Source organism: Pseudorca crassidens, chromosome 13, assembly GCF_039906515.1.
Source record: "Pseudorca crassidens isolate mPseCra1 chromosome 13, mPseCra1.hap1, whole genome shotgun sequence".
NCBI classification, from domain to species: domain Eukaryota; kingdom Metazoa; phylum Chordata; class Mammalia; order Artiodactyla; family Delphinidae; genus Pseudorca; species Pseudorca crassidens.
The window spans coordinates 27535943-27821373 of record NC_090308.1 but is presented as its reverse complement, the minus strand read 5'-3'; the positions used below and the strand labels follow the sequence as shown (position 1 = coordinate 27821373).

Below are 285431 nucleotides of genomic sequence, written 5' to 3'. Positions count from 1 at the left end.
CTGTCATTCAGGGTCCCAGCAGTGTTTGAATTAGAATAATGCAAGGAGAGGTCGTTTACAAGGGTACTGATACCACGGATGTGGGCAGGGGGTAGCAGGACCACAAAGGGTAGTGCGTGCTCATGGATGCAGGCCTGAAGGACACTGTCATGTGGAAGGGGAGAGTCATGGAAAGCAGGAGCTCTTGAGAGGAGCGGCGACCTTTGGAATTCTCACAGAAAGAGAGCCAAGGGTAACCCCTAACTTTATATTCCCTGTCCCTCCCATATCTGCCAAGGGTCCTCATTGGCAGAACCAACCGGAAGCTAGAAGGTACAGGAGTACCTGGATGCAAGGCAGCTGATCAGCCTCCTGGGGCAGAGCCAGAGGACATTTTTCCACTGGGGTAAGGACAGGGCGACCCAGCCGAGGCATCCATCTGTCCAACTTCCACTGGCTTCCATCTCTCAGCTCAGTGTTCTCACTGTGCTACAATATCCCTTTCACATAGTTTCCTTACAATTTCCTTTAGTCACTCCTTTCCAACTCAGATTTTGAATTCTCATATGCATGATGCACTTGGTGTTCCTAGAGCCAAGGATTTGTTGCCCCTAATTATTAGTCTTTAAGATCGCTTAGTATTCTTTGATTGTCTTTCTAATAGATAATAACACATCTCAGTGTTAGGAAGCTTATTACATTCACACACCCGCAGAGTCTTTTCGAGGTGCTAATTCTGCCACTTACTAGGAGCTTGAACTTGAACAAGTCATTAACCTCTCTGAGCCTTTTTTCTCCATCTGTAAAATGAGTTCATTCCTACAATGCACTTTTGTTAAATAATGCACTATACGAATGTTCGTTATTACATAAGCTTTCCATAATTAAGTGATGCAAGCTGTGTGGTGTGTCAAATGTTCATCTCATCGATAATGTGCATTGCCAATTGCAGAGTTCAACTTAGGGGTCATTGAATATCTATTAAAATAAATTAATGGCAAGAGTGAATTCAGCATTATATAGAACCAAAATATTTACTTTTGAAATAAGCACATAACGTAATAACTAGAGACTAAGCACCTAAACTAATGAAAAGAAGTGTAAATTTAGGTTTTATGTATAAATACATTAATGTAGCACCCCTTTCACAAGCAACTCTAAAACCTTTATCTGTCCTGGACATTTTTTTAATCCTCCTGCTGTCTACCGCAGAGATTCCAGTACTAAAATAAATGGAAACAGCATTACTTACTACCCAAACAATGGTTGTCCTTTTGAGTCACTATGTGTAAAGTTTGAGTCCACATGTGCACATCCGGAGAATAGGAGAGACACAGAGAATATCCTAAACTGTCTCTCAGCCATTAATAGGGCTGATAATCCAAGGTGAATAAAATGTACAAGGAAGAACTTATTCTCTTTAGAAAGTATACAACATTAGAACTGCAAGGGACCTTTAACAACATGAGGGGCTTCCAATAAGAGGTTCTCCACACTGCTTCATTGAAAGAAAATCAGTTTTGGAGCCCAAACAGTCTTGTTTTAAGTTCAGACTCTGCCCTTTATCAGCTCTGTGACTTGGTAAGAGTTTTACTTAATCTCCCTAAACTTTACTTTACTTATATTGGAGATAAAAATACATCTCAAGGTTGTGGGGTATTGTGAAGATTATATGAAATAGTAAATGCATTCTTGCGTCTTTGTAAAATGTTGTCATGCTTATTGATGACATAAGTCACTATGATGACTATCGTCAAAGAAAAAACAGGTCTGTAACCTAGCAATGGAGAAGTAAGTACCACTGAGGCCCACATCCTTGATTGTGTGTTAAATCTACTCTTTGTATTAAAATTAACTTTAAATCTAAATTATATCTCTTCAAAATACTCCTAATCATTCAAAATATTCCTAAACATATTTAAATATATGTTTCTCCTTCTTGTACAACTGTATGTGGGAAATATGGGGTATATTTTCCTTAAACGCATGGGTTTCTAATTCGAAAAAGAAAACTATCTAGTAGATAAAATGTGACGGGCGGATCTGTTACACTGCACTTAAAATACTTACAAGTTTGGTGCTTATTTTTCTCCTTTAATCTTGCTATTATAAAATAAGGTCTTCCTTATTCATCATTTTTAGAGGGTAAAGGAAAGAAATCAGTCAAAAGGCAAAACCTCTTTTAAGAAATGAAGTGAAATTGTATACAATTATACGTAGTAACTTTGGGAATTACAGTAAGAGGAAGCTGAACTATAAATCTTAGGGAAATTAGCGTTTGGGCAACAAATAGGTTAGAATTCTTTTTAACTAGCATTTGACATAAATGTTCTTGATGCTAATGTGGAAACTGGAGAGACTGATATCTGCCTTATGGACCATGTTTCTCTTATTCAGCTAGTATATGTTCAGCACCTACTGTATGCTAAGTGCTGTGTTTGAAGTTGGGGTTAGAACTCAGAACAACATAGATTAAAAAATCCCAGGACTTTCCTGGTGGTCCAATGGTAAAGAATCTGCCTTACAATGCAGGGGACGTAGGTTCGATCCCTGGTCAGGGAACTAAGATCCCACATGCCCAGGGCAACTAAGCTCTGGAACCCGTGCACCACAACTAGAGAGAAGACCGTGCACCTCAATGAAGATCCTGCGAGCTGCAACTAAAACACGACCCAGCCAAAAATAAATTTAAAAATAAAATAAATAAAAATAAATAATAAATAAATCTAAAAAAAAAATTTCCCTGCCTTCTGTGAGCTTATGTTCTGATGGGAGAGACAGATGCATAAGTGGACAATTATGGTATGTTCGTATAGGGGTAACAGAAACCACTGGAGAGGACCAGATCTAGACTTGGGGGAGCCACACAAGTTTCCATGGAAGAATCTAGCAGGACTGACAGACAAAGCCAATCTAAAGAGGGGGGCAGCAGGGTGAGGGTAGCATCTGAAGTTTACTGGAGAAAAACACCCAAATATAATGACTTGCCTTACTTTAAATTCATGATGACAAATTGCAAAGGGACACTTAGGCAATGGTACTGCCTGGAGATATTCTCTAGTGTATTTTTCTTCCCTCCCTCTGGGCAACCATTTCACACCACTTTCTCTCAGCCCTCTCCATCCCATCTCCATCCAATTCCCAACTGATAACCTTGACTCATACACATCCATGACAAAATATAAGTATTCACCATCCCACACCAAAGCCACCCACAGACCAGCACATGTACTGACATCCTTGCCTTCCCTCTTGTTAGCATGGACAAACACTCCTGGCTGCAAACAAGGGCTGGCCCTTCCATTTGGCCTCTGCAACCTTTATATCCTCCAGGCCTCATCCTGCAGATATTATCTTTCTCCTATATGCTAGTGTCTTCCTCTCTCCCAAATCATTCTTATCACATTAACATGGTCTACATCTCCCAGCAGTAAAAAGTAACACTCTCTTTATCCCATATCACCATCATAAAGCCCCATTTATCTGCTCCTCTTTTCAGCAAAACTGCTTAAGGGATCTTCTATGGTTTTGGTCACCACTTCCTCTTGTTGCCGTCCTCCCGCAGCCCATGCCACATGAACTTTCATCGCCCCTACTCCATCATGTTCACCCTCGTCATTGTCACCAATGGCCTCCATGTTGCCCAATCCGGTGGTTACTTCTTAAGCCTCATTTTACTTCACTCATTGGCAGCCTTCAACAGAATCGACACTCCCACTTTTTTTTGTTTTTGTTTTCGGTTTTTTTTGGCCGAGCGCCACAGCATGTGGGATCTTAGTTCCTGCGCCCCCTGCATTGGAAGCACGGAGTCTTAAACACTGGACCACCAGGGAAGTCCCACTCCCACTTTCTTGAATCACTTTTCTCTCTTGGCTCCAGGGTACCCTCTTCTGGCTTTTTTCCCTTCCTCACTGGTTTCCTCTGCTTGCTACTCCTTCTCCCTTTGGCCTTGAAGTGGTCCTTTCCACCTTCTCTCTACATCATTCTTTCCAAGAGATTTCAAGACTGCTGTTGCTTTAAGTACCATCTCTATCTTCAGCTCTAACCCTGTTCTGAAAGTCCAGACTCCTGTATCCTATTCCATGTTAACATCTCTCCCTCACCCATAGGTATCTTAAACTTAGTATGAACAAAACAAAACTTGCAATCACTCAATGCTTCTTTTTTTCTCATTTGCAGTAATTAGGCCTAATCTTTAAATTAATTTCTTCATTTCTCAAGCCAAAAATTTAAGTATCATCCTTGATGTCTCACCCCTCTTACACCCAAGGGCTCAGAAAGACCTGACTACTATTACCTTGAAAATATATCTTAATGTGTCCACTTTTCTCCATTGTCAGTAATGAAATTATTAGCAATAATACAATATGTGTTAAGTGCTGACTACATGCTGGAGAAGAAAGGAGAAAGAGGGAAGGTTCCCAGCAGAGAGAAGAAGACTGGTGAGATCTGAGAGGTCAGAATGAGGAGAAACCGAATGGGAAACCTGGGGGAAAGACATGAGGCTGGAGAAGGAAGTCATATAAATATTCTGCAAGCGTTTGGACTTAGTCCTTAGAGATATGGGGGGTCATTGAATGATTTTAGTTCAGGGAAATAAAATGATTAATTTACCCCTGATTTATAGAAATAATTCTGTTCAAATCCCTTTTTTATACATAATATAAACTTAAACCTCATGTTAGCAGGACCAAATGATTGCAGTCTGAATTTTATACCCAGTTAATTGGATTCTACACAGTATATTTCCTACTGCTTCTTAATTTCAAAAGAATATGCTTTAATCCCAGAAAATCTTATTGAAAAATATCCTTTGATCTGAAGTATATCAAGGCTGTTTTCATAGTTTATCTTATATAAAGTAATTAGTTAAGGAAGAATTGTTTGGAAGAATCGTTTGCATAAAACACTTTTCCCCTTTAAGAGCAGAATATTTTCAACCAATAATTTATCTAAAATCCTCCTTGTTGTTTTCAAACACCAGATCTTCAACTGACTTTTTAAAATATGGCATAGTCCTTGATTTGCCTGGTGTTTTGCCTGTTAAGGAATCCTGCCAGTATTGCTCTCGAGGGTATCTTCAGCTTACTTTAACATTTCTTTTATTATACTCCTTAATCTAGAACATATTCTTATATTCCAGTGGTTTTCAGACTTTGGGGGCATCAGAAACACACTGAGAACTCACTTAAAATGAAGATTCTTGACCTCGCCCACAGGGATCTGATTCATGAGTCAGGTGTAGACCTAGAAATATTTCAACAAGCTTCCAGGTGATTCCAAGGCAGGTGGTCTTAGGGGATCACACTAAGGCCTTAGGAAAAGCCTTCTAGTACCCCAACCCTGTGCTTTCATTCTAACCCTCCCCATAGCGTTCAATTCCAGTGGAGCCCATAATTCTTCATTAAAATGCCCACGCGTCTATAGAATATTTGAAAAATATTAAGCCCATAACTATAACAAGAGTTTCTTAAATCCAGAGAATTACTATGTGACAGATATTGTTAATTAACGCTAACCTTGGCCTTCAGATCCACCTTTTGTTTGATTTTTACAAGATGTGGGGAAGCATAATTTTATACACCGTGTATCTGAATCTCTTTAATAGTATGATTCTATTGCACATGATCTATCAAAATGGATTTTAAGCTCAAGAAGTTTAGCATATTAACACAACAAAACAACAACACTATTTTAATCCAGAAGCCCCTGGTTCTAAACCAGTCTCTAATCAACTTACTGAAAATCCTTGTTCAAGTCACTTTACACCTCTGTGCTTTGGGATTTCTATTTAAATGAGGAAGTATTTAATCCTGTATATAGTTACAAAGCACACAGAGGTCCTCAGATCAAAGACAAATGAAATTCAAAGAAAGCTTTAGTAACCCAAAGACACTGGAGTACTTAAGATTGTTAGGTTTTCCTGAAGGAAAACATCCTCTGAACTGAATTTGAAAATTAATAAATCACCCTTAGCCTGTGTTTGGGAGCAGATGTTAAGGACGGAGCTACGATTTTCTTTTATTCACCTAAAGAATGTAAATTCATCCACCTATTTTTTATTGGTCCCAATTACCTAATGATGGGAAGACTCTTTCACCTTCCCTTCCTTGGTCAATTTCTGAGTCAGTGCAAGCAGTGAACAATGACCAGCCTGAAGCACACTGGAAAGATGGTTATTGCATAAGGTCATAGCCACTTGGCTTTACTCAGATCATCCCAAATCCATTTCTCTCCCCTATTTCAAATCTTCCATAATGAAAAGACATTAGAAACATGCATTCTGGTTGAACATAGTGTATTGAAGACATGAATTAATGACACTCCATCAGGAAACTCCACCAAATGACAATGAGGAGACAAATAAGGGGCATAAATATACAAGTCAGAGAACAGAAAACAACAGGTAAGAGATATTTGCCAAGAATCTAAGTCACTTATCCAACAAATGTAATATTTGTTGAATATTTATTGAGCACTTCTCATGCAAGGCAGAGTTCAAAACTACACATAATTTGATATACATAAATTTCAAATAACTGGCAGAACAATATGGTCTTGGATACCCCCAAAGTACTAAGAAAATGGTCTATTTCACATTTTTCTCTAAATCTTCATAACCATAACCATATTTCTCTAAACCTAAAATGTCCTTTTTCATGTTTTAACATTTTACATCAGGATATGTCTTTAACATGGTCTGATTTTTTTCTTTCTTTGAAAATTGCTATTAAATCTGTACAGCCATAAAATTGATGATACCATAAAATAAAGGAAGAGCATAGGATTCTTGGAAAGCAGGAATTTCAGAAAGAACTCCTCAGCTTTTTTCTTTTTTTAAAAAAATTTAATTTTACTTTTTTTTATACAGCAGGTTCTTATTAGTCATCCATTTTATACACATCAGTGTATACATGTGAATCCCAATCTCCCAATTTATCACACCACCACCACCACCACCCCGCTGCTTTCCCCCCTTGGTGTCCATACATTTGTTCTCTACATCTGTGTCTCTATTTCTGTCCTGCAAACCGGTTCATCTGTACGATTTTCCTAGGTTCCACATATATGCATTAATATACGATATTTGTTTTCCTCTTTCTGACTTACTTCACTCTGTATGACAGTCTCTAGATTAATCCACGTCTCTACAAAAAAGCCAATTTCATTCCTTTTTATGGCTGAGTAATATTCCATTGCATATATGTACCACATCTTCTTTATCCATTCGTCTGTCGATGGGCATTTAGGTTGCTTCCATGATCTGGCTATTGTAAATAGTGCTGCAATGAACATTGGGGTGCGTGTGTCTTTTTGAATTATGGTTTTCTCTGGGTATATGCCCAGTAGTGGGATTGCTGGGTCATATGGTAATTCTATTTTTAGTTTTTTAAGGAACCTCTATACTGTTCTCCATAGTGGCTGTATCAATTTACATTCCCACCAACAGTGCAAGAGGCTTCCCTTTTCTCCACACCCTCTCCAGCATTTGCTGTTTGTAGATTTTCTGATGATGCCCATTCTAACTGGTGTGAGGTGATACGTCACTGTAGTTTTGATTTGCATTTCTCTAATAATTAGTGATGTTCAGCAGCTTTTTATGTGCCTCTTGGCCATCTGTATATCTTCTTTGGAGAAATGTCAATTTAGGTCTTCTCTCCGTTTTTTGATTGTTTGTTTTTTTAATATTGAGCTGCATGAGCTGTTCATATATTTTGGAGATAAATCCTTTGTTGATTCGTTTGGAAATATTTTCTCCCATTCTGAGGGTTTGGTCACCACTTCCTCTTGTTGTGTCCTCCCGCAGCCCATGCCACATGAACTTTCATCGCCTGTACTCCATCATGTTCTTGTTTATACTTTCCCTTGCTGTGTAAAAGCTTTTAAGTTTCATTAGGCCCCATATGTTTCCTTTTGGTTTTATTTCCATTACTCTAGGAGGTGGGTCAAAAAAGATCTTGCTGTGACTTATGTCAAAGAGTGTTATTCCTGTATTTTCCTCTAAAAGTTTTGTAGTGTCTGGTCTTACATTTAGGTCTTTAATCCATTTTGGGTTTATTTTTGTGTATGGTGTTAGGGAGTGTTCTAATTTCATTCTTTTACATGTAGCTGTCCAGTCTTCCCAGCACCACTTACTGAAGAGGCCGTCTTTTCTCCATTGTATATCTTTGCCTCCTTTGTCATAGATTAGTTGACCATAGGTGCGTGGGTTTATCTCTGGGCTTTCTACCTTGTTCCATGGATCTATATTTCTCTTTTTGTGCCAGTACCATATTGTCTTGATTATTGTAGCTTTGTAGTATAGTATGAATTCAGGAAGTCTGATTCCTCCAGCTCCGTTTTTTTTCCCTCAAGATGCTTTGGCTATTCGGGGTCTTTTGTGTCTCCATACAGATTTTAAGATTTTTTGTTCTAGTTCTGTAAAAAATGCCATTGGTAATTTGATAGGGATTGCACTGAATCTGTAGATTGCTTTGGGTAGTATAGTCATTTTCACAATATCGATTCTTCCAGTCCAAGAACATGGAATATCTCTCCATCTCTTGGTATTGTCTTTAATTTCTTTCAACAGTGTCTTATAGTTTTCTGCATACAGGTCTTTTGTCTCCCTAGGTAGGTTTATTCCTAGGTTTTATTCTTTTTGTTGCAATGGTAAATGGGAGTGTTTCCTTAATTTCTCTTCCAGATTTTTCATCATTAATGTATAGGAATGCAAGAGATTTCTGTGCATTAATTTTGTATCCTGCAACTTTACCAAATTCATTGATTAGCTCTAGTAGTTTTCTGGTGGCATCTTTAGGATTCTCTATGTATAGTATCATGTCACCTGCAAACAATGACAGTTTTACTTCTTCTTTTCCATTTTGTATTCCTTTCATTTCTTTTTCTTCTCTGATTACCATGGCTAGGACTTCCAAAACTATGTTGAAAAGTAGTGGAGAGAGTGGACATCCTTTTCTTGTTCCTGATCTTAGAGGAAATGCTTTCAATTTTTCACCACTGAAAATGATGTTTGCTGTGGGTTTGTTGTATATGGCCTTTATTATGTTGAGATAGGTTCCCTCTATGCCCACTTTCTGGGGAGTTTTTATCATAAACGGGTGTTGAATTTTGTCAGAAGCTTTTTCTGCATCTATTGAGATGATCATATGGTTTTTCTTTTTCATTTGTTAATATGGTGTATCACGTTGATTGATTTGCATATATTGAATAATCCTTGCATGCCTGGGATAAATCCATCTTGATCATGTTGTATGATCCTTTTAATGTGTTGTTGAATTCTGTTTGCTAGTATTTTGTTGAGGATTTTTGCATCTATATTCATCAGTGATATTGGTCTGTAATTGTCTTTTTTTGTAGTATCTTTGTCTGGTTTTGGTATCAGGGTGATGGTGGTCTCACAGAATGAGTTTGGGAGTGTTCCTTCCTCTGCAATTCTTTGGAAGAATTTGAGAAGGATGGGTGTTAGCTCTTCTCTAAATGTTTGATAGAATTCACCTGTGAAGCCATCTGGTCCTGGACTTCTGTTTGTTGGAAGATTTTTAATCATAGTTTCAATTTCATTACATGTGATTGGTTTGTTCATATTTCCTATTTCTTCCTGGTTCAGTCTTGGAAGGTTATACCTTTCTAAGAATCTGTCCATTTCTTCCAGGTTGTCCATTTTATTGGCATAGAGTTGCTTGTAGTACTCTCTTAGGATGCTTTGTATTTCTGCCATCTCTGTTGTAACTTATCCTTTTTCATTTCTAATTTATTTATTTTATTTTTTAAAATTAATTTTATTTTATTATTATTATTATTTTTTTGGCTGAGTTGGGTCTTCATTGCTGCATGCGGGCTTTCTCTAGTTGTGGTGAGCGGGGGCTACTCTTCGTTGTGGTACGCAGGCTTCTCATTGTTGTGGCTTCTCTTGTTGTGAAGCATGGGCTCTAGGCGCACGGGCTTCAGTAGTTGTGGCGCGAGGGCCCAGTATTTGTGGCTCATGGGCTCTAGAGCACAGGCTCAGTAGTTGTGGTGCACGGGCTTAGTGGCTCTGCAGCATGTGGGATCTTCCCAGACCAGAGCTCGAACCTGTGTCCCCTGCATTGGCGGGCTGATTCTTAACCACTGCGCCACCAGCGAAGTCCATCTAATTTTATTGATTTGAGTCCTCTCCCTCTTTTTCTTGATGAGTCTGGCTAGTGGTTTATCAGTTTTGTTTATCTTCTCAAAGAACCAGCTTTTAGTTTTATTGATCTTTGCTATTGTTTTCTTTGTTTCTATTTCATTTATGTCTGCTCTGATTTTTATGATTTCTTTCCTTCTGCTAACTTTGGGTTTTCCTTGTTCTTCTTTCTCTAGTTCCTTTAGGTGTAATGTTAGATTGTTTATTTGAGATTTTTCTTGAGGTAGGCTGTATAGCTACAAACTTCCCTCTTAGAACTGCTTTTGCTGCATCCCACAGGTTTTGGATCATCGTGTTTTCACTGTCATTTGTCTCTAGGTATTTCTTGATTTCCTCTTTGATTTCTTCAGTGATCTCTTGGTTATTTAGTAACGTATTGTTTAGCTTCCATGTGTTTGTGCTTTTTACGTTTTTTTCCCTGTAATTGATTTCTAATCTCATAGTGTTGTGGTCACAAAAGATGCTTGACATGACTTCAGTTTTCTTAAATTTCTTAAAGGCTTGATTTGTGACCCAAGATGTCATCTATCCTGGAGAATGTTTCATGTGCACTTGAGAAGAAAGTGTAATCTGTGGTTTTTGGATGGAATGTCCTATAAATATCAATTAAATCTATCTGGTCTATTGTGTCATTTAAAGCTTGTGTTTCCTTATTAATTTTCTGTTTGGATGATCTGTCCATTGGTGTAAGTCAGGTGTTAAAGTCCCCCACTATTATTGTGTTACTGTCAATTTCCTCTTTTAGAGCGCTTAGCAGTTGCCTTATGTATTGAGGTGCTCCTATGGTGGGTGCATATATATTTATAATTGTTATATCTTCTTCTTGGATTGATCCCTTGATCATTAGGTAGTGTCCTCCCTTTTCTCTTGTAACATTCTTTATTTTAAAGTCTATTTTACCTGATATGAGTGTTGCTACTCCAGCTTTCTTTGGATTTCCATTTGCATGGAATATATTTTTCCATCCCCTCACTTTCAGTTTGAATGTGTCCCAAGGTCTGAAGTGGTCTCTTGTAGACAGCATACATATGGGTCTTATTTCTGTATCCATTCAGCAAGCCTGTGTCTTTTGGTTGGAGCATTTAATCTATTCTCATTTAAGGTAGTCATCACTATGTATGTTCCTATTACCATTTTCTTAATTGTTTTGGGTTTGTTTTGGTAGGTCCTTTTCTTCTCTTGTGTTTCCCACTTAGAGAAGTTCCTTAGCATTTGTTGTAGAGCTGGTTTGGTAGTGCTGAATTCTCTTAGCTTTTGCTTGTCTGTAAAGCTTTTGATTTCTCCATCGGATCTGAATGAGATCCTTGCTGGGTAGAGTAATCTTGGTTGTAGGTTCTTCCCTTTCATCACTTTAAGTATACATGCCACTCCCTTCTGGCTTGTAGAGTTTCTGCTGAGAAATCAGCTGTGAACCTTATGGGAGTTCCCTTGTATGTTATTTGCCATTTTTCCCTTGCTGCTTTCAATAATTTTTCTCTGTCTTTAATTTTTTGCCTATTTGATTACTATGTGTCCCGGCGTGTTTCTCCTCCGCGTGTTTATCCTGTATGGGACTCTCTGCACTTCCTGGACTTGGGTGGCTATTTCCTTTCCCATGTTAGGGAAGTTTTCCACTGTAGTCTCTTCAAATATTTTCTCTGGTCCTTTCTCTCTCTCTTCTCCTTCTGGGACCCCTATAATGCGAATGTTGTTGTGTTTAATGTTGTCCCAGAGGTCTCTTAGGCTGTTTTCATTTCTTTCCGTTCTTTTTTCTTTATTCTGTTCTGCAGCAGTGAATTCCACCATTCTGTCTTCCAGGTCACTTATCCGTTCTTCTGCCTCAGTTATTCTGCTATTGATTCCTTCTAGTGTAGTTTTCATTTGTTATTGTGTTTTTCATCTCTGTTTGTTTGTTTTTTAATTCTTCTAGGTCTTTGTTAAACATTTCTTTCATCTTCTCGATCTTTGCCTCCATTCTTTTTCCGAGGTCCTGGATCATCTTCACTATCATTATTCTGAATTCTTTTCCTGGAAGGTTGCCTATCTCCACTTCATTTAGTTGTTTTTCCGGGGTTTTATCTTGTTCCTTCATCTGGTACATAGCCCTCTGCCTTTTCATCTTGTCTATCTTTCTGTGAATGTGGTTTTTGTTCCACAGGCTGCAGGATTCTAGTTCTTGCTTCTGCTGTCTGCCCTCTGGTAGATGAGGCTATCTAAGAGGCTTGTGCAAATTTCCTGATGGGAGGGACTGGTGGTGGGTAGAGCTGGCTGTTGTTTTGGTGGGCAGAGCTCAGTAAAACTTTAATCCACTTGTCTGCTGATGGGTGGGGCTGGGTTCCCTTCCTGTTGATTGTTTGTCCTGAGGTGGCCCAACACTGGAGTCTACCCGGGCTCTTTGGTGGGGCTAATGGAAGACTCTGGGAGGGCTCACGCCAAAGAGTGCTTCCCAGAACTTCTTCTTCCAGTGTCCTTGTCCTCACGGTGACACACAGCCACCCCCCACCTCTGCAGGAGACCCTCCAACACTAACAGGTAGGTCTGGTTCAGTCTCCTATGGGGTCACTGCTCCTTTCCCTGGGTCCGGATGAGCACACTACTTTGTGTGTGCCCTCCAAGAGTGGAGTCTCTGTTTCCCCCAGTCCTGTCGAAGTCCTGCAATCAAATCCCACTAGCCTTCAAAGCCTGATTCTCTAGGAATTCCTCCTCCCGTTGCCAGACCCCCAGATTGGGAAGTGTGACGTGAGGCTCAGAACTTTCACTCCAGTGGGTGGACTTCTGTGGTATAAGTGTTCTCCAATTTGTGAGTCACCCACCCAGCAGTTATGGGATTTGATTTTATTGTGATTGCGCCCCTTCTGCCGTCTCATTGTGGCGTCTCCTTTGTCTTTGGATGTGGGGTATCTTTTTTGGTGAGTTCCAGTGTTTTCCTGTTGATGATTGTTCAGCAGTTAGTTGTGATTCTGGTGTTCTTGTAAGAGGGAGTGAGAGCACATCCTTCTATTCCACATTGTGAACCACTATCCTCCTCACCCTTTTATTAGTGATGAAACAACAGGTATTCAGCATCCCTACAAACTTTTTACACTTTTCCCATGCACATCAGCACCACATGCTTAACTATGGCCCATGGGTTGGTCCATGTCCAAACCACTCCAGGGCAGGAACCCCCTTTTATCTCTAGCATCTAACCCAATTCCCAACATGTGGTAGGTGCTCAATAAATACTTAGAAACTCCATAAAAGAACATGGATATCCCTGCAACATCTTACCCTTGCCCTATCGGTATGACTGTGGTCAACCACTTCATCTCTCTGGGTCTGTTTGCTCAGCTACAAAATGAGCTTTGAATGAGCTAAGCTATAGACTCCTTCCAGCTCTAACCATCTCTGAGTAGGAGAGGTCATTCATTAAGATGTTGCAAAGGGAAACTACAGTGATTTTAGAGGACTTATTTGATGTGTGCATTGTTTATGAAGGTAATGCATTTAATAACTGTTATGGGCTGAATTTATGCTCCCACCCCCATGTGTGTGTTGAAGTCCTAACTCCTAGTACCTCAGAATGTGTCTGTATTTGGAAATAAGACCTTTAAAGGGGTAATTAATGTTAAATGAGGTCATACCTATAGATCCTAAGCCAATATGACAGGTGTCCCTACAAGAAGAAGAGATTAGGACACAGACACACACACACAGATCATGTGAAGACACAGGCAGAAGATGGCCATCTACAAGTCAAGGTCTTAGAAGGAACCAACCCTGCCAACATCTGGATCTCAGACTTCCAGCCTCCAGAATTGTGAGAAAATAAATTTCTGTTGTTTAATACAATCAGTCTGTGGTACTTTGTTATGGTAGCCCTAGCAGCCTAATACAATAATATCTGCTCAACATTAATTGTGTAAGAAGGGAAAAGGAGTTTCCACACTTTGGGACTCCTCCCATCTCTGTCCCCAAGGCTCACAATTGCTGCTTACATGGGAGTCCTTCTATTCCAAGGAACTCAACAATACTACAGCATATCACTTGAAAGCTACTTGACATATGGAAGCTCTCTTTGTGTCTTATGGCTGATTTGTATAACTTTACTTAAGTCAACTGGCAGCTGTTTCATCATGCAAAAGTCTTAGGCAACTCATATCTAGCACTCTTATGGAAAATTCATAATGTAGAACAGGGGTTGGCAAATTATGGTTCCTGGTCAAATCTGCCTGTTTTAGTAAATACAGTTTTATTGGAATACAGCCATGCCCTTTCATTTGTATATTGTTTCTGGCTGGTTTCCTACTACAATGGCAGAGTTTAGTAGTGGCAAGAGACACCATGTGGCCTGCATATCCTAAAATATTTATTATCAGGCCCTTTGCAGAAAAGTTTGTGACCCCAGCCCTTGAGGAAAAGTAACCAAAAATCACAATAGCAGCTCTTTTTTTGGGCTGTGCCACACAGCTTACGGAATTTTAGTTCCCCAGACCAGGGATGGAACCAGGACCCTGGCAGTGAAAGCACCCAGTCCTAACCACTGGGCCGCCAGGGAATTCCCAGCAGTTTCATTATTAGTGGTGAAGATAATGGATTTTGCTTCAGTTAAACAGATTGAGTTTATATAATTTCTTCATTTCTGGGCCCTTTTGTTGGCTATATGCCGTGACCGTTTTTGTTTGGGAGTTGAGAGCATCTTATATGTTAAATCATATATAACTGCCGACATTCGACAGAGTTTGATCTATAACTATGGTAACTTCATGTGACTCAATCTAATACTTCAGCCTCCTTCAGTATGCTCAGTTTCAATTCCCCTTTCCTTTTGTAGCCTTCCAACTATCTCAGTCCTTCTCAGTCTTGGCTACATATTAGAATCACCTGGAAAGCATTTAAAACATTAATGCCCAGGCCACAGCCAGAACTGATTGAAGCAGAACCTCCAGGAAAGGAACCCCACATTTGGTATTTTTAGAAAACACCGCAGGTGATTCCAATGTGCAATCGGGCTCCAGCAGTTCTGAGCTGAGCTTTTGGCAATACCCAGGTGATGTGTGTTAAGGACTCTGTCCACCTAGATAGAAGAATGAGGGCAATTGTAATGAAAGACTGAGGTCATCACTACTGCAAACCTAAATCTGAGTTAAATCACCTGGAGGGCTTGTGAAAACACAGATGCTGGGCCTTATCCTCAGAGTTCTAGATTCTGTAGGTCTGGGGCCAAGCCCAAGAATTTGTATTTCTAACAGGGTCCCAGGCGATGTTGATGCTTTTGGTTCAGGATCCACACTTTGAGAACCACTATACCATTACTATCTTCCATGGGCACAGTGCCTAGCTCAAAGTAAGTCTTTCATGAATGCTGTTGAACGAAAAATGGGAGAATTGTGACAGAAGGTACAGCTGGTGATTTTCTCTGTGCTAGGTGCTGGAGATACAGCAATGAACAAGACAAAAAGCCTCTGTCCGCATGGAGCTTATGCTCTAGGGAAAAATACAAAACTTTAAGGGTGAATATGAATACTACAAAAGGGAAACATGGAATACTGTAGCAGCACATAGAAATCCCCTGCCTAATGGTTCCTAGACCTCTGAAAAGCCCCTTTTAAATTACATGTTGCCAAGCTCTGTCATCACTAGGTCAGCTAGAATCCAAGAACACAACACTTACTTGGGAAAATGGATGGAGAGGGAGAGAGAGAAAGTCAGAGAAAGAGAGAAAAGAGAAAGAGAGAACAAGAATGAATGAGAGCGGTTGATATATTTAAAAAAGAGCAAAAATGTATTTGATCAGGAGTCAGATCTAGGTTCCTATTTTGGTCTTGTTACCACTGCGTTAGTCAGCTCAAGCTGCCATAACAAAATACCACAGACTGTATGGTTTAAATGTATTTTGTCACAGTCTGGAGGCTGAAAATCTGAGATCAGGGTGCCAGCATGGTCAGGTTCTGGTAAAGCTTCTCTTCCCAGTGTGTAGATGGCCACCTTCTCACTGGATCCTTCTATGGTCTTTCCTCAGTATGTACATGTGGAGAAAGCAAGAGATCTCTCTTTCTCTTCCTCTTCTTAAAAGGCCACCAATCCCATCAGATTAGGACCCCACTGTATGACCCCATTTAACCTTAATTACCTCCTAAAAACCCTACCTTCAAATACAGTCACATCAGGGCTTAGGGCTTCAACATATGAATTTTATATAAATTTTGAGTGGACACTCAATATTTTGTTAGTCAGTGGTTGAGTCCATAGCAACCACTGACTACAAACATAGGTTTATTTAATCAACTATAAAATTATATTGTTTCTAATATAGCTGAGATCCTAATACTTCCTAGGAGGAAAAACATGGAGGTGTGAGTAAAGATGAGATGGCTCATTTCTCTGCTTCTCTCACACACATAGAGCTTCTGGAACGCTGGCACACCTTATATGAGAGAAAGTCATCATTTTCAGTTATTTGAGCTGCTTAAGACTATAAAGACCAAAGACATACTCAGACTCAGGAATGCAGAGAGCTAGATGGTTGTCTGGGATATCAAGGCAGTTGTGATGGCCCAATTGCCCCAACTAATCTTCCATTCCCATGGGTCAGTTGCTGTTCTCTCCCAGCCACTCTGGTTCTATAGCCCTTCCCACCATGAGTGCTCTCTCCAAGTCCTGGTCCATTTCTCTCACAACAGATATAGCCTCATGTTATCTCCATAACCATAAAATGACACGATTGGTTTTGTCCTGGGCTTAATTTTTAAATTATTTTTTGCAAACTGTTATCAGAAACTCTCATTTTTCAAGCAAAGTTCCAAGTAATCTTGTGCACAGGGAAACCCATAAGTAATGTACTACATCAATAATAGACTTAGGTCAAGTAGATTTTTTCCTTACCCTTCATACTGCAATACAGTTGTCTAAGTTCCTCCAGAATTCCCTCTTTCTATTCCTCTAAATGCTCCCCTCTCAGTGCTCTCCTGGTAAGCAGTGACGTTTTGTTTAACTGCGTATCCCTGAACAGGATGGTTGTGGTTTTAGTAGCGGGAGGACTCAACGGGCTTCACTTACTGGAGAAATTCCCAGCAGCCAGGGCACGCAGCCACAGAACTTCCCACGTGATTTACAAAAACTCTCGGCATACACTGGAATTTCTGGGGCTCCCAAAGCCATAAATTTCAAATCCATTTGTAAGACTGGTTCTCTTTGGTTCAATACTTGTGTTTAGTGAATGGAATAAAGCATGAAGTAGCATGTTCCAGGGACAAAAAATCAGTTATCAGGCTATGTGGGCATTATGGTTTTAAAACAGTAGTGGATGGAATATTTCCAGGGCCCTTCCTCCAGACCCCTGGTAGCACGTATTGACCACTTTTCCTTAACATCTAGCTGTGTCACTCTTCTGGATTTGCCTTGCCTCTTCTCTCCATCATTGTACATGTTGTTTAGCTTTCTGTGTTCAGTGAACTTTACCCCTAATCTCAGGCACCTGGCCCCTTTGGCAGAGTCATAGGGTGTTCTCCTGTCCTTCTATATCCTGTGATTCCATGATTCCTTTCCCTGTCCTTTATTTTTGTTTATATCACTATTGAGAAAAAAGTCCCAAGGGTAAGAAGAAAGAAAGACAGAAAAGAAGGACAAAAGGAAATAAAGGAAGAGAAAAGGGCCAACATATGACTCAGAATTAGAGCTGCAGTAAAGGAACATCCTCTAGGCCAGTGGGCAGGAGTTGCATTCTTGCCAACCCTTCCCATTAACAGGCAGGCAATGCCTCCATTCAGACCATGTAAGTCATTTTGAAACTGATTGCAGCTGGAGCTTTTATTGGCATCCCTCTTTTGAAGTTGACTTTAGATCATCAGTGGTTTTGTCTGCAGACCCTGGTGCCAAGGTGAGGTGACAAACCTTTGTCCACAAAGCAATGTTCTTAGCAGTGTTTTGTCCTGGGCTATGGAGCTGTCCGATTAAAGGTGAATATAAAAAGATTGGTTGGTGGATGGATAGGAAAGGATAAATGAGTAGGTGATATGATACAGCAGGTATTATAAAATGTTAATTATAGAATCAAGGCAGTGGGTGGATGCGTGATTGCTTTAAAATTGTGTCAACTTTTCTGGATGTTTAAAATATTCACAAATCAAATATTGCCGGGGAGGAGGGGAGATGAGCACAAAGCTAGCAGTGAGGTTAGTAGTAGACTATAAATACTTGAAAGCTGAGCCTGCAAGTAGGACTGTAGAGGTGTTTTTTCTTAAATTAAATGATATATTGTTATAATTAATCATTTCCCTACTCAGTATTTTCCAAATTAAAGACATGGATGTTATGCAAGAAGAAAAGTTATTACCACTTTAAGGAACTTAAATGAAACATACTATCAAATTTCAAACAACTGATCATTTATTAACACAAAGAAAAAGTATGGGTTTTGGTGTCAGCTGGTAATGGGAAAATGCCATGACTCTACCATTAAGTCAAGTGACAATCTCTCTGAGCCTTGGTATTCTTGCGTATAAAATGGGCTGGGAGGGCAGGAGTGAGGGATGATGCCCACGTCTTACAGTTAAAGAGTTATAAATGTTACTTAGAAAAAGAAATCAACTATTAGAATTACAAAGACTAAAAAGACTTTTATGTTATTCAGATGTTTCAGACCGTCCCACCCCACACTGCACCCACCAATTTGCCCAACGCTATCTAATAGCATTGCTGGAGCATTTTGAAAGCTTAAAAGATCAGGGGCTTCCCTGGTGGCGCAGTGGTTGAGAGTCCGCCTGCCGATGCAGGGGACACGGGTTCGTGCCCCGGTGCGGGAAGATCCCACATGCCGCGGAGCGGCTGGGCCCGTGAGCCATGGCCGCTGAGCCTGTGCTCCGTAACAGGAGAGGCCACAACAGTGAGAGGCCCGCGTACCGCAAAAAAAAAAAAAAAAAGTTCAGAAGACTCTCAATTAAACTTAACCTTTTTTCTTCTGAAGCACCTGGAACTCATAACACATTTAATGGTTCTTTTTCACTCAGAGAGAAAAAAATAGATGGAAATAAAATATTGTGAATTTTAACTGTAGTTCTTAAGTAATTACACAAAATCTATGTGTACCTATCACAGAAAGAAATTTTGCTCATTATTGAAACAAATGAAATACACTTGCAAAGTTCCTGTGAGAAATCTTTGTCCCAGGTCCCTATTTAATGTTGCTACTAAAGAATAGGGTGGGACTTGCCCTTTTAACCTCCCTCAGAAAAGAAATGGAACTGTGATAGTATAACAAAGCAACCCCAAACTTAGTGTCTTAAAATAACAGCCATTAACTTTTTCTTGGGAACCTACACTTCTGCTTATCTCAGCTGTGTTTCCTCAAGTACCTGAAATCCAGCTCTGCTTCTGGATTTGGCTGTATGGGGTTCTGGGTTTGTTTACCTGGTGGCTCCAGAGAGTTCCAAAAGAGCAGGCCGGCAGGCACAGTCTCTGCAGACCAGGCATGATGTCACCTCTTTTGCATTCTGTTGGTCAAAACAAGTCACAAGGTCAGTTGAGAGTCAAGGAGAGCAGAAATAGGCTCCCCCCACCTCTTGATGGGAAGAGCTATGAAGTCACATTGCAAAGGGAGGCAAATAATTGTAGCCATGTTTGCAGTCTATCAAAGCAATCACCACATTCATCACTGTTACCGGGAAAGATGCTGCTGAAAGTGTCAGCACATCCTCTTTAAAGCAATTGTGCAGTCGTGGACCAAATCCTCTGTTTCAGGACTGACCGTCAAAAGGTGAGAGGTCGGGCTTCCCTGGTGGCACAGTGGTTGAGAGTCCGCCTGCCGATGCAGGGGACACGGGTTCGTGCCCCGGTCCGGGAAGATCCCACATGCCGCGGAGCGGCTGGGCCCGTGAGCCATGGCCGCTGAGCCTGCGCGTCCGGAGCCTGTGCTCCGCAACAGGAGAGGCCACAACAGTGAGAGGCCCACGTATCGCAAAAAAAAAAAAAAAGGTGAGAGGCCTGAGCTATGAAAAACCAATGTGATTACACCTGCCAGAATGGCTATTGTCAAAAAGACAAGAAAACAAGTGTTGTCAAGAATGTGGAGAAAAGAGAACCCTCATGCACTATTAGTGGGAATGTAAATTGGTGAAGTCACTATAAAAAACAGTATGGAAGTTCCTCAAAAAATTAAAAATAGAACTACCATATGATCCAACAATTCCACTCTTGGGCATAAATCCCAAGAAAATGAAAACACTGATTTGAAGATACATGAACCCCAATATTCACAACAACATTACTTGCAACAGCCAAGATATGGAAGCAGCCAAACTGTCCATGAACAGATGAATGGATAGAGAAGATGTGGTGTACATATACAATGGCGTTTTACTCAACCATAAGAAAGAATGAAATTTTGCCATTTGCGACAACGTGGATGGACCTGGAGGGTATTACGCTTGGTAAAATAAGTCAGACAGAGAGAAACAAATACTGAATCTTTCTCACTTCTATGTAGAATCTAAAAAAATAGAACAAATGAACAAATATAACAAAACAGAAACAGACACAAAAATACAGAGAATAAACTAGCAGTTACCAGGGGGTAGAGGACTAGGGGGAAGGGTAGGATAGGTGAAGGGGATTAAGAGATACAAACTACTATGTATAAAATAAATATGCTACAAGGATGTAATGTATACCACAGAGAATATAGCCACTATTTTATCATAACATTATATGGAGTATAATCTATAAAAATATCAAATTACTCTGCTGTACACCTAAAACTAAGATAATACTGTAAGTCAACTATACTTCAATTTAAAACACCAAGGCGATAATATCTGAATCTTTTATAATATTACTTTGGACAGAGAATAAAAAGCAATTGATAACCTGATGGCTAGTCTCTGAGTCTCTTGATGTCAAGAAACTGATGTCTTGATGTTATGGTTTATCTTTAAATATCAAAATTAGACCTCACGCAGAAAACAGAGTTATACCTGCATTAGACACAAAAGTATCTTTAGTAGTTTACCAGCACATTAACATGCATGGTACAGAGGGCACTCCAGCAGGATCTTGAAAAATGGTTTTTCTCTAGATGAGACTGAAAGGCCTGGGATGCCTGTTTTCCACCGGTCTCACCTCAGGGGCTGTATTCCCATAGAATATTCTGGATTTCTTAGCTGGAAATAATCTTTCTCCCCTCTTACACAAAGCGTTTTATCTCTCTTTTAACGCTTAAACTTTCTCCATTATCTTTTATACACATAGCTCTTCTTCCTCCCAAGATTTGTTTGTCATATCTTCTTTTTTGTGTTCATCTTTGTGTCTCTCGTAGCACTTTATAAAGTGCCTCTTTGATATTGGAGCTAGCAGGGCCGCTCTTTAGTTGTACTGGGCATTCATGGCTGGTGTCCATTCTGATTGCTCAGTAGCCATGCTGTATCATTCGTAAGGACACACACACACACACACACACACTCTCTCTCTCTCTCTCTCTCTCTCATTTAATTAAAGAATCGGTGGGCATTGAATGCATCATTGTAGGGGATTATATACTCCAAAATGCCTTCCTATTACAACATAACGAGATCCTATACAAATTTCCACAAACATACTTTCTAAAGAATATTTTTTAGCCTCACAAGAAAGTAAAAGGAATCTCTAAACCCTCCACCCAACTCAACGAAGACAAAAATAAGATGATGAAGAAGTAGCAGACAACATCCAAACAGTAAGCAGCAAATAATTCCAAAAGCTGAAGTTACCCTAGGAGAAAATACTCACCCCAGCTATGGAATGGGGAGGCTTCCACATTAATCCAAGACCCTCAAGGGGTACTAAAATGCTTCTAAGTTGGTAGCCATGGTAGACAAAATTCTAAACATGACCCCTCCCACAAGATTCCTGTGCCCTAGTTATTCAGTCAAACACTCATCTAGGTGCTGCTCTGAAAGGATTGCAGATGTAATTACAGCCCCAAGTCAGAGATTCCATTGGTGGGCCTGAGCCAGACAGGTAAGCCCTATAAAAGCAGATAATTTTCTCCAGAAAGTAGCAAAAGAGGAAGTCAGAAAGCATCATGGGGATTCACGCCCATCATTGGCTTTGAAGATAGAGGGGGCCTTGGGCCAGGACCAGAGAGAAGTCTCTAGAAGCTGAGAGTTGCCTCCACCTGACAGCCAGCAAGGAAATGAGGACCACAGGGAAGAGAATTCTGCCAACAGCCTGGACGTGCTTGGAAGCAGGCTCTTCCCCAGAACCTCCAGATAAGAGTTGAGTTCGGCCAGCACCTTCAGCCTGTGAGGCCCTAAGCAGAGAACCCAGCCAGACCTTCCGAAATTGCTCACCACATAACTGTGAGCTAATAATTAGGTGTTGCTTCAAGTTGCTAAGCCTGTGGTAATTTGTTATGCGGCAACATATGACTGCAGTTTAAAGGTGTGAAGTTTAAAGAGGAGAGGGAATATGAGTAGTCTATTCTTGAGAACTGGTCATAAGGAAAACTGTCATTAGGCAAAACCAAGTTTCATTTAAGGCACAGAAGTGAGGGCAGCGTTAACGTTTGCCATGCGCTTGTCAAAATGAGAAGATGATGCGTTCAACAGAAAGATGCTGACAGATACCATTATCAAGTGTAGGGTCTGGCTTACTTTCTTTTCCTCTTTCTTATTTTTTCCTTTTGTCTTTCTTTCTTTTGTAAAATCAAGGGATAGCTAAATATAAAGTTACATTTTATAAAGACAGCTTTTCTTTTGTATCCTTTCAGTTTTATTGAGATATAATTGAAATACAGCACTAGGTTTAAGGTGTACAGTATAGTGATTTGAATTCCATACATCATGAAATGGTTACCACAATAAGTTTAGTGAATATCCATTGTCTCATATAGATACAAAAGAAAAGAAAAAGAAAAAAATATTTTTTCCTTATGATAAGAACTCTTAGGATTTACTCTCCTAATAATTTTCAACTATAACATATGGCATGTTATATTTAGCATGTTGTATGTTACATCCCTAGTACTTATTTATCTTATAACTGGAAGTTTGTACCTTTTGGCTACCTTCATCCCATTCACCCTCCCCCCACTCCCAAGATGGCTTTTCATAAAGCAGAAGATAACACAGTCAGAGGGAAATAAAGTTTCCCAGGTCTCAAAAAGTTCCCCAACGTCTGTTGACAGGGATGGAATTAACTACCTGAACCACAGCTTCTATCTCAACCACACCTTGGGGGTGTCCTGAGATGCCTCAAGGACAGCTGGAGGTGGGGACTGTAGCATTTCAGGGTTGTCTCCCCAGCTTTCTGTGGGTCAGCTTCAGACTCATCCTGACAAGCTTTCTACCTCCCAACTCCAGGAGTGAAAATCTCAGGGAGAGAAACTCATGGACCGTGCAGGAGTCAATGCTGGCTTGGGTCAGGTTTGCTAGGAGCAGAGCCTGTGAAGGGGCTATGTGTTCAAGTCATTTACAGTGAAAGTGCTCTCAGGAGAAAAGGAACGAGGGAGCAGGGACAGGCAAGGGGAAAGAAACCAAACAAGGGAGTGATTTCAAGCAAAATTCCAGCTTCAGCCTGATCCTACTGGGAGCTCTGGAATGCAAACGGCGCTCAAAGTTTGTCCAGATACAGGGCAAGTTTGTGGCACTTTTCAACTGACCAGCTGGTCATTGGCTAAAGGTCACCCCATTCCAGATGCTTCTGACTCTCTGCACTTGCTTGCAAATGTGTGAAAGCAAAGCATCTCCAGTAGCCCAAGACAGGCCTCAGAAGAGAGTCACAGATGCAAGCCCTTAGATACAAAGTACATCAAAGCCAGGACACAGGTACATAAAAATAGGTACCAGAGGGGATCGGTGCAAAACACCAAGAGTGTCTGTTACATGTGGCTTTCTCAGGATCAAGTGCTACGGTCAGTGCCTTGGAATTTGATGTAACTTCATTTGATTCAGGGACTTCCCTCTTGCACAGTCACAGTGGCCAAGTATATGAAGTTACATAAATGATGGCTGCTGCTATATAGATCTCATGATTAGAGATGGGGAAAGGAGAAGTTCCCCCAAAAGAAATATGATAGATAAAATATAATCTTTTGCCATAGCTACTCCCCAAAGATTAAGAAGAGTGAAGCACTTTCCACCAGAATTCTGCAGATAACTTTGAAGCTTCGAAGAATTTCGGTATTGAGGTCTAACACAAGGATACAGAATTATAAAGGATGCAACATTCTGTTCTTTATAATACTTGTTCCTTTAAATAATATTTACTTATGGAGATGTCATTTAAAATGAAGAGTTTCTAATGGAAAGAAAAAGCTCTGGAAAAGGTCAAAAAGCATTCATAAATAAAATGTATTTGCACTCATAACAATGTGTGAGTAAAGATTGATTTCTGGAGAACTGATCTGGCATATTATTTTCGTTATCTTGATCTACATTTCAGGAAATAGAACATACGTGAAATTTGTTGCTGAAAGTATTTTATTTCCTAGAAAACAATGTTTATAGCTAAGAGGGTATCACATGTCTTTCTGATTTTAAAAAAGGCAATTTTGAAGTTGGAAAATAAAGACAAATATTATGACTTACAGTTGATTTCAAAAGAGTACACATTTCAAAACAAAATATTGCAGAACATCACAAAGTAAATGTTCGCTCGGCTTACTCAAAAATCTGTAATAAGGCAACTGCAAAGGATTCATTGAGAATTTATGTAAGATTCCTGCAGAACACATCAAATAGTATGGAAATCTGACAGATGCTTAGATTTTATTGAGACAGTTTTCACAAGATTATAAGAGCTTCTTTCTAGTTTATAAAATGCATGGCCAGGCTCAGGATGACACTGCTAACACAAAGGGAAATTCAATGGAATTGTAGAAAAGTACCAAGAAAAAACCAAGAGTTTGGTTAGGTCCCCATGGTTATGTTAAGTCCGTTTTCTGATTTATTCTTGCTCTCCTGGGTTCTAGATTTCCCAGTGCCCTTTCTACTTTTCAAGGCTAACTCACTCCCTGTGGCCCTGATTCTTTACATTTCCCTCAAATATGGATCTGGAAGCCTCTCCTTAGGTATACTTTATATTGGTCTCTTAGTTCATGTCTTCTTCAGGTTGTTCTGAGTAAAAATTCACCTAACCCAGTTTGGTTCAGGTCATCTGTTGCTAAAATACCCCAGTCATGACATGCCGCCTTATCTCAAGGATTACAAGAAAGAATTTCTCAGGTGTAAAGAAATCCCAACAAGATGTTTTTAAATTCGATAATATGATTTTAAATTTTCTTTCAAAGAAGGAATAGGTAAAAATATCAAAGAATATTCTACAAAAGAAAAAGACTAAGAAGGGGAGCCAGTACTGCCTTATATTAGCCACAATAAATACATGTGTAGAGCTGGGCTGGGATAACTTCACAGTGATAAGAATTTAATATATCATAAGGCAAGCCTCATAAAATGACCAGGAAGAAAAGGGATAGTGGTTAGTGATTAATGACTGGAGCAGAAAATCCATGTATATCTGAACTGTACACTGTGTAACACAGTAAAAACCTAAATATTTTAACGTATAGAAAAAGAGTTTAATATTTATCAAATATCTAAATGCTGGATTGCTTTTGATTACCTTAGAAGTAAAAGACAGAATCTAAAAACTAGAAGTCTATAGATTTAGCTAAAGAGACTCTGCAAATCTTTACATCTCCATAAAAACATCTTCCTCAACCAAAGTAAACAGACATACAAAAGGCTGTGAAAAGATGGATAGAGCACATATGATAAAGACAGCACATTCTTTACGATTGAAAGACTTTATACAAATTGGTAAGAAAAAAAAAAAATCCCAGTAGATAAATGAATGATTTGAACAAGAGGAAGCATAATTAGCAAACAAAAAGACTTAAAATTATGAACCTTGTTAAAAACTTAAAAGATACATAAAAATAACAATTAGGATTTTTGAACAACTTAAACATACTGTCAGAGGAGGCTTATGGAATTTGGTACACTCATCTACCACTGCTGGCAGTGGGAATTGCTACAAATATTTTGGAAAACAAGTTAGCACCATATATAAAGAACCATAAAAATCATCATTTGCCTTGACACAGTAATCGTATTTCCAGAAACTTGGCATAAAAAAGACAAAATAAATAAGAAACAGTGGGACTTGTGACGGGCAGAAAGGAAAGAAGAAAAGAGGGTAGGAAGTTAAGAAGTTGGAAGGAAGAAAAGAAGGAAGAAATAAAGGAAGAAAACACTAGGGCATTAATTAAATTGTGGAACAAGGCAGTTTATGACGTACTATGTAACCTACAAAAAGCAAGTAAAATGCTTACTATGCAATGTTCAGTAGAAGAAAGCAGGGTATATTCTTTGGCAGATACTAAACTAGCTATCATGCAAAACCTGAGCATGTGTATCATTAGCATTAGAAGCGAATTTTAAAAAGTGAAAGTAGTTGAGATTTGCTCTATCTTCCAAATTTTCTTTACTGTTACTTTATATTTCCTTAATAAAAGTAATAAAGCATAGGTAATGCTGAAGAGAAAGCTGATGCAGTTACCAACTCTTCATTGTTCAAAGAACAGCTTTTAATGGACCCTAGAAATTTCTGGAATAGGGATAACAAAGAAAAAAATAGGAAAAAAAATTTTTTTTAAATAGATTGATTTATTTACTTATTTTTTAAGCCAGGAGATGCGTCGACTTTCTATATATACATGAGAAAATTATTCAGGTTAATGATTGTTCTCATTTCCATGCAAGCTTCAAAAAATCTTCCAAATAGGGATTGAGTATTGAGTCACTTATTGGCACTTTGTTGTATGAATCATCACCATCAAATAATAAACTATTTATTTTTATAAATAATAGTTTATTTAAAAATAGTTTATTTATTATAATAGTTTATTTTTATAAATAATAGTTTATAATAAATAATTTATTTATTAGTCATTCCATTGTACATGCTGCTTCACTGGCCTTTATCTGATAACTGTGCACTTTACCCTAGTTACAAAGATACTTTTTTCTAAGAATATGGGAAAATCTGACCTTTTGGATACGCTTTGTCCCACCTCTCAACCATTTTACACTTGTCTGATTGCTTTAGTTCCCCAGTTTGGTCAGAGGGGAGGGAGCAAAGGGATTGACTGCCCTGCTGTAGGTTTTTCCAACTGGTATCAGGGAACAGGCTTTCCTTTTTAAAGATTAATAATAACATGGTGGGATTTTTCTTTTGTTTGGTTGACATTTCTACACTTTCCATTGTTGTCAACCTGGCAGCCCCCAAAAACCCCTCGAACAACCCCGAAACCACTGCTCTGGCTTGGGATCAATAGGCAGCAGTGTTTCCAAGCTGACAACTTTAGGTGGAAGAGATGTCAGAGTCACAACCCACCTGCTTTTGCCTTCTCCACTGTGAAAACTACAAGTGCCCATCTCCGTTTAATACCAAAGTCCAAAACTACAACACAAGAAAGAGGTTTCTAGTTCCTGCCTCCTCCTCCTGTAGTGGCAAAACTGTCTTTCTGACGGGTTATTAAAATCTTTGAAGTTGAGATGTGGGGTTTTTTTTTGAAGTGCTCACATTCTTGGTTTTCGAATATCTTGAAAGACCAGGTACAACTGAGCTTTCTGAAGACAGCATAGCTCCAGCCCTGGTCTCCCAGAATGCCACTGAGCCCTGAGGTGGCGATTCTAGAAAGAAGCCCTGGAGAAAGCAGTGGCTGTTAGCTAGCAAGGTGTTACTGCAGTAAGAATTTCATAAAAATAACTACCTATGGCCTCAAAAATACTTTCAGTGCAGTTCTTACCCAAGACTGACAGACCATTTGCTCTTCTATATTACAGAGCTGATATGACGTGGCTCTTGGTTATTCACTCCCTTAATGAAACTGATATGGATAATAAACTTAGGGCAAGATACCTGACTGTCAACACAGTGCTGCGGCCAGGATCAATTAAAATCCATGTACACAACCGGTCAAAAAGATGCAAAATTGTGTTTCATATAAGGAATATTGGATGCAATTCCTTACCTGCCTCACCGAGGCCATTTTTTTTATACAGGTGCTTTTTTCCCATTATTTTAGTTTTTTTTCCTTATCCCATTTGTAAACATATCACAACATACCAGGTACATCTAGGAAACAAGAAAAATTTCCAAATGGAATCATGACACTAAAGAGAATTAAAAGCAGTTTTAAGAAATCTTAATAAATATCGTTGCAATTTTAGAAAAAAGAAGTTCAGTTCCCTAGGACTGACCGCAGGATGTCCCTGTGACATCTTGGCAGGTTTTACTGGTGGCCTCTTCAGCAAGGGCTGGCCCATCTCATCTTCATTCGGGACCCTGAGAGTTGACACATGGGCTTTCCTGGCTCCAAACTCCCGTGCCCGGAGTCACTTCCACCAAGCTCTCCCTGAGGGAACGGCAGAGAAGAGGCCACAAAAGGCAGGAATCCCCTGGATCTTGAAATGTTAGGGCCTGTTTCATGATGGATTTATTTCTTTTCTTGTTTATGTGTTTTCCTTGATGTAGCTGGGCCTCAGTTTCCTCTTCTGTAAAACGGAGATAATAACTCTTCATGTGATGGCTTTGAGGAGTAAAGAGGTTCCGATGAATAAAGTACCTGGCACAGTTTATGGCCAATGCAAAGGACTAAACAAATGACAGATAAAAATAATGAAAAATTTAAACTATAAGCTGGTTGTGATTAAACAGTTCAGTGGGAAAATCTGCTTATTTCCTACATGCGATAGATACCATTATAGAAATCTTGACTCTTTTGCAGTAGGTTCCAATACATAAATTTATTTTTATTTCATCTACCTAAACATAAGAGCCCTTGAATTAACATAAAGATGATGCAAAAATATCTTTTATTACCAGAGCCCAGATCTCTTTTTCTTTTTTAAAACTAGAGCTGCAGGATCCAGGAAAAGCTTAAAAAAAACACAGAAACCTATTCATTTACTCCCACATATATTCTATTTCTTCCAATTCCATCCCACAATAGTCATACAGCTTTTGTGTGAATAAAGGAATAAGGGAGCATCCTCCCTGATAATCTCCCTCATGTCTGGTCTTGGCTCTGAATTATGAGAGTTCTTTGCCAGTAAGTCTGACCTCTTTCCTCCCCTCATTTTTTTTTTTTTTTTTTTTTGCGGTACGCGGGCCTCTCACTGTTGTGGCCTCTCCCATTGTGGAGCACAGGCTCTGGATGCGCAGGCTCAGCGGCCATGGCTCACAGGCCCAGCCGCTCCACAGCATGTGGGATCTTCCTGGACCGGGGCACAAACCCGTGTCCCCTGCATCGGCAGGCGGACTCTCAACCACTGCACCACCAGGGAAGCCCCTCCCCTCTCATTTTGCTAACCAAAGCTTAGTCTCATATCCTCACTGATAATTTACAAATTTTACAGAGCCTCTGGCATTTAGAATATCTCATTCTTTGATGATCATCTTGCTATCAAAGCTAAGTTAGATTTAACATAAATAAATTTTGTAATTAGCAGTTCTGTGTTTTTAAACTCCTTTGGATATTTTATTTTCTCCAGAAAAGTATTCTTTGGTTCACTGTCATTACATCTGACTTTACATTCAAATTCTCTCAATAGTTAAAACTTAGCAGAGAGTAGGGCGAAGACTTACAGAATGTTGAGAAGTAATTTATTAAACGAATATTCTTATTACATTGCGCTAGTTCTAGAAAGTAAAAAGGGGTTAATTTGTGTTCCCTCACATTTATGCAGGACCCACTGTAGGCAGAGTTCTATTTTGGTGACTGTGGGAAATCACCAAAAATGTGGAAAATATGAGCCCTGCGACTCATGTAAATTTTAAAAGATGGGGATTTTCAAGAGATCTATTTGTCCAGGTTCTCTGTTTCTAGGTATGTTTATGGTTGTGTCAATAAATAAGCAAATGTAGCTTAGTTTTCTCCTGTCTGTGGATTGGGGGATGCTAATATTCAATCACCACAGAGGGTTGTTCTAGAGTGAATTAAGAAGAGTAGCGTGTGTGTGTGTGTGTGTGTGTGTGTGTGTGTGTGTGTGTGTGTGAGACACTTAACCATGGGGCTACATAACTTCCAGCATCTTTTGCAAAGGAGCCTCATTCCACCTCTCTGGCCTCTGACCTTAGAATTATCTGTGTGCAGGCCTGCCTTGAATCAGGAGGTAGACACGCTAGGGAATTAAAGGATATGTTTGCCAATGTCTGACACATTGTGAAGAAATTTATCGGCTGGTGAAAAGGATTTGGTCTTCTAGGAGTTCCTTAGTGGGACCAGCAGGCCTATGGGGGTAGAGCCTGCATAGCCAGTTCTGGCCATCAGGCCTGAGAATGAGGAGGGGGACACTCCCAGCAAATAAGGGAAGCCTCCCATAATGAAATGTGACAGTGTTCCCACTGGTGGGAGGCCGCGGGGGGTGGGGGGGGGGTGGGGGGGGAGGGCCAGGGGAGTGCTGGTAGTTAGGGAGGGATTTGCATAATTACATTCACCTGAGGGACTCCATTTACCCAACAATGGGTCTCATTGTGGTAAAGCCAGCAGCTGGCCACACGGTTAGAACAATGTGAGCTGTGGCCTTGTTCTTCCAAAACAAATGCTTGGACTCTGAAAAATGACAATTAGCATTTGGAATGATACACAGTTATTAATAGTACAGATCTTAGCATGATGTGTAACAGTCCATATTATGAGGCATGTATTTATATGTGATACATGTATTACTCCATCCTATAGCAGAAGGATTACATAGCATTAATAATATCACATTTATGCCTATACTATCTACAGCTTCCATATACATATATATATATATATATGTATGTATATGTTTGAGACCTATGTGTTAAAGTACCCATGAACAGAGTGAGATGACTCTTCTAGTAGAAGTTTTCTCCTGATGTTTGTAAAAGAACGATGTATTGAAGGCTTTTCCTGTGTAAGGCAGGTACTGTTTTAAGTTCCGGTACAGTCTCTTTTGTTCTTTGACTCCGAAAGATTGCCATGGATTTGAGAGATGTTAATCAGAATTTACAGGGGAGGTGCCTGACGGTGGAAGGCTGCGGGGCTCACACACGGCTGAGCTCCGTGGCTGGGGGCATGTTTACCCAAGACTCCAAATAGAGGAGTGGAGATATGAAGACAGCAAATACTGTGCCCGGCTTGTTTCCTGGTATTGCCCACATGTACATTAAAAAGGGAGGTGCAGGGGGTGGAGGCTGGGTACATTTAGACATAATTCCTTTTATTATGCCCCGTAATTGTTCTGTCCCTCACATTTAGAGCACGGGATGCACTTCTAAGGGGAAAAGGAACCCCACAAAGGTTTGCCTTAAGACTCGGCTTTAATTAAGGACACATTTAAAATATCATTTTGTAAGAACAGCAGCATCCGCGTTTCTTTTCAGCATTTTACTAAAAAGTAGGGAAATACAGAAACCCTTTAATTAAGGAAGGAGCCAGGTTCCTCTTTTGAAACTCAAGCTGTGCCCAGCCTAATGCAAAAAGCAGGTATTTGCTTTAGCAATTTCCTGACTTTCTGATAAGATACAGAAACTAGAAGCTAGCAGGATCCCAAAGCCAGGAGTAGGTCCGTGTGGCCTTGACTCTGTCCCTGTCTTTCAGAGATGGCGTCCTGATGAAAGACAAACACGCCGCTCTTTATCTTCGTTCGAGGACAGTGGGAATTCAAGTGAAGACACCTTGCTGCCAGGGAGAACGCTCACTCCCAGGGAGAGTGAGCAGGACGGATGGTGGGAGCACATACAGGGAGCCTCAGGAGGGCCATCACCAGGTCTCATGACCCGGCCTTCCACCCGGTCCCTGCCCCATCACTCCACCACCACCCTGCCACCAGACTGAGCTTTCTACAACAAAAACCGCACTTCCTTGAAACGGTCCTGGTCCCCATAGTCTATGGCAGTGGTCCCCAAACCCGGTGCTCCATCAGAGCCATCTGGGCACGACCCCACCCCAAACCTTCAGAAACAGAATTCTCGGGGACAGACAGACACAGAAAGGAAATCTGTATTTATATTTTACTTTTCCTTCAGCCTTTCGGAATCAAAGAAATAATTCTAACCACCAGAAAGAACTCAATCTTCCATGATATATATTTCCATGGGAATTTCATTTTCCTTCTAAAAGCCTCTGAGGATTCCTGGGTTAAAGGGAAAGAGATTCTGAGATCTTCCTTGTTTTTTCTTTTTCCTACTACCCCAGCTCCTGCCCTTTACTTTTTCCTTGATCAGTTTGGTGGTCTTGTAACAGGGAAGAGCCAAATCTGACTACATGTTGGATCTGTTTTTTACTTTTTTTTTTTTTTCGCGGTACACGGGCCTCTCACTGTTGTGGCCTCTCCTGTTGCGGAGCACAGGCTCCGGATGTGCAGGCTCAGCGGCTATGGCTCACGGGCCCAGCCGCTCCATGGCATGTGGGATCTTCCCGGACCGGGGCACGAACCCGTGTGCCCTGCATCGGCAGGTGGACTCTCAACCACTGTGCCACCAGGGAAGCCCCTCCCTGTCCTGTCTTTGTTTCAAATGATCCCCACCTCCCTACTTTCCCCAGGGTATCACCACCACCAGGCTGACACTAATTAGTGGATAATAAAGCTTACCTAATGACACAGGAAAGACTAAAGGCAGAATAGGAAACAAGGTATTATTCAATATGACACCACTTCTCCTTGAAGGACTTGACCCTTCCCACCATTAGAGGAGTAACAGGATGGTTATTGCTGTCTTTATGCCCTGACCTTATCTGCTCCCTGCCCCAGAGTGCCCTCTTCCCATCTTCTCTCTCCTCCCCTCCCCCAGTATCAGGTTCCTACCTGCTATCAAATGAATGCTTGTATTCCCCCCAAATTCACATGTTGACACCCTAACCTCCAAATGTGATGCATATCTATTTGGAGGTGGGACCCTTGGGAGATGATTAGGTTTAGATGAGGTCATGAGGATGGAGCCCCACGATGGGATTAGTGCCCTTATAAAAAGAGGAGAGACCAGAGTTTCTCTCTGTCTCTCTCATGTGAGAACATAGCAAGGAGGTGGCTGTCTACAAACCAGGAAGAGGGCCCTCACCAGGAACTGAATCCACTGGCACCTTCATTTTAGACTTCTCAGATTCCAGAGCTGTGAGAAATAAATGTTTGTTGTTTAAGCCACCCAGTCTACAGTACTCTTTAACAGCAGCCCAAGCTAATAAGTCACTGCCTCTCCTCTCCAACCCTCCAAAATCATCTCCTATTCTGGGTCTTCCTCTGGGAACAACCCAGAAGATGTCTGAATTGGAGGCATCTTCCTCAGCCTCTGAGAGGCCCACCTTTGGTTCACAGAGGAGGTTAGTCCTTTTTGCATCAGTCTCCCCCTCCAGCCAAGTTCCTGGGCCTTGTATTTAAAAAACAATATTAATGTGTGTCCACCCAAAAAAGAAAGAGCAGTGTTCTCCACAGATAAATTCTGTAATATTCCATACACTGTCAGATTTTTTTCATTGCAAATATCTCCTTTGCTGATACCTTAAAACTCTCCAGATGATTCTCCTGACCGTGTCTGGGAACTACGGCCTTCCCTTCTGTGGAAGATCCTTCTGGGAACCCTGTCCACCTTGGGGATTCCTGCTAACGCCAGAAGACTCTCTCTGCCTTTTGCTCCCTGAAGCTTTCTGTAAGTCTGCCCAATGTAGCTTTTCTTTTTCTCACACTGCTATACTTTGCACCTATCAGTTTGAAATCATTCATCATGTGATAGTGAGGTTTGGAGGCTGTCACTTCAGACTTGCCTACTGATCTGAGAGCAACTTGAGGGCAAGTCTTGCTCATTATGGTGTTCTTGGTGTCACAGAGTGGAGTATTGTGTGTTTACTGAATAAAGTAAGAGGTGAATTGATAAGTATCAGTTGGATTAGGCAATTAAGAGGTCACTGATGACCGTGGGCTTCTGCCTATGCTTGTGCAGATGGGGACCTGCACACAAGTGCTTGACTGGTGGGGGTGGCTCGATGGAATCTTACCCACAGTCCACTCTCCTAGCAACACCCTCTGCCATGCATGCTTCCGCCCAGTGGAAGGATGTCATTTACTTATTAATCTACACAGAGATCATGTTTTTGCAGGTTGTCACCTAGAAGAGGCACTTTGTGAATTTACTCAGGGGCACTGAGCATGCAGTAGAGTCCCTGGGGCTGTGTGGCTCCCACCTCCTGAGATTAGAGTCCATGGTTGCAACCCCATTGAGTCATTTCATTCCTTTTTCTCTGTGAAGGGGGAAAACCTATCACAAAGTTAAATGAATACTTTACAATGGCCATCTTTGCCACATATTTGGAAAATGTTCAAAGAGCCCAAGATGTTTCCACAGGCACCTCAAACTCAACATGTACAAAACAGAAGTTATCACCTCTCCTGTGTTTCCTTCAATGGGTACATCTGATTGCCCAAGCTAAAAGCTTTCCTGCACCAACACTCTCCAGTCTACCCACAAGTCCTACTGGGTCAAACTCAAAAAGTGAATCTGATTCTCTACCCTCCCTTCTTTGGCCACTGCCCTGCCTCAGTCCCTCATCCTCTCTTGACTAGATTATGTCAGTGGCTTCTTGCCATCTCCTGTTATATCTGGTCTTTCCTCCCAAGTTCATCTGCCAGATATCTTTGTAAAACCAGGACCTTGTTCTCTTGCTAAAATCCTTGTAATGTCCTTGTTTTACTCTCAGCCCACGGGATGTGTTCAGATTCTTTAGCTTGGTATACAAGTCCATTCACTTCTGTGCCAACCTACCATTCTGCCCTTTTCCAGCTGCTCCACACTGTGCATTAGCCAGTTTCCTGAGGGCGCCATGTTCCATCACACTTCCTTGGCTTTGCACATGCTGTTCTCTAAGCCTGTGCCTTCCCACCTTGTCTGTCAAGTTTCATCCTTAGATGAATCTAAATCTCCCTCTAGTTCTCTATCTCTTCTCAGTATAACTGTACACCCCTCATTGTAGAACTTTGTGTTCACATGAAATCATTTGTTTAATCTCTTCCACAGGACCTTGACTTCATCAAAGGTGATGCATTATTAATTTTTCTCTCCCCAGCATTTATCAAAGAGTCTAGCATTTATTTTGTGCAAAGTAAATCTTTGTTGAATTGACCGTCTATCAACAGAGACATCAAGAGCTCTACCATTAAATAATATACAACTACTAAGAAGAATGAGTTATATTTATGCACACTGATTATAATTTCAGAGTGATATGTATGGAACACCCCTATTATTTGTAAAAGGTAGACAGCAAATAACTCTTTGCATTTGTTTTTGTCTATCTGAATGTAGTGAAGTGGATGAAAGAAATCCTAGGTGCAATCCTTGGCTAACCCAGCGAGAGAGGTTGGAGAAAGGAGGGGAGGGTGATTTTCTTTATAACTCCATTGTTTGACTTGTCACAAAGAGCAGATGTTGCTTTTGTAAAAATCAATTAAGGAAAAGAAAGTAAATGGTTGATAAATGAGTAAATAGGCTTCAGGAAATATGTTTTCAGAAAAGAAGGGCTAAGAAATTCTGAAGAAGAAATCAAAATCCCCAGAACCTACAATTAGGGTATTATTTTCACTCCCTGAAGGATTTTTCTCTCCTCTGAAGGAATCTCCACAGGCTTCTTTTTTAAATGGCAACTCCATTAAAGCTCTTATGCATTTGTTAATAGATCATTAACTGCAGTGGGGGACACAGGGGTGGGGCCTAGAAGGAGAAAGTTTTAGGAGTTGGTGCCAACTGAAGATCAATCAGAAATAAAGATAAGCTCCAGCGATATTATAATGTAATTATCAGGAAAATTATTACTTCGAAAAAATTCAAAGTTCACACAGTTTTTCTAGAGAAAGGGCAACGGGTAGCTCAGGTGGAAGAGGAAGGTGCCTGGCTTCTGGGAATGGGGAATGTGCAAGGTCAAGGCTGTAGTGAAAGCACTGTACCCATCCAGCAGGTACTGTATCCAAGTTCTACTTCTCACTAAGAAAGAAAATACTTTTCAGGTGTCTGCAATTTGTCAGAGAGGAGTGGGTGGTGGTGTGCAGAGTCTAAGAAAGATTTTTTTAAAAAATAAAGGCATAAAAATTAGATAAAGTAGACCCAGCAGTCACCATGAAAGTAGAAGAAACACCAAGAATGTTTCATCATGACAATGGTGTGGCCCTGTAACGCAGAGGATGATGAGAGCGACCGACTCATTTGTAGTATTTGATTTAAAAAAAGTCAATCAGCATGCATTATTGACTTATCCCAAACTTGTCATTAAGGAATAATTTTAAAAAGAAATTTTCTACCAAAAGAAAGAAAATCCACAGGTCTCTTGGGCTCCCACCCACAATATTTATATGATAAAAGCAAGTTAAAAATAATAAGCACATACAAATGAATCTATATACAAAACAGAAACAGTCTTACAGACATAGAAAACAAACTTATAGTTACCAAAGGGGAGAGGGGGAAGAGGGAGGAGGGGAAGGATAAATTAGGAGTATGGGATTAACAGATACAAATTACTATACATAAAATAGATAAGCAACAGGATTTACTGTATAGCACAGGGAACTATATTCAATATCTTACTATAACCTACAATAGAAAATAAACTGAAAAGAATACATATATATATAAAACTGAATCACTTTGCTGTACACCTGTAACTAAGATAATATTGTAAATCAACTATATTCCAATAAAAAAAAAATAAGCACAGCCTTGAGGGTGAGAGGAAGAGAAGACACTTTGTGGCAATACACTGACTCCTCTGGATCAGGTAAAATAGGGGTGGCAGTCTTTTTCTATAAAGGGCCAGATAGTAAATATTTTAGACTTTCTGGGCCAAAAGATAAAAATCAGAATTTTTATGACAAGAGTGAAAAATAATTTTCTACAACTGTTTTTGTTGACCAAATTCAAACTATTTATGGACAGTGAAATTTGAATTTCATATCATTTTCATGCTCTATAAAATAGTATTGTCTTTAAACATTTTTTCAACCATTCCAAAATGTAAAAATCGTTCTTAGCTCATGGGTTATACAACAAATGGTGGTAGGCTGGATTTGGCCTTGGGCTATAGTTTGATGACCCCAGACATAGAACATTTCTGGGTCATGACAGGGGTCCTTAATCAGTCAAGGCCCTACCGGCTCAACTTGAGCTTGGGCATGACTTCAGAATCCTTCTCAACACAGCAGTGCTGCCAGTGACAACCAGAGAAGTGGGGAAGGGCAGCCTGCCTGCCATGCAATGGCCATCTCCATAGTGAATGCTTGAAGAATAGTTATTCAAATATCAGCTGGATTCTTCCTGCCCTTTCAAGATGTGGGTACAATTGACTCAGTCCTCTATCCCCAATGTCAGGAAAGTCAAACTCCAAGATTCTGGTTATTCCCCAAGGAGCTTGCATGCTTGTGTTCAAGAGCAATTGCTTCTGCTACATTAGGTCAGTTTATGGATTTTCTTGCCCTTGTTTTCACTATTACTTCAACCAGAATGGGAAATTCAGTTATTAATATTTTAAATATTTTAATATCAAATTCATAGACTTTTAATTGAAGATTTGGGGACGCAATGATGATTTACATGGCAGCAGTAACAGCACCTGTTCAGCATTGCTGTTAACATCATCATCATAGCAACATTTCCAGACAACTGGCTTGTTTTGTCAGACACTTTTCATATATTATCTTATTTAATCCTTCAGTAGTCATTGGATATAGGCTTTAAAAAAAACAATTATTATCCTATTTTACACAAAAAATTGAAGATAAAAGAGGTTAAGGAACTTGCCAGTTGCAGAGCTAGTTAGTGGTAGAGCTGAATTTTGAACAGTCAGCAACCCGCAGCCAGAGTTCCTGAACACTATGTGTTCTGTCTCCAGCGCTTCAATTTAATAGCATACATTTCTGTTCTTGAATGTCCTTCCCCTACCTCCTTAGGAGTTCTCATTGGCCAGACGACCTCATGGAGTATCCAGGCTTCCAGTCATTCTCCTGGTCCTTCTCCTCACTGGTGCCTTTCTCACCTCTTCTCCCAGACTGCTCCTGTGAACTCCCACAATCTTGATACAATTATTTAGAGTAACTTAGTTTTGCCCGCTCATCTACCCAAACTGAGCTGTAGAAGAAGTCCTCTTTGGGAAGCAATGCCACTTCACAGGAAGAAAACCATGATTGGTCAACTGGATGTGGAAACATAAGACAAGGTCTATAACGAGAGGGTGGAAGAAATGAAGTACATTAGAAAATTGAAGAATTTTCTTTCTGAGAGAGAGCAGGGCAGTGAACGGACAAGAAAGGATGAAATCAGGGAGACCTGAGCAGCATGGCAGAGAAGATACAGGATTTTTTTTTTTTTTTTAAGAACTTGCTTACACTCAACTGTTCAGTAAGTTCTTCTGTGCATAAAAAGGCCTTGTGAGAATATGCAGAATGTGTGAAATCAAGAAGTGAGGAATTCAGCAGAGATGGAAGGTAGAAAATAAATGTAAGCTCCTTGAGAATTTAAAGAAATTTTATAGATTTTCAATATTGGATTTTTAACATCACACTTCCCAGATGATGTGCTAATGTTACCTAAATCTTTGGGAACAGGGTCAATCTATATAGTAAAGTGTGATGTGAGCTCACAGGGAAGAGGATAATTCTATCTCGGTGAAGAATAAAGAATGTAGAAAAATAAGTGCACAAGGAGGGTGAGTTGACAGTGATCTGAAAACCATACTAGAGAAGGCAGAGGAGAGATTAAAAAGGGGGCCTGAATTAAGAACAGGATGGTAGCACTGGAAGGGATAGGATGAATATGTGAAGGATGATGGCACTGGTCGGGGTTCAGGTGCAAGGAGCAGTGACCTCTCTAGGTATTTCAACCAGAAAGGAACATAATATAGGGAATTTAGTTTTCTCCAAACTTTTTGGAAGGACAAGAGAAGCAGACTCTAGGTCAATCTCTAGGAATGAACACAATTGCAGAATGACCCATTTGGGAATTGTACCCCTGCCTCAGTAAGAGAAGTGGGGAATCAAGAGGACACCTTCAGATTTCAGGAAGTTTCCCCTACCTGTGGCAGGAGCTGCTGTCACTGTAAGTAGTGGCTCTAGAGCTTTGCTATGCTCGTTCCACCTGCAACAGCAAAATGTACATGCCCCAGCCCATACTTTGTAACCCTCATTACAGCAAGAGATGGCATGCTGGAGCACAATTAGACTTGCCAGCAGAGACTAGCATAGAAAGATAACTTCCACCTCATTTCTGCCTTCCAGGTATCACATGAGTGCATCTCACTGATGAAACCTAATTACATTAAGGACCAAGTACCATGCCAAGCCACACTGGGGACAAAGGCAAAAGACAACAGTAATATTGCATTATATTTTAATTTTTAAAAATACTTCATTAAGATTATTTATCTTGATTACTAAGGTTTTCAATACCCCCTTAAATATTGTGCCTGAGCTGCCTTACCTAGCTGCAAGGGAGTCTTAGAAATGTAATTTTTAGCTTTCCATCCTCTGCTGTCCCGAAAGCACCCCGGAGTAGGTTGGGATGGAGGCAGACAGTCATCTGTGACCATTCATTTTATGTGTCAACTTGACTAGGCTACGGTGCCCATTTTTTGGGTCAAAAACCAGTCTTGATGTTGCCGTGGAGGTATTTTTTAGATGTGACTAACATTTAAATCTTTGACTAAAGCAGATGACCGTGCGTAATGTAGGTAGCCTCATCCAATCAGTTGAAGGCTTTAAGAGAAAACACTGGGGTCACCCGAAGAGGAAGGAATTCTGCCTCTACAATTTTGTGAGCCAATTCCTTAAAATAAATCTCTCTCATATATTTATAATATAAAAATACATTTATATACATATACATACACACACACAACAGCAATCTCTCTAGGTATTTCAGCCAGAAAGGGACATAGTGTAGGGAGGTGGGTTCTTTCAAATGTTTCTGGAATGGCAAGAGAAGCAGACTCTTACACATATGTACAACACATCCTATTGATCCTATTAGATCTGTTTCTCTGAGAACCTTGACTAATATACTTGGAGGAGGTGGGGATGGAGGCAGAGAGCAGGTTCACTAGCTCTACCACTATTGAAGTAGAAGAAACAATACTCAGTTGTAGTTTCACTGTAGAGGGAGGGAAAGAGAGAAGGGGGAGACTATGTTGATTCCAGGTTCCCAGTATGGGTGACCAGCTGGTGGCCCTGACCATGATAAGGAAGATAGATACACCAGATAACCCCATGAGAAAACAGAGCACATGCTCATCATCCTTAGAAGACACAGTTTAACATCTTCCAAATGTAGCCATGTTCCAGTGCATGAGATCCACCCCATGCATGTCACAGGTGGCCTGGAACAGGTAATTTGGTTGTCTGATCACTTAATTGTTTCTTATTCCTTCAATAAATATTTAAGTGTCCACCAGTGTCAGGTACTATTCTAAGCTTTGGAGGTACAATGGTGAATGAGAGATGAGTTTACTTCTTTCGTGATGTATTCATTCTAATTTAGGAAGAGGTGATAAACAAATACACAAGTGAACAAGGGAAACAATTCCAGATAGTGACATATGCAGTGAGGACCATGAAACAGGGAAATGTGCTGGAGAGTGACAGGAAGCGGGGGTTACCCCGGACGTGGTTATTTAACTTGAATACACCTGGAACCCTTTGAACGTAGAGACCAGACAGCCTTAGGATGAGGGGAGAACTGAGTTGCTGTGCTCGTCTCCAAGCCAGAATGAAAGAAAAGAGCTCCAGGCCCATGTGATGAGTTATTACAGGGACCCAAACCACAACAAAAGTGTCTGTGATGCACTCTTTGGTTCCCCAATGCTGAAGAGGAGAAGATCGTAACTGAATGAGCCTGTGTAATGGAGATGCCAGCTGGATGGCAAGGCCTGGGCGCAGGGCTGAGTCTAAGAAGAGCAGCATGAGGATCCCCCTTGAGACCAGAGGCTCCCTAGGGTGAGGGTGATGCCTGGAGGTAGTTGTATTCCCAGACCTAGCACAGTGCTTGGCACATGGTAGGTGCTCTATAAGTATTTGCTGATGAATCAAGGAATCCCTTGGCTGAAGAGGGAGGGAGTGACTACAGCAGAACCAGGGAGCCTTAGCATTCTGCCAGATTTGTTCCTTTTTATTTTTTCTAATATTTATTTATTTATTTGGCTGCGTTGGGTCTTAGTTGTGGCACACGAGATCATTGCGGCACGCGGGCTTCTCTCTAATTGTGGTGCGTGGGCTCTAGATCTTGTGGGCTTAGTTGCCCAGTGGCATGTGGGATCTTTGTTCCCCGACCAGAGATGGAGCCCGCAACCTGTGTCCCCTGCATTGGAAAGCAGATTCTTAACCACTGGACCACCAGGGAAGTCCCTCTTCCAGAGTTCTTCACACTTGGGAGCAGTATTTGCCTCTCTCCATAAAACAAGTCCCAGAGTCTCCCAGGTGGGAAGTTAACTGGCCAATTGACTGCAATTTTGTCCCCTTGATTTCAGCCCTTGCTGTCCCCTAGGGGACTTGCTTTTAATGCTCCTGCCGAAGTATGGTCCCAAATCCTTTCCTTAGGTTTGTCACCTTGGCACAGCTGAGAATTCACAGGCCTGGGCATTCTTGAAGGTTCATTAAATGCTCTGGGAGTAATATGATGCATAGTTTTCTCATCTTTCTAACCTGCTGACTCTGGTGCCACATACTATGCAGAAAGGCTACTCAGTTCCAGTCCCGAAAGATGGGCACAGTCTCACAGATGACATAACCCAGCTCTAGGCCCAGCTCCCCAAACAGAGATGACTGAATCTTACTTTCCTTCCACAATGAAGCTAGTATTTGCCATTAAGATAGCATTGCCAGGTCTAGCAAGTAAAATACGCCCAGTTAAATCTCAATTTCAGAGAAATAACATTTTTTTAGTATGTTTCAAATATTGCATGAAACATACTTACAATTAAAATGATTTTTGTTGTTCATGTGAAATTCAGATTTGACTGGAGGGTCTTATTTTATCTGGCAAAATAAGACCTACTTAAGACCGAGAAAGAGATTTTTAACTCTGTCACTTGCATAAGTTTTTTCCATTAGATCCTTACTCTGCGTTCCAGCCCGAGGTCTCCACACCACCCTCAGGGCTGTGGTGGTGTTTTTACAACTGTAAGTGAGTTCTCCCTTTATCTGAGACCCTACCTACTTCCAATTCTACACACACAGGGGTCCTTGCCTGTCTGGACAGAATCACAATATCTGAACATACAATGAGTATATCAGCCACACAACAGAAAGTATACATTCTGTCACAGTTTTCTCTAGTCAGCATAGGAGAACTTTGTACTTTTCATTGGGTTAGTAAACTCAGTCTCCCAATGACCATGTCCCCCAAAATCCCGAGAAGAGTAAAGCTTCATGGACAGTTGGCAGATACGCAGACGAGAACGCTTCCATTTCTCGTACATATCAGGGGATTAAATAGTCAGCCAACCATATGACATGCCTAGGAGCTACTTTTAGCTCTGTTTTAACCTGTTGAACTCCAGATAGCAGCTTCTGTATTTTTATCTAATGTTATGCTTCCTTTGAGGCAACAAGTATAGGGCAGTGAGGTTAAAAAAAAAACAACAAACTAACAACGTTCAAGAAAACAATCTAAAATAAGCACCTGTGTAGTGATTATAAAAATATACAGATTTCCTTTCCTTCTACTGGTAATGTTGAAGCCCACACATCTGTGATGTGTCTGCATGTGATGCTCATCTAGGCACATGCTTCTTTTCCATTTAACCTTTTAGGTCGTATCTGTTAGATTTCTCCCCTCCCCCTGTCACGTGATCAGTGCAGGATTTGTTGCTTTCTCATGTTGAAGCACAGTGATAATTCTGTTTAACCCTTAATTCAAATATAAAGGGTAATGACCATAGGTGTCATAATGAAGTATGTCCAAAGATTAGCTGGAATTCCTGGTCCTGGTTCTCTTACTAAGTCAGGCTCGCCAGGCAATGCCTAAAAGTGCCCTTAGTCACTTTCTCCTCTGCTTAATGGGCATGACATTGTCGGTTCTTCAACTGATTGTAAGTTCAGTGAGGACTTGGACCTGGCTTTATTCACTACTGTAATCATCTGCTCGGCTGCCACAGAGTGGGTGGCTCAAGCAACAGAAATTTGTTTTCCCAGAGTCCTGGGAGGCTGGAAGTCCAAGATCAAGGTGTCGGCAGGTTGGGTTTCTTCTGAGGTCTCCCTGCTTTGCAAGCAGATGGCCATCCGCCTTCTCTCTGTCTCTTCACCTGGTCTTTCCTCGGTGTTTCCTTGTGGGTCCAAATTTCTTCTTCTTATGAAGACACCAGTCAGATTGTATTAACGCCCACCCTAATGGCCTCATTTTAATCTAATTACCTCTTTAAAGGCTCTACCTCCAAATACAGTGCTGGGGGGTTAGGACTTCAACATATGAATTTTGGGGAGACACAATTCAGCTCGTAACAACCACTGTATGTCCAATAACTAATTTAGAACCTGGCACGTGGTAGCAACAGGTGTTTGTTGAATTAATACAAGAACCTTGAGAATGTCTTTGGTGAGGCACGTCACTTAAGCTTCTTGTATGGGTTAGTCCAGAGCATTCAATTTTTTTTTTTTTTTTTTTTTTGCGGTACACGGGCCTCTCACTGCTGTGGCCTCTCCCGTTGTGGAGCACAGGCCCCAGACGCGCAGGCTCAGCGGCCATGGCTCATGGGCCCAGCCGCTCTGCGTCATGTGGGATCCTCCCAGACTGGGGCACGAACCCGTGTCCCCTGCATCAGCAGGCGGACTCTCAACCACTGCGCCACCAGAGAAGCCCATAGAGCACTCAATTTTTAAGCTTCTTTTCTACCTACACATTTTGCTTGTCATTGATTGTGCAATGGAAAGTAATCCAACCCATGTAAGATTTGTGACATCCCGCTTCCATAGAGATGAGGCTGCACGGAAGCACATCTCTCCCACTGGCAGGCGCAGAGACTGTCACTTCCATGTCGCATTTGCCCGCTCCCTGTCAGGCTCACGATGGTGGCCGACTGTAAATGTAGTGGTGGTAACGAGTCTTCCCCAGCTGTCATTCCCCAGCCCTCCTCCCAGCAGATGCTTAACCTCACCCTGTGGAGGCATGCATCTCTCTGCTTCTATTAGTTTCTTCAAAATTGGGAAGAAAAAAACTATAACCCACCAAAGATCTTCTGCTACTTCTCTGGGGAGAATGGGCTTCTCAACAACATGTCCATTGTCTGATCTGAGCTTTGCTCTACTAGTCTTTCAGGGAAAGAAAAAAAAAAAAGAGCCCCAAAACTTTGATCCCTGGGGAGGTGAAGCGGAAGTTGATCTTCACCATTAAATTTTTTTATAGATAGCAAAGTCCATGCTTCCACCTGCATCCAAAGCAGAGGCAGCTGGCAGAACAAAGCACCAGAGAAAAATAGCTGACCAGAATCTCTTAAATTGCCCATGTACAGGTGCAGCTTGTTTTTCATCTTGGTGGCAGTCACTAGTGATTGACAATGTTTTACCCAGAGGACTTAACCCCTTTTTCTCCTGAATGAACCAGAGTCAAGTCTTATGGTTTAGAAAACAATTCCTACCCCTACCCCTCTCTCTGTTCTAATGAAGTTCAACACAAATGAATGGCAATAGTACTTCGAACCAATGTTAACCTTCAGTGAAAGAATGAAACAGTTTCAGACAGAAGTTTTGAAAAATTATCCCTAAGCCTTTCCAGCTTGGATGCCAAGGCTGAGACACTCCTTTTGTATCGATAGACCCTCAGAGACGGCGCTCCATGGACGCTCCTCCAGAATGGGGATGATACTGTGTGTTGGATTCTCTAGGTGTTCAGTAAGTCTTAAAGTACGTGACCTAGAAAACCAATTCCTGTTTGCCCTCAGCTTTTTTTCCATCACCATCAAACAAGTTATTTTAGAGACTGTGCAGCAGAGAGAAGAGATACTGAGACGCAGCCCAATTTTAAAATTTCCAAAGATGGTGAACGGGGCAGCCTCGCCTCACCAGTTCTGTGCTGTTGTGTCTGTTTCCCCCAGAATAACTCGCACTGTACCTCACATGGAGTCACTTTTCATTCTTGTGCACAAGGACATTAGCCATTTGGGGAGTCCCCCAGGAGGGTTGAATTTGTGTAGAGTCCAGACAGCCATCTGCATGGTGCTCTCTCTGTCAGTCTTTGGAACTTGCATGGTGGACGGATTGAGGGGTCACATGGGGACAAGGGAGTCTTTAACAAACAGATGAGCAAGCATCAGCAGGGCTGCATGAATAGCTCTCAGAACCTCCACAAGAAGTTCTGAACATTTGGAATGAGGCCAAGTGCCAAAGAGAAATTACCTCCTAAACATTGAGCCCTCCTAGTGAGAAGGGAAGTTTATTACTGCTGATTATAAGTTAGCACTTCAGGGGAAGGCTCCAGAGCCCGGGGGTGGACCCCTCTTGATCCTCAGCAGGGCCCTGAGCCAAGGGAAAGTGATTGTTAATAAAGTGATGGTATATGATGGATCACAGAGCTTCACGTTCTGGTAGCTGCATTATGAATCACCTCCTCTTAGCACAAGAAACCTCACAGATGAATATTCTTGATCATTGAAATGCCTGGAACACACGATAACATGAACACAGAGCATGCCCTCAATAACTCTCACAGCCATGGAGCAATAATTTGACTTCTGAATGGAAAAAATGACATGCAGACAAGGCTGACACTTCCTTGAGGGTCTTAGTAAATTTCCAGTTATCACACATGCCCAAGAGGCTTCCCACTCTGGGTCGTTCGCCTTTGAAATGAGTGAATGATAGGTTAAGGGCATCTGTCCAGATGTTCAGGTCTCCATACTCAAGCCAGTTAATCTGGAAGTAAAATAATCAAAGGAACTCTGGGGCCCGGGAAACCAATCTATCTCATTCATAAATCAAAACTTTTGTATGAGTCTTGATATGTCGATGTGGCCAAAAGCTATTGAGTTTAAAATTTTTGAATTTTCATTAATTGTTTTGATCTTAGACATGGATAACAGCTGCTAGCGATTGTGCATGAAATAAAACACCAAGATTATGCAGAAATTATAGCCTCAGCACCATGGAGATAATCTAATGAGGCAAAAGCTTGGATGCATGTCAACTTAATCGGAACAATAGGTGCTGTCAAGCAGACAGAGATACTGCAGGAAGTAATGCCTTGGAAATGGCCCAGTCTAGAATCAGGCGGCCTAACTCCTCTCCTTGTGAGTTGATAGCGGGCACATGGAACATGCTTCTGTTTCAATCTAATTCACAGAAACTTCTGCGTCAGCGGTGAGAATAAACGCTAAATTCTACTTCATAATTTACTCCGTTCTTTTGGACTTACATCACCACTATAATCTGGAAGCAAAGACCACACAGGCCCAGAGTGATCCACGGGGCAGCTAAGCGCTGGTGACCATCTTTTCACTTTGGACATTCATTCCACGAGGGAGAAACTCTTTCTCATTGCCATACAGATTCTAACAGACGCACAAGGGGTTATATAGAATGCTCTAGGCTTTGGATATTCTTGGCCTTGGGAAAGAAAAAAAAATATTTTTTTTAAGTTTGTAAAGGTAATTACCATTATTTACAGTACTGAGGGCAAAGCCCCACCCTGGGCTTGAGGCCAAGGGATCTCAGACTTGAGTGTATTGAGGTGAGCCAACTCCAAGACAAAAGCACAATTATGCTCACATAAAAACCAACACTGGTGGTAGTGGGGTGAAGGAAACACCCACGCAAGGGGGAGGTGTGTGTAGGGAGGGGCTTGTTTTGAAGTTTTGCATAAATCTTATAAATTTTTTCCTCCATGGTCCTGGGAATGAAGATTCTGCAGAGGTTTTCATCCTGGGTCTCTTGTTAAGCTGTGCTACAAGGAAAGGGACTTCCTTCTTACTTGATTTGCCAATTTATAAAACTGAACTCTAAATAAAAGCATTTCGGTAGAAAACGGGAAATGTTGTGTAAGGTGTTCCGAAGCTTTCTTCATTTCTTGGCAGAAAGGAACTCAAGCAAATCGAAAGAAGATATCTTTATTTTTTAAGCCCACCTCACTTTACCCTCCTTTCTGATTCACATCCATTTGTCCACTTAGGAAAGTATTAAAGCAGTGGGGTTAGAAACAGCGTTGCCACAGTCTATCTGGTTCTCCAGTCAGAAAATAATTAGCGACTACCTAAACACTCACACACATTACCTTCTTGTTAAGCATGCCGTGTTATCTTTTTCTTCTTGCCAGATGATTATTTGGCTGATGTTGTAAATCAGTGACGAAGAAAGCCTGTGATGGCAGTTTAGACATGCCTCGAGGTCCACTGGCACTGCAAGGAAATGGGAAGCAGTGACGGGGAGAACTGAGACCCACCAGGCACCCACACCTGGCCTGGAATGGCTGAGCACCCTGGTCACCAGAAGGCAGGCTCCCTAGCTCGCCTGCTGCACACGCTAGTTCAGGAAGCTGGATTTTCCCCTTCAGTCCGGAGGAAAATGCCCTTTGGGAAATGGATGGGGACACGTGAGGTCCTCGGGCTGTGACCTCAGTGAAGCGCAGGCTGAAGACGTTTTGGAGGATCAGCCTGCCTCTTGCCACTGCACGTGCCAGAGGCTGACACCTGATAGAACTCGAGTCACCAGTTCTGCACACCCAGCTCTTGACTGCCTGGCAGCCTTGAGGAAAGGGGAATTACAGGTGGGCTGGGCTTGAAACACTGCTATGGTCCCACCTGAGTTTCAGGTGCCCCAGGGAGTCCTTTCAACCACCTGGAATTGAGGCTGTTTCAAAGTACAGATGCAGTGTGTGTTTGTCTTGCTTTTGTTTGTGCCTGAATACAAGAACCAGCTGGAAGTCAGGTGTGGGGCACTGCAAACAATTTTGGCTGTAAATAGAGAGAAAGTAAGAGTTTAAAAGCCAGGATGGGTGTGGAGGGGAGGGAGTGAGAGGGGAAAGGAAACAGATTTACTAGAGGAAATAGAAAAATACACAGAAATTTGGATTGGTGTGATACCGCTGCATAATTTCCATGATCTGTTAATATCCCTACCTACATTTCACCCCCAACTTATCGATATACAGAAAATAAGCCTTTGGACCTGTGATCTGCCTTGTTGAGTACTGAATGTGCCTATTATGCACCAGGCACTAAAGGTAACATTGGGAATAAATGATGAAAAGATATTGTCTCTCTGCAAACGGCAAGTTAACACTTATGAGATGGTTGCCATGATGATGTACACGGGCCATGATGACATAAAGGGCCAGCTATGTCTCCTGAGGGTGGTGAACGGAGACTAAAGAGGAAACACAAGAAGGAAGACCTTACACAACCCTCTTCTTCACCCCAAACGCAACCCTAATAGACACAATTCTTACAGGGATGTGAAATGCATTGGTGATGGTATTTTATTATTCATTTCTTTTAGACTAGGGTAACGTCTCCGTAGCACATAAAAATTGGAAAGAAAACATTTTTCTTAAATGCTAAAGGTTGGTGTGACTATTTCAATATGAACTTTTGAGATTCCTTTTTTCATTTTACTTAAAAAAATTTTAGTTTTATATTGGAGTACAGTTGATTTACAATGTTGTTCGTTTCAGGTGGACAGCAAAGTGAGTCAGTTATACATATATCCATTCTTTTTTAGATTCGTTTCCCATATAGGTTATTACAGAATATTGAGTAGAGTTCCCTGTGCTATACAGTAGGTCCTTGTTGATTATCTATTTTATATATAGTAGCGTGTATATGCTAATCCCAAACTCCTAATTTATTCCTCTTCCCACCTTTCCCGTTTGGTAACCCTAAGTTTGTTTTCTATGTCTGTGAGTCTGTTTCTGTTTTGTAAATAAATTCATTCGTATCATTTTTTAAGATTCTACGAATAAGTTATATCATAGGATAGTTGTCTTTGTCTGACTTACTTCACTTAGTATGATAATCTCTAGGTCCATTCATGTTGTTGCAAATGGCATTATTTCATTCCTTATTATGGGCGACTAATATTCCATTGTGCATATGTACCACATCTTCTTTATCCATTCATCTGCTGACGGACATTTAGGCTGCTCCATGTCTTGGATATTGTAAATAGTGCTGCAATGAATATTGGGGTGCGTGAGATTCATTTTTGATCAAACTATTTTGTTGAAGACTGTTCTGCAAAACACATTAGAAATTTGGAAAATATTAAATGTTTAACTTTCTTACGCATTTCTAAAATAACAGAAAGTCATTTTTTTTCAACTGTGAGGGGAAGAAGCATTTTAAAAAGAAGCCATTTCATTTTAAAAGAACACACAGTCTGTAGTTTGGCAATCTCAAGGGCAGTAATTTAGTAATTAAGAGGGGAATTTTGGAGTCAGACAAACCAGAGATATAAATCCTGACATCCCGACTTACAAGCTGTGTGATCTCCGACATACAGTGTTACCTTTCTGAACTTCAGAGTTTTTGTTTTTAAACAGGAGTAATGATAATGGTATCTACCTTGTAAGCTTATTTTGAAAATTTAATGAGATAATTATGCACATAAAGCCCCTGACAAGGAGCCTAGTACCTACCCTGTGCTCAGCAAATGGTAGCTATTATTAAAATTAGTCTATAATCATGAATAATTATAATAATAAATACTTTTCCTTTCCCTGCTAAATTATGACTATGCAGAGGACAAAGTGAATTGGAATAATGATCATTTTTTGTGAGTGAACTTAATGGCTACAGCCTACTAAAAAGGTTAAATAAGTTTTTGAGTGGAATGATCTGATAGTGCTGAAGAATGATTTATTTAAGAGGATAAATGTCAAAATCACATTTCCCTGGCTGTGTAGATGGCATGGCTGTGTAGATGGCATGAGTGTCACAGCAGGGTTACCACAATGGCCTGCATTTCTCAAGAAGCTGACCAAATTAATGTTTATATTCAGGAGTAGTTGCACTAATCCTAAGGAGAAACAGAAGATCCAAAGTTGAAAGCACATGAGTAAAAGTTAAGGGTGTTCAATAACATCTGTAACATCAGTCCCACAGAAATCTGGATGCAAAGTGTCATGACTCTCAGCAGAACCCAAGCTGAGAACTGTCGAGCCTCATCCCTCTACACCAGGCAGCCAGGTCTATGTGTGATTCATAGACCTCTGCCTCGGGGGCTCTGGGGGGCTCCTGAAACTTTCTGTGTAAACACTGCTGGGCTGGATATTGGTCTTGCTTAAAACCAAATAAGGTCAAAGAATTGTTTGAAGCTTTTAGATATTCTTTAGGTGATAAAAATATAGGGGATGAAAATGACTAGATTCATTTACTGGCATAAACACATATAGCGTGAGGTGGTGAATTCTTACAATTAGATGCTTACACTCAGGCATTGTGATATCGTGGAATTTGTTTATGAATCTAGGAATCTTTTCTCCAGAAAATTATTGAAATTTTAAGAAAAAAGTGGTAAAGATATCAGATTCACAGGCAATGGGGTTAGATATACAAATTTTAGAAGGCTTCTGGAGGATTTTTACCCTCAGATGAATGGGAATGTAAAATATTATGCAAATCAGACAGATACTCTTCCAGATAGTTTGCCTCAATAAAAACAGTTAAAGACATGAAAGGAAGACTACATCCACATTTAAAGATTGTGTTTTTATGTAAGTAAAGTGTTGCTCAGAGGGCACTGGGGGCTTGGATAGAGGTAGCCAAAGTCACTGTCAGGATGGATCCTCCATCTTGGATTCCCAGTTTCAGGAGCAGACTGAGATGGGTCAGTGATGGTTTAATGTGGAATTCAGTGAATGCCACTGCTGATGTCAAGCAGAGAAGAAGGAAAAAGGGAGCCAGAAAAGAAGAAGAAAAGGGGAGCGTGTGAGAAAGAGAAGAGAGAATGAAAAACGACAAAAGACAGCTGTGAAGGCGCGGTAGAATGACTACTGACATTTTCTTAGATTCCTTCCTAAATGCCCTAGTCTTACTGGGCATTTAAGATTTTTAAAAAAGATTAAATTCCATTTGAGAATATCCTTTGATATTGAGCACAAGCACAGATTTATAAGAATATATATAAAACAACTATATATATATATAAGAACTATACTTCAGTTTAAAAAAAGTGTTATCTCAGGCACACAAGAAATGTTAAATAATACATTGATCAATAGACTGTCAGTTTCAACGTCATGTGCTAAGTAAGTGTCTTTATAGATATTAGGTATAGGACACTGTGAGAATACAATTATCCATGGTTAGTAATTAGGAAAGGAATCTTAGTGCATGTGTTATTTGAGATGAAACTTGAATGGAAATATACTTGGCAGAGGCTTTGGGAAAAAGGTGTCTTCAAGTCAAGAGAATAAGTCAAGGGCTTGAAGCAGCAATGGTCCCTGGAGGGCAGTAGTATGGTCTCGCTGCAGTGTGAACAGAGGACCTCCACATGCAGTCATGACATGGATGAACAGAGGGGACAGATCAGGGAGGTCTGTGCTGTGCTCTGTGGTTTGGACTTTCAGATATCAACCAAGTTTCTTACTTTTGCTGTCACTTCCAAGGTGACTGAATTTCATTTGAGAGTTTCCTGTGATATCAGAGCACAGGACTGAATTTCTAGGAATAATTGTTAAGCAAATAGGAAAAACTCACTGGATTTAGTAAGAGTGGATGGGAGTACCAGTGAAGAGTTTTAAACGGGGTGTGACGTGGTCAGGTTTGCATTTAATGAAAGGTTCTGTGGTACCTCCAAGTTAGTTGATATAATGAAGTTTTACGTCAAATGGGAATTCACTGCCCTTTAATAGAAAATGTAATTTATTTGGTAACTTGAATAAAAACTATTTGACTTCAATACACAACGCACAAAATGATTTTGTTTTACTTGATTTGTGAAAAGGTTTTGAAAAGGGACTCTGGCATTTTCTGCACATCTCCTTCTTCCTCTGTCTACAAAATACAATAAAAAAAATTTTTTACATGTTTTTATTTGGCCTCTGTTACAACTTTACATTTTAAGTTCTTGTATTTAAAAATATATTTAAATATAGGGCGGCAGCAAAAACCAACACTTTATAGCTGACTACAGGAAGAGATCATAAATTGATCTGAAAAGACCCACATCCAAATTAGTGTTATTATATAATGTTGCCTCTTGTACAGGGAACATATTGGCTTTCCATATAACTTATTTCCACAGTTTTCAGATGTCAGTGATGGGTTTTCCTGGTTGGAAAGAACACAGCACTGGGAGGAGGACAGCTGGACGCTGATTAACAGTTATTGGGCAAGTCACTCAACCTCTCTGTGACTGGTTTGAAAAATGGGGGACTTTTCTGTTTAACAAAGATTGTCATGAGGCTCAAGTTTAGTAATGTATGTGGAAGTCCTCTGAAAACCACTGTGGGGTGATGGTGGCAGTAAACATGTGGCAATTTCAAGGTGAAACACAGAGTAGAAGAGTTGAGGCTCCTGGTTCAACTGTCCACTCAGCTCCTGCCCACTGCTTGACAAACAGGCTTTCAATAATCAGCTGGTGAATAAATTGAAAGCGATCATACACGCTTTGAAGAAACATGAAAAGTGTTAAAGTTATTGATGATCTTTAACTATAAGGATATATTTAGGCAAGCTGTCAGTAACTCCAGCTATTGATACGTAAATAGAATCAGTCCTTATCTGTATCCAATTGTCAACATAGTAAAAAACCAAAAATCAAAGAAAATGACCTCTTGTGCGTGCACCGAAATGTCTCTCTCTGGACTCTCTGCTATCACCTTATACTTTTCCTACTTTCAACCCTCACTCATTCAAATTCACCACTTATAACAACCTAGTGTTAAAGGGGAATTTACCTGAATGTAGACCACGCTCTATACGGGATGTTATTCTTAGTTGTGTAGGAGGTTGAAGAAGTTTAGCATTTTTCAAGAATTAGGATTGAATAATTCAGCTTTAAGGTAACTGAGAATGTTACCTAGTAAATAGCAGTAGGAGTAGGAGGTGGGGTCCTGGCCCTGGATTCTGTGACCCTGGACAAGTACGAAAAAGAAGGGTCTTCCTTTTTATGTTTTGATCTCTCCCTTCCATTTCCAGAGTTTTACATAGATGAGCTCTGAAGGGAGCTTTTCCAGTGGAGAGGAGTGGAAGGATACAAAAGCATTCCTACATGGTCTCTTGCTCACTTTTCCCCTTGGGTTATTCAGTTTGGGGTTCTGTGGTTGCTTTTCTCTAACACTTAAGCCCAAGCAACAAAGTTCTCTGGTCCTCTGAACAGAATACATTTTCAATAGCAAGGATAAAGGGAAAGACAATCACTGGAGAAAATACAAAGAGCATCAGGTGTTTACAGTTAGCCTTTGGCAACTGGGCTGAAACCACTGCCCCTTGCCTGCCTGGCTTCTCACCTCTGTTTCTGCTGAGCAAGACCCATCCTATTCTTTACCACCTGGAACCTTTCCCTTCTCATGAAAACTTCCAGATTCAAGGTTCCCACTCTCCCTTGTGTCCTCTTGTTTGTAGTCCGAGGAACTCCGACCTTCCAAAGGAAATGCGCGAGGCTGTGGACATTGATATGCTGATTTCATTTTTAGGGGCAGAATCTCCACTCCCCCAGCAAGAAGGAGGCTTGCTTACTAAGGTCCATCCTTAACACCAAACACTTAACACCTGTATCAAATTACACACATCAGGTAAAGAGAGGGTCATTCTTTCACATCGATATGAACTGACAAAGAACTTACTGTTATACAGGAAAATCTATTTTGGCAAAAAAAAATTTACATTTTTTTTCTTTCTCTGTGTTGCAGCAGGGATCCTTTCTGTATTTATCTGTGCTCTAAGTTTGCAGGATGGCAGGATTATGGGTTCCAGGAGAGAATGACACACAGATGGAGAAGGTGGTCTTGTGAGTCTTGCTTACAGGGAGAGGATGTGTTCGAGAGAGAACTGACCTCAAATCTCCCAGGAGAGAATCCCATCATAACTACAACAGGCATGCATGCCAACCTAACGATATCATCCCCTACCCAGGGCCGTCCCTCTTCAGGGAAAGACTGCGCAACACAGAGAATAGATTAAACACTCAGCTCAGGATCTTTCCTATATTCTAGACCTTCTTTATTTTGGAATTAAAAAGTGACAAATTTGTCCTTGGCCACGGGACACTCTAAACAGAGCTATATTCATGTTTGAAAGAAAAAAACTACCTTCACTTCATGGGACTGTAGGATTTGCAGCAACTCTAGTCTGTCTGTCGCAAGTGTATTGGATGTTTCAGTTTGCCAGACCTGTCATGAGAAATTAATTACAGGATGTTGCAGAAATGGCAAAGCTCCAGCAGCATCTTGCATAGTTTAATATAGCCCCGTTTCCCCATTTCAATGTATTTGTGGTTAGATAAATCCTCAGAAATTTACAGCTGCTATAGACTAGCTTATTATGTACTCTGCCTGCACACATGATAAGTATAAGAATTTGATGTTCGTAAAGTGCATAGATTTCACTGACATTTCTTTACCACGATGGAAATATTTAGTTGCTAAAAGTAGCATGTGCAGATACTTCTGAACATTAACTTCTTCTGTATTAACAGGCAGGGATGTTAAAAACATCACCGTGCTTAGCCATCTTCCACTTATTTTAAATCGAATAACTGTAGCTCCGGAAAAAGTTGTGTGGAGTGTTTACATAAAATGGTCCCATGAACAAATTAAACAGAAAAAAAATTAACTACTGATTCTCAGTTGAAATCACTGAAAAACTGAACCGTAGCGACCACGTTTTTCTCCAGGGAACCTTCTTCCTTTGGTCTAGCGACTGCTTTTTCACAAGCTTCAGTTGTTCATTTTTGCTCCAGCAACAAGCTATTTTCCTCGCCTTCCTTTTTCCTCCTTTTGTACTTTTTTTTTTCTTAACTATAATTGTTCCCTCTCAACAGTAAATCAGCTCGTTCCAAGCAACTTTAAAGATTGGCAATATATGTTTACTTATATAATTGCTGTATAAAAAAAAAATCCTACATTTTCCTCTACCAAATTCTTTCACAACTCTTCACAAGGATCCAAGTGATGAGTTAAGAAAAAGTGAACTAGAATGAGTAAAAATCAGATTGTTTAGTACTTTTAGAGGTGAATGACATTGAAGGATATATAGTTGGACCATTCTGACACAAGTAATAGAACATGTGTTACGCATGGTTATAGATGTACTTACTTATGACACCTTTCCCCTCTTTAGATTGTGAGTAGATAGTAAAACTGTAGATTCTTAGCAGCTTTATCCTCCCTAACTTTCTGAGACAATCAAAATAACCCATCCATAATCAGAATGAATTTGAGGTGTTAGAAGAGCAACTTTCGAAAACAGGGGGCTCACAACATATGCTTGATGTAGATGTGAAGAGATCATTAGAAAAAAAAGCATTCTTTGTGTTTACAAAACAGATGTTTTTATGTTATCCAGTTCCCGCCTTAAGTTAAAGTATTCCCTATTCACTTTAATAATTAGAGCAGAAGGATATGATGAATGAAGTACCTCATTACCAAGTTTGCTTTCCGGGTCTCTGCAGAGAGTAGCTGTCTGCTTTTGCCTAGCTGGTCCATTGTTAACCCTAAATGATGCTGACATTCAGTTCGCCTGCAGATAATTGGGTCCATCCACAGACTGAGTTTGCCACTCAACAGAGCCTTTTGATTGACGTGACTCTTGATGTTTTTATTTTCTCTTATGTGACTGGGATACTGTTTCTTGAATAAAATGTTACTGTCCATGTGTTAGTTTGAGTCCACAGAATCGATTCCTTAAAAAAATGTAAGAATTAGAGTATGGAGTAAAGATTTTGCAAAACAAATATGGGGTAAAGACATTATCAGTTTTTTTAAAAAAAATTCACTCAGATATGGTATTTCATTTTATGTAGGTCACGGCTGCATGGAAGACATATGAGATGTTTCTAGTCTCTGAGTGTGGTTGTACGTTCATCAGGTTGCTTCCTTACTCTGTGTGGGCTGGAGACCAACTCTAGGTGCTACTGGCTCACTGCACCCAGCACCTGAGGTGGGTGGGGACCTTTGAGGTGCCCCAGTGGAGTATGACAAACCTCCATGGACAGCAAGCAACACACTGACTGACCGTGTGCACTTGGACAAGTTGCTTAACTTTCAAAGCCCCGGTTTCCTTATTTGCAGGGCAGGGAAGATTTTATCTTCCTCCTGGGTTTGAAGTGAGGACTGAATGAGGTCACGTACATAAAGTGAAGATTTGGGGAATCTCTTCTGTAGTGAAGTCCAATGAGGTAGAAATCAACAAATATAGAGCTTCAAAAGTTGGACTAGTGAAAAATGTTCCCATAATCTACTTAACAGATATGGACCTCAGATGGAAATCATTGAAATACGTATAAAAGTATAAGGTCATGAGTTTTTTATATAGTTTCTAGAACTTTCTAACCCTCTGAAAAATAGTTGTGAGTTAAATATATGACTAAAATAACATGACATATAAAGTTATAAAATGATAAGTTATTTCCCAGATAGTCTTGCTGAACTTCCTAAAGAGAAAATATCTTTCTCTAATAAAACTTTTCTGTAACTGAAAAATAAAATTACTGTCAAGTATCCATTTTTTTTGGAAAGAAACCTTACGAAAGGTTTCAAAAGTAGCAAGTGTTAACCATTTAAAACACTGATTTCATATTTAAAAGGTGCATCTTAAACATGAATTTGCATTCATGGTGTAAAATATTTCAAGTTTTAAATCTTTTTAAAACTTGCTTTTTATTCTAGCTTTGCAAATCCTATTCATTGTATAGTTTTGATACCGAAGAAACTCCAATCTTCAAGACAGAGTAGAATCAATAATTGGGAAATTAATTTGTAAGAATGACATTATTTATTATCTAGAAAAGATAGTGTCAAATTGCTACTTGTTTGTAGAAAAGAGACTATAAAATGGGATAGAATTCAATAATTTTAGGATAAAAATAAAACAAAGTTAATTTATTACTAAGTAAATAGTCTGATTTCTCTGCTTGATTATAATTTGGACTTATTACTTGGAGGGTACTCTTATGGTCTCCCCCACCCCATCTCATCTTAGAAGGTGGTGAAGATTATTAATTAATAATAATTAATCTATTCACAAACATAACCCAAATCTTGCTTTGTCAACAGGACAAAAAAGAAAAGAAATGGGCTTTGAGTAGAAACAACTTTTCCTGGTGTTTGCCTCAATTGTTATTTTTGCCTTCAGTAGTTACAATATAAAAATAACCCTTTATTTTTCATATGAACATTGGGATTTCAGCAAATGTTTAGCTCCTCTGACATATTATTTTATTATTGTCTTGATTTAAAATCATTTTGCAACTTGCTGAAATTCTTTGTAATTAAAACCAAAATCAGAGAATCTACACACATCTCAAAACTACGAGCTGAAACTGCAGAGAGTCACATATTTTTATTTTTTTCATTATCAAGTGCATTAACAAGAAAGAAAAAACAAGCCTGTACAAGGGTGACTCAAGCTGGCTGGGTCCAGCTGTACCTGAAGCACAGACGTGTGCATCTAGAACAGGGGAGCTTGGTACTATCGGAACACATTTCTGTGCTAATGGCTGAGGGCTTCAGCAGTCATCAATGCCACTCACCACTTTCAAAAATGCCCCCCTCCCCCCAAGTTCTACACAGCACGGGCAAGTTTACCAATTTTCATGCCTCTACAACATGTGCAGGGGTAAGAGTCAAATATATTTCTACTAGAAGATTTTTCACATCCGGTATACATCTGGGCAAAATTTACACCTCAATGCCCAACACTGTTTTTCTCACTTCTTACTTTAATGGAATCAATTGTCTAATTTGGTAAATAAGTTTTCTAATTTTATATTAGTTTTGACATTCTTGAAGTTAAATATTTTATTGACAGACTTAAAATCACACAGTTTTAAGAAGAGTCAAGTGAAAAACAAAGAGATGAACTTTCCCATTTTATAACATCTCACTTCAAAATATATGGTCACATAGTAATGACACTGTTACTCTGGAACTAAAGAAATAAATAATTCAATGTAAAAATTTAAAAACAAATTAAAAAATTTAAAAACAAAAATTTAAAAACAAGGTAAACATTTGTTACCTTTTAATGCCTTTCTTACTCGGACCATTTTGAATACACAAAATCCTGAAGCTGCTTATCTTTATTTTAAATAAAGTTAAATTTAAATAGCAGATATTTCATATTCTGAGTATATCATCACACACAGAACCACATTACAGATATAATATTAAATGATTACTTTATGGACATCCTAACAATGCAAACACTTTTTCCTCATATTTGCTGTGTGGCAATTATGGTTTTTCTTTATTGATTTTTCCAAGAATGGTAATGTAATTTTGATGCAGTTACTAATAAATACAAGTACCAATACTTTGATCAACAGCAAACACAATGGTTTATAACAATTAAGCTTTTCAAAAGGCCACATTTATTTTTCCACCCATACCTTGCTTCTGATTTTTCTAGATTCTTTCATAAGGATAAGAAATAGTAGAGCCTTCCTTTCTTCCTGGCCATCTGAAATTTCTGAACTCTGAAGAGAAATTCCATTTGGTTTAATTTGTCATTTCATTTCTGTATATTTGGTTCCTTGCCCCTTCATTCTTCTTCAGCTCTTTACTAGAAGAAAATGACACAAAATGTACTAAATGAACTTAAACAATACCTTCTAGTTACAACAAATCTTGGCACGCCCAGGCAACAGCACAAGTAATAAAACACACACACACACACACACACACACACACACGACCAAAATACTAATTTGTCTTCTTGAACGTACTTCTAGTTTAACTTCTAGAATTAACTTCTAGCTTGCCTCTTGAACATACAGTTAAATTAACATCTTTTAGTGTCATCAGCAGTTGCTAAAGGCCCCATCCAGCACTGACTAGTTAACTTAAGCAAAAAAGAAATACATTTCTCAAATACAGACAATAAGCACTGCAAACCCTCAGTAACTTCCAGAAATTAAGTGCAGGCAATCAGAGTTTATAACATTCTTCATTCACTGGAAAAAAAATTGTCATGGAAGATGCTTCAGGTTAGTGACTGGAAAGCATATAGGCCATTTTATTAAACAGCACTCTTTCATTTAGTCTATGGCTATGTCTTCTTTTAGAAGTGAGTAAACTATTATAGCTTTTCAAATAAATCCAAAAAATGGTATGTGGCATTTTTGATTGACAAAGGTAGTGACGGTTAACTATGTATCTAGATGCAGCTTTGAAATAAAACAAATTATACCATGAATAAAAGTCAAGAACCAATAGGCAGATGAAACAAGATGTTGCTTCTTTAGAGACCATGTAGTAAGTACACCAAAACTAGAGGGTGATAAACTAGGGGTTGAGCCTGAAATTTTTTGATGCAATTATTTACATATCAGTGATGAGTATCTGGACTTACACAAAACTGTTGTTGTCCTTCTTCTGAACAGAAAGGGTTTAACATTTGGTTGCTCTTAGAAAACAACTTCAATCTAAGGATAATGGCAAGCTGATTAGGTGGTGGTCAATGCCATTGATCACTCCTGAGAAAAGTAGAGGCTAGAGCATCATGGCAAAAAAGGATGTGCTAATAACCATTCCCTAACCCTAAACCGGAAGGTTAGGGAACATCTGTGCCTTTAGGGACAGGCCCAATCTTTTACTTTTTAAATTTATTTTACTGAAGTACATTTGATTTACAATGTTGTGTTAATTTCTGCCGTACAGCAAAGTGATTCAGTTATACATATATTGTGTGTGTGTATACATATATATATATATGGATATATATATATATATATTACACACATTCTTTTTCATATTCTTTTCTGCTATGGTTTATGGCCCAATCTTAAATAAATGGTTGTACTGCCTTTCCATATGAGGGAAAAAAAATCCTTTGTCAGTCCTTGTTTTCTGATTTTAAAATTTTTAAACCAGTATTATATAATATATAGAAGCCCCAAAATGTTTCAAGTGAACATGCTCACAAACGCAACTAAGGTAGACCATAAAATGGTACAGCTATGGTGAGGTAAGGTACAATCTCACCAGGGGCAAAAAAGGGCATCATACTGTCCTGGTGTGTATATAGGTACAGCATATAAAACTTGCCTCAAATTAGGGTCTGACAAAAGTGGGGAAGGAAAGGCTCAAATGGATGCTGAGCTCAAGTCACCCAGAGACCCTATAAACGTCTGCAAGGAACAGCGAGGAAGGTAAAGGACCTCAGAGGAGTAATGAGACAAACAGGGTGAGAGGAGGAGTTTATGAGAGCGGTAGGACAAAACCAAGGAAGAAAAACAGAAAAGGGAGGGAGAGGAAGAGAACAGCTGGAAACGAGTGAGATGGATCCTGCACAAGACAGTAGGACAAGTTAAATCAATCAGACTGAGGCTGCATTGTGAGAAGTAAACACAGGAGCCAGGAGGACCCTCAAGAGGGGGAACCTGAAGAGAAACTTAACTGGAAAAAGCTAAAGTAGGCAGTAAAGATAACATATTTAAGGGAAATGACTCAGACTAAGAGGAGGAAGGAACACTGAATACAGAATGACAAAGACTATCTATGAAAGGGAGAAAGGGGACAGAATAAAAGGAAAAGGAGAAGAAACTTCCAAGTGCACACCTTGGACAAGGAACAGCCCCCTTCTGACAACAGGGAACGAGCAAGAGGGACACAGCAGCACGATGATGGCTGCTGACAGCACAGGGACCGAACACCTAAGAGGCAGCAGAGACTTGCTGACAAGGGAAGAGATGTCATCTAAGTAAGACAGCAGCAGGAAAACAAACCCAGGTTTTCTCTGTGGTATCTCCTCATAAAGTATCCTCGTAACATAACAGAGGGACAGAGTAACAGAGTGAGGGCCGATAAAGGCAAATCATGTGAAAAGAGAAAGGAAAATCTCACAGCAGGATTTTGAAAATGAGTAAGAAACCAGGTTAGTGTTTGTGTGTATGGTATGTGTGAAAAATAAGACTCCTAAAAATACTGGGCCCTACTCCACAAGAAATTCAATCCAATGAGTATTCCCTGAAGTTTTACTATGTGGCCAGACACCAGGCTAAGTACTGGGGAGAGAAAATGTGAGCATGCTATAGCCCCCGCCCGGCAAGTACTTACCATTTAATCAGAGTTAAAAGGCAAAGCATGAGGGACCTTCAAGATGGCAGAGGAGTGAGACGTGGAGATCACCTTCCTCCCTACAAATATACCAGAAATACATCTACATGTGGAACAATTCCTACAGAACACCTACTGAACGCTGGCAGAAGACCTCAGACCTCCCAAAAGGCAATAAATTCCCCACGTACCTGGGTAGGGTAAAAGAAAAAAAAATAAACAGAGACAAAAGAATAGGGACGGGACCTGCCCCAGTGGGAGGGAGCTGTGAAGGAGGAAAGGTGTCCACACACCAGGAAGCCCCTTCGCGGGCGGAGACTGCGGGTGGCGGAGGGGGTACCTTCGGTGCCGCGGAGGAGAGCGCAGCCACAGGGGTGCGGAGGGCAAAGTGGACAGATTCCCACACAGAGGATCGGTGCCAACCGGCACTCACCAGCACGAGAGGCTTGTCTGCTCACCCGCTGGGGCGGGCGGGGGCTGGGAACTGACGACTGGGCTTGGGTCGGATCCCAGGGAGAAAACTGGGGTTGGCGGTGTGAACACAGCCTGAAGGGGTTAGTGCGCCACGGCTAGCCGGGAGGGAGTCTGGGAAAAGGTCTGGACCTGCTTAAGGGGCAAGAGACCACTGTTTCAGGGTGTGTGAGGAGAGGGGATTCAGAGAGCCACCTAAATGAGCTCCAGAGACGTGCGCGAGCCTCGGCTAACAGCGCGGACCCCAGAGACGGGCATGAGACGCTAAGGCTGCTGCTGCCGCCACCAAGAAGCCTGTGTGCAAGCACAGGTCACTATCCACACCCCCCTTCTGAGGAGCCTGTGCAGCCCGCCACTGCCAGGGTCACTGAATCCAGGGTCAACTCCTCCGGGAGAACGCACGGTGCGCCTCAGGCTGCAGCAACGTCACGCCGGCCTCTGCCTCCGCAGACCCGCCCCGCACTCCGTGCCCCTCCCTCCCCCCCAGCCTGAGTGAGCCAGAGCCCCCGAATCAGCGGCTCCTTTAACCCCGTCCTGTCTGAGCAAAGAACAGACGCCCTCAGGTGACCTACACGCAGAGGCGGGGCCAAACCCAAAGCTGAGCCCCAGGAGCTGTGTGAACAAAGATGAGAAAGGGAAATCTCTCCCAGCAGCCTCAGGAGCAGCAGATTAAATCGCCACAATCAACTTGATGTACCCTGCATCTCTGGAATACCTGAATAGACAATGAATCATCCCAAAATTGAGGCGGTAGACTTTGGGAGCAACTGTAGACTTGGGGTTTGCTTTCTGCATCTAACTTGTTTCTGGTTTTATGTTTATATTAGTTTAGTATTTAGAGCTTATTATCATTGGTAGATATGTTTACTGATTTGGTTGCTCTCTTCCTTTTTTAAAATATATATAGACATATATATATATCTTTTCATTTTTCTCTTTTTGTGTGTATATGTATGCTTGTGTGATTTTGTCTGTATAGCTTTGCTTTTACCATTTGTCCTACGGTTCTGTCTGTCCGTTTTTTTTTTCTTTTTTTTTGTATAGTTTTTGGCGCTTGTTATCATTGGTGGATTTGTTTTTAGGTTTGGTGGCTCTCTTCTTTCTTTTTTTTTCTTTTGTGGTACGTGGGCCTCTCACTGTTGTGGCCTCTCCCGTTGCAGAGCACAGGCTCCGGACGCGCAGGCTCAGTGGCCATAACTCACGGGCCCAGCCGCTCCGCAACATGTGGGATCTTCCCGGACCGGGGCACGAACCCGTGTCCCCTGCATCAGCAGGCAGACTCTCAACCACTGCGCCACCAGGGAAGCCCCTCTTTCTTTCATTTTTTTTAAATTACATTTTATTTTTTATTTTAGTAAATTTATTTTATTATATTTTCTTTTCTTCTTTCTTTCTTTCTTTCTATCCCTTCCTTCCTTCCTTCCTTTCTTCCTTCCTCCCTCCCTCCCTCCCTTCCTTTCTTTTTTTGTCTCCCTTTTCTTCTGAGCCGTGTGGCTGACAGAGTCTTGGTGCTCTGGCTGGGAGTCAGGCCTGAGGCTCTGAGGTGGGAGAGCCGACTTCAGGACACTGGTCCACAAGAGACCTCCTGGCTCCACGTAATATCAAACGACGAAAGCTCTCCCAGAGATCTCCATCTCAATGCTAAGACCCAGGTCTGCTCAATGACCAGCAAGCTACAGTGCTGAATACCCTATGCCAAACAACTAGCAAGACAGGAACACAACCACACCCAATAGCAGAGAGGCTGCCTAAAATCATAATAAGGCAACAGACAACCCAAAACATGCCACCAGACGTGGCCCTGCCCACCAGAAAGACAAGACCCAGCCTCATCCAGAAAAACACAGGCACTAGGCCCCTCCACCAGGAAGCCTACACAACTCACTGAACCAACCTTAGCCACTGGAGCAGAAACCAGAAACAATGGGAACTACAAACCTGCAGCCTGCAGAAAGGAGACCCCAAACACGGTAAGTTAAGCAAAATGAGAAGACAGAGAAATACACAGCAGATGAAGGACCAAGGTAAAAACCCACCAAACCAAACAAATGAAGAAGAAATAGGCAGTCTACCTGAAAAAGAATTCAGAGTAATGATAGTAAAGATGATCCAAAATCTTGAAAATAGAATGGAGAAAATACAAGAAATGTTTAACAAGGACCTAGAAGAAGTAAGGAGCGAACAAAGAATGATGAACAACATAATAAATGAAATTTAAAATTCTCTAGAAGGAATCAATAGCAGAACAACTGAGGCAGAAGAACAGATAAGTGACCTGGAAGATAAAGTAGTGGAAATAACTACTGCAGAGCAGAATAAAGAAGAAAGAATGGAAAGAATTGAGGACACTCTCAGAGACCTCTGGGACATTATATGTACCAACATTCAAATTATAGGGGTCCCAGAAGTAGAAGAGAAAAAGAAATGGACTGAGAAAATATTTGAAGAGATTATAGTTGTAAACTTCCCTAATATGGGAAAGGAAATAGTCAATCAAGTCCAGGAAGTGCAGAGAGTCCCAAAAGGATAAATCCAAGGAGAAACACGCCAAGACACATATTAATCAAACTATGAAAAATTAAATACAAAGAACAACTACTAAAAGCAGCAAGGGAAAGGCAACAAATAACATACAAGGAAACTCCCATAAGATTAACAGCTGATCTTTGACCAGAAACTCTGCAAGCCAGAAGGGAGTGTCAGGACATATTTAAAGTGATGAAAGGCAAAAACCTATAACCAAGATTACTCTACCCAGCAAGGATCTCATTCAGATTAGACGGAGAAACTAAAACCTTTAGAGATAAGCAAAAGCGAAGAGAATTCAGCACCACCAAACCAGCTTTACAACAAATGCTAAAGGAACTTCTCTAGGCAGGAAACACAAGAGAAGGAAAAGATCTACAATAACAAAGACAAAACAATTAAGAAAATGGTAACAGGAACATATAAATCGATAATTACCTTAAATGTAAATGGATTAAATGCTCCAACCAAAAGACACAGACTGGCTGACTGGATTCAAAAACAAGACCCATATATATGCTGTCTACAAGAGAACAACTTCAGACCTAGGGATACAGACTGAAAGTGAGGGGATGAAAAAAGATATTCCTTGCAAATGGAAATCGAAAGAAAGGTAGAGTAGCAATTCTCATATCAGACAAAACAAACTTTAAAATAAAGACTATTACAAGAGACAAATGACACTACATAATGATCAAGGGATCAATCCAAGAAGATTGAACAATTGTAAATATTTATGCACCCAACATAGGAGCACCTCAATACATAAGGCAAATACTAATAGCCATAAAAGGGGAAATCGACAGTAATACAATCATAGTAGGGAACTTTAACACCTCACTTTCACCAATGGACAGATCATCCAAAATGAAAATAAATAAGGAAACACAAGCTTTAAATGACACATTAAACAAGATGGACTTAATTGATATTTATAGGACATTCCATCCAAAAACAACAGAATATACTTTCTTCTCAAGTGCTCATGGAACATTCTCCAGGATAGATCATATCTTGGGTCACAAATCAAGCCTTGGTAAACTTAAGAAAATTAAAATCGTACCAAGTATCTTTTCTGACCACAACACTATGAGACTGGATATCAATTACAGGAAAAAATCTGTAAAAAATACAAACACATGGAGGCTAAACAATACTCTACCAAATAACCAAGAGATCACTAAAGAAATCGAAGAGGAAATCAAAAATTACCTAGAAACAAATGACAATGAAAACACGACGACCCAAAACCTATGGGATGCAGCAAAAGCAGTTCTAAGAGGGACGTTTATAGCAATACAATCCTACCTCAAGAAACAAGAAACATCTCAAATAAACAACCTAACTTTACACCTAAAGCAATTAGAGAAAGAAGAAGAAAAAACCCCCGAAGTTAGCAGAAGGAAAGAAATGATAAAGACCAGATCAGAAATAAATGAAAAAGAAATGAAGGAAATGATAGCAAAGATCAATAAAACTAAAAGCTGGTTCTTTGAGAAGATAAACAAAATTGATAAACCATTAGCCAGACTCATCAAGAAAAAAAGGGACAAGACTCAAATCAACAGACTTAGAAATGAAAACAGGAGAAGTAACAACTAACACTGAAGAAATACAGAGGATCATGAAAGATTACCACAAGCAACTATATGCCAATAAAATGGACCACCTGGAAGAAATGGAGGAATTCTTAGAAAGCACAACCTCTCCAGACTGCACCAGGAAGAAACAGAAAATATAAACAGACCAATCAAAGCACTGAAGTTGAGACTGTGATTAAAAAACTTCTAACAAACAAAAGCCCAGGACCAGATGGCTTCACAGGCGAATTCTATCAAACATTTAGAGAAGACCTAACACCTATCCTTCTCAAACTCGTCCAAAATATAGCAGGGGAGGAACACTCCCAAACTCCTTCTATGAAGCCACCATCACCCTGATACAAAAACAGACAAAGATGTCACAAAAAAAGACAACTACAGGCCAATATCACTGATGAACACAGATGCAAAAATCCTCCACAAAGTACTAGCAAACAGGATCCAACAGCACATTAAAAGGATCATACACCATGATAAGTGGGGTTTATCCCAGGAATGCAAGGATTCCTCAATACACGCAAATCAATCAATATGATGCACCATATGAAAATACTGAAGGAGAAAAACTATATGATCATCTCAATAGATGCAGAAAAAGCTTTCGACAAAATTCAACACCCACTTATGATAAAAACCTTCCAGAAAGTAGGCACAGAGGGAACGTACCTCAACATAATAAAGGCCATATAAGACAAACGCACAGCCAACATTGTTCTCAATGGTGAAAAACTGAAACCATTTCCACTAAGATCAGGAACAAGACAAGGTTGCCCACTCTCACCACCATTATTCAACATAGTTTTGGAAGTTTTAGCCACAGCAATTAGAGAAGAAAAAGAAATAACAGGAGTCCAAGTCAGAAAAAGATGAATTAAAACTGTCACTGTTTGCAGATGACATGGTACTATACACAGAGAATCCTAAAGATGCTACCAGAAAACCACTAGAGCTAATCAATGAATTTGGTAAAGTAACAGGATACAACATTAAGGCACAGAAATCTCTTGCATTCCTATACACTAATAATGAAAAATCAGAAAGAGAAAATAAGGAAACAGTCCCACTTACCACTGCAGCAAAAAGAATAAAATAACTAGGAATAAACCTACCTAAGGAGACAAAAGACCTATATGCAGAAAACTGTAAGACAATGATGAAAGAAATTAAAGATGATACAAACAGATAGATATACGATGTTCTTGGATTGGAAGAATCAACACTGTGAAAATGAGTATACTACCCAAAGCAATCTATATATTCATGCAATCTCTATCAAACTACCAATGGCATTTTTCACAGAACTAGTACAAAAAAATTTCACAATTTGTATGGAAACACAAAAAGACCCCAAAGAGCAAAAGCCATCTTGAGAAAGAAAAATGGAGCTGGAGGAATCAGGCTCCTGGACTTCAGACTATACTGCAAAGCTACAGTAATCAAGACAGTATGGTACTGGCACGAAAACAGCAATATAGATCAGTGGAACAGGATAGAAAGCCCAGAGATAATGCCACACACATATGGTCACCTTATCTTTGATAAAGGAGGCAAGAATATACTGTGGAGAAAAGAGAGCCTCTTCAATAAGTGGTGCTGGGAAAACTGGACAGCTACATGTAGAAGAATGAAATTAGAACACTCCCTAACACGATACACAAAAATAAACTCAAAATGGATTAAAGACCTAAATGTAAAGCCGGATACTATAAAACTGTTAAAGGAAAACATGGGCAGAACACTCTAGGACATAAATCACAGCAAGATCCTTTTTGACCCACATCCTAGCGAAATGGAAATAAAAACAAAAATAAACAAATGGGAATTAACAAAACTTAAAAGCTTTTGCACAGCAAAGGAAACTATAAAAAAGATGAAAAGACAACCCTCAGAATAGTTGCAAATGAAGAAACTGACAAAGGATTAATCTCCAAAATATACAAGCATCTCACACAGCTCAATATCAAAAAAACAAACATCCCAATCCAAAAATGGGCAGAAGACCTAAACAGACATTTCTCCAAAGAAGATATACAGATCACCAACAAACTCATGAAAGGATGCTCAACATCACTAATCATTAGAGAAATGCAAATCAAAACTACAATGAGGTATAACTTCATACCAGTCAGAATGGCCATCGTCAAAAAATCTACAAACAATAAATGCTGGAGAGGGTGTGGAGCAAAGGGAACTCTCTTGCACTGTTGGTGGGAATGTAAATTGATACAGCCACTATGCAGAACAGTATGGAGGTTCCTTAAAAAACTAAAAGTAGAACTACCATATGACCCAGCAATCACACTACTGGGCATATACCCTGAGAAGACCATAATTCAAAAAGCGTCATGTACCAAAACGTTCATTGCAGCTCTATTTACAATAGCCAGGACATGGTAGCAACCTAAGTGTCCACTGACAGATGAATGCATAAAGATGATGTGGCACATATATACAATGGAATATTACTCAGCCATAAAAAGAAATGAAACTGAGTTACTTGTAGTGATGTGGATGGACCTAGAGTCTGTCATACAGAGTGAAGTAAGTCAGAAAGAGAAAAACAAATACCGTATGCTAACACATATATATGGAATCTAAAGGAAAAAAAGAGTTTTGAAAAACCTAGGGGCAGGACAGGATAAAGACACAGACGTAGAGAATGGACTTGAGGAGATGGGGAGGGGGAAGGGTAAGCTGGGATGAAGTGAGAGAGTGGCATGGACAAATATACACTACCAAATGTAAAACAGACAGGTAATGGGAAGCAGCCACATAGCACAGGGAGATCAGCTTGGTGCTGTGTGACTACCTAGAGGGGTGGGATAGGGAGGTTGGGAGGGAGACACAAGAGGGAGGATATATGGGGATATATGTGCATGTATAGCGGATTCACTTTGTTATAAAGCAGAGACTAACACACCATGGTAAAGCAATCATACTGCAGTAAAGATGTTAAAAAAAAAAGGGAAAAAGGCAAAGCATTTGTAACAGAAATAACTCTGAACTTGGAGCCAGAAGATCAAGTCCTAGTTCAGGCATTTTTTAACTCTGACTCTCAGACCTTGATTTCTTTAAATGCATAAAGAATGGGCTGTAGTAAAAAATTTCCAAAATTACTTTTGTTTTAAAAGAAATGATCAAGTATAAACAGATAGAGAGATATACCATGTTCTTGGATTGGAAGAATCAATATTGTGAAAATGACTATACTACCCAAAGCAATCTACAGATTCAGTGCAATCCCTATCAAATTGCCAATGGCATTTTTTACAGAGCTAGAACAAAAAATCTTAAAATTTGTAGGGAGACAGAAAAGATCCCTAATTGCCAAAGCAATCTTGAGGGAAAAAAACAGAGCTGGAGAAATCAGACTCTCTGACTTCAGATTATACTACAAAGCTACAGTAATCAAGACAGTATGGTACTGGCAAAAAAACAGAAATATACATCAATGGAACAGGATAGAAAACCCAGAGATAAACCCACACACCTATGGTCAACTAATCTATGACAAAGGAGCCAAGGATATACAATGGAGAAAAGACAGTCTCTTCAACAAGTGGTGCTGGGAAATCTGGACAGCTACATGTAAAAGAATGAAATTAGAACAATCCCTAACTGTATATACAAAAATAATCTCAAAGTGGATTAAATACCTAAATGTAAGACCAGATACTACAAAACTTTTAGAGGAAAATACAGGAATAACACTCTTTGACATAAGTCACAGCAAGATCTTTTTTGACCCACCTCCTAGAGTAATGTAAATTAAAAAAAAAAAGAAACAAATGGGGCCTAATGAAACTTAAAAGCTTTTACACAGCAAAGGAAAGTATAAACAAGACGAAAAGACAACCCTTAGAATGGGAGAAAATATTTGCAAACGAATCAACAAAGGATTAATCTCCAAAATATATGAACAGCTCATGCAGCTCAATATTAAAAAAACAAACAACAATCAAAAAACGGAGAGAAGACCTAAATAGACATTTCTCCAAAGAAGACATACAGATGGCCAAGAGGCACATGAAAAGCTGCTCAACATCACTAATTATTAGAGAAATGCAAATCAAAACTACAGTGAAGTATCACCTCACACCGGTTAGCATGGGCATCATCAGAAAATTTACAAACAACAAATGCTGGAGAGGGTGTGGAGAAAAGGGAAGCTTCTTGCACTGTTGATGGGAATGTAAATTGATACAGCCACTATGGAGAACAGCATGCAGGTTTCTTAAAAAACTAAAAATAGAATTACCATATGATCCAGCAATCGCACTACTGGGCATATACCCAGAGAAAACCATAATTCGAAAAGACATATGCACCCCAAAGTTCATTGCAGCACTATCTACAATAGCCAAGTCATGGAAGCAACCTAAATGCCCATCGGCAGACGAATAGATAAAGAAGATGTGGTACATATATACAAAGGAATATTACTCAGCCATAAAAAGAAACGAAATTGGGTCATTTGTAGAGACGTGGATGGACCTAGAGACTGTCATACAGAGTGAAGTTAGAGAAAAACAAATACCGTATATTAACGCATATATGTGAAATCTAGAAAAATGGTACAATGAACTGGTTTGCAAGGTAGAAATAGAGACACAGATGTGGAGAACAAACGTGTGGACACCAAGGGGGGAATGCGGGGGGCAGTGGTGGGATGAATTGGGAGATTGAGATTGCCATATATACACTAATATGTATAAAATAGATACGTAATAAGAATCTGCTGTATAAAAAATAAATAAAAAAACAAAAAGCAAAGAAAAAAAAGAAATGATCAAGTGTATATATATATATCAATATATGCTGAGTAGATAAATTAGAAAATACACACAGTAAAATGAAGGGAAAAAAATCACTACAATTCCACCACTTAGTGATAACTACTGACATTTATTGATGTATATTGTTCCATATTTTATGCATATGTTATATAAAAACTATTTTATAATCATCCTCTTTTAACTTAAAAATTTTTCATCATTCCTTCCACATCTACGAACATACTCCTATAATATTTTCACTATTTGAAATAGTCACATGGTGTTCTCACATGGTGTTCTATTACATAAATGCTTCATAATTTAATCAATCCTGGGCTTCCCTCGTGGCACAGTGGTTAAGACTCCGCCTGCCAATGCAGGGGACACGGGTTTGAGCTCTGGTTCAGGAAGATCCCACATGTCGTGGAGCAACTAAGCCCGTGCGCCACAACTACTGAACCTGCGCTCTAGAGCCCGCAAGCCACAACTACTGAGCCCTCATGCCACAACTAACGAAGCCCGGATGCCTAGAGCCCGTGCTCCGCAACAAGAGAAGCCACTGCAATGAGAAGCCCGCGTACCACAACGGAGAGTAGCCCCCGCTCGCCACAACTAGAGAAAGCCTTGCACGCAGCAACAAAGACTCAACGCAGCCAAAAAGAAAATGATAATAAATAAATTTTTGAAAAGTAAGTTAATCAATCCTTTATTCATAGAAATTGAATTTTTTTTCCTTCTATATTTAAAACACTGCTTGAAGGAGTAGCCTTTTAACTGAATCTCCGCATGTATACTTAAACATTTTCCTACAGTAAATTCCTGGAAGTAGAATATTCAGGTCAAAAGACATGAACAATTTGAAAGCTTAAAATAAAAAAGTATTACCAAGCTATACTCCACAAAGGATTGTTTTAATATATACTATTATCAGCAGCATATGAGGAAACCCACCTCCCCATACTCTCATCAACACAAGGTTGTATCAGTTTGAAGCCTGCTGCCATTTTCTGAGGGAAAAATACCATCTCATTTATTGTTTTAATTTCTATTAATTCGATCACTGTAATTGGACATTTTTCGTATGTTCACTGTTTTTTATATATATATATATATATACACACACATATATCCCTTTAAGAACGTCCTGTGCACCCCGTTTGCCAGTTCTCCTACTGATATACTTCTTTTCCCTTTTGACTTTTTAGAGCTTTTTATAAGTTAAGGGTATTAATGCTTCGTCTGTCACATGTTTTGTGAAATTCTTCCTGATCCCAGCTTATTGGTTGTTTTTAGATTCTGCTTATGGCATTTTTTTCTCTCTGACATAAATGATTTTAAAGTTTCTATTATTTAGAGCTAAAAATCTGTTTCAAAATATGTTTTCCGATTTTGGTATCAGTGATAAAAAGTCATTCCTTAACACCCATGATTATAAAACTATTGATTTATAAACTTTCTGTATAATGAGATTTTATTTTTTGCCATCCAAATCTAAAAATACTTACGAAAAATTTGAATCTAATTCTCATTAAGTATCAATTTCATAAAAGTGTACGTGATAGAGCTTAACATTTTCACTGTCAGCAGACAAACTTCACTTCTAGTAATAGAGAAAACGGAGGCCGCCTTCTTTAGAAAGTCTTTTCCTGTCCTTCTTATACTTTATCTCTCACCAGAAAACATCATCATTCAAACTCATTTTGTCTCACTTGCCTGTCTCAGTGGAGAAAGTAGCGCCACCTTCTTGTTTCAAATTCTACTCTTTTCATTATTCTCCTTATCCTACACCTTGACTGGCTCTTCTCAAGGGGCTCTTTGCTCTGGGGTTATAAATATTCCTGTCATTCCCTCCTGTATAAAGATCTTCCTTACATCCTGTGTTTTCCACTAGTTTCTGCACAGCTTTTTCTTTCCTTTGAAGTCCAACTTCTGGGAGAAGCAGCCTCTCCTGACGGGCCTTCTCTCTACGGGCTGGAGACAATCTGACTCATGCTTCCAGGACCCTCCATTCAAAACCATCTTCTCCCAGGTCACAAACAGCCTCTTGGTTGCAAATCCCAAAGGCATTTTTCAGCCCTTATATTACTTCTGCTGTCTTTGATACTTGTCCTTGTTGACCATGCCTTTCCTAAACCTTCCTGTTGACTCCGTGACATGACTGTCTCCTGGTTTCCTCTTACCTCTATGAGGGTGACTTTCCGGCCAGTTTGCTCGTTCTTCTTCCCCTGCACATCCATGATGTGTCTGTGGTCCTCAAGGCTCTGTTCTCTGCCCACCTCAGAACTGCAGGAGGGGAAGATTGGAGACAAGGAGCCAGTGAGAAAGCTGATGCAATAGCTCAGATGGGGCTCGGACTTAGGGAAGTGGCAGTGGGAATAAAAAGGGGAGATAAAGGGGAGGATCTGAGAGAAAAATATTCGACAGATGATATGAGCGATTATATACGTGGGTGGGCAGCAGGGAGTCACTGAAAATAACGTAGAGACAATAAACCTTAGCTGGTTTGGCTCCTTTTTACTGTATCAAGGGACAAGAATAAAATAAATTTTACTTCTTTCAGAAAAATATTAGCTGCCTGGGAAAAACCAGGAAGATTTTATCAAATTAAATAGAAGAAAGTGTGTGTGTGTGTGTGTGTGTGTGTGTGTGTGTGTGTGTGTGTGTAAAAGAGCAGGAGATTCCTTACTGACAAAGAAGGGGTGAAGGGGTGAAAGAAGGGGTGAAGTTTATGCATAAGAAAACAGTGATATCCTGACCTGTGAGATGGGGAATGCAGCTTTTCAAATGGTGTAACAGTAACATAGAAAACAAATATTTTGTGGATGAGTGTTTAGTAATTCAAGTTATGTTAGAAAAAAGAAAATACAAAAACAATGAAAAAAGGGAAATCCAGAGAATGGAAGGCAGTGTCCCCTTTCTAGGATGTCTAGGAATGGTGGGAGACATCACAACAGAGCTTGAAAAAGGTACAAGAGTTTCAAAATCAGGCAATAAGAGGACTGAACAGTGACTGCTGTGGACTGAATTGTATTCTTTCACAGGCTGAAGCCCTAACCCCCAAAGTGAATATATCTAGAGATCGGGCCTTTATGGAGGTAATTAAAATTAAAGGAGGTCATAAGGGTGAGACCCTAAGCTACAGGACTGGTGTCCTTATAAGAAGAGGAAGAGACACCAGAGAGCTCTTTCTCTCCACACATGCACAGAGGAAAGGCCATGTGAGGACACAGCAAGAAGCTGGCCACCTGCAAGGCAGGAAGAGAGGCCTCACCAGAAACCAGCCCTGCTGGAACCTTGATCTTGAATTTCCAGGCTCCAGAACTATGAAAATAATATTTACATTGTTTAAGCCACCCAGTTGGTGGTACTGTTACAGCAGCCCGAGAAGACTAATATGGAGATGTCTAAGTAAGTAAAATGAAGTCAGATGACTGAGAAGGAAAAGGCTCAGAAGCCACAAAGATGAAAGAACAAATAAAGTACGTCTAGAAAGGAGGAAAATGATGAGAGAGAAAGGAAAAGTTGAGTTCTGAAGCAAAAAGCATCGATAACTTACTGCCTATCTCCAGGGAACCTACAGCTTAGCATTAAAGTAAAAATTCAAATGTCTGTGGATGCCAGGGTGACAAGGAGAGCGAGGAAAGCAAGCCAGGAATAATACAGCAGGACCCTGGTAAACTGGAGAGTGGATGACTCATCTTAGGGAGGAGACCACTAACTCAGCTCCAGTGGATGGAAGCCAGCAAAGAATGTGGAACTGTGGTCCAGAACTTCAGAAGAAATAAGAAATCTACATTTATGTGAAATCTTTGTATTTGGGCAACTGGTAAGATTACAGACACAGTGGACCTGGACTGTATCTTGCTGGCAGGCCCAATTTAAAAAATATATATATATTTTTGGTCTGTGCATTCCCCCACCCTGTAGAGTACCCTGCTAGTCTCAGGGTATTCCAGGCACTTTCATGCAATTGTGCCTTAGCTCCTGCCATACTTCTGACTTCTAGGTCCTTTTCTTTTTGTTCACACTGTCTCTACATGGTTTTTAAGACTTAAATGCTATCTTACATCTTTGGCTTTCCCTGATCACTGTGGGAAAATCAGACCGTGTGATCCTCTCCACCTTTTCTTTCTCATAATGTACATATGATCTAACAGAAAGCTACCCTGAAAAATACAACATCTGGACTTTTGCTTGCATCCAAGAATAAGTAACAGGGACCAGATTTACTGCTCACCTAAAACAACCAAAAAAATTGGGCAAAACATATGAAATAATTTTCAAGACACTGAATCCTAAGCAACAAAGGAAAGTGATACCCAAGAAATGGAAAATAAATGAGATGAGCCCTATGACTGCCCAGCTTACTGCCTTGAGAGCTTCCAGGCCACAGCACAGGGGGATGGGGACTGTGTGGAGCCTGGTGGGCTCCCTGAGTGAGTGCTAGGAGTCTGAGGAGACCAGGTAGGCTATAGTTCACAGACTACCAGAGAGGAGACAGCTTCAGAGTGAAAGAACTTGGAGACTTGCAAAGGTTCTCTTCAAGTATTCAGCAGAGTACAGGTGAGAATATACAGCGGAGGAAATCTCCCGAGGCCAGGGACAGTACCTATTCCCATCAGCCAGGATGGAAAACCTCAAAACTCAGAACGCATTGGGTAGAATACCCAAAAGGGATTTGTATCAGTAGTGAGGAATAATTAGCCCTAGATTAAACACAGTTCAAGTCCCACCTAACAAATCTAGAAAAAGAAGCACAAATTAAACCCCAAAGAAGCAGAAATAAAGATCAGAGTGGAAATCAATGAAACAAAATAAATAAACAATAAAGAGAAATCAACAAAACAAAGCTGTTCTTTTCAATAAAATTGATAAACCATTTGCCAGGCTGACTGAGGAAAACAGAGTAAAGAAATAAACGATCAACACTAGGAATTAAAGAGGCAACATTATTACAGATTCTTTCAATATTAAAAAGATAATGGGGGAATATTATGAACAACTTTATGTCAACAAATTCAACCACTTGGATGAAATGGACAAGTTCCTTGAAAGATACAAATTATCAATGCCTATATGAGAAGAAATAACTTTAATGGCTCTACTTCTATTAAACAAATTGAACTTGTAGTTAAAAATCTTCCATAAAAGAATACTTCAGGCCCATGTAGCTTTACTGGTGAGTCTACACAACATCTGAAGAAGAAATAGAGTGACATCAGTAAAAACGGTGGTATAAGGACTTCTGAAAAATTTCTGCTCCAAATAGGCTATGAGAAAACTGGCAAGTATAGTTAGAATCAACTTTTTTAGATTCTGGAAATTAGCCAATAGCATGTAGTAACCTGGAGAATGTTTATTCAAGAAGAATGGTTGACACTTGGTAAGAACAGTGAGCTTTGTGGCATTTTAACTTACCTTATCCCATCCCCACTGTCTGGCTCTGTGGGTACCTTGAAAAAGAAGAGCCTGCGTTTATGGTGAAAGCCAGCAACCTGGCATCCACTGGAAGGAGCAGAACAGGGCTGGAGCTCTTTCAAATCCTCATTCCCAAGGAATTGTCATTATCTGACCTGTGTGGTGGTTTCCTGGAAGATACCACTTGTAAGGCTGTCTGCATTTGACTTATCTTAGAGCTTGCCTTTTCCCTGGGAGGCAATTACAATTAACTTCAGGGCTGCATGAGTGGTGGATAACAGTAGGCAAACAACAGACTAAAAACTTCAAAGGAAAAGCTGGGGGAATAAGCTGTCCATGAGGGTTTTGAAAAGCTCAGACTTAGTCCTGGGAGTCTAGAAGGTCTTACACATGTGTAGGGCTGTGTGCATGCACAGGAAAGACCTGAGAAGGCCTTAAGCCCTCACCGCTGGCTGACCTTAACACTCTATGCTAACAGGAAGTGAAGGCTAAGACAGAGGTGTCAACTGCCTGGCTGGGTGTTGAAGGTGTGCACAGCACACACAGAGCCCCTACCTGGTAAGACTGGGGGACCTACTGGTTCCAGGTGTTTAAGGAAATCGGTTTCCAATTATTAGCTGATCACTAATCTAACTGAGCAAAGACTCCTGTGGACAAACACATTACAACTAAAGAATTAAAGAATTTGTTCAGAGACGTTAACAAGCAACGAACAACTACAATAAGTAGCAACAACAACAAACCCCGGGGAGGGGGAAAAATCTAATTTCCAGAGTTGTCACATTATAGCATTCAAAATATCCAGTTTTCAATAAAAGGTTACAAGACATGCAAAGAAACAAGAAAGTACGCACCATACAAGGGAAAAAGCAATCAACTGAAATGGTCCCTTAGGAAGCCCAGACATTGGACTTTCTAGACAAAGACTTGAAATCCACTATTATAAATACATTCAAAGAACGCAAGAAAAACATACTTAACTAACGGGAAGTATGGGAACAACAGCTCATCAAATAGAGAATATCAATAAATAAATAGAAATTACAAAAGGAAAAAGTAATATCATATCCTCACAGACTCTTCCAGAAAACTGAAGAGGAGAGAATTCTTCTTAAGAATGGCATTCCATGAAGCCAGCTTACTCTGATAGCAAAACCAGACTAAGACAGTACAAGAAAATAAAACTACAGACCCATATTTCTCTTGAACAAAATACAAACAACTCTAAATAAAATTTTAGCAAATCACGTCCACCAATTTATAAAAAGGGTAACACGCCATGACAAAGTGGGGTTTATTCAAAGAATGAAAAGTTGGTTTAACATTTGAAAACCAATGTAATTTACCATATTAGCACATTTAAAAAGAAAAATCATATGATTATCTTAGTAGGTGCAGAACAAGCATTTGACAAAAATCCAACATCCATTCCTGATACAAACTCTCAGCAAACTAGGAAATGAAGGAATAAAGGGCATTTATTAAAAAACCTATGATGATGTACTTAGTGGTGAAAGACTGAATGCTTTCCCACTCACTTCCCTTCAGGACAAAAGAAGATAAGAATATATACTCTCATCATTTCTATTCAACATTGTACTGGAGGTTCTAGCCAGTGCAGTAAGGAGGGAGGGAGGAAAGGCATCCAGATTGGAAAAGAAGAAGCTAAACTGGCTTTTATATGTATGACTGTCTATATAGAAAACCTGGTGAAGTCTACCAAAAAGTTATTAAAACTAACAAGATAGTTTAGTAAGGTAGCATGATACAAGATCAACATACAACAATCAGTAGTATTCCCATAAATTAGCAACAAACAATTGCAAATTGAAATTGAAAAATAGTACCATTTACCAATGAGATATACAGGAATAAATCAGCCAAGTATGTGCAGGACTTATACGCTGAAAACTAACAATCAGTGTTGAGAGAAATTGAAGAAGGCCTAAATAAATGGAGAAATATTTCATGTTAATGAGGCAGATGACTGAATATTGTCGACATGTCAGTTCTCCCCAAACTTATCTTTGGATTCAAGGCAATACAAGTTGGGATTCCAGAAGCCTATGTTGTGGAAACTGAAAAACTTATTCTAAATTGATGAGGACATACAAAGGACCCTGAATAGTTAAACCGACTTTAAAAAAGGACAAGACTGGAGGACCAATAATACCTGATTCCAAGACATATTATAAAACTACAGTAATCAAGACCGTGTCTTACTGGTGTAAAGACAGAAGTAGATCAATGGATAAGAATATGTCCAGAAACAGACCTACCCTTATAATGACAATTGATTTTCAATGAAGGTGTAAAGACCATTCAGTTGAGACATGGCTGTTTTTTCAACAAATGATGCTAGAACAACTGGATATCCAAATGCAAACAAAACAAAACAGAATCCTCTGATCCAAACCTCACATCATATACAAAAATGAACACAAAACAGATCATAGACTTAAATATGAAACCAATTTGAATTATAAAACTTTTACAAGAAAACATAGGAGAAAACCTTTGTAACTTTGGCAAAGGTTTCTTAGATACTATACTAAAGCATGACATATAAAAGAAAAAAATTGACAAATTGGACTTCATCAAAATAAAAAAAAGTTTGCTTTTCAAAAGCTACTGTTAAAAGAATGAAAAGGCGTAACAGAGACCGGGAGAAAATATCCGCAAATCATGTATCTGATAAAGAACATATTTAGAATATATAAGGAACTCTGTGATGTCACACTCCTGACAATGGATAATTCTGATTTCAGAAAGGGCGGGGAATGGGAGGAGGAGAAAAAGGCTGAAAAGTGAATAATCAAAAGAAGAAATTTTAAAAAAAAGTTGCAAGTAGTAGGGTATTTTAGGGGAAAAAGGTAAACTAATTTCTTCTCATGAAAAGAAGAAGAAATTGAAGAAGTCTGGAATAGGATTATTATAAAGATGGAAAAATATATAGTGGAGGAGAGATCGGATACTTGGAGTTAACACTTATGGCTGCACTACATTAAGAAGAGATTGCATTCATTCATTCATTCAGTTCACATATGAGGGTTCACAAATAAAGGCCTTTAATATTATTGACCATCTGAACTAACTTCTCTCTGACCAAACCTGTTAATGAAATAAAACATTCTATGTTTAAAAAAAAAAACCCAACAAACTCAAGATAAAATATATTAGTAACTAGGGAACACTAATACTAATACTAATGGATTATAACATATTTGTGGAAGCTTCGTTACAAACTCTGACTTGGGCAGCAGATCATAACATCATAGGGGCATGAGATATAAAAGGTAAAAGTTTAAGACTTTCAAGAAAATGCCTTTAAATTAACCTATAAAAGTTTCTTCTTGGTATCTTTTTAAGGTAAGAGAGTGTAGCTTTATTAAAATGTGTAAAAACTGTTTGCACAGAAGTGATTGACATTTCTGAAAAAAAATTAAAAAGTATAAATGAGACAAGAAATTCAAGTGGAAAGTGGTGAGAGGCAGTCCTATGTGGCTCATTTACAAAGTTTGGTCAACCAACTAATGAGCAGATGTTAGTAACTGAATGGCAAGGCTGCAAAGAAACAAAAAAATTAGCCTCTATCCATTTACTTGGGTACAATGGACTCATTTAAGTAAATTAGAGAAATAAAGAAATGACATACTGGGCTATAGTATTTCCACCTTCAACTTGCCTACAGTTCTTAAGTCATGAGAAATGTATCTTAATTCATCCTTACTTCTAAGAAATTATGAGTACAGGGAAAGCCCAAAGGCTTTAGATGAACTTGAGCATTTAGACATATCTGAACTTCTCATGAAAATTTATTTTCAGAAGTTTCTTAAGCGCTCTATGTTCAAAAAGAGAAGCCAAGCTACCCTGACAGCCTTAGAAACAAGCTGGGATGGTTTTTGAGGCTTTTTTGAATTTTAATCTGGAGAGCATTATGTGGATCTCTCTGTCACCTGAAAATACGTATCCAAAGTAGTCAGAGTGACTACAGAACCTTTCATTCACATATTAGATAAAAGTTCTAAAAAATTTTATTAAAATGTTCATAGAGAGGACTGTTCCCATAATGTATTAAAATATGGTCATTTTTGATTGTTGAAACGGAGTTTGTCCTCACTGATCCAGCGTATTTTTTTACGTGGGTGATCTGTCACTGAGTATACTCCTCAGAGCCAGTTATTATGTGATCAATTATTATGTAAAATTTCAATTGTTCAGAGATCGGAACTGAAAACATACCTGGCAGATATAACAAAAACAAAAAACTGAAAGACCTGGGATGTGTATTTGTGTCGTGTGATAGGCAGAGAGAAAGCATGGAAAGAACAGCAGATTGGGAAACACAGGATCTGTGTTCTGGCACTGGGTCTGCCTCTTACTACCTCCCTCAGATCATGGTCCTCCACGTGCAAAAGAGGGGTCAGAGCAGTGGTCTGCAAGGAAATGGGGAGACTCAAATGTGATAATGTGAGTGACTGTGCTCTGATGTAATACAGGGCTATATATAATCACATAATCATCAATATAATTTTCTCTCTCAAAAAGAAAGATTTTTTAAACTTACAAAAAGATGACATCTTACCAAGGAGGCTAATAACTCTGAATATAGTATAAAAAACAAACACACACACACCCTGGTAGTCTGAGAATCAGGAAACTTAGGTCTTGCTTGGTTCAAGCGCTGACATAAATGTGCCTTGTGACATTTGCACAAGGTCTTTCCTCTTAGTTTTCCTGAATGTAAAACAGAGGGAATGTAGAATTTCTAAGGGATCTTCTAGGTCATGATTCTGTGACTCTTAAAAATACCATTTAAAAATTCTATTTGTCTTTCATCTGTAGAATGAAATATTATAAAATAATGCACGGTTTTATCTGATAATGCCTGTAAATTAGAGTGTCATGTAAATCGGAATTTCTGACCTGGAAGAGACATATTCTAAATGTCAAAGTGCATAGCAGGGTTAACGAATAAATATTGGGTTGGCCCAAAAGTTCATTCGGGTTTTTCTGTAAGACATTATGGAAACCCCTGAACTTTTTGGCCAACGCAATATTTTCCTGAAGGACATTCAGCAGGGATTCTCTGTGTGCACATGTGTGTAGGCATGCACCCAATGTGGGGACAGTGGCGGTGGGATGGGAGGGCACAGCAGACACCTGAGCTGTTCAAGGTTGTTACACTCATGTGATAGTTTGCTAGTGACGTGTGAATATGAAGTCAGGGCTTCAGATTATGTACAAACTCATCTGCAATGATAAAAATTGAGAAGTGCTTTGCAAAGGTTTTCGGTGTTTTTTTTTGAGGTTTTCTATTTATGTTATTAAGTAATATAGCAAGTATCAAAAAAATACAAAAACTTCCTAGAGATCTTTTAAAATAAATACTTCAAAACTTGCTCATCTACCTTAGGCATTTCTAAGACATATACAATGATAATGTTTTGGGTATTAGCTTTTTTTCTTTAATGCCTCGAAATAGGCATTTCATAATTTTTTTTAGTGTGGTATTATGAAGAGGGAAATGGATAAATTGTCCTTAAAAAAAAAAAACAAAAAAAACACAACTATTTATCACTGCAAATTATTTAGGAGGAAAAGCTGCTTACTGTGTCATAGACTCTGAGCCCGGTCTGAAATCCTGGGACTTGAATGACTGCTGTGAAAGAAGAACAAAGAGTAAATCACAAATCACAGAAGGCAACACAGGCAATATTCACACGCTGAAAACCCACCAACTAGATGAATGAGGAGAGAGCATGCCTGTTCTGAACACAAGTGTCTATCGGCATGTCTATCACAAGTGTCTATTCACGCCCATGGAAAACCAAGGAAACAGCTCTCCAGATTGGTTAAGCGCTCTTCATAAAGAAAGTGAGCTTCCAGGTGTGTGGCAAAAAGAGTCAGTTGTGAGTCAGCCTAAATTAATTCGGTAATACTATGTTATATTACTTAAGTTCTAAATTTACCTTTCAACACTGCATCTTTCCTTTGTAATCCTGTCAGTACACTGTATTTTCATGGTGTTACTCACTGAACTATGTGTAAAATTTTGAATCTGCAAGCTCTTTAAATCTTCTACAAAATTTGCTTAGTATGTCTGTTTTATTAATGGCACCTCCATAAGAAAATCAAATAAGCACTTTCAGCGGTGCCAGATTATACTCTGAGTGTTAGACGGTTCCTCTAGAGTTTGAACATTAATTCCAAATGAAAGGATACTGTGGAAAATGGTGGTTGATATGAGACAGTAGTTTAGAAATCAACTTAATCTTGCTATAAGACAGACTTGCAATTTTTTTTTTTTTTACAGATAATTACATGTTATGGGAAGGATCTACTTAAAATTCACATAGAAAATATAAATCACTACTATGTTAAAGTTTTGAATTACATACAAATGAAAGAGATATACCATATCTACCTAATTAAAATTTTAAAACCCCAGAAAACAAAAAGCCAAAATGAACTGAAAGACAAGGAGTACAACTATCTCTTTCAGTCTTAACTTCTTTGAGTAACTACTGCTTTCCCAGTCTTATCTCTACTGAAACTTGTTTGCCTTTTTGGATTTCCTCCTTCACAATCAGATTTCAGCAAGATTTGGCACTGAGTCCCTTTAAACAAGTATTACTTTTCTTATCATAAAGATTTCAAGAGGATTTTGTACTTTTCTGGACCATAATTATGTAATATTATTGCCGGCTATAGACCTTTAAATCAAGCATGTAATGAAAACAACAGTTAAAGGGCAAGGAGACTTAGTGGCAAAACCTGAATGTGGTAGTAAGTGAGCCTATTTCAAAGAACAACAAAAGAACCAATCTCGGATTTTTCTCAACTATTTGAAGATGATCTGACTCAGTTAAAATGTGTTTGGGGAAAAAAGTACAAACACATAGAAAATTTAAATTCAAGGACTAATGCAGACTGCAGAATAGTCTACCTGCCCTCAAACCCATAGAGCAAAAGAAAACCATCAAAACCTCTCAGAGAGCATCAACTGTAACTGAATTTCTTCAGTTTTTTCCCCAGACTTATGAAATAAATTCCAAACACAGCCAACAGATTAAAGGTCAGATGCTTCTTTTACATGGTCTAAGTATTACTTCTCTCTCTTTGCCCAAGGCAAGAGCAACATCTTACCTTAAATACATGTATGTACAGTTGGCCCTCAGTATCCAAGGGGGATTGGTTCCAGGACACTCCCACCTGCACAGATACCAAAATCTGCAGATGCTAAAGTGCCTCATATAATGGTGTAGTATTTGTATATAACCTAACAACCTCCTGTATACTTTAAATCATCTCTAGATTACTTATAATACCTAATACGATGTAAACGCTATGCTAATAGTTGTAAATACAATGTAAATGCTATGTAAATAGTTGCCAGCATGGCAAATTCAAGCTCTGCTTTTTGAAACTTTCTGGAATTTTTTTTCCAAATAATTTCGATCCCTGTTTGGTTGACTCTTTAGATGTGTAGCCCGTGGATAAGGAAGGCCAACTGTATATGAAATGTTGTAAAACTACTGGATTAAAAAAACCCAACATAATGGCTCTAATCAGAATATAAGTCTACTCCAGAGGTTGAGGGAAGGGAAGTCAGACTGAATTATACATCACTGTTACGTCAGCGTTACTTTTCCTTTCTTGTTGTGACCCTGACTAATGAGTAACAACATATTACTACGTGCAGGTCTTACCAAACCTGCTTCTAGTAGTCTCTTCATATGAAATGGGTGCTGTGATGTCCTCAGAAAGTCTGTCTTAAGCAGGTTAAACATGCTTCCTGCCCTGTTTCCTACTGTATTACTGCATTACTGTAGCGGGCATATCCAAGTCCTTTTTCATGTTCAAATGCTATGAATCACAAATTAGTAGGAGATCCACATTACAAAGTCTTGACACTGATTTATAAAAGGACACCACTTATTTCTTTAGGACCAATACTTCACTTCTCAACACCTTTACTCACTCATTCCTTGGTCTCAGCAGCAGCGCGCCATATGGGTATGGAGGCAGAAGGAGAGGGAAGAAGGAGGTGTCTCTGTGAGCTGTTTTGTTTCACTTTATCTTTAAACAAAAAAGCCCAAGGCTATGAGACAATCAGCCCATAAGCACCCGCACCCCCCATCAAGGCCAAGGAGTATGATTGCCCTTCTTGCCCTTTTGTCCCCACACACCTCTCAGCTGTTTTGTGAACTTCATTTCCTCTTCATGGATACCCTTGATTTGGAGAGGAGGGGATAGAGAGAGGAAGATGAGCAAAGCAAAGGAGTTGAATGAAAGGATCAGAATCCGGAGACTCTTGCTTCCCAAACCCTCACAACTTCATAGTGATATTTTTAAGTTTAGATGCAGTGAGACAAACGTGAAAGGAATGATTAATGGAATGATTTTCAGTGCCTCCAGTGATTACATGGAGATTTACCAAGAAGAAACAACTCATAAATAACTTTGGAAAAGAGAAATGGGCCATGCAAACAACTCCCCCAAATATTTCTATAAACTTGAAGCATGAATGTAAAATTAAGTAAATGTTCAATCTATGTTTGTTGCAGCAGCACACCAGCTTTAAATAAGGCAAATTTATGATATATTAGAACTCTATTTTTAAAGCTATTTATATACCTCCTGATATCTACCTTTTCCAAAGAATTAATATCTGCAATTGTTTTATATCCACTTTGTAGGAATTTTTATTTAAAAGAAAAAAACCCAACAACGAGGGCCGTCGGTTAAATTCTAATCCTGGTTCTGTCATTAACTCTCTATGGCCTCAGTAAGCCACTTAACTTCTCTTGAGGTCTGTTTTTCTTACTTGAAAATGTACAGGAGGTGCTCAGAATAAAAGCATGAACTATCATAGCACCATTCTTATATTTTACAGATGAGGAAATGGAGGCCCGGAGTCAGCAAGATTACAGAAGTAGCCTGAAGGTTACAATCCTGTTTTTCAAACTGGTTTAAAAGCAAAACTAGTTTTCAATACAATTTTGTTTGAAAGCCTCACATACAAACACTGAAAAGTAGAATTTCTCTAGGTGAAGCTAGGTTTGGTGGTCTGGCAAACCTGGCCTCCCCAGACCTACCCCACAGAGCCCTGAGGAGAGAGTTTACAAACCACTCGACTAGATAAGCTCTTTCAGGTTTTCTCTGTTGCTAAAATTATGTTTCTGGGAGCATAATTTTATGACTTTAAATATTCATACAAGTTTGCTGTTGATTCTTTGATTTTAGAATTTATTGTTGATTATTTGAGTTGTATTTGACGCTAAATCCTCCAATTATGCTTTTCCTTAAGGACAAAATATTCCTCTGCATTAAGATGCAGTTTCTATAAGTATATTAAAACAAAAAGTAAAGGCCTTCATCTTGATTCATGATTTGTAGTTTGGGATACTAATTATGCCAATTAAAAACGACAACAACAATAAATACTTAACGGAAAGCCACTCTAGGGGCAAGGCACCGCGCTACGTGCCCCGGAGATACAAAGCTATAGGCTCCGAGAGCTTATACTCTTAACAGGGGGAGGCATGGAGACAACCAACAAGGCAGAGGGAGATCCACATTATGATAAAGGAAAAAAATGTGCAGATATAAAGGAACAGAAGCCTTGAATTGCAACTGGAGGCTTTTGAGAAGGATTCTCAGAAGAGGGAGCATTTAGCTGTCTCCTAAGGGATAAACTGAATTTCTGATAGTTGGCGTAGCACAAAAACTATACAGCTGGAGAAAACAGGGTAAGCAGAGGTTCGAGGTTTTGCGTCTGCAGGGCAGCATACTCGGGAGGGTGATTTGGGAGATGAGGAAAAGTGGGTCAGAACTTCTGTTCAATCTCTGAGGGATGAGAGCTAGATTAAAACCTAAGAGATTTGGACTTCAAAGACAAATACAGCATCAGCTAAGATGTCTGAGCTGGTAAATCACAACTTGATTTCTATTTTAGGAAGGTACCTCTGGTAGGCAGGTAAACGGTGCAGTAAAGACTGGAGAATGGGAGCGTGGAGACCTCCACAGGTAGGGGCTGGGGGGCTGGTTCCAGCAATCTCCTTCCCAGGTTCCTCCCCCTCAGTGCACTCTTTAAAAAAGCTGGTGCTCCTTAATGTCTTCTACCCTTTAGTTCTGTACACTCCTCTGTTCCCACGGATTCGACAGGTATGTTTATGCTAAAGACTTCCAAATCAATACCCAGAGCCTGGATCTCCAGTTTTCTTCAAAATGATTTGGCAATCGTTAGTTTTCAGCAAATCTTGTAAATACGGTCGTTTTTCTGAACATACACTTGGAACCATCCATCTTCATCAGAACTACCTCGCAAGCCTGAGTTCTCAGCAAATCTCTCCCGAGCCCCCTGGCTGCTGCACAGGTGCTACACACAGCGCAACTTACGCTGAAGTGCCCTTCTGCTTTTACACACTGATGGTCACGTTAGAAACCTAGGTTGCTCCTTTTCCTTCACATGGATTTCCTCACCAAACCCTACTTTCGCATTATGGCTGGCTTGGATTGCTGCAACCGCCTCTCCTGGTCTTATTTCACTGCTTTTTTTTTTCCCCCCTTCTCAGAGCTTAGAGAATGAGCTTTTGAAACAACTGATTTGATCATGCCATCCTCCATGTTTTAAATCCTCCAATGGCTCCCCAGTATCTTCAGGATCAAATCCAGCTCCTTAACATGCCATACAAGGATCTTCTTGATCCCATCTCCTCGTTCAGGTTCAGCTTTCTCTCTTTTTAACTTTGCAGCCTAGGCTCCAGCCATGATGAAATATTTGTGGTGGCCTGTGTGCCATGTCTTCATATTTGTTCAGTCTGCCTGGAATGCTCTTCCTCCCATAAAACTCAATTTAGAAATCAACCCCTCTGGAAAGCCTTTCCTGACCTCATTAAGCTTGGGTCAGGGGCCACTTCCATTTGCTCCCCTGCATTTCATATAGAACTCTACCAAAACAGACTTTTATGCTGTAAAACCCCCGATATTTGACTGTTCTTTCAAGAGAGAAGTCCTTAAAGGTGAAGGTAGATGATGATTCCATAACACACTGGAGTAGAGAAGAAAAAAATCGGGTTTTTAAAAATTGATTTGGTTTTGGGCACACTGGACCAGAGATTCCAGAATGACACCTTCATGAACGTGGAAATTTCTAGTAGGCGGTTAGAAATACACTTGGGGAATTCAGAACAGGAGCCGAAGTTACAGATGTAGACTTTGATACATCTGAAATACCAAAGTAATATTTGAAATGATAGGGGTAGAGGATAATCCAGAAAAAAGTGCTAGAGAAAAATAAAAGACATACAGCATGTAGCTTGTAGAAGGCTGGTATTACAGTGGCAGGCAAAGCCAGAGAACGAGAGAGAAACAGGAGAGGTAAGCGCACTGTTACAAACATTAAGGAAACAGAAAAAAGCAGGGGTGTTAATGACCCAGAAAGCTGGCATACGGAGGATTTTTTTACACGGTCTGTAAACTGCTGGAAACAGTCCCTCCCTCCATCGGGTGCTTTATCCCTTATCCCTTCCCCTATGACCAGCTGGTTTTTCAGTTTCTCTGATGAGCACTTCTAGCTACTTGAGGGCTTCTGCACAAGCTGTTTCTAATGCCTCAAATGTATCCTCCTGCCCCCCACCCCCTTACAAAAACCACCCCATCCACTTCTCACCACAAGGCCTCACAGCTTCCCTTCACTGTCCTTTCACTGCTTATGTTTTAGTTTTATGACTCATTAATTACAGTTATTTTCACTCATTAGGCTGTAAGTTCTGTAAGTGGAGGGACTATTTCTGTTTAATTCACCATTACGCCATCCAGACAACATTCTATCACAGTGCCTGGAAAAACAGCAGGCATTCAATATATATGTGTTAAATGAATAAACTATAAAGACACCAAAGGGGTGGAGGAGTGAGGATGCAGATCATTGGTTGAGTGAGGCTAGAAAAATGTGGGAGGGGAAAATGACCAAAAATACAAGTGGAGAGGTCGGCCATAGAAAGGAGGGCACTTCTTTCTATGATCTGAAAGCAGCTGGAGAAGGAAGGGGAAGTAACAGAAATACAGAGAAAGCAGGGAGACAAAGTCAGCCTGGAGTAAGAGGTTACGTGGACCTTACCATGACCAGGCACTGTAAAGCATGGGGTAGGGAGTCAGTCAGGAAGAACAAAAAGATGATCAAGACCACGGGCCTCACTGAGGCTGGGAACCACAAGTAAGACACAGAGACAACCACCACAATTCTGTGCTTTTCTTTAGCAATGATGAATTCCAGAGTAGAAGTGAGAGAAATGGACAACTGGTTTACCCCCAGACCTGGGGACTGGTAAGACCTGTATGCCAAGTCACACCAAGTGCCATATGTATACGACATCAAATTGCTAAACAAGTGCTGCTTCCATGCATTTATTTCCTGGTGATCTAAGTGAGCTGGTTTGGGGAGAGTGAAAACTGATGGCAGATAACCAAGAAGGCAGGAAACATCAGAATGCCACCACTCCCCCTTTTGAAAAAAGATTTCTGCAAACTAAAGAATCATTTGGGTCACCCACTGCCTCTTTTGGGACTGGACTATTCCCTAGTGATGGGCGATAAGGGAAGGAAACTGGAGAGACTGAAGGAGACGTGGCAATTTTACCAAGCCCACTGCAGCCCTCTGCACACTGTTGACCATCTGCCCGTGAGCAACACCATCACTGCTGACGTTCGACAGGGTCAGGTCTGATTTGGAAGGTTAATACACACCTTAGTACAGCTGCTCCTATTTCTTTGCCTGATCCTTCCTTCATTCAGTAAACGTTTACTGAATACCTGCTTTGTGTCTGATGCTGGGGATTCAATTTTAAACGAGACACAGTCTCTGCCTTAAAGAAGTTATGGCCCTTTTATTCCATCCAAAGACAAAGAAAGGAACTGAAGAAAAAAGTCGTGGGCTTCCCTGGTGGCGCAGTGGTTGAGAGTCCGCCTGCCGATGCAGGGGACACGGGTTCGTGCCCCGGTCCGGGAAGATTCTACGTGCCGCGGAGCGGCTGGGCCTGTGAGCCATGGCCGCTGAGCCTGTGCTCCGTAACAGGAGAGGCCACAACAGTGAGAGGACTGCGTACCTCAAAAAAAAAAAAAAAAAAAGTCGTATGCATGAGCCATGCTAGGAATATAGTAGGTTACACTTTCGATCCAATTTCCTATGCCTGACCTTTTCCTTCTTCATCTTTACTATAAAGACTTACAGGTTTTATAAAACGACTGTGTACTTTTAATAGTTTCAAAATACAGCTAATCCTCATTATTTGTGGATTTCCTATTTGCAAATTTGCCTACTCACTAAAATTTACTTGTAACCCCCAAATCAACGCGTGTGGTGCTGTCACAGTTGAATACATGCACTGGCGCAGAGTGGTGACACATCTGAGCTGCCCAATGCACATATTCCCAGCTGAGGGAGGAATGTTTGTACCTCCCAATGTCTTGCAATGTTTCTCATGCTCCGTCTTATTGTTTCAGCTCTCAAACAGTAAACAAGTGCCCTTTTTATGATCTATTTAGTGCCATGTTTTTCACATTTTTGTGCTCTTTGTTGGTGATTTTGCTGTTTAAAATGGTCCCTAAGCATAGTGTTGCAGTGTTGTCTAGTGTGACTAAGTACAAGAGGGCTGAGGTGCCTGTCCCACAGATAAAGTATGTGTACTAGTTAAGCTTTGTTTAGGTGCAAGTGACAGTACATGAGTTCAATTTTGATGACTCAACTGTATTAAATTAAGTGTCTTTAGACAGACATACACGTAAAACAAGGTTATGTATTGACTGGTTGATGAAAATCTTGTGACCAGAGGCTCTCAAGAACCTAATCCTGCATTTCCTCTAGGAGCATTGGTTTAGAATTCACTAATTCAGTGTTCATGGTGAATTTATAAACATAATTACTGTAAATGACTAAAATTGACTGCGTATTTTTAGGCATGGCTTCTGTGCATCCACCATATTACTATTTTACTGTTCTTACTTGCTACCTTTCCTAATCTTATTCCTTGACAAATCTATGAAGTTTTGGGGAGCTCTGTCTCAATCGAATTGTAATCATTCATAGAGAATATCCTACACGTCCAGTACTAAGGTGGGAACTCGGGGGGGAATATGAATGTTGGAAAGTTGATTCCTGTTGGTTTCACATGGCTGTGTGTAATGGCTTATAGACTCATATTTAGTCAGGTCAATTGGAAGTTTATAGCCTGAGATCAAAGGGCCTGAAGTAGATATGTTATTCCTTCGATGAGGCTGGAAGAACATTCTCTAGCAAAATTCCGTAACTCTGTGTCTACAAAGGAGCTTTCACAAATATAAAGGAGTATCTCCCAAAGAGTAGCACGTTTAGGGTAGAGTCTGGGCACTGATATTTTCACACAAGTGCCCAAGGTGATTCTAAGGCCTAGCTGTTTGAGAACTCCTACTCTGGCATATAACAAACCAATAAGCTGTGGGGGTTGGAGAGCTCAGGACTGATTCCTGATCTCTGTGTGTGAAGCTGACTTTGCTTAGTAGCTGGTAAGCATGGAATGGTGTGGTCCCTGTCAACTCCTCCCATTCCTGCCTTCTCCCCTTCCTCTGGTTTGAATCTCAATTCTTACCAGCACTATCCATCAAGGATTTCAAATTCCCTCCCAACAAACAACATTAAACAGACACAGTAACTCTCAGGCTCGTAATTTATGGAGGGCAAAGATATGTATAGGAGAAGTTCAAGATGGCGGAGGAGTAAGACGTGGAGATCACCTTCCTCTCCACAAATACATCAAAAATACATCTACATGTGGAACAGCTCCTACAGAACACCTACTGAACACTGGCAGAAGACCTCAGACTTCTCAAAAGGCAAGAAACTCCCAACGTGCCTGGCCATGTGGCTGACAGAGTCTTGGTGCTCCAGCCAGGTGTCAGGCCTGAACCTCTGAGGTGGGAGAGCCAAGTTGGGACATTGGTCTACCAGAGACCACCGGGCCCCACGTAATATCACATGGCAAAAGCTCTCTCTGAGATCTCCACCTCAGTGCTAAGACCCAGCTCCACTCAACGCCCAGCAAGCTACAGTGCTGGACACCTTATGCCAAACAACTAGCAAGACAGGAACACAATGCCACCCATTAGCAGAGAGGCTGCCTAAAATCATAATAAGGCAACAGACAACCCGAAACACACCACCGGATGTGGTCCTGCACACCAGAAAGACAAGATCCAGCCTCACCCACCAGGACACAGGCACTAGTTCCCTCCACCAGGAAGCCTACACAACCCACAGAACCAACCTTAGCCCCTGGGGACAGACAGCAAAAACAATGGGAACTACGAACCTGCAGCCTGCAGAAAGGAGACCCCAAACACAGTAAAGTAAGCAAAATGAGAAGACAGAGAAATACACAGCAGGTGAAGGAGCAAGGTAAAAACCCACCAAACCAAACAAATGAAGAGGAAATAGGCAGTCTACTGGAAAAAGATTTCAGAGTAATGATAGTAAAGATGATGAAAAATCTTGCAAACAGAATGGAGAAAATACAAGAAATGTTTAACAGGGACCTAGAAGAACTAAAGAGCAAATAAACAATGATGAACAACACAATAAAATTAAAAATTCTCTAGAAGGAATCCATAGCAGAATAACTGAGGCAGAAGAACAGATAAATGACCAGGTAGATAAAATAGTGGAAATAACTACCGCAGAGCAGAATAAAGAAAAGAAGAATGAAAAGAACTGAGGACAGTGTCAGAGACCTCTGGGACAATATTAAACGCAACAACATTTGAATTATAGGGGTTCCAGAAGAAGAAGAGAAAAAAAAAAGGGGACTGAGAAAATATTTGAAGAGATTATAGTTGATAACTTCCCTAATATGGGAAAGGAAATAGTCAATCAAGCCCAGGAAGCACAGAGAGGCCTATACAGGATAAATCCAAGGAAAATCACACCAAGACACATATTAATCAAACTATCAAAAACTTAAATACAAAGAAAAAATATTAAAAACAGCAAGGGAAAAGCAACAACTAACATACAAGGGAATCCCCATAAGGTTAACAGCTGCTCTTTCAGCAGTAACTCTGCAAGCCAGAAGGGAGTGGCAGGACATATTTAAAGTGATGAAAGGCAAAAACATACAACCAAGATTACTCTACACAGCAAGGATCTCATTCAGATTAGACAGAGAAATAAAAACCTTTACAGGCAAGCAAAAGCGAAGAGAATTCAGCACCACCAAACCAGCTTTACAACAAATGCTAAAGGAACTTCTCTAGGCAGGAAACACAAGAGAAGGAAAAGACCTACAAAAATAAACCCCAAACAATTAAGAAAATGGTAATGGGAACAAACATATCGATAATTACCTTAACTGTAAATGGATTAAATGCTCCAACCAAAAGACATAGACTGGCTGAATGGATACAAAAACAAGACCCATATATATGTTGTCTACAAGAGACCCACTTCAGACCTAGAGACACATACAGACTGAAAGTGAGGGCATGGAAAAAGATATTCCATGCAACTGGAAATCGAAAGAAAACTGGAGTAGCAATTCTCATATCAGACAAAATAGACTTTAAAACAAAGACTATTACAAGAGAAGAAAAGGATACTACATAATGATCAAGGGATCAATCCAAGAAGAAGATATAACAATTGTAAATATTTATGCACCCAACATAGGAGCACCTCAATACATAAGGCAAATGCTAACAGCCATAAAAGGGGAAATCGACAGTAACACAATCATAGTAGGGGACTTTAACACCCCACTTTCACCAATGGACAGATCATCCAAAATGAAAATAAATAAGGAAACACAAGCTTTAAATGATACATTAAACAAGATGGACTTAACTGATATTTATAGGACATTCCATCCAAAAACAACAGAATACACATTCTTCTCAAGTGCTCATGGAACGTTCTCCAGGATAGATCATATCTTGGGTCACAAATCAAGCTTTGGTAAATTTAAGAAAACTGAAATCATATCAAGTATCTTTTCTAACCACAACTCTATGAGACTGGATATCAATTACAGGAAAAAATCTGTAAGAAATACAAACACATGGAAGCTAAACAACACACTGCTTAATAACCAAGAGATCACTGGAGAAATCAAAGAGGATTCAAAAAATACCTAGAAACAAACGACAATGAAAACATGACGACCCAAAACCTATGGGATGCAGCAAAAGCAGTACTAAGAGGGAAGTTTATAGGAATACAATCCTACCTTAAGAAACAAGAAACATTTCAAATAAACAACCTAACCTTACACCTAAAGCAATTACAGAAAGAACAAAAAACCCCCAAAGTTAGCAGAAGGAAAGAAATCATAAAGATCAGATCGGAAATAAAAGAAATGAAGGAAACGATAGCAAAGATCAATAAAACTAAAAGCTGGTTCTTTGAGAAGATAAACAAAATTGATAAGCCATTAGCCAGACTCATCAAGAAAAAAAGGGAGAAGATTCAAATCAACAGAATTAGAAATGAGAAAGGAGGAGTAACAGGTGAGACTGCAGAAATACAAAGGATCATGAGGGATTACTACAAGCAACTATATGCCAATAAAATGGACAACCTGGAAGAAATGGACAAACTCTTAGAAATGCACAACCTTCCGAGACTGAACCAGGAAGAAATCGAAAATATGAACAGACAAATCACAAGCACTGAAATTGAAACTGTGATTAAAAATCTTCCAACGAACAAAAGCCCAGGACCAGATGGCTTCATAGGCGAATTCTATCAAATATTTAGAGAAGACCTAACACCTATCCTTCTCAAACTCTTCCAAAATATAGCAGAGACAGGAACACTCCCAAACTCATTCTACGAGGCCACTATCACTCTGACACCAAATCCAGACAAAGATGTCACAAAGAAAGAAAACTACAGGCCAATATCACTGATGAACATAGATGCAAAAATCCTCCACAAAGTACTAGCAAACACAATCTAAAAGCACATTAAAAGGATCATACATTATGATCAAGGGGGGTTTACCCCTGGAATGCAAGGATTCCTCAATATATGCAAATCAATCAACGTGATACACCATATTAACAAATTGAAGGAGAAAAAGCATATGATCATCTCAATAGATGCAGAGAAAGCTTTCGACAAAATTCAACACCCATTTATGATAAAAACCCTCCAGAAAGTAGGCATAGAGGGAACTTTCCTCAACATAATAAAGGCCATGTACGACAAACCCACATTCAACATCATTCTCAATAGTGAAAACCTGAAACTATTTCCACTAAGATCAGGAACAAGACAAGGTTGCCCACTCTCACCACTGCAATTCAACGTAGTTTTGGAAGTTTTAGCCACAGCAATTAGAGAAGAAAAAGAAATAAAAGGAATCCAAATTGGAAAAGAAGAAATAAAGCTGTCACTGTTTGCAGATGACATGATACTATATGTAGAGAATCCTAAAGATGCTACCAGAAAACTACTAGAGCTAATCAATGAATTTGGTAAAGTAGCAGGATACAAAATTAATGCACAGAAGTCTCTTGCATTCCTATAAAATAATGATGAAAAATCTGAAAGTGAAATTAAGAAAACACTCCCATTTACCATTGTAACAAAAAGAATAAAATATCTAGAAATAAACTTACCTAAGGAGACAAAAGACCTGTATGCAGAAAATTATAAGACACTGATGAAAGAATTTAAAGATGATATAAATAGATGGAGAGATATACCATGTTCTTGGATTGGAAGAATCAACATTGTGAAAATGACTCTACTACCCAAAGCAATCTACAGATTCATGCAATCCCTATCAAACTACCACTGGCATTTTTCACAGAACTAGAACAAAAAATTTCACAATTTATATGGAAACACAAAAGACCTCGAATAGCCAAAGAAATCTTGAGAAAGAAATATGGAGCTGGAGGAATCAGGCTCCCTGATTTCAGACTATACTACAAAGCTACAATAATCAAGACAGTATGGTACTGGCACACAAACAGAATTACAGATCAATGGAACAGGATAGAAAGCCCAGAGATAAACCCACGCACATATGGTCACCTTATCGTTGATAAAGGAAGCAAGAATATACAGTGGAGAAAAGACAGCCTCTTCAATAAGTGGTGCTGGGAAAACTGGACAGCTACATGTCAAAGAATGAAATTAGAACTCTCCCTAACACCATACACAAAAATAAACTTGAAACAGAATGTAAGGCCAGACACCATCAAACTCTTAGAGGAAAACATAGGCAGAACACTCTGTGACATAAATCACAGCAAGATCCTTTTAGACCCGTCTCCTAGAGACATGGAAATAAAAACAAAAATAAACAAATGGGACCTAATGAAACTTAAAAGCTTTCACACAGAAAAGGAAACCATAAAGACGAAAAGACAACCCTCAGAATGGGAGAAAATATTTGCAAATGAAGCAACTGACAAAGGATTAATCTCCAAAATTTACAAGCACCTCAATATCAAAAACCAAAGAACCCAGTCCAAAAATGGGCAGAAGACCTAAACAGACATTTCTCCAAAGAAGATATACAGATTGCCAGCAAACCCATGAAAGAATGCTCAACATCATTAATCATTAGAGAAATGCAAATCAAAACTACAATGAGGTACCATCTCACACCGGTCAGAATGGCCATCATCAAAAAATCTACAAACAATAAATGTGGAGAAAAGGGAACCCTCGTGCACTGTTGGTGGGAATGTAAATTGATACAACCACTATGGAGAACAGTATGGAGCTTCCTTAAAACACTAAAAATAGAACTACCATGAGACCCAGCAATCCCACTCCTGGGCATATACCCTGAGAAAACCATAATTCAAAAAGAGTCATGTACCAAAATGTTCATTGCAGTTCTATTTACAATAGCCAGGACATGGAAGCAACCTAAGTGTCCATCGACAGATGAATGGATAAAGAAAATGTGGCATATATATACAGTGGAATATTACTCAGCCATAAAAAGGTATGAAACTGAGTTATTTGTAGTGAGGTGGATGGACCTAGAGACTGTCATACAGAGTGAAGTAAGTCAGAAAGAGAAAAGCAAATACTGTATGCTAACGCATATATATGGAATCTAAAAGAAAAAAACAAAAAAAGGTCATGAAGAACGTAGGGGCAAGATGGGAATAAAGATGCAGACCTACTAGAGAATGGAGCTGAGAATACGGGGAGGGGGAAGGGTACGCTGGGACAAAGTGAGAGAGTGGCATGGACATATATACACTACCAAATGTAAAACAGACAGCTAGTGGGAAGCAGCCACATAGCACCGGGAGATCAGCTCGGTGCTTTGCGACCACCTAGAGGGGTGGGATAGGGAGGGTGGGTGGGACGAAGATGCAAGAGGGAAGAGATATCGGGACATATGTATATGTATAACTAATTCACTTTGTTATAAAGCAGAAACTAACACACCATTGTAAAGCAATTACACTCCAATAAAGATGTTAAAAAAAAAAAGCAAACAAAATACAATAAAACATGAAATTTTATTTCATAACTTAGATATTTGGGCATATAATTACTTTCATGACCAGTTTAAGTCATATAGTCTTCCGTGTTTTATGTCTCTACAATAAAAAACTAAATCAAACTAAATCAACTAAAAAAAAAATGTGACCCATATACTAAGATTGTTCATATGGAAAAATTCAATTTGAAATGTAATATAGACCTATGCCTGCCAGTGAGTTTAAGGACAGGGCAGTATTCAGCCTTTATGGTCCTGGCCCAGGCATGTTTTCTCCTGTGATCTTGGGAACGATATTGCTTTTCCAGTCAGTGACTATGCAAGCAGGCAGACATGGTCAAAACATTTTCTCACAAGGGAGATGCCAACATTTGGAGGTCTATCAAACATTCTCTCTCCTTCGTGTGAGATACAGCAGTGGGTAAGAGGCTGCTTCTTAAACACACCCACAGTAACAGGGAAGCAGAAATAGGGGTAAAAGAAAGAAAAGACTCATCAAGTACGAAAAAGTTTAGTAAAAGAGTGGTAAAAACAAAGCTGTTCCAGTATGTTCAGAGATCTTGCATTGTGCACATGGTTTATGAGGATAAAAGAGACATTCAAATAAAAAAAGACTTCCTTTTTTATGTCAGCTGAAGGATAACCATGTTAAAATCAGGGACAATTATGACCACATTATTGGGATTGCTAAGTAATAATAATAATAACATTAGCATACCGTTAATTTTCCATGGTCTCTGTGAAGATTTAGCATACAGCTAAGTTTCTTAAGCAAAGGAAATAAATGGTAGTCAGGAGATATCTGAATCTGATTAAGAGACATCCTAATCATATTCATCACATTGAGCCTCACATAGCTGGATACATCTTTACATGAAGCTGTTGTTTTTAAGTAGGGTAGTCTGTAACTCCAACATCACTACTTATATATGTGCACGTAATGGGAAAATGAAAGCAAAGTTTCCTTAAAATAGAGCAGTAGTTCTCAACTGTGGGGTGTGGGTGGGGTCCGTTTGACCCCCAGGGGAAATTTGGCAATGTCTGAAAGACATTTTTGATTGTCACAACTGGAGAGGGTTAGTGCTTCTGGCATCTAGTGGGTAGAGGCCTGGGAGGCTGCTAAACATCCTACAATACACAACATATTCCCCGTCAACAAAGAATTATCAAGCCCCAAATGCCAATAGTGCCAAGGCTGAGAAACCCTGGAGTGCCTGACAAAACAAGAGGACAGCAGAGTTAGGGTATCAGAGAACTTATGAAAAAAGGTCATGCTGATTGTCAAGTCAGAAGACAGGGGGACTGATAACAATCAATTCTGCCACTATCTAAAGGGCAATTTATGACTAGGAATGACTGGTGGGAAGCTTTCCCAATAACATGGTTCACATTTTAGATTTGTAATAGCTTATAGGAGGGATATTACTGATATTTCGGTTAACTTGCAAATATCATCATGGAGAGCAAACACTGTATTATTCTATCAAACGGCCCTTAAAGTCACTGTTGGAGAGAGTATGGACCAAGGGGAATATTGGTTTAATCCAGTACAGCATCACTTATTTTATGCTTTCACGTATCTCATCGTTCAAAGATTAGAATCCAAACTTGCCTTCTCAGAGTCATGAAGGAGTCCTACAAATACTTATCAATGGTTTATTGAAACAGTTACCAAGTCTTTACTGAGAATTTATATTATTCTCTAAACTGAGTTTTCATGGAAGATTTGTGTAAGAAAATGAGACGTGATGGAGGATGGGCTCAGAGACTCAAACCAGCTGAATAATCAGTGGGTTGCTAAACTGGAAAACAACTTTGCCCTTATGTTATTCTGTACAAATCTTAAGTAATGCGAGTTAGGAAGACATCAAGAAAATGAAACATTCCCCAAACCTAGTTTTGCGGTAGAGACTATGGGGGGATTATGTCACAGTCCCTTTATTTCAGAACCACTGGCAATGATCTAGGTCCTGCTCCCAGGAGAGATAAAGTGAGAAGACAAGCAGTTTGTGGGGTCTAACTCTGTTGAGGGTGAGAGGGTCTTGGAAACATGGAGGGGCATTGCCCAAAGTAGCAAGAAAAATAGCTGCGGGGGAAGAGACAAAGCACAGGCTGAGGTACACTTGGCATGGACAATGGCTGAGGCAATGGTGTAAGAGGAGAATGAGTTGTAAAACTTTACCAGGCCTGTGATAGAGTCAAAACCTTATGGGTTCCTTGCAGGGCAGGAGAGATTCTGGAAGCTTTTAGAGTTCCTCCTTGTAGAACGTTTAGGGACTTTATTGTTGGGAGTGGAATCTGTGCGTGTGAGGTGACTCACACTGGCTTTGCTGTCGTATCATCGGGGTCCCACTCACTCTCTAGACTAAAAGATAGTTTTCAAATGTAAATAACGTTTTTTTTTTTGAAATTAACATTTTTCCTCAAAATATTTATAAATTACTGAGCCAAATTATGGAGAAAAAAGAAATACGTATCAGTGTCATCTGCACTGAGGGACACCAATAAGCACTTTAGCTTTAATTTACTTGTAAGATAAAATATTGCCTTAATTCTCTTCAGATAAAGAAAACTTCACATATTCCTGGAATTTTAAAGTGAATCTAAGCATATATTAATTTTTATCTATTTAACATAAATTAGCAATTAAATCAACTGTATTTTCTTTGATAAATGAATTACTAAAGTAAAAAATATATAAATTGATTTTATTCTTTAGCATTAGGAAGAAGGCAATAATAATTATGATTGTATTCAATGATTTAGTGCACATGAACTTTTAGGTAGTTGGAAAATCTGCTACCACTGTCTATTATAAATTTGCTGTTGGACTTTAACACAGTAATAAAATCATATAATTCCCATGGTTAGGAATAATTCAGATGCACTCCTGGTACATGGAGAAGTAAACGGGAAAAATTTTTTTCTATATGAAGTGATTTTTGAAAATAGTGATATATAGCACAATTAATCCAGGCTTCAATAAACTGTCTACTTTTGGGATGAAGAGGGTAAATAAAAATTAGATGTTTTTTAGAATAAAGCAGACACATGCACACTGAAGGCAACTTATTCATTGCCTACTGTCTTCCTGATAGGTTGACAGAATTATCAATGTAAAATTTTGTGTGCATGTGTTTGGCTGGAAGAGGAACCACAATGGAGTTATCTGATGCTTTGGGGTTCTGTGCTCTTGTTTTGGACTAAACAAGAAAACAGCTGTTTCTGAATACAACTGGAGTATGCAGTTTAATTAGGAAGCCAGCTCTTTTGAATTAACCCAGCCTGCTCTTACTGACTTTATATGCTAAGCAAAATACTGAACATAACAAAAACACTTTTCTCAAATGAAGAGATGAGCTATAATGGATATTTTAATAATTATCTTGGAATAGAAAAACTAATAACTATTATTCATTTAATGAGTTTTTAGAGAAAGAAAAATAAAACATCACAGTTAATCTCTTCACATTCACAGAAATAATCTAACATTCTTGTTGTAATTATTACTATACACCTGGCATTTACACAAAAACATAATTGGCTGTGTTAACACTGAAAAATTTATTGAAGGTAGAAAGTACTCTTCTATCATGGGTTCCATTTTTTAGAAATTAAAAAAAGAAGAAAACCAAGCATTTTCAGAAATTTAAAAAGAACCTGGGCATTTTAGGTATTAAGAAAAAGACAATAGGGCATCTCAGTACCTTGAAACTATGAAAAGAATAGAACTGTCTGTGCTAATAAGAACAGATATCCAACATATACAAAAATAAACTCATAATGAATTAAAGACTTAAAGGTAAGCCTTGAAACCATAAAACGCCTGGAAGAGAACACAGGCAGTAAACACTATGACATGGGTCTCAGCAATATTTTTTAGATCTGTCTTCTCAGGCAACAAAAACAATAATTAACAAATGGTACTACATCTCACTAAAAAGCTTTTGCACACTGAAGGAAACCATTAACAAAATGAAAAGGCAACCTATTGAAAGGGAGTAGATAACTTGCAAGTGATACATCTGACAGGGGTTAATATTCAAAATAATGTATGCAACTTAATATCTAACAAACAATCCAACTGAAAAATGGGCAGAGGATCTGAACAGACACATTTCCAAAGAAAACATACGGATGGCCAACAGGTACATGAAATGATACTCAACATCAGTGATCATCAGGAAAATGCAAATCAAAATCATAATGAGATATCACCTCACACCTGTCAGAATGGCTATCCTCAAAAAGACCAAAAATAACAAGCGTTGGCAAGGATGTGGAGAAAAGGGAACCTTTATGCACTGTTGGTGGGAATGTAAATTTGTACAGCCACTGTGGAAAACCAGTATGGAGGTTTTAAAAATAGAACTACCATATAATGCAGCAATTCCACTTTTGGGTATTTACCTGAAGAAAACACAAATTCAAAAAGACGTATGCACCCCTATGTTCACTGCAGCATTATTTACAATAGCTAAGATATGAAGCAAGCTAAGTGTCCATTGATAGATGAATGGTTAAAGGTGATGTGGTATATATAAAATGGACTATTACCCAGCCATAAAAAGAAAATGTTGCCATTTGTGAAAACATGGATGGTTCTAGAGGTATTATGCTAAGTGAAATAAGTCAGACAGAGAAAGAGAAATATCCTATGATTTCACTTACATGTGGAATCTAAAAAACAAATGAACAAACAAAACGAACCAAAAACAGATTCATAGATACAGAGAACAAACTGGTGATTGCCAGTGGGGAGGGGAATGAGGGATTGGGTGAAATAGGTGAAGGGGATTAAGAGGTACAAACTTCCAGTTATGAAATAAATAAGTTACAGGGATGTGATATACAGCATAAGAAATACAGTCAATAACACTGTAATAATTTTGTATAGTGACAGATGGCTACTAGATTTACTGTGGTGATCATAATGTATTTATTAAATGCTGAATCACTATGTTGCACACCTGAAACTAATATTGTGTGTCAACTATACTTCAAGAGATTAAAAAAAGATGTCCAAGATATATTGGCGAAATAAAAATATTAAGTATGATCACAGTTTCATCAAAACAAAGAACAGACATGAATAGACATGTATGTATACATATGCAGAGAACATTTTTAACAGGATATGCAAGAAACAGAGTAAACATGATTAGTAGCAGGACAGAGGAGTTTTATTTTTCATTTACACTATTCTTTATTGTTTGGATTTTTAAAACTATGAGTTTTAAAATATATAAAAGTAATATAAAAGTATATAAAATATAAAAAAGTATAATATATAAAAGTAATATAAAAGTATATTACTTTTACCTAGAGAAATGGAAATAAAAATAAACAAATGGGACCTAATGAAACTTAAAAGCTTTTGCACAGCAAAGGACACCATAAACAAGAAGAAAAGACAACCCTCAGAATGGGAGAAAATACTTGCAAATGAAGCCAGTGACAAAGGATTAACCTTCAAAATTTACAAGTAGCTCATGCAGCTCAATATCAAAAACACAAACAACCCAATCCAAAAATGGGCAGAAGACCTAAACAGACATTTCTCCAAAGAAGATATACAGATTGCCAACAAACACATGAAAGGATGCTCAACATCACTAATCATTAGAGAAGTGCAAATCAAAACTACAATGAGGTATCACCTCACACCAATCAGAATGGCCATCATCAAAAAATCTACAAACACTAAATGCTGGAGAGGGTGTGGAGGGAAGGGAACCCTCTTGCAGTGTTGGTGGGAATGTAAATTGATACAGCCACTATGTAGAACAGTATGGAGGTTCCTTAAAAACTAAAAATAGAAGTACCATATGACCCAGCAATCCCACTCCTGGGCATATACCCTGAGAAAACCATAATTCAAAAAGAGTCATGTACCACAATGTTCACTGCAGCTCTATTTACAATAGCCAGGACATGGAAGCAACCTAAGTGTCCATTGACAGATGAATGGATAAAGAAGATGTGGCACATACATACAATGGAATATTACTCAGCCATAAAAAGAAATGAAATTGAGTGATTTGTAGTGAGGTGGATGGACCTAGAGACTGTCATACAGAGTGAAGTAAGTCAGAAAGAGAAAAACAAATACCGTATGCTAACCCATATATATGGAATCTAAAAAAAAAAAAAAAAGGTTCTGAAGAACCTAGGGGCAGGACAGGAATAAAGATGCAGATGTAGAGAATGGACTTGAGGACACGGGGAGGGGGAAGGGTAAGCTGGGACGAAGTGAGAGAGTGGCATGGACATATATACACTACCAAATGTAAAACAGATAGCTAGTGGGAAGCAGCTGCATAGCACAGGGAGATCAGCTCGGTGCTTTGTGACCACCTAGAGGGGTGGGATAGGGAGGAGATATGGGGATATATGTAAATGTATAGCTGATTCACTTTGTTACAAAGCAGAAACTAACACACCGTTGTAAAGCAATTATACTCCAATGAAGGAAAAAAAAAGTATATTACTTTTATAGTGTAAATCCTCAAATTAATTAAAATTTTTATACAAGGAACTTTAATGACAATTTTCCTCCCCAAATAAATGAATGCTACAGATTAATGCTTAGGCTATCAAAAATAAAGAGCCTAAAAAAGAAATGGTCCATGATACAAACACAAATAAACTAAGACTGTCAGCACTTCTTTTTTCCCAAACCTTCTGAGTTTCTTTCCTCCCTGATAGCAGCAATTTTCTTCCTTTTAAGAGATGCAAATTTACAGCACACTGTGATAAAAATGTTCTGGAATGAGCTTGAGGAAAACGTTCTCCTATACCCCTGTGGTACAGGTTAATTTGTCTGGGGATTCTCTAGCCACTTGTGGAGAGTAACGAACAAGGCCCGTCCCCTCCTCTTGCAGTGGAGAAGTCAAATGCTGCCATCACCCGCTAACACTTCAATGACCCAGACGAAATGTTAGAAGGTACCTGGTACATTTAGCGACAGAACAGGTGTGTTCCACTTGGAAGGACTTAGGAGATTCAGCAGCTACCAAAAGGTATAATTTTACTTCTTATTCTATAGTTTGAATAGAAATAACTTAAAAAAGAAAAAAAAAAACTACTGAGGAGGTTTCTTTCCTTTTTTCCTTAAGAAGTATAGACAATACAATTCTAAAGACCTCCACATGAAGAAAGGGTACAATGAAACAAACATAAAACAGGGAGGTAAAAAAGCAAAACGTGGCTGGCTGTGCAGGTTAACAGCTGTCTACCTGTGTTGCTGACTAGGTGGTAGAGGAAAAAGGGCACCAGCCTGAGAGCATGGAGGCCGAGCTCCAACCAGGAGGGTCATTCTGAACAAACCCCTTATAACCTTCCTGGATCTACCCTGATTTCCTCATCTACAAAGTGAAGGAGTTGACTAGAATCACCAGGGTTGATCTCTAAGGTTCCTTCCATGTCATCAATTCTATAATTCTACGAACTTAGGACCCACCCCTCCCACGCCCCAATTCTAGTCACTTATCACAGATCACTTTTCATGCCCTTCTTTTTTTAAAAAAAAAAACCAAACCCTTATATATGATAATAAAAATAAAACTTGCACATGAAATTAAACATCTGATAGAATTTGTGGTAGGTTTATAAGGCAGGATCTTGATAAAAATCAAACCATAACATATTCTGATAAAGAAACTAAACTGAAGAAATACAACTATGCCAGGTGCTAAGGAAGCCCAGTTACACATTTCTCAAGGGCTGGCTGTTTGTGTCATGACTCAGAGTGTACCCAAGGCATTTTGGTTACCTGGGATGACATTAACGTTTCCCAGGGACTTCTTACGTACGTGTAGGTCATTCTTTACACTTTCTCCCACAGGGAAGCAAAATACTGTCTAACTATACATGTGGTACATTCCACATGTAAAGTTAAATACATATATGTAAGATTCTACTTTAACACATGGATTCAGATAAAGCAGATCAAATCATGTTCTTCAACAAAAGAAATCCTTGCATCTTAAAACTTAAAGCCTTATTCGAGCTCCATCTTCTCCATGAGAACTTTTCTACTTCCTTCCCTAAATGTATTCTTATCCTCTGCAACTTCCTTGCTTTACCTATTTTATGTTTTTAAATGTTTTACTTGCATATCTACAAGTTCTTTGAGATCTATTAGAATTAGGATTTGGGAAGCAGTGGGATAGCCTGAAGCAGACCTCAAGGGTCAAGTTGGAGATCTGAAGAATTGTCTGTTGGAATATGAATATAAAGGTCTATTTCAAGCATGGAGATCAGTCTGTGAGAAGAAAAGGCACAGAGAATTAAAAAATCGATTACAGTCTAAACTAAGACTATGATGCAGTGAGTTCTGCTAAGTAGAGCGTGGCACAGGCAGTGAGAACTGGGGAGTCTTAGAAGCAGGTAAGAGGTTTCCATCCACAGGAACACAGGCATGTCAGGAAGAGGCAGCCAGAAAGACACTGACAGAGTTCCTTATATCTCCTCTGGCTGAGGCAGAATGAGCTCGAGGCTGTTGGACAGGAATATACAAAGGTGGGGGGTAGGTAACCCTAATTTCAAAGGTCAGCATGATGCAGAGTTGGGAATACCAGTAAGCCAGTAAGCCACTACAAGTAAAGGTTGTGTCTTTCCTAGCATCTCACACAGTTCCTGACATAGACTACAAGTCTTGTTAGCTGTCACAACGACTCTATGCCGATGTTATAAATGCTTTCATTGCATTATATGTCTTTAGGTTAAATTTATATTAGCATCTTCCTAAATTCTTAAATCTGGTGAATTCCAAACAATGGATACTAATATACATGCAACATTTGCTCACAGCCACATTTCATGCCAGTCCTTTCAACTGTATCCCTTGTAGTCCCATACTGTTATAGGCAACCATCACCATAAATCCTTGCTGGATTTGAAACTGGAGTTTTACCAAGAATTGTTTTTGTTTCAGTTCTTTGCAGCATAAGCTGTTCATTCACACAGAACCCAACCGTGAACCATGGGGGCTGGAATTAATACTGGCCTCCTCTTAGCTCTTTGCTGCTGATTTTAGGCTATTATACTTTAAGAGCGCTCCTCCTTGGGTGCCTTGACATTGGCTATAACACCCTCTATTTATCTTTGCAGCTGTTACCTTTGGACCTTGTGGTCACTCTAACACAATGCTTCTCAATGCTGGCTGTACATTACAATCACCTGGAAAGCTTTTGCAATCTACCCATGCCAAGGTCCCATTCCAACCCACTTAAATCAATTTGTGGGTGTGGAGACAAGACATTTATTTATTTATTTTAAAAAATTTCTCATGTGACTTCAATGTGAAGCCAAGGTTGGCACATCTGCTCTAACACAAGAATTAAGAACTTCAGCTCCAGGTTCACCTGTGTCCTCTTCATCCCAACTCTTGCAACCATCCTCGAATTTTAATGTCCAAGAGAACAACCTGCCCGATAGTCTGGGTCCTAATTCCTTGACCAGCTCAATTCTAATAACACGTCCTTTGATTTCACTCCAGCTCTTATACACAACTCTGTGGATTTACCATAACTTTGGGTTGCTTGACATCTGATACATAATATTAAATAAGTGAAAGAATTTCTGGCTTTACAGAATTTTTTTTTTTTTTGGAACCAAGCAAATAAACCACTTTATTTTCAGCTAGTGGGAGAAAAACCTGGAATTACAGGCGAACCCCCATTGCAGCAGTTCACACTGTCGTGAAAAGTTGGCTTACAAAGTCCTTTAATGAGTTCCTGCCTTCTTGCTCTGCATAGTACATCGGTATCTTCTCCATAGATGGGAAGGTAACCATGGCTCCTGTTCTCCAAAAAATTAGGTTTAAGTTAATGGTATGACTTAAGGAGCTCAAGCCCGTCTAGCTTTATCTGGCTTTACAGGCCGTAGCTCCAGTCTGTTAACTGCTTTCCCGTTTGACACTTTCCTGCTGCCACTTGGGCGTGGGTGGCTTGCTGCAAGCTTGCAGAGAACCCTGCTTTCTAAGTCTGCTGGTCTTCTCCCGACTGCACGTCCTTTCTGGTGCGGGTGACCCTCCATGGTGTGTCACTCCAGTGACTTGTCTGACCAGTGTTACTGAGCCTCTTATCCTCTTCTTCCCCATCACCACCCCCCAACAGCTCCAGTTATGCATCCGACTAAATCTGCCTTCTCCACTGCTAGGCCCTAGATGCTAAGCGCTACTGAGAAAAAACCCAACTGCACATTCAATCCAGAATGACGTCACCTGGATTTTTATGGCATCCAAATAGCAGCTCCCAGAACTACTCAGGAATCTCCTTATATGTCCCGCATGAGCCCCTGCTCCTGCTGTCCTTACAGGTATTCTAACAGTCACTACTCTTCTTCCTATCTCACTCCTATCACATTTGAAGTGGACCTTCCTTTCAGTTTTGGAGAACATGAAGATATCCTCAATTTCGAGACTTCCACACTATCAACTTACCTGCATCCTCTTCCACATTTACCTGTCTCGGCGGGGGGGCTGATGCTCTATGCTCAGCACAGCCAGACAATCTAATCCTTCGCTGAGGGGGCTGTCCTGGGCATTCTAGGATGTTTAGCAACATCTGTGACCTCTACCCATTAGATGCCAGTAGTACCCCTCTCCTTGCAGATATCTGCAAAAATTTCTCCAGGCATTGTCAAATGTCTCCTCGCGACAAAATCACCCTCAGTGGAGAACCACTGCTCTAGGCCAAGACTAATCTATCAACCTGTCCTCCCAATGAAAACCTCCTGCTTCCTCTAAGATCCATGTGTGCTTTCTTTATCTACCTTCAACCTGAACCTGTCCTACTGGCTTTGACTCCTTAGGGTATCATTTTATGTCATTCCAATATTTAAAAAGTCATTCCTGGAACCAGGTCTCCCTCCAGCCACTGCTTGACTTTTTTTTTTTTTTTTTTTTTTCTTCCTTCCTTCAAGTGAAGAGGCTCTGGGAATGACTTCCACGAGTTCACTTGCTGAGGCCCATTCTACTCTTCGATCCTCCTACTAGTATGAATCCATGACACTAGTGCAAAGGTGTCAGGATCCTCCTGATGTCCACATGCTGAGACCCTAACTAACTGCCTGTTTCTGACACTCCTGTCTGTACCCTCCTGGAACCTCTATTTTCCCCTGGCTTCCAGGCCACTTCTTTCCTTCCCCTTTGATTACTCCTTTTTTTTTTTTTTTTGCGGTACGCGGGCCTCTCACTGTTGTGGCCTCCCCCGTTGCGGAGCACAGGCTCCAGACGCGCAGGCTCAGCGGCCATGGCTCACGGGCCCAGCTGCTCCGCGGCATGTGGGATCCTCCCGGACCGGGGCATGAACCCGTGTCCCCTGCATCAGCAGGAGGACTCCCAACCACTGCGCCACCAGGGAAGCCCTGATGACTCTTTCTTAATCTTCTTCCCTTCACCTGACTGTCCCTTAGATACTGAATACCAGTAAGTGTTCCACTGGGATTCTGTCCTTGGCCGCCTCCTCTCAGAACTCTTTCTCCTGTGCTCTCTCCTTCATTACAAGCTTCAACTTTCCTGATATAATACAATGGATACATTAACTTCTCCCACTGTATTCTGAAGCCCTATGTTCTCTGAAATTCCAATCCTGAATTTCTGGCCTCCTAGTGAATATTTCTACCTGGGAGCCCTACAGACACCACTAACAAATCAGGATATCTAAAACAACTCATCACATCCTACTCCCACCATTCCCTGTCTCTATCTCCCCAAATCTTCCTTGCTCTTTTATTATTTCTGTGGTACTGTATCCATGCAGTTGTATAATAAAGTCAGGGCCCTTAGCACACGCCTAGATTCCAACTTCACTAACCGCATCCACTCAATCACAAAATCCTGTCAGTTTTACCTTATGACCACAACCCTCCACATCTGCACTAGTTCAGGCTTTTGTATTTTATTTCAATGGACTCATAACCAATTTCCCTGCCCCAGGTCTCAGCTACCTCTAACTCAACCACCGTGCTACCACTAGAATGGCATTTTCATCCTGTAAATCTGTACATGTTACTCCCCGGGCGACCTTCTCCGGGAATCCCCTCTCTCTGAGGGCTACAGTCTAAGCATCTGAGCAGAGCACACTAGGCCTGGCTCCTGTATTTCTCTTATCCTTCTTTCCATCAGACCCCATGCTCACCAAACACAACCATACTATACCACACCTTACTCAAGTTATTCCCTTTGCTAGAATGTTTTTTCCTATGATCATCTACCTAACACATACTTTTTCATCCTATAAGCCTCAGCTCAAGCCTGACCTCCTCTGGGAACTTCCTGGACTCCCCGGAGAAGATTTAGAGTGTTTCTTCCTGTGTGTGTCCAAAGCATCATGCACAGATCTTCATGACAGCTCCTACCATAGTGTGCTGGAATCACCTGCTTGCAGGAGTCTCACCTACCAGCCTGTAGGCTACTCAAGGCCAGGTGCATTGACTACTCAGTCTTTTTTCAGTGAGGACTAATAGTGTGCTTAGCATGGAAGTGAGCACTCAACAAATATAGAATGAATGGCAGGATGATACATGACAGGTTCAACTGTCAAAAAACTCTATCACGACATGGTATTTGTTAAAAAAAAAAAAAAAAAATATATATATATATATATATATATATATATATGCCTGCTAGTTCATGGAGTCAAAAAGAACTGAAGTTATTCAGTCTAAGGCAAGAGCTAATGTCACATAATAAAATAAGTTAAATAAGGTAATATATATGGTGGTACAGTGCTTATAAACTTTTCTATCAAAGCACTACCAACATCAGAATTCTGCCTGATATCCTTGAGGGAGCTGATGGCATAGGGTGAAAAAACATGACATTTCTCTGGCTAATAACAGATCCGTATTTATTTTAACCTGAAAGCATTTAAAATTCCTAGCAAGTTAAGAGGAATGATCCGGGAAGATATGACATCTTTAGTCTATGAGCCCCAGTCATTGTTAGCATAAATGTGGACCCCTCAGGTGGGGCTGAGGACAGTGTCAGTATCACAGTTACAGAAACGTGGAGAGTGGAAATAGCGTCACACTTAAAGTCACAAGTTCTACTTTGGGTTCTCGTCCCATCACTTGGGCTGTGACTTGGGGTTTATTTTAATTTCTCTGAGCCTCCTCAGTTTCCTTATCTGGAAAATGGCTATAATAATATTTGCCTTATATATTTCAAAATGTTGATGCCAATATTAGAAGAAATAATAATGTAAACAATGAAGGATGTAAACATGAAAAATAAAGTAATATTTCATCCAGAGAGAGTGAAAATCAAAGTACGTGGAATACATAGTCTTGCAAACGTTTACCTTTTGTGGAGCTGAAAAAGCTTTTTCCATTTTGGCTTTTTCCTTAGGGGTTAAAGGAGGGGATCGCTCCTTTACCTCTGGAGGCTGTTCTCGATACAGTGCTGGAATTGAACAAAGAATTCATGCAATCAAATCGATGAGCACCGTTCCACGGGGCAAAACAGCAATGGGGGGCAGACAGGAAACTAAACACACCGATATTCACACTTCCTTGGTGTAACAATAAGCTACCCAGAACTTATTGTTAAGGCGATTTGTAGTCTTACACATTCCTTATCCAAAGAACACAACTTATGATTGGCAACTTTTGATCAGCAGGATTTCAGAAATGCAGAAAGTGTCATTTTCACTTACTATGTATGTGGTCATGCAGATGCTTATTTTACCTTAATCCACATTTACCAAGAACCTGCTATATGCAGGGACATCAGCTAGGTACCACTGGAGGAGATACGAAGATGACCAAAGACAGTCTTTGCTCTCAAGGAGCTTACAATCTGGTCAGAGACAGATATGTTCACAATTAACTGTAATATAAAACTGACTGTGACATTATTCTGAAGAGAGATAATAACAAAGACAAGTTCTGATGTGGGGATAGCAAATGCTTAATGGAAAAAGTGGTAGGTGTGTCAGACTGAAAAATAGGGAGGATTTTGCCAGGCGGAGGTGTGGATAAAGGATAATTTGTGAAGATGGTATGAAACAAGTAAGCACAGGGCTGGGACTATACATGACACAGGATCCACTCAGTGTTGGATCTAAGATTCTTATAAGATTATAATCTGTATAATCTACTTAATCTACATGTGGTGTTGAATCTAAAAAGTTATGTGGGAATTTTAAAGGGCTAAAAAGGAAATCTGTTCTGGTTAAATAACTTGGGCAACTCCGAATTGAGAGAAAGTGATAAAATACACCTGATCAAAATTCTAAAATTATAAGCTACATTAATGGGCTTTGTGTGTGGGCGGACTTTATCATTGGGTTTATCTCTTACTGGAAATGTTAGATGTGATTAAGGAAATTGATCAAGTTTTCCTTTCCAGTGGCTTAAGATACAAAGGGAATGTCCTTTGTGATAACAGGGTACCAATGTCTTCTATTGGGTCATTCTCTTAAAGGACATGGCTTTCAACTGAACAGTTGATAGTGATTATGTATGTATGTATAGTATGTACACACACATACACACACACACACACACACACACACACACACACACACACACACAGTCCCTTAGATCATTTGCTTTGCATATTTGGCTTCAGATAAAGGACAATTTCTCCTACTATTTTCAGAGCGGAATATGCTGCTGACAGTCATTTTTTCTCTAATGTTAAAACTGGGAAGGTGAGTTTTTGTTAAATTCAGGTAAAAAGTAGGATAAAAGGAGAGGAAAAGGCCTTCCCTGGTGGTGCAGTGGTTGAGAGTCCGCCTGCCGATGCAGGGGACACGGGTTCGTGTCCCGGTCTGGGAAGATCCCACATGCCGTGGAGCGGCTGGGCCCGTGAGCCATGGCCGCTGAGCCTGCACGTCCAGAGCCTGTGCTCCACAACGGGAGAGGCCACAACAGTGAGAGGCCCGGGTACCGCAAAAAAAAAAAAAAAGAAAAAAAAAAAAAAGGAGAGGAAAAGAACCCCTGATGAACTGAGAATTCGATCGTATTCTCAGGTTTTCTGAAAAATTTTTGTTTTTTCTGGCTTTTGCAAAAGCTTTTTCAACAAGCAGTGACTGATGCCAAAAGAAACCATCAATTATTCCGGGGTACAATAAGGAGTCACGGCAACTGAAGGATGGCCACCGCCTGAGACACGGAATTGATTTCTGTACTCGGCCACCAACCATGGTCACTGCAGTATGCTTCAGAAGTCCCACTTTGGTTCTTATGGAAGAAAACCAAATTTTATTGAATCTTTAATCCCCTGTGGATCAAACATCTATAGCCTCTCAATATTTGCAAGCCTAAGAGGTAATTTCTGCAAACTAACTAGATTCTAAAGTTAGCACATAACACCATGTTGCCTGGAAATACACAATCTTTTTATACTGTCAAGTTTCCACTTGTATCTGAAAGAAACAACAGATTGTAATAGCTAGTTAAAATGACAGATATACTCCAGAGTGACTAAGACTGTGCAGGCAGCTCTTGATTTAAAAACAGAAGCTACCGCTGCAGAACTCCAGCTGCTGGTCCTGAGAGAAGCCCTCACTGGGAGGGGAGGGAAGCAGCCCGGATATCTGAGATGACCTGCAAGTGAGAAGTGCTGAGTTTACAGGAGATGACTGGGAATTAACCTGTCCCCAAATTTCTTCCTTCCACACTGCCTTAACTTTTCTCCAGTCTGCATCCTCCTTTAAACATAAAACTATACCTCAGATAGAGTTTAAGAGCTATTAGTCATTTACTGCTCAGAGAATAAAACCATGGCACAGAGGAAATTAAGAATTTTGTTATGAGAGAGAAAGAAGTGGGTAATTTTCAAGACAATTAGCGCTTTGGAGGGGAGGAGTATGCTGAAAGTGGCAGATAAGCTGGGGAAGGAGCTGCAGTGAGATCTAGAGCTCTTGGGGAGGGAGCCCTGAGAAGGGCCGGGTGCAGACCTGGAAGGTGGCCCAAGAGAAATAGTTTTATCTGGGCCTGGCCCAGCACCCAGGATTCACGGAAGAGATTCTTTCTCCTTTTCTTCATCTCTTTTCCCTTCAAAGTTCAGAACTTAGGTTAGAAATCAATCGTATTTTTGTTCAACCATAGTTCGGGTTGAATGGGGTTTCAGAGACTAGCCTGAAAACCAACTACCACTTATAATAATTACTTTGCAGAAACAAAAGACTTAACAGTAAACATTCAAAACGTAGCGTGCTCTCAAGGCTGCTTCTACTATATTTTTAAATCGGAACTATACGATTTTAGTGTTTCTGGAAGAAAGCTTAGAGATGATGGAGCTCAGCTCCCTCATTCCATGGGAGGAAACGGAGGCATATCACTATTAGTTGTCAAGCTAGGATTAGCAGTCAGTTCTCCTGACCGCTGGGCATCGTGCTTTTCCTACCACACACCAAGTTAATGGCTGATGGGAAGTGTTCTTCTGAAGAAGCACTGCTATACTCCTCTCCTTTCTTCAGTCTTTGAACTCTTTTATTTTCAAACTCTCTGTGTTAGTTCTATTTTCTCCTCTCAAGGCCTGGAAGCAAATCTACAGCTTTCAGAAACTCAGATTTAGAATTTCTTCTCGGGCTCCTTTCTTTTACCTTTCACAAATGAGGGCTTAATTTACTTGAGAGTGGAACAATCTATTGCAGTTTTCTTTGAGCAGGTACCAGCTAGGCCTGGGGATACAAGGTAAAAAGAATGGGAGTTGGGAGCTAGAGGTTCTTAGGTGTCTGTCAACTGAGGAGTCTCTGCGGCAAGAGGAGAGGTGACGTCAGTGTGTGAGCATCAGGTGGCGGGGAAAAGGGGCTGAAGAAGGGTGGCAGCTAGACGGGCAGGTCCCCTGGGATGGGAAGTCCATGAAGTAGATATTCCAATCTCAGAATGTAATAGCTTTTGAGTGTACTAGTGCCCCCCTCCCCTTTTATTCTTTTGCAACGTGAGAATGAAGAGCAATACCCATCGGTAAATGTATGCAAAAGTAACAAGACAGCAAGTTAAAGCGTAGAAAATGATAAAATCTTGGACTATCAGTTATACCATATTAGTAAACCAGGAAGGGAGCATAAAACTTACTTTCACTAGCCACATGATTAGCTGGAAAATAACCTTCCTGTCCCTTTCCTCTGCTGCCATACCACCAGTCTTCATTATCTTTGAAAAACACTCGGATAATGTCTCCGCGATGGATGGTTAGTTCATCTGATCGATTCGCTGTGTAGTCATAAAGGGCCACTACCTAAGAGAGAGATAAGACCACCACAGCTTTATCACAACTGTACCACAGAGAAAACCCCCAACATTCACTTCCTCTTGCAGAAGAGCAGCTGAAACCAAAGCAGTACTTTGGTGAGTCTGAGGCTGTCTCAAGGTTTGCTAATGGGATCAGGGGTGGTGGGAACACAGCAGGAGAAGCAAGATAAAAGACTGTGGGATTGAGAAATGGTTAAGATCATTCAATACACTAAGATTAGCTTCAAAATAGCAGATGTTAATTTTTTTTAAAGTAAATTACTTGTGAGGCAAATAAAAAAAAGCTCACACATCATTCACTTTCTTAAAATTGTTTCATTCCACCTTTGGTCCCATTCCCTGTGCTAAGCAGACGCATCTGAAAAAAAAAAAAAAAATTCTCCAGAACGTCGACACTTTTACAAAAAGGAAAAATTCAATGGAACAACCAGTTTACATAATTTCGTTGTGATCACTTGGGTTTATTGTTAATGTCTCTTTTTGAGATGTATTTCTATACAAATACCATTTTTGGGGTATTTTATATGACTAATCTAAATCTTCCCATACTTTAAAAATACCTTTATAAGCTCATACAAATTTAAGAGGAAAAACCCTTCTATGAGAATCCTCTTTCTCTGTTTTGTTACAGTAGTCACTATATGTATTTTTTCTTTTGAAAAACCAAATTCAAAATGAATGGCTGCATAGGAATCTACAAATCCCTTACAGCAGTTACAAGAAGGAAGCAGACCTCAACCCATTTTAGACGTGATGCAGTGTATAAAGTAGGACATAATACATACACTAAAGAATAAACTACTTCTACTTTTTTTCCAATGTAAATGGAATTTGAAAATTTGCAGGTTATACAACTACGTACGCAATGGAAAATTATCATTGCAGTCCTCTGCATTTAGGCTGAGTACTGATTTATTCACTTAACAAGTATTTACTGAAATCCTAATGTACCTGGTACTGTGTTAGGGACTGAACATACTGTGATAAACAGGATAATTTCTAGAAGGGGTACCTCGCTTAGGCTTTGCAGGTGAATGAAGGATAATCAGGAAATAGCCAGTTGAAGAGATGCAAAGTGTGTCTCAGGCAGACTGCACCCCATGTGTGAGAGTCCCGGGAAGAGAAATCCCCAATAGTTCAATATGGTGGGAGCCTGGCATTAGAGGTAAGAGTCTAGACAGAAGGTGGGAGAAGCTGAGGCTTCAAGAGTCAGTAGGCACCAGATCATACACGCTGAAAGGTTCAGACTCAGAATATGGGCAACGGGAAGCAAGGAATGCCATAACAGTTCTCAGTTCTCAAAACTCTTTGTGGTGCCTTGAAATTAATTTAAAATCTTTATTAACACATTAACCAGAAGACTTTAATGGATAAATCTGGAATTAACTGCTGTCACTATACAATATAAGGGCAGTAATGATAATTTAAGTGGCAAAAATACAATTCTTATTGCACTGCTTAGCACAGTCCCTAGTTTACAACATGCTATGCAGGATGCTGTTTAAAATTTACAAATCTTTTGTAACTCTCAGTATATTGATGCCAACTCACTTATGTAAAAGTGGAACTTTTAACTTTTCCCGTGCATTCTTCCTTCTCCAAACCTCTTCTCCTGTATTCTCCTGCATGGCACCAGCACAGAACAGGAAAGCCAGTAAAAATGTGCTGAGTGCCTGCCATGTTCTGGGTCCCTTGCTAGTGGCTTATGTGAGTTATCTTACTCAACCTTTGTGACAATCCTGTGAGGGCAGAAATTCTTATTTCAATTTTACAAATGAGAAATTTGATACACAGGGAAATCTAGTAACTTGTCTAAAGTAAACTACTAAGTGGTAGAATCAGGATTTAAACTCGTGGTTTTTTTCTTTCATTTTTTTTTTAAAATGAAATACATTTATAGGCCATCTTTACCTAGGATCAAACATGGGAAAGCAGCAGAGAGGAAGGGAGGAGGGACAGGAGATCCTAATCACTCATGAAAGATAAGACACATTTTTGGACAGCAAAACTTGGGCAGCTGGCTGTGCTGAGAAGATTAGCTCCCCTGGGTCACCTGCAGGCCCCATTGTGCCCCTTTCCCGACACCTGAAACCCAGTCCGAGAACCTGCGTGGGGATTTGTTCCCACTGTTCTTCATCCTGGTGTTCCTATAAAAAGAGGAAGAGATACCAGGAGCATACGTGCACAGAGAAAAAGGCCGCTTGAGGACACAGCGAGAAGGAGACTGTCTGCATGGCAAGGAGAGAGGCCTCAGAAGGAACCAACCTGGCCGGATACTTGATCTTGGACTTCCAGCCTCCAGAACTGTGAGCAAATAAACTTCTGTTGTTTAAGTCACCCGGTCTATGGTATTTTGTTACAGCAGACCTGTCAGACCAATACATAATACAGCCTCCCAACCTGATGGTGTCAGGTGAATCACGTGTTCCCAGCCTCTTACGCTATTGCAAATGGGCAATGCCTCATTTGCATCCATCTTAGGTCCTTCCTGGCTTACAGTACTGTGTTCTACACTCTCATGCTGCTATCTCCTGATGTAGAAATAATGTCCTTGACACCAAACTCCACAACTACGATCCTTAGGAGGGAGACTACACCCCCCAAAGCAGTCTTGCTTTGTCACCATCACACCATTACTGACATTTAAGCACAAAACAGCTTCACAATGAGGAGTCAGCGTGTTTCACGTGCCAACAGCCCACAGGTTGGCGGCAGTGGAGCTGTGACCATTCTCTCATCATACTGAAGACACGTGACAAAATCCACATGGCTCATGAGAACCTGCTGGTATTCCAGTGTGTGTTTTTATCAAAACGTTCTCATCATTGGAAGACCGTTACTCTCTTCTGAGCATCACAGTACACACAGTAAACTCTGCTTGTTTTATTCTGGTAGTGGATTTTGCATAAGTCACGTCTTCCCTGTCTCCAGTTAGATTTCATTGTCATCTCGCTGTTTTAGGATAAAGTAAAGCTCCATTGGGAGCTTTATTCCCCAAGTGTTGGAAGACACAGTCCCATGCAGAGGTTTGTGCTGAATTAATACCATTTCTATTTTCCCCTTATTTTGGTAGGTTTTGTCACAGAAAATCTGTTTTGACCATTCTCTTGAGAAGTATCTTCTACAATGTACCCTTCTGTGCACACGGTGGTCTGGCACGTGGGTATGACAGAACATCCTCAGTACTATGATCCAGATCTTGAGCTGACAGGGCGGTTATGAAATCTTTCAGTAATCTTTCTTTTTAGACGTAAGTTTAAAAATAGGTGCCCATGTGCCCATGTTGGTAATGATAGGTCTGGGAAATAAAATGTTCCACAAAATCCACTTGGTCACATTTGACCACTATCCACATATTTGAAACAGAGTTCCTTCCTTTTCTCAAAGCTTGCCGAGTTGCTTGGGCACAATCACTCACGATGGAAGTGCCACTGGCAAGCTTTTTTTTTTTTTTTTTGACATAGTTTTCGGTCTTCATAGCAGTGCTTGCCAGATACTATTTCTTGGTTTAAGCAGAGTCTGCCAGGCTGTTATAAGACATTTAGGAGAATTCCTTTTTGCATTATCTTCTGAGAGATTTTTCATTATTACAGTTGTCTCTCTAGAATTCTCAGTGGTTCTTGAAACCACTGTACCTAAGGAACATTAACCACTGTACTGCTCAGCAGCAGCAGATGTTCCTTGCAATGTTATCTGTGATGCAATCCAAAAATCAATATTCATGATGACCCCAAGTCATTCAACAAGCTGTGCTGAATAAGTCATACGCTTGAGCACTTTCTCCTCCAACAGGGCTTCTGCTGGCTCCATAATCGTTGGGGAACTTCTTTGCGCCGACCTGCAGCCAATGAAGCATCTGGATCCCACCCCCTTCCCTCTGCTTCCTACTTGCTTAACTTGATTTCAGAATTCTGCCCTCCAGAACAGTGAAAGAATACTTTTCCGTTGTTTTAAGCCACACCATGTTTGTGGTAATTTGATATGACAGCCCCAGAAAACTAATACATATGACGTTTACTTTCGTGAGTACTAGATTCTTTGTATTCCTTTAAAGAGTACTGGAGGTTTTTCTGGCATGTAGTTACTTGAGATCAGTTTGACCCCTTCCAGGTTTGCTTTTAAGTTGTGTTAGAGCAGATGCAGGAAGACTTTAGGACTCAATAAACTCCACTACTAAGATATGATTCTCCTGATAATTCCCCCTGATGCCCCACATTATTAGGAGGTTTTTCCATTCTGGCTGGCAGGACTGTGAATTATTCCCATTCTGTTGTGTAGGCTACTAATTTCTGATAGTTCTTTCCTTATGGAGTTTAACCCCATGTAGGTGCAGATCAGTACTCAGCCAACGAGTTATTAAGGGTACTTCTTATGGTTACTGGCAGGATTATTACCAATTAATATGAGGTGAAACAAAAAGAAATGTCTTAGTAATTATTTTATTTTTTGTCAGAACTCTTGTTACAGGTATTTAATGCACATTAACTAAAATATATACATTTTCAGTTTTCATAATAAATGCAATTATGACTTTATTACACATCTGGTATTCTTAAAGAAAAAGCACATCAAGCTTTAATATAGAAATATTTAGGTTACACTTAACTTCTGGATCAAGTGTAATAAAACTTTTGTTCTTTTTTGATCTTATACATGTTCCCCTCAGGGATGGCCCATCTCTTGTAGGCTTGGAGGGACCTTTGGCTACGTGGTTGGCCTTGTTGTTTCAACACTCTGGATATACTAAAAGGGAAAGCAACTTACATACAAGAACAATTCATTGGAGCAAAGGGAGAAGATGCTTCTTCGTGCAGATTCCATAAGGACTATGCAGAAGTATGGATGGTCTAAGCCAGGCAGTTATATTGACAGCACTGTTTTTCACATAGTTAACAACATGGTGTGGTTGTAGCTTTTTAAACTATGAAAGCCCAGAGAGATTGTACTTTCTAGTTGAAATAAAGTTATTTAGAATAGATTGTGGCTTCAGATGCATTTGCTGCTTTTTCGACCTTGGAGAAACATCCTTAATTAATTTTATAGAATTCTGATGGCAGGGTTTTTAAAAAAATCTCTTTCAAGTTTTAAACTGATTCATTATTTATAAGAGGTCTGGGTACAGCTGTAGCATTTCATATGCTTTCTAAGAGAAATGGACCGTTTTCTTGGCCACTGGAGATGCTTCTCATGTAATCAAACAACAGTTTATACATCTTGATCCTATTTTTTTTTTAACTGTGTGTTTCTTTGGAGTTAAAATGGCTGTGATAGCCTCACCAAACACTTCAATCCCTGATGGACTAAAGGTGAACATTCCACATAGCAGCATGCTCCCATTTCTTTTTTTTTTTAATTTTTTTTTAAAAATAAATTTATTTATTTATTTTGGGCTGCATTGGGTCTTCGTTGCTGTGCGCAGGTTTTCTCTAGTTGTGGTGAGTGGGGGCTACTCTTCGTTGTGGTGTGCAGGCTTCTCATTGCGGTGGCTTCTCTTGCTGTGGAGCATGGGCTCTAGGCGTGTGGATTTCAGTAGTTGTGGCACGTGACCTCAGTAGTTGTGGCTTGTGGGCTGTAGAGCGCAGGCCCAGTAGTTGTGGTGCTTGGGCTTAGTTGCTCTGAGGCATGTGGGGTCTTCCCGGACCAGGGCTTGAACCCGTGTCTCCTGCATTGGCAGGCAGATTCTTAACCACTGCGCCACCAGGGAAGTCCTTGCTCTCATTTCTTTTGCTAGTTTCCACCCTTGTTCCAGACACAGGTTCTTCTTTCATATCTTTCAGTCTTGCTATAGTTTTGGGGTCACCTCGGAGATCTGAGTTCCTATTAATACAACAGGTATATTTAGTGTGTATTCTTTAAGTTCTGTTACCCACTCCTCTTTCACATTTTGAAACGAGGCTACATTTACCACAGAGGAGCATACAGGGAGGACATCAGTCATCGGATAAGATAAAAGCCTCAGATGATCACAGCGTTCTTGTCTGCTCTTAGTCTTTCTGTTTGGCCATGTCACAGAGAACCAGGAGGTACTAACTGTCCCCTAAGGTGACACTGACTGCGTAGCAGTTGAAGATGGCAGGCATGTAATCCTCCAGGAAGGCGTCGCTGGCATAATTCATGGGTAGGCACATCTTGCCCGCCTCCCAGTCGCCAACCACCATGTACCTGAGCATCACTGCACTGGCCCATGAGCTATGCTGGGCATGGTCTCCCCACTTCCACCAGTCCCTTCCCTGGCTGTGCCTGCTTGCTGTCCCCCAGTAATATTTAACAAGTGAAATAAAATAAGCTTTAGGAAAGTCTCATTTCTCAATTATGTCGAGCAATGTTGGGTCTTTATTACTAAAATAGAAAAAAAGAGCAGATAAAAAAGGTAGTAGAAAATCAAATTTAACAACAAATTCTAAATTGTACAGAAGTACATTACTAAACATTCAAATGACTCCTTTACTAATAGTGACACTGGGACTATATTTTATTCCATAAGAAGAATGGAAAAACATATAACCCTACTTCTAGCACCATGTGGTAGAAATATATACAGTCTCTTATAATTATTTCCATGAACACTAAGAAAGACAACTCTACAGATATTCATAAAAAAAAACTAAGGTCCTGTTATTTTTAACTGATCTTATCTGGATAATAATAGATTAAGAAAACAGAGATAAAGTAAATAATTGCACAAAGTTTATTGTCTCTGTACCAGACAAACTATCTGTTCTATCCTGCTACATAATGCTAGTATATATGAACCTTAAACACTTCATCAAACAAATATTTGAAAATATTTAATTCCAAATACCTTCTGGTAAAGTAACTACTAAGGGTAATGGAAAAAAACACGAAACGAGGAATCAAGACAGTGAGTTTCCAGTCCTGCCTGGGCCTCCAAGGCTAAAACATATCTTAAAACACTCAAGCTGGATGTCTGTAAACTAAGGGGTTTGGACCAGATGCTAGGTGGTATCCCTTCCAGCTTAAAAATTCTATCATATCAGGTATTCAAATAACTATTCCAAAAGAATGGCATTCACAAGTATTAATGTAAATTCAAAATATTAATTTGTTGGATAACAGTGTGCCTGATTATTTGTGATCATACATGAATTAGAAAAGCTTGTTTGTTTGCTGCAGTACTATACAGGAAAAGCCTCTTAGTCATAATTAAAGAAGAACAGTGATAAAGCATTTCTTTGGAATTTACTGGTTGGAAATACTTCTTTCTTCTTTGATGAATAGAAATGATTGAACTTTTGGACTTCACAAATGAAGCTACTCATTTTATATGATGACTGGTATTAATTAAACCTCTTCTTACTGGAAATCACAATTCACATACTTTGTTACAGTGAATCATTAGTGCTTCATTGAAAAAGGCTCTAAAATGTATCTGTGTGTTGGTTATTTCCTAAAAAAACAAAAAAAATCAAGAGAATGATGAAGACCTTTATAGACTGGACTACAGATTTTTGTTCTGTTTTTTGTTACTGAAGAAAGATGACAGTGTACTTTAATTATTTTTCTTGGGAGGGATAGCAAAAGGAGAATTATGAATCATTGGTTTAGACATGGGTGCTCAAAGTGTGGTCTCTAGATTAGCAGTGGCAACATTACCTGGAAACTGGTTAGAAATGCAAATTCTTGGGCCCCATTCCAGACCAACTGAAATATTCTGGGGATGGACCCAGTAATCTGTTTTAACAAGGCTACAGGTGATTCTGATGTACCTTAAGGTTTAATTAACTTTATTTCGATGACCTACTTTATAAAACATGTACATTTATTTTCTGCACATATCAAGTATGTGACTGAATGGTTAAGAAACATAATTTAAAATATAAAACCAAATCTTATAACAAATTGTTAACAGGCAAAACTTAAAAACGTAAACCTGTTCCTCCTTTCCTATTTTACTTATGTTTCTTAGTTTCCCTCGTAGCACTGAAATGCTGACTAGGTCCAGATTTGAGTAATATAACATCTACTTCATCATTTTTTTCAACAAGCTCATGCTCAAACTGCAACTAGGAGTTATAGTAAACATTTCTTAGGTTCCCCTACCATCTCTTAAGGATTAGCAAAATTTTTAAAATAGAAAAACAAGCAAAAATTGAAAGATTAAATCTGTTTATCTAGCAATAATTATTAGATACATATTGTGTCTGAGGTACTCTTATAGGCTGAGGAGACAGAAGTGAACACAGTTCCTGTCCTTGGGATATTCCGTTTTATGTTTCATTGTTTTTGGTCTGGTGGCCCTTTTTAAAAATGGGATACCTTTAGTATTTGTACAAGTTACTCTGCTGTTTCTCTACTTTTCAGTTGCCAATAAAGAGTACTAGGGTGCATGCTGATATTGAATATTAAAATAATAATTTATGAATTACTTCAGAAAAGTATAATAAATTTCTTTAAATTCTCTTAGCAAACCATGAGCTATGAGTAAATATAAAATCAGTAAAAAAAGAATCAGTTGAAGATAGTTTTAAACAAAAATAAATTCAAGTAATTGCAAACAACATATTATTCAGTTTATACACAGTTTTAGTAATTATAAATTTTATACTTCACAGTTCAAAGCAGTGGTTTATAGAGATTATATACAGAAATATATCCCTTATGATAAATGGAATATTCTTTTTTTTACCCTGTTGCATTTATAACTTGTTTCTATTTTCCTTAGATGCTACTTTCCTGGCCAGGTCCTTTCTGTTGCCATATTGTTATGAGAGTTAGTACAAATTTTTAAAAAAATACATAAACATACAAATTTATAAATACTAAAATAAAAATTATTGATTCAAGTTTGTTAAGGATATAAACACATGAATATATAAATGATAAAAAATTTAAAAATAAACATATAGGGACTTCCCTGGTGGTGCAGTGGTTAAGAATCCGCCTGCCAGTACAGGGGAAATGGGTTTGATCCCTGGTCCGGGAAGATCCCACAGGCCACGGAGCAACTAAGCCCGTGAGCCACAACTACTGAGCCCGCGTGCCTAGAGCCCATACTCCGCAACAGAAGAAGCCACTGAAATGAGAAGCCCACGCACTGCAATGAAGAGTAGCCCCCGCTCGCTGCAACTAGAGAAAGCCCGTGCGCAGCAACAAAGACCCAATGCAGCCAAAAATAAATAAATAAATATATTTAAAAAAATAAACATATAGATAGATAAGTAAGTTATATAAGGGTCTTCAAATAGACTTGTATTGTTGCAAAACTAGTTTGGAAAAGCCTTTTCTAAAACTGAATAGACACCTACAGGAACTAAAAAATGTTTGTATGAGCTACATTTCCATTTTTCTTTGAGAGTGAGGTATGGGTGCATTTCTCTATGCTTAAATACACATAATAGAGATAACAGACTTATCACTTAAAAATAACGTAAGGTCTGGGGCTTCCCTGGTGGCGCAGTGGTTGACAGTCCGCCTGCTGATGGAGGGGACACGGGTTCGTGCCCCGGTCCGGGAGAATCCCATATGCCGCGGAGTGGCTGGGCCCATGAGCCATGGCCGCTGAGCCTGCGCGTCCGCAGCCTGTGCTCCGCAACGGGAGAGGCCACAACAGTGAAAGGCCCGCGTACTGCAAAAATAACGTAAGGTCTGGAGACAAATCTTTTGAGAATGAAATTAAATCTTTTTAATGCTTAATGGCATCTTCAGGATTTCCTGGGCACTAACTATAAGTGCAAAGAGTTACAGTACTTGAGATTTTTGAGAACTACTTAAGAGCACCCCTAAGGACATTTATTAACAGAATTCATTAAATTTATGAATAATTTCTTTTCTTTCTTTTTTTTTTTCCTCGATGCACCATGTAGCTTGTGGGATCTTAGTTCCCTGAACAGGGATTGAACACGTGCCCTTGGCAGTGAAAGCGCAGAGTCCTAACCACTGGACTGCCAGGGAATTCCTATAATTTATAAACAATTTCTAAAAAGATGAATTAACTAGTAACTCATTTATATAATAAATACCTTAGGTGTGTGCTATATATATAGCACTGTACATAGTATGGAAAATATAAAGAAATGCAGCATAAAGTTCTTGACTTGAAGCTGCTTAAGACATAGTTAAGAAAAACATACTATTTCAAATATTATATACTTAAAAATTCTTATCCTGAAAGTTTAATTCACTCATTCTAAAACAAGTATATAAATCTCAGTTTATTTTTTTCTCAGCAACGTATATCTACTGTTATTATTTAATAATCTGCTATGCTATAGATATGTCTGTTTATCTCTCTAGATGTATCTAGAAATATATGTATCTACCAATTATTTAATGCTTGTTATGTGTCAGGCATGTGCTAAGCATTTTACACTATATACGTATGCATGTGTATATGTGTACATACACACAAATATACACACACATATATAGCACACATGTATACATTTGTGTACATACACATGTTCACACATATGTTCATAAACACCCTATTTAGTATTTATCACGCCTTTGTTTCCTTAATTATAAACTAAAAGAATTATTACTTGTCTAAATCACACAGTTTGGCAGATTCTAGATGTTAGAAGGTTTGCTTTTCTCCTAAATCTATGCTCTCAATCACTAAACCTACATATTTAAGTTTGAAGTTAGAGGCCTTCGTGGAACCAAGTAAACGTTAAGTCTGCTTGGTTCACTGCTTATAACTTTCGCTAAGATTTATGCCAAAAGAAGGATCTTTAAGACTTGGTATTTCTATTACAGAAGGCACCTGAAGAATATCATCAAAGCACTTTTCTTCATATTATCTTCTCAGTCACAATTTGTTGAGCCCATCAAACTGGGAAGTTATATGGTAAACTGAAATAAGGCCAAAGTGACGGCAGACGTATGTATACTAACAGGTGTGTCCATCTGATCACTATAGTTTATATTTACACTTATACTGAAATGACTAGGCATTGTTAATTTGGAAAGGCTTTGTGAAGGAATCTTGAGTAATAAATTTAAATGGAAAGGGAAAAGTTTTTTAGGCTGCTGATAGTAAGACATCAATAATTAACTGCTCATCTTATTTAAAACACTGAGGCTTGTCTAATTCTAATATCAATCCAAATATTCTGGGAAAAGCTCATGCGCACACATATGAGTATTTGGTTTAGTGAGGAAGAAGATAAGAATATAATAGAAGGATAATGAAGAAGCTTGATGGAAAAGGTCTCTATTTTAGTATATAAATATAATTATGATACATACAGAGATGTAGATGGTCAAGTAAGGAGCTCTAAAACCTACCAAACAGTATTTCAAATGGCAAAAGAGAAATCAGCAAATAGAATTTTAAAGAAGCAACCAGAAAACACTGACCTTAAGAACAAATGAGTAGAGGGGAAGCACTTCTGGAATGGCCGAGTAATGAAAATTAGCTCTTCCATAAAATCAAGAAAACTGGCAAAACTGTCAAAATCAACTTTTAAGAACTTGAAAAATTAGCCAAAGGACTGCAATAATCCAAAGAGCATGTATTCAAGAAAAACAGTTGGATCTTAGTAAAAAAACATCAAGTTTTGTGGAATTTTAACCTGCCCTATTCCCATTACTCTCTTGCCAGCCCCATGGTAGCTTTAAAAACAGACTGACAACCATGGTTAACTGTGAAAACTATCAGGTTAGCAGTCACTGGAGAAGGCAGAACAGGTTCAGAGTGCCTATAAATCCCCACCTCCAGAGAAGTGCCACTATATGACCTAGGTGGCAGGCCCTGAAAAGCTCCATTCTCAGGGCTTGTCTTTATTTGATGTGACTCAGAGTCAGCTGTTTGAACAGCCATATCCCTCGAGCATTTGTCAGAAAAAATCAGTGGCAACTTAGGTGGTGATACATGTTATGACAAGGAACTGACCAAAAAATTAAAAGGAAAAACTGGGAAATAACATGTCTGTCTATAGGGTTTGCTGAAAAGCATCAACAGATTCCTGGAAATCTAGAAGGCCATGGGCATGTGCAAAACTCTGTGTATGCCCAGGAAAGACCAGAGAAGGCTCAAATCTTTCATCTCTGCTGACCTTGACAGTCGATGCAAGCAGAAAGTGAAGTCTAAGTATGGTAGGGTTATGAACTGCATGTTGAAGCACTAAAAACATGTCCTAACACACAAATACAGCCCTTTGGAAAAGGTCCTCGGCATTTAAGGAAATCTTAATACAATCATTAGCTGACCACTAAGCTAACCAAGCAGACACTTTAGTGGTTGTACAACACAAAAAGTACAGTCTTTAAAGAATTACTCCAGGAAAGTCCCTAATTAAACAAATAGTAAAAGTAATAATAACAAAAATGACAAATCATAGGGAAGTGGGGGTAGAAAATCTGATTTTTAAGTTTGCCACATTATATTATCTCAAGTGTCCAGTTACAAGACATGTAAAGAAAGAGTAAAGTATAACCCTAATAGGAGTCAAAGAGGTCAATAGAAATTGTCCCTGAGAAAGTCCAGATGTTGGAATTACTAGACAAAAACTTTAAATTGGTATATATATATATATATATATATATATATATATATATATATATTCAAAGACCTAAGGGAAACCATGTCTAAAGAATTAAGAGACTGGATATATGTATATGTATAACTGATTCACTTTGCTGTACAGCAGAAACTAACAAAACATTGTAAATCAACTATAGTCCAACAAAAATTTTAAAAAAGAATTAAGAGAAAATGAGAATGCTATCTCAGCAAATTGAAAACATCAATAAAAAAAAAGAATTAAAAAACAAACAGAAATTCTAGAGTTGAAAAGTACAATATTCACTAGAGGGGCTCAACAGTAGATTTGAACTGGCAGAGGAAAGAATCAGTGAACTTTTTCACTGATTAGTCTGAGGAACAAAAAGAAACAAGAATGAAGAAGAATGACAGAGCCTCAGACACCTATGGGCTGCCATCAAGTGTACCAAAATATGAATAATGGGAGACCCAAAAAGAGAAAAAACAGAAGAAGGGGAGAAAGAATAGTTGAAGAAATAATGACCCAAACTTCCCAAATTTGATCAAAAATATTAATCTGCACATCCAAGAGCCTAAACAAATACCAAGTAGAATAAACTCAGAAAGATCCACACCTAGACATATCATAGCCAAACTACTGAAGCCCGAGAATCTTGAAAGCAGCAAGAGAAAAACAACTCATCACATAGAAGGATTCTCAATAAGATTAACAATAAATTTCTCATCAGAAACCTTGGAGTTCAGAAGTTAGTAAGATGATGCTTTCAACAATAAGTGTGGAAAGAAGACTCAACCTACTATTCAATATCCAGCAAAACTACCATGTAAAAAAGAAGAAATTAATACATTCCCAGATAAATGACAACAGAGAGTTTGTTGCTAGTAGACCTGCCCTTCAAGAAAAACTAATGGGAGTCCTTCAGGCTGCAACAAAAGGGCACTTAACAGTAACTCAAATCCACATAAAGAAATAAAGAGCACTGATAAAGGTAATTACATAAGTAAATACAAAGGACAGTATAAATGTACTTTTTGGGAAACTCCTCATGTAAATTAAAAGACAACTTCGTAAAGGATTATAAAACTGTGTTGATGGGCTTACAATGTATAAATAAGAGAGTGTCACAGACTTATGTATACTACCAAATATAAAATAGATAGCTAGTGGGAAGCAGCTGCATAGCACCAGGAGATCAGCTTGGTGCTTTGTGACCACCTAGAGGGGTGGGATAGGGAGGGTGGGAGGGAGACGCAAGAGGGAGGAGATATGGGGATATATGTATATGTATAGCTGATTCACTTTGTTATAAGGCAGAAACTAACACACCATTGTAAAGCAATTATACTCCAATAAAGATGGTAAAAAAAAAAAAAAAAGATGTAATTTGTACAACCATAATAGCACAAAGGAGGCAGAAGGGAAAATAACTGTATTAAAGTTTTTACATACTATTAAAAGTAAGTTGGTATTAATCCAAACTATATTGTTTTAAGTTAAGATGTTAATTGTAATTCTCAGGGTAACTACTAAGAAAACAACTCAAGTAAATACACAAAAAGTAAAAGGGATTTAAATTGGTATATTAAAAATATTACTTTAATCAAAAAAGTGAGTAATGAAAGAGGAAAGCAGCAAAAAAATACATCAGACATAAAGAAAACAAAACCAAACTGTAGACTTAATTCTATCTTATCAGTAATTAAATTAAATGTAAATTGATTAAGCACTCCAAATGGAAAGCAGAGATCATCAGAATGGGAAAAAGACATGATCAAACCATCTGCTGGTCTACAAGAGGAACATTTTAGATTAAAGACACAATAAAGTTGAAAAGGATGAAAAAGATATGCCATATAAACAGAAACCAAAAGAGAGCTGGAGAGGCTATTCTGATACCAGGTAAAATATAATTAAAGACAAAAACTGTCAGTAAAGATAAAGAAGGACATTTTAAATGATAAAAGGGTCAATCAATCAGGAAGCTATAAATAAGTATGAATATATATGCACCTAAAAAGCCTCAAGATACATAAGGCAAAATGGACAGAATTGAAAGATGAAATAGATGATTCAACAATAGTTGTTGAGACTTCAATACTCCACTTTCTATAATGACTAGAACTAGGCAGATCAACATGGAAACAGAAGACTTGATCAACACTAGAAACCAGCTAGATCTAACAGACATCAATAGAACACTCCACCTAATAAAAGTAGAATACATATTCTTCTTAAGTGCATGTAGAACATTCTCTAGTATAGACAATATGCTAGGCTATAAAATAAGCCTTAAAAAAAAAAAAAAACCCTGAATGACAGAAAGTATGTTCTCCAACCATAATGAAATGAAAATAGAAATCAGTAACAGAAAGACAATTGGGAAATTGTGTCGAAATTAAACAACACACTCCAAAATACCAATGGGTCAAAGAAGAGAACACCAGGGAAATTTAAAAAAGATAAATGAAAAGATAAACACAACATACCAAAATGTATGGGAAGCAGCAAAAGCAATGATCTGAGGAAATTCTATAGCTGTAAATGCTTTAATTGAGAAAAAACAGTCAAATCAATAAGCTAACCTTATACTTTAAAACTAGAAAAATAAAACTAAATCCAAAGCAAGTAGAAGGAAGGAAATGATAAATATTAGGATGGAAATAAAAGATAACAAATAGAAAAAGAATAGAGAAAATTAACAAAACCAATAATTGGTTCTTTGAAACATCAAGAAAATTAACAAAACTTTAGCTATACTGACCAAGGGTGGTGGAGCGGAAGGTAACACCCAAATTAATAAAATCAGGAATGAGAGAGAAGATATCACTATTGGCCTTAGAGAAATATAAAGGATTATAATGGAGTGCTATTATCAACTGTATGTTAACAAATTAAATAGCCCAGATGAAAGGGACAAATTCCTAGAAAGAGACAACTTAAATGTGACTGAAGAAGAAGATGAAAATCTGAATAGACCTTAAGAGTAGAGACTGAATTAACAATTTAAAAAATTTCAACAAAGAAAAGCCCAGGTACAGAATGCAGCATTGGCAAACTGTACCAAATGTTTAAAGAAGAAATAATGTCAATCTTTTACAAAACTCTTCCAAAAAATAAAAGAGAAATGAACACTTTCCAACTCATTCTATGAAGTCAGTATTATCATGATCCCAAAGCTGGACAAGAAAACTACACACTTCTTATGACTACTGATGTAAAAACATCAACAAAATACTAGTAAACAGAATCTACAACATATAAAAAGGATTATACACCATGACAAGTGGGATTTATCCCAGAAATGATAGTTTGGTTTAACATATAACAATCAGTCTATGTAATAGACCATATTAATAGCATTAAGGACAAACCCCATATAATCATCTCAATAAATACAGAAAAAGCATTTAACGAAATCCAACATTCTTTCCTGATAAAAACACTCAACAAAGTAAGAATATAAGGGAACTGCTTCAACCTGATAAAGGTTATTCACAAAAGCACACAGCTAACAACATACTTAATGGTCAAAGAATGATAGCTTTTCCCCTATGATTAGGAGCAAGAGAAGACACAGACACTCACCCTTGCTATTTCAACACTGTACTGGAGATTCCAGCCAGTAAATTAGGCAAGAAAAAGAAAGGAATCAAGATGGAAACAAAGAAGTAGAACTATATTAACAGATGAAATGACCTCGTGTATAGACAATCTCAAGGAATCTACAAAAAATCCTGCAGAACATCTTACAGAAGTAGTAAACAAATTCAGTAAGGTTGCAGAATACAGGTGAATATAAAAAAATCAATTATATTTTTATACCTGAGGAATGAAAAGTCTGAATATAAAACCAATTCCATTTACAACATCAAAAAGAATAAAATACTTGAAATAAAAGTCTAAGACTTACATAATAAAAACAAAATGTCATTGAAAGAAATTAAAGTAGACCTATATAAATTGAAAGACCCATGTTACTAGATTGGAAGACTTAATATACTGTTAAGATGAAAATCCTCCATTTTGATCTACAGATTCAACATAATCCCTATTAAAAATTTTGCAGAAACTGAGAAGGTGATTTTAAGATTCATATGGAAATGCAAGGGACCTAGAACAGAAAAATAATCTGGAAAGAGAACAAAGCTGGAGGACAAGCTCTGCTTTTAAAACTTACTACAAAGCTACAGCAATTAAAACAGTGGATTACTGACATAAAGATAGGCAAATGAATCAACACAATAGAATTGAGAGTCCAGATATAAGCCCTTACATTCATGGCCAACTGATTTTTGAAAAGGGTGCCGAGACCATTAAATGGGGAAATAATAGTCTTTTCAATAAATGGTGCTGGGAAAACTGGATAGACACATGCAAAAAAATAAAGTTACATCCCTAACTCACACCATCTATAAAAATTAACTCTAAATGGATTACAGACCTAGGTAAGAGCTAAATGTATAAAACTCTCTGAGAACACATAGAAGTAAATCTTTGTGACCTTAGATCAGACAATGGTTTCTTAGATATGGTAACAAAAGCACAAGTAACAAAAGAAAAGAGTAGAGAAATTGAACTTCATAAAAATTTTTTAAAAATGTTGTGCTTCAAAGGACATGATCAAGAAAGAGAAAAAGACAACCTACAGAACAGGAGAAAATATCTGCAAATCACGTATCTGATAAGAGACTTGTATCCAGAGTATATAAAGAACTCTTACAAGTCAATACTAAGACAAACCCCATTAGATATAAATAATATGAATATATCTATATTATATCTATATTTATGTATGAGTTACATAATTTATACAGTTGATTTTATATAATATATATTTATATGCTATATTCCTGGCACATGGTAGGTATACAATACGTGTCAGGTATAATTATTATTATTCAACTCCTAGAGTTCTTTGAGTTATCACAGAGGAATGGTGTTTTAAAATAAAAATATTTCTATAGGATACCCGCAACTATAAATGTGATCCTATTTTCCAAATTAAATGTAGATGTGCTAACTTCAACCCCATGTCTAAAAACAAAACTGTATTGCTACCCTTGGTATAATAAGATCTGATTCTCATATATACATACATACATAAATACATAACACAGTCATTAAAATATATCCTATTTATACACTTATATAGTAGAACATAATTTGCCCAACTAGAAAATGGGCAAAGGATTTGAATAAATTATCCAAAGAAGATATACAAATAGCACTGCAAAAGACGTTCACACCATTAATCATTAAGGAAATGCAAATCAAAATCAGGAGATATAAGAGATATAACTTTTCACTCAATAAACTGGCTATAATAAAAAAGACAGTAACAAGTGTTGGTGAGGATGTGGAGAAATTGAAACTCTCTTACTTGGCTGGTGGGATTGTAAAATGGTTCAGGCACTTTAGAGAACGTTTTGGCAGTTCCTCAAAATGTTAAATACAGAGTTACCATGTGACACAGCAATTTCACTACTAAATATACACCCAAGAGAACTGAAAACCTATGTCTGTCTACACAAAAACCTGTATGTAAATGTGCGCACAGTATTATTCATAACAGCTAAAAACGGAAGCAACCCAAATGCTCATCAATGAATTAAAGGATAAATAAAATGTGGCATATCCATATGATAGACTATTATTCAGCCATAAAAAGGAATGAGATTCTGATGCATGCTATGACATGGATGATCTCTGAAAGCATGCTAAGTGAAAGAGGCCAGATACAGAAGGTCACGTATGATATGACTGCATTTATACAAAATGTCCAGAATAGGCAAATCCACAGAGATGGGAAGTAGATTAGTATTTGCCAGGGGCTAGGGAGAGAAGGCAATGTAGGGGGGTGGGTGGCTACTACTGAGTATGATATTTCTATTTGGGGTGAGGAATATGTTTTAAAATTAGACACTGATGATGTGTACAAAACTATGAATATACTAAAACCCAATGAATTGTAGACCTTAAAAGAGTAAACATTTTGCTATGTGAATTATATCCAAATAAAGCTGTTATAAAAAAAGAACATCATAGAAATTATGGTTATGGAAGGTGAGGTTAGTCAGAAGAAAGGAACAGATACAAGCAAAAACACAGAGGTGGAGACCATAGCGATTCACGTCAGAGAGGGGAGTCTTGATTCTGGCTATGGAAGTGGACAAAAGAGGTTAGACTGTGGAAATATAACAGAAGAGGAAAGGAATACATGTGGTACATAAGAGAAATAGATAAGCTTAATATATTACCAAGGTTTTGTCAGTAAGAACTAAGCAGTTGGTAGCACCAGTGACAGAAGATTAAAGTGGAAAGGCCCAATATAAGTCCCAGGAAAGACAGGAATTTTATTGAGCTGCACTCATTTTCAGGTTCTTTGGTTCCCAAATGGTTAACAGCCTAAGTATTTATTATGAAGATTTTTCTAGTAGAATGGAGAAAGAAAAGAATAATTAAGATTAGAAACATCAACTGAGGAGTCATTCATGCTTAGGTACCAGCTGACACTTGGGTGTGTACAGTGAGTTTTACAAGTAGGTCTCAAGGAAGAAGGGACAAAGCCCAATCACCTCATTCTTGGGTGATACAATTACCTTTTCATTCCTGTTCTTTTTAGTCCTGTTCTTCAAACAGCTGTCTGTGGCATGTGGGTAGCATAGTTTGAAGTGTAACAGGTGCTTGCAATTTCCTTTCTCAAGGTCACAGGTGACTCTGCCAGTGCACTAGAAAAACCACAGCTTCTGGGCCCCTTTCTTCCCACCAAACCCCAAGATCCCCTTCTCACATCCAGATTACTCTCTGTTACTTATGTGTCTTTAACCCACCCCACAGCTTTGAGAACTGAAGTGCCACTATTCTGAGGAAATCTAAGACTCTATCCACTAACCCCAAACCATATCTGATTAAAACTCCTTGGTGTGTGGATGGGATGTTTTCCAAGAAAAAAATTCTGCAGTTGGCTTTCTTAGAAAACATCCATGGTAGATGGTGAAGAGGGAGGAATCTGTATTTGGCCGTCCTGTCCTCAAGGTCTTCATGACCCTTCTTGGCTGTCATTCTGGTCAGCCCTACCAGTGTTGCTCAGTTGTCTACTCTCTTCATTACCACCCCTGCCTAATGCCATTACAAGATACAGTGATGATACAAAGATCAGATGAAATAATACACACCATGAAGCAGGGTTTTTAAAACTAAAAATTGTTTTTATAAGTGTTAATTGCTGTTAATACTATCTGAACTGCTCCCAGTTTCCACAGAATCTGCCTTGTGCCACTGAGTGACACTTGAGTTTAATGGTTTAATCATATAAACTTATTCTGCTCTTAATATTTTTGGCTCATCTACCATAATGCATTAACACATTTAATTTAAATGTTTCTAAAAGACTCTTAAAGACCTTTTATGTTTCAGTTTCCCTACTGGCGAATGATGATGATGATGGTGGTGATGATGATGATACTTTTATGATACAGAATTATGATATTCATGAGATATCCTACATAAAACACTTTGCACAGTGCCTGGTACATAGTGAGTGCTCAATAAATGTTAGAGGTATGATTGTTATTACTCAACTCCTAAAGTTCTTTATCAAAGAGGAATGGCGTTTTGTAGTAAAATATTTCTGCAGTACTATAAACGTAACCATATTTTCCAAAAAAAATATAGATCTACTAACTCCAACTCCATTCTGAAAAGAAAATTTATTTCTAGGTTTGGCAAAATAAGCTTTGAATCCATAAAGTGCCCTCAGAAAAGTCTGCTCATGTTGCCATATTACCAGGCAGAGATATGGTGACAAGAAAAGTTTATGAAGTTTAATTAAAAACACAGAAGTTTCGTTCCCTCTAGGGATTTATCTTACTTACTCTTTATGCATTAAACTAATCTGTGACCCAATAATGTGGTTATACCAAGACGTGTCTGCATTACTGGCTGCTGCACTATGATCTCTGCCAAAGATTGATCCCTGGGGACGCTGAGAAGATGGCAGGATAAAGGGCATCACGGGAAGAAGAGACCTGGTAAACTCGTGGATATTTATCAAGGTAAGAAAAGAATCTATGGAACATCTGGAGTGGCAGATGGCAAATGCCCATCTAGGCAGGAAGAATAGAGGACTAGTTTGATAACTTTTGATTAAATTTTCCCAAAGTGGAAAATAATATTCCATAAAATGATGAGTCTGAAAAGTTTTTCTAAATAATTGCTTCATTTTATGGCATGATCAACTCAAGTTTTGGTTTCTGTTATGTACTATATTCAATGCTTCCTTACAGGGATCAAATTTTATATTGATTAAAAGGAAAATTTCAAGTAATCACCAAATCTTATTTTTAAAGACAGGTAAGTAAATGCTTTGCTAAAGGACAATGCAATGTAACATTGAAATTGCTTTTAAACAATAACATCCCCCCCCAAAATGACTTTTATTTATAAGGCATTTTGTTGATAAATAAATACTTAAATTGACCACATGTAAAGAAATTGTTGCCTTTTTGATTTTGTTCATTGTTCAGTATTTTCCTCATGTTGTGAATAAAGACAATAAATAAGGGGCATTATAAAATTTGTTCATGTTACAGAGTTCAGGAGTGAGTGACCATGGCTGAAAAAAATCAGCATTCAAAAGAAAAATGAGTCAAAAATAAACTGATGAAATTCAGCAAGGATAAATGGACCACTGCACTTAGGGTTAAATGGTAATAGTGGAAAGCTGAGAGATTACTGTGTGCTAGACACTGTACTCAGTACTGGAAACAGCACTAATGAGGAGGGTACTATTATTATCTCCATTCTAGAGATGAGGATACTGAGGCACAAGTAGGTAAATAACGGGAAGACAGGTCTTGACAGTAAATCTTTAAAATATCAAGAAGTTACGGTAGGTCATAATTCAATATCAAACACAGTATGCAGATTATAGAAACCAATAATATCACTATTTTTCGTATCACAATTAGAATATTAAATCTAGTTCTGGATGTCACTTTTCCAAAGAATATGAACAAACTGGACGGAATCAGTATAGATTAAGTAGAAGAAAATGGATAGAGTTAGTCTAAAAAAGAGAATGTCAAGATGAAACAGACACTCTCAAGCATCTCAAGAGCTGTGTTTATAGCAGAGGAAATTGATTTGTTCTATAACGATCTAGAAGCAGAGTAAAACCAAGGTACTAATCATTTGTAGGTAAAGCACAAAACTTGAGTAATTATGAAAACACAGTGTTTCTAAGGCAGAAGTAGTTTTTTGTTTTCCACGAAAGACCGTATCCACAAGCAAGGGGACTTCTTTTTGTAACCAGTGACACATCCTTCTCATACATTGAAGCTAAATGACTAAAAATGTGTAGAGATTAGAAACGTCTCAATACACTTATCAAAATATCCCATTATTAGCAGATAATGTAGTCTTTGGCAAATATCAAGAACTCCAGAGGCTCTTAGGTAACATGTTAATTAAATAGAAAAGAATTTCCTGGCTCTATATTTACCATCTGTGTGACCCTAGTGAAGACTCTTCACTTTTCAGTGCCTCAGTTTCATAATTTATAAAATGGGGATAATAATACCTATCTAAGATTATACAGATGAAAAGAAAGTAGATATAAAGATACACTGGCAACATAGTACGTATTCAATACATGTGTATCATTGATGCTCACAACAAAGTTAAATAAGTTTGATATAATTATGATTAACTTATTCTTAGAGATTCAGGATCATTATGAATATCAGTAATATAATAGCTAGTAATATTATGTGTAAGGTATTGGACAGTTCTCAGACTGCAGTGCTGAACAAGAACATGGAAAACCCCTCTTTTAGCGGTGTTTACATTTTACGAGGGGAGACAAAATTCCATAATTTTTTATAGGCCTTTCTGCTATAAAGTCTTGCATTCTGTAGAATGAGGCTTATGAAATAAAAATGCAGTTGTTGCAGACTACTTAAAATCTATGGAACTTGTAACTAGGGTGCTGAAAGAAACTAACAATCCTAATCAAAGTACTAACGTGGTATTAAATCTTTGCTGGCATCTGTACCCAGCATTACGGGTAAGTCAGGTCCATGAAAGAATTTCCTTTCAATAGAGACCAGTTTATCAAAATTAAAAACCCAATCAGGTTTTAGATTTCATCAAACAAAACAATTCTTCATTTGTATTAGCAGTTCTTGAAGCTACTAAATTAGACATTAGCAAAAGGCATTTCAGCTTTTTTCTAAAATGACTCAGTCTTTCCATTTGATTATGAGAAAGCCTGCCTCTGATGGGTTTAAACTTGTAACATGCACAAATAAATCTTCTGCAATCTTATTGACATCATTCATCTATTTATTAACTGCACGTTGCCTAATTTGCATTACAGAAACACAGACTGTACTTACAATGACAGTAAGTACTACTCCAAAGAAACAGGTTAGGGGGTGAAGTAAATGTTTTGGGTGGGGCATATCACCACCTCCCCTTATGGCATTTAACAGAGCTCCTGCTTTCTGGCTCCTGTCTTCCCAGTTTAAGCTCCTGAGGAAGCAGACTCCCTTCCAGCACTTGCTCTTTTTGCTGCTCTCAGGGGAAAAAATGACCAAAATAATTCCTCTGGAGTCAGGTCTCATGGGAACCATGTGTTCGTACTTCTAGACATCTCACTAGAGCTTTAGTAAGGAAGTACTTCAGCTAGAGTCTAAAATGGAATGATTTTAATTTCTTTAGTTTTTTTAATGCTTCAGATGTACTGTTTTAGAATATTTGTGCACTTTTGAATTGTTCTTGATTCACAGTTTTGATTAGCCGATTCCTCAAGTTCCACCAGTTTGTGTAACTGAACACGACTTTATTTGTGTTGGGAAAGATAGTGAAAGAGATTGAAATGGGCAAAAAAGATTACTGGTTTCTCTTTCAATAGAATCCTAGGCAGCCAGACCAGTGCCCTTCCTCTTCCCCACTGTACTGCACATGCTCTCTAACCCCTGCTGGCTAAATTACACCAGTTATCTGAACACCATAACCTACTGCTTGGCATCATTTCACCAAGCCCTGGGCTTATGAAGGTGGAGAGATTTGGTCTGTAGTGAAAGGACTTAGTTTTTGATCTACTGAAGACAACTAACCCACGTCTAGTTTTTGATCTACTGAAGACAACTAACCCACGTCTACTAATTAAGCAGCATGAAATTTCCAATAGCAATGGTGGTGATAGGCAATCTGTTAGTCAACCCAGTGGACACGACTGCCCTGTGTATAATATATGGGTGAACTCTAACTGAATCCTGAGAATAGGAAGAATGAGAGAAATGATGAGTGAGCATTCAAGAGATGACTATCAGAAATTTGCTTAGTTTTTCTTCTTTAATATGTTGTCCTGGAACAGTAAGAGCAGATGAAAAAGACCCAAAGGAGACCTAAAAGATCAACTTCTTCAACTTTCCTCATTTTACCAACTAGAAAAGTTTTAAATACTTAGTAAGGAATCTTGCTACAACTGCCTAACTCTACTCCTCTGTCTAATGCTAAAATACAGTGTGCATCCTTCTCCCCATTTATGTTCCTGAATTTTTCCTTCCATCTGAGAAATTTTTTGAAAGTAATAATGTTGCATAAATACTAAAGCTTAATTTTTCACTTTTGAAGAGCACGGAAAAAGAAACATTTACTTCACATTCTACATAGATTCCTTTCATGGCAGCCCTATTGGCAAAACATTACTTTCTTTTGTGAAATGAGTCAGCAATATACACACAAGGCTAAGTTAACTGCTATTCTATTTTCCATACTCCTCTCATGACAGGTTTCCCGAATTGCTTCCAGTTCATCATGCCTCCTAATGTTACCATCTAGCTTCCTTTCCCCCAACCTTTTCTGACTACCTATGATGGCACAAAACCTCCAGTTAGACTCCCTTGGCTTCCAAGATGCTACACTATTCCTGACTTCCTATGTCTCTCTTTTCTGTCTGTTTTCTGTGAGGGCTCTTTTTCCAACCTTCTGAATATGGACATCCCCGAAGTCCAGTCTAGCTCTGTGCTTTTTTATTTCTATAGTTTCAGCCTATATTCATTGATTCATTTAAGCTGTATCTACTGACAGTCTATAAGCAATGGTGACTCAAGCAGACATGGTCCCTACTTTCATGAAACTTACATCCATTCTATCGAGGAAGACAAGAGATAAACATGAAAATAACTGAACAAAAAAATTACAAATTGGGATAAGTATTAAGAAGGAAAAAAAAAGGTGCAATAAAAAGACTAAGTGGGGAGTATCTACTTCAGATAGAATGGTGAAGGAAGATCCTCTGAAAAGCTGACATTTACTGGGATCTAAAGAAAAAGCCCATTATGCAAAAGGGGGTGTATATTCCTGGCAGAGAGACCAAATGTTCAAAGCTGATAGGTGAGTAGGAGAAAGGCTGGCTGTGTTCCAGGAACTCAGAGCAAAGAGTATCATGAGGTGATGCTGAAGAGGTAGGCAGAGACCAGATCAGGCAAGGCCTGGTAGGCCCCAGGAAAGGGTTTGGGTTTTATTCTACAAGTAAGGAGAAGTTACTGAGGAGTGTTAATGAGGAGAGGGATAACCCATTCTGACTTATATTTTAAAAAGATCACCCTGGCTGCCACGACTTACAGAATCGATGAATAAAGGGATCACACATTTAGGACTGCCCAAGACAATCCCAGTTTATATGCTTGTTGTCTTGGTGTAACTGGATTTCTGCATCGACAGCAGGAGACAGTCACAATATGCAATAAATAAATAAATACATAAACACGCTTTAAAAAATGAAAAGAGAAAAAGAAAGAAGGTTGGTCAAGAGACACGCAGGTCATTGCGGCAACCTTCATCAGATTCCCTTGTTCCCAGTGTCCCTGCCCTAGCTGGGACCCCGGCGTCCTCCCTTTGATTCTTGACCTCAGGCTTGGGATATGTTCTTGTCCATATTATCTGGCCATCTCTTGTGGTGAAATAATATTCAATATCTGGTATACAGAAAAATATTGAGTGGAATGTGTCTCAACTCATTTATCCCTCACAACAATCCTTGAGGTAGGTATCACTCCCACTTGCAGACAAAGAGGTAAAGAACCCTGCCTGAAGTCATATGGAGTAAAAGTGGCCAAAGCAGGACTTGAAGCCAGGACACCTGGTCTGGACTCAGTGTTCTTAAGCCCTCTTCTAAAATTACTCCTCAATGCGAGAGACTAGACATGTTTAGGGAACTACAAGTAGCTCCGAGTGGCCAGCATTGAGTATTGGGGAAAAGTTGGAAATAAGTCTACAAAGGTAGCAGAAGGCTTCCGAACACATGCTAAATAGCTTAGCTTTCAACTGGTAGGAGATGGGGTGTACCACAAGATCTTTAACATATGATCACATTTATGCCTTGGATAAATAACTCTGCAGAGAACGAATTTGGGAGGTGAGTCAGAGGAGACTGGTTCCTGACTGAGCTTTTTCTAAAGACTGGATATCTGCCCCTTTCCTGGATGGGGCCTTTGGACACCTGTTGTGAAGAGTTTGCTTGCTTTCCGCTTATAATGATACACAGGACTTCCCACAACCGAGGTCTGAGGCTTCTGACCACTGGATCTCCCTTCAGGACCCCAGAGCTGTTTAGTGTGGCTCTATCAAACACAACAAATTTAGATCTTCAAACTCATCCTCTTTTCTGAGGTTCAAGCCTATATGCTCAGTTCTCTACTGAACATTTCTACTTGTTCATGGCTTCTGGTTACCTGAAATTTAACATGTCTAAAATTGAATCTATTATTCTCTAAAAATCATCCTTCGTCCCTATTTTTTTAAAAATCTGTTAAAAGAGTCATCATTTTCTCAGTAACCTATGTCTCCAGCCATCATTTACCTCTTTTTCTTTTGAATTTCTATCATCAGTTCCAATTTCCAAATCTTTCTCATAAAGATTTCTCATTGCCCCTTCCTTATCCAGACGCTTAGCACCTTGAATGTGGATTAATAGTAGCTTCACAGATCATTTACTTTCTTCTAATCTCCATCTACCTGCAATTTCATGAGCTGCTTTTATTTTAATTTTTTAAAAACATTACCCCTTGATCATCTTATTCTCATGCTCAAATGCCTTACTGTTGCTTATATTGATAAAGTCTTAATTTTTTACCTAACATCCAATGATCTTTATAAATCATGCCCAAATTACCTTTTCTTAATCTATCTCATGTTCTGAAATGCTCTGCTTCAGGCAAACTGTCTCCATCTATAAACTCTGTGTACTTTCCTTCTGTGATCTTCTGTCACACTGTTACTCTGGTCTAGAACATCCTATTCCTTTTAAAATCCCATCTGTCCTTTATGATCCAGTTTAGCACCTTCATACTCTAAACAGCCTTCCCAAATCACTACAGCCCTGGGAATTCCTAAAGCACTCAAGGCCCATCCCATATTCCTATACTTGAGTACAAGCTGCCTTGCTGACATGACATCTGTACTATATTGCTCTGAACTTTTATCCATTTCATGTATTGAGATTTAACTATTTACAGTTCACTTTTCTAATTAGACCAAGAGCTGCTCAAAGACACAAAGCATGTTTTATACTTTTTTGTATTTCTGCTTTCCCCCATACCACTCCCACACCTACCCAGCACTTGATACTGTACTGTCCTATGGGCACCGTACACCTAATGTTTGCTGATAATTTAGAAAATAAATTCCTATTATGCCACTCTTATGTTATAGTCCTCCAGTAATATGATACTTTCAGAATTTTAAAACTTTCTCAGGTAGAGAAATTTAGCAAAGTCAAAAGAGAACTGGTGGAAAAAAGCCTGAGAAAAACAAATGTCAGCAGAGTATGCTAATGGGAAAAATCAACATAAGCTTCATAATTTACAATATCTGGAGAAAAATCAATGTGCAAATACTTAAGAAAAATATTATATTATGGATAACTCACAAGTGGTCTTAAAAAAGAATGAATTTATTGCATTTACATTTGAATTTCAATAGAATTGCTCTGAATTGCTACTTTATTGATACGTGAAAACAGATTCTTTTATGACAAGTTATAAAAGCTTATAGTTTATCAGTTCCCTCTCCACCCTACAATTGCCTTCAGGAAGAGATTGGCCATAGGTTCTATTTTATGAGTTTTATAGGGGCACATTCACCCTAGTTTACATACTATGAATTCCTGGAAAATTCTAGATTGGCTGTCCCCAACAGTATGTTAAAATGTGAAAGACATATTTTATGTAAACATATGTATACATTTATTAAACTAATGTGCAATATGTAGCAATCTTGTGAACCTAGAGTGGGCTAAACAATGATAATAATCTAACAGCAGAAACAACTCAAAATGCTGTAGAATGAATATCATATAATCCATAATCATATAATCCAAAAGAGGCTCAGAATAAAGTTTAATTTGTATGTACATTTATGAATAAGTTTACTGTTAAGGGCAAGTAACACCACAAACATCTCAGATATATTTTCATAATAATAAAATACTCTAAAACACAGTAAAGTTTACCATTGACGAAAAATCATGTGACAAAAATTTATCAATCAAGCCCTTAGAAAACCTAGAAGGAGTGTAACCGCAGAATGAATGAACAGCTTGTTAAACTGGTCTTATAACAATGAAGAATAATGAACCAACATTTAAATTTCCAATCAAGCTAGGATATTTTAATTCTTAATAATTTATGCAACACTTTAACAGATGGCAAAAGTGTTCCATAACTGGTATAATTCTGATGAGACAGGCAGGAGTTTGTTTCAACCTGCTGTGGTAGATGTGTAGACCTCTACGAAAACATAAGCTGTAATTTTATAAACTGACAAAAAATCCCTTTGTTAAAAGAAAATTCGTTCTCATTAGTGGGGGTTGTGGGATCACTGAATAAAATAAGAAGAAAGAAATAGTATAAGTTAGGGTTACAGGTTTGGAATGCAGAAGCTTTACAAAAATGATTGACCACAATAGGCCATGTTGATGTTATTTGAATTTTATCATACCAGTTTTCACTGGAAGAAATTCAAAAACAGTTCTCCTCAAATCACTAAAAATACTTTATATATTCAACATGGCTTACCATGTTTTAATTCCACCAGAAAGTAGGAAAAGCTATGGGAACTGCTGTGCATATGACTGTACACTAAAAGGCAGGTATGTTTTAACTAAGTCCTTTGTGTAATAGCCTAAAGTAAGAAAAGACCAGACATGTGGGTGGAAGACTTCCTTATGCTAGCTGCTATTTCTCTTTGGTTTGCAAATAAGTCCTCCACTTAAAGTAACTATGGGACTCAAGCCTATGCTGATTTAACTATTAACTTACTTTTACACCTGCCTTTCAGGGTTCAGACAATGACCTCTGATTAATCTGAGTCTGATATTATCCTTAACTTGCTGGAGGCTATAAGCAGGTGCAGCAACCAGCTCTTAAAGTGGCATGATCTAATTATCTTCATGTAATCTAATATTATGATTGTATGATGTCTTATTTGTTTTTCCTATAATAGTAACACGTCTGAGTGAATACCATTTAGTCCAAAAATCAGTGAAAAGAAAGCCACACGTTTATGCATCAAATCTGAGCTAAGACGTTACATATAAAGAAAATAAAAGAAAATCTGTAATACAGGAACAGGCAAAACATGCTACCTATACAAAGGAATAACTATCAGACTGATTTGAATGTCTCTCCTGAAATACTCAATGACAGAAGGCAAAATGATGATCAATTTCCACAACATTTTGAAGGGAAAAGGTTATATTCAAATAATTAAAAGCCCTGGCAAGCTGTCTTATGCAAAGACAAATGAGAGATATTTTAAAATATGCAGATTCAGGTAATATAATTCTCAATTTATATTTCTTGAAAAAATAACTTGAAAATATACTCTTAGATATGAACAAAATTCAGAGCTCTGAATGCAAAAAAAAGTAAGTAGTGATTATAGCCAGTTAAGCAGGAAGGTTTGATTCTTTTTGGTAGAGGGGGTCATGCCATGGGGGGATATTCTGTTTTGCTTTCTATTGAAGGAACCTCAAACACAGATATGGTATTATTTATGTCAAAAAGAAAAAAAAATTCCAAACAAAAAATTAAAATTCATGTAATAAATGAAAAAAAAGGGAAACAAGTAAATTAAAAAGAGAGTGAGAAAGAACACAGAACCAAGGGACAAAAGGGGTTTTGTTCTCAGGCTAACCTATATTCACTTAAAGAACACTACTGCATCCCACTATAACGCTATAAGATCAAACTATCATAACCATATATTTACAGAGAAGTTCATTCCAACCTGAAACGTCAAGAAACACATCTTTCCCTGTCACAGAGGCCTAAGAAAGTCTTGCTTCCCTCCCTTGCTGAATTAGTCGTAAGTAGCATCTAGCACTCTCCTAGACCCCAGCCATTCACGGTAGGACTTAGAGCCAAAGGAATTGTAGAGAGGTAGGCTGGAAACTGGTGGCTAGGTATGAGGACAAGAGTCATTCAGAGCCTCAGCCATTGTGAAATCCTGGCCCACTCCCCTTCTACTTTTTTTCTCAGGCCCAAAGAGTCTCTCTCCTTTTTAGCCAGTATAGTACAAAGTTTGAACTCACAAACATCCCACTTTGTAAAACTTTTAGACTTTTTCCTATTTCTTTTATCTCTAAATATTTTCTTCTCTTAAACCCTTTAGGGAAAATAAGGGCACACTGACACAAAGGATGAAAATTAGGTAAAATTATATTTCTGTGAAAATCAGACTTTATCTGTCCTGGGGCCCAGCAGAGATTGGGTAATGAACAGACCTGTGATTCTATTTAGAGGTTATGGAGAAAGGGCCAAGGTTAACTGTCAGCAAGCTGGGGAACTATGGGGGAGAGGAGAAAGGTTGTTGAATATGCTTAAGCTATAGTAAAGAGACAGAAGGAGAACAGCTCAGAAAAAGACATCAGAAAGGAAGACTGGCTCAAGTCAAACCTGGGGATCTAATGAGTGTTACGGGAGCATCTGTATAAACCAAGTATTTTAAAACTTATCAACTATACAGAGTAGAAATGTTATTAATATATTAGGAGCCACCATTTAATAATCCAACTGGGAGAACATAACCAAAAACCAACAATACCTAAACTATTATGCATTAGATTTTGTTCCTAATTCACAGGAGTAATGTTGAGATCAGGGCACTACTGTAAAGTTTGTTCATGCCATTATTTCTCATGATTTCATGAATATTTGGTTCTATTATTTTATGATTTAATTCACATGGGAATCTGCCATCAGCCTACAGGGTGAAACAAAAAAACCTGGCAGGTTACACTTTTCTGAGCTCCAAAATGTACAAAACACCCAGAATGCAAACAAGGTGCTGCAGGAAAGCCTACAGGAATAAAACAAATTTCAAAAGTATATAAAATAGTCAAATGAGTAGATTATTCAAATACCTTAAAATAATTAATTTTCCATAATTGCTAGCCTTCCATTTTTAATATTAATGAATAAAATTTACATAATGTTATGGCTATTCTTTTAGCATACTTACTAAAGGATAACTGGAACACACACACTATATCCATGTACCTTTTTATGACTATGCTAATGATTAATTCCTCAAACATCAGTCGTTTCTGAAGCCCCACGTATTAAGTTACCAAACATGCTGAATCAATTATATAGATTTATAACAAATAGAAAAAATGGAGTCAATTTGTCCGTGAGGAAAATATTAATTATCAATAAAATTCAAATATAGTTTAATACTTTTTTATTTTCTTAAAAAAGATATTACTAAATCTTTCTCACAATAGGAAATGCTGAATTGTACGGAGTACTTGAAAGATTTATTATATAGAAAGGATAAGAAACAAGAATATGCTTAGTGAAGAGATATACTCTAGTCTATTTCTTGTGAATCTTTCAAGTGGGAACCAGCGACTGAAGTGTATTTCATACATACAAATACTATATACAGAGATTAAAAGGGAAATTTATTTGTCTTCCTTTTATATTATTTTCTATAATTATTTTTAATATAGTAAATAGATACTATAATTCTTAAATGCCTTTTGTTATCTGGTAGTAATAGTAGTGGGGTAAAAGATTAGATTTCACTTTTATAATAATAAGGCATAGTAGTCTACGAGAGAAATGAAGCATAATGGCTTACTTTCACTATTACAAAACATTCACGCTAAATAATGATGCTAGTGCAGAAAATAATACTCATTTTTACAAGGGTGTAAATCAATTTGCATAAAGACTTACAGTACTTTATCAAAAGTATAAAGTATTTTAAAATTAAATACCATTCTATTCATAACATTAATATAAAACAAGTACTTGTAAAAATGATACAGCATCTTATTTTCCTATATCTTAGTAAAAATTGATAGGTTATCTTGATTAATTAGAAAACATAAGGTTAATTTTCTTAAAGGGGTATAACTCTTGGCAAAAGGTAGGTTACAAGAGTTTTCTACAATGGCATTTTGTGTCACTATAACCAGTATTATTTTGTGCCTTCTTAACAGTTTTAACAATGTAGAAATAGATTGCCTTACCGTTGGTGCTGTATCTACATGGTGGTTACAAGGCTTTCTTTCTATACTGATAATCCCTGTGAAATGAAAAAATTGTGAATATTTGCTTATTATACCTATACATTTTATTTTGAAAACATTTATGTCAGCAAGACATGACTCCTACAGCTTACAAGAAAAAAGCCTCCTTGGATGGCAGAATCCTTTAAAGTGGTATCATGAATTCTTTGGTCAGAAACAGTTGGAGAGTTTAGCTAACTAAGAGAGCTGACTCAAGGTGAGCTAAGCCAATTTCCTCATTCAAGTGGCATCCAGCAATAGCAGGAGATGTGCTCTTATTCTGTTCTCAGCTCAAAAATTATACCATTATCTCCCTCTGCTACATTTCTTCAATGAAAGTTTTGCTTCTGTCTTGAGGTCATCAAGTTTTCATAAAGAAATATCACAAAGTCTATGAAAAGAATCGCTTCCTTATTTTCTCAAAAACAAAAAGTAAATCTATTTGAATTTCTCTTTGATCATCTGATTTCCTACTATGATACAATCGGCTATTTATTCAATCACCACAGAGTACTGAAGAAGAAAAAGTTCCCTTGATTCTCTCCTTTAAAATGACAATATAGACTGCTAACCTTGAGAAAAATCATTTTATCATGTATACATTTATCTTTTTGTTCCCCATGTCCTCTACTGCATTTCTTTGTAATAAACAGCTTCTAAGGATGTAACACATTGCATCTCATCTGAAAGATACTGGTTCAAAATCAAGCGCAAGTTTAAAATGAACACAGGTGTGGCTCTCATTTACTTTTCAATCTCTGTCAATCAGCAGACCAACATGTGAATAGTTAACATGTGAGTAGTTTAACAGTTTGTTAAATAAGGCTAAAAGCTTAACCACGCAGGGGTGGTTAGAAGTGAGAATTGCAATGCACTGTTAAGAGCAAATAGCACAATTCCTAGTTGAAACAAAACACTAGTTCCTCTCATTTATAGGCATTTAACTCATTTTTTATTCTTAGATAACACTGGCCTTGAAAAGTTTTTTAAAACCCAAGAAAAATATTTTTGAAAATATTCAAATAATGCTGATTCTTATTGTAAGACTTTACACTGAAGTATACAGAACTAATGGTGAAATCCTCACCTCCTCAGCCCTCATGCTCTCACAACCCTCTCTAGCTGCAACTGCTAAGAATAGTCTGGCACGACACACTGGCTTTAAAATGAGAGTGGTCATACCACGGGGTTCAGGAATTAGCAACATCTTACATACGTGTTCTCACTACTATAATCTGACTGCCATAAAATAGGCCTAGGCTGACTACTGATTTTAAAATTCTTATCCAATTAGAAAGTAATTTCAAAATGATGAAAATAAAAAAAACTAAAAAACCCCCAAATCTACATCCTTAGCTTATGAAAGTACAAAGAAAAAAATTACATGTTTTACAGTTTCAACTTCAGGATAAGAATGTGTTGAAAACTAGAATTTTAAAATGAATTTTCTAAAGATATTGGGTTGGCCAAAAAAATTTTGTTTGGGTTTTTCCATAACATCTTATGGAAAAACCTGAACGAACTTTTTTTGGCCAACCCGATATAAGCTTAGTTTTAAATTTAGATTGCTACTGAAATAATATCATTTAGAAATACAATCATACATGTTTGTTTAAGCTTTCAGTAGAGAATATACAGAAAGGAATAAGCTTAAGGAAAAGCATCCCCAAATATTTTGCTATTTTAAGTAAATTTTACCCAAAAAAATCTATATTTTATTTCACTTTTATCTGATCAAACATTCCAGATGTTTCTGGATGGGACTGACATTTAAGTTAGCAGACCTTGAGTAAAGTAGATTGCCTTCCATAATGTGAGTGGGCTTCATCCAACCAGATGAAGGCCTGAAAAAAGACTGACTTCCCCTGAAAGAGGGAATTGTGCCAACAGACTGCTTTCACCAGGGTATGTCCAAGTGTGTCTTTGTTATTATTAATCTTTCTTGGGACTTGATAGCCCTTTAATCTGCAGAATCTTATCATTCTCCTGCTCAGGGAAGTTTTATTCTGTTATTTGTTTAATTCTGCAGCCCATTTTATTTTTACCTTCATAATTTTTTATCTTTTGATAATTATGCCACTTAATCTTCTAGGTGAGCATCTTCTTTTTCACTTTGTCTAATGATTTTAGAATCTGAAATCATGTTTAGCTCCTTTCCAGAGGCCTACAAAGACTAAGGCAAGAGGGATGGCAAACGCTGGACAGTATCTCAGAAGATGAAGTTTTTTTTTTTCCCCTGGGATCTCAGAGCCAGTGTGTCAGGCAAGGTGTGGGAATGGGAGGGCTGTGTCTTCCTCGGTGCTGAGCAAGGAGCTGTGCATGGAAAACAGGCCTCTTCTCAAGGTGTGGGCAGAAAATGGGTTTTCCAGAGTTCACTGAGGGCTCTCAGCCAGCAGAAGCTATAAATCCTCTGGGTAACTGGCTATTATCTGTCAGTTCAATGTTTGTAGTACATTAAGGGCCTGGCAGATCCTATGGACCACAATGGTCCTTAAACAGAGGCCTTATACGCCCATCCACCTGGAGGAGTTTGCTTCTAGGACCAGTTACTGGGAGATGGCTGTAACCTGCAACTGATGAGACTTGAGAGGAGAAGCTTAATCCTGTGCCTCAGCACAGGGGTAAGAGTTGCACAGGTTTGCTTTCATTTTTTTGCTGTAGTTCAGACCTCCAGCAGAATAGTTGGGACCACAACCATGAGCATGCAAAGAAAATAAACTCTGGTAAGGAGTTTCAGTAACTTGAAGATCAGCAAATAACCTTATACGACTGGTAGTGCCACTGATAACAATGGAAAAATTAGAGAATCTCTTAAATTAAAATAAAACAAAACAAACAAAACTTGACAACTATTAAGAATTTTAAGACAGCTAATTAATAAACAACAAAGATAACACCATTTTAAAGGGAGGAAATAGCAGCTTTCAGAAAGTAAGTCAGAAGATGGGTCACACAACCAAGGAGCAGCAGTACCATGACTGAAACCCATGCATCTAAGTCACAAACCTCCAGACCCATTTGTGTGTTTGTCTAGCCCCTGTGGTCAGGATCTGATTTAATTCACTTTTGTATCCATAGTGCCTGGTCCAAATGCTCGAAACACAGAAGGCCCTCAAGAGTTAACTCAAATATTAACTGAATGAATTAATCTATGCCATAGCCGCCGGCTTCATATTCTACAATGCAGTGTTAACTGTGTGTATTAGTCATCAGAATGTTTGAATTCATGTTCTAGGACTCTTTTTAAAAACATTAATTAACTACTTCCTTTGGTAATGTTTCTAAACCTACTAAAAAATTGAAATGTATTGTTTTAAAATTTTCCTAATTTTCCAGACATTAATACACTCTGGAGAAGATAATGAAGAAATTTTATGCTTCTTGGGAGATGCTTTGGGTATTTTACTTTGTGGAAAATCAGAACATGACATTATACCCCACTTGTACCTGACTGATTGGAACAGCAGAATTATATATTTTTTAGTTTCCTTAAATCCTACCAATCTTCAAGTCAGGACCATGATCAAAGGAAAGAAAGAAAAAAGATGATCAGATTTATTGCAAAAACAAAGCAGGCCAAACAAAGTGCCAAATTCTGAAGCCAGAACATATATCCAGCAACCTTATGTATCATCATCAAATGATTATGGGCAACCCACCAAGCACAGGGCACTGTGCTAAGGACAGGAGAACCTCTCTCCTCCGTTCTATGAAACTTTCTAAAGAGTTATTTGTTTTAGGCAACACTATAACTATGCATCCTAGTTGAGTTTTGGAAATTGCCATTAATCTCTATATGGGGCACAGGGAGAATTATGCTTTGATTATCTATGGCTAAGAGAAATGAAATACAATTTATTATATTACAGTAAAATACAGTATTTTAGAAGGCAAAGATCTTTCCTGCCAAATTCAATATAAAGACATCTGTACGAAAACTGCAAGCTCTTCTCAAGAATTGGAAAAGAAGTAAATCTGTTACTCAGATAATATAATTTATACCCAGAAAGTCCAAAAGAATCAATGCTAAAACTAACACAACCAATAAGAGAACTAAAAAATCAGAAAGTCAGCATAATATAAAATTTAATATATAAAAATCAATACCCTTTACATTTTCAAACAACCAGTTAGAAGATATAATTAAAAAGCATACCTCATTTATAAGATTATCATAAAAGAGAAAATACTTGAATAAATACAAAAAATACATAAAACAGTATGAAGAAAATGTAAAAATACTTCTGAAAGACATAAAAGTAGTCTTGAACAAATGGAAAGACATCCCTTGTTCTAAGACAATGTAACATCACATAAAGACCAATTTTCTCTGAGATCATATATGAATTTAATGTGATTTCAATAAAATAGTTTTTGCCCCAGCACTAGACAAGTTGATTCTAAAATTCATATAGAAGACTATGCAAGAATAGCTAGAAAAATCCTGGGGAAAAAAAGAGTGATGACTGAAAATAAATACTAAGTATCAATATATATTGTAAAAAGTCTCTGTAATTAAAACAATGTGGGGATGACACACGAGTAGACATGTAGATCAACAGAATGTATTAAAATGCTCAGAAAAAGATCCAGGACTAAATATAGCAACACCAATAGTGGGGCAACCTGACATTATATACCACCTGATGTGATGCAAAAAAGCACACATCACTTACTGTATTATGGCCAAAAAAAGTCTGGCTTGGACCTAATCATGATAAAATAGACAAAATCAAAACAGTGGCTATTCTACAGGACAACTGGCTCAGGCAGACTCTTTAAAAAAGTTAATGTCATGAAAAACAAACAAAAAAGATTCTAGATTTTTGAAAATTGAAAAATCTTCCATATAAGCAGAGTAAACAGGTTTAAAATTCTCACTGAAAAAATTTCTCAGCATTATTTAAAACAAAGAGCCAACAGAAAATCAAAACACTCACTCTGGATTGATTAGAACACCTTCCTAAAAATGAGAGAAAACTCCACAATTAATGCATGAATGTATTTATATTTGACATGTTGATAGCACCACTCAATAAATCTACTATGTTTATTAAAAATAATTTTAAATTATAACAATAATTATATTATTATATTATACATAATATTAATATTATTATATATAATAATAAAATTACTACCCTGTTCAGAGATATGAGTTGTTTATAATCTCTACTATTAGACTTTGTTCCTTTATAATCAGGGAAAAAATCCATTCCACAGAACAATTTATTTGTATAATATATCCTGACTCTGGAGCCGCTCTGTAATGTATTCAAAGACTGGCTCTGGCAACTATTAGATATGTGACTTGGGCAAGTTATTTATCCACTCTGTGCCTTCATTTCCTTATTCAGTACGGGGGAAGCAATATGCATCTCACTGGCTGATGGGAGGGTTAAATTAGTTAATTAACATAAAAAATACTTCAAATTATACCTGGCCTACTGAACGCTGAACATAATTGATATATATATTCAGAATGTTTATTTTGATTTTAATGTTTAAAATATCTGATCCAGAAGGAGATCAAGATGGCAGAGTAGAAAGATGCTGAGCTCACCTCTGCCAATGAACACATAAAAAAAACCATCTACACGTGGAGCAATTCTCACTGAAAACAAATGGGAGACTGGCAGAAAGACTCTCCTACAACCAAGCTTGTAAAGAAAGATCAGAGTCGAGTAGGAAGGGAGGGGAAGTGATCAGGTTGGGACCTGTGCTCCAAGGCGGGGACACAGAAGAAGAGGGGGATATCAGGGGCTCAAAGATCCTCCCTGAAGAGTGAGGGGTTTGAACCACATCTTGGACACCCCAGCCCTAAGGTTCAAAACCAGGAAGATGAGTACCCTTAGTGGGTTTGAAAACCAGTGGGACCTAAAGGAGGACTGTAAGAAATCGAGACTTCACTCATGCAGAGTGTGCACGTGCTTGCTTACTCCCTGAAAAAGGCAGAGGAAGCAGACTGAAACTGCACGGGGCTCTGGCCAGTTTCCCACAACTGGCTCAGTGCATGACCCAGCCTGCACCAGGTGCCTGCTCCAGCCCCTCTTGCTCTGGTGCAGCTCCTTCTAGGGCAGAGGTGCTGATGCTGAGGAGAGTGGGCTCTTGTAGGGGTTGGAGCCGGCTTGGACCTGGCACTGCATGTGAACAGGGTGAGGGCAGCATGGCTGACACTCATGGAGGCAGCAGATCAGGAGTGGTCTGCAACTCTTGACTGGTGTGCCATGACCTTCCCAGCATGTGCCCAAGACTGCGTGTCTGCTCTGGCTCCTCCTGCTCCATCACTGTTCTCCTCTGGGAAGAAGGTGCCATTGCCAGGAGTGGGGAGAACACATACTTAAAGTGAATGGAATAAGCTCGGACCTGACCCTCAGGGCTTCTGCTCCACCTCCTTGGGACCCACCCCCACCCCTGATATGGTGGTGATGCCTAATGAGCACAGGAAAAGCCCAGGCTCACACCTGGCTCTAGCTCTAGCCGCTCCATCGCTAGCCCCTCCATCTCTAGCCACACCTCCCACCAAGGTGATAGCTGCCAGCACACCCTCGGGGAAGGCATGACCCTTGCTCATTTCAGATCCAGCTCTAACATCAAAGCCACTGGGCACATTCAGACTACATAGGATGCTCCCACACAAGAACACCTCTTCAAGAGCACAATAGTTAACTGTTTCACCTAATTTCATAGAGACATAGAAAGGTAAACAAAATAAGAAGACCGTAGTTTTTGTTTCAAATGAAAGAACAAGAAAAAAAAACCTGAAAGAACAACCAATGAAACGGATAATTTACCAGATAAAGAGTTCAAGGTATTAGTAATAAGAATACTAACTGAACTTGGGAAAAGAACAGATGAACAGGTGAGAATTTTAGCAAAGAACTAGAAATCATAAAAAAGAACCAGTCAGAGCTAAAGACTAAAATAATTGAAATGAAAAACATATGAGAAAGAATTAACAGCAGACTATGTAATACAGAAGAATGCATAAATGATCCAAAAGATAGAACAATGGAAATCATCCAATCAGAACAGCAAAAAGAAAAACAAATTTTAAAAAATGAGGACAGTTAAGGGACCTCCAGGACAATATCAAGCATATTAACATGCACATGGTAGGGGTCCCAGAAGGAGAAAAGAGAAAGGGTTTAAAAATATATTTGACGAAATTATGGCTGAAAACTTCCCAAAGCTGAAGAAACAGATTTCCAAGTACAGGAAGCACAGAGTCCCAAACAAGATGAACCCAAAGAGGCCAACACCAAGACATATCATAATTAAAATGGCAAGAGTTAAAGATAAAGAGAGAATTTTAAAGGCAGCAAGAGAAAAATAGTCATATACAAGGTATTAAGCTTTCAGCTGACTTTTCTGCAGAAACTTTGCAGGCTGGAAGGGAGTGGTATGATATATTTAAAGCGCTGAAAGGGAAAGACCTACAGCCTAAGATACGCTACCCAGTAAGGTTATCACTCAGAATTGAAGGAGAGAGGAATAACTTCTCAGACAAGCAAAAACTAAGAGTTCATCAATACTAAACTGATCCTACAAGAAGTGTTAAAAGGTCTTCTCTAAGTGGAAAAGAAAAGGCTACAACAAGAAAAGAAGTAAGAATTTATAGGAAAGGAAAAATCCCACTAGTAAAGGCAAATATATAGGAAATGCTATGGATCAACCACTTAAGCTAGTATAAAGATTAAAAGACAAAAACTGTAAAATCAACTATAACTACATTAAACAGTTAAGAGATAGACATGAAAATGTAAATATGATATCAAAAACACAGAACATGGGGGAGGGGAGTAAAAAAGGAAGATCTTGTAGAACGTGTTAGAACTTTAAAACAAGTAGATATAGTTATAGGTCAACATATACGAACCCTGTGGTAACCACAAATCAAAAACCTACAACACATACACAAAAATCAGAAAGAAAGGAACACAGAATAACACTAAAGAAAATCATCAAACAAGAGAAGAAACTAAAAGAAGAAAAGAAGAGAGAACTACAAAAACAACCAGGAAACAACAAAAAGGCAATAAGTACATACTTACTAATAATCACTTTAAATATCAGTGGACTAATTGCTCCAATCAAAAGACATAGGGTGGCTGACTGGATATAAAAAGGTGCATCTATATGTTGCTTATAAGAGACTCAATTCACAGCTAGAGACACACACAGACTGAAAGTGAGAGGATGGAAAAAATATATATCACACAAATGAAACAAAAAGAAAACTGGGGTGGCAATACTCATATCAGGCAAAATAGACATTAAAATAGTGTCTAAAACAAAGACAAAGAAGGGCATTATATAATGATAAAGGGATCAATACAAGAAGAGAATATAACATTCATTAATATATATGCACCTATATAGGAGTATCTAAATATATAAAGCAAATACTAACAGACTTAAAGGGAGAAACTGACAATAATACAATAATAGTAGGGGCTTCAACACCCTAATGACATCAATGGACAGGTCATGCACACAGAAAATCAATAAGGGAACAGTGGTCTTAAACTACACTTAGACCAGTTGGACTTAGTAGATACCTTGCAGGGTATTCCACCGAAAAAGATGAATACACATTCTTTTCAGGTGCAAATGGAACATTCTCCAGAAGAGATCACATGCTAGACCATAAAACAAGTCTCAATAAATTTAAGAGGACAGAAATTATATCAAGTATTTTTTTCCGACCACAACGGCATGGAACTAGAAATTAGAAAGAAAAATGGAAAAAACATAAAAACATGGAGACTAAACAACTTATTACTAAAAAAACAATGGGTTAACAAAGCAATCAAAGAGGAAATCAGAAAATATTTTGATATAAATGAAAATAAAAACACAACTTTCCAAAATCCATGGGATGTAGCAAAAGCAGTTCTGAGAGAGAAGTTTACCATAATACAGGCCTACCTCAAGAACCAAGAAAAATTTCAAATAAACAACAGAACCTACTATCTAAAGGAATTAGGAAAAGAACAAAATCAAAGTCCAAATTCAGCACAAGGAAGGAAATAATAAAGATCAGAGAGCAAATAAATGAAATAGAGACCAAAAAACAATGGAAAAGATCAGTGAAAATGAGAGCTGGCTTTTTGCAAAGATAAAATTGGTAAGCCTTTAGTCAGGCCCATCAAGAATAAAAAGAGAGGACCTAAATAAACAAAATAAGAAATGAAAGAGGAGAAATTACAACCAATATCACGGAGACACAAAAAAATCATAAGAGAATACTACTAACAGTTATATGCCAATGAATTGGACAACGTAGAAGAAATGGATAAATTCCTAGAAACATACAATCTTCCAAAACTGAATCAGGGAGAAAGAGATAATCTAAACAAACTAGTAGTGAAATTGAATCAGTAGTGAATTGAATCAGCAAACAAGTCCAGGACCAGATGACTTCACAGGGGAATTCTACCAAACATACAAAGAATATATGCATTATCCTTCTCAAACTATTTCAAAAAACTGAAGAGAGAGGAACACTCCCAAATTAATTCTGTAAGGTCATCATTACTCTGATACCAAAATAAGACAAAGATACTAAAAAAGAAAATACAGGGCAATATCTCTCATGAATATAGATGCAAAAATCCTCAACAACATATTACCAAACCAAATTCAACAATAAATAAAAAAGATCATACACCATGATCAAATGGGATTTATTTCAGGCATGCAAGTATGGTTCAATATCCACAAATCAATCAATGCAATATACCACATTAACAAAGGTAAAAATCACATGAGCACCTCAATAGATACAGAAAAAGCATTTGACAAAATTCAACAACCATTCATGATAAAAATTCTCATCAAAATTAGTACAGAGGGAACATATAGCAACATAATAAAGCCCATTTATGACAAACCTACAGCTAATATCATACTCAATGGTGAAGAGCTAAAAGCTTTCCCTCTAAAATCAGAAACAAGACAAGGACGCCCACTCTCACTACTTCTATTTATTATTGTATTGGAAGTCTTACCCACAACAATCAGACAAAAGAAAAAGAAAGAAAGAAAAGAAAAGAAAGAAAAGGCATCCAAATTGGAAGGGAAGAAGTAAAACTGTCACCATTTGCAGATGACATGATACTATATACAGAAAACCCTAAAGTCTCCACCCAAAACAAAAACTATTAGAACTAATAAATGAATTCAGCAAAGTTACAGGATACAAGATTAACATACAGAAATCTGTTGATTTTCTATACACTAATAATGAACTATCAGGAAGAGAAAGCAAGAAAATAATCTCATTTAAAATTGCCTCATATAGAATAAAATACCTAGGAATAAACTTAACCAAGGAAGTAAAAGACTCTAAAAACTATAAAACACCGATGAAGGAAACTGAAGATGATACGAAGAAATGGAAAGATACTATGGATGGATTGGAAGAACTAATATTGCTAAAATGTCTATACTACCCAAAGCAATCTACAGATTTAAAGCAATCCCTATCAAAATAGCCATGACATTTTTCACAGAACTAAAACAGATAATCCTAAAATTTATATGGAACCACAAAAGACCCTGAACAGTCAAAGCAATCTTTACAAAGCTAGAGGTATCATACTCCCTGACTTCAGATTATACTACAAAGCTACAATAATCAAAACAGTATGCTACTGGCACAAAAACAGACACATAGATCAATGGAATAGAATAGAGAGCCCAGAAAAAAACCCACACACTTATGATCAATTAATCTACAACAAAGGAGGCAAGAATAAACAATGGAGAAAAGAAAGACTCTTCAATAAGTGGTACTGCGGTAACTGGATAGCTACATGTAATAAAATGAAATTAGAACATTTCTTCACACCATATAGGACAAAAAAATCAAAATGGATTAAAAACCTAAATTAAAGAAGGGAAGCCATAAAACTCCTAGAAGAAAACGTAGGTAGAACACTCTTTGACATCAATTGAGCAAATTGTTTTTTGGATCTGTCTCCTAAGGCAAATGAAGCAAAAGCAAAAACAAACAAATGGAACCTAAACTTAAAGGTTTTGCACAGCCAAGGAAACCACTGACAAAATGAGAAGATTACCAACTGAATGGGAGAAAATATTTGCAAATGATATGACCAATAAAAAGTTAATATACCAAATATGTAAACAGCATATAAAACTCAATATCAAAAAAACAAATAACCCGATTAAAAAAGTGAGCAGGAAACCTGGATAGACATTTTTTCCAAAGGAGACATACAGATGGCCAACAGGCACATGAAAAGATGCTCAACCTCACTAATCATCAGAGAAATGCAAATCAAAACTGCAATGAGATATCACCTCACGCCAGTCAGAATGGCTATCACCAAAAAGACGACAAACAACAAATGTTGGCAAGGATGAGGAAAAAAGGGAAATCTAGGACATAGTTGGTAGGAATGTAAATTGGTGCAGCCACTATGGAAAACAGTAAGGAGGTTTCTCAGAAAATTAAAATTAGAACTACCATATGATCCAGGAAGTCCACTCCTGGGTATATATCTGAAGAAAACAAAAACAGTAATTCAAAAAGATACATGCACCTCCGTGTTCATTGCAATATTATTTACAATAGCTAAGGTATGGAAGCAACCCAATGTCCATCAACAGATGAATGGATAAACAAGGTGTACTGTGTGTGTGTGTGTGTGTGTGTGTGTGTGTGTGTGTGTGTGTGTATAATGGAATATTACTTAGCCATAAAAAAGAATCAAATTTTGCCATTTGCAACAACATGGATGGACCTGGAGGATATTATGCTTAGTAAATAAGTCAGACAGAGAAAGTCAAATACTGTATGATATCACTTATATGTGGAATCTAAAAAGTAAAACGAACTGGTGAATATAACAAAAAAGAAATAGACTCACAGATATAAAGAACAAACAAGTGGCTACCAGTGGAGAGAGGGAAGAGGGTAGGGGCAAGATACAGGTAGAGGATTAAGAGGTACAAACTATGTGTAAAATAAATAAACTACAAACATATGGTGTACAGCACAGGGAATATAGCCAATATTTTATAATAACTTTAAAAGGAGTGTAATCTATAAAAATATTGAATGACTATGTTGTACACCTGAAACACAATACTGTAAATCAACTATACTTCAATTTTAAAAAATTCTGTATTTTTCATATGCTTTCAACAGCCTTTAAATACATGTAGAACTAAAGTTTAAAGGAAAAAAGAGATAGTAAGCATTATAATTAAATATTTATATGACAAAGGTTAGCTATTCTAACAATGAGTTCTTGTTAGAACTCAAGGGCTTCTCTCATACAACCTGAGGTGAAAATAATGACTTTATCATACATTTAATAAAAAAAATTATAAAATATGCACACATACATATATATGTGTGTATAGATATATGTATACACACATACATATATACATATTTATATAAAACCTGCCCCCTCCTCTCTGTCTCACTACTAAGTTTGGATGCTCTCTCATCATTTGGACTATTGAAATAGCTTCCTAATACAACTCTCTGATTTGCTCCATGAATCTTCCAATGACATCCCCACTGCCAGAGAGACTCTTCTGAAGGGAAAATTGTTACCTTGTCCTTCTACAGCTTAAGCTTCAGGATACACATCATCCTCCTCAAGTATTTAACTCAAACTGCTTAACTCAAAATGGCACGCAAAGCTATTTGGACATCACTTATAGTTCAGGTCAAACATTCTGTTCTTTAGGAAGCACTATGTGATTTTCTTCCCCTCATCCCACTTCTGATTTAGATACGCTTCCCCATCTCTCCTTCCCTTAGTATTCCTGTGCAATCCTCTATCACAGCATTTTCCTCACTATAGTTATTAAAACTTTAGTTTCTTGTCTCAAATAGTTCATCTTCAATAAATGCTTGTTGAATGACTGAATACATGAGTAGAGAAAATGAGAATTATAAAAACATCTTGCAGCAGAATAGGTTACAGAGTCTCCACAGGTACAGTCATCCCATATTCTACATATTTTTCTAAATATTCATCTAAAAGTGAATTTTTAATAAATGTGAATCTTAAAGTGGTGTATCCTTATTTAACCTGGTAAAATGTTAATATTTATTTCATATTGGATGTTTCTGGATGCTATGGAAAGTCCTCTACATATTTCAAAGATTTCAGAAAGAGAATATTCTTTGAAAACTGTACTTTTCATATATTATATGAAAAAACTTCTCCAAACTCAGAAACATCAAAGGCTAAGGGCCTTAAGTCTACAATGTCTGGGGGTCTATACAGACCACAGAGGTATAGCAGTGAATATTCAAACCACAAATTAGTAGGCTTTTCTGTGTTAGTCATGGAATCAGGTAGTGACCGGGAGTATGTAAACATGAATGAGTATGTAAGACACTAGGAAGTGGGGTAAGGGGTCCCTAAATTTTGAGACTAGTAAATTAGTGCTTATGAAAAAGTATAAAGCAAGCAGGGAGAAGTGAGTAGCTACATGGTGGACAATACATCAATGAGACAATGTGACTCCTGATTTCAGCCCCACCACCAACAGTGAATACAATTCAGTCTTTCTATGCTTCAGTTACATCTCATACCTTCTGGGAAGATTTCCTGGCTATGCTAGTCTCTAATGATCTGTGCTATTTACTTCCAAATATTAGTCAAAAAATTAAATTCACTGATCCAATGAATATATAAAGTTAGCATTTCTTTAACTGGCTCATAAACTGATATCCAAATAATTTAATTGTGCTAACCAATAACTGGTCAAAATCCTAGAGTACTTACTTCTATTTAAAAACTACCAAGAACTGCATACAATTTTTAGTGTTTGATCAATTTCCTCTCACTCTAACAAGAGACTGAAGTCTGTTCAAATCACATCTTTTGTGACATGCTCTAGATATTCAATCTGAAGACAGGTATGTTTCTAACAAAATTGTGACACATATTTATTATATAGACAAGGACAAAATTATTTCAATTCTGTGTGTTCAATCCTTAAAATATAATTTAGCCTAAGTCTTTAACACTGATATTATTTGAACAATGTCACAGAACTCTGCAAATCACAAGTACAGCTACAAAAAAGATGAAGGGTATACTCATATAATTCAGGTATTTCTTTTTTATTCAGATTTGTTACTGCAGTGACGAATTAACAACAAAAAAAGACATTTAGCACCAACAGAAGCTTTCTGTATTTGCCTGTATTTTCAATTGTTTCCTTTACTGCCTTTTTTAGGTAGCAAATATCCAAGATATCAACCTCATAGTCATCCTAATGGTTCTGTCTCTTCAATAGCCTCTTCAAGCTTATCTCCCTTACTCCTGTGGATTCAAAGACTACACATATGCCACTGACTCCTTAATCTATACTTATGCTCCAAGCCTGTATTTCAAAGTATGTAGTCTAGTTCCTAGCACAGGGCTTGACTCATAGTAGGGCATTTAATAAATAAGGTTCAAATAGATGTGTAAGTTATTTGATGTCTTGCTCTAGATGTCTGCCAGGCATCTCAAACTCAATATATCCAAAACACTGTATACAATTCATTATCATTTTCCCAATATTCCTATATGCCCCTATTTTTGTTAATGGATTGCCATCCACTCCTTCACCGAAATTAGAATCCTTAGTTATCCTCAAATTCTACTTCTCTATCTCTTACCATTCACATTCCAAATTTCTAATACCTTAATAACTTAACATCTCTAGTTTCTTACTTCAGTCCAGTTCTCCCATCTCAATTATTAAAATTATATTTTAACTGGCCTTCCTAGCTGGGATGCCTTAATACTTTTTATAATTGACAGTCTTCTCATCTTGCAACAATTACTTTAAATATTGCTTTCTCTACATGGAATTATTCGTCATTACGTCGTATCTGCTCTCCTGTACACTTTGTTCATATTTTTATTTATAGCAAGTATTAAACTGTACAATCCCATCCACCTCCCCCTTTTAAAAATACATCTCTAGTGAATAACGCCAGTGTTGGGGATAGGGCGGTGCTTTGCACTCATTTATATAAGGTTCTGTATGATCTGGCCTCTCGCTACCCCTCTGACTTCTATTCTCCCCCTCATTCCTCCACACCAGACATATTAGCCTTTTTGCTGCGCAAAATGCACACTAAGCAAATTTCTGACTTGGGATCTTGGTTGGGTATGCTATTCTTCCTAACATGGCTTTCTTTCTTCTTCAAAATTTTGCTCAAGTGTCACCTTCTTTGTAAAGCTTTCCTTTACCACCCATTAAAAACAGCAACCTAACCCCATTCCCCAGTTCACCCTATCCCCTTTCCTTGTTTTGTTATTTACTCTGTATTTATTTGCTTATTGTCTGTCTCTCTCCACTGGAAGTAAGCTTAAACAAGGACATGGATTATTATCTGTTCTGTTCACTGATACATTCACATAACACTTTTAACAGTGCCTGGGACAAAGTAAGTACTCACTGGGTACTTACTGAATGTATGAATGAATCTTGCATTCCCAGAATCTGTATATGCAGGAATTAAACATCCTTTAGAATTGAAAACAAAAATAGAAGAAAGTTAACATGAGAAAGGATTGAATAAGGGAAAACTATTTTCATCTGTAGTGGTACAGTATTGAGAATATAAGAAAGTGAGAATTCATTTTCCCGGGTCCATCCATAAAAGATCCAATTTAAATTCTAGACAGAGACAATAAATTTAAATTCTGAACATAAGCATGATAATTTAGAAGACGTTTTCCACAACTCAAAGCAATGAGAAGTCATTTTAAAAATATGATTATGCTATATCAACTTTTTCCCTGTTAAAGTTCACTGAATATTAAGTACATTAATTTGCCTAACTGCTATACTATGCCTTTACACTGCCTTTAACATTAGTTTTTAAAGTGTTTTGCTTTCCAACTTGAAAATATACGGATTGAAAAGACTGAGGAGACATTAAGTATCAAGCCTCATAATATTACTACAAAAATAAAAGAAAAAAGAAGAAAGAGAGGAAAATGAGACTACCCTCTCCCCAAAAAACCTCAAACTTTGTTGATTCTGAAGTGGCCAAAATAAAAAACCTGCTCACTGCCTACTTTGCTCAGAAAAATTTAATAGCTGTGAGATGTGAAAGACTGGATTCCTTTCAAAAGAAGGGCAGGTATACACAATACACACCACACACACACACACACACACACAGTGTCACTCACACACATTAATATAAAAGAAACTGGAGTGCGTTTTATGTATTAACTCACTTATTCCCAGAATACCACTGGGAGGCACATTTGAAAGATGTAACATAGTAATTAAGGCTCTCACATGACTTGAGACATGTTAGTGTCCTAAAAGGCCAGCAACAAAATCCAGATTCCTCATTCTAAACTGCCATTTACAGGAGTCTTAAATGGACAATATTGTTCTGTATTGTAAAGACAACACAGAATTAATACATTTAATCGAACGGATTCCTTTCTCTGCGCTCTCTTAGTGTTTTATGCTTATCTCCTGCTGAACTCATCCCCAACATATTATACCTATTTCTTTTCCTGCTAGACTGGGAGGACTTTGAGAGCAGTCTTTCAGCTTCCATTTCCCCAGGGCTTAGCACAGTCCCTAGTGCATAGTAAGCTCGCCATAAACATTGGTTGATAACCTGTATGAATTAATTTTTGATCAAGTATAAAAAGGTTTTTATTTTTTAAACTAACAGCTTTTTTGTAGGGTGCTTCTACTAAAATACAGTATTTCTGGTTTGATAAAAAAGAAAAAGATGGACACTAGTCAAAAATCATTCTCAATTTTACTCCTTATGAAATTATAGTTGAATGTTTTTACAGAGGAGAAAGTTGAGGAAAAAAGTAAACTGACTGAAATTAGAACATTAAAATAATGTTCTACTTTTTACTTATCAAACATTTACACTGAAAAAACTACTTAAATTATTTTTTAAAAATGACCAGTCATTCCACTTAGTCATTTCTTAGTTTCCATATTTGTCATCAACTTTGCTCTCAAGACTTGCAGAAAAACACAGAGTTATTCTTTACATTTTCATTCACTTTTCACTAAGGAAAAAGTTTCCTGAAAATACATGTTTAAAATTCTGGAAAATACAAATCAGCATTATCTAGACATCTCTATCATTACCAGAAGGTCTGGTTCCTCAACCTAATTTCCACTGTTAGTTGGCATTTCAATAAGTGATGGATATTCATTTCCAGAAAACATTACCAGTAAATTCTATGATATCATAGTCTCTTCACTATCTAGACCAAACTGACTAAACCACAAAATGCAAAAAGTATGCAGTTAGCTACTCTACACAAAACCTTAGGGCTATTCTGAGTACAGTCTTAGAAAAGTATAATCTAACTGAGTAAGAGTAATTGAAAACTTAATTTAGATAGCCCTCGTACTCTGAATTTCCAGGGCCTTCAGTAGACACAAACCAAAATGTTTAAAAACTAAAGTATTTCTTATCATAGACTTAATTCACAAAAAAGTTAATTTGGGACATAGAAATTTACAAAGGAAATAAAAATTATTTTTATGATATAAATAGTATTTCATTTTTTTCCCCATGACCAGGGGAGTGGAAACATAAGGAGCTGCTTCCTTGGTTCTAAGCAGTGCCTACCCTAAGCAAGATTAGTAAATAAAAAATAATTACTGATTTTTTAAACTCATAACTTTTCAAAGAATAACAGAACATAAAGACTGGAATGGATTGTGATGTGAAATCTGTGAAAATGCTAATGTGTAGATATATAAAGGGAAGGAATGAGTATATGTGATTCATATGGAATAAAATTTATTCTACTTTAAACATGAATTAAAATACTTTTCATTATCATAGATGTGGTCAACATTTTGATATACAATGTATTCACTATAATACTGAAAAACTAAAAATATTCATAAGCTCTAGCAATTGAAAAAAGGCTTCAAAATTATGGAATACTTTTTCTTTAAGACCAGGCATTAAGTTTATTATCAGAAAAAGTTACAGAAAACCAAAGAAGTACATATTTGGGAATACATTCCACATCTTTTTGTATGCCTAACTGCCTTAACAATGGAAAAACTGTCATTTCAGTTTAAAATTATAAAATAGTAAAATGTGTCTTATGGTTGATATTAAACAATGTTAAACATAGTCTTTCTCAAACTATAAAAAACAAACAATAAAGTTATGCCTGGTCAAAAATAATTTTGCCATTTTATAACCTGTCCTCTCACCTTGCCTGTTGCAGTCAATATAAAGTTGTAATTCTTCCTCTAATCCTCACTTTGAGTGGATTGGTTACTGATACTAGCAATTTTCCCTGGAGGCACAGCAGTAAATTATAAAACATTCACTATCTTCACCATGATATAAATTATGTTCTGATAAGGAGGCTGAAACCTTCAAAGTCTCCTACTTCAGGATTATATAAGGAAAACTACTTTTGTCTTGGAAGTGTTTTAATCAGTATGCCTAGAAGTTGTATTTTGAAAAAATACATACTGAAAGAAAATGGATTTTTAACGTAAGACATACACTAAATTTAATTCTAAGAGCATAGTGATTTCTCTTTCTAAAATTTAGTGGGAAGTTAAGTAAATTTAAAATCAAAAGGTTCAATGATTAAAATAGTTCTGGATATAGTCATAAAGATACTATCTATAACTCTTACTGCATTGTAAGTCAAACATAGGCTGGTATTTAAAAACTTTCACTTGCAGTAAACAGTTTCCTATCCTCTATTTTCAAATGACAAGTCACTAAGATGAAATCACTTGCTCCAGGTCACAGCATAAGAAACAGAATCTGAATCTAAATTCAGGTGTCTCTGACCTCTTGGCTACGTGCTACCAGAATATGTGGTACTAATTTAAATATGAAAAATAAGAAACTTCTGGAGTCTCTATTAAAGTTAATCAACGCACAATCGTGATGATGAAATATCATGAAATCTTCAGGATAATACTTTCAGGAAAGTTTTAATATTAAAAGCATTATTTGTATTTAATTTAAAAAATGGGTAATCCATTCTTTATATTGTAACACCTGATTTGTCTGGTGTCAGATAATGAAGATTTACATCAAAGTAGGTTTTGTAGATCTGTACTGTCCAATATGATAGCTACTGACCACATGTGGCTATTTAAATTTAAATTAAAATGAAGAAAAATTAAAAATTTAGTTCCTCAGTCACACAAGACACACTTCAAGTATTCAACTGCCACATGAGGCTGAAGGTTCCCATATTGGACTGTGCTGGTCTAGAATTCAGGAAAGAGGTCTGGGCTGAAGACAGACATTTGAGAATCACTGGTGTGTGGGCTTTACTTAAAGTCATGAGTTCATCAAGGAAGTGAAGTACAGGGAATAAAAGAGGATCAGATTGCAGTGGAACAGTCTAAAAAGACATGGAAGAAAAGAGGAAGAATCAGCAAAGGAGAATGAAGAGCAGTAGCTAATGAGATAAGAGAAAAAACCAAGAACGTGGTGGCCCAGAAACCAATGTATTAAGAAGCCATCGAGTGTGTCAAATGCTGCTGATAGGTCAAGCAAGATAAGGACAAAGAATTGACCATTGGAATCAGCAATGTGTATAGGTCACTGGTGAGCCTGAAAGAACAGATTAGAAATTTCAACAAATTTACGGAAGATGAAAAGTGATTAGAAACATCTGTCTGAAAACATTACGGTGGGCTGCTGTAGACACAGAATCTGACAATGAAACTCAGAGGAGCTGAGAACACAGAATCAGCATATTTGGTAGGGAGCAAAACAAAACATAATCCAGGAGAAATAATGGAAGGTTCACATATAAAACACTTGGGCCAAATAGGCTGCAGATCCCACATAAAATGGATGCTGCTGAGCATCAACCACAAGCAAAAAGAAAAAAAAAAGTCAATGGCATTGTCTCTAAAAATAATATTGAACAAACCATCTGGACAGAGTGAAGACTTCTAGAGCTGATACTGCTGTCCTACTTATTCTCTTTCTGACAGCCTGACAGGTGGGCTCATGTATCTTACCTGTTTACTGCCCTAAATATAAGCCTGCCAGTTAATATGTTTTAGCCATATATACAAAGTTCTCAATAGACTTTCTGCTCAGGTGACAAAACAGTTAGATTATAGAGTTATGTACACAACAGAAGAGGGTGGGACACCATATTTGTATCCAGTCATTCATTTAAAGAAAACCAGATACCAAGGATCATCAGATATAAAGGAAAAATCATTGGCATAAAAGAAAAACACAGGATACATTAACAGATGAAAAAACTGAACATAGAGGAAATATCAATTCAGAGAAGAGAACTTAGAGATCTAGGAAGATATAATGACATCCACAGAACTTTGATACTAGGAAAAAGGAACAAACAGGACAAGAAAGAAACCATAAAGATCAAATGGATGATTGGTGAACTAAGAAAGACTTAGAATAAAGGAATGAGAGGGCTCTGAGACTGACTAGGTAGAAAAAGGAAAGGAGAAGGAGTCCATAGTTTCTACCTGAAAAACAGTAATGCTAACATCGAGAGTAAAATACAGAAACTCCTTTCAGGAAACTCAACCTCACTCATGGCAATGATTACATTTCTGTCACATACATGACAAAAAGTGGTTAGCTTATATACCTTGCTACACAAGTTTGAGGCTGAAAATCTTTTCTGAGATTAGATTTCATATTTCAGAGCCACATATACTACAATAGCTCTGTTTAACTTTGCCTAAACTCTCAGAAATTTCATATTTGATCTTTTAAAAAAGATGCCATATGCAAATAACTTCTATAAATCTTTAAAATATAAAAAAGACAAATTAAGAAGTTGTTATTACATCAATTGGAAAGCTTTGGAAAAGGTAAACATCAGAATATCTGTAAAATATAAATTCAATGATCTGGCATGTACTCTGGCTATGTTAGAAAGAAATTATGTATTTTTCATATTCATTAAATCAGTAAGACATTTTAATTTCTCATAGTTTATGGTTTTCTGTTTTTTTCTTGTTATTTTTCACTGTTAATTATTTTACTTTAAAAATTAATACACTGGGCAAATGTCACAGTATAATTTGACAACTAAATTTAGTAGGTTCTTAAACAAAACACACACACACACAAACACACACACACACACACACACACACACAGAGAAATGTGACTGAAAAAAAAGAAAAACTTAAAAGTAAGTTTTTTACTGTTAACAGAGGGAAAAGGTTTAAAATTGTAAGGTTAGAACCATATACACCATATAAATATTCTATAAAACAGCTTCTTACAAAATAAATGGCTAGGAAATAGTGCACAAATTTAAGTTTATTGAAATCATCAGATTCATATGAGGAGAAATGCTTGCATTTATATTCTCCCCTCAGAGGGTGTTAGGAGAAATTTCCTATCTCAATGAGGACCATGATAAGAAATTTCTTATCTCAATGGGGACCAAGTGCATACCCTTGTGCATGAAGACCATTCATTAAGTATATTAACATTTATTAGAGTTGATAAAAATGATGTTTAAATTAGGAAACAATAAATATGTAGAATACACTTTAAGTTATCGACATGGTTAGAAACACTTCACTAATTCAAGTGACATTTATTATTCAGGAAATATAGGCACTTTTATTACAAGTAAGGATAAGTTTCAACCTTCAACAAGTAGATTAACTCAGATCACTGGAGAACTAGTAAAATCCTGATATTGGTTACTAAAATAGCACCTTATATCTTTAATGTACCAATCAAACAACAATTTTAGAGACTGATAACAAAAAATATCTAACAAATAAACTCTCTTCTTTGTGGAAGGGAATATAAAATAATGATGTGTTAAAGAAAAAAAGCCATGTGATCAAGGTCTTTTTCTCAGTGTCCAGAAAAATCCAAATATTAAAACATTCCCACCTCCAGGGGTTTTGTGTTGGCTAGTACTTACGTGGAAAGCCAAAGTTTCAAAAGTTAAGTGGGTTCTGGTGGATTATTTATATTTGAGATATTTGTTTGAAAACCTGTCTTCTAATTACTTCATCTTAATGTCTTTTTTGGCATGCTTCTCAAAATTCTCTTTTGAGAATCCATGTTTGCCTCTCTGACATGTTCTTTTTTCTGTCATCATCACTTCTCACATTTATTAAATCATGTCTTAAAATAAGATTTCCTCCATTCCTTTGGCCACAATGCAAACTGCATGATTTCAAAGTTAAAAAAATAATAATATAAAAAGAATCTCCCCAAAATTTCATGTTGTTTATTCTCACAGTATTTATGGATTTCAAAGTATCTCATCCTCACAATTCTATGAAGTAGAAAATTCATCTGAAGTAGAAAGTAGAGACACTGTACTGGCAGAGAGAAACTACCCAAGATAACAGCTGGGAAGTGGCAGAATTAGAGCTCAGCCCCAACACTTCTGGCCTTCTGACCCCAGGTTTAGTACTTTTTTCACCAAAACACACAAGTGCTGATTTCAGAAGAGTGGTTGGTTAGCATCATTAAGCACATTTAAGGACATGTGTCTACAGATAATCAGTTAATTCTGCAGATTATCTTTGGTAGTGAATTAATTCCTTTCATCCCACACCTGAACTGAAGTCTCGTAATTCTGGAGGTTTGAAATCAGAATTCAATGAAACATTCTTTTTCAATTAATAGTTTAAAGTTCATTAAGTAATACTAACAGAAAACTCTGCCAATTCTGATAGTATGAGGAAGTCTTTGAACTCATTTTGCCTTCCTTAAAACGGAAACCCCCTTTTACCATCACCTGTGTTTGAGTTATTCTAACCTAATTTTTGCCTAAATGTTTTCTTTTTCTCCCTTTGAAATATAAGAACCATCATATTTCCAGCTTACATGTAATCTACCTTCTACAATGGGTTTATATAAGGATATCACAGAATCTCTGGTGAAATTATGATACATAAATAATAGATTTCAGTTACATTATTTTAAAAGTTTTGCACTTCTCCATAAAAAGTTGAAACCTTAAGAAATACTAACATTGTGAAAACAATAAAACTAAAATTTGACTGGAAAAATAGCTCCTAATTTTAAGAACTGGTCAAGGGAATAAGTGTATACTTGGCAAAGACACGCAAAAGAAACGGAAAGATACAGTTTTTCAAATATTATCCAACATGTAGAAGCACAAAAGTTAACTTGACAGACCTCTCAACCAATACTGAAGTCATCTGAATTATTTTATATTTTTGTTTAAGTCAAATATCTTGACTGTTTAGGATATGGAAAAAACATTAGTATATGTTTACATGATCTAATGGAGAGTGCAAACAAAATATGGAGAAGACGGAAGCTATTGATCACTTTTAAAAACCAAGTCACAATCTGCCACCCCATCAAACTCCAAGTCTACAATTTAAAAAGAGGATATAGGACTTCCCTGGTGGCGCAGTAGTTAAGAATCCGCCTGCCAATGCAGGGGACACGGTTTTGTCCAGGAAGATCCCACATGCCGCGGAGCAACTAAGTCTGTGTGCCACAACTACTGAGCCTGCACTCTAGAGCCTGCGCGCCACAACTACCGAGCCCACGTGCCACAACTACTGAGCCCGCGCGCCTAGAGCCCGAGCTCCGCCACAACAGAAGCCACCTCAATGAGAAGCCCGCGCACCGCAATGAAGAGTAGCCCCTGCTCGCCGTAACTAGAGAAAACCCGTGCACAGCAACGAAGACCCAACGCAGCCAAAAACAAATAAATAAAAATATTTAAAAAGAGGATATAAAGATTACATTAATAGTCATATTAATAAAAATGAATCATTTTATTTTGCACGCCTCTACTTACCTATTAATATGAATTAAATTTAGTGCAATGCTGTGAAAAGATAGACTAAGTACACAAAAATGAATGATGCTGTCCTTCAAATATAGTCATACAAAGATGATAAGCACTTCCTCTAACTTCCACCCTCATAACTGTGATTGATTTTATTACTGAATAATCCACATGTTAAAATTTACTACTATTAATATAATAAGGACTCTCAAGATAGTTGAATGGGATCTGGGATTCAGACCAACTATCTCAGAACAAAATTTCTCTGCAGAGAATCTCTTGATTTCACTGGCAACTAAATACCACAATTTCACTGGAACTAGGCTTTAAGTAGTCTAATAACTGGTGAACACAGAATTATATTTAAAGATCAGATAAAAAGATAACTTCATTAATTCTTAGAAAATACCTTCGTGACACCTCAGTTTTAACAACTACACCTACTCCAAATAGTACTGTCCAAGTTATTACTTTGCAATATATCACACACCTCCAAAGCTAGTAAGAAAAGTACACGCCCGAGGCCAGAGGGACCTCTGGGCAGAGTGGGAGGACAATGGGCCAGGAATGAAGGAGTGGCTCTAGGCATAGCCTCACTGAGGGTCCACCTCACTTCTGAACTAGTGCCCTCCTCCAGCCAAAGGCAGAGGCAGCGTGGGATGGTGAGGGTAAGTACTGAGCTAGGCGCGATGAGATCTTGCTCTAGATACCAATGCCACTAGCTATGTGAACTCTGACACGTCAGCCCTTCTGCTTCTCAGTTTCACGGTAAAGGGATTGACAGTCAAAGATTTAAGGTCCTAGCAGCTCTCAAGAGTTTACACTCTATGATTTTAATGTTTACCCTACTTCTCAGAGGGTTTTGTTGAGGATCAAATGAAGATGTACATAAATAGATTTTGATACGAATAGAAGTTACTGTTGTTGTTTTATAGATTTTCTTCATTATACTAAGGAAGTTTGGAAACAGTTTTGAGATGCAGTACAACATGTTCACCATATGGTGAGACATTTATGAACTATAACCTACAATTTAATCTAAAATGTTAAAATTAAAATGTCCTTTTTTCCCAGCTTTATAAAGGTATAATTGACAAATATAATTTTATAACTTTCTTTCTTATACAAATTACTCAGAAAAGATTTATGGTTTTAATTTTAATAAAATTAGCTGATTTATTATTTTGTTCATTAAGAACCTAGAGCAAAAGCCTAATGAACAGTTCCTAAAATAAGTATCTCATAAGAGTTGTATCCAGCTCTTTTCCTCTCTAACCCATCCCTCACTAAGACATGAGCTGTATTTTTTATTTTATTTTATTCTATTTATTTATTTATTTTTTGCGGTACGCGGGCCTCTCACTGTTGCAGACTCTCTCATTGTGGAGCACAGGCCCCGGACGCGCAGGCTCAGCGGCCATGGCTCACGGGTCCAGCCGCTCTGCGGCATGTGGGATCTTCCCGGACCGGGGCACGAACCCGTGTCCCCTGCATCGGCAGGCGGACTCTCAACCACTGCGCCACCAGGAAAGCCCGAGCTGTATTTTTTAGAAACATATTTTATCATTTCTCTTTCATCCTCATACCTTTGGATAGCTCTATTTTATCTAGAGAATAAAATGTGAATTCCTCAGTAGGGCACAGTTTGACCCCAATCTACTTTGCAACTCAGTTCTTCCCAAACACTTCCATCTCACCATTTCCTCCAGCTAACCTAAGATTCAAACCACTGCCTGGCCAAGTCAAGCTCGCTTCCAGTTGTTTGTTTAGCTGCCTGCCTCTCGGCTCAGCGTGCCCTCCTGCAGCCCCATCTGCTGATGAGGCCGATGACAAAGACAGAGGCGAGACCTTGGAAGGTATGGTTTTACCTTCCAATGAGTATGGAACTCATTCTGACCGCCACAGAAACCCATTTAAGAGTTTTAAGCAGGGAAGTAACAGGATCTAATTTATATTTCAGAGAATCACATTGTCTGCTGTGGGGAGAATAAGCTAAGGGACAGGAGTAAAAGCAGGGAAGTGGAGGGAGAAGAGGGATCCCGAATGGCTTCTGGTTCAACCTAAATGACTGGGTACATGTGCCGGAGTGCTGGGTGGGAAGACCTGGTGTGGGGCAGGGGAAGTGGAAGTGGAGGAACAGTTTGGGGGCAAGAGTTTGGGGGCGTGAACATGTAAAGTACGAGAAATCGCTCAGCTGCTTTATCCCTCTATATTTCAGTGACACTTTGTTTATACTGTGATTTTAGAATTTATCACACTCTGGCATAATTTGTTGCGTGCTCATTTGTCTTCCCAACCAAAGTTCCTTGAGGGCAGAGACTGCCATATTTAGTCCATATCCTTAAGAAAGGGACTTAAACAAAGTAGCCACTTAAAATGATTTTAGAATGAATAAAGATAGTATTCTAGAAACTCTGAAGAATACAAACCAAGGAAGAAACTCTTACTCTTCCAGCAGTCTCCATTACCCAGAACTCACCTTGAATAAGGTCAATAGAAGTAAATGCAGACCGTAAATGCACTTCTGGGTCTTGTCTTCCAGCATATAAACTCACTTATATATAATATATATCAAATCAACCCTTCCTCTTAAGCCTCTTGCTTGAAGGCCAGTGGGCCCATATTGACTAGTTCTGTGTAAATAGTCTTCCTTTACACTGTACAAAGCCAAAAGCTGATAGCTTTTCAGTAAGATTTTTATTTTTAAACATCCTGTCTACATTGTTTCCATAGTCCTTTATTTCAGATTCTAATAGATTATTTATACAGTCAAGAACACTTAACTATTTATCCCCTTTTAAAACTGGTTTGAATATTGAATAGACTCACAATTTTTAAGACAGAAACTCACCAAATCCAGAGCCCTCATTAACCTGCAGGGATGAGAAAACTGAGGCCTGAAGAAATTACTAAAGATTCTATAGTCATTCAGAAGTGAAGTCAGGTGTAGAAACTAGTTCACCTGTTTCCTAGGGCAGGATTTTTTCCACAAAGATTGGCTTCTTAATGAATAAGATGGATTTGGCCATTTTGCAAAGGACTACATAGTCTGCTTTTATAACTCTTCTATACAGCAATATCTCAATAAATTTTATAGGAAGGATATGCCTTAAAATGAGGTCAGGCATATTAATAACTAAAACTCAAGCAAAGCATTCTTACCATGTATTACATGGCTTAATGGTAATGCTCTTGCGATAGTGCACACACCAAGGGACATGCATGATTTAAAAGGCCCACTCAAGGCCTATATGGCCACGGAAAGCTGAAGGTAAAAGGAGCCAATCTTACGTATAATTGTGAAGTTTGCAAGGCTTGCCTTTATCATATCGGGCTTTCCTTTTATTCTTTATCTTTAGTCTTTATCTCGCTCTTCCATTTCAAAGGCCTTCCTATCTATCCTCTCTGCTCTTTCCGTTTACAGAAAAAGAATTTTATATCTATTATCTACACCTTGTTGGTTGATAAACTTAAGACACTACTTGAATGAACTTTAATCAATCTGCTAACTCAATCAGACATTTATGTTCTATCCCCTTAATCCTGAAATGTGGAAGGAAAGATTTGTTCCTGGAAGAATTTTAGACCTCAGCAGAAAGATAGGGATCAAGTGGTGGAGACAGGTTCCCTCCCTCCTAGTCATTAAAATGATGCGGTCTGAAGGCAAACCAAGTATCGAGTTAGGTGCAGAGAATGTGTCTACAGGAGCAGCCACGGTGGGCCCCCCACTGTACACAACAACAAAGCTGTTCCTCGAACTTCTAGCGGTATCTGAAACACTAGAAATTTTAAATTTCTAAGGTTTGGGATAATTGTTAATTATTATAGTGATTTAAAATTAGAACTCAAAGTATTTTCAAAGCTAATGTACACACTCATCCTGTTTACGAGATAAGTATGTTACACTCATATAGTACCTTATGCTTATAGAGTGCTTTCATATGTGCTTCGTGATTTGAACTTCAACAATATATAATGCAAACATCATTTCTAGTTTTAAAATGAAGATTCTAACATTTGCAGGTAATAAGGATAATAAAAGGCACAGCCAGACTGAACATAAGAGTTCCTGAACCAAGTATTTTCCCACTGTAATACGTAACTCAGCGATATTAAAATGTAGCTATATTAAAATAACTTGCACAACTCCAAATACCTTCAAAGTAGAAAAGTAATATTGTTCCTAAATTTCTAAATAAAGTATGTTGAACTTTTCAAGCTCAAGTTTCTTCTTCTTCTTATAACTCTCTGTCAAAGACAACTGTTTTGTTATTCTCAGCTGTCTCATCTTTCTAAAAGACTTCAATAGCAGAAAAAATACCATAAAAAACCTAAAGCTAATGAATAGAAATAGTCATCTTTCAATACCAAAAATACACATTTCTCACCTAGATGCTTTTTCTTCGCTATCCTCTGAAAACCTTATTCAAATTAATTTAAAACATTAGCCTAAAAATTTGCAGTTGTATAGTTCAACTCTGTGATTGATATACATTTTAATAACTAGCTTCTTTGCATATTTTCTAATTTTAAAGAAACACGATAGTACTGGCAGGATGTATTCTGTTTCTGCCAAAATGCATTTTATGTAGGCTTTCCTTGAAATGAATTACAAAATGTGATTATCCATAAACTATGGTTCCTTTACCCAAGGGAAACTGAATCAGATTTCATATTATACATGTTTAAAACTCACACGTTTTGCTACCTTTAAATTATTATCTGCTCAATAGAATAGAGGTTGGGAGTGTCTACTATTAAAATTACCAAATTCAAATTTGCTTTTGAAATAATTTAGAAAGAAAAAATGCTGGAATATAATTCATCAGGTGTGAAAACTGACCATTACAATGCTATGAGCCAGATTTCTGAAGTGAAATAAATGATATCCATTAAAAAACAGAATCTGAACATTGAAAGAACAGTCAAAGCAAGAAAGGGGCTCACCAGTTTGAGTGAAACCAAACTGACGCAGAATCTGATGAGCGTCCAGCACGTTTGATTGTTTTGACTTCAACTGTTGTGAGGAGGCTGATACTGAAGTAAATGAGAGATTTTTGTTAACCTGTAATAGGAAAGGCAAATCAGAAACGAAAGCGTAATTTCCTGGGTTACTGATGCAAAAACTGGATGAGAAATAGTTGCTTACGATGCAAACCAGGACACTTGTCAAAAGGAGTGGCAATGATTTATATGCTTAGTTTTTAAGAGTTTACAAAACTTTAAAGATTTTACAGAATAGTTTTTATCAAAGAAGGAATACAGTGGTAGTGAAAGCGTAACTATATTAAAGTCGATCTGCCTTACTTTGAAAACAAGTTTGCTTAGCATGGACTTGACTTTATTAGTAACTCAGAGTGGTCTTAAAAGTTATGCCAAACAAAACGTGAAAAATAAAAGTGACTCCTTGACTGCTTTCAATTAAGAAAGGGTTAAAATGTTTCACACCCACATTTCTTTAGCATTTTTGAAATAGCAGGTACTTCCTTTTCAGAGACTGCACAGAAAACACCTGTAATATTCATGTTTATATACATCATGGTGACATAGATAACACAGCTGCAACCTAACTTGCCAAGTGAAATAGTTTCCACTGCATCAAAAAATCTCATTCTTAAGACAATGTCAAAGAACAACTAAAATAATGAACAAGCAAAATTTCTGTAAGTAAATACAATGTTCTACAACACAAAAATCCTACTATAGTTGTCTGAGTACAACAGTTTCACAGAAATGAAAAGAATAACAAGTGCAACATTATAACTACAGCTACTGTAGAAAAATACATGTCACAAAAAAAGTTTTAAATGTCTAGTAAATTAGTAAATTCATTTTGTAGCTCAAACAATTTCAGCAGTGATCTAGTCACTCATTATTAATAAATCATTCATTTATCTTATTATTTTTATCACTTTCAAAAAGCACGATAAAATATGATCTAATTTTGAAAAAATTTGAAACAGTTTCAAAAGTAATCTGTGAATTAACAAACTGTTAAATGATAGTTTATGGTATGTAAATATCAGTAGATGAAAACAGCTCCTTTCACTCTCTTTTTTTGCAATAATCAAAACTACACAGAGGACTTCTACTGTATTAGTATTTAAAAATTCCCTTTTGGTGTTCTGTATACAGTAGTACTGGGTTGTGGTTACATGCCCTTTTCTGACTCAGTATTTACATAATGTTTGTAAATGCTTCCCTTCTTTCAAACAGTGATAGTAAATGGTATATCTTAGATTAAGTTTTTCTCTTGAAGGAAAGATAATTTGGTGAAAAAGTCCATTAAGACCAGATGATAATATAGTTCTAAAGTTCCTAAACTGTTGTGGTATCATCTTATAAAAAATAAAAATATTTTTCAAAGTAGTTAGATGGGGTCAAATACTACATCAATGCTAAGAAAAATTATCCAGCCAGAAAAATTCTGTAAGGAGCCATTATTAAACATTGACCAAAATTAAAGTTGACTATATTGATACAACAGCTAAAGTAACAATGCTATCACTTAACATCATTGAACTTCATTTTCCATCTTTAAATGGAGATAATAAAAATAGTACGTATGCTTCAAAGGAAATGTACCTGAAGAGCAGTAACAATGAACTGGTATTATAAAGAGCTATTCACATAGGCTAACCATAAAGCACTAAATAACATATTAAATATGAAATAGATTAAACAAAGTACGTTGGTAAAGGGAACCTGAAGTGCTATACAAATCAAGCGCCACATAAAGATTAGCTATCATTAACATCACTACAAGTAAGCGTAATTAAAAATATGTAATGCAGTACGAAGATGCAGATTTTTCAGAATGCTATGCTTTTAAATGGAAGTACTATATACAAAATGACATATTTATCACCTAACTATTTAATCCACTTCTCTTTTTAGAATCATTTTTCAGTTTTACTTCTGTGTTCTTAAAAATTTTTATCCTATGTGTCAAACAAAGCATTTTGAAATCTGGTGCAAAAGAACAGGTGTATGCTGGACACCACACACACACACACACACACACACACACACACACACACACACACACACACACACACACACACACACACACACACACACACACACACACACACACACACACACACACACACACACACACACACACCATCTGCCTTAATTTACTTGTGTTAAAACAAAAATGGATACCAAGAAAGCTAGAAGAGGATACTTAAATGCCTCCACTCAAACAGAAAGACTTGCCACTCTTTTTAAGTAAAATGCTGTTAAAAAACCTCAACTATAATCTACAATTACATGTTTTTCCTAAGCATTTTTATAATTTGCTCTTTCTGGACGCATTTCTTTTCTTTTCTTTTCTTTTCTTTTGTGCTATGCGAGCCTTTCACTGTTGAGGCCTCTCCCGTTGCGGAGCACAGGCTCCGGACGCGCAGGCTCAGCAGCCATGGCTCATGGGCCCAGCCGCTCCGCGGCATGTGGGATCTTCCTGGACCGGGGCACGAACCCGTGTGCCCTGCATAGGCAGGCGGACTCTCAACCACTGCGCCACCAGGGAAGCCCAAGGACACATTTCTTAGAGACTATTCGAATGTCCATGAAGTGATAAGTGGCAACCTAACAGAGCAGAGGAGTCAGTTTCTAAGGCTGGGATAATTGTTAATTATTATAGTGATTTGAAATTAGAACTCCAAGTATTTTCAAAGCTAGCTTACACATATTCACTACTTCATTTAAAGGAAGAAAAATAATAACAACCATTAAATACAGTGAAGCAATATCTATTTTTGAAATATATGCTGTGGAAAAGAATTGCTTAATAATTTTACAACAACAGAAAGGTTGGCTAAGATAGTCTACCCTACAACAATCTATCCTCTTTTTACAACACACTTTTCTGCTTGCTTCATGCAAAAACCACAGTCTGCCAAAGTCAGTTTAATACCTCCATACTGTGTAAAAAGAAAAGCATAAAAATTTAAGGAAATTCATAATAGAGAAAAAGAAAAAAAAACACACCTAGAACTGCCAAGTTAATCACACAACTGTTTTGCCTACTCTTTCTGGATATAAATAGTTTTGTGTAAAATATGCAAATACTAATTCTCTAGGAGGGGGTTAATTTTCATGTTAAAAAAGTCATTGCTCTAACCTAAAATTGCACAAAACTAAACAGGCCATCAATAGTTTACCTTCTAGTGACTAAATTGTAAAACCACTGGGAGGTATATAACACTGATTTCCATATACTTAAAAGTCTGATCATTTCAGCTGACTTTATATGCTATATTCACCTGAAGAACTGTTTTTAAAGTTTCAACTTGTGAAGACACTTCAAATGGTTTTAAATGATAACGGAAAAGATATTAATACTGTCTGTATGCGTATGTTAACAAATTTGTCCCACGTCCTCCAGACAACTGTCTATTTTTTGAACTAAATTTGAACAACGCAGATAATACTTTAATTTGAAGACAGTTCAAAACCCTAGACAGTATGTAGGAAATGTTTCGTTGCAAGTTATATGTGTGTTGTAAAAATTAAAATGCCAATATTACAAAACAAGTTAAACAGGAAACTTGAGCCAAAGTGAGATTCAAGTTATCTGAAGTAGGTCTCTTAACATCTCATAATATAAGTTCTAAAAGCAGCTTACATTTCTGTGATATCTAGGTTAGTAAAACCTAAGAAATGAGTTGGCTATGGTGTCATAAAGAGAAATACAACATGATCCCTAGGCCCCAGATAATTTCCTTGCAAGTTGGGACAGTGAAGTGAGGGATTAGAAAGAAACACTGTTACCATTAAAGAGAAATTTTTACAGTGAGGTAACGTGCTAGAAAATCTCCCCCAAATCAGTTCACCAATGCTGTATTTACTAAACTAGAATTCTAATTGGGATCAGCCATAACAAAGTTTTACTTTGTAATACTTAATCAAGATTTTTTGAACCCTTGATACATATACCAAGGACTGGTGGTTCAAAAAGTACTGATATATTCCTCTGTGAGAAGCTCAGAATTAAGATCTAGTCCTGGCTCAAACCACTTATCCAGCAGTAATATGCCTTAGGGAAAGCCAATTTACCTCGATGCATCTTGCAATAACAAACGTTTACCTCCTTTCTCTCTTAGTATATTTCCTTACTCCAGAGAGAAAATTTGGTGCTGGACCCCCCGAAATCCTCACTTCTAAGAACATACCTCTTGCACCATTCAAGATTAATCCCTCCATCTGTCCCCCTTGGGGATATCCTTAAAACTCTTCCAAATTCTACTTCCAAATTCTCTACTGGCTGTTTGTCTAAAGGCTATAAGCATAAACTTTTCTACTTTACTATAAAAATAGAAAACAAATTCTCACTGTGATTCCATAATTTCCTTATGCTTCACTGAAAGTTAAATTTCTTGAAAAATAGCACATAACTGCTATCCATATACCTCAACCATTCACTTTCAAGCAGCTACAACAAAGCTTTTATCCATCAGAGCACTAAAACTGAAGTTAAAGTCATCGTGGACTTCAAATGATCAAATTTAGCGGATTCGTTGAGGCCTCTGAGATAGCTGACATTGTCAGTAACTCTCCTGTTTCTGGGAAACCATTTTTCTGTTGGTGATCCTGCCACTGCCTATGAGTGTTGTTTGCTAGACCCCCTGGGCCCTCTTCTTCCCTCACAACACATGGTTATCCTGGGCAGTAATGTTTGTTGTCACTGCCTCATCTGTCTTTTATGCTGATGATTCTTCAATATATTGGGTTGGCCAAAAAGTTCGTTCGGGGTTTTCCGCACGATCTTATGGAAAAACGCGAACTTTTGGCCAACCCAATAAGACTCTTCTGATTGGTAAGTTCAAAACCAAATTAACCTTTCCCCTGCTGTTCACTTCCTCAGGGAAAGATATCACCAGCCCCCCAGCTGCCCCAGCCAGACAGATGGGCATCACCTTGGACTGCTTCCTCTTGCTTCACACAGAGTCACTCATTAAGTCAATCAGGTGCTCTGGCATCAGATGCCCCTCCTCCACAGTTAGTGTTACTGTTGCAATAGTCTCCTGATTTGTTTTCCTACCTCCTGTCTCTTCTCTAATTCTTCTTCTATACTGCTACCAGGATGATTTTTCTAAAATGCTAATTTTATTGAGCAATACTTCTGTTTAAAACCCATCATCAACTGTTCCACTGGATAAAATCCATACTTTTTAGTATGGCATACAAAGCTTTCTATATTATAACAACTACCTAGCTTTCCCACCTTACTGCTCCATCTCCTATGTTCAAGCTACAACAAATTGCATACAGCTCCCCAGACGTGCCAGGTTGTTGCATGTCTCTGTGACTTAGTTCATGCTGTTCCTGTTTCCTGGAATGGGCTTCCTTCCTGGCTCCATCTTCCTTGTGGATACCAACTCCTTCTCCAAGCTTTCCCTCAAGTATTATATCATGTACGAAAAGCCTTTCAGACTCTCCCAATAGAACTTACCTCCCCCTCCTTTGTCTCTCCACTAACCCCACATCTTCTAGTACTATGGCACTGGTAACACTTTAGTACGATTACTTACATTGTTAGTTATCATCCATCAGACTGTAATCTTCTTGAGGGTAAGGAACAGGTTTCATCTACCTTTCTTTAGTAAGTGGCTGGTGTAGCACTGATAAGAACTACACAGAAGCCAAATGCATTAATACATATGAAAACAGTGCATGTTTTAAAACCTTCCCCAAATTTAAGGTGGTATTTGTATTCAAGACTTCTCAAATGTAAGTAACTTTTTGATGATAAGAATTACAGAATAATGGGCTTAAAAGTAAGAAACTCATTAATTTACATGGTTTAATACTCCTATGTAAATCTAGAAACAGGAGTGTGAAATAATAGAAAAGAATATATACATATAGGTCTCTGCCCCCGGTTCCTGGCACAGAGCTCCTGAAACCCTTGTGGTTTCCTAAGTGATAAGAGCACCGGGAGCATCTCTTGTCCTCATATTTTATCTTTGACTCTGGTTCCTGAAGCTGAGCTCCAAAATCTCTTGGAATTTCCTAGGTGATAGGAATGTCTTTTGTTCTAGGGAAGTGACTCTTGGTGGGCTTCTAGATGGGACTGATCACCAGAAAGACCAAGAAATGATGAGAAGCTTAGAATTTTCAGACCCACTCTCCATTTTCCAGGGGGGAGAGAGGGGCTGGAAATGGAGTTAATAACTGACCATGCCTACCTGAAGTCACCATAAAAATCCCGACAATATGGGGTTCACAGAGCCTCCAGGATGGTGAGCACAGGGACGTGCTGGGAGAACGTCACACCCAGAGGAGGGCAAGGAAGGGCCACGCCCTCTCCCACACGCCTCGCTCTACGCATTTCTTCCACCTTTATCGTATCATTTTATAATAACCTGAGACATAGCAAGTGAACTGTTTTCTTGAGTCCTGTGAGCTGCTTCAGCAAATCAATCAAACCCAAGGAGGGGGTGGGTGGAATCTCGATTTATAGCTGATTGGTCAGAAGCACAAGTAACCTGGACTCGCAACTGGCGCCTGAAGGGGGGTGAGGGGGGCAGGCTTGTGCGACTGAGCCTTTAATTTGTAGGATTTGATGCTGTCTTCAGGTAGACAGTGTCAGAATTAAGTTGCAGTTCACCCAGCTGGTGTCTCAGAACTGCTTGATGAGGGAAACCCCGCCACCTCTGATGTCAGAAATGTCGGAGTGTGGTAGGAGTGTGAGAGTGAGGGAGATGGGAGGAAAACTGGTTTTTCCTAAAACAAGGGTTCTTCCTGTTTTCTAAGATATCCAGTAACAAAAGTCCATAATTTCTTTTCGTGGCCTATTGTAGCTTGTACTACTCCTACAGCCAAGCCAGTCTTCCAAATACCGTCAAAATACTTTTTTTTTAAGAAGTTTTAAAAACTTATTTTCATTGGAGTCTCTAATTTTTTAAACCTTTTTATTTTTCAGTAAATAACATGCTTCAAGATAGTTTAAACTATAACACAGACTATTACTTCACCTTTATAGCATTCTTCAATAAGCTTTAGCTTGGTTACATTTACATTCATTTAGGGTAGATGATATCAGTAATTGGAAAAAAAAAGATGAAGTCCCCTGGCTTCCAGAAGCTTCCAGAGGCGTGTGGAAATTCAGACGTGTAAAGATTAGAGGTGGGAGAAAAAAAAAAAAGATTAGAGGTGGAAGCAATACCATGTAAAATTTAAAAAGAAGGAAAGATGGAAGGGAGAGAGGGGAGGAGGGGTAGGGAGAGGGAAGAAAGAAAAGCGTTGTTCCTCCCTGAGGGAATTCATAATTTAAATCTGGAAAAGACAGGCAAAATTAATTACAATTTAAGGCAGAATAAGCCCAATTATATAACATGCCAGGTATGAATAAATATGTCTGAGAACATGAGAAAAACAGACTAATTCCATTTGTGAGGAATCATACAAAGCTTAATGGAAATAGACTCATACCATTTCTGGTATGCTTCAGTCCACTCCTAAACAAAGGAAAGCGCAAGGAAATTTGTAAATTATAAATTTATGTGTGAGTAGTCCAGGGCTACTGAAATTCAGAGCAATGTAACAGACTTCTAATACCAATTACTATCTCAGAAGTAATCAGATGAGAACTCTTTTATCTTCCCATCATCAAATCTGTATCTGAGCATCTACCCATACTTTCTACCTATTTGCCTATCAGAAAGGATGAAAACGCCCTTCTCTGAAGGCTAGTTTCTCCATTGGTATTCAGGATTACATCCCCTTTCACATTTTCTAGGACTTGAGTCCAGCAATTACCACCTCCATGGGACATTATCAACTTCTCCATCACCACTGAATTACTCCCATCAGCAAATAAATATGCTTTAATATTGTCCATCTAATGTTCCCCTCCAGTTGCTGCTTCTCTGCTCCCCAGTTAAAATGTCTTAAAAGAATGGCCTACACAGTCTCTGCTTTATAGTCTCCCATTCTGTCTTCAACTCACTTCAACTGTGCTTTTGTCTCAGCCACTTACTGAAACAGCACTCATCTAGGTAACCAGAGGACACCACCATGCCTGTTTTCTGTCCTCATTTTACTCTTTCTCTCAGTAGCATGTGACTGTTTATCACGCCTCTTTCTTAAAATACTTCCTCTGGGATTTTCTGACATACCCTCTCCTGGACCAGGACCTCAGGTATTTAGCTATAATCTCTGCCCAGGTGATCTTACCAAATCTGACAGTTTAGAACAAAAAGGACTTTAGCCCTGACTTCTCCCCTGAGCTTAAGACTCATATATCCAATTGCCTACTTCTCAGCTATAGTCATACTGAAAACTCCACTCCAGTATTCCTCACCTCATTAAAAAGCACTGGTACCATCTACACAGCTGCTGAAAGCAGCAACACAGAAGTTATTTCTAATTTCTTTCTCTTACACCACATCTAATCCATCACCAAGTTTTGTTGAATCTACTTCCAAAATATACCCCAAATCTGTCCATTGCTTGTATTTCCATTATTATCATTGTTAAGCTAATTAATCACGGGGACCATTAGACTGAGGTGGCACTAATGTCAGGGCAGCCTATGACCACAAAATCTAAGCCTGTAAATACTTCAAGGTTGCAAAACTGAAACCTAAGGACAACTAATCACAACAGCCAACTAGGCTTTAAACTATAGCCTATCAATAATTTCCTTGTTTTGCTTCTGCCTTTTCTCTATAGAAGTCTTTCCCCAGCTCCTGTTGGTGAAATGCTTCTAATGATTTCTGGCTTGGCCCTGCCCAATTCGAATCATTTTTTGCTCCAAAAACCCTCTTAAAATGTTTAATATGCCTCAGTTTATCTTTTAATACCATCCTAGTCCAGGCCACGATCTCCTCTTTCTTGAACTGAGAAATCTCCTTTTAAAATCTATTCTCACATTCTCTCTAGTTTAACATCTTAATCACTTGTTTCTCTAATTAAATCAACATCCTAAACTCCTTACAGAAGGATAGCAGAATATGCCACCCCAAAATATGTCTCTTTGGTATAAGGATTACTTTGAGAAACTTTAGACACAGGAGTTCTGAAAACAGAGTGGAAGTTACCCTTTTGTAAGGGAAATATACTGGGCTGGCCAAAAAGTTCTTTCGGGGAACTTCCCTGGTGGTGCAGTGGTTAAGAATCCGCCTGCCAATGCAGGGGACACGGGTTTGAGCCCTGGTCTGGGAAGATCCCACATGCCACGGAGCAACTAAGCTCGTGTGCCACAACTACTGAGGCTGTGCTCTAGAGCCCGTGAGCCACAACTACTGAGCCCGAATGCCACAACTACTAAAACCCGCACACCTGGAGGCCATGCTCCGCAGCAAGAGAAGCCACTGTAATGTGAAGTCCGCGTACTGCAACGAAGAGTAGCCCCTGCTCGACGCAACTACAGAAAGCCTGTGCACAGCAACAAAGACCCAATGCAGCCAAAAATAAATAAATAAATTTAGTTAGTTGTGTTAAAAAAAAAAAAAAGTTCACTGGCCTTCCTCAAAAAAAAGAAGTTTGTTCAGGTTTTGCCTAAGATGTTATGGAAAAATCTGAACGAACTTTTTGACCAACCCAATACATTAGAAAGGGGATCGACTATACCATGAAAAGAGCTATCATCAGGGACAACTTTTTCACCTGAGAGACTTATCTGCATGGCAGGGTAACCTTGTCTACTAACCAGTTCCTCCTCTCACCTTCCCTTGCATTGCATTCTGCCTCTGAAGCCCCAGATCTCTCCATCCCTTTTCTAGGCTCAGGATGGTATATAAGCCTCAGCTACCTAGCAGCCTTTGGAATACCATAACTCCGTGGAGCTCATGTATGCATGTAATTAAAATTGTATTTTTTCTCCTGTTAATCTGTCTATGCCAACTTAATCCTTAGACTAGCCACAGAAACTAGAAGGTAAAGTTTTTCCTCCCCTACATTACCATGCTTACAAGGCCCTTTAAAAGGCACGCCTGATCTCCTGATTTTCTCTCCAACTTGTCAGGAAACACTGTTCCTCCTTGCTTGCTCACTATCCCACTTAAGCTTAGTGGTGTTCTTTCTGCTCCTCCAGCATGCCAGTTTTATTCCTAGATGAGGACTTCTGCAGGACAGGACTAGCTCCTTGTCAAGTATTTCTCTCAGAGAGGCCTTCCATGATCATCCTTTAGAGTATAACTTCCCCCAGTCATTCTTTGTCCCATGGGCCTATTTTATTTTCTTCACATCACTTCTTGCTGAAATCATCTTATTTCCTTTTTTGTTATTTGTCTCCCTACAAGAGAATGTTCTTATTCACTGTTGTATTCTCCATGTGCGCACATGGCCTCTCTCTCACACACACACACACGCGCGCACACACGCTTGGTATGCATTCAATAAATATTTGTTTAAAGACTGTTAATGGAAAAAAAAGGAATAAATCTTCAACAATATAAAAATCTAGATGGGATTTAGGGAAGAAAAAACTTAGGTACCTGGTAAAAATTTATTATTCTGGATGTAACAGATGAGAAATGACAAATATATTCTGCTTTTAAGAGTAAAGTCTTTTGACAACAGCGTAAAGACCATTCAATGGGGAAAGAATACTCTTTTTAATAAATGGTGCTGGGACAACTAGACAGCCATATGCAAATGGAATAAAATTAGACCTCTACATCACATCATATTAAAAAAAAACTCAAAATAATCACAGACCTAAATATGAGTTAAAAATATAAAGATCCTAGAAAACAGAGCAGTAAATCTCTGGAACATTGGGTTAGGCAATGGTTTCTTATATATGACATCAAAAGCACAAGTGACAAATGAAAAAAATAGATTAACTTAATTTCATAAAAATTAAAGCCTTTTTGTTTTAAAGAATACCATCAAGAAATTAAAAGGGCAACCCACAAAATGGGATAAAACATTTGCAGATCATCTATCTGACAAGAGACTTGTATCCAGAATATATAAAGAACTCTTAAGGTGAACAATAAAAATAAATAATTCTTTTTTTAAAGAACAGGTAAAGGAGTTGAATAGACACTTCTCCAAGGAAGATATAAAAACAGCGCAACAAAAATACCCAACACCTTTAGTCATTAAGAAAATGTAAGTGAAAATCACAATGAGATGCCACTTCCCACCCACTAGGATGGCTATAAAAAAAAGACAGAAAATAGTAAGTGTTGCCAAGGATGAGGAGGAACTGGAACCACTGCTAGTGGGATTCTAAAATGGTGCAGCCACTTTGGAAAACAGTTTGGTAGTTTCCCAAAATGTTAAACATAGAGTTACCATATGACCCAACAATTCCATTCTTAGATATATACCCCAGAGAAATAAAAACATATGCCCACACAAAAACTTGTACACACATGTTCATAGTAGCATTCTTCTTAATTGCTAAAATGTATAAACAACACAGATGTCTGTAAACTGATGAATGGATAAACAAAATGCAATATATTTATACAATGGAATCTTATTTGACAATAAAAAGTAGTACTCATACATGCTACAAATGGAGGACCCATGAAAACATTATTCTAATCTGCAGAAGCCAGTAACAAACAATCACATATTCTATGATTCCATTTATATAAAATGTCCAGAATAGGCAAATCTATAGAGACAGAGAGTATATTAGTGGTTAGCAGGAGTTTGAGTGTTTTGTGTGTGTGTGTGTGTGTGTGTGCGTGTGCATGTCCCTACCCAGAAATGGAGAATGATTGCTAAGAGATATGGGGCTTCTTTTTGGAGGGAATGAAAGAACTCCAGATGGTAGTGATGGTTGCACAACTCTGTGTATATAATAAAAGCCAATAAACTGTACACTTTAAAAGGGTGGATATTATGGTATGTGTATTATATCTCAATAAAACTGTCATAAAAAATGACTAAATACACTAATAGGTTAATCTTTCTAGACCTTGATTAATTTCCAGAAATGTCATATTTTCAATGACTATGCTACTTTTGTTAAGTACTAGGAATACAAAGATGAATGACATGAACCTCCACCCTCAGGAAGTTTTCAGAATAGCAGAGGACGTTCTCCATAAAGCCTTTTGCCAAATATGTGCAGAACACTTTACTCTTTGGACATTCAGACAGCATTACAAAAGAGGGGTACATAATACATGTGTTAAAATAAAGAGAAATAGCTCTGAACTGCTAATCAAGAGGATAAACTACTTTTTTGACTCCAGTTTTATATTCTATACATACTTAAGAAGATTTAGTAATCTTAGAGCTACAATCATTACACCAATCATTGCTATCAGGAACAAGTTTCCTGAACATCTGCAGCCTAAGTCAGAATATAGCTTGTTCTCCTTTTTCCCCATCTTCCTTCCCCTTGTCTATATTCTATTTCCTGTTGACTTGTGATAATTAGGTAAAAAAGTGATGGGTCCTGACTGATACCGGACAGCTCAGTGATGGGATAAGCCCAGTGTTTTCTGACACATTTCCTCCATAAGATGCCCCATGTGGAACGAGACAATAGCCTACTTACTGCTGTATTCCAAGCACCTGCCACATGGTAGGAGGTGTCTACTGAGTAAAAACAGTATTTCCACTGCACTGACATTATATAAAGCAGTCTCTGAATATACTAATACCACTTTAATTCTTTCCCTTCTGGAGGTCTCACCTTTCACTTTGTGACATATATAATCATATTTGATAAATAAACGGATGTCTAATTATTCAGCTGAATTTTGGGAACAGACAGAAGAAAATAAGAGGGAAGGACGAACATGTGGTGTTATTCCAGCTCTTTTAAATAAAACTTATTTTCTTGACAATTGAGTTAAAGGTTGTACATAAAATAACCTTGCTTGCAGAAGGAAGAAAGCTGTTGTGTTGATAGCATCCCAGATACAATTTAGTTGAAATTGATTAATAATCAAGGGCCTTTTTGTATACCTCCATCTTCAGACCAACTTTGGGGTCTTGGGCACATCACTTAACCTCTCTCAGCCTCAGTTTCCTCTCTTCTAAAATTGGAATAACAATAATATCTAATCTGTCTCTCAGGATTGTTATACAGTTAAATGGGAAAGGAAGTATGAAACACGGTATAAATGATCCAGAGCATTATCAGCACAATATATCACTGCCGTTTACGTGTGGCTTACGTTCATTTCAAGGCTTATACACTTTACTCAGCATTCACCCATTGGAACTGTATTGCTCTCTCTTACCTATAAAGTATCATATAATATTTTTCTCAGAGAAGGAAATGATCTTGCTGGCCCTTTACTGAAAGTATAACCCAATCACTTAATATTTTTAAATCTTCAGAAATATGAAGCTACTTGCTGAATTCTCAGGTGCCAGTATTACGATTCCCTGATAAATCCGAGCTCAAATGCAGAAGATATGTATCAGATGAACTTTGTAAAAGTTATATTACAACCATGAATGGTACATTTCAATTCTTTGGTGCATCACAATGAAAACTAAAGTTATCTTCCTGGTAATAAAAACCACTCACTCTAGAGACTGTCATACACAGTGAAGTAAGTCAGAAAGAGAAAAACAAATATCGTATATTAACGCATATAGAAACCTAGAAAAATGGTACAGATGAACGGGTTTGCAGGGCAGAAAGAGACGCAGATGTAGAGAACAAACGTATGGACACCAAGGGGGGAAAGTGGGGGAGGGGTGTGGGATGAATTGGGAGATTGGGATTGACATGTATACACTAATATGAATAAAATGGATGACTAATAAGAACTTGCTGTATAAAAAAATAAACAAAATTCTAAAACAACAACAAAAACCACTCACCTTTGCAGCACAGGCTCGTATCACCTCCTAAAAGAAATAGGATAAAATAAGTAAAGAAATACTCATAATTTCATTTAATAAAATATCAACTCTTTTTAACACATTCAGATATTAATCTCTTAATAACCAAAATCAACATTTGGGAGAGTGTTTTTTAATCTATCACCTGCAGGTGTCACTCTGCACTGTTCCAATGAGCTGGAAAGAGTATAAATTAAAGAGACTCAATGACATGATTTTGGTTTGCCAAAGCAAAACGCACTGACAAACAAGACTCTGGAGGGCCCACATGTAACTGCCTCAAGAAAAATTTGCCTCCTCAGTAAACTTCGCATAAACACTAAAATTCTGTACTGGGACACTAACATATCTAAAAGACACACTCTGAACTGCAGTGTATAATTATCTCTATAAATAAGAATACCCATACATATAATTCTCAAATTAATAATTTACTTCGGAGGAAATCTAATAGTAAACACTTCTGAGGAGTAAAGGATATGACTGGAGGAGCTACAAAAGGGGACTGCCTACAACTCATAGGATAAGGCCAAGAAAAAGTCACTTTTGAAAAAGAAATTAGTCAAAGGCAACACAAAATAGATGACTTGTAAATTTGCTGCTAGGGAGACACAAATAATATTCTAGTCCAATTAAGGTTGTTAACCAGCATATATCATCAGCCTAGTACAGCACTAGGAAAAAATGGTAACAATCAATGTGGAGTTTAGAAAAAAAGAACTGAAAAAGAAGAGTGTCCTTTTTTTTTAATCTGAAATTTCTAAGGGACATAGACTACATCTAAAGGATATCAGTCATTTCAATCACTAAAAGGAGACAATAAAACTGACTGTGGGCATGAGATTCTGATTGCCTGGACTGAATCTCAGCTCCAATGTTTCCATCTGTGTGACCTTGGCAATATTGCTTGACCTCTGTAAGCCTCAACATCATCTTCTGTAAAATGGGGATAATACTAGCATCCACATTATAGGATGGTTTTGAGGATTAAATACAGTGAACACGTAGAACACTTAGCACAGTACCAGGAATTCATTATGTCAGTTTCTACTCATAATTAAACAGATGTTAATCATCACCAATTATTATACGGTGATATCTCCTGTGGGGTAGAGAAAATTAATCTTTTTTTTTTTCAAAATTGGCATAAAACATTTAAAAACCCATTCAATCCCTATTCCTATGACTCTGCTTAACAATCAGCTCTGTGATCACTGACCCAGATATCACGTTAATTTTTAAAAGGGCAAGTGGTCTTGAGTGCTCAAGCAGCTGGAGAGGTATACCTTCCATTATAAGATGTTTAAGTTTATAAATCAACTTTTTGTGGAACTCTTTACTATTACCAGGTACCCCAGATTCTGAGCAGCTCTGGATACACTAATAAGACCAAATTTCTGGGTTTGAAACCTTAGAAAGAGTTGTGTCACTGCTCTCAAGATACTGTCTACCTGTGAGGTCTTATCTGGATTGCAGAGCCTTTTAGGTATTGCTGCAGTAGTAGCACAAAGTCGGCTCTGTTAAGTACGAAACAGTTAAAAGAGTTTTATTATGAGTAAACGATAAAGCTACCAAGAACGGAAAATTGTCTATTTATGGCATCCTTTTCTCATTCATGAGTAAACACCTATGAAATACCTGAGGAACTGAATTTATTATGCAATTCACACACACACAAATCACACCCTAAACTTGAACTGTATTTTATCAGAAAAGCATTCCTTTTGTGGTTACAAAGAAAGGAGTATCTCCAGGGATACAGTCTTCTACAATATAGAAGTAATATAGTCTTCTCTATTAGACTTCTACATAGAAGACCAGTGACAGAGTCTTTTAGACTAAGTAACAAACCTAACAGGAAAAGGAATTTAGGGTCTACCAAAACACAGCTCAGGAAACAAGAGAAAAGGCATTGTGACAAAAGGTGAGAATCCAGTCAACCTAAATGCTTGCAAAACATAAAAAGAATGGAGCTTCCGTGGGAACAAAGATGACATTTTGTTTTGATTCCCATATATGCTACATACATTCTCAGAGAAAACACACTGCAGATAGCATTTGAAAAAAAAGTTCAGAGAATTCTCTTAACACGGGAAATATATGGTTTTTCAAAAACCACAGCAAATAGACAAAGCTTTCATTTCCAAAGGCAGCCTCAATCTACCACAATCCCAAAGCATAATTTTTAAAAGGAAAAGTTTAGTAAAAGCTAAATAAATCAATGATTCTATGAGAAACAAGTTTTTCTCTTATAATAAATTATCAATTTACTTTCCCCTTGCCTTTGGTTTCATATCTTAAAAAATATTTTTCTGATTTTATTTTTCTTTTACATCTACTTTCCTTTCATTTATCTGAGGATGACAGCTATAAAAAATGATGCAGGAGAAAAGCTACAAGCCCAAGGTGATTCCAGGATGTTAAGTTTCACAGTGTAAAGACTGACAGATTGTAGGAAACTTGTGTTTATATATCTATCTGTGAGTTGCTCTTTAGTCTGTAGATGAAATCATCTTGCAATGCAAGGCTTTAGACATGGGCCATTTTTTTTCCTAGCGAATAAATATTTTTCTCTAATTTTTAGAACTCCATTTATCTATTCATACTTCCTTTTAAAATCTGGAACACATTCATTATTCAATTATTTTAAAATGTTAAAATATAAAGTCTTACAACACTGAAATATTAATTTATAGTCATATTATTCTAAAATTTATACTGATAAATATAAAAAAATTTCCCCCATATTCCAACTAAAGCTGAACCCGTTGTCTGAGTGATCTGCACTCTTGTATACCCCACACTCTCTAACTTTCTGAAGAAAGGAAAGGAGAGAGGAAGAAAGTACAGTCAGAACTAAAAGATGTCTCACTGTAGTTCCTCCTATATTGGGTTTAAAACTGGTCAATATCCCTATCAAAGGAGGAGGGGAAAGGATGATATTTATTAAATGCCAGGCACTGTGCCACAAGGTGGAACACAACAAGCCCACAAAGTCTCTCTCTTCAAGGTGCTCAGGCTAATTCTCACTAAAAGAACTATTAGGGTCAAAGAGCCTAAGTATTTTTGTTTGTTTGTTTGTTTGTTTGTTTTTTTGCGGTACGCGGGCCTCTCACTGTTGTGGCCTCTCCCGTTGCGGAGCACAGGTTCCGGACGCGCAGGCTCAGCGGCCATGGCTCACGGGCCCAGCCGCTCCGGGGCATGTGGGACCTTCCCGGACCAGGGCACGAACCCGCGTCCCCTGCATCGGCAGGCGGACTCTCAACCACTGCGCCACCAGGGAAGCCCAAGCCTAAGTATTTTTAAGGATGTTCAAGCTTCTCAATACATTTTACCACTTATCTTTGAGAAACACTGTATAGTAATTTACCACCAACAGAATACCACACGACTTTTAATCAAGCATCCTCCTCCTGATTTTCATCATCTCTTTTCCAGTTTTACAGGCAATATCTGGTTTCTGTGGCACTACTTTTCTCTGAAGTGAGACAGAACTTTAAAATACGCTTATGAGACATTTGTACCTACTCTTTTTGAAAGTACATGTTTATTTCTTTTATCCATTTCTTTGTTGAAGTCTCACTATTTTCTTTATTTTTTAGTTCTTGCATATTAAGAAGGCTGTTCCATTTATATATTTTGTGTAGACATTTTCCCAGGTTGGTATTTGCTGTGTGTGCGTGTCTGCATGTTGTATATATGCATATACACACATATACACACATATATTTTAAAATAGAGAAACAAGTCCTGGGCTGATCTTTACAGAGATATCAAGACAGAAAAGCCTAATAGATTATCCTACGTTCAGTTTGTTTACTGCAGTTAAGTGATTTTAGAACAAGTACCAGAAAGGAACTATAAATGTATAAGAAAGCCTAGATTTAAGTAACTACTTCGTTCAGTTAATATTTATTGGCATGGCAATGGAAAACAGAACTGAAATGGTTTTAAAGTTTCCAACTTCTCAACTGCATAAAGTAAGTAAACATACTGTGACAGAATCGATCCTCTGTTTCACTTGCTGCATCTTCATTGAAGAATTTTCAGTGTGGACATAGTCATCAATCTGAAAAGAGCCCTGATGAGGCAGTCTAGGGCAGATGAATAAAGCATCTTGATTTTGGTGTATTCCAGGTAATGGAAAGGTTCCATTGTAGCGTTTGAACATTTCAGCCTCCTGCTGGGCAACTGGAAAAATTAGTCCATAATTAGTTCAAATCATCACAGCAAAAGCATAATGAAATAATTAAGCTATGAAATTGTAGCATTAAAGGAATGATCAGAAAGTACATAATACATTTTAAATACTGGGTAATAATAATACAACATGATGAACAAAATGTGAAATTATTAAATACTGTAAACCATAAAAAAGGAAATATAATAATTTCATAGATAACTTCATGTCAGGTAGTATAATTGAGCCTTGAAGGCCATGCAGTATCTTGGTCTGGTAAACATAACAAATTGGAAGGGGATTCTAACTTTGAAGAGATGCATACAGAAAACACAATATAAAAAAATCAAAGGCATAATATAATAAAGAAAACACAAAAACAATAATTATTCACAAACCCATTTCCTTAAAACAACTGTTTTCGTATCTTCATACCTCTATCTTTATTCATATATACATTTTATGTAAGATATCATAGTGTAAACACAATTGAACAGTTTTTCAATTTAAATGTAAGTTTTTGCATATTTCTACAACTATGTAATTACCATTTATAAATGCTTTACAATGTCTCATCTAAGGAAGCGCCATAGTTTATTTATGTATTCTCCTATTGCTAAATATTTACAATGCTTTCTGTTTTCCCTCATTATAGGCTATGCGTAAGTACTTTCATAATTTATTTTTTAAAAGAATCCTTTCTTTGGATTTAATACCCCAGAGTGGAATAGATGGCTCAAAGGGTGAATGTTTTTGATGATGATGATGACGATGACAACAAGGGTATTAGCACCTGTATTGTACTTTATGATGTTTAGGATGCTTTCACATACATGATCTCATTTGATCATTTAAATAAATGAATTTGAAAATTTTTAAATGCCTGTAAGTACAAAGGAGAACAAATAAAAAGTAATCATTTAAAATAGTATTTTCTTGATTATACAATTATATAATTTAAAAATCCATAAAAGAAAAAATTGACAATTTTGGACTTCAAAAAAATTTCAAACGTCTGTTCTTTCAAACTCTTAAGACAATTAGAAGAAAAGCCAAAGGCTGGGAGAAATATTTGCAAATCATATACCTAATAGAGCATCACTTGTATATAAGAAACCTAAGTCTCAAAATTCAATAATCAGAAAGCAAACAAGCCAGTTTTACAAGTGGGCAAGAGATCTGAACACATGATTCAGTGAAGAAGATACATGGATGGTAAATAAGCACATGAAAAGGTGCTTAACATCATTAGTCATTAACGATAAGCAAATTAAAACCACAATGAAATAGCACAGCATACCTATTACAAGGGCTAAAATTTAAAAGACTGGCCATTTCAAATTTAGCAAGGATACGGAGATACTGAAATACAGACTAGTGGTGGGAAGGTTAAGCAGCACAACCACTTTAGAAAACAGTCTGGAAGCTTCTTAAACATATGTCTGCGCTGGGATCCAGCTCTTCTATTTTTAGGTATTTATTCAAGAGAAATAAAAGCATATGTTTATACAAACACTTGTAAATGAATATTCACAGCATCTTTATTTGTAATAGCTAAAAACTGGATAAAACCCAAATGCCCATCAACAGGTGAATGGAAAAACAAACTGTGATATATCAATACAATAAAATAATACTCAGAAATAAAAAGGAACTATTGATAAACTTGAAAACACAGATTAACTTCAAAGTAATTATGAGTGAAAGAAGACAGATCAAAAAAAGTACGTGGTATATACTGTTGCACTCATATACAATTCTAGGGAATGAAAATTAATTAATTCATAGTGTTTGTCTGGCAGGAGGGGGAGGTAGGGACAGATGACCAAGGAGTACAAAGTAACTCTGGGGGATGATGGATGTGTTCATTATCTTGACTGAGGTGATAGTCTCACAAGTATATAAATATGTCTTATCAGGGTGTACAGTTAAAATATATGCAGTTTATTATATGTCAATTATACCTCAATAAAACTGCTCACAAAAAAGTGATAGGAGTTAATATTCAAAGAGTCCCCATAAAATCAATTAAAAATGAATAATCCAACAGAAAAATGGGCAAATGACCATTACAGAAAATTCACAAAAAGGAGAACTATATATTCAACTTCACTACTAATTAAGGAAGAAATAAGAGGAAAAAGGCAAATTAGAAAGTGATGTTTCTTTTATTGCTTGTTCAACTATCCCACTGTACCTCAAGATATTTGTTCCCACGGAACAAACTGAGTAAGTGTAGCCAGATGTGTACTGAAGTGTTCCTTAAAATACTGAAAAACATTTAATAGTGGAATTATGCAACAACAGTCGTTTAAATTATGGTGTATTCATTTAAAGAAAGAGAATTCAGCCACTAAAATTATGTACAGATGTATAATTATCATGTTAGAAAATTGTTCATAATATATTATTAATTGGAAGAAAAACATTTATAAAGCAATAAAATGAATATACAAAATGATGATCACTTTCTTTTTTAGTTACCAACCTTGGTTTCATGAAGCATGAATTTGAAAGAGCGCCTACAAAAAAATTTAGGTCTCTGATCTTTATATTCATGTACTACTTCATTCACATGTTCTAAGTGAAGAACAGCTCAATGATAACTGGGGCTCTCTCCCTGCAGACCTTGATGGTGGTAAGAACCAGGGGATGTAATTGAGGGAGAAGACCTGCTTACAGCCCACCCTTGCTGTGATGCAGGTTCCTTAGTACCAATTACTGTTTTCAGATGGAAGTGTAGCTGTGTCTACACTTAGATTTTTGTGGGTTTGACTACTATTTTTCAGTATATAGTTTGGACTTTTCATAGCACTCAGAACATTTATTTACCTCAAATAAAAGATAGTTTAAAGAACAAAGAGAAACTTTGAAGCTGTAAAAGAAGAGTGCTCAATGGACTGGAGGTTTAACTTTAGTAGATGGGTCAGCGATGAATGAATCAACACATAAAAATCCCGTTCCATGATCTTTGCCTGATTTGCTTTTCAAAATTGTCCTCTTAACATTTCATTGGTTTTTGCTACTATGAATGGAAAGTAAAACTGGGTTTAATTATTTAATGGCATTTTCTGACTCCCTATGTTTTTGTACTTGCCAGATACACAACTACAATTTCACCTCAAGCCCTGAGTGGGTGAGTATGCGTTAGAAGCACAGAGGCTGATATAAGCAACAGTTGTAAGGGACAGTAGGATTTGGGTATTTACCTTACTCTTTTTGCCAAACTGTATTTTCTAAGTTTTATGCTGTGCTAAACATGTATTATTTTCCTTTTTTAAAAAAGGAATTTATTTAACTAGTAAAAAATAACCAAAGGCAATTGCCTGCATATTTATCTGTTTATTTTTTCAGGCATTAAGGATGCCTTTCAGAAAAGATTAAAATGGCCTAAACGGATGCAGATGACAAAAACAAACCCCAAACAATTATGAATACTTGTTTCTGTTGTCTAAAGGGAATTTTCTATACGAAAGCCATCTGACTGGATTTCAAGGAGGCAAATTAACACCCTACTTTACCTTTAGCACCTCTAGTTCTGTGAAGACAGCCATAAAAAAAATCTGCAGAAATATTCATAAAGACCTAGCTTCTCAGATACCACAAACTACAAACAAGCTGCGATCAAGGTCTTGCATTCTTTCCCTTCCCCAGCCCTCCACAAATACCTATTTGTGTAAGACTATACAGATTATTTCCCTGTAAAATAGGTTAAAATAGATGATTTCTGAAACTCCTTCAAGCTCTATGCTTCTAACAGTTCAAAGGTTTCTAAATCATTTTCATAGAGGCCATGGTTAGAGAATGATGTTGCAATTAGGTAACTGTATTTCTTCACTTAGTCATTTTCTCTTCCTTGTACTAATTTAACTTTGTATGTTTAAAACTTAGCTCTAATCTAATACGTTTAAAACTCACAATTTTAAGTCTCATCCCTATCCTTTCATGACTCTTAGAGGAGTGCACTAGAGCAGCCTCTGGGAATACAAAAACACTGCCCCGCTCTTGGGGGGTCTGAATTTTTGGAGGTCAACAAGAAATTACTGCTATGTGCTAAGTGGTACAGCAGAGCAATGGACATGGTGCTGAGAACACAGAGGTGGCAACTACATTTGCTTAAAGGAAATGCAATTTCCTTTCCTTCCTATATCCATCAAAATACTTCTAAATTTACCTACTATCACCTGTAATTTGGGATTCTAGACTTTACACAATTAAAAAAATTCTTAAAGTGTTTTCATAACTGACCCTCTTCCTTGATTTATATAGTAAGTTCTGTGCTTCTGTGTATGTTCTGGCCTTAAACAATTATAAAAAAATAATGTGGTTTTCCTCAGGAGATCTTTATCTTTATAGGAGGAAGAATGGAGGAAATAAGATATTTCAATTCTGTGCCCTTTGCATTTGAAAATAATACAAGGTTTGTTATTATTAAAACCTATGTGTACTTATATTATTGACTTTATAATAAAGTACAACTAAAAATTGGCATGGTCTTTTTCTTACACTATATTAACAGTAATATTTCTTTGTGGTTCAACATTTAATACCTTTGGTCAAGATCTGCTATTACACATACCCCTGTTACTGTGTATAGTCATCTTACTGGATACCTACTTTACTTATCAACATTTCTATTTCTAATTATAATATGATTACTGTAAGCTGGTAGGTCTACTGCTCTAGTTTCCTAGCATTCAGCAGTTATGCAGCATCCTCCTTCTCTTCCTCTCACACTTGCGGTGTGAAGAGAATCTCTGTGGTCTGAATGTTGTGTTCCCCTAAAATTCCTATGTTGGAGTCCTAACCCCCACGGTGCTGGTATTAGGAGGTGGGGCCTTTGGGAGGTGATTAGGTCATGAGAGCAGAGCCCTCATGAAAGGGATTAGTGCTCTTATAAAAAAGACCCCAATAAGGTCTTTAGCTGTACCATGTGAGGGTACAGCTAAAGGTGCTGTTTATGAACCAGAAAGTGAGCTTTCATTGGACAAAGAGTCAGTGCTTTGATTTTGGACTTCCCAGACTTCAAAACTGTGAGAAAGAAATGTCTGTTGTTTATGAGCCATCTAGTCTCTGGTATTCTGTTATAGCAGTCCAAACTGACTAAGACAAGAATGTTCAAGGGCTTATAATTTTTTACTGTATTTCACTGGGCCTGACTTGTTCCTGCTTCAGTGAATCTTAAGAAACTGCGTCAATGGATCAAAGAAGTTCTACTGAGTAATACTTCAATTCTAGTAGCCTGAGTGTATTTCAGGGCCTGTTCATAATCTTGTATTTCTTTTTTTTTTTTTTTTTTTGTGTGTGTGTGTGTGTTATGTGGGCCTCTCTCGTTGCGGAGCACAGGCTCCGGACGTGCTGGCTCAGGGCGTGCTGACGTCCATGGCTTATGGGCCATGTGGGATCTTCCCGGACCGGGGCACGAACCCGTGTCCCCTGCATCGGCAGGTGGACTCTCAACCACTGCGCCACCAGGGAAGCCCCATAATCTTGTATTTCTTGAAATATTTTATGTCATGTAGAACTTATAAAGTGTCACCAATAAAACTTCAAAAAGCTATACAAGAAAGTGTAAAAGACTCATGTCTCATAGCCAACCAAATGGAAGAGGGTCTACCATCATTCAGCAAATCTGTTAGTTGAACATCAAAAATATAATAAACTATCTCCAAATCCCCTGGAGCACATGCATTGTAGTTTTGTTGGTTTCCTATTCCATTATCAATCATCACACATCACGCTATTCAACTGAAAGTGTGGGACATATATACTGCTACAGAAAATAGCTAGCATTTCCCTACCGCAGCCTGCTTCATATATCTATGCTCCGTGCCTTGCTTTCTAGTTTCATTTTATCCTTTGATAAAACACTGAGGTAAAATAGAACAGGTATTATTTTAATTTTTCAGGTGAAAGAACAGATCCAGAAATGATAAAATTTTTGACCAGGGTCAAATAGAAGGTGATGGCATTTTGTCTAGGACCAAAATGCTCTAATTCCTACTTCAGTCTTTCCCTCCACACTGTTGTCTATTTGGAACTGTACCATTTTTTCTTTTTGGGGGCACTGTATTTTTTTTTAATTAATTAATTAATTTTTGGCTGTGTTGGGTCTTTGTTGCTGTGCGCAGGCTTTCCCCAGTTGCAGTGAGTGGGGGCCACTCTTCATTGCGGTGCACATGCTCCAGGTGTGTGTGCTTCAGCAGCTGTGGCACGTAGGCTCAGCAGTTGTGGCTCACGGGCTTCAGAGAGCAGCCTCAGTAGTTGTGGCATACGGGCTTAGTTGCTCCACTGCACGTGGGATCCTCCCGGACCAGGGCTCGAACTCGTGTCCCCTGCATTGGCAGGCGGATTCCCAACCACTGTGCCACCAAGTAAGTCCCCTGGGGGCACTTTAAAAAGCACCAATGTAAGCATAAGAAAATGCCTGGATGAGGAATTCAGGGCTCTGGTTTGTGCTCAAAGGCATTAAGTTGACTATGTTTTCCATACGTCCTGAATCCTTGAATGACATAAGCTTTCAATGAGAGTATCCCTCATGTGTGGAATATTAAAACAGATGCTTCAGGATATAACCAAGAAATAGGTAGCTTCAGTATGTCTTAAAATTTGGCATTTCTATCTCAATTTCTCCTACTAAGCTAATAATAGATATCTAAAACTCTAACCTACAATCAGTTATATATGTTACTGCTTAGTCTTATCCAAGTATGAGGATTACAACATCTGAGTTTGCTTTTGAATCAGTCATAATTAGTACTTCAAGAACACCATTAAATTATAGAGACAACTACAGATGTTAAATTTATTTCAACTAGATATTACCTTACTGCAAAAATATTGTAAAAGTAGTTACATTAAAATTTGATATTACATAAAGAAAAATCATATTTTGGACTATATTGAGAATATAATGGCTTAACGCATTATAATTACCGCCAACATTTGTAAAGGAGTGAACAATTAATAATGATACTAGACAACCAAAGCTCCTTTTACTCTTAAGGGGTCTTCCTAAATATTAAAATTGAAAACAAACACTACATTTCACCACAGGTATATTTGGCTACCTTCTTAAGTTACTTCATGAAATAGGAAATGCAAAGACTAAACAAGTAGCTGTGGCAGACAGCTTAATGTTTTAAGAGCGTGGGCTCTGGAGTCAGACAGCCTGGCAAGTGTTGTCATTTTACCAATTGTGTGACCTCAGGCAAATTACTTCATGCTCCCTGTGCCTCAGTTTCATCTGCAAAATGGGGATAATAATGGCAACTGTCTTGTGGGGATTTGGGAGAACTGTATGAGAAAATGCATGTAAAATACTCATGAGAGTACGGGATACTTAATAAATAAACAAATAAATGCTTGATAGCATAAATACTTGATAAATATTACCTACTACTACTACCACTATCATTATTAGCCCCAAATTTACTAACGGATCATGCCTTTCATTCTATATTTTTATAAAATGTAAGGGGAAAATGCTATTCTATGGGATTTTAAATCCTTATTTCAAGTATTTATTGCACATCAGTAATATAACAGGTAGGATGTTAGACATAGGGCCTTGTAAACACCATGGGCTTTTTGTTACTGAGCAAGTTATATAGGAATGTAAAGGTATATATTGCCCTGAATTCTGGTAAAACATGTCACAATGTGAAAAATAAACCTATCAGCAATGACGATGCAGCTGATCATTAATAAATATGAGTTCTATAAATAAAATCATGTTTAGTGTCAATGGTAGACTGCTTTTCAGTTTAACTAAAATTCTCCCAGAGGTTTAATTAACTACTTAGGAAGCACAAAAGATTGGAAAAGAGCATGGTTCTGATTCCTGGGTTTCACAGCACTGTTCAACTTGGCACACAATAAATGCCCAATGAAGATTTGTTTTACCTAAAACACTATGACTGAAAAGCACTCCAGAGTTAATACTGATTCACAGGAGATACTGCCACCTAGTGAAAAATTAGGCTCATTACCTGGGATTACCGTATAATGCTGAGAACTTCCCAAATTAAGACTTGATCCTGCTTAAAATACTACATGTATATTCAATATGTGCCAGTATTCAGACTAGGTACCAGTAATAAAAAGACAAATAAACCTCCAACTCTGCTTCCCACAAAGTATAGACAATATAAAGAAACTGCATACTCCACAGAGAGGCATAAAATAAATAGTTTTGTAGAAAAAAAAAGTTTGCATATTACACAATCAAAAGCTAATATTTCAGGAAATCTGCTAAAAAGGCAGTTTAGTGTAGCAAATGAGAGCATGGACTCCAAGTCCAGCCTGTATGGATCCAAGTCCTGGCTCCCATAATGGGAATAATTATAATACCTATCTCATAAGATTATTGTGAAACTTTAAAAAATATGGGTAAAGTGCTTAAAATAGTACCAGGAACATGGAAAATGCTTTGTAAGTATTAGACATAATTATCATTACATGTAGAACAGGATCCTAGAGATTGATTAATAACAGAACATTAATTGCTGAAGTCTAGCTTCATACATTTAATTCATTAGAAGCCGTTTCTCTGACTAGTACTCTGTTATTATGGGAATCCTAAAAGTACATTATTTGTGGTACACTGTGACTAAATTTTGTATTACTAGATGATTAACCCTTTCAACATCAGGCAAATAAAACTGCCTTCTGAAAGTAAAAATCATATTTCTTACCAAAAAAAGCAAAAAGTCAGTAGAATGAAAGACCCAAAAGACCACAACCTGAACACATGCTTAACAGGGAAAGACGCTTGCTGACTCTTCACAGATTTTGCTAGAACTGAAAGATGGATGATACATTTAGCTACCACTGTGGTCTCATTCACAGCTTATTTAACTGATAAAAAAAAATGAGCTTCCTCCATTTTCCTTAAAAATTGCCTAAATGTATCAGCTGCTCTGATAAATACTATCTAAAAAATCATGTAACTGTTTTGTATCTTTCAAATTTTTTACCATTAAAACATTTATGTAAAACTACTTATAAACTTTATTTTCAGACAAGAAAGTGTGAGCAAAGTAGTCCTGTGTTAAAAGATAAATAAAATATAAGGCAAAGGTATAATAGGTCAGTAATAAATGTTATAATTTTCATTGAAAAAGTTTAAAGCCTTCATGATTCTGGCCTGTATCTAATGAGCAAAATATTTTAGAGTCTGAAACAACTTTTCATTTTTTCATGGTTATATACCATTCACAAGAACTGTGCTAAATCTTGGACTGCTTGAGATCACATAACTTTTTCCTAAACTGCTTCTTTTTAAAAACAGGCAGCAAAGAGTTGGGAAAATGTGTTGAAACATTTTGAGTTTTGTTTGTAAAGGTGTGTTAGTATATCAAAAATTGTGTTCGAAATACACTGCACAAAATATTTTTATTTAATATGTGTATTAACTGAACGTTTAAATTTCTAAAACACTCATGGAAATCCCTCATTTACATTAAGATACTGTGGACATAACATAATGTTCTTAACTTTATGCATTTATTTTCTAATACAACTGACCTAGAAAGGTACACACTCTAATAAATAAAAGGAAAGGGCTGACCAACAGAAAGAGTGAAAGAAAGGGAAAAAAACCTTTTTTTCCATTTCATTCCACACAGAGAGGCTCATCAGCATATTAAAACATAAGTTCCCATAGAGTCAAGTGTATACAGGTTGGATGAGCACGGTAACAACCCACTTTATCTTTTTTGTTTGTTTTAGTATAGTGCGTATCAACTTACAAAGTACTTTCCCAGTCCCTGTCTCATAGCACCCTCGCAAAAAAATCTTAGGTAGGACAGATATTAGTAGTTGTAGGACCATTTACTAGATAGGGAAATGGAGCTTCAGGAAGGCAAGAGGCTTGTGCAAGGCCACTAAAGAAACAGAACTGAGCCTAAAACTAAATGTTTTTGAACTCCTGAACACTTGGCTCTTTCTACTTATGCTTCTAGAATGGACTTCTTAGTCTAAATGTCTATTGTCACAAAACCAAATGGACAAACCTAACTGGTCTAATCTACTGATGAACTTCTATCAAAGACAAAAAATAAACTAAAGAAAAAAGATGAGACTGGAGCTTTCAACTGCAGTTTGTAGTGAAAATTTCAAAAGCCTAAAAAGCAAAATAGAAATTCAATGAAAACTGTGGTGAAACTTCTGAAGAGTTTGAGGAAATTAATTGAGTGCCTATTTCCTATATAACAGTTCCCATTACAAAGTAAATAGGTATAACTCTTCTTTCTGTGAAGATTTAAAGTGTATAAAAGAGAGACCTGTTTCAGGACATATGTTTGAACTAGACAACAAACTTGGACACTGGATGATTTGAGAAATCCACTTGTCTTTTCCCATAGTCAGGCAGTGTTTACTTTTGCTAAATTTGTTTGTAATAGTAAGTGGTATTGTGTTGTTTAACAATTCCACCATCAGTAATACTGTTCTGTAAATCTGAATATGTGTCAGAGAAATTTATTATTTATTCTTTGTAAAATTCTTTAAAACAGGATAAATCTCAATTTTACACATTATTTTCTTATATAATTCACCTGTAAAGGCATAATAAAATCCATACTATGATCAAGAACTTCAGGTTTAGAGCTTAACTCAATTGCCCAACACTTAGCACTTATCACAAACATTAACCAATTCACACTGTATTAATGCAGTAAGCTTAACCACTTGCATTCCATTAACTTAAAACACTCTGTCTAGATAGTTCCACAGCAATGTTACCTGTATACATATTTGCATATTTATGCATTTATGACGTTGTGTGAAAGCCATCTTAGCTTAGCAAAAACAGTGAATGATATCATAAACAAAACAGAGAGTAATAAAAACCATTTATTTTTGTACAATAATTAATATATGAAAAAATGGAACTGCAATTTTGAGAGTGTCAGCACTATCAATACCATGCAGAACACTGAAATCCTAATTTCAGGACAAAAATTAAAGAAATATATGAAAAATAGCATAAATCCAGATAATTCTAATAATGCCATACTATTTCTGAAAAATGTGTCCAAAGTCTTTATTTCCTTATTATTTTCCAAATTTATAGAATAGTGTAATTTTACTGTAGAAAAAGACGTTAGATTTCTAATTCCAGATCTCATTTTCATTGACGCTTGATTTTTTTGCCTTCTTTTATGTTAAGAAACTCTCAAAATTACAACTTATTTAAACTATATGCTTTAGTAAAAAAGAAAAACAAATAGGAAATTAACTCAATATTCAACTAAAAACATTACAAATCCATATTTCCTAAATGTTATTTATCTTTTAATTTAGACATATTCCCAAATAATTTTTAGGTGAATTTTATTTATTTAAATTGATTTACAAAGGAAGTGATGACTACCTTTCTGTGATTACAACGTAAGAGCACAACCATTATGTGTACTTTTGATATTTAAACTCCATAATAATAGTGCTCATGGAAAAATAAAATGTTATAATAATAATATGATCTTTTTAAGTTGCTTGGCTTTCATAGTATATTCAAGAGACCTTTGTTAATACAAAGGATGACAGTTTTCACAGAGTTCATAATTTCCGGTTCAGTCTAAATGTAAAGGTTACTCTAAATATTCTCCTCTTATCAAGTGGTGGACTTACCATGGAAATCATAAATATATAGAAGAATTGGCTCATTCTGCCCAAACGCACAAAATGCAACCATATTTTCAAGTGGATGATAAGCAATATCTCGAATGGGTGACTTGAATGGCAGGTCAGAATACATTGCTACTTGTTCTCCTAAATAAGAAAAGACATTCAATAATTTGTACCATCTCAGATACTTCTCATTAGAAGATTATTCTGTAGCTTATTAAAAAAGATTTATAGTAAGTAATGATAAAGCTCACGTTATTTATATGAACACCTTAAAAACTTATAAATATTTGAGTACCACTATATTAAATAATTATCTTTATTTTTCATTCTGTTGGCCCTCCTTTTTCTACTTCTCAGTCCAACCTCTCCACGGAGGTATTCAAGGCATGAAATAAAGACAAAGAGCTTGGAAGTAGAGAGACCTGACTCTGAGATCTGACAGAGCTGAGCAAATGACAACTAACAAAGAACTCCAGGGAGAACTAGGGGAGGAATGTCAGGATTAAAACTAAAGACACTCTGGTTGGCAGAGGTTTAGTGAGGAATTAATTTTTTCTATATTTCTTCCAGAGGCTGTTTGACGTACCATCTGCTTTAAAGATGCATATGATTATTAATGACTAAAAGAGGCCTACAGCAGAAGTTTAAGTTTGAAAATCAGAACTCAAAAAGCAAAGAATCCAGTTCCACGGATTGCTGGGGAAAAGAGATTTATGAACACTTCTGAACTGATGCTGAAGTATCAAAATATAGTAAGAAAAAAGAAAAACTATAAGTGAACTGACTAGTCAAAAACGCCTAAAGGGAAAGATGAAGAAAATAAAAAGCTGAAGTCAAATACTGCTCCTTAAAGAAATTTTAAAGTAACTTTTATAAAATTCTTTCTACTGCTAAAAAAAAATGTTTATGTAGTTTTGGCTTTTCTTTTAAAAAGCAAGGTGAAGCACAAATGAATTGCCCAATATAATAGCTTATGTTATTCAAAAAAAAACTGAATTACAGGGCTTCCCTGGTGGCGCAGTGGTTGAGAGTCCGCCTGCCGATGCAGGGGACACAGGTTCGTGCCCTGGTCCGGAAGGATCCCACATGCCGTGGAGCGGCTGGGCTCATGAGCCATGGCCGCTGAACCTGCGCGTCCGGAGCCTGTGCTCCGCAACGGGAGAGGCTACAACAGTGAGAGGCCCACGTACCACAAAAAAAAAAAAGAACAACAAACAAACCTGAATTACAGTAAAATTGCTATTAAGTTTCAGACATCCAAAACTGACAGAAGTATGTTTGTTTCTAATAAAAATGTAGATGGTTAACCATTTGTATACCTAGTTGTACTCTAAATTCAGTTTATAATACTGTGTTTTGTATTACAGTCATCATTAAACACTTCTCTAAGTTCAACAATATCTCATTACCAGCAAGGAAAGAATACATCTTGAATTACAATGTGAAATTCTAAATCCATGAAGATATCAAAACCATAAAGAACAGAATTTAATATAAATTTAGACTGCAGCTGAATTCCATTATCAGCTTTCCAATTTTGAAAAACGTAACTGAGAACCTGAAATCAGAATTTCCTTGAAAATTACACCATAAAATTGTAGTTTTTATACTTCATCAAAAACAAAACAAAACAAATGTTTAAGTTCGATGAAATATTATTTACCTGTTTCTGGGTTCCAAACATATACTATACCATCCTCACTTCCAGCAAAGAGAAAAGTCCCACATGGTGTCAAAGTACTGTGAATCTTCTCTCGATAATTTGCTGCACCTACAAATTTCCTTGCTGCTAATCTAGGAATCAAAAAGATTTTACAAATGAAACCTGTCTTACCCATTTAAAAGACTGGTGGTAGGAAAACTGTTAAATACTTCATTTGCATTTAACAAACAACTTGTGAGAATCTGTTATGCAGGATACATTCTATGATGGATGCAGAATAAAGAAGAGATAATCCCAGAGCTCAGGGAGCTTATAATTTAGCAGGAGAGAGAAGAAATGCATTAAAGTAAAATAGAAAGTGGATGTGGAAAGTGCCACAAAAGAACAGAAGGAGTACTTTTCAGATTTGGATAGGAGAGATGATTTCTAGCTATGGAGCAAAAGACTACTTTGGAAGTAGCATTTGTATTGGTTACTAAAAAATGAACAGAATTTTTATATTCTTATATTTTCTCCATGTGAAATACTTGATCATTGCAGAAGTATTAGACAAAACATTATTGAATCATCTATTAAATATGGTATATAATCTTCCAGGCTTTTTAACTTATGAATAATAACAGCTAACACTGTTTTAGTGCTTATTATGTGCCAGGTAGGTACTATTATCATCCCTGGTTTACAGAGAAGATATTACATATACGGCTCTGTTATCTGCTTTTTTCAGTCAACAATGAGTCATGAATAATGGCCACCATGTCAGAAAATAAAGATTACGCGTTATCATTTTAATAGGCATATACTATACCATTGTCTAAATGTATCTTAAGAAATTTTCTATCGTTGGATAACACTTAGGATGTTTCCAGCTTTCCCCTACCATGAATATGATTTCTGTGAACAACCTTGTGTATATATATATATTTTTGCACTGCCTCATAATTATTTTCTTAACATAAATAACTAAACCTAAGGTTACTGGGTCAAACACTTCTGCTATGTCTGTTAATGTTTTAAGTACTTTAAATGTATAAACTAGTTTATCCCTCACAAAACACTTATGAGGATGGCATATTATTTCTTCCATTTGAGTGATGAGGAAAGAGAGACACAGGAAGATTAATCAGCTAGTAAGGGGTGGAACAGGCAGTATTTGACTGTAAGCAGTTTTCTTCTAGAGCCCAAGCATGATCATAGGCTGAATACTATACTGCTTAAAAAGAGAACAACCAAACTCTGCAGGCCTGGTCTTCTAAAGTCTGGCTCTAATTTCTGTTGGATTCTCTCTCAGCATTCCTTAGCAAGAAACCCATGCTCATACAGACTAACTCACTCTGCCCTGAATACAGCTTCTATTATTCTACCTCCAAACTTTATTCCAGGCTTTTCATGTTTTCCACCCTAGTGAGGACGCTGCCATCTTGTCTAAATTCTACCCATCCTTCAAGATTGAGCTCAAAGACCAGTCTTGCCACAGAGCCTTTAACAGAAGACTATATTATAGCTATCAGCTTTACCGTTGCCATGAAAAATACAATCCTTTTATTATGTATTTATACTCATTAAAAATACTTATTGAGTACTTGCTATCTGTTAGGTATGACGTGGGTACGATGTATAGAAAAAAAGAATAAGCAGATTCCAGTCCTTGAAGATCTCACAATGTAGCCTAAGTGTTTTGTATGTTATTTTGGAGGTAGTACAACTAGATTATAAATTCCTGATGAACAAATTCTGCTTATCATTCTCCTACAGCACCCATGCCAGTGTCTCAAACAGTTCTACATAAACACTGAAGGGCTTAATGGTTAGCCCTAAAGTGATGATTGCAGAATAAACTAACCTGGATTACCACATTTGCCTTCCTAAATACAATAATGAAATTTAATAAAATAGCTTTCTCTCATTTGTTTTACAGGAACTTTTAACGGCAAAACCAAAGCACACCAGAAGTCCATGCTGGTTTTCCTAGAACTCTGCTTCTGCCTTTTACATTAAAAATATCTCTTTTCATTTGCCTCTTTTAGAAACAAAACAAAAAGGAAAAACAAGGATGTATGAATCAAAAGCCCTCTCATTCAGGCATGATAGATCATAATACTATGTTAAACCAATATCATAAAGATAAAAGATATGTGGTGGCAGTAGTTTCTTTTTTTTTATTGTGAAAATAAAAAACAGTAGACTACATCTCAGCCTACGAACTATTCACATTTTGGGTCAGATAATTGTTGCAGAGGCCTGTCTCATGCACTGCAGGATGCTCAGTGATATCTCTGGTCTCTATCCACCAGATACCAGAATAAACATTCAAAAGTGTTTCTAGACACTGCCAGAGGTCCCCTGAGGGACAAAATTCTCTAGTTGAGAACCACAGCTGCACTTTATAAATATGAATTAAATCATTACTTATTCTATGAGCACTTAACCTGCAAATACTGAAATATACTTACATTCGGAGATCCATAATTCTCAAAGTACTGTCTTTGGTATGAATTAACAAACGTTTTCCATTGGGATGAACCTCCAAGTAACTTACTGGAATCCCCTTAAACTCACTCTCTTTAATTTCCTAAAATGATTTTAAAAAAGATTATAAAATATTACCACTGTAAAGTTTGTCTAAAGTTAAGCCCTTTTAAGTGTACAAATTTAATTTTAAGATGTCATTTTCAATTGCACAATACAGGATGTTTAAAAATTGTTAGCAAAATTATTCCAAGTAACTTCAGGTTAAGGACGAAAATAAAGCTGCTAAAATGTATTTTTTGGTTGTTATGTAACACCATATTTAATTAGTGTTTTTGTAGTATATTCCCAAACAAGAAGCACTTTCTACAAACACATCTTCTAACACTACACTGTTTATCATCAGATAAGAAACTTTCCAATTTTTATAAATTCAAAATTAAGTATAGAATTAGCTCTCAAGTTCTATTTCAGTCTCAGATTATTTCTTCATACATCTATTTCCACTTGTCCTGAAAAAGGTAAATTATCAGCATCTTATTCTGAAATAATTTAGTTTAGATTGTAATTTTTTTTTTTGATACTTAAGGCAGCTAAATCTTCTACTTATAGAAGAAGACTATAAACAGACCTGATTAATGATGTCAAGAAAGACACAAACACTGAAGAAGAATCTGCCTGAACAAGCCGTGTATAAGGACAATTTCCAAAGGTTCTTGTTTCGATTACCAGGAGAAAGAAAAAAACTGCAAATGCAAAACTGCTTAAACTAAAGTCTAAAGAGTCAAGAGAGGGTCTGCTTTAACCTGTAGGCAGAATTCTGAATTAGCCTTCTTCTCCCTCGAGGACCCCTTATTATTCTTGCTCGCTTCTCTTAGAGGGTCTCCTCTTCAGAGGTGGGTTGGCACCAGCTGAGGTGGGGTACAAACTGCTACAATCCTAGTATCAGCAGCTGAGCCCCTCCTACTGCCATTTGGTGCTAAAACCTGCTGTCAGCTTTTTACAAGTTACAGAATAAAGTCAAATACTGATACCATAGATGGGGATTTTACTGAGCCCAACTACAATGATTTGGAGGTGGAGATGCACTGCTGAAGGTGTGAGCAATTGGAGCAACACTTACACAGATGCAAATGTGCAAAATCAAAACCAAGGCTGCATAACAAGTTAAGTGTTAGGTACAGGTTTGAGAAAGCTGCTGGTAGCTTCAGTGTTTGTAGTATCTGTTAATGAGTTCCTTCATATTTTTATCATATTCATGCTCAAGCCCTAGTTCTAAAGACCACGCCCTATACCAAGGAGTGTGTGCAACAGCACATGGACACCTCATCTTAAGGGACAGATGTGTATAACCCAGCATCCTTCCCCCCACTGTTGGTTGAAGAGAACCACGTAAGAAATCGCAGTTTCCCATCTGTCCTAGGACATAAGCTACTAAAAAGACATCCCAGCTCATTTCCTAACTTTCTATTTTCAACTGTCTCAAGTAACCACCAGGAGGCAGATTTCCAAGGTATATTTGCCTTTTGGTTACTATATTGAGGTAAAGAAACACATGATTTTTAATACAAATAATAGACTCTGCATTGTAGACTCAAATGATTAGAAATGGTGCCTTTGGAGCCTTGCCAATCCTTTAGGTATCAATATATAAGTAATTAGAAAGTTCTTTTCGAAGTGTGTGAAATTAGGCTACAACATGAATCCCAAGCCATCATTCATTAATCTGACAGACTAGATGAGAATGACTAAAAATAGAATAGACTGGTTTTTAAACAGATCTGACAGACTCAACAGATTTAACTAAAGTTCCTGGAAATTCTTTTTCATGTAGAATGTCTTTTTTTCAAACAGGGACAATTATAATCTATTAGGAAGAAGAACAAAACCGAAGAACACAGGTATAGCATATAAGACAAAAATTATATCAATACATATAAAAACAACTCAGGTTTAATGATTCATTTTGTATTTTTAACTTAAACATGCTAAATATACACCAACAAAGTTGCTTGGTATACAAGCCATCTTTAAAACACTCTGCTTCAAAAATGAGATCATTCATTTGTTTCTGCCAATTTAGTATATTTCAAATGAAACAATTACTGTGATTAAATGATAGGCCCTCTCATACTTATATAATCTTGATCACACAATTTTGAGGGATAGCACTGTTAACAAAACCTTGAGCACAGTGTTTTTAGTGATGTTATTAGACCAAGAAAAAAATAATATGAATAGCAGAAAATATAAGTTATTATGTACAGATGGTGATATAACATATACCTCATTTTGCATAAATTTCAGTAATGGATCCCTGAATACCATAGGGCAAATTAGGGCTCCAAATAAGAAACAAAAGCCTGGCCAAAATGAAGAAAATTTCACTACGTCACTATATTATCAATTAGCCATCAGGAAGACATGATAATTGACTTCTCAGGGACTGAGAAAAACTTAATTTCTTTGAAAAGAACGAATGGAATGTCCTGACATCTTTTTTTTTTTAACATCTTTATTGGAGTATAATTGCTTTACAATGGTGTGTTAGTTTCTGCTTTATAACAAAGTGAATCTGTCCTGACATCTTAAAGTCATGTGGTTCAATTTTTTTCCCCCATTTCTTTAATTAAATCCCCAAATATGAAATGGTTCTATACCTTATTTACACTCCAGTGACGCACTGAGTGTTGCACATCATTAACTTTGACATACGTACTCCAAACAACAATCACCCCTGTGCAGTCTCCTGAATACATGTGATGACCTATTTAAAAAAATAAAATTACTTACATATAAATGTCACACAGAGGTTGAAACAAATATTATGAAATTGGGAAAACACATCCCAATAAAACAAAGAATTGAAGGGCTAGTAAAAGGCATTACAGTTTTTAAAAAGTCCAAAAGGCAGTCAGATCCCAACTATCTTTAAATGAATTCTTCACCCTTTTGAATTATTTTTGATGATTTATTTCCCTTTGTCACCTACCTGAATTTGAATACAAAAGGAAATGAGCATCTCAGTTTATGTGTACGTGGCTCAAATTCCAAAGCTAAACAAATTATTTGAAATATCCAATATGATCTGTATTGCTCACCTTCATTAACCTATATAATCTATTTTATATTCCTGGAAAAACACCTATACTCTAATATATACTGTTAGCATAATACCTGAGACCTGGTAGGAACTCAATAAATGACCAGGGAATGAATAAAATAATAAATAACAGGTGCTTCAGTTCAGCATCAATTTCTTAGAGTCAAACCATCTTACAGTTGAATGGGACCTCAGAGATCATCAGATTCAACTGCATAACCCGTCAGGAATATCTTACAAACCATTATGAACAGATGGTTGTTCAGCAACTGTGAATGTAATATTTTACACAAAAGTAGCTTATTCAACTGATGAAATGCTCTGTATATTAGAATGTTCTTTCTAATTTTGAGCAAAGAAAATCTGTTTCTTGCAGCTTTGGCCCTACTTCTACCTACAGAGCGACGTAGAAGGACTTCTCTTTTTTCCACATCTTAACCAAATATTTGAAGAAATTCTTCATCTCTCTTTTATGAGCTACTTCTATTATGACAGAATTTTCAGACGCCTTTCTATCCTTGGTTGACCTTTCCTGAATGTGTTCCTACTTATAAACATCCTTATGGTTGAACGGAGTACATTAGCAGTATTATCATCTTGATCTGGATCCCATACCAATTTATTATAGCTATACACACCTAGTATCTGAAATAATAGAAAAGGTGACTATTTAATAATGAATTTCTTTATTATTCCAGCTGACAAAATAACCTATATTTTATGTCCTTTAAACACTATCCTTAATACTCATATTCTAAGATTAAACCTTTAAATAATTGCAAATCTCCCTTCTATATGTTTCTGTACTTAAAAAAAAATCCTGTTGCTACATTTAAAATATATTTTTTCAATATTCCTCTGGGATTTCCACCCCCCATCTTCCTCATTTTTACCCTTTACATAAAACGGCCCTTTAAAAAACCTACTAAGGGAATAATCACCAATCCAATGAAATATATTTTGCAATTTGGAACAGGACTGGTTGTTACAGCAAAGATTAGTTGAATCAAAATGTTTAGAAATTTATTGACTTCAAAATTAACTAACAATTCCCTCAGTGCCAAATTTATACCAAGGTCTATCATATGATCTTCAAAATATGCATAAATCTAAATATGCACAAACATATTTAATTTTATCTGATACATAAAGTCACCCTCAAGCTTAAATAATTATTATCCTAGTGAAACAGAAAATTTTTCAAAATTCTTCATGTAACTAGCCTTCAACTGGCATATATTCTTGGACATACCTTCAATATCAAAACAGAGAGAGTTGATAAAACTCTTGTGAGTGTCAAACTGTCGGATTAATATGGCAGGATCCTCTCTCATATCAACTTTCCATATACGTATCACAGAATCATAGCATCCTGTAACCACCAGCTCTTTTACAGCTGGGTGGAATTTAGCCGTGTAAACAAAAGAAGGATGAGGTAAAACTCTGAAAGTATTTGTATTGTTTATTTCATTTTTCCATATCCTGGAAAAGGATAAAAAAGTTACATATTGCTTCTGAAAGGCAGACATTTCTCTAAGAACCAATATGAGCAATGGACTTTATAAAAGTAAGCAAGTGACAACAACCAATGGTAAATTTTGTAACAGTAAAAATAATGTGATGACATTATATGATAGCCAGAGTTCTTTCAGTTTGACAAAGCTACTTCTTATAGTTATTTTCAAGCATAATGGTTAATTCCTCTACTAATTGTAATCTATACTGTAAAATGAAAAAACTGTACTTGTATATGTCTGTACTTTTTAAACCTACCTATTTTTGGCATTGAGTAAACACATTGGATAGTTGGTAAAATACTGCATTTAATACAATATAAGTAAAAAACAAAACAGAGGGAGAAATTTCAATGATTTCCCATTTAGGCTGTGTATATTGTTTTTCCAAAGTGCTTACAGTTGAGGGTTTAGAGAAAAGGGTACTCTATTAACTTTATATTTGTAATTTCAAAGCATAGACAATGAACATAAACATCTCAAAGACTTAGAAGGCACATTGAAATTACTATATAAATACTTGAGTAAAATAACATTAAAATCATTACAATATTTTATAGAAAACAGGCTATCATCGAGCACTCACTTTATGTTTAATACTCTTGTTATCTCTTCCTTTATATAATAGGTGATTTGAAAGAAATTAATATTGTTATTGCTACAGTCTTGACAAGAGTAAACTCTAAGAGTTAGATACTCTGCAAGTCAATATGCAAAAATAGGCAAAATCTAGGAACAAACAGGTGCTTTGTGAGTGTGAAGCACTCGATTTTTAAAAATTTAAGTTATCAGAATTAGAAGAATTTATTAATTTTTTAACATGGGGATTTATAGTTCATCCTTTTAATTACTGTCTAAGAACTGAAGCAAATTAAGTCTTTTTCAAAATTATCTATAAAAAAATACAGTTGTTATTCAAGAATAACATTCTATAAGTTTTCTCAGCAGCTGCTTAAAATACAGGATATGATCTTTAATTACTAAGAATTCAACCTAATAAATGAAGGAAGTGAAAGAACATGTTTTCAAGTAAAAGTAAAGCATGTGTGTCACTGCATAAACATTTTTACCACAGTGATACTTTCAATGAACATATGTAACATGAAATATAGTACGGATAGAAAGAACAAAATCACTAATTTGGAGGGAATATTAAGGAGGATGCTAAAAGATAAAAACTTCAGTGGCCTGCTAATAAATCTTAGCAGCATTATCTGAAATACTATACAACAAGAAGAAATGAAGCAACTGTACCTTAAAAACAGCTCAATATAATTAGAACAGACACAATATCTTAAAATAAAAACGAAGCATTTTACATAAAAGCGGAATCGGTACCAATGATGGCTTTCATCACCCAAGCAATGGTAGAATCCAAGATCAAAAGAAATGTATTAATGGGTTTGTGAAAAAAAATCAGATTGACCGTAGACAGAGAAGAACAGTGATATACAAATCTGTAAAGACCAGATGAACACAAACAAAAATTATCAGAATTAGGAAAGAAAAAAGACATTCCAAAGTTAAAACAGTATGTGTGAAGAGAGGGCAGAGTGGGGCCTTATGGGTCTATCTGGGAGCCATTACACATGCATAAGTCTTTCTGATTATATTAGGAGCTGCTGAACTGTAGTGTTCTCAAATTATACTGAAGATAACTAAAGACGGAGATTTAGGTTAAGCCCATCTGGCAGAGAGCTAACCAGTGGAAAACAGTTACTCAGGAGACACTAACAATAAAAGGTGACAGTGACCCCAGAAGATAACAGAGGACCTGGGCAGAAACCCGAACTCCTGCCACTTCTGAGCATTAGCAACTCTGGTTCTCTTCCTTTTGACTTTAGCTCATTCAGTGTAAGTATTCTTCACCTCTTTCAAAAACCCCACTGCCTTTTTTGTTCTAGCCACAGCGTTTCTCTCTTCACTCAGTTAATCCTTCACAACAGTATTTTTAGGATGTAAAGAGTCCTAAATTAGTATCAACTTCCAAGCTACATAAAGAAAAAAATATCCTTTACTACAATATATGCTGTGCGAGGAAACCCAAGTTGACTTCAAGAAATGGTAAAATCTGAGCTGGGTTTTAAACGATGACTAGGAGCCCACCCTGGCTTACAAAAGGCATTTAGACGTGTGTTGAGTGAATGAGTTGGGCAGGAAGGGGAGGAGAAGGGCATGTCAGCATAGGAAGAGCCCACAGGTAACATGGAGATGCCAAAGAAGATAAGATGCTAAAGATATTTCAAAAGATTGTGTGGGTGAGGCAGAGGGTACATGGGAAGTGCACAAGGGACGACAGAAGGTCAATGAGGGTCATGCCTGTCATGCCACGCTAAGGAACTGGAATATTTTCCAAAGCGCAAAGATTTTTAAAGTCAAGACATTATGAAAGATGGTTTTGGAAAGAATTTTAGCATAGCAGGGATGGAGGAGCTAGAGGGTGAACACTGGGAAAGCTTAGCAGCAACAGTTTAAGCAAAAGATAACAAGGACTTGAATTAACGCAACAGCAGTGAGGATAGAAAGAATGTGACAGAATGTGAGACTTCTAGGAGGCAGAATTAATATACTTGAGAACTACCTGTATGTAGAAAAGAAACACGAGTACTACTCTGAGTTCCCAGCTTGGGAGACAGGGTGGATAAGGATGCCATTAAAAACTATATGAGGGCTAAAAAAGGAAAACAAAATTTGGTGATTTCCGTTATGGATCTGAGGTGCCACTGGGCAATCCAGGCAGAAGTGTGTAATACAAAGTTGAATTCGGAAAAAGAGAAGGAGCTCCAAGTCATTAGCATGTAAGTGAGATTCAAAGCCAAGGAGATGAGAGAGACCAGGATAAGCACACCAAACCACAGAAGACATCGAATAAAGGATCTTGGGGATAGCATGTACAGAGAACAGGCAGAAGAAAGGGAACAAGAGAATGAGAATTGGTCAGACTGATAAAAAGAAAACAGAAGAGGTTGTCAATGAAAACCATGACTTGAAAATATTTCAAGACTGGTCAATAATGAATTATTGCAGTGAAGGCAAACAGGGTAAGGACTAAAACTAGCCAGTGGATCCGAAAATTAGTAAGAAACTGCAGCTCTCTCAAAGGAAGTTTATATAGCACGCTTGAAGTGAAAGCCAGACTAACTGGGGGAAAGTAAAGACAGTGTGTATAGGATGCTTCTTGATGGTGTAGAAAGAAAAATAACGTGGTAGCCTGAAAGGCAGGAGGAGTTTAGAAAAAGATTTCCTTAAGATAAGGAGATTTAAACATACTTCTAAGATGAGAGGAAAAAATCAATAGAGAAAGATACTAAAGAGACAACAGAGGTAGGAAATAAACGTAACAGATTAAAAAAGTAACTTTTAAAATATTTTATTGTGATACTTATTAAATTGGAAGGGGCTAAATTATTTTCAAAACTGACATTTTGAACAGTGCAAATAGTTGACAATCTATTAAGCTCTTAAAACATAAGGTGCATATTCGTTTACTGACCCTACACTGTGCATTGAGCAGCACCATGTCCTGGCCTCTGCATCCAGCTAACAGTGGAGGCAGAATCCCTGCCATCAAGAGTTTATATTCCAGGAAAAATCTCAGTTGTTTAAGAACTTCATCTCAAAATATTAATCAAAGAGTGTACAAAATGATCATTTAAAGACAGTGAGGACTAGAAACATTATATATTACATAAACGAAATATATTTAACAGAATGCCTTTAGAAAAAACGTTTTCATTACTTCTTATTTAATCAGTGAGTCTGTATGATGCATGTTTATGACGGTTCCTTGATAAGCAAAACATCACTGAAGCATAAGAGTAGTTATATCACTTTATATTCATTCGCTCTGCTTTCTTTGAGGGCAAGCAGCATACACAGCGAGTACTTCTCAAGGATACTAACCTGGCAGTGCCATCAGATGATGCAGTAAGAATATAGCGATCATCTTTTGACCAGCAAAGATCATAAATGATATTGAGGTGGCCACACAATTCTCTCATGAAACGTCCAGAAGGAATTTCATATACTAATGAAAATATTCGAAAATTAGTATGTTTCCAGATAGAGGATTCTTAACCGAATAACATAAAAATTCATAATTTATAATAATTTGTATACCAGGTAAGCACTGTCTATAAGAATATTATCACCAAAGACATTTTCAGTATTAAAAAATTTCAAAGTCTAGGGCTTCCCTGGTGGAGCAGTGGTTGAGAATCTGCCTGCTAATGCACGGGACACGGGTTTGAGCCCTGGTCAGGGAGAATCTCACATGCCGTGGAGCAACTAGGCCCATGAGCCACAACTACTGAGCCTGCGCATCTGGAGCCTGTGCTCCGCAACAAGAGACGCCACGATAGTGAGAGGCCCGCGCACAGCAATGAAGAGTGGCCCCCGCTTGCCGCAACTAGAGAAAGCCCTCGCACAGAAACGAAGATCCAACACAGAAAAAATAAATTAATTAATTAATAAACTCCTACCCCCAACATCTTGTTTAAAAAAAAAAAAAGTCGGGCTTCCCTGGTGGTGCAGTGGTTGAGAGTCCGCCTGCCGATGCAGGGGACACGGGTTCATGCCCCGGTCCGGGAAGATCCCACATGCTGCAGAGCGGCTGGGCCGGTGAGCCATGGCCGCTGAGCCTGCGCGTCCGGAGCCTGTGCTCCGCAACGGGAGAGGCCACAACAGTGAGAGGCCTGCGTACCACCAAAAAAAAAAAAAAAGTCAAAATCTATTTAAAAGTAAGTTTTCACTTGCTTTAGACACAAGAATTTACATACCGAAAATTTTATAATGGGCTACAATTAACAATTATTCTTATCTCTTCAAAGCAATCCTAATAATCTTTGATAATCAATTTATTAATCTAATAACTTTAAAAAAGTATTTATTTATTTAGGCTGTGCCGGGTCTTAGCTGCGGCATGCGAACTCTCAGTTGTGGCATGCATGTGGGATCTAGCTCCCCGACCAGGGATGGAGCCCAGGCCCGCTGCATTCGGAGTGTGGAGTCTTACCCACTGGACCACCAGGGAAGTCCCTCAAATAACTTTTAAATTGCAATTCACTTCAAAGATTCTGTAATTTGGTCTTTCATGAATAAGGTATTATCTTATCTGAAAATCAATCAAATTCCAACCAAAATTTAACTATTCGAAGCAATGAGAAATTTAAACTGTGCTATTGTGAGGAAAAAATTCTAATACTAAAAATGATAGACACTACTGTGAGAGAATGAACAGAGATTTAATCTGATAAACAAGGCATTGTGTTATGGCTATGGTATGTGTATATATATATATATATATATATATATATATATATATATATACACACAATGAAATCTAAGATAACAACTTAACACAGAAAATACTTTCCAAGTCTCTACTTCCACCTAGTGGTAAAACCAACTGCTCTTTAAACTATCAAGCAGTACACAAGAACTTCTGTAATAGCAAAATAAAGACCTCGGAAAATCTGCTTCCCCATAAAAGCAACGAGAACACTGGCAAAAATTGTCAAAATTAACTTTTTCAGAACTCTGGAAATGAAAGGCTTGCAACAATCTGAGGAGCATTTATTAAAGAAAACAGCTGAATCTTGGTGAGAACACTGAGCTCTGCAGTGTTTTAACTTGTCCTGTTCCCATTCCCCTCTCCCAAGCTCCAAAGTGGACTTAAAAACCAACAGCCTTGAAACTACGAAGAAAACCAGCAGCCTAGCAGCTATGGGATGGGGCAGAAGAGGCCTGAAGATCTCCAAAGCCCCACCTCCAAGATTTATCACTGCTGGACAGCTTGGCAGCTCCCGGAAAGGCTCCATTTTCAGGGCTTGGCTTTATCTGACCTGGCTCTGAGCATGATCTGTGTGAAGAGCTGAAACTCTAGGGTACATGAAATAATCAGTGGTGTGGCTATCTGACACAGTGATACCAGGTGGGCCTAAGAAGAGGCTGACCAAAAAATTCAAAAGGAAAAACTGGGAATGAGATGTTCATAGGGCACTTTGAAAAGCTCCAATACATTCTGGGGAATCTAGAAGGACACTTACACATGAAAGGCTGTGTATATACTGTGCAAGAAAGACCTGAAAGGCCCTATCTCTTACTGTGACTGCCCTGAGGGCTGTGCAAGTAAAGGCTAAGGCAAAGTTGTAAACTCCCTACTTTAGAATTGAAACCATATCCCAACACACACACACACACACACACACACACACACACACACACACACACACACGCACAGCACTTCGGCACAGGCTGGGAGACCCATTCACTCAGGCATTTAAAAATCCCTCTCTAACCACTAGCGGACCACTAAGCTAACCAAGCAACGACTCCAGGGGTAAAACCTGACAAAGGATAAAGACCACAGAATTAGTCCAGGAACATCACTAAACAAACAACAACAAATCCCAGGTGGACAAATGGAGGGGGGTAAAGAGGGGAATCTGATTTCCAGAGTTGCCACATTGTAATATTTAAAATATCCAATTTTCTACGGAGACACACCCCTAAAAAAACCCCAAAATAGTAAAGTATGGCCACACACAGGAAAAAAAGCAGTCAACAGAAACTGTCTATGACACTGGTTTCCTAGATAAAGACTTTAAATTCACTTGTATAAATATGTTCAAAGATATAAAGAAAACCACATCTAAAGAACGAAGGTGTGAGAATTATTTCTTACCAATTAATAGAGCATATAAAAAAAGACCAAGCAGAAATTCTAGAGTTGAAAAGTACAATAACTGAAATAAACAATTCACTAGAGGGTATCAACAGCAGATATGAACTGTCAGAATAGTCAGTAAACTTGAAGACAGGTCAATTGAGATTATGCAGTCAGGGGGCAGAAAGAAAAAAAAATGAAGAAAAATGAATAAAGGTGCGGAGACCTGTAGGACGCCATCACGTGTACCAATATAGAAATGATGGGAGTTCCAGAAGAAGAGAAGAAATAGAAAGGGGCAGAAAGAACATTCAAAGAAATAAAGAGGAAAAACTTCCCAAACTTGTGAAAAACATCAATCTGCACATCCCAGAAGCTAAATGAATTCCTAGTAGACACACCATAATCAAAAAACGACAAAGATTCTTCTTTTGTTTTTTGAGATTTAAGCAGTAAGTATATCTAAATTCAAGTTTTTCTTTCTTTCTTTTTTAAAAAATTTATTTATTTATTTATTTGGCTGTGCCAGGTCTTAGTTGCACATAACAAATTTGAGGGCTTTCATAATCAAATTATCACTACTATCAACTGACTAAAATTGGATTAAAATTCGTCAAGAGATTTATTAATCCTTCATGTTGCAAAATTTCTATATTTAAAGTAGAAAATGCTTAAAAAATACATCCTGAATGTTTTAAAAATAAATTTATCTTCCTTCATTTGATCATTTTCATTCTATTTCTGGACCGACACTGTATAGCAAAGTGCAAAATTATTATAAAAGAACTGTTACTTTACTTGAGGAAATCTATTTTAATTTAGTAGTACTAGTGGATGACTCAAATTAAGATTTCAATGAATTTTAAAAACCAAAAAACATCCTGCGTATAGACTACAATCAGCTTAAACAGAAGGATCATTACTCACAAATAATTGGATACCCATCCCGGCTGGCACAGGCTGCTGCTAATATTCTTCCATTGTGGGAGAAAGCAAGACAAAAACATCCTCGCTCTCCTGCATTTAGTGAGAAGAGGTGCTTGTTTGGGATACGGCAAGCCTGAAAAACATACATTTTACCAATATAGATGAAGAATATAGATATATAGATATATAGATATTTTACCAATATAGATAAAGATGAAAATATGAAAGCTAGCTGTTAACTTCAATTATTGTAGCTGTTGCAGTTTCTGGTTTTTTAAAAAGTCCCTCTACTGTGATGCAGAGGAAGAAGCAAGTAAGCAAATGATGGAAAACCATAGTAAATTACTTTCAAAGCAGAGAATCACTTTCAATTCTCCAGAAAATTAAATGAATTTATACTCCATGCCTAATAGCACTATTCACCCAAAATATGAATAGAAAATTTCAATATCTGATACTCCAAAGCTGTCACTACCACATTATTTTTATACAGCCACAAAAATGAATGTATGTTACACCCTTATTTAATGACAGCAACTAATAAGTGATTTTTGCTGAACCATAAACTTGTTCTGAGTCTATAAATGCCATATAGGCCTAGCTGAAGTCCATGATGTATGAATATTCATTCTCTTTCTTTTTTTCTCTCTTAAAATAACCACTATTTGTACTGCCTTCCAAAATGTATTTTCAAAGTAAATCAATCACCTCCTATTGATTTCTCATTCACTAATTTTATTAAAATTCCTTCATAATTTTTATGTTTCATTCCTTATTATCAGATGAAACCAAAACTTTCTGTACATTATTATCTGCTGTAGAAAATACTACTTTTTTTTTTTTTTTTTGCGGTACACGGGCCTCTCACTGTTGTGGCCTCTCCCGTTGCGGAGCACAGGCTCCGGACGCGCAGGCTCAGCAGTCATGGCTCACGGGCCCAGCCGCTCTGCAGCATGTGGGATCTCCCCGGACCGGGGCACGAACCCGTGCCCGCTGCATCGGCAGGCAGACTCTCAAACACTGCGCCACGAGGGAAGCCCACTACTTACTTTTATTTGTCCTAATTCTCTCTTTCAAACTTTTGTGAGCCTTAGTTCCTGTGTTTCTTATTATTCAAAAAGTTCAACTGAACATATATTGAGCCCTTACTATATGCCAAGAATGTGGCGCTTTATTACAAATGTCTTTTTATATATTCATCACAGTAAACCTGTAATTATTATTACTATATATAGCTAATAAGGATTATTCAGAGGGTTAAGCCCAGCTTAACGGGTCGAGTCAAAGACTACTGGTTCAAGGGCCCGCTTTCTAGATTGGTATCAGCTTTTTCATAAGTAGCATCAAGATTTAGCAGCATTATGAAGAGGCAGCATTATGAGCAGCTACTAGAAAGGCGAAAAATTCAACAGACATTTATTAGGTGCCAATAATGTACCAGACACCATTTTCCCTCCATTCTCTATTGGGATGATATAGAAAAGGGAAAGGGGGATAAAAAGAAGACAAAAATTGAAGGAAAAGTTAGGAAGTTTCATAACCACTTGCTGCTGCTCTTAGAGGAGGAGATGTAGTTAAGGAAAACTCTGTGCCTCATCACTTAAGCCAAACTACTAACGGCACCATCATTTTCTTTGTATTCCCAGAGTTTGACACTGTATGCAGAAGAGGCACTTGATGATCGTTTAATAACAGCCATAAAGATCCTCAACATTTTCAACTCTTTCCCCTTCTTCACTACCTTGTCAGTCACTAACTCACACTAGGTCTTTCCTTTTGTATTTACCTCTTACTTCTCACTTTTGCCACCAATACCCCAAGGTATTGGGGTATTGGACCCTTCTCAAGGTTGGACCCTTCTCATCTCACACATCAATGACTGCAATGGCTACCTTCCTCTCATTCTGATGTATCCTACCTCAAGATCTACCTGCCATCGCCAGCGTTAATCTGTCCTAAAATACAACGGTTATCGTGCTTCCTCCCTATCTGAAACCTCCCATTATCTCTCAATCCCACACAATCAAATATTAGGCTACCTACCATTAGAGCCACTCCACAATGTGGGCCTAATCTATCACACCACTTTTACCTCTTATACAAACTTGGGTTTCCAGCCAGCCAAGTTTTGAGTGCCTGAGGAATACAGCAGGTGCTTTCCCATTTATTTACAACATTGCCACAATATGAAATACTCCTCCCTGTCCTCTTCACCCACTCCTAACTTTGCCATGCTTTAAAGTCTACCTCAAGTTCCACCAACCTGTTGAATGAACCCTTCTTCCACCACTCCAGATCACCTTCTACATAGCTGCAATTCTCAAACTGTTTTAGTTTCAGGGTGCTTTACAGTCTTAAAAAAATTTTGAGGACTCCAAAAAGCTTTTATGTGGCTATATAAACAGATATTTATTATATTAGAAATTAAAATTGAGAAATTTTTTAAATATTTGTTAATCATTTAAAAAACAACAGAGCAAAACTATTAAATGTTAACAAATAATTTCTTTTTATGAAAAATACATAAAGTGGAATTGTTCTATATTTTTGAAAATCTTTTTAACATCTGGCTTAATAAAAGAGAGCTGGAATTTCATAACTGCTTCTGCATTCACCCTCTTGTGATATCATGTATCATTCAGTCTCTGGAAAACTCCAGTGTATACTTGTGAGAGAATGAAAGTCAAAAAGAAAAACTAAATCATTATGGAATCATTATGATCTTATTATGAAAATAGACTGACTTCAACAGACCCCTTGAAAGTATCTCAGGACTCCCAGCAGTCCCCAAATCATACTTTGAGAACTACTGATCTAAACAATTTTTTTTTTTTTTTTTTTTTTTTTTTTTGCGTTATGTGGGCCTCTCACTATCGTGGCCTCTCTCGTTGCGGAGCACAGGCTCCGGACATGCTGGCTCAGCCGCCATGGCTTATGGGCCTAGCCGCTCTGCGGCATGTGGGATCCTCCCGGACCAGGGCACGAACCCGTGTCCCCTGCATCGGCAGGTGGACTCTCAACCACTGCGCCACCAGGGAAGCCCTAAACAATTATTTTTATAGCTATATTTCCTCAAGACTTCTTTGCAGCAAACCTGACAGTGAACAACACTGTAACCACTTCCCGTGTCCCCAACTGACGTGAAAGGTCCCCAAGGCCACAGTCTAAGTATTATTCTCTCCATATTATTATGTCTGAAGTATTTAAAATTGATTTTAAGATGTATCTGTAAAATTAGCCTCAGAAAGAAAGTCAGATATCATGCAAAACAAAATGTGAACAGGTCTAGGAAAATAGTCATTCTTTGTATATACTGAGTATATAAAATGAACCACTCCACTCTTCATGGAAATAAGAGATTTGCAAAACTTTATCAGAAATGCTTCTTGCCACTACAAAATATGCTAACCAAGTAAGAGAACTTTAGAAAAAGCTTAAATACAGCTCAACTTGTGGTAAAGATATATACATATACCTATCTCTATCAAAATGTGACTCAGGAAGAAGCCAGGAGCTATAAAAAAGTTCATGAATCCATAAATTGTAGATTTACGGGCTGAATTGTGTCCCTCCAAATTCATATGTTGAAACCCTAACCCCAGTACCTCAGAATGTAACAGTATTTGGATATAAGGTCTTTAAAGAGCTGATTAAGTTAAAATGAGGTTGCTAGGGTACAGCCCTAATCTGATAATAATAAGAAGAGACACCAGTGATGCACGCACACAGAGAAAAGACCATGAAGACGCAGCAAGATGGCAGCTACCTGCCAGCCAATGAGAAAGGCCTCAGAGTAAATCAACGCTGCCAACCCTTAATCTGGGACTTCCAGCCTCCAGAATTATGAGAAAGTAAATTTCTGTTGTTTAAGAGGCCCAGTCTGTGATATATTTTTATGGCAGCTCTGACAAACTAATAAAACTCCCCAGGTCACTAAAGAACTTACGATAGTGTCTTTATGCACATGATAGGCACTCTATTATTACTTACCAAATGAATTAATAGAAAGACAAGATCATGGTTAAAAACAAGGATAATCTGGGAGTTTTAAGTAGGAAGCCAGTTACCATAGGAGCTGTTGGCGTTTTTAAGGTAAATGAGTAAATATCTAAATGAATCCAGTGTCAGAGACCACTTCACCTGCCCAGGCAGTCGTTTCCACTTCACCACTTCCTTTGAATCTTCTAATCCAGGTTCTGTGTCTACTGAACGTGCCTCATGGTGTTGTTCACAATACAATGGTTTACCCTTTTCTTCCTGAAGAGCCATCATAGAACGATAAGATGGCTTTATCTAAATATGTATAGAAAGTGAGAAAATGTATATATCACATTAATCTTTTTCTCTTTTCTAGCATATATGGTTTTTAAAATATTGAAACAAACATTATAATATGAAAATGTTTTCAAAATGTAATCCAGAAAAAAATCCTACTTTTTGCTTGAAATTACAGTCCTAAACCCAAAAGCCTTAAAAGTGGGAAGGAATAAAACAGAACTCCAATAGTTACATAAAATAGTTTTAGTAACTCTGTCCCTTTGTTTCTGCCTCTTCACCAATACCTACCAGATGTTATATTATGGCTCTGACATTGTACTATGGTATCTCTGGCTTTAGGATCATGAAACTGATAACATAAAGATCTAAAGATTTTTAAATCCTCCATTTCTTAAAATAGGTTTAACTACACTCAAACCAATGAAACCAACCCTATGGTCACATTTTATAAGATCAACTACAGAATATGCAACTGGCCTGAAATGTCTTATAGCAATGAGACAAAAGCAAAAGTTTCACCTCATTTTAGGACAAATGCTTCGCTAAGATATTCATAATTTTAACCTATGTGAAACAGAAGTAGAAATATTACTTACTGATTATTTGAATAATATTGTAAAAAAATGTGCCTGTAATTCATGGGTCTGCAAGCTATGGTCTGGGCCAAATGTAGCCTGATGATGTTTTTGTAAATAAAGTTTTATTTGAACACATCCAAACCCATTTGTTTAGTTATCACCTACATATGTCTATGTAGCTACTTTCACGTTATAAAGGCAAGGTTGAGTGGCTCCAACAGAGACTGTATAGCCTACAAAGCCTAAACTATTTACTGTCTGGTCCTTTATGGAAAATATTTGTCAACTCCCACTTTAAATCATTCTCTTATCTTTAATTTTTAAGGATCAGTATTATTAAAAAAATGTATTTTTTTCCTAAAACTGAAATCTATACTTAGTACTTAAAATTCATTTAAGTATCTTTTAAGTATCAGCTATTACAGGCTTAATATATAATCTCTGAAGGTCCCTTTCTATTTCAGAAGTCTATTAAAATAATTCTAAAGACTCTACCTTTTTAGAAATAGAAACATGTCACCATTTAATCTCAACAATGGAAGATATATTTTTTGCATGCGCTATTAACTTACACATTCTGGAACTTTTAATCCTCTTACAGTTACATACAACGTTGATGGATAACGATTTCTTGGACATTTTAACCACCACTCAAAAACCTCAACGACATTTGATTGGGATCGAGGCTTTGTGGGTGGGTAATACAGCTGCAAGCGAAGTTTCGAATTGATGTTTACATTTCCATTGGCTCCTAGAAGCTTAAAATAAGAATTCAAATAAAACGTTACCTTCATTGAAAATACAACCAATTAAGCAATAGTATATAGTCAAAAACTCATTTTAAAAAGATTAACATGGCATGCTGAAATTCTTTAGATTTGTAAAGCAGAGGAAAGAACACTGACACAGTTGGTCAAGCACAGTTCCAGGTCATTTTGACAAGATAGCCCAAATGACTTAAAATATCTTCCCAATGGCTGTGTCTTTTCCCCTATACAACTTCAGACTGTTGGTAAAGCATTTACATTACTGTGCTGGGTGTTACTTTGTTCAAAGGAGGTGATCAATACACATTTGTTTGTAATAATACTGTTTGTAATAAAGATTAAAATGCATATTATTTAAACAGAAACAAATTTCCCATTTGTTCAGCATCAGTATTTTTAGTGGTAAAATTTCATGATGTTTAAATTTTTAAAAAGTCAAAATTATTTTAAAAAAGTAATTAAGATACTTAAACTTGTTTGAGCCCCTTACTACATTTTTAAAATATTTTAGTCTACCCTCTTAAAAAGGTCTATTCAATCAAGAGAAACTATTAAACAAGACAACGTATGTTTCAGCTACATAAATGGAGATTCTTATGAGAAAAATAATGTCACCAACTCAAAATAGGTCCTCTTTCACTAGACTATGACTCAAGTAGAAAATACCTTTGCTAACTTTTGTGCCCTTTACAAATTAGTCGAGACAGTTGGGAGCTTTTGCAGCAGTTTAGGCAGGTGGAGCTGACAAACTCCAAGAGTAGGAAGGGACCGAGTACAGGGAATATTTAATAACTGTTACTGACTCATGCAACTTGGAAAGTAAACACGAGAAGAATCAAGAAAGACTCTAAGGTAGCGCTACCCAACAGAACTTTCCGTGGTGATGGGCATGCTCTCTATTTGTGCCATGCAAAACAGTATCCATTAGTCACACATGGCTATCGAGCATTTGAAGTGTGGCTAGTGCAGCTGTGGAAATTAATTTTTAATTATATTTAATTTTAGCTAATTAATCTGAATTCAAATGGTCACTTATGACCTGTGGCTACCAAAACAGATAGGGCAGCTCTAAGGTTGTAAACTTGGGAGACTGGACAGATGGTGGTGCTACCAACTGAAGCAGCAGATGTGGAAAAGTTAAGAGATCTAGGGAAGATGTTCAGCATGGCGGGGGTCAGATATCTATGGGTCACCCAAGTTGAAATGTCTGAATTCTGAGGCACACACAAGAAAAGTGGGTCTAAGAAAAGTGGATTAAAGATGGAATCATGAGTAGGATTGATATTAAAGAGATAGGTGGTAGACCAGGAAGGAAACTGAAGGAACTGAAGGAATGGGATAAGGAAAATCAGGAAAGGATGGTGTCGAGAAAACCAAGGTAACAAGAGTTTCAAGAGAGTGATATCATGCACACAGGTGTGATAAAAGAAGAACTAGAAAATGTTCAATAATTTGGTAAATAGAAGTCATAGTGATATGTTTGGAGAAGCTTTAGTAGCTGAGGCAAAATCCAGATTGCAGTGTGTTCAGGAATGAGGCATCAATAAAGAAACAGAGCTGGCAAAAAATATAGCTCATCGTTTCCCTACCCCTCTCAGGGGAAGATGTAAAGTCAATGGAGGTCATAAGCTGAGAGGTGATGTTATGATATAGAGGCGTAAAAAACCAGTTTCAAATTGAGCAATTGATATGTTCAGTTGTTAAATATTAAACAGTCGAGATTCCCTTCATAAACTGTACTACTATCTGCCTGAAGCTTATCATAAGGGAATAATATCATTTTTAGAAGATATTTATTCCCCAGATTCTAAATCATACTTTCCATAAGTTGTATTAATATTCACCAGGCAATTTAGTTTATACTAGTATGCTACTTAGTATGAGTAAACAACTAAGATTCAGCCAAGATCCTGCCATTATGATTACAAACTACAAAGTGGAACTTGAATAAATAAGGCTTTATTATTTTTTAGTTTAAAAGATCAGTCATATATATGTGCTAAAAGAATCAAAAGCGCCTCTACCTGAGAATTAGGATAAAGTCTCATTTAAATCTGGACAAAGATCCTTTGGGGTTCATTTGGACCACTATGATAACTTTACAGTTATCTAGGACAGTCCTGGAACCAATGGTATAGGTTTTAAAACATTCACATTTTAATTTGATTCATGCCACTTTCTCAATAGATATTCACGGAGCACTTTCTATGTGCCATTAATATGCGGAGAGTGATGATATTATAAAATAGAGAGTTTGAAGAGTGATATATTAAATGCAAAGAGATCTGGTAAAATAAGGACTAAAATATGTTCAACAAATTGGCCAAAAAGAATCACCAGTGACTTGAAAAGCTTACAGTCTAATGAAAGAGATATGTGTTCTAATAGAGGATGCACATAGAATAATGTACACTTTATTCCTGACTGCCATTTATATCAATGGCATAAAGTGGATAAATAAATAAAACTTAATATGACACAAAGGTAAAAATGCTGTGAAATACATTGTTTCCCAAGTGCAGTTTACAGTAAATACTGCAGTTCTGCACAAACCATAGCATAAAAGGAATGAAAAGTTTCTAATAAGACCACAAGATGGCAATGTTTACTATGTGAAAGTGACCTTCTTTGCAGTTTTTTTGTTTGTTTGTATTTTTGCCTTTTTCTTTTTTATTTGGTATGAGAGGGGGTCTAGAAAAAGGTATAACAGGTTATAGAAGGGAGATTTTAGAAGGTACAATGGACTAAGTGATTCTTCAGCCTATCAGACTGCCCTTCAGCAAGCAGACTGCACCTCTCCTAAAGCCTCTAACCCACAACATGGATTCAGTGCCCCATCTGGGTCTTCACAGCATCTACTCCATAGCACGTAATCATATAGGTAATACGTTTATACAGAAACTGAACTGGAGGCCAAGGACAATGTCTAATTTATCTATGAATGCCCTATATTTAGCAGAGTACCTGGCATTTCATAGACTATTTTCATAGACTATTTACCATGTACATTTCAAATAGTAAATACTTGTTGAATGGATGGATGCACAAATGGAAAAGTTTTATAATACAAAACAGGTTAATTACTCAAGACATTTTAAAACTCAAATTTATGTTTAAAGTCAGAAATAAAAGAATTATGTAAGTAAAATGTCCCCCTTTTTAAACGTTAATCTATCCACGTCTTTCATCTCTGCTGAAACATCCTAGTCAAGACACCATCATTTTATACCTAGACTACAGCAAGAATTTTCTACCTTGATTTCCAGTACATACCTTTGTACCCTCTCTAATCCATTCTCCACTCAGCAAAGTAATCTTTCTAACAAATAAATCAGATTATTTCATCCTTTTGTTTAATAATCCTTAAACGGCTTCCCATTACTTTTTTTTTTTTTTTTTTTTTGGCAGTATGCGGACCTCTCACTGTTGTGGCCTCTCCCGTTGCGGAGCACAGGCCCCAGACGCGCAGGCTCAGCGGCCATGGCTCACGGGCCCAGCCGCTCCGCGGCATGTGGGATCTTCCTGGACCAGGGCATGAACCCGTGTCCCCTGCATCGGCAGGCGGACTCTCAACCACTGCGCCACCAGGGAAGCCCCCCATTACTCTTTAAAGTTTATAATGGTGCCCTGTTGCTATAATGGCTCAAAGACCTTGTATTATCAAGGCCCTGTCTACCTCAGCAAGCTCTTCAGGCACCATTTCCCCTTCAGTCTCTGTCCTCCAATCTTAGTGGCCTTCTTGTGGTTATCTAGGTATTCCTTGTTCCTTCCAACATCAGGGTCTTTGCATAGCCTGTAGCCTCTACCTAGAACTCTCTCTTTCCCACTACTGCCATCCAGCTCATGCTCAGGTTCAATGTCTCTTCTGCAGGAGACCTTTTCCTGACCCCGCAGGATGTTTTCATCATCTACCCCATCCAACTTGAGAGTATTTATAAAAATTGTAATAAATGCTAAGTTGTATAATCAACTGTTTTATGTCTGTTTTTCTTGCTAGAATATGAAGGCCATGAGGTCAAGGAGTTTATCTTCTTTGTTCACTGACCAGAACAGTGGCTGGCACATAAATAATAAATAATTTGTTGAGTTGAATAAATGAGGTCAGGGCTGTGTGTGTCTTTCTCTGTGCTGGATCCTTAGAGCCAAATAGTGTACCTGGCACACACTAAGCACTCAATAAATATTTAAGAATCTGAATGAGCATCACCTGAGCTTGAATTAATAACTCTTTACCATGGCAATCTTACCTCCTTATCATAACTCCTTATATGAAACCAAACTGACTTGGAAAAAAGTAGCGCATCAGATTTGAAGATTATTTTAAACATTCTTTAAAATGGATGAAAAACATACCTTGAGAAATGCCCAGGCGATTTTCCGGAAGTCACATTCTTGGTTTCGAATTTCAGAGCTGTTCTTAATTTCTTCCATGCTTAAGAAATCAAGAATCTGTAAATAAGCATAACAAATTACTTCACAGTATACTAGGCTATCTAAAATTTAATATTTCCTAATAATGTATTATTAAATTTTTAAAAATCCTCCCTTAGAGAAGAAAAACATTTTTATTTCATCTCACTCACTTTTGAGTTAACTCATCCAGTTAGTAAGGTCCATTTTTTGACCACTTTATCTTTTATCAATAAATCTTTAAGATTTATTTAAAATTCAAGACAAAGCATTAATTACCTCAAATATAGTCCTGGCAAAAATAACCAGGCACAAAATTCTTAAGCTTTGCTCTTTTTTTAATGTATGAGTGCAGACTTCAAAGAATTGTTTGTTTAAAAAACTCATGGCCTTAATCTGTGGGTTTTTCCTTGGATCAGCTTCCTGAAACTGGGTATTTTCTCTTTGGATATATATTGTCATTAGGCTTCTCAAGAGAACTTCTTTCATATCTCTACCCTAACTGGATATTAAAGCTCATGGATTTGCAACCAACCTGCCACAGAGACTACATGTATTCTAGGTACATGTCAGAGACTACCACTTCCTGGTGCTTATCAAAAGCTCAGCTGAGATAACAAATCTTTATAGAGGACTGCTTAAAACATAATATGCACTCCATTTATTCCTCTTCTTTATATACTTAAACTTGTCTTCAATGTAATACATTCTCAGTGAAAAAAATAATGACAGTATAAGAAAAATATAAAATAAAGTAAAAACTTATAATCCAGACCCATAGCTGATCAACATTAACATCTAGTTTATAGGTATCTAAACCTTTTTGTGTGTTCCAATGCTATCTGCAAACTATTTTCATGTAATATGTAGTGGATAGCTCGAGTCAATACATACATATGTATACCATCATGTTAATGGCTGCCTAGTATTCTTCTGTATTAGAAATATCATAAATTTAATTAAAAAACATAATTTATTTAACCAAACCTCTTGCTAATTGAAGAGATCTGTTTCCTTAAAATTTCTGCTATTATAAACACTGCTTAAATAAATATCCTTACACACACATCTTTGTGCATTTGTCATTTTTCCCTTAGGTGAAATACCTGAAAATGGAATAATAGCTTTAAGAACCTCTGATAGATATTATCGAGTGGTCCTCAATACACCATTAAAAAGTTGAAATCAAAAATTAGTTTTGTAGACAATAACATTTTATGTCAAACCTTAAGAATCATCCAGGCTTCCCTGGTGGCGCAGTGGTTGAGAATCTGCCTGCTAATGCAGGGACACGGGTTCGAGCCCTGGTTTGGAAGATCCCACATGCCGCGGAGCAACTGGGCCCGTGAGCCACAACTACTGAGCCTGCACGTCTGGAGCCTGTGCTCCGCAACAAGAGAGGCCCCGATAGCGAGAGGCCCACGCACTGCAATGAAGAGTGGCCTCCGCTTGCCACAACTAGTGAAAGCCCTCGCACAGAAACGAAGACCCAACACAGCCCAAAATAAATAAATAAATTAAAAAATAAATAAATTTTTAAAAAAAGACTTGGGTTTAACACCCAAAAAAAAAATTTTTTAAAAAAAGAATCAACCAAAAGTGTTTATAATTCAACAACCTAACTTTCTTAAATCTCATAATATTATTAAAATGAGTATAAAATAATATTATGATAATGGAGGACAAATTTCTATGACAAAGAAACAGTACCTTTATATACAAATTATATCATTTTTTTAAAAAGCATGGCTTTGTACAAATCATACAACATAATCACAATTGTAAATGGTGGATTCATACCATAAGCACACTAGATCATCTGAAAGTTAAGGATCATAAAAACAAGTGACGCTACAAAATAAGTTATTGGCTCTGGTCATGCCTTGCTTTTTCCCATGCTAAAATTCCCCATCTTGCTTAAACTGGAGGAGAGGCTTTCTCTCCTTTCCTTTGCTTATGGAGAGATAACATGAAGTAGGGAAAAGAAATGTGATATTTTAGATTCAAATTATCTTTAAATACTAATTACCTTCATCTAAAACTGGAGTAACTCTGCGATAATCACTTTATACTTTGAGCCTTCATTTCCTTTGCAGTAAAAAATTAGAAATAATAAGTCAGCTAATATCCAAACTATGTAAAAAACTCTTACAACTCAACAGTAAAAAAATAATCGGATTAAAAAGTGGGCAGAAGATATGAAGAGACATTTTTCTAAAGAAGACATCTGGCCAACAGGTATATGAAAAGATGCTCTACATCAAACATCATCAGAAAGATGCAAGTCAAAACCACAGTGGGATGCCACCTCACTCCTGTTAGAATGGCTATCATCAAAAAGATTAGAACGAGTGTTGGCAAGGATGTAGAGAAAAGAGAACCCTCGTGCACTGCTGGTAGGCATGTAAACTGGTGAGGCTACTGTGGAAAACAATATGGAGGTTCCTCAAAAAATCAAAAGTAGAACTACCATATGATCCAGCAATTTCACTTCTAGGCATTTATCCAAAAAACCCACAAAAACCCTAATGCAAAATTGTTCATTGCAGCATTATTTACAGTGCAGATGTGAAAACAACTTACATGTCCACTGATGAATGAATGCATGAAGAAATTGTGGTATACACACACAGACACAGACACACAGACACACACACATACACACACACACACACAAAATGGAATATTATTAAGCCATAAAAAGCAATGAAATTTTGCCATTTGTGACAACATGGATGGATCCCAAGGGCATTATGCTAAGTAAAATACGTCAGAGAAAGACAAATACTGTATGATCTCTCTAATATGTGGAATCTAAACAAACAAATAAACTAACCAAGATAATAGATACAAGAACAGATTGATGGTTGCTAGGGGCGGGGGGTGGGGGTTAAGAGAATAGGTGAACTGGTTTGGGTTTTTTTTAGTTTAAATAAATTTAATTCTTTAAAAAAGGTCAGCTCACAGGCGCTCTACTCCATAAAGCTTTCCCTGACTGCTATGACCCTCCACTAACCCTTGACATCTAAGAAGTTCTACTTCATTTTGGTTATATGATACATTGTATTAGTCAAGCGATCTGTGTATTTTCTTCTTTATTTCTCCTAGTAGTATACAAAATCTTAGGAAGTCTGATACAGTTAAATGAGTTTATTCTTTGTGAAGAGGGTTAAAAATGGAAGGCTGCTTAGACATAGATTAGATTCATCACTTCAGTGAATAGTCATGGCATTGTTGTAAGGATTAAATAATACAGAATAAATCAAATGGCTAACTACTTGTACTAGTAAAGGCTCAGCAAAGACACGATTACTTGTATCTCCGTAGCACATTACAAATACATTATTCCTAGAGGTCAAATTCTCACACTACTTTGTTGTATTATTGATCTACTAAAATAATAGCTTATATCTGTGCTATTAAAATATTAACTAAAATTTAGTTTAAACTGCTCTATTCAATTCATACCTCAAAGAACAGGATGACTTTAGGACTCTCATCAGAATCTCGAAGCAAATAGGGAAAGTTTTCATTAAATATAATTTGTTCTTCCCACTCTGGAAGTCTTGATTTTAACTGTTTAAAGTCATATGGCTGGGTCATAATAGGAAGAATATAATCCACATTCTCCTTTTCATAGTAAGATGAAACAGGCCGTTCACTGTTCAGAAAAGATACTTCCATTAACACAGTTCTTTACAATTTTAAGGCAAGAAAAAAATAGAGTGATAGTGTTCAAGATGATAAACAGCCATGATACATAAGGAAAAAAATTTTGTCTATCTAGAAAACTACAAATTTTATACGACGTAAAAGTAGTAGTATCTTAGTTTCATCTTGTATTTACATACTATCAGTCAGTTTCATAGAATTACTTTATTATTTACACATAAAGTGAGAGGTGTGATTACACCTTTGGCATACAAAGCTGGAATTAAGTAACACCTTCAGAATCTTAAATGAGTTTGTGATAAATTAGTACATTAGATTTAAATAACAAAATGATCACAACAGGATTGTAAGTACTTTGAGGTGTGTCATATTTTCTTTGTATGCTCCAAGACAAATGAATAAGTGAATAACATTTCTGATAATTTTCAAGTTTCCCAGGCCTGCCATTTTTCCAAACAAACACTTTTTTTTGAATTCTAGTACTGTCATTTATTTTATCAATATTATACTTCCTATTTGGGCCTTCAAACACGTATTAGCTATAGAATTAATATTAGGAAAAATTAAATTCAAGACATTTGTCTCATCTGAGGCACAGATAACATATTAACTTCAAAAGAAAAAAATGAGGTTAGAGACAATTAAAGCAGTGCCACATCAGATGACTTACAATGCAAGTTAAATGCCATACAATGAAAGTTAAGCTTGGGAGAAACTCTCTCAACTCCCCTTCACTTAAAATGAATTACTGAATTAACACATGTTCTCCATTTCTTCTATAAAACATACTGATCAATATCAATGGTTGATGAACACCTACAATTAGTATACCATTCTCTAATACACATCTATATATAGCTCTATTCCCATTGACTGTCAATGGCAGAAAAGAGACTTCTATGGTAGACAGTTTCAATTTCAAGGGTTGGCTGCACAATTTAAAAAATTACCTGTCATCTTTCTTGACATATTGACCAGTATTCTCATCAACCACATGAATTTTCACCATCGGGTGAGAAATCATAAAATCTGACTTAAGCCGATCAGTTCGGTGAATGTAAACTCCCAGGACAAGGTCATCATCAAGCAAACATTTGGGATAAACTGGACTATCTCGGCTTGTTATTTCATGAACACCGTCACCATCAGTGTCTTCATTATCATCTGAAACTACATGCATGGAAGAAAATCAATGTTATAATTAATTGTTCCCATAACAATATACTCAACAATAAACACTGAATTTACAGATTATCTAATCCTAGTGATCCATGATTATTTGTCTTTGTTAACAAAGGCACTTCAAGGAAAAAGAAAGAAAAAGCCAGATAATAGCAGACTACACTCTGAGAGTAAATATTGCATTTACTAATGCACTAAAATAGGGTGAGGTATCTTTCTTTTTTTCCCTAACAAGGACTAACAACACAGAAAGAAAAAAATGAGAGCCAAAGACAAAAAAGTAATTTCATTTAGAAATTTTCTAAGTGGAATATGTATCACTCAAATTTCTGCTTCTGGGTAGGATGCAGTAGGATGTTGCAGGTCAATGTTTCTGGTAACAACAACTTGAAAAAGCCAAATAAATTTTGAAAACCTTATTTTTAAAGGCATCAGAAAAGTAGAGAAACAATGTATAGTAGATGGACTAAAATTCCAGAGAGGGAGAATCAATCGGGGGTAAGTTGATGGACTGGCAACTGTTTCAGTGTCTGGGGACATTTGCTGATTAGCATATGAGCAGAGGACCCAAGAAGAAGGTCACTACTGGGAGAAAGAGTAACCAGCAAAATTTTTAGTGGGCGCATGGGGTTAAGTGATAAAATCAGCCTCAAACACAAGGCCAACGTGAGAGGCTAAAGAGGTAGTAAAATCTCCCAGTCTTGTGGTACTAGGAAACAATGACCCACCAGAGGGAGGGGCCTGAAACGAAACAGGCAAGGAGGAAGCCCTGGAGGGCATGGTCATTTTATGCCTACAGCCACTTTTCACCTGGGGTCACTTACCAATTCTGGGCGCATCTAGAGGTTGAGAATCCAGGCGTACCCCCTGGCAGAAGGCCCCTACTGGGGGACAGAGAAACCAGCAGAGATTTTGGCATTCACGCAGGGCTGGAGTGACAAAATTGGAGACTTCAGGGGCCTCAAACACACGGCCAGTCTCTCCCTCAAGACATTTGCCAAAATTTGAAGTTGCATGGGGCAGAAGGCTAAAGGACTAAGCTGAGACCTCTGAAAGGCAAAACTGAATCTCCCAAAGTCTTTTAGAGTGGACAAGACAAATACCTGCCAGGCCCTCAATCTGAAACACCTGGAAGGGCACATCCTAGGAACAGGGCAAATCAGAGATAGAGTCTTACCAAAACTGCAACCCAGATCTGACTTAGCTCAGATTAGTTGAAATCAGTTGCCCACCCTGTCTGCCTAAAAGTGGAAAGAGGAAACCCTCTCTAGTGGAAGATAAAATCATCTGGAGCCTCTGGGATTCTATACACCATGTCCAGCATATAATACAAAAGTTACTAGACATAAAAGAGGCAAGACTGTATGACCAATAACCAGGAGAAAACACAGAAAACAGAAGCAGACCCACAGATGATTCAGCCTGGAGTTAGCACAGGAAAGACAGACAAAATTATTTTTAAAAATAGAGACTTTCTACAGAGAATTAAAACTCATAAAAATAACAGGCATTATGGAACTGAAAAATGTCTGAAATTAAGAATTCAATGGATGTGTCTAAAAGCATACTGGACACAAAGGAAGACATTATTAGTGAACTAGAAGAAAAATCAATATAAATATCCAAACCAAAGCATAATGGAAAAAAAAACAAAAGAATATGGGGGAAAAAGAAACATAAGAAACATGTGGACAATCTCAAAAGAGTTTGTGCAATTATAATCTAGAAAAACAGGAGAGGATGATGAAGAAGCCATATTTAAAGAAATAATGACTAAGAATTTTCCACAACTGATAAATGATATCAATCAGTAAACTCTAAGCAGGGTGAATTCCATCAAAGCTATATTTAGGCATAGCATGATAAAACGTTGAAACCAAAGACAAAAGGGAAATCTAAAGAACAGCCAGAGGGGAAAAAAAGACAACAGTCCCCTCAAAGGGACAGAAATAAGACTGCAGTTGGGAACAAAAATGATGGAAGCCAGAAGACAACTGTATGATTTCCTGTAACCTAAAATTATATATTAGTAAATATGCTTCAAAAATGAAGGTAAAGGCATTTTAACACAACAAAATCTGAGTGAATTAGCAGGCCTGCACTAAGAGAGAGAATAAACTGAATTCTTCAAGCAGATGAAAAATGGAAAAATGGAAATAAAGGAAAAAGTAAATTTGGGGGTGAATATAAATTAATACCAACTGTACAAAATGGTAACTGTAACATCTGTGAAGTTTAAAATATATATAGGCCTAAAATACAGGATAAGAACCTAGAAGGCAGGAGGGGGGATAGATGCAGAGAAAGAAAGCACCTGACAAAATCCAAATGGAGTCAAACTATTCTCATGTTTTAGTCGTGTCGGGGAAGTGTATTTTGTTAGGGAGTTAGTTTGTATTAGACTATAATAAGTCAAGAATAAACTTAATGTTCTTCAGGGTATCAGACAGTAGAAATATGTGTAATTAATAAGTTAATAGAGGGAACAAAATTTTTAAAGTGACCTGAATAATTCAAAAGAAGGCAAGGAGAATAAGGAACATAAAACACTTAGGTCAGGGCTTCCCTGGTGGCGCAGTGGTTGAGAGTCCGCCTACCGATGCAGGGGACACGGGTTCAAGCCCTGGTCTGGGAAGATCCCACATGCCACGGAGCAACTGGACCCATGAGCCACAACTACTGAACCTGCGCGTCTGGAGCCTGTGCTCTGCAACAAGAGAGGCCCGCGCACCGCGATGAAGAGTGGCCCCCGCTCGCCACAACTAAAGAAAGCCCTCGCACAGAAACAAAGACCCAACACAGCCAAAAATAATAAATAAATAAATAAAAATTAAAAAAAAAAAACACTTAGGTCATATGGAAAAACTAACAGTGAGGTGATAAATATAAGGACACAGAAAGGTCGCAAACAAGAGGATATTGGGGGAGGCACAAGAGCACTTCACATTTATTGGGCACCTGTCCCCAAGGAGTTCACAGCCTAGGGGCTGAGACCCCACATGTGCTGGAGTAGGAGAAGAAAAGAGGTGAAGTCAAAAAGGAAAGGAATACAGACATACTGTGGCCCAAACAAAGGAAGTACAAAGAAGGCACACACAGGGAGCCTAGGGGCTAGTAGAGGAATGAAGTACTGGCAAGCCCTGCCTAGACCTGGAGACCATGAACCAAGCACAGATTTGAAGGCTGTCCTTTCTCAACCAGGTTGGCACCACCTAGGGGTACACTGTGGATGATGCTGGAGAAATGAGGAAGGGAAAAAATGTACTATGCAAACTCAGACCATAAGTAGACTTTAAGGGAGAATGGTTACCAGAGATAAAGGACACTGCATAATGACTGCTATAGACTGAATGCCTATGACTCCCCAAAATTCATATGTTGAAATCCTAACCTTCAATGAAATAGTATTAAGAGGTTGGGCCTTCAGAAAGTGATTAGGTCATGAGGGTAGAGTCTTCATGAATGGGATTACTGCCCTTATAAAAGAGAACCCAGAGAGCTCTCTTGCCTCTTCCACATTGAATCTGCAGGCATCTTGATCTTGGATTTCACAGCCTCCAGAACCATGAATAATAAATGTTTATAGTTTAAGCCATTCAGTCATAGTATTTTGTTATAGCAGCCTGAATGAACTAAGACAATAATAAAAGTGTCAATTTGACAGCAAGATATAACAATCCTAAGCACGTATATATATTCAATAACATAGCTCTAAAATATATAAAGAAAAAAATGACAGAAATAAAAACAGAAATGCAAAATAATAGTGGGAATTTTAATACTCGTCTCAGTAGCCAATACAATAAGCAGACAAAAACAAAAAATCAGTAAGATGAGAACACAAAACTTGATGTGATATACAAAGGACACCACCGCACCCAATAACATCAGAATCCATGTTCTTTTCAAGTGCACGTGGCATATTTACCAAATCGATCATAAGGTGGTCATAAAGAAAGCTGTGATAAATTCTAAAGATTGAAATCATTCACAATATGTTCTTTGACAACCATGGAAGATAAAAACCAAAAAAAAAAAAAAAAAACGATAACTAGAAAATCACCTGCTGCCTGAAACTAAACAATATGCTTCTAAATAATGAATGACCAAAGAAATTTAAATAGAAATTAGGAAATATTTTTATGGAATGATAATGAATATAGAACATATCAAAAATTTGTGGGATGCAGATAAAGTAGTGCTTAGATGGTAACTTAATGTGTTAGATGCATACAAAGGAAGACTGAAATCTTAAAAAATCCACCTGTAAAGCTAGAAATCAACAGCAACTCAAACCCAAAGAAAGTAGAAAAAAGGAAATAATAGAAGAAATTACCAAAATCATACACAAATGTATAATAGAAATAAAAGCTAGAGGTTGGTCCTTTAAAAGTATTTATAAATTGAAAATCCTGAGACTAATGAAGAAATAGAGGGAATCTAATTACCAATATCAAGGGGTACCCTTTCAGATACTATAGACATACAAAATTTGAAAATCCATATTAAATGGACAAATTCCTCAAAAAATACAGTCTATCAAAGCTGACAGAAGAAATGGAAAATATGAAGAGTCTGGTATTTATGAAAGAAACTAAATCTGATTTAAAATTCTTTCCACAAAGAAAACCTTGGCCTAAGAGGCTTTATTAGTAAATTCTTCAAACATTTAAGGAAGACGTAACACCAATTTATACAAATACTTACAGAGAATTGAAAAGGGAAGTATTTCCCAATTCCTTTTGAGACCACCAAAACCCTGATATTAAAAACTCTGTGTATTTTAAGAAAGAGTAGTACAAACCAATCTCTCTCATGACTACAGTTACAAAAATCCTTAACACAGTATCAGCAAATCAAATCCAGTAATTGATTTTTAAAAAGAGAGCTAATACACCACAACAAAGTGGGTGCCCCCCACCTCTGCCAGAAACATAAAGATGGCTTAATAATCAAGTAACGATTAACCACATTAATAGAAAAAAGGGTGAAAATTAATATGATTATGTTGATAGATGCAGAAAAAGCACCTGATAGAATTCAGTATCTAGTCATAATAATAATAAACTATTAGCTAATTAGGAATAGCCAGTAATTAATCCAATAAGAGGTATTTACCAAAAAACCTACAGCAAACATCACAGTCAGTGGTGAAATAATGGAAGCTTTCCCCAAGGCTGAGAGCTAGAGAAGGATACTTGTTATTGTCACTTCTATTTAACACTGTAATCAAAGTCCTAGCCAGTGTTATCAAGGTAAGAATAAGGAGTAAGACATAAGAACTAAAAAGGAAGCAATAAAACTATCATTATTAACAGAAAGACCTATTATAAAGCTATAGAACTAAGACATGGTGGTGGTGTTGGTGCAAACCATCTAAGGATAGAGACTAGTGAAAACTGACCCACTTACACAGTCATGTTATTTATGATAAAAGTGACACTGAAATGCAGAGGAAAAGCTCTCTTCAGTAAATGGTACTAGGTCAATTATATATTCATACGAGAAAAAAATGGGTCTGGACCACTACCACTATTAAAAATCAATACCAGATAAACCGGAAATCTAAATGTGAAAAGTGAAACAAAAAAACTTTTAGAAAATAATATGCAGAGAAACATCTTCACGACTTGGGAAAGATCTCTAAAATCACAGAAAGCACTTAACATCGAAGGGAAAAATGGATACACTGGGCTATATAAAATTTTTAAATTCCATTTTTCAAAAGATACCAGTAGGAAAAAAATGATAAAACCCAGAGTGGGAAGATATTTGCAATATATATATGTATTTATATCTGAGAAAAGACTGCTATCTAGTTATATAAAATATTCTTACAAATTAATTAGAAAAAGGCAGACAATTCCATTTCTTAAAAAAATACACAGAAGATGTGAACAAATTTACAATGAAGGAATCCAAGTAGTCAATTAACATGAATAAGATGCTCAACTTCACTAGTTACCATGGAAATCAAATCAAAGTCAACAGGGAATAATCACTAAACACTCCTAAGAATCACTAAAATTTTAAAACACTGACAATATAAATATTGGTGAAGATGTAGAGTAATGGAAGCTCTCAAATACTGCTAGTATCAATTGGTAACCCAAGTTTGGAAAGGGAGAAGTGCCTGTTAAAGTGAAAAATATACATACTCTATGGCATAGCAAGAATGCCAAGAATGTGCCCAAGGAAAATGTATACACGTGCTCACCAAAGATGTGAACAGAATGTTCATTATAGCTTTATTTATAATCGCTTAATACTAGAAACTCCTCAAATGTCCATCAACAGAATAGGTAATTAATTGTGGTATAGTCACACAACGGGTATCTATACAGTACAAATACAGGACTGATGATGCATAAGCTCAAGTGCATGCAACAACAGTATAAATCTCACAAAAATAATTTTGAGCAAAAAAAGCCAGACACAAAGAGCACAGTATTTATTGTTCTATTTATATTAAAGCAGAAAAACCAGGAAAAATTGGCTATGTGTTCGATGAAAAGGCAGAGTTTACTCCTGTAGGATAATGAACAGGAAGGGAACTTGTGGGGGCTTCTGGGTGCTAATGATGCTCTGGCTCTTAATTTGGATGATGACTTTACAGACACGTTCAGTTTGTGAAAATTCACTAAGTAGTATACTTGTAACATGTACATTTTACTTTTTAAAAAATTAATTATGGAACCACAAAACACCATAAATTGCATCATCTAATGAATAAGTACCATAAAGTCTAAAATTGCCTATTTTAGTCCCAATTTTTGGCCAGTTAAATGGGAATTGAAAAGAAAAAAAAAAAAAGAAATGTAACAAGCAGAAGAAAGGCAAGAATAAGTAAAGAAAAATAAGAAAAATGAAATGAGTAAAGAGGAAGGTAGAAAGCAAGAGGTAAAATGAAAAGTGGGCAGGAAGGAGAGAAGCTGAATTAGGAGAAATTGTGAAGATACCATGTTTGACAGAGGGATGCAGCTTTAACATCTGAAATGTTTATCGGTTGTTGACCATTTTATAGCTTTCAGTGCTGTAAGTCTTAATTATTTAGGGGCAATAACATAAAGAAGAAATCTTCTATGCCACAATAGCAACAACAAAGTCAATGTCATTCTAGAGGTGAATCAAGTCGTTAACTAGAGATGACTCAAGTAAGACTAACTCATCACAGAGGTCCACAGTTAAAAATAAATGTTATAATCTGGACGAATCCAAGAATAAGTACCAAATATTCTATATTGGGTTTTTTCAATTATATCCTTTGGAACTAGATTTTCTTTAGTTTTAAGGACCAACAGTCCTAGAATCAAGTTATTCTTACCAAGGCACACATTTTTCATTTAATTTGGGTAACAAACCTGTTTTAGCCTTCTTCTTTTTTTTCGGTTTGGATTTTGCGTCATCTTGCACATTGTCTTCTACATTTTGTTCCTTTGAGCTTATTTCATCATCTTGATGAGAATCTGAAGTAACTGCTCCAACTGGAGATTCCTTCTTTTGTTCACCTTCAACTGGGTCATCAGAGATGATCAATGTACTGCAAATATAATCCAAGTTCAAGCCATTGGAAATGTACCATTATTATTATTACTGTGCAGCAAAGTAAACAGTGAATACAGGCAAAGATAATCCTAAAATCAATATTATTTCCTGCTGGGAGATACATATATTTTCTTACACACAAAAATGGTTGGCTGCCAAACTAGGTATTATGTGTACTCAGTTACGCTTGGTGATACATTATATACCCCATGAGCCACATTAAACTCATCTCTAAACTCCAGGGAAAAGTGAAATTGTATTTTATGATTGATGGATCTGTTTTTTTTTTGTTTTTTTTTTTTTGCGGTACGCGGGCCTCTCACTGTTGTGGCCTCTCCCTTTGTGGAGCACAGGCTCCGGACGCCCAGGCTCAGCGGCCATGGCACATGGGCCCAGCCGCTCAGCGGCCATGGCGCACGGGCCCAGCCGCTCAGCGGCCATGGCGCACGGGCCCAGCCGCTCCGCGGCATGTGGGATCTTCCCAGGCCGAGGCACGAACCTGTGTCCCCTGCATCAGCAGGCGGACTCTCAACCACTGCGCCACCAGGGAAGCCCGATGGATCTGTTTTTACATAGGATTGTCAAATCATCCTCACTCTACTGCCAAGTAAATAAACAATGAACAAATTTCTAAATTACTTTATTTAAAAGCAAAAAAAGTGTTCTAATTTTGTTTGTTCTGTTTTCAAGAGGCTTCAGATAGTCAACTTTTGATTTCTATGTAAAAATTAATTTGTGTTTTCCAATGTTTGGTGTGTCACTACATTTTCAGAAGGCTATTATTAAAATTAAAATATGCATCACATGAACTACTAAATGGCAAGGGGTGGCAGCCTAGAAGCATACTGAGTTGTAAAGAGAAACCAGCCTATTAAAGTTTGTGATTTATCAAGTAAAAAAGAAATCTGCATTTAATAATCAAAAATTGACTTCCAATATATTTAGTCATATTTCAAAACAAAGAGGTTGAGAAATAAAGAGTAAAGAAATGTCTCAAACTAGTCATTCCAGAAAGCATGTTATTTTATCACATCATCAAATACTATTATTTAAAGAGAACAATTACCCTTTGTATGCTGTTGTCATGTAAAGCATGGTTTTATTTAAAACTCATGAACTGATCTTACTGAGTATTGACTTACACTTCATAATAGATATGGTAGTTATGAGAAGAAATAGGATTTATGGTATACTGTAGTAAGCAGCCTTTAAGGTGGTCCCCAATGATCCCTGCCTCTTGATATTCATATCTTTGTGTAATCTCCTTCCTTGATTGTGGGCTGGACCTAGCGACTTACTTCTAATAGACAGAATATAGGAAAAGTAATTGGTGCTACTTCTAAGATTAGGTTCCAAAAAGACTGTGACTTTGGTCTTGCTTTTTCCCTCTCAGAGCCCTTGCTTGGGGGAAGCAAGTGGCCCTGCTGTGAGTAGCCCACGTGAAAAGGTCCATGTGGCAAGGACCTGATGTCTCTGGTCAAAAGCCAGTCAGGACCTGAGACCTGCTAATGGCCATATGAGTGAGTTTAGCAGTGGATCATCCAAGTCTTCCAACAGCTGCATCATTTGGCAGATCTTCCCCAGCCAAGCCTTGAGATGACTGCAGCCCCAGCTGACATCCTGACTGTAGCCTGTGAGACCCTGAGTCAGAGGCACCCAGCTAAGCCATGTGCAGATTCCTGAGCCACAGAAACTGTGAGACAATATGTTTGTTGTTTTGAGCTGTTAAATTCTGGGGTAACTTTTTAATGCAGCAACCGATAACTAATTCATATACTAACGTGTCCCTGTTAGCAACTCTATTTGCCCTCTCTTTGCTACAACTGGTTGTCTAGCTTTTGATAAGAAGGGAATTATTTTTAGATGAGGACATTAAGGGAAACTGACACTGAATGCCAGAGAATAGTCAAATACAGACTGTTCCCACCTCAAGCTGTTTATCCAGATGTAGATTATGAAAAACAAATTTAATCAGAGCAGTTAAAAGATTTTTTTTGTCTTGTTTTCCCCAAGGAGAGACATATAAACATGAATATACTCACAGATGCTCACACTGTATATGTAAGCATATATGTATAAGCATTGTATATAAAAAAAGACTAAAGGAGGGCTCCCCTGGTGGCGCAGTGGTTGAGAGTCTGCCTGCCAACGCAGGGGACACGGGTTCGTGCCCCGGTCCGGGAAGATCCCACATGCCGCAGAGCGGCTAGGCCCGTGAGCCATGGCTGCTGGGCATGCGCGTCCGGAGCCTGTGCTCCGCAATGAGAGAGGCCACAACAGTGAGAGGCTTGCGTACCGCAAAAAAAAACAAAAAACAAAAAAAAAGACTAAAGGAATACAAAATTGCTAATAGTGATTATCTTTGTACGGTTGGATTACTTTTGTTTTCCTCTCTGTGTCTGTGTGTTCTACAATGAGTAAACGTTATTTGTAAACTAAGGGGAAAATGTTATTTTCATATATCCAAACAGGCATTTGTAGCTCAATAAAGGGGCTACTTAGGTTTCAATTATTTAATAAGCAGATGTGAATAGTTAGGGTAAAGACTCTTAAGGCAAAACTGCCAAGGTTACTCAGCTTCTTACTGGTTCTGTGACTTAAACCCTTCAGTTTCCTCACCTGCAAAACAGGATGATAATATTATTCCTTATAGGGTTGTTATAAGGGAAAAAGCATGTATTCCTTGTAAAGCATTAAGCACACAGGAAGGGGCCACATAAAGGTTAGCCGTTAGTATTGTACTGGCTATGTGTCCAAAAGGAGGACTAAACATTTTCTTTGTGAAAATGTAATAGGGAAGAACCTTTTGTATTCTATTACAAGTTAATCACTAAAGGGATGTTGCCTATAAGCTTAAATTATACATAATGGCCCATCTCTGGGAGCCCTGCTTCCCAGGTAACGAGCATTAAGCTAAAATACCTTTGTTTAGCTCACAGGAAACATCCTGACCAGGCCCACCTGTGAATGACTGCAGGGAGGAAGAAATCAACACATCCCCTCTGGAGGCTGATGAGAACCAGGAAGTGTTTGACTTTACTCCTTCCCCTTCTAGTATGAAAGGAGCCTGAATTCTAACTCAGGCAAGATGGTTCTTTGGGGGCATGATCCCACCATCTTCTCGGTTTGCCAGCTTTCCAAATAAAGCCGTCATTCCTTGCCCCAGCAACTCATCTCTCGATTATTGGCCTGTCATGTGGCGAGCAGTATGATCTTAGACTCAGTAACAGAACTACAGGTATCACTCAAAAGCTGAAAATAATAGTGTTTTTTTAAGAGGACATTTTATATTTATCAATGTAACATACCTTGTTTCAGATTTAGACAGGATTGGAACTTTCTTTTTTTTCTTTTTTCTTTTTTCACCGTTCAATTTGTCATCATACAATGAAGTGTCTGAAGGAAAGGAAGTCTCTGAGGGAAAGTAAGCCAACTGCTCCTTGAGTTTCTTCCGGATTTTCTTCTTAATCTCCTTTGCCATTTCTTCAGCTACTTGGAGCTGGTATGCTTGCATCAGTTCTTCGTCATCTAAACTATTTTCTCCTTCCTCGGCCTTCTCACTTTTCTCACGAGTGACACCTGGCAGTGGCTTGGTCCGTGCTTTCTGGGGTGTTGCATCCGCCTTCTTCTCAGGAGTTTCCGGCTCCACTTCTTGTGTTGTCACCCGGAGTGCTGTTTTTATAACCTTTTTATTTGCCTTTTCTTGCTTGCCGTCCTCCACAGTAACATCATTATCTGGATCTTCAGTTGCTGGCTGCGGATCTCTTGGTTTGTTTTTAGTGACTCGCATGTTCTTCCCTGGGTTCTTAGTGTTAGCAGCACTTATATCATCACTTTTAGTTTTTCTGATTTTCTGAAGATTGCTTCTGACTGCATCAAGCTAGGAGAAGACGATACAATAACAAAGTTTCAGCTAAGCACAGTTTAGTTACGTGAAGATAAAAATAATGACAAGTGTTCCACAATGTGTAATACTGGGAGGATTATTTCACTTTTTACTTGAGCACTGTGACACCATTCTACGGCATCTGATGAGCGTTTTCCTAGTTATTCTCCCAGCGTTAGATTAGCAATCTTGAGAATAACTTCAGGTCAAATGAATTAACTAGTTAACAAAGGAAAAAGTACTTAATGACTTTTCAGAAGTGAGTTAACTGCTCAAATCTCAAATGCTAGTTTCCTCTTTGGCAGAATGATCCATACTCTAATCTAGATATTTGTGAAAATGCTAAAAGAGCCATGGTTAAACCATTTCATGTTTCCCAATAGAAAACACACACGGGTCATTTATCTTGCTTCATAATTACATTCAAAAACCAAAGGTTTATAGCTCTAGGATTACTCTGCAATTAGTCCAAATGTATCACTGAAAATGCTGCTAAGTATTAAATATTATCAAGTTAGATCAAATGACAGACTAAGCACGCACCTGTACCTCTTTCTACAAACAAAATTATTTAAAATGAGAGATATTTTTAATAGACAATCAGGCTAGAAATCAAAACCGAATGTTACTAGTAATGAAATAAACATTTTGAGAAATTCCCCAAGGATAAAAAAAACCAGGCAGGATTAGATCTAGTAAACTACCAGAGAAAACCACAGCACATAGGAAAAGACTTCTCCAGAGAAAAGGCTGGTTCTGGAGAAGCTGAATCAAGTAATTCAGGAAGAGGGACAAGCCTGACGATGACCAATTGAGGAGTTGGGAGGGACAGCTCTGTCTTCCTCCTCCGTTCGTGTTACATGGTGACTTTCACCCAGAGACCAAAGCAGCTGAATACAGATATGGCTTCCTGTTTTAGGTAGGTACAACCCTCACCAACAGCAGAAGCAGACTATGTTGAAAACAACCAACAGGCAGGAGAAAAATTTTCAAATACAAAGATGACTAACAACTAACAAACACGGAAGGAAAGCAGCACAATGAAGGAAAAGCCACCAAATCCAATAAAACAGAAAAATTAACAAGGAAGAAAAATAAATAGCATAAATAAAATAATTTAAAAGAAGTGGAATATAATGAAGAAATTCAAAAGTATGAGATTAAAAAAAAAGTAGATGTTAGAATTAAAATTTCGAACGACAGAAATAAAAGCTTAAGAGATGTGTTCAAAAACAGAAAGGGCGGGCTTCCCTGGTGGCGCAGTGGTTGGGAATCCGCCTGCCGATGCGGGGAGGCACGGGTTTGTGCCCCGGGAGGGTCCCGCATGCCATGGAGCAGCTGGGCCCGTGAGCCATGGCCGCTGGGCCTGAGCGTCCGGAGCCTGTGCTCCGCAGCCAGAGAGGCAACAGCGGTGAGAGGCGTCCGTGCCGCAAAAGGAAAAAACAAACAAACAAACAAATAAAAAAACAGAAAGGGCAAAACCGAAGTGCTATAAGATGGAAGCCAATACCAAAATGAAGAATTCTCCCAGAAATGGACGAGCTTACCAGTGAAGACTGAAGTTCAATTTTCGAAAATCCTCATGTTTGAAAGTGGTTAGAAAATATCTAATATACGTGAAAAGGTGGGAAAACGCTAGAAGAACTAGTAACCCAATATCCAATATTTTACCATCTCCAAGACTCTTCTGCTTACCTAAAATGTATTTCCAAATTCTATCTATTCTTCAAGGATAAATTCTGAATCCATATCCTCAAAAAAATCTTTCCTAATCAAATCTAATTAAAATATTTTCTCTCTTAAAAAAAAGTTTATTTTCACATGTTCTTTTTCTAGAAGCAATATATGCTTAACTTAAAACAGTAAGAAAACAAAACATTAAAAATAGTAAAAAAATTCAGAAATTACTTAGAAAAAGAAGACCCAAAGTTCAATCCTGGGTTCCCTCACACAAGGAAAGTCATTGCTAATCTCTTCAGAAACTTATTTTTGTTGTTTTTCTATGAACACAGTCATACCTAATAACCTTGAATTTCCATTATGTCAAAATGGGGCAAATGCAAATTTCTCTATTTTCTTGGAACCAGAAACGTAGTGGCAATCGATAAAAACTGTGAGGACACTCCAATAACTGGAAAAAGATAACCAAGAATTAGAAATAGAAAAACGAATTATGGTTTTGAAAACAAAACCCTGGGGAAGCTAAATAGATGAGGCTCCGTTTATTTATTTATTTACTCTCTTCCACTGATCTGTCAACCTTTGTACTAATAACATCATTTTAAATACAATTCCCAGAGCATCTGTGGTAGCATCCCAAAATTCCATTGCACTGAATTGATAGTTTCATTACTTTTTAAATTCCTGTTTTTGTGGTTTGGATTTCCTTTGTCTTGCTAACAACTTCATGAGATAGTGTTTACATTTTCGAGTAGTTTATAAATTTTAAACTTTTGTTACTGATTTCTAGTTTTGTCATACTATAATTTAAAAAGGTCTACTTCATGGTATTTCATATTTCATGGATTATCACTGAATTCTAAAGTGTCCGAAATACGTTTGTTCATGTTCTATTATATCTTTGCCCATCCTTTTATCTTTACCGTCCGTGCCTCATTTAGGATTTTTGCTTTGGTTTGTTTTTTAAATCCACTTTTTGACACATAACAATAAATTATGTGAAGTACAGTAATATTCACCAGTTTTACGTGTATACTTAAATGAATTTTGGCAATGTATACAGCTGTGACACCACCACAATCATGATGTTAAACACCCATGACCCCACATGTTCTTTTACAAAGTAAACTCCTACCCCTCCATGTCCTGGCTCCACTCAACCATTGATCTGTTTTCTATCACTGTAATTTTGACTTGCCTGGAATTTCATATAAATGGAATCATATAGTATATAGCTTTTTGCATCTAGTTTCCTTCACTCAGCCTAAAGCTTTGGGATTTATACACGTTGTTGAGATTATAGTAATTTATTCCCTTGCATTACTGAGCAGTATTCCATTGTGTGGAGAGACACTACATTTTATTTCTCCATATACCAATTAATGGACATTTGAGTTATTTCCAGTTTTGCATATTATATGTCTTCCTTTCTCTTGAGTGAATACCCACTAGTGGAACTAATATACTATATGGTCAGTACACAGTTAAGTTCTTAAACAACTGTCAAACTGCTTCCTAAAGTGGCTGTACCAGGTCACACTCCCAAATGTATGAGTTCTAGTTACTTAACACACTTGTCAGCAGTCCACATTGTTAATTTTCATCTTTTTGTGTTGTAACAGGTGTATAATGGTATCTCATTTTTTTAAATTGCATTTTCCTAAATACTAATGACCCTGAGAACCTTTACATGTGCTTATTTGCTATCTGTATCTCTTCTTTGCTTAAATGTTCAAATCTTTTGCGCATTTTTGTAAGGTTGTTTCACATCATTGAGTTCTGACAGTCCTTAAAATGTCCTAAATACACTTTATCAGACAGTGTGTTGCAAATACTTTCTCTCAATTTATAATTTACTTTTTCATTTTCTTGGCAATGTTTTGAATTTTCACAAAACCCAGTTTATCCCTTTTTTCTTTTATGGTTCATGCTTTTGTATCCTGAGAAATCTATTTATAACTCAAGGTTACCAAGGTTTTATCCTGTTTCTTCTACAAGTTATATAGTTTTAGCTCTTATGTTTTTTAGGTCGTTGATCCATTTCTATTTAATTTCTGAACATGATATAGTCAGTTTGTAATGCTGTATATGTATATCTGATTGTCCCAGCACCATTTGTTGAAAAGATTGTCCTTTTCCTCATTTTGATGTACCTTGGCAATTTTGTCAACAATCAATTGACCATACACATTTGGGTCGATTTCTAGAGTCTCTTCTGATCTATGACTTACATATCCACCTTTATGAGAATACCAGGTTGTCTTGGTTACTAAAACTTTACAGAGAGTTTTGAATCAGATGACAAAATTCCTTTGACTTTGTTCTTCCTTTGCAAAATTGTTTTGGCTATTCTAGGTCTGTTGTTTAAATTTTCAAATAAATTTTATAATTATATTTTCAATTCTTAAAAGTCTGCTGGCATTTTGAATTGAATCAATAGATCAACTTTCAGAGAATGGATAATAATAATCTGTCAATAATTATTTGACAATAATGATTCTTTCAATCCATGAATATGGATATCTCTTTATTTATTTGGTTTTTACTTTCAGCAGTTGGGGGATTTTCAGTATACAGGTCTCACATATTTTTTGATAAATTCTTCCTTGACTGCTACATATTTTTGTTACTACCATAAATGATATTTTAAATTTTAATTAAGTTATTCATTACTGGTATAGAAATACAATTGGTTTATACTTGGACTTTATATTCTGCTAAACTCATTTAATAGTTCTAACAGCACTTTTTAGAGAGTTTGTCAACTGCAGATGAGATTCTTTTACTTCTTCACTTATGATCTTTATGCTCTTTTTAAAAAATTGCATTATTGCATTAGTCAGGGTCACCTGCACAATTATGAATATGCATGGTGATGTGCTCAAGCTTAGGGCAAAAGCTTTCAGTTTTTTACTTTTAAGTACAATTTTACCTGTAGGTTTTTGTAGATGCCCTTTATCAAGTTGAGGAAGCTTCCTTCTATTCTTTTTGTTTAAGAGTTATCAGAATGGGTGACGAATTTTGTCATCTTTTTATTGCATTTGTTGAGATGATCATATGGTTTTATTTAATCTTATGATATGGCAAATTACACCGACTACTTTTTTCAAATGTTGTGATATATTCCTGAGATAAACCCCACTGGTCACAGCATATTATCCTTTTTATATAATGTAAGACTGATTTCCTAACATTCTGTGGAAGATATTTGCTCTAGATTCAAAAGGGATACTGGTGTAGGTTTCCTGTAATGTCTTCATCTGGTTTTTGTTTTAGGGTACTTAATAATTGCCCCCAAAAAGAGTGGAGAAGTAGGCACTCTTTCTGCATAGTCTGAGTTTATATAGAATTATTATGATTTCTTAAATAATTTGGCAAAATTTATCAGTGAAGCCAGCTGAGAAAACTAGCCACCTGGTTTTCTTTGTGGGAAGGTTTTTAACCACAGACACATTTTTTTAAAAGATATACAATATTCAAGTTATCTGTCTCTTTTTGAGTGAGCTTTGGTAGTTTGTGTCCTTCAAGTAATTTATGCATTTCTTCTAAGCTGCTAAATTTATTGAAATGAAGTTATTTCATACTACTCCCTTATTACCATTTTAAGCTCTTTAACACATGTGCAGTGAACCCCTCTTATATTCCTAATATTGGTAATTTGTGCTCATTTCCTTTTTTTTCTAATCAGTCTGGTTAAAGGTTGTGCAGAAAAGGGTTAACTCAGCAGCCCTGGTTGCTCAAATCATTCAGATCCCAAAACAGGCCTGTTTTCAGGACCAGCCCGTGGCCGGCTCCTGGGAACTGAGCTCTGAGACCTTGGAATGTTGTGCTTGATAAAGGTGAATAAATACATAAATCAACTAAAGGATATTATTAACAGCTAGAGAATCTAGAATATTTTCCACCCTTTAAAATTAATTTAACACAAACATTTTCACAAGCTGTCATTCATAAAAGAAGTTATTGCCTCTATTAAATACCAGTTATTAGGATAAAATGAGATAGGAAAAAATAAAGGAATGAAATCAAGGTGATATAAAACTGACAATGATAATGAACAGAGCATGATTTAAATTTCCCCCTTTAAAAGGCAAAAATTCAGATGCATCTTCAAAATTAATAATAGCTACAGTTTGAGTGTTTATTCTCTACTTAGCAATTTATATTTACAGTAAGTCCCCTACATAAGAATGAGTTCCATTCTGAGAGCGCGTCCAATTTGTCTCTTAAGTCCAACAAAGTTAGCCTAGGTACCCAACTAACACAATCGGCTATATACCGCTGCTTTTACACTTACTTCTAGACATCCTGGGCTTGAAATAAAGATACTGTACTACTGTACCCTATACAGTACTGTAAAGTACACAAAAGCACAACCACTTGTAGAGGATGCACACACGTGACAATATATGCCAGACACGTGAATTAACTAACGTGACTGGACATGAACACACGTTCGCATCTTTGAAAGTTTGCAACTTGAAGGTTCGTATGTCAGGGACTTACTGTATTTGTTCTACCTATTACTGCTGAGTATCAAACCACTCCAGACTTAGTGGTATAAAATAATAAATCATTCATTATGCTCTGAACCCAATATATTCTCCTTATTCATCATTCCTCTCATCTTTAGTTCCTGATGCTTTGATTCCATAATCCGTCACTTCATTCATCACTCACCATTATCATGTACTTTCCATCCATCACACCTGTCTGGAAAAACTCCAGGTACTATTCAAATTGACTTTCATCTCTATAACTATAACCAGGCTGTTGAATACTGCTGGAAGAACCACTTCAAAACTTGGCACTATTGTAAACATTTAGTCTACAAATTCAACTGAGGCCTCAAAGCTATGGACAATTCTTCTATGCTGCATAATCTGTTCATATGCACTCTTTTGTGGCTATTTCAAACTTCCTTCACTCACCTCTGATGTCCAGTACTGTCACTTATTGACTCACTTTCACAGATAAAAGCCATTAAAAGGGAAGCTGTGGGCTTCCCTGGTGGCGCAGTGGTTGAGAATCTGCCTGCTAACGCAGGAGACACGGGTTCCAGCCCTGGTCTGGGAAGATCCCACATGCCGCGGAGCAACAGGGCCCGTGAGCCACAACTACTGAGCCTGCGCGTCTGGAGCCTGTGCTCTGCAACAAGAGAGGCCGCGATAGTGAGAGGCCCACGCACAGTGATGAGGAGTGGCCCCCGCTTGCCACAACTAGAGAAAGCCCTCGCACAGAAACGAAGACCCAACAGAGCCAAAAATAAAAAAATAAGTAAATAAATAAGTAAATAAATAATATTTTTTTAAAAAAAGGGAAGCTGCTTGGTAGCAACTTTCTGCTACCAAGTCTACAAATTTTCATGCACCCCAAATGACCTTTTTCTTTTCCTTCTCATTATAAAGAGGTGGGTTGAATTATGGTTTTCTCCAGATATATAAACCATAATTTGAAAAGATAAATGCACCCCAATGTTCATTGCAGCACTATTTACAATAGCCAGGACATGGAAGCAACCTAAATGTCCATCAACGGAGGAATGGATAAAGATGTGATACATATATACAATGGAATATTACTCAGCCGTAAAAACGAATGAAATAATGCAATTTGCAGCAACATGGATAGACCTAGAGATTGTCACAGTGAGTGAAGTCAGACAGAGAAAGACAAATATCATGATATTGCTTATATGTGGAATGTAAAAAAAGGCTACAAATGAACGTATCTACAAAACAGAAATAGAATTACAGATGTAGAAAATAAACTTATGGTTACCAGGGGGTAAGGGGAGGGGGAAGGATAAATTGGAAGATTGGGACTGACATATACACACTACTATATATAAAATAGATAACTAATAAGGACCAACTGTATAGCACAGGGAACTATAATGGCCTATAGTAATGGCCTATATGGGAAAAGAATCTAAAAACAAGTGGATACATGTATATGTATAACAGATTCACTTTGCTGTACACCTGAAACTAACACAACATTGTAAATCAACTATACCCCAATAAAAATAAAAATAAATAAATAAAGAGGTGGGTCTTCTTGTGTTCTAGAAAACTTTCCTCTCCCGCATCATCAATTTCTCCATTATCTTCCAGCTATCAGCATTTAAATACCTGAATGCAATCAATATCATCTTCACAATATCCCTTTTTACAGCCAAACTTCCTGAAAAGGTTGTCTATACTTGTTGTACTGCTTCACCTTTCTATGAACCTTATATTAAAAAGCTTTGCTCTCTACCCTGCTAATAAACTTTCGAATACTTATTTGGTAAGCAAAAATACCATCTCTGGTTTCCAATCTGAATAGCTTTTAAAGTGTTTCTATATTTTATTAGTCAATGTTATTTTCTCTTGTAATTAGTTTTATTTTTCATGCCTTTTGCTCACTTAGAGATTTAGTATCTTACTATTTATGGCATTTATTTGTGGCATTTCTTTACATGTTAACAATAGGAATGGAACTTACTCATAAGGTTGCTCTGAAGATTGATAGGGTAATAACTATAAAACACTGAAAAGATCCTTCTAATTCCAGAATATAGATGTTCAATAAATGTTAACAATTATTATATATTATTGGCTATATAAAAGAGTATTAGATCTGTGGCTATTAAAAAAAATCACATATTTTCCTCAGTGAATTGGCTTTTAGTTGCATTTGTTTCTGACTCAAAAAAGTATTTTCTACATCAGATTTATTCATTCAACAAATATTTAGTGAGTCTTCTGTGTGCAGACAGGGAGTATTCTCGTTACTTGGGATGTCTCTCATTCCTTTTAAGATCAGAGTATCTTTCTACACTGGAAAACTGAACCAGTCCATTTCTATTTTCTTATTTAGGTATTTGTCTACTAATTTAGATTTTTACATTTACTTTTTTAAGATGTCTGAAGTGTAATTTAATGTGAGATAAAATGAGACTGTAACTGACCTTTTCCCCCAGAAGCTAAAGCAACTCTATCAATACTAGTTCTTGTATCATGGCGTCTTGAAACACCTGGTCTAAGAAACTTCTACATATTTAACTGGTTTCAAGGCTCAACCAGATATATATATTTTAAATCCTTCATTTTGATTCATGTCTCTGGAAATGGTACTACACATTCAACTAATCCATCTTCAGTAGTTTTCTTGTTTTTTTCAGGGAGGGAACACTAGAGCAATTTTTTGCTAATTCACATGCTCGCTATTGCCCTCACAACTGACTGACAATTTAGGCAAGTAGATTCCTTGGAACACAATTTTCCCCTAAATATTGTAGAGATATTGCTCCATTGTCTTTGGCCTTAGTGTTTTTAGAGAGAAGTCTGAAATGCACTAGATGTTTCTTCTTCTGTTTAGATGTTCCCAAAATTTATCTTTTTTTTTATTACAGTTTTCAGATATAGTTCTCATCTCATAAAATTTACCTGAAATGCAAGATGTGTTCATCTCTTCCTAGATGTTTTTTTAACCTCAGAAGGGTTCCTCTTCGTGCTCTTTTTACTGTTTCTGCTCCACTAGTGCCGTCTGGGAACACTTACTTGTAGGTCAAGTATTTCTATATGCCCTTGTTATTTCTTACAGCTTTCATTTTAGTTGCAGCCATTTCTTCTCATGAACAATGCTTCATATTTATCTGACATATTACTAATTAAATTCTTCCATGGTGTCAATTCTATTACTTAGGCCTGAGATATAGTTTTAAGGAAGCAATGAAGAGAGAACGTGGAGCCTGTGGTTTTAAATCCTTATTCTACAATTCTTACACGATATTAAAAAATATGGCACAAAATTCGTATATGTAGGTTATCCCTGAACAGAAGGACTGCAGGTTGTTTTGATTTTACTCCAGTGTAAGAAAGTCTCTGAAATCTAATGAGTGAAAGTTAGCTCATCCATTCTGGTTATTTCTGCTTCACTGTCTTTGACTATTTTACAACTCAGTAGAGAAAGAGGGTTAACATGTAGAAAATTGATAGTAATACAGATGTTTCCTGTCCATAGCTATGTAAATGATTTCTATTAATACAATGCAACTGAATTTTGTCTGTTAGATAAATCTCTGTAAATTAAACCCATCTGAACTGGTTATAACATCTTACTGGTTCCCTCATTAATTAATGATTTAAATAAAATCTTTGTTATATGTTAAAAAAAATATATATATATATATATATAAAATAACTCCTACTTACTCTATTTCTGCCTATACAGCCCTGGCAAAGATGGTAAGTCATTTTCTGTTCAGATGTTCATAAAATTTCTCATATGCAAAATAAGAGCTCTAATATCTATTTTCATGATTAACATAAAAATCAGAAATAATATTTGTAAAACTCTTATCAGAGTGCCTGATAGGCAGTGGAAAAACAGTAAAATGAACCTGCCATTATTACGAATTTTATTATGGCTTTCTCTTTGCCTAGTTTTCTTATTTCAGCTTGCTTCCTTTTCAGTGTCAGCCTGTTCTGCACATGGGAGTCCTTGTTCTTGTTCTGAAGAGATCCCATCACTTCATGCCTTATTAAAAGGGGTCCTATTGGGTTGTGGTTAAGAGAATGGATTCTGCAGTCAGACTGTCAGAGTTTGAATCCTGGTTCTACCACTAACTATGCCACTAACTTTGGGTAAGTTACTCAACCTCTCTGTGATCTAGTTTCCCCATCTATAAATGGATATAAAACTTCATAATTTTATTGTTTGTATTGAAAATGAGTGAATATATATAAAATGTTTAGAAGAGTGCTTGAAAGATAGAGAGCACCGTTATCTAGTAAATAAAAGCAGGTATTCCTCCTCTGTTTGCTAAAGTAAATCATTTCAAAAATAGTTTGTTTTCCAGGAATAATCCTCTTCCGTTGAGCTGAAAAATCTCTTCCTAAATATTTTTTTTAAGAATACTTATCTCTGAATTAAGAGAGACCTTGAATGGCCTGGTGTGCGCCAAAAGAGGCTGAGTAGATTACATTTAATCACCTCCCACTTGTGTGTCCCCAACATCTAAACTGGACCTTGGATAAATTAACATATCTTCTGCCCATTTTCTAGTTATCCATTTAATTTAGCATTCCTGGCCTAAACTGCACCTTGTTCACGCACAAAAGGCCCAGTTCTGACAGTGAGAGAAAGTATAAGTTTCTACTTTGACTGAGTCCATAAAAATATTCTGCAGACAGTTGTGTCCAGGGTTCTTTCTGCTTTTGCGAAATGTACACCACCTTACTCAAGGGGAGGGCATATCCCAGTAAGCAATGCTGCATCGTCGGTATGCCACTCTTCCCTACCATGCTGCACACTGGTACACCAGAAGTGGCATATTCTATTTTAGAGCAGCATCCACTATGGGAGACCTAATCTGATCCATTCTGTCAGCAGTTCTTCAATAGTATGCAGTAGTACTGGTATACTATGAACCCCTCACATGTGTGCAGCTGCATTCTAGCCAATGCTATAACTTTTTTTTTTTTTTTTTTGCCTCACTTGAGAATATAACTATTACACTGATGGCTGCCAGACAGTATTAAAATGAACAGGTCTCATGACAAAATACAGACTAGGGTAAAATATGCTACAAGTAAAATGTAGGATGCATATAACTCATAAAACTCCTGCCAAAGAAATGTATGTATTCTTTGTACCAATTACCAGGACATGCATGTACCAATTACCAGAACATGCATGAAGTTATTTATTTGTGCGGAGATTATGGTCAAAGAGGTAAAAGGTGCAATGGAAATAGCGAGATAGGTTTGAAGAGTGAACAGTGCATTAACTGGGATACTATTACAGACTCTATAATACCTTGGGAATCAGGTTGTAGTTAATTGCTGATTTGTTTAGTATTGCTTTGAGTTCTGTATTTTCAATCCCTTCAAGAGTGCTACCAAAAATTCTATCATTTGAAAGTATACCTCAAGTAGAAAAGGATAAGTATTTCTTTAAGGTTCCACTGATATCTCCTGGCTCTGCTGGGTAGAATCAGATGAATAAGTCTAAATACAGATAAGCCATTAAATATCCAAAGTAAGATATTATTTCTTAAGTTCTTCACAATTCTGGGTTAAAAATCTTGGTTTTCTTCAAGAACGTGTAATACGTCTAGTTTTGCGTTTCCCTGTTATCCCTAATCACTTTAACCAGTTGGTCTGTTATTCTTGTAGGACAGCACTCAAGAACTCAATACTCAAAGAGTGAAGAGTGAGGCTGATTCTAATGCAAGCTTTACTTTACCACGTTATTGACCACAACACAGATTTACTGTTTTTAATCTCCAAAGTTCCTTGGAGTTTTCATATGAAAGTCATAATTTTATGCAGATATACAAGACACTATTACCAAATGATCAGTTACTCACTGAGATTTTTTCTCCAGATTTGCCAATTTTTTTCTTCAGTTTTCTTCTTTCACGTATTAGATCATTGTGGGCCTTAAGCAATTCCTCAAAGCGAACTTTGGTCTTCACCTTTGCTTCACTCTCAACTACAAATGATAATGACTCATGTCATTTTCTATGCAACTCTATTATCACACATATCATGTTAAAAAATAAAACTCCCACAGCCTTGTAAATACCCGCAGGAGTTAAAAGGATTAGTCCTTCTTTCTTAAAAACTCTTCTTTTGGCTTTGGTGACACCACACTCACCTATATCCATCTTACCTTTCGGGCTACTCCCTCTAAACGTTTCCTTTGCTAAGTTAACTCTTTACTTATGATGCACAGTAGCACCTACGACTGTTACATGGCCTTAAACAAGTCACTTAACATCTCTAAACTTCATTTGCCTTATGTGTAAAATCGGAATAATCCTATGTCAAAGATCATTTTTTCATGAAAAATGACTAGTGCTTTCCTGGCCAACAATCAGCCTTCAACAAATATTAAAAGCTGAAAGTTGTTTTCCCCTTTAAAACATAAATCAGATCATGCTAGTACCTTGCTTAAGACCCTGTAAGTTTCCCAGTTCACTTAGGACAAAATAAAGCAAGTCCTTCACATGCCCTACATGGTTCTTACTTCCTGGTCTGTCTACCTCTACAGCTTCAATTAAAACAAATATCCCTATAGGGAGGATGGGAGGGAGGCTCAAGAGGGAGGGGATATGGGGACATATGTATGCATATGGCTGATTCACTTTGGTGTACAACAGAAACTAACACAGTATTATGAAGCAATTATATTCCAATAAAGATCTATTTAAAAAAAACAAAACATAAATATCCCCTTAGATCCCTACATTCTAGCCAGACATCCTTGTTTTTAGCTCTTCTGCCAGAACAAGCAATCTCCCATGTGAAGCTGCTTCCACCTGGTGCAAACTTCCTCTAACTCCTCACAGCTGGCTGGTGTTAAGATACCTGTTTAGTAAGGTAGATAGCTAGTGGGAAGCAACCGCATAGCACAGGGATATCAGCTCAGTGCTTTGTGACCGCCTGCAGGGGTGGGAGGGAGGGAGACGCAAGAGGGAAGAGATATGGGAACGTATGTATATGTATAACTGATTCACTTTGTTATAAAGCAGAAACTAACACACCATTGTAAAGCAATTATACCCCAATAAAGATGTTAAAAAAAAAAAAGGATACCTGTTTAAATGTTGCCTCTAAAGCGGAACATTTCCTGACAACCTCATCTAAATTTCTGTTTCTCACAAGACAGACTGTTCTTTTCCTTCACAGCACTTAACCCAACTTGAATTTGTGTAATTATTTGTATATCTATATACATAAATATACTGTGTCTCTCCCATTATATGAGGTAGTTCATAACTACATCCCTAGCTACTACCATGGGGTCTAGCACAGAGTAAGTACTCAATAAACATGTTTCAAATAAATAAATGCTCAATGAATGAATGCCCAAGAGCAGGTATTGGCAAACTACTACCTGCAGGCCAGTCACCTGTTTTAATAAATAAAATTTTATTGAAACACAGCCAGGCCCATTCTGTTAAGAACTGTTATGGCTGCTTTTGTGCCTCCATGGAAGAGCTGAGGAGTTGTAGCAGAGACCAAACCTAAAATATTTACTAGCTTGCCTTTTAGGAAAAAGTTTGCCACAGTCTACTCTAAAGTGAAAAATCCATTTTGACAATAAAAAATAAAAACTAACCATATGTTGTTATCATTTACCTTGCCCAGCTGAGTCCCAAATTGCCAGCCAATGAATACATATTAACTTTTATCACCAACATTACATAGAAAGCTAAATATCAAACTATGAAATATCTCTAAATGTAATTTTCGGTTGATGACATCTACTTCATTCCTTAATTGAAGAATCCCTTAAAATAATCCAAACTTTAAAATAAATAATATGTACTGCATAGATAAATTTCATAGAAATCTTACCAGTGGGCATATCTCAGCTTCATGGAGAGCATTGAGTTATAGTGTAAAGCACTGATTCAATAAGGATCCTATTAAAACAAAGAGGATTTATTTGTAATATGGAATTTCCAAATAAAAATTATAAAATACTCTTCACACAAGATTATGTGACTGTCTACTACCTCATCAGGTTTATACCAATAAAACTAAGTTCTCTTATTACAACCTTATGTAAATGACTTAAATACATCTGAATCGGTTTAGAGTCTTAAAGTAAAGCAAACTGGATCATAATTGAGTAAAATATTTATATATTTGAAACAAAAAATTTAAAAATTTTTTGAAAGGCAATAAACATCTAACTTAGTATATTAATACATCTTTTAAAGTATTTTAAGTAAAAAAAAATGAACACTTCTATGTACTTTTGAGAAACCAAACTCCATATCAGAAGTGACTTTCCCAAGCACATACACTATTACACTAGTAAAGTATGCTTCTGGGTAGCACATTCACAGATAATTTAAATATTTCTGTACCTGCCACTGAAAATGCTGCAACAGAGAAGGTTAAGCACAAGCATTCATTCCATCTTCTCAAATAAATACCTGGGTGTGTTTCACTGTGTATCAAAACCATGGATAAACTCAGTATATATGTTCTTAAATTTCCAGTTTTTGTAAAAGATGAGGGTGTGTGTCCAAAACAGACATTAATTCTCACATTAGAACACAATATGCATACATTTTTAAGAATAAAAATGAAGACTGTTAAAAAAAATTGATTTGACTCAACAATTATCAGTTAAGGTTGCAGATCCCTGGGGATCCACATTCGTGTTCCTTTAGTATTAGGAGTAATTTGGACAGAAAAGTCTGATAACAAATGCTAAAAAGAAAATAATGATTATACAAATACACTAATTATGTGAGTTAACTTCTGTAACAACTATCTGGTATACAGACAAAATAGACAACATTAAATACACAGAGTAAAACCTCCTATTCTTTATTGATAGGAAACAGCATTAACTCTTTCTAGAAGATAATAGATCCAATAAGCCTGATCATCTTTCCAATCTACCCCAAATTAGAAGAGAGGCTGCAAAGACAACTGTATCAGTAATTGAAACCTGACAGCACATAAGTAGAAAAAAAAATAATAAAGCAAATAAGGATTTAATATTTATAGTATTCCATGGTGATTCAATATATAGGAAAATAGCTGAACTATGTTATGACTGAGTCATCAAGAAAAGGTTTACTTATATTCTTCTGTTTTATCTTGAGCAGAAAATGTATGACATTTTAGACAGATTAAATAAAAACTACTGAAGAGATAGAACAAAGAGTCAAGGATGATTCTCTTCTTTTTCAAAAGGAAATAATTAGACCAGTAGTATCATTAATTGGAATATAGTGCAGTATAGCACAAGTGTAGTGAAGTAGTTTAAAACACAAGTCCTGGAATTACTGTAATCTCCCACGGTTACTTGTATGGGCTGGGCCATGTTTCCTCATCTGTAAAATCAGTCTAACAGTGACTATTCAAAGGGCTGTTATAAGAGTTAAATGATTAAAAGGTTAAAACAGTGCCTTAGAACAAGCATCAATAACATTAGCTACAATTATAATAGATACTTCTTATGGGGACGCTCAGTGAGCTTTAGCAGGGCATGTTGAGCTGGATATCTGACGGGTATTAAGCAGCTATAAGCATTGGCTCTATTGTCAGATTCCTGGATTCAAATCTCAGTTCTACCTGTCAGTAGATTAATCTCAATTTCCTACTCTTTCAAAAGACAATGATAACAGTAAATCACTTACAGTGTTTTTGTAAAGATGAAATAAGAATATGCAGGTAAAACACTAGGCACAATGCCTAGAGCATGGCAAGCTCTTCAAAAATGATAGCTATTATTACTGTATACACATATAGAGTGTGTGTGTGTGTGTGTGTGTGTGTGTGTGTGTATGGAGATTCATATAAATATATATATATATAAAATCAGTTTATGTTTGGTAGGTGATATAGTAATCCAGCAAGGAGATAAGAGTCTAAAGATTTGGGCATCATTTATTTATATTTGTGATGGTTGCAAGAAAAAAAAGGGCCAAACACAGAATTCTGGGAGCCCACAAAATACACTAAAAAGACATCAGGGAGATAGATGAAAAACTGGGAGAAGTAACCAAAGGAAAAAGAGGAGTTTCAAGAAAGAAGTGGTCTACATTGTGTGGTACGAAGAGTTCTTGCAAGATTTGAAGAGTGTCCACTGGATCTGCAGTCAGGAAGTCACATGTGCAAAGCTTTTTGTGGAGGGACAGAAACCTGGCAGCCACAGGTGGAGGAATGAATGGAAGGTAAGACCTGTAGAAGAAATGTGTAGATAATTCTTTCTACAATTCTGCTTCCAACTGTCTCCCTCCACCCTGCACAGGCAGTGACATGAGGCAGTAGCTATGAGGTACAGAAAGACTATGGAAGGATTTTGCTGTTTGTTTTAAGACTGTTTCCATGCCTCCATCACACTACCCTTAAAAAATAAACCACCAGAGGAATTTTCTAAAATACAAATGTGATGGAATCATTTCTTTGTTTAGAACTCTTCAGTAGCTCCCAATACTGGAAAACATGAGGTCCTTCCCATTGGGGTCCAAAGCTACTAGTGAAATGACCCCTTGCCTTTCTCCACCTCCCCTTCTCTAGCCACACTTCCACACTGTGGGCTCCAGCCCTGTGAAACCACTTGCAGGCCCTCAAATGTGCCAAACTCTTTCTTGCCTTTGTACCATTACACATACACCCCTCTCTCCTGAAAAATGCCCTTCCTCTCTTGTCTCTCTAACTCCTAACTATCCTTTGACACAGGCTAAGACCTGGGACCTGGGTCCCTTTACTGGTGTGTCTGCACCTGGACAAACATAAACTATAAGGGACTAAAAACAACTGCATGCATGCACAGTTGGGGCAAAATCATGAACAGTAAGATACAAAAGGGCCAAAACCCAACTTCTGAGGTGCTGGGAACAAAAGCAGCAGCATACTGTGCAGGATCCCTGCACACAGCACCACCAATGGGGTGGGCAGAACACCTGAGCCACGCCTCCAGCCCAGCCCACAAATCTGGCCCCAACCTCTCCCCATTTAAGGAACCAGCTCTGCCCCACACCCCAACCCACCACCCAGTTTCCCGTTTTCACTCCCTCGTGAAACAACAGAAGTCCCAATAAAGCCTCACCTAAACTTTTTGTCTGCCCTCGTATCAATTTCTATTGATTAAAGAGTCCAAGGATCCAAGTCAGTATCAGTATCTTCTCTAGGGAGCTCACTAACTTTGAGGGGTTAGAGACAGTCTCCATAAATAAACAAGATTCTGAAGATGGTTTTAAAAACTTTTGGTATTTGAATTTCTTTCAAATGTATATTTTTTAAATTTCCCAGAGTCCTCATAACAAGCAATTTTCTTCCTGAAAGCCCAAGTAGTAACAGCAATCGTTAAATATGTCTCCTCTGTGCTCCGACAGCACCTTGATCTTCATACCTCCTACCTAGGCCTTGAATTTTCACTCTGGTAAAACCTTCTGTGACCGTCCCCCACCAAACTGCTAGCTGTGGAGCGCTAGGCCTGTGCTCTCTTCATCTATGTATCCCATTTTAAAAGTGGGGGGGGGGCAGTAATAATGGTTCTAGGGTCAAAATGAGTCAGGCTTAAGCTTTTTTTTTTTTTTTTTGGTCTGGGAAATTAAAACGGCACCTACTTTATTGTAAGGAGAAAAGGAAATACTGAAAAGCAAAGTTATCAGCACAGTGGCTGGCCCATTACTTTATGTCCATTATTATAGTATTAAAAATAAACAATTATGCGATAGACAAAAAATATTAAATAAATTATGTATTCACATTGTTTACTACTATTTAGTAGTCTAACGTACAATCCAATTAGTAAACACTAATATTAATGTAATGATAAACATAGCAAATGATAAACATAGCAAATACATTACAGAAACGATCATCTCTAAATGGTAATGTGTACTATGGCAAATACATTATAGAATGACTAATATTTGATAAGATCATCAGCAAAAATTAAGGTCAAACTTAAAATGACATCTGTGAATCTCATATATGTCATTATATTTAAAAGTTTCTCCCTCACAAACCCTTTTACAGGACCTGCTAAGAGATACAAAATAGGGAAATTAACTGCATTACATTTCATCTCATTTTATGTTTTCTCTAAAAGCCTGATTATCAGCCAATAAATGACTAAAGATCAAGGGAAGAAAAAGCAGAGGCTTGGATGATTCGCTCCTTGACCGAATTTTACAGCACGGGATAAAAGGAAACAAACAAAACCCGTATACATAATTAAACTAATATATCAGAATAGTCTCCATAAATATATAAGGTTCTAAATACGATTAAAAAAACTTTTGGTATTTGAACTTCTTTCAAATATATATATATATATATATATTTAATTTCTCAGAGTGCTCATAATAAGCAATCTTCTTCCGGAACGCCCAAGCAGTAACAGCAATCGTAAACGCAACAGGTGGAAAAACTGTTAGCATCCTTTTCTCAAAAGAAGGAGAAGCCATATGCTCCAGTCAGTAGATGTTTTCACAGTAATGCGGAAATGTAGCACAGCCATTTGGCAGGGATCCCTAAATAGTATACGTTTTCTTCTATTTGTATACATATCGAAACGACCCTGTTAATGTAACTATACTCTTAGAAACGTAACACATCGATCACCTTTTCTCAGATGTAATTAAGAAGGTATTTCACGGGTTCAAGATTCAGCACCAGGTTGACACCCTAAAAGGAAATAAACGTACGTACTTAGTGCGCATCTGATTTAAACGCTGTTAAACCAGAACCGGGAATAGGAAAGGCAAAGATTGCATTCACTCTTTCACGACACCACGCTCAGCGTTCCGGAGAAAAGGAGCCCAGGAATGGGAGATGAAAAGTTAAGTACGAAGAGGTAACTCTCGGAAACCCCATCCCTCCACTCTGCCGCGCTCGGCGGGTCAGACTGCAGTGGTGCAGGGAAGCCCCCGCCCGGCCTCCCCGGCCCGCCGCCCCCGCGCCTTAGGACCCGAGCAGCCCTCCACGCCACTGTCCCTGAAGAGGGCCAGGGCAGGCCGAGCGCCCGAGCCCGGGCTCCCGCCACCAGCAGGCCTGCAGGGTACTCACGAAGAGGGCGCAGACCTGCCCAGGGTCCCTCCGGAGCCGACGCCGGGACCGTGCGGGGTGGGCTGAGACCTAGACGGCCGCACCGCCTCCCCAGCCGCCAGACACTCCGGTACTGAGCGCCCGCTGGGTGCCGCAGTGTGGGCAGCGCGCCGCCAGTTGACGTCAGCGCCTGCCTGCGCCGCCGTTCCCATGACAACCGATGCGGCGTCGACTCACCGCCGGGACCTCTGCCGGACCTCGTCGCCCCTCCGCGGCCCCGCCCCCTCCCGCGGCCCCGCCCCCGCGCTACCTAAGCCTGGGCCCAGAGGCGCTGCGTCGCGGCGTCTACGGAACGGAGGCCGGGCGCGCACGCGCGCGCGCGCCCGCCCGCGGGCCCTCAGGCTGCGGCCGGGCACGCGCTCAGGGGCCGAGCGCTGGACTCCTCGCGCCCGCGCTGGAAGCTCCAGGCCGCCGCCCTCCAACGAGAAAGAATACGTTCCCTCTGGAGCGCGAAGGGACCATGGAAATGTTCAGGTGCTTCTCGGAGCCTGCTTGTGTCCCCACTGTCGCCCCGAAGAAGCGCTCTGCTCCTCAGAACTATAGCCAGCGCTGGGAAAAACGGGAGGTGGCAAAGCGTGATGGAGGCTGTGATGGAACCCGCCAAGGCTAGGAAATATGAATGAGGCAAAGAAAGACTCTCGTCACCCCCCAGGCGATCGCGCCCACGAAATGAAACCTCCTTTTAAGCGTGGAGAATGCAGAGTTGTACTACAGACCAAATCTTAAGGAAAAAATTGTCCACGCTTCATCTGGTGCTGAGTTATCTCACTATGTGTTTAAAGCAGAACAGCAACCCCCCAAAAGTCATCTTTTGCTACACCCAGTGCCCCCTCCCATCTTCTAATTTTTGCCACAGCGCCATCTTTAGCTCTGAGTCACCAGGGATGGAAAAATACTAGTCAAGTCACTCCCGGACTCTTGAATTTTCTGCAGTTGTAGTCACACACTAAAACCTGTTGCTTCGTTTGTACGGTAAGAGCATTATGCATATTTCTTTGGAGGCCTGCTTTTCCATTGCTATTAGCATCACCACACCCTACAAAGCATATCTCATTTGTTTCTCTAAATCCTGTGAGAAATTTCTCAAGTCAGTGAGAAATATTACCAATCCAATGGATGTTCATCTTTCCACTTAAAATCTAATTCTCTTTCTGGATCTCTGTCTTGGTTTTATCCTCCCAGTGTTCTAGTTAAATGCCTGTAGACCAACCTAAATGCCTCTTAACATCAAATCAGGTCCATTCTACCTTTTTAACACCCCCCCCCCCCCAGGGTATAGTCTGTCCATCTTAACTCTACTGCCTCCTGCCAAGTTTCATCACTTCTCACAGGGATTATTGTGAGCTGGCCTCTTTACCAGTCTCTTGACTCCAGTTTTGATCACTGAATTCCATTCTGCACACTGCTACCAGAATGACCTCACTAAAAATGTAAATCTGATAATACCACTCTCCTGAAAATTATTCAAAGATGATCTGTAGGAGAAAGTCGAGTTACTTTGCCTAGGATACAAGACACTGCATCTCCCTGACTAGTTTCATCTCTCATTGCATTGTTTCAATTTTATGCTTTAGCAATATTGAATTACGTTTACCATGCAAAACAATCCATACCCTTTCATGCCCCAGTTCTTGCATATTGTCCCCTCTCCCTGAAGTATCCTTCCTTGTAAACTCCTACTTCTCCATGTCTCAGCCCAAATGTTGTCCATCCTTTGAATCTTAACCAGGTTGACTGATTTCACCAAACATTCCTGCTATATATCTTGTTATGCATTGGATACTGATTCTGTAAGTTATATTTTAATTGTTTGCATTATACCTTAACTTTCCAAGTCCCAGTATCTACCACAGAACATATCAAGTAGTTGGTACTTCATAAACATTTGTTGAATGAATAATAGATGTCATATATTGGCTTTGCATTGTAGGTGTTTTATGTACTTTTTATCTGTCCTCACAACTGTGATGTAAGGACCCACTTTACAAAGAGAGGTTATAACTCTAGCTGCTCGTTATTAGGCATTTTAATAATACATTCCCCAGTCTATCAGACTGGATGAGATGTACATCTGCTATCATCTCTTGCCTGGACCTCACAATAGCTTACAGAGGTAAGCTGTATACACATATACAGCGTGTATATGTGTGTGTGTGTGTGTGTGTATGTGTGTGTGTGTGGTCAGGGAATGTTTCATAGCAGAAGTGACATTTAAGTAAAGACCTAAACAATGTGTAGAGTTGTCCAGGTTGGGAAGGGTTTCTGGGTAGAAAAAAATGGAGTATAATCCTCACTAAAAGAAAGCTTGGCATAATCAAAGAACCAGCATGGCTTACTGAAATGTTGAGAATGAGACTGGGGGCTTTTGGAGGAAGTAAGACAAGAGAGATAAGCAAGTTATGAAGAAACCCAGACAATATGTTGTGAGGTCAATGGGGTACCATTGAAGAGTTTTAACCATGGAGTAAATGGTCAACTTTTCATTTCAGAAAGATAACTCTGACTGTAGTGTAGAAACATGGATGGGAAGAAAGCAAATATAGATCCAGGAATATCAGTTAGGACGCTGTTGTTTTAGACCAGACCATGTAAGAGATGATGGTGGTATGGGCAAGGCTAGGAGCGGTCAGAACGGACAGAAGTGTATCAGTTCAAGAGATTTGGGGAGGTAGAAAATGTTAGGACTTGGTGATTGATTGGATGGAGGAATGAGTGATAGGAATGAATAGAAAATGATAAACAGCTTCTTCCCTTGCCAGGTGAAGAGGTGGCAAGCACGTCAGGGCTACAATGGTTACATGAAATGGGAGTGAGGAAATAAGTATATATATTGAGGCTAATGGGAGCCAAGTGTCTCTGACAGAGAAGGGAGTTACAAATAGGAAAAAAAGGAATTCCAGAATGACTTTTGTGGTAGTAGTGGATTGGAATTGGTTAAGTCAGTGTGAACTCACAGTTTTCAATATATACATAAACACATACAGAAATAAGTATATTGAAATAAATAAGTTTTCAATATATACATACTTGTGTGTCTGTGTGTCTCCCGTCTGTCTGTCTATCTATCTATATTTTTCTATATCTCCCCTTGCTCTGTGTTCAAAAGGTCTAGGAGCATGATATCCTAGAAGCAGTGAGCACATAGAACCTAGATCTTGGTTTCTAAACACCATTCTCCACTAAAAGGGACTAGAGATGCTGGAGAAATGGCTGATTCAGAGCAGGAGTATGGCAAGTATAACATGACCCTGGAAAACCTTTTGGCACCAGAAGTTAAAGAAGCTCTCACAGAATGATGGAACATATCAAGGGGACAAAGAAGTCAGCTTGAAGGGGCCCCCATTAGCCACATCTGGGTCAATCTGAGCATCACTATAATAATGTTAATAAATTATGATCCGCTGAAGAAAATAAGAATACTTGAGTCCATGCTGACATAAATACATGAATTTTAAAAAATGGGGATAAAGAAAAGCTATTCCTTACATTAGACTGCCAACTAATAAATGTAGAGAGAATGATATAGGTAGAAACATCACCATTTGGCAACCATTATAGTAAAAACTGATTCAGGCAAGAATCATCAATGTATGCTAAAACTAGAGGGTGAGAGTTTTAAGAGATTATACACACACATATATGTGTATATGTATATGGTAAGAAACCTTAGAACACACTTTTTTGATATTCCTGCCAAAAAATTCATAGCCTGAATCTAATCATGAAGAAAGATAAGACAACCCCGAACTGAGGGACATTCTACAAAATCATAGACCTGTACTCTTCAAAAGTGTCAAGATCATGAAAGACAAAGGAACGTCTAAAGAACATTTTCAGTTTGTAACAGACTAAAGAGACATGACAATTAAATGGACCATATGATTCTGAATTGGATCTTTTTGCTATAAAGGATATTACTGGGACAGTTGACAAAGTGTGTATGGGGGTCTGTGGACTAGATGGTAGTATTTTAACAATATCAGTTTCCTGATTTTGATGGCTGTATTCTGGTAATGTAGGAGATACCTTCACTTCTAGAAAATACACACTGAAGAGTTTAAAGGTCATGAAGCTTCATGTTTACAGTTTACTTAAATGGTTCAGAAAAAAAGCATATATAAAAATATAAGTCAATAAAAATATAAATAATATACATACAGAGAGAGAACAATGAAGCAAATGTAATATATCAACAATCGGAGAATTTGGGCAAAGATGTTCTTTATACTATTCTTGCAATTTTATTTTTTCTGTAAGTTTAACAGTATTTTAAAATTATAGAAAATGGTTTTAATGTACTGAGGTTTCTGGCTTAGGTACCTGGATGGAGAATGGCTAATTAATTAACAATGAAAGGCAGGAAGAGCAGGTACGGAGGAAAAGATGTTTGTTTTCAGTAGGATAATATATCCAGTAGGCATCTGAGTATGTAATTAACATATTCATGAACCCCATTCACACTGGAGAAAGCTAATATGCTGCTTTCACTTCCATTAACCAAGACTGCAAGACTGAGGACACTACTCGTACTAGGAGAGGCAAACAATTGAGTAGTAGTGGTGGTAATTATCATAAAATTGGCTAATCATTCATGAAAATAGATTTAGGGTATTCAAAACATTAAATAAATATAAATAGTGAATTTATTGAATAAAACAAAAATATGGTTGATATACAAAATATTTATCCCCAGTACAGGATTGCATTAAACCAGTTAGAACAGATTGTGGCCTTACTGCTTGTATTAGCTTGCTAGGGCTGCCGTGCAAAGTACCACAGACGGGGTGGCTTAAACAACAGGAATTTATTTTCTCACGGTTCTGGAGGTTAGAAGTCCAAGATTAAGGTGTTAGCAAGGTGTTGGTTTCTTCTGAGGCCTCTCTCCTTGGTGTGTAGATGGCTGCCTTCTCCCTGAGGCTTCACATAGTCTTCCCTCTGTACCTGTGTGTGTCCTAATCTCCTCTTCTTAGGACGTCAGTCATACTGGATTAGGGCCCACCCTAATGACCTAATTTTAACTTACTTATTTCTTTAAAGACTTTATCTCCCAAAATAGTCACATTCTGAGGTTCTAGGGGTTGGGATTTTAACATACGAACTTTGGAGGGTTAACTTAGCCCATAACACTGCTGGAGAAGGATTCTGGAAGCTTAACAGAATGCAGTGATGGGACCTTGTTTGGATTCTCATTCAAAACTAACTTTATAAAGACATGTCTTAGGCAATCCCAGATTTTTCAGTATGGGCTAAGTATTATACAATATTAAGGAATTTTTGTTTTAGATGAAAAAATGGTATTGTGATAATATAAGAATGTGATCATTTTAAGTCTATACAGTAAAATGACAAGATGTTTGAGATTTGCTTTAAAATATTCCAGAAAAACAAACAAACAAACAAACAGGTGGGGGAAAGATGACACATATCTATCTAAATTTTGATAGCTGTTGAAGCTGGCTGATAAGTACCTGGTATTTTATTATACTTTTTCTTTGTGTGTTTGGAAATCTTCATAGTAAACAGGAAAAACAAAAGTAAGAAAACTCATGTTACAGAGAGTTTAAAAGACATAGAATCAAGGAGAAAGGAAAAAATAAGCAGTACCATTCCCAAAGAGACTCTCAGTTAACTTTTTTGGATTTTTTTTTTTTGCAGTCTGTTTTCCATGCATATTCTAATTTTGGTCATATCTTATGTAAGCTGTTTGTTTCTGCTTTCTTGAATTAACATTATGTTATACCTTTCCATGCAATTATACATGCCAAATAAATATCATTTAAATTCTAACTTTGTTAATAATGTTCATATGTGCTTACAGTAAAAATTCGAACAATCATCCAGATGTTTATAATGTGGAAAGTGAAAGTCTGCCATATGTAAATCACTGGCAATAGTCTTTTATACATTCTTCCAGACTTTCTTTCACATATATACTAAATATGCTAAACTATAAAGACGACTTCATACTATAGATTTTGTCCTGCCACATCGTTTTTGTGTTTATCATGTATTATTATTCCAGAGGGCTTTTTATGTCAGTAATATACATCTATTTCATTCATTTTAATGATTCATACTATGTTATTTTGACTCCAAAGTTTCTTTGTCAATTATAATAAAAGTGCCAAATATGGTGGGTTTTTAAAATTAAGAGAACTTTTATTTAAATCTTTCATATTATTATTAGGTTTATTCCTCAGTATTTTATATAATTTTAGTGCTATTTTTAATGCAGTCAATTCTCTTAGTATATTTTCTGACTGGTGATTGCACATTTTCCTGCTTTTCCTCCTCCTAAGTTACCTTTGCTAGTTTTTGCTTATCTTCTTTACCTCTTGATATTGGAACATCCCGGAGCTAACGTCTTGGACCTCTTCTCTATACTTACTCCTTTGGTGATTTCTTCTAGTTTGTAAAACCCCATGGTCATACAGACTACTCCGAAAGATATCTCCCCAGCCCATGCTTCTCTCCTGAACTTCAGACTCATTTATCCAAATTCATGCTAGATATCGCTATTTAGATGTCTAGTAGTATCTGAAACTTATCTTTTCTGACACTGAACTCCTAATCTTCCGCCTCCTCAGACAAACCCCACTTGAAGCTTTCTCCATCTCACATAATGGCAACTCCATTTTTTTCCAGTTACTCAAGCCAAACACCAAGTACCTTGGAGTAATCTTTGACCTTTCTCCTTTTCTTATAACCCATATGCAACCTACCAGGTTAGTATAGATTTAAATCCGAATCCCATGTAAGAAAGGCCACATTTATAATTCAAAGGGGAGGGTTTTTTTTTCTCTACCCAAATTTTAACCTAGACGTTCAAGCCTCCTTGTCTCCCTTTGCTAGTGTAGTCTTTTGAGGATTCCAGTTTTATGCAAAGATCTCAGTTCCTATGCTGAGCAAGGCCTCATCTCCTGTGTCTTGGGAGGCCATTACATTCTCGGACTACATTCAGGGTATCAGCAAATGCCTCGAGATTAGACACATCTTCAGTGCCTGCTTACCACAGTTGTTTCAGTTCTCTCTTCTCTTTGGCCCTTGAGAATTTCATTTGCTTTTCAATGAGTTCAATGATGCAATTTAGTCAGCATTTCTACCTGATTTTCAGAAGTTTTTTTTTTTTTTCCACAGAATATCTCTTTGACATATTGGGTAAAAAGGAATTCCTTCTCTCTCAACTCTTAATACATGTTGCAGGGAATTTTATGAGTGAATAGTAATTATATTGTAATAGTGATTGTCATTCAAGCTTAGCTGATGACTTGCTGAAGGAGTTGAGCCTCCTTTATAAACTTTCTGTAGGGTGGCATGCTAAGAAAACTTGATGAACCTGTAGATATGGGTTAGGTCAGAATTCACTGAGCTTCCCACAGTGTATAAAGCTATTTATAGATTTGTTGTCTACATATGAATACCATTTTATTAGGAGAATGTTTCGATTTCGGTCTCAGGGGGCCCCATGAAAAACAAACTGCTGCAGAGACTAAGGAAAGAAAAAGAAAAAAAAAAATTCAGCATAAACTGAATCCAGGTCTCTACAGCTGTGAGCACTAGATGGCAACAAATCGATATGTATCATTATTTGTGCCTAAAAGATCCCAGTTTAAAGAACTGTAAGGCCTTAGGCACCCATTTCTTATCCAAACCACTTAATTTACTAATGTTTAACCTACTACTAGTTTGAATTTGTAAGAGTTGGTGAGATGCATTTAACACTAGGGCTGAAAATATAGTCTCTAGATTAATAAATACAGTAGAGAATGGTGCTTATACTACCAGAGTCTTTTTATCAACACTTACAAGAGTCCAGAGCTCTTTCCTGTCATTAAAGATCACTCTCTAAGCTTATCTTTCGTCTGTGACCAGAGACCCTCTGGTTGGACAAAAGGCACCTTTTGGACACTCATTCCTCTTCCTGAGTTTTAAGACCTCTTGTGATTGCTAATGCTTAAAATTTCATCTTATTGTTCAAATGGTATCTATTTAGTAGATTGAAAACTAGCTTCATTTCTCTTATGAAGTGTGAAAAGAGGGGCTTCCCAAGCCCTGCTATGACTAATTACCAGGCCTCCTCTGAGGGACTCAGGTCAGATATCTCTACCGCAAGTGAGAAGGGAATTTCCTTGTTTGCAGATGTAAGATTATCTTGGTATACTTAGTATGTAAAATTTTTAAATACATAATTTAGCTTCATGATCCTATTCTTCTCTCCTTATCTAAGATAATTTATAACTTTATGTGTAGGGGAGCAAAATTTGCCATCCCAAAATGTCTTTTTGGCTTGGGGATTATTTCAAGCTGAAAATAATCAAGGCCCTAAAGACTCAGGAAGAACCTTTAACTTTCCCCCAACAGCCTAAAAAAATTTAGATGGAGGGCCTGTCCCAGCGTTCACCAGACACGTCTGCCAAGAGTGTGGACTAGGCGTGGTGAGGGCGACTCAGGCTGGGCTTAGAGATCAGAGTTCACTCTGGGTCCCACGTTTGCCAAACATTTGCTTTTCCATCTCCATGTCAATTGCCTTCCTCCCCTTTGAGGTCCCAAGACACTATCCCCAACATCCTGTTTTGTCTTAAGCGGAAGATTGTATTTAAAGTGAGGGCTTTAGCCATTTTGGTAAGTTACTCGGTTCTCCTGGGTCTCTCCCGTGTATACATGTTATTAAACTTTTGTTTGATTTCATCCTGGCAATCTATGTGAATTTAATTCTTGGACCAGCCAGCAGAACCTAGAAGGGTAGAGGAAAATTTCTTCCTCCCCAACATATGTCTTTTAAAATGCTTAGAACAAATTATTATTAATGTGTTAATAGTACATAAAGACTTGTAAGGGAAAATGACAAATCCCTGGTTCACCACTTCCTTCCCAAAGTGCTGCCCTTGAGAGTAAACTGCTTTAAACATTTTCTGTATTTTTTTTCTTCCAGTGATTACCTCTCTCTTATCACCATTTCTTATTTTGTGAGTTTTAAATATTACCTTAATCTACTGCTAAGAGACAATTTAACTCATTTGCTTCACCTTCTACCTTCCTTAACCATCTCTTCCCAATAAGTCATATAAGGAGACAGTAGAGTATAATAGATAAGAACACACACTCTGGAATCCCACTTCTGCCATTTACCAGCTGTGTGACCTTAGGCAAATTACTCAATCTCTCTGCACCTTTTTCCTCTTCTGTAAAATGGGGAAAATAATAGTCCATTCCTCAGAATAACTATTTATTATGAGAATAAATGGATCAATACATCTAAAGCAGTAAGCAAGTGTTACTGTTATTTAATTCCTTTTTTGGTTATCTTTGTAAGTTTAAATAATATACATATTCCTTTTTGGTCACGCCGCAGCTTTTGGGATCTTAGTTTCCTGACCAGGGATCGAATCCAGGTGAAAGCACGGAGTCCTAACCACTGGACCGCCAGGGAATTCCCCATATCCCTTTATTTTTGATCAACTATGTATTGTATCTCTTGTTACCACATCTTTTAAGATGAAGATACTGGCAGCCTTACACTTCCTTTTCACCGCCTCCCCCCTTCCACACCTCAATCTCACCTCCCATATTTTCCATCTTTTAACTGGATGTTCTGTTTTCTGGGACATTTACTCAGTTTTATTTTCTAACCATCTATTGAAAATTTTACTTTAATTTTACTCTAAAATCTGAGAGTTTTACGTGATCTCTATTGTTTATTTTTATTTGATTTTAAATATTAAAAAGCTTACTGACTGGGCTTCCCTGGTGGCGCAGTGGTTGAGAGTCTGCCTGCCGATGCAGGGGACACGGGTTCGTACCCCAGTCCGGGAAGATCCCACATGCCGCGGAGCGGCTGGGCCCGTGAGCCATGGCCGCTGAGCCTGCGCGTCCGGAGCCTGTGCTCCGCAACGGGAGAGGCCACAACAGTGAGAGGCCCACGTACCGCAGGAAAAAAAAACAAAAATAAAAACAAAAAAAACAACCTTACTGACTATTGTGTTAGTTAGGGTCTGGGCAGGGGACAAAAATTACCACACCAGTAATTTGAATTGAGAAACTAATTGTGAACTAAGTAAATTGTGAACTCAGTAAAAGATGTATTCACCACTAAAATGGGTAAAAGAGAACTCTAAGGTATACAGAGGTAGTACCTGCAAAGAGCTACTACTACTCCCAAAGTTGAGGGAATAGTGAATAAGGAAGGAACTTGGAACCTCCAGAGGATGAGGTCCAGAGGCGGAGTTTCAACTTCTGAGGAGGGGGCGTGGTTGCCACAGGGGCACACAGCAGGACCCCTGCAGGACCTTAAGAGAAAAAGAACATCAGAACAGAAAGCACCTTCCCCTCCGTCCTTACAGTGCACTCACAGAGCCCTCTATCGGCAGAGCCTACATCTAGCAGCGAGCCAAGCCCAAACGTTGACAGCAGAGTCCACTTTGAGTATCACAAGCAGGGAAAAGAAGGATGAGTTTGGAGTGAGAGGCGATAAATTAGTAACTGGCATAATTATCTCTGAATATACTCGATAAACAGACTGCCTTCCTTTTTTTCGTTCTCTCCTGTTCCTTGAATTATTTCAGCTTTCTTCGTGGACTTTTTTCCCCTGTTTATTTCTGGCCTCTCTTTAATTCCAGAACCTTTAAAAACGGCTACAGTATATTCATTCTTCATTATCTGTTAAAATAAGGCAATGAGTGCTCTATGGTTGTGGGCTGGGCTTACCAACTGATCAACCTTGCTTTAGGGTGTTTGGCTGGGGAACGGCCACATCAGCTGCCCTGCTTCTCTCGACAGTGCAATTTCTATAGAGAAGAATGCCTGGCTGCTGGGCATTCCCCCTGTTGGAATGAAGGAGTGGTGGGAGGGACAATTATAATTTATACTCACTTTATATTAATTCCCCCGTTTTAACTCCACATTCCACTCCTTGCTTCCAATTGCTGTTTTCTAGTCTTCTCTGTATTTCTGCAAGGCCAATTTTCTCAGCTTCCTTAGAAACCACTTGCACTGATTTCTTGTGGCTGCCATGATAAATTAACACCAACTTGGTTGTTTAAAACAACAGAACTTTATTTAAAGTCCAAAATCAAGGTGTCAGCAGGGCCCCACTCCCTCAGAGACTCTGCGGAGAATATGTTCCTGGCCTTATGCAGTTTCTGGTGGCTGTTGGCATTCCTTGGCTTGTAGCCACATCACTGCAGTCTCTGCTCCTGTCTTCACATGGCCTTCTTCTCTCTGTTTGTGTAATCTCCCTTTGCTGCATGCTTATAAGGATGCTTGTCCTTGGATTTAGGGCCCACCAAGAACATCCAGGATGATCTCCTCATCACAAGATCATTAACTTAATTACATCTCAAAGACCCCTTTTCCAAATAAGGTAACATTCACAAGTTCTGGAGATTAAGACATAGACATATCTTTTGAGGGACCACCGTTCAACTCACTATACCACTCTTCTACCTGGTACTCTCTTTAAGAAATTTGATGACATTTCTTGTCTGCTGATGGCCTACTCTCTGTCTTCTTTATTGATTTTGAGTACATATTCATATATAGTACATATCAATATACGTGTTTGTGTGGTATGGGTGTTTTCTTTGTTACCACGTCCTGGATTATTAGGAAGAAGAGGTGATAAATGTGTGTGGTCAGTTCATAATGTTGACTTTGGCATATATAATTTATTTCAGAAAAATTTTTATTAGGTAGTCTCTGTATAAAATCAAACTAAGCTAAAGTCTGGGACACACTGAACAAATAAGCCTGTTTATGTAAAAAAGTTCAATCAATAGTTTGTTTCTCTCTCTCTGTCTCAATCTTTTTCAGCCTCTTCCATCATGACTCCCCAAATATTCAAATCCTTCATGTTTCCAATAAGCATTCAACAGTTTATCCAACACCTCCCATTTAAGATAGGAACCAAATAATAAAAAGGAAATGTTATTACCTTATGCAAAGCTAATCATTATTAGCTAGATATTTTTCTAGCTGTTTTTTTTTTTTTGGAGCGGGGGCACGCTGTGCAACATATGGGATCCTAATTCCCCGACCAGGGATCAAACCCATGCCCACCTGCAGTGCAAGCACAGAGTCTTAACCACTGGACCACCAGGGAAGTCCTTAGCTGTTATTTTTTTAAAAATATTTTCAGTTCTTTCTCATGATTATGACTTTAGTTTTCTTTCTGACTACTGATAGCAATAGGTGGCATGCATGCTGCCCACATCCACTTTGCTGTTGGCCAGGATCACTAATAGTCATATCATTTGTTCTCAATAAGCCTGGACACAGATTCAGAATTGGTTTCAATGCAGTATTCCTGCAGTAATTACTTATTTATTGGAGCTGGCATGTAAGTTGAAAATTGTTTGCCATCTCTGCTCTAAGCTCTCTACAGATCTCATGACTTTTATAACTTATCACTGTAGATCACTCCCAGTGTTATAATTTTGATATATCTTCTGCTCTCACCAATCAGCTAGAAAAGGCAGTGCAATGTAGTCAGAGGAGCACTGGATTGGGAGTCAGAAGGCTTGGGTTCTAGTTCTGCTTCTATATTAATTACTTGTGTTGTATCGGATAAATTATCGTTCTAGATCTCAGTTTTCTCACTTGAGCGATAAAGCAATTGGACTATGATAATTTCTAAGGTACTTTCCAGCCCTGAAATCTTTTGGGGGTTTTTTTTGGGTTTTTTTGGTTTTTTTGCTGTACGCGGTCCTCTCACTGTTGTGGCCTCTCCCGTTGCGGAGCACAGGCTCTGGACGCGCAGGCTCAGCGGCCATGGCTCATGGGCCTAGCCGCTCCACGGCATGTGGGATCTTCCCGGACCGGGGCACGAACCCGTGTCCCCTGCATTGGCAGGTGGACTCTCAACCACTGCGCCACCAGGGAAGGCCCCCTGAAATCTTTTAATGTCAAGCACCCCACTAGATATTTGCACTTAAATGTTCTATCATTACTGGAAACTCAACCTGTCAAAAAACCCAATGCCCTAAAAGCATGTTTGCTTCTTAGATTCTGTATTTCTAGTAATTTGCATTCTAAACTTAAATCTTTTAGTTACTCTTTGTTCCTTTTTAAAATTATCTTTAATATTTTATCTATCACCAAGTCCTGTAAATTCTCCCTTGGAAAGGCTTTTGCAGCTATCTCTCTTATTTTGCATATGAGATCACTGTTTTGATCCAAGAATTTATGTTCCCAATAAACTTGACCTCTTTGACCTTCAATTCACCTTACGACCTCATAAATTCAATATCCTTATTTATGTTCACAGTGTGACTTTCCTACTCAGAATCTTTGGTGACTTTTCCCTTGCTGATATAAAATCAGAGCTTTTAGTCTACAATTCAAAGCCTTCCATAGTCTGCCTATGATTTAATCTTGTTAACCTCAAACACAATATTGCTTCCCCTGAATGATCTGTTCTATTCACTGTCAATCTTGTCATCTACTAACTTTCTCAGTGCAAATATTCAAATTAAAGAATTTGACTGGTCCAGCCCAGCCTCTAGGTCTGTTTTCCACCCCCGGTTTAATTAGTGGTAACTGGGGACAGCAAACACTATTAGAGAAGAGGGACCTTTCTCTTGGAAGAGAGTATGGTAGGAGGGTAAAATCAGTATCTTAACAAATTCTTACAATTAAAGATTATGTAAGGCCCAAACCTGAAACTATAGGAAATCCAAAGTGTAAATAAAACTTTAAAATCATATATAGATCATCAATCATCTGAAATATTTTCTCCTTTCTCTCAGGCTTCTATCACTGAGCACAGTCTTTTAGATGACTTGGGGTCATGCTAGAAGCTACATGCTCATGCTCTAGAGTTAAGCAAACATAAGTTTGAAAAACATTTAATATATTTAGTATCTATCCTTGGGAATAGACTTAATCTAAGTGTATTAAAGTTTACTCATCTATAAAATGAGATAACCATAATTGCTAACTTTTTAAGGTGCTATTCTAAATGCCTTTCATATAGTGACCAGTTAATCCTCACGGTCCCGTGAAGTAGGTCCTAGTTTACAAATAAGGAAACTAAGGAGCAGGGAAGCTGAGCAATTTTCTATGGTGGCAAATACTGGATGGAGAATGTTTGAACTTAGGAACTCAGATTCCAGGACCTGGAGTCTTAGTTATTGCACTGTGTCAGTGCCCAACAAATAGAGTTTTATAAATGTTAAATGTTATTATATTAATTGTTGTCCATTTTACCTACTAAATATCTATTCCATTCTCTCTATATCTACTCATTATGTCTTACCTGGATGGTAAGAAGCTCCTGGGAGCAGAAGGTCTCATTCTTCTTTAATCAACATCCTCCGTATTATTTTCCAAGGCACTTTTTTTTTCTTTTGGCCGCACCTTGCGGCACGCGGGATCTTAGTTCTCTGACCAGGGATCGAACCCGTGCCCCCGGCAGTGGAAGCTCAGAGTCTTAACCACTGGACCACCAGGGAAGTCTCTCCAAGGCACTTTAATGTGTCACTTACCTGTTCAGAATTTTCCAGTGGTATGCCTACAACGAGCCTTCCCAGCCACATTATTCCTCTCTCATACCCTTCCCAGAAACACTATATGTAGTTCCTGGATGATGTCAGTTTCTCTTATATTTAAAGGAGGAACATACAATATGCTTTCATAATTTTGCATACTATTTTCTCTGGCTGGAATGCTATCACCTACCTTGTCCATCTGTCAAAAGGGAGTCAAAAGGTACAAAATTCCAGTTATAAAATAAGTAAGTCCCAGGGATGTAATGTACAGCATAGTGACTATAGTTAATAATAATATATTGCATATTTGAAAGTTTCTAAGAGAGTAGATCTTTTTATTAATTTTTATTGGAGTATAGTTGCTTTATAGTGTTGTGTTAGTTTCTGCTGTACGGCAAAGTGAATCAGTTATACGTATACATATATCCACTCCTTTTTATATTTCCTTCCCATTTCAGTCACCACAGATCATTGAGTAGGGTTCCCTGTGCTAAACAGTAGGTTCTCATTAGTTATCTATTTTATACATAGTAGTATATATATGTCAATCCCAATCTCCCAATTTGTCCCACCTCCCCTTTCCCCCCTTGGTAATCATAAGTTTGTTCTCTACATCTGTGACTCTATTCCTGCTTTGCCAGTATGTTCATCTGTACATTTTTCTAGATTCCACATATAAGCGATATTATATAATATTTGTTTTTCTCTTTCTAACTTATTTCACTCTGTATGACAATATCTAGGTCCATACACATCTCTGCAAATGGCACTATTTTGTTCCTCTTTATGGCTGAGCAATATTCCATTGTATATATGTGCCACATCTTCTTTATCCATTCCCCTGTAGATGGACACTTAGGTTGCTTCCATGTCCTGGCTATTGTAAAGAGTGCTGCAATGAATATTGGAGTGCACACATCCTTTCGAATTATGGTTTTCTCTGGATATATGCCTACGAGTGGGATTGCTGGGTCATATGGTAGCTCTATTTTTAGTTTTTTAAGGAACCTCTATACTGTTCTCCATAGTGGCTGTACCAATTTACATTCCTAGCAACAGTGTAGGAGCGTTCCCTTTTCTCTACACCCTCTCCAGCATTTATTGTTTATAGATTTTTTTGATGATGGCTATTCTGACCGGTATGAGGTAGTAGTAGTTTTGATTTGCATTTCTCTAATAATTAGTGATGTTGAGCATCTTTTCATGTGTTTGGTGGCCATCTGTATGCCTTCTGTGGCGAAATGTCTATTTAGATCTTCCTCCCCCCCACCCATTTTTTGATTGGGTTATTTGTTTTTTGATATTGAGCTGCATGAGCTGTTTGTATATTTTGGAGATTAATCCTTTGTCAGTTGTTTCGTTTGCAATTATTTTCTCCCACTCTGAGAGTTGTCTTTTTGTTTTGTTTATGGTTTCCTTTGCTGTGCAAAAGCTTTTAAGTTTAATTAGATCCCATTTGTTTATTTTTGTTTTCATTTTCATTACTCTAGGAGGTGGATCAAAAAGACCTTGCTGCAATTCATGTCAAAGTGTGTTCTGCCTATGTTTTTCTCTAAGAGTTTTATAGTGTCTGGCCTTACATTTAGGTCTTTAATCTATTTTGAGTTTATTTTTGTGTATGGTGTTAGGGAGTATTCTAATTTCATTCTTTTATGCTGGTCCAATTTTCCCAGCACCACTTATTGAAGAGGCTGTCTTTTCTCCATTGTATATTCTTGCCTTATATGTCATAGATTAGGTGACCATAGGAGAGTAGATCTTAAAAAGCCCTCATCACAAGAAAAAAATTTTTTTTCTTGTAACTATGTATGGTAACAGACGTTAACTAGACATTGTGGTGATCATTTCGCATATATAAATATCTAATCATTATATATCAAATGTGTTTATATATATGTATATGTGCATATGTATAATATACATGTAATGTGTATATGTATACAAATATCAAATCATTATCACCTAAAACGAATATAATGTTATACGTCAATTTTACCTCAATTAAAAAAGTCCTGTTTCTCTTTCACATCTCCCTGTCACCTCTTCTTTGACATGGTCTCCAATTCCTCAGAGCAGACTTGAGTATTTATTCTATGCTCTAATGCCTTTGAGCACTCATACCACATTACATTTATATATACAATGAGCGCTGGTATTTCTATACCCTTACTGTATAAGTACTGTCTTATTAGTCTGTTTGGGATGCTATAACAAAAATACCCAGAGACTGAGCAGTTTATAAACAAGAAAATTTATGTTTCACAATTTTGGAGGCTGGAAAGTCCAAGATCAAGGTGCTGGCAGATTTGATGTCTGGTGAGGTTCCATTTCCTGGTTGCCATCTTCCTGTTGTGTCCACACATGACAGAGGGGGCAAGGGAGCTCTCTGGAGCCTCCATAAAAAGGGCACTAACCCGTTCATCACTGCTCCACCCTCATGATCTAATCACCCCTCAAAGGCCCAACCTCCAAATACTGTCACCTTGGGCATTAGGATTTAACACATGAATTTTGGAGGGGGACACAGACATTCAGTCTATAACAAGTACCTTGAGGGTAATGATGATGGCTGTTCATCTTTCTATTTCCAGTATCTATCACAGTGCTCTATAGACAACAGGTACTAATTCTATCTTGACTGAATTTCGTTCTCTCCATATCACTCAGAAAACGTCAAAGACTGTAAAAATTCACAAAACTCAAAACCTCCTTCCCACTAGTTTTTATTTTAATCTGTACTTCTTAGAAATTCAAGAACTTTAATTTCTTGAACACATTGAAAATATCTTGGAAAAAACACATCTGTATTTACTAATAAATGCTGATCCCTAATTACTGAGCTAATTCTAACAAAGAAAGGCTTGATTACACTGAGTGAAAGCCACTGAGGCCATGGCTGGGAGTAACAGGGGAGGACAGATGAGGGGGCTCCAGGCTGACTACTGGTCTAATGTGAGCTGAGCGCTCTTGCTGCCCCGGAACGATCACCACCTTCTGTCTTTGCTCTCTGAGTCGTAGCTACTCCTTTCTTTTCTCTTGGGAGAAAGCTACTCCTTTCTCTTTTCTCCTACATCTGAATCTTCCTCTTGTGACCCTTGTTCAGCCTGTTGATAAAGCTAAACTGCTTTATCCCCAATCTCTAGTTTTTCTTGTAGTAACTCCAGTACTCTTACAGAATTGAGTCCCTGTTGTGTTCTTTCTAGCCTCTTTTCTGAGAAACTGCAGCAATTTTTCTAATCTCATACTAGTTGTAAAAACCCTGCCTTTAATTGTCAGACTATCTAGAAAAGAGACTTCTAATTTCATGCGTTGATAAATCTTAGCATAGTGGACACGCGCGCGCGTGTGTTTGTGTTTATGTGTGTGTTTTCTGCCCAGCACCTCTTCCTTCTTGTTTTGGTGAAAATACATTGATTTTCATATGGAAAATAATGCCTCTCTCATTGCATGTGGTCTTGGAGGAGATATCAATGAGTGAACCTCACGCTTTTAAGGCCAAGACATGGACACTTGAAATAAGCAAGGACAGTCAGATCTCTCTCTGGAAATTAAATCTTGAATAAAGTAACACAGTTGCTCATGATTAGTCTGATGGCTGCTGTCCAAAGAGACAATTCATTAATTCTGACTACTGGATTATTGGAATTGTCCTGGTTCCTGTAGTGTTCTACCCAGTGCTTGATTGTTCAGCTTTTTATTCCATTCTATGAGTGACTTCATACCTTTGCAATAAATCATTTTTTTGTGTCCTTAAACTAGACAGAGTTGGTTTACATCCCAAAGCTCAAACTGACAGATGCAAATTCTTGTTGCAATGTTCTTCCCAGCAACTGGGACCTAGTGTTGGAATCCCAATTTCAACTATACTGAATGAGCAACACCAAAAATAATTGAGTTTTTAATAGTTTCCCAATCTTCCCATGACTGGGAACTGATGTAACTAACACATCCCATGCTTTGCTCCAATGAGCTAGATTTCTGTGTGGTCAGCTCTTGTCATGATGATAGACCCCCCCTAAATTGACTTATTCTTCAGATGAATTCAGTATCAGTCCAATCTTGTCCCACCTAACTTCTATTATCTGGCCAAACTTTTTCTTCTAAGCTTTACTGAGGTATAATTTATGAATCATAAGATTCACCCCTTCTAAGTGTATGGTTCAATGGTTTTTAATAAATTTATGCATTGTGTAACCATCACTACAATCCAGTTTTAGATCGTATGCCAAGTTTTTTTTTTTTTTTTTTTTGTATGCCAAGTTTTGATGTATTTTCCATGGCTCACTCATGGATCCTAACTTCGTGTACTGCACAGACCATAGCAACACCAGACCTGGGCACACAGCAGTCTATCCTGGCAATCTGCTGGTTCCCTCAAATTTAATGTAAGGAGAAAGTGGCTGTGTGGTAGATTCAGAGGCAAGTATTCTGTTATTGAGGTATGCCAAGAGTCAAATAGAAAAAACACTAGAAACCCAAAATGAGATCCAAATAATAGAAATCAGCAAGAAAGATAAGACAATAGGAAATAGGGCATATGGAAGAAATGCCATGTGCGTGGTCCAGTTTACTGCTGCTGGACAGACCTGTCTGCTTTTAATGGATGTGGCCTACATCTGCTTGATGATGCCACCTGATGCCTTATACCCCTGATGTTTCAACCTCACTTAACATGAATTTTTAATAAATGGGATTGAAACCATTAACATATATAAGATTAGCCTTGGGACTAAGGTTGAAGAGTTTTTATTCTTCCTCTTTCCCCATTCATTTTAATG

General features: G+C 37.6%; 1 protein-coding gene across 22 annotated transcripts; it reads right to left on the bottom strand.

Moving 5' to 3' along the window:
• Positions 1-47139: 47139 nt before the first annotated feature.
• AHI1 (Abelson helper integration site 1) lies at positions 47140-266313 on the bottom strand. 22 transcript variants are annotated; one of them, XM_067702003.1, is made up of 33 exons: positions 266132-266309; positions 265688-265750; positions 260945-261012; positions 258949-259073; positions 246331-246902; positions 242839-243017; positions 236302-236406; positions 235246-235465; positions 234092-234284; positions 230567-230662; positions 226019-226204; positions 224731-224883; positions 220591-220723; positions 216900-217023; positions 212735-212964; positions 211040-211146; positions 208364-208482; positions 205911-206041; positions 204248-204388; positions 192428-192624; positions 188413-188439; positions 174598-174715; positions 161324-161380; positions 145820-145875; positions 113624-113786; positions 109897-109997; positions 81689-81735; positions 58618-58790; positions 55647-55911; positions 54320-54400; positions 53519-53780; positions 49064-49298; positions 47140-48020 (listed from the first exon to the last, which is right to left on the bottom strand). In XM_067702003.1, the coding sequence occupies exons 3-28, from the start codon at positions 260952-260954 to the stop codon at positions 58727-58729; spliced, it is 3654 nt and encodes a 1217-aa protein (XP_067558104.1). In that variant the 5' UTR covers positions 260955-261012; positions 265688-265750; positions 266132-266309; the 3' UTR covers positions 47140-48020; positions 49064-49298; positions 53519-53780; positions 54320-54400; positions 55647-55911; positions 58618-58726. The 22 variants fall into 22 exon arrangements, with proteins under 22 accessions (XP_067558104.1, XP_067558103.1, XP_067558094.1 ...); XM_067702002.1 differs by having other exon boundaries at positions 47141-48020; positions 81689-81738; positions 266132-266308; XM_067701993.1 differs by lacking the exons at positions 47140-48020; positions 49064-49298; positions 53519-53780; positions 54320-54400; positions 55647-55911 and adding exons at positions 61286-61365; positions 72839-72941; positions 83226-83291 and having other exon boundaries at positions 57545-58790; positions 266132-266313.
• Positions 266314-285431: the final 19118 nt, after the last annotated feature.

Bases quoted from the DNA above. Each gene is read 5' to 3' on its own strand.
- AHI1 (XM_067701992.1), bottom strand. The intron at 211,147-212,734 runs GTATGTCCAAGA...TTTTTTAAATAG, and splicing joins TCTCTGTTTTGATATTGAAG to GTCATCACATGTATTCAGGA. The intron at 72,942-81,688 runs GTAAGCAGCTTT...CCCCTCCTGCAG, and splicing joins GGCTCAGAGTCTATGACACA to TTCTGAGGTGGGCAGAGAAC.